We start from the raw sequence: 286747 nt of genomic DNA, 5'->3' as shown, positions 1-286747 counted from the left end.
TCCAGGGTATGGACAGATGAATTAAAAAATAAGGATAAAAATAAATAAATAATGGGGGGATAAAAGGTTAAAAAAATTGGTTAGATTGAAATACTAGTGGTCAATAAGAGGAAGGGGTAAGGGGTATGGGATGTATGAGTTTTTTCTTTCTATTTCTTTCTCTGGAGTGATGCAGATGTTCTAAAAATGACCATGTGATGTATACACAACTGTGTGATGATATTGTGAGTCATTGAATGTGCACTATATATGGACTGAATGTGAAGATTTCTCAATGAAAGTATTTTTAAAAAGAAAGAAACGTAGGTCCTAACCCTGGCTGAGACCTTGGAGTTAATTCTCTCCCTGTTTTACCTGGGAAGAAACTGAGGCTCAGAGAGGGTCAGTAACCGACCAGGGTCACACAGCTGCAAAGTGGCAGAATAGGGATTTGAACCCTGGCCTGTGCTTTCCCAGCCCTGTGCCACATCTGTTCTGCATCTTAATATAGGACCATGCCTTAAGCTTAAATGTAAAGAAGTCTCTGGAGCAGGACATTCCAGGCTACTTGGGGCCCTGGGGTAATTGGAGATGTACTGGGGAGCCTGGCCCTGCCCCCTCCCCACTCCTTCTGCCAACAGTTGCCCACTGGCAGCTTGACCAGGTTCGAGGTGCTTTCTAGCCCCCAGATATGCAGAGGGTGGTCTGTGAATTTCAGGCCCCACCCAGACTTCCTGTATCCAGATCAGCAATTTAAGGTTCCCCAGGGGATTGCTGCCCCCAGCCCAGACCCCTCAGCCACAGTTCAGTGGAATCCTTTATACTTCCCCACCCCCACGGACATTTGGTATAAACTGGCTGCCCCTTTACTTCTCAGCTGGAGCTGCTGCAAGGTGTCCTTAAATCAAGCTAGATATTTATTGGGGCAGGTATTCACTTTAGAGAACCGACATGTATTGAGTGCTTGCTGCATACAAGCACTCTGCTCAGGGCTCTGTGTGATTCCATCATTTAACTCTCCAGCCCTCTGCGGAAGGATGTCCACATTTTGCTGATAAGGAAACAGAGTCATAGCTAGTGTAGAAGCTCTTCCCCAAAGCCACACAGTATTTGGCAAACCTGGGACTCAGCTCACACATTTTCTAGAGCTCACCCCTTCAGCACTGTTAGATTGCCCCCTGAGAACACCTGGGACCATGAGCGCCATTCCTCCAGCCCCTTCCCCCCTCCAGGGGGGTCTACCGGACCCGGACTTGCCCACTGTTAGCCAGAGGGCAACAAACTTCTTCCCAACACTGCCTGCCTGGCCATCTGTCTTTCTCTCTTCCTCTCTTTCCCTTCCTCCCTCCCCTCTTTCTGTTTCTCTCTTTCTCCCCTCCTCCCTCTCTCTTGCACCCTTTCTCTCTCTTACACACACATGCAACACAACCTGACAACTCTAGCTGTAGGTTCCTCAACTCTCAGATGAGGCAAAGCCCCCCTCTGCCAGAGGTTTGCTTGAGGATTAAATGAGCTAGTCCATGCGGAGACCTTCAAGTGTCCTAACCGTGACAAGCGACTAAGGTTTACGGTCGCCAGCCGTAGCACCTGTTGTGACCTGCTTTCTCGTAAACACTGGGTGCTGCTGGTGAACTGGGCCAGAGCCGGGACTCGGGATCTAATGCTGCTTCCCCCACCCCCACCCCCAAAATCCTTTGTTATATCCTTTCTCAGAGTGGAATACCGAGCACAGGGTGGGGAGGGGGAGGGGCGGGTGTTGAATAAGGCGAGATTTGGGGGGGTGGGAGGGGGTGATGAAAAGATCCCCGAAGGCCTGGCAGCCCCACAGGTAGGTGACCACCGTCCCTGCCCACCGGAGCCTCTGCCCATGTCGGCACGCAGCACGGTCACAGTTTCCAGTCCCCGTGGCCTCTGCAGGTTTCTCCTGCTGTGATTCTGGGGCTCTTTTTCTGTCTGAGTGGCCCAGATGACTTTGTACTCCCACTGCACCAGAGAAGAGCGGGAAGGTGGAAAAAAGCTTTTACCCCCAAGAATATCCCAAGGGTCCCAGCAAGAGGAACAGAAAGAAGCTTCCAACAGGGACGCCCACTGCCCTCCCCGTTCACCAAAGCCTCCGGAGCGTGTGCTCTGTGGGGAGGGCAGTTTAGGCCTTGAGCACCACCTGCTGCATCAGTATATCGGGATGACCTGAGAGCATCGCTGTGCAAGGCTGGATTTAAATGATGGCAAAACTCTGCTGCATAACAAATTACCCCAAGATAGAGTAGCTTCAGAGAGCAAATCATTCACTATCTCACTGTTTCTTGGGTCAAGAACTTGGGAGCAGCTGAGCTGGGGATTCTGCCTCAGTTTCCCTCAGGAGGTGCAGCCAGGCCCACCACCGTCCAGAGGCTGCACTTCCAGGATGGTGCCCACCCCTGGCTGCTGGCTGGAGGCCCCAGTCCCCTGCAGGTGAACCATCCCTTAGGCTTCTCTAATGGCCTCACAACATGGCACTCTCAAAAGTAAAGGTTAAAAGTAAGGCTAAGAAAAAACGAGTCACTAAGTCCAGCCCATGCTCAAGGTTGGGGGAATGACGGGGAGGCGTATCAAAGAACTTATGCACGATTTTAAAACCACTGCACAGTCACACCTCAGAGAAATATTTTTCCCCCAATGGCGTAGCTTCTGAAGTATGAGCTCACAGACCTGGAGAGATGGAGCTGTATGGTGGAAAATGCTCCCCACTTGAATTCATCTAGAATGGGGGTGTTCTCGAGTGGCTCCAGGGAGGGCAGAACCTGTGTCTTTGTCTTTTCCAGCTTTTAGTGGATGCCACCTTCCTTGGCTCCTGGTCTCTTCTTCGCCTCCAAAGCCAGCCACGCAGCATCCCTCTGACCCCTTGCCCACCTGTAGTCACGTCTCCCTCAGACTCTCCTCTCCCTCCTTCTTCCTCTTTTAAGGATCCTTGTAATTACTGGGCCCCTCCTGGGAATCCAGGCTACTCTCCCCATCTAAAGGTCAGCTGAGGAGCAACCTTCAGTCTAACCATGTGGGTGGCCACAGGTGACCACAGGTGTCTAGGGATTAGGGCATGGATGCTCCTCACTTACCATGCCCGTAGCCACCCCTGCATCTCCACATTTGCAACAACCAAAAATGTTCTCAGTCATTGCCAAATGACAACTGGAGTGAAAAATCACCCTTGGTTAAGAGCCCTGATCTAGAAGTTTCTGCAGCACCCTAAGGCCCTGTTTCTGACATGGTCTTGTGAGTTAATCATTTCAGAGTCTAGAAGAAAGCCTGTGTCCAGCAAATCGAAGGTGTCGGCTCCTGGGGCTCTGACAACACTCCCATGAGGCCAGTCACAGCAAATGAGCAGGTGCCTTGACGGATTTGAGCCCCCAAGTCCCCATCTGTACCAAGGGAAAGATACTTCTAGGTTCGTGCAGAAGATTCAATAATTTATATTCAATACTGATATATATATGCCATACTGATGCTCAAAAGTTAGATGCTGAAGAAAATTGTCTTGGTTTCTGCTTTTGGGGGAGCCCCCAAGGTAATAATATTTATCCATTCAAGGCAAAGGTTGGGATGCAGCTCCCTTGTTTTGGGAGGTGGCCTCAGGGACTAGACAGAGGAAGGACCAGAGTTAGTAGATAGAGAAGGGGAGAATGTCAACTCAAAGGGACTTTACTGAGTTGGGTACCACCATGGACGGCTGGGATTAGTCCCCCCTAGGTGTCCTCTGAGGAGTCACATAGAATGCACCTCAAATTTTTCCAACCAAGACCTGGGAGAGAAGAAGGGGGAGATACCTCCACCAGCTCCTGGCTCCATCAGTCAAGGGTTGCTCTAGAGAGTCTTAACCCCTTACCCCTCCCACATGTCTAAGCGTCAGAGTAGTGGAGGGACAGAGAAGGAGAGAAGTCCAGAGCACAAATGGAGAGATGTGAGATGTGGACAGGCTGAGCTTGTGTCTTGCTATGGCTGCACATGGTGGATTTCCATAGCCATGGAGGCTGGAGCAGAAAGGAGGATGGAAAGGAAGAACGGTGCAGAAGCCGCCAGGTCCTTCTAGAGTAGGTTAGTAAGAAGCTGCACTGTGTGAGCACCTGGGTTCACCTCCTGCTGGCTGTGTAGGCTCGATGGTCTCATCTCCATGCCTCAACTTCCTCATCTGCTAAATGGGGGTGTTGATGATGCCAGTCTCATAAAGTGGTTGCAGGGATTCGATGTATCACAGACGTAAAGTGCCCAGCAGGAACTTTAATTTTATTAGAAGGAAATTCACGATATTGAAGCAACTCCAATGCGCATAGCAAACACCATGGCCTGGGGAAGGCTCTCTATTCCACTCACCCTCTTTTTTGTAAAAGCCCAGGAAATGGACCTCAGTGTCCCCAGCTGTAACGTGGAAATAATAATAAAACCTACCATATAGGGATATACTGAGAAGTAAGTGAGATAGAGCATGTAAGCACCTAAAATACATGGCACCTAGCAAGCACCCCATGTGTGTTGGTTATGTTGAGGGGCAGCTTCGGAGGGCAGAGGGGCTGGAGCTGGGTACTGGGTGTGAGCCCAGACTGACCCAAGATCAGACAATGGCTCCGGCCACCAGCTGCCCCTGACTCTGGGGTGATGGGAACATGTGTGGGGCAGGTTGGCCAGGGGCTGATGCTGTCCTCTTGTCCCATACCCCGAAGGGAAGCTGGAGGCCCAAGGGATGCCTAGAACAGGGGCCCATCTGAACTGTACACGAAAGGGAATGAGCAGACCCGCAGGGGCGCCCCGTGTCCTTAGAATCCAGTCTCTGCACTGCCTGCCCTCTCTGTGTGTGACCCGGGGGCACTCGCTTGTGGCCTCTGGACACTGAGTCTGTGGATTGAGGAACAGCCAGTGCTGCCAGCCAGACCCTGCAGGATCAGTTTTCTTCTCTCTTAACCCCTATCCATCTGTTTCCTTCCCAGATGCTCGCCGCACTGCTGGGTGGTCTCGTAGCCTGGGAGCCAATCCAGCAATGGTCACCTGGCTAGCTGGGTCTCTCCTACAGGCCTGGGGGCGCCTCAGTCCTTTCTGCCTTGTTTTTGGTCTTCCTGCCGCTGACTTGTGGCTGCCTCCCAAGACAGTGTCTCCTTCTTCCTCGTTCCCTTCCTTACCGTTCCCCCATCCCTTGGTTGGACACTTCTCTAGGTAAGAAGCGCCACCTGGGGACCCAGCAGTGATGTCGGCCACCCTGGGACTGCTTTTAAGATAGGTGGAGGAATGGAGGTGACCCCACACACACCTGGCCTGGGGGGTGGGGTCACCCTTGCCTCCCCCTTCCTCTCTGCTGCCTGCAGGGTATGTCCCAGCTTTGCCACTGGTGGCTTGGGGTCAGGTGCAGCCCGTGGGCAGAGCATTAAATAACATCGGGGGGGGCCAGTCCCATTCTCACTCATTCATTCACTGCTTCCTGCCGACTCCTTTTGGTGTTCTGGAAGAGAACGCGCATTCGTCTCCGTTTAAAGAGACAGACAACCCCAAAGGCTTTGGCAGAACAGTACCTGGCTAGAACCAGGCGGAAGAATGGAAGCTTCGTTTCCATTGCTTTTATGATTATGGTTCCCTCGTAGTTAGGGCAATACTGGCTTTCTGTTTATGACATGCAGTCTGAGTCCCAAAAGGATAAGAAGGCTCAGTTAGCAAGATTTACAGAAGGACTGAGGACAACAATCCATGCTACAACGTGGATGAAGCTTGGAGGCATCATGTTGAGTGAAATAAGCCAGACACAAAAAGAAAAATATTGTCTGCCATTTATATGAAATACTTAGGAGACGTCCATTTCACAGGCAATAGCTCACAGGTTGCCAGGAGCAGGGACAGAGGGAGCTGTCTCTTAGCGGGTAAGGCGTTTCTGTTTGAGGAGATGAAAAGGTTGGGTAATGGATAACGGTGATGGTAGCATAATATCGTGAACGTGATTAATACCGAGTGGACCCTTGAAGGTGGCTTAGAGGCGAAGTTTTGAGTTGCACATGTGTTACTACAATAATTATTTTAAGGGACTAATTACAGAGGAGTGGCAGGGCAGAGGGGACCACAAAGGGAGGGCAGCAGCGGCAGAGTTGTTACCACCCAAAGGCCCGGAGGGGCGGGGTTGGGGGGGTTGGATGGGCGGCTGGAGCCCGGAGGGGAGGGCTGGGCAGGGGGCAGCCGCGGGACAAGCAGGGACACCCACCCAGGCAGTGGCCACACAGCTCCACAGCCTGACCCCACGCTCTTCCCTTTTTCTTTCTCCTGCCAACACTCTACATTGGCCAGAAACTGCCAATGTAGAAGCCCATCGATGGTCCTTACAGCTCAGCATTGCAGGGCATGGAACAGACGGATGTGGATGGAGAGCAGAACTGGAGAGGTGGGGGAGCAAACAGAAGCCCAGAGGGAAAAGGGAGAGAGAAGGAACCAGACGGCTATAAGCAGGACGCAGCTGACAGGGAAACCAAGCAGCCCCCTGTGTTCGAATAGAAGGCAAAGCAAGGATCCTTTAAAAACTCTTAATGCACGGAATCCGATGTCACTGGTCTGGGGTGGGGCCCTGGCATCCATTCACCTTGCCTGGCCTCAGTACAGTGAAAATAAAATAGCAGGGCTTTTCTGGGGTACATAATAGATTCAAACCAGCACATGGGGTTGTTTGTTTGTTTGTTTTGCAACTGAACGGTACTTAAAGTAAAATATAATCATTATAGAGCCTGTGTTTGTACAGTAAATTTCATAAAACAATTTTAAATTAAGGCAAACTAGGAAAAAATCTATAGATACTGATAGCAGAGTTTCTTGAATTCTAAATATTAAACCATCACATGTTCTTTTAAAGCAATCTTATGGGGGCAGGCCCCTTGTTGAGTGGGACCTTTTGATTTGGTTGTTTCCATGGAGATGTATACCCACCCAATTTAAGGTGGGTCTTAATTCTTGCCTGGAGGCCTTTATGAGAGAGAGTCCAGAGACATTTAGGAAAGAGCCAATACAGAGCCCCATGAGTAGAGAGATGAAAAGTGCAGGACGCAGAGAGAGAGAAATACCCCGAAGACACCAAGAATGGACCTGCAGGACACACAGAGCTCAGAGAGATGTCCCCAGAGGAGCAAGCAAGGACACCCAGGAGCTCAGGGGGGAAGCCGCTGGAATCAGAAGCTGAAAGCATTGCAACCCAGCCGCGAAGGACCAGCAGATACCAGCCACGTGCCTTCCCATCTGACAGAGGAACCCCAGATGCCATCAGCCTTTCTTCAGGGTCAAGGTAGCTTTCTCTGGATGCCTTAATTTGGACATTTTCATGGCCTTAGAACTGTACATTTGTAACCTAATAACCCTCCTTTGTAATAAAAGCCAACCCATTTCTGGTGTACTGCCTTCCAGGCAGCTTTAGCAAAGCAAAACACCCCACGAGGTTGGTGTGGGGATCAAAGCAACAAAAGGAACACAGCACAGAGTCAGCCCACAGCGGCTGCTCAGCCATTGGCAGCTCTTTATTATTCAAAGAATTACAATCCTTGGACAGGAGCTGGGTGGCAGGAATGCCCTGAGCTTGGGGTGAGATACCAAGGCCGTGTGCACTGAGGCCAGGCTCCCCACGGAAGCGTCCCACTATCGCTGGGCACAAGAGGGACGCCGAGGCAGGCCTTTCCCGGGAGACATGGGGCTCCTTTGTCAGCAACGCTGGGTTGAGGATTTCCCAGGGGACTTGCTGAACTTGCTTTGCATGGTGGCCTGAGATGTGGGCACCCCACTTGCATGGATCGAGGAGGAAAGGGAGCAGCTCCTGATTTGCAGCGTCTCTGGGTGGAATGGCGTCCCTCCATGATGCAGGCCCACCCAGAACCTTCTATATGAACTTATTTGGAAACGATGAAATTACAGATGGAATTAAGAGGAGGTCATACAGGATTAGGGACAGCTCTAAATCCAGTGTGACTTGTGTTCATATAAGAAGAAGGAGGTTTGGACACAGAGACACAGACACACAGGGAGAACACAGCTGCGTGAACCCAGAGGCAGTGGTTGGAGTGATGCTGCCACAAGCCAAGGGATACCAAGGAGGGCTGGCGACCCCCAGGGGCTAGGAGAGGCCACGAAGCCCCCTTCTCTAGAGCCTGCAGAGGGAGCCTGGCCCTGCCAGTGCCTTGATTTCAGACTCCTGGCCTCCAAACCTGTGAGAGAATAAATGTTCAGTCTTGTAAGCCACCTAATTTATAGGAAGCTAAACCAATAGCATTTACTGATTTCTATGGGGTAAATTCTGCCATTCTGCTTGATTTCAAGCTACCCACTTGACCTGACTGACCACGGGGTTGGAAAGAGATGCACAAAATCAACCCCATGCATCGGTGTGAGCCAACATCAGGGCGTCCCTGCTTCCATCTCGCCTCCCTCCTCTCCCTCTCCTTCCTCTGGGTCAGCCCAGCACCGTGATGGGGCGGCTCTCCGTGTTCCCTTCTGTTCTTCCCTCTCCGTCCTCCCCTAATAAAATCCTCACTCATTTAATTCCACCTTGGAGTCTGCCTCTCAGGGGGTCCATCCCAGTAGGTGATTAAAAATTGGGCCGGCAGCCTTTCCAGATTAATCTTGATAGTGTGGCCGAACAGTTACAAGTGGAAACGAATGCATTTAAAACTGCATAAAGGAGGACACCGGCATGCCAGAATTCCACGTGCTTTGAAGTGCTGGATCAAAATGTCTGTGCAAATAGGGTCCAGCAGCTAGGTCTGTGAGCGCTGCAGTTAGAGCTGGTTTCCCTCCGGATTTTCTCAGGTGCTCATTTTGTGGACTCAGTCCCCTGCTGCCCCTGCACCTGCCTCCACATTGGGACAGAGGCAGCGCATGAGGGTGTGGGCTCGGTGCGCGGCTCACAAGGTGTCCCTGGCTGATGGCTGCAGGCAGGCCCGGGGCGGGAAGGGGACGGTGCAGTTGGCAGGAGGCAGGGAACTCTCTGGGCATGCCATGGCCATTGCCATCGGTGTCTCCTTACCTGGGCCAGGGGTGTTAACACCTTGGGAGGAGGTGGGTGGGGTTTGGGGGTGGGGCAGCTGCCACCTCCCACCTCGCTGTCCCACCTCCCCTCCCAGTGTTCCCAGGGTCCCCTTCCAAACAAGCTGCTTTCACTCAGCTGGTCTCAGGGGCTACTTCTGGGGGGACTCCAGCCCAATACCCCTCCCAGCTCAGGGACTGGGGTCTCTGATAGCCTGCTGATCAGATGCACAGCGGAGCTTTCCTCCACTGAGGCACATAGCGTTGGGAGAGGGTGGCTTCTGGGACTGCGGCTTCGCTTGGAGCCAAGGGCAGCCCCTGGGCCCTCCCCACCTGAGGCAAGCATGCTGTCTCTTTGCAGGCATCACAGCCCTGGGATCAGAGCTCCGTGGGAACCCCAGTCTTGACCCTTCTCGACCCATCCATCCTCAGCTATATTTTGTGCGACTGATTCCTTTTCCTACTCAAAAGGAAGAGACCACTTGCTTCTACTGAGTCTTATATTGGGGGGGGGGGGGGTGGAACGGGAGGTGGGTAACTGAGAAAATGCCCAGGATCCAGAGAGCTGGAGGAGGTTACTAAAGTGACACATTTGGCTTGGAAAAAAATCGTTCCCTAAAAATTGAGAACAGAAGACCAAGTTGTCACTGAGTTTCCCAAAACACAAGGCAGAAGAGGGAAAAGCAAGCCTCCGTCTGCTTGCCCGTGCATGGGCGGTGGCCAACCCAGGTGCATTTCCTTAGGCCATGAGATGGTTGTATGGGCTGTTTGGGGAAAAGGAATAAAATAAGGTTTGTTGAAAACTCATCATGAAATGCTTCCAGGAAAGCACCAAGGCCTGCCCAGAGGGGCCATGGTGCACCCTTCTCTGAGCACGAGCCCTTGGGGCATGGGAAAGAGTGGGCAGCTCTGGCCAGTGGGTGGGCCCAGGGCAGGGGTGCCCATGCCCTTACAGATGCCAGGGGACCTCCCAGGCAGGCCGCTGGGCTGGGTTCCCAAGCGGCTCATTGTCTCCGGATACCAGGCACTGGGCTTGGAAGGGTAGGCGGAGACTTTGTATCTTGGCAAAGACAGGGAGAGTGGTCGGTGAGGGGGTCATTTTAGAAGAAGGACACTTGTATCTCTCATCCTTGCAGGTGGGGGGAACAGGGCCAGATCAGGGTGGGTCCCCCGAGAAGACCAGGTTGGGAAACCTTCAGGATCTGAATAAGTCAGTGTCTTTTCTTTTAAAGAGAGATAGATGTTAGCAAAGAGAAAGATAGGAAATGGAGGAGGTGCAGAGTCCGGGCCCCTCTCCTAGCAGATGGCAGTTAGGGAGCAGGTAGAGGTGGGTGCGGTCAGGCAGGGAAGAGCTGAGCACGCCCTGCACCAAAACTGGGGCTTGGATCAACTATCACCAAACTACCACCTTATGACACCAGTCGGAGGAAGTTAGGTAATGCCTGTAAATGCATCAAGCTGGTCAGTTTATCATCTACTAAATATTTCAAATAGGCATTGTAAAGGTGCAACACCTGCATAGGTAAAGCCTCGAGCTAGGATGCTTATGGATTAGATGGTGTTTGGGTCTGCTAAAGCTGCTGGAACGCAATACACCAGAAATGGGTTGACTTTTACAATGGGGATTTATTAGCTTACAAATGTACGGTTCTAAGGCCATGAAAATGTCCCACTACAGGCATCGGCAGGATGATACCTTCTCTGAAGACTGGCTGCCAGCAAGCTTGGGAAACCTCTGTCAGATAGCAAGGCACATGGTAACGTCTGCTGGTCCGTATCTCCCCGGTTTCACTGCTTCAGCTTCTGGTTTCTCCATCTGTGGTCTTCTCTCTAATCTTCTCTAGGTGTTTCTCTGTGACTGTCTCTTAATTTCATCTCTTGGTTTCTGTATGTGTTCTATCCTCTCATAAAGGACTCTAGCAACAGGATTAAGACCCACATTGAATGAAATGGGTCACATCTCAATTTAAATAACCTAATCAAAAGGTCCCACCTACTATAGGTCTGCACCCATAGGAATGGATTAAAGGAACATGGCCTTTTGTGAGGTACTTACAGCCTCCAAACTTCCACAGGTGGCTTGAACCACTTTCCTATACTAGGCTGACCAGCTGTTCCAGTTTGCCTGGACTCTCCAGGTTTTAGCACTGGATGTCCTGCATGCTGGGAAACCCCCGCAGTCTTGGGAAAACCAGTTAGGTTGGTTAGTCACCTCAACTACACATGCACACACACCCCTAGCCCACTCCTGTTCTTGTAAAAGAAAGATTGCTGATTCGATTGCAAAAATAAGTCCTGTGCTCCTTTCTCTCTGCTAAGCACAATGCTGGGCCCTATGGAATGTTCGAGAAATGTTGCCGAAGCATTGGTGCCCTGTTCAGATCCCTTTGCCGCCAGCGAGCCCATCCCTTAGCCGGTGCGAGGGCTGTGGGTGGCTTACAACCGGCCACAGCCTGGAGAAGGGGCATGGGCTGAGTGAAGCCACATCACCTGGAGACGCAGCTCCCTGGGAGACTAGAACCACCCACCCCTGCAGGCGGCCAACAACTGACCCGCATGAAGGAGACTGTAATGCAGTTTATGCCTCAGACCAAGGCCAACCTTTGCCTGAGCCCACATCTTGTCTCAGCCCCTTCAGCTGCCCAGTCCTGCTTGCCTCTGTCCGTTCTACCCATTCCCACAAGAGCTGAGCCTCCACGATATCTCGTGGATCTATATCCTTCTCTTAGTGCCAGCCCCACTGCTGATGGTGCCATCATCTCCAACCAGATGACCACACCGCCTCCTTACTGGCCTCCCTGCCTCTGCTTGAAGCCACAGCCAGCCATTATCCTCAAAGCAGCTATTGCTCTTAAGTTGAAACCTAAAGTCTTGCATAAGACTCTGCCTGGTTCGTCCCCTGCCCACCCTTCCGGCTTCATCTCCTGCCCTCCCTCCTTGTTCACTGCACTCAGTGACACTGTCCTTTCTTTCTCTTCTTCCAGCGATCCAGGTTCTCCCCAGCTCTGGGCCTTTGCACATTCCGTTCCCTCCACCCAGCAGGCTGCCTCCTCTGGGCTCAGGCTGACTGAACTCTGCAGTCCGGAACTAATGCAGCGCTTCTTAACGCCCCTCACCCCACACAGGAGATATTTTGCCATGTCCAGAGACATTTTTGATTGTCCTAACTGGGGCAGAGGAAGGTGCTACTGGCATCTGGTGGACAGAGGCCAGCCATGCTACTCTGCATCCTACAATGCCGGGATAGTCCCCACAGCAAGAACTTTGTAGACCAAAGGATCAGTAATGCTAAGATGGAAAAGCTCTGCTTCACTGTCACTTCCTCAGAGCACCTTCCTGGGCACCTTACTAACTAAAGGAAGGGTCCCCTGTTACTCTCACTCAATATTTGATTCTCTCTCGCATACCTCTTAAGCACACTTTGGGCCAAGCGCACACAATACACCTCTGAATACTGTTAAGACATTTGGGATGCCTGGAATGAACTAAACCACCCTGTCTCCTGTCAGGGTCTGCAGCAGGAGCAGTCCCTGACAAGGAGAATCTCGTGCAGGTGATTTATTAAGGAGAAGCCAAAAAAAAAAAAAAAAAAAAAACAACTGCTGGGGAGAAGCCAAAGGAGGAACAAGAAGAAGCCAAGCAATGGTGAGATTTCAGCAAAGCCTCAGCTTTAGCCTGATCCTTCAGGGGAGCAGGGGAGTATAAATTACATCCGAGAGCTGGTCCCAAATTGAGGCAAAGAACCTGGGTCTTCACACTCGTGGACCAAGCAGTTGTCAGCCGCAGACCACCCCAGAGCAGTGTGAGGGGTGTAAACTGTCCCCCAGTGCCATCAGTTCTTGGTGCTGGTAGCTTAAGAGCAGTGCACCAAAGAGAGTCACAGGTGCAGACCTTAAGAAGTGAAAACCCACAGAAGCTGATGGATGCACAGAAATGGTGAAAAAAAAAGGGGAATCTGGATGGAGCGCCAACGTGCTAATCTGCCAAACACCCGGGTGATCTGGTTGGAATAAATCACTCCATGGAACTCTTTCTGATGTGCAAAGCACTGGATCCTGTTTATGAATGCCTCTTTCCAAGGGGCCAGCAGAAGGGGACAAACATTGTTGAGTACCTACCGTGAGATGGACGCTGGGACATATTCTAAATGGGCATTATTTGTACCAAATCCTTGCAAACAATTTTTGCCACTCATGCCCTTCCCATCATAAAAGGCGACAGACGCCTCTTCCTTCTCATGATTTATATTCCTACAAAAGTTGCTCATAAAAAGAACATCTGGGAGGGCCGCGGTGGCTCAGCGGGCAAAGTGCTTGCCTGCTATGCCGGAGGACCTCGGTTCGATTCCCGGCCCCAGCCCATGTAACAAAAAACGGAAAAACCAAATACAATAAAACAAGAAAATGTTTAAAGATGTTTCCCTTTCTTCCTTCCTTCCTTCCTTCTATCCTTCCTTCCTTCTCTCTGTCTTTCCTTTAAAAAAAAAAAAAAAAAAAAAAAAAAAAGAACATCTGTGTGTTGAATCCACTTGACTTAAAAACTCAGAGATGTTTCTTCACTTCCCATGAAATTGTTCTGCCTCTCTGACTCGTTAACCATTTCCAGAATTCCTCTTGAGCTATGGACAAGATTGGTGATATTTGAGAACTTCCTAAAGTTGTTTCCAAAATTCTATGTGTATGTGAGTTTTCGTGGAGAAGTTCTGTTGTTTTTATTTGATTATTCAAGTGGCCCATGGACAACGGCAAGGATATAGGAGTGTCTCTCTTGACCAGCATTGAATTTTCTGTATTAGGATTTCCAAAAGTATGCCATCCCGCCATCTTGTGTTTTTAGAGATTATTTTAGTTCGCTAAATGCCGCCAAAATGTAATATACCATAAATGGATTGACTTTTCAAAAGGGACTTTATTATGTTACAAGTTTACTGTTCCAAGGTCATAAAAATGTCCAAACTAAGGTATCCAGATAAAGATACTGTGCTGGTTTGAATCTATAATGTACCCCAGAAAAGCCATGTTTTAATCCTGACCCAATCTTGTGGGGGCAGCCGTTTCTTTTAATCCTGTTTCAATACTGTAGGTTGGAAATGTTTGATAAGATGATCTCCATGGAGATGTGACACACCCAATTGTAGGTGTGACCTTTTGATTAGAGGAGATGTGACTCCACCCATTCCAGGTGCATCTTGATTAGTTTACCGGAGTCCTTTAAAAGAGGAAACATTTTGGAGAGAGAAATGACAGAAGCCTAAGAGCTGACAGAAACTTCACAGCAGAGCTGACACTGATGTGGACATGTGGAAAACAGAGACACAGATGTTTGGCAATGCTTGGAGCCCAGAAGACATTGCCATGAGGTATTAAGCAAGCCAGAATCTGGAGAAGCAAAGTGAGGAACCTCCACAGGAACAGAGGCTAAAAGCAATGGAGCCCAGGAGCAAGGGATCAGCAGATGCCAGCCACGTGGCTACCCAGCTGACAGAGGGGTTCCTGAGCCATCCACCTTTCTTAGTGAAGGTAACCTCTTGTTGGTGCCTTAGTTTGAACAATTTTATAAGCTTGAACAGTAAACTTGTAACTTATTAAATTCCCCCTTTTAAAAGCCATTCCAATTCTGGTATATTGCATTCTGGCAGCTTGCAAACTAACACAGATACCTTGACTGAAGAAAGGCCGATGTCTGTCATATTGGAAGGCACTTGGCTGGTATCTGCTGGTCCTTGTTCCCGGTTCTGTTGCTTCCAGTTTCTGATGCCGGTGGTTTCTCTCTGTCTGTGGGACTTTACTTAACATCTCCAGGACACAGCTCTGGGTTCTGGCTTGCCTCGCATCTCATGGGAAGGCACCTGGTACTGTCTTCTGAGCTCTGCAACTGAAACATCCGTGTCAGTTGGTTCCGGGCCTAGATGGTGGCTTAACAATGTGTGTGGTTTAGTTCGTCCTCCAGAACAACTACTAAATAACCAGAAACAGTACAGAACAGCTCCCAGGGCCACGCCAGTGACTGGACACACAGCGTACCCCAGTCTGGACCAACTGGACTAGCTGCGAGCCCCCCCAGAACCGTGCGTTCCCCAAGACACGGCGCCCGGCGCCCCTCCCCAACAGGCAGCTTCCCAGAGGGGAAAGGAAAGGACTTTACCAGCAGCAGGGGCTGAGCCCAACCAAACACCAATTGCAAAATTAATTCACAAATTCTCACTACTGAAAATAGGCCCCCAGCTCAGGTGAACCTGGTCAAAGCAGAGGTCGCTCATTTTTGCCCCAGCGCCAAGGGGGCAGGGCTGATGGCAAAAGGGAAAAAAAAAAGGAAACAGAGGTTTTTGTGGCTGTGTTTCTACAAAGGCTTGACTGCCTTTGGATACAGCAGCAGGATTTCTCAGGATGCAACTTCCCCAGGCATAGGCAGAAAGAAGCTCGTTTGAGGGCTTGTCTGGAAACTGTGCCTCCCCCAGGGGAGGGGTGAAGCCCAATTCGGGTGGAATCCCTCCCTCAAGGAATTCAGACACCAGGGCTTGGTAATTTGAAACCATTAAAACCAGCCTGCAACCTCTCCTCTGTCTCCACCACGCCCCCAGCAGGGAGAGTCTGCCAGAGTTAAAGGTGCTGCATCATCTTATGCTGGTGGGACCCGCAGGCAGACAAGCACCACATACTGGGCAGGATAAGAAAAACAGAGTCCAGAGACTTCACAGGAAAGTCTTTCAACCTGCTGGGTCTCATGCTCAGGGAAAACTGATGCAGGTGACTCTTTCCTCCTGATAAGCCAGTTTGGCCTGGGAAAATCTGGCTGGGGTCCATAATACCTAAGTAGACCCTCCTAAGTGTGTGTGGGGGGAAAGGCACCATACAACCAGGGCAAGAAACAAGAAAACAAGAACTGAAAAATTCTCCTCCATTAAATAAAACCTAAGCTAGAGGTCCAGAATGAGCTGAACTGAAGGTCAAAGAACAGAGAGACAACAAATTCATCCAGAAGAAAACCCTGGTGAAGGAAGTGAAAGAAATCTCCAGAATAAACTAGTTAAGGTAATTAGATGTCTACACGCCAGCAAAAAAATAACAAATCACACCAGGAAAATTGAAGATATGGCCCAATCAAAGGAACAAACCAACAATTCAAATGAGATACAGGACTGAAACAATTAATCCAGAATATACAAACAGACATGGAAAACCTCCTCAAAAACCAAATCAATGAATTGAGGGAGGATATAAATAAGGCAAGGCATGAACAAAAAGAAGAAATGGAAAGTCTGAAAAAACAAATCACAGAACTTATGGGAATGAAAGATACAGTAGAAGAGATGAAAAAAACAATGGAAACCTACAATGGTAGATTTCAAGAGACGAGGTTAGAATTAGTGAACTGGAGGATGGAACATCTGAAATCCAAAAAGAAACAGAAACTATAGGGAAAAGAATGGAAAAATTTGAGCAGGGGCTCAGGGAATTGAATGATAATATGAAGCGCACAAATATACGTGTTGTGGGTGTCCCAGAAGGAGAAGAGAAGGGAAAAGGAGGAGAAAAACTAATGGAGGAAATTATCACTGAAATTTCCCAACTCTTATGAAAGACTTAAAATTACAGATCCAAGAAGTGCAGCGTACCCCTAAGAGAATAGATCCAAATGGATGTACTCCAGGACACTTACTAATCAGAATGTCAGGGATCAGAGAGAAAGAGAGAATTTTGAAAGCAGCAAGAGAAAAGCAATCCATCACATACAAGTGAAGCCCAATAAGACTAGGTGTAGATTTCTCAGCAGAAACCATGGAGGCGAGAAGACAGTGGGATGATATATTTAAATTACTAAAAGAGAAAAACTGCCAACCAAGAATTCTATACCCAGCAAAATTGTCCTTCAAAAAATAAGGGAGAAATTAAAACATTTTCAGACAAAAAATCACTGAGAGAAATTGTGACCAAGAGACCAGCTCTGCAAGAAATACTAAAGGAAGCACTAGAGACAGATATGAAAAGACAGAAGAGAGAGGTGTGGAGAAGAGTGTAGAAAGGAAGACTATGAGCAAAAGCAAAACATCCGTGTCTAGGCGTCTGCTCTCTGTCGGCACTCTCTGCATCTCCAAGTGTCTGTGTCTCTGTCACCTCAGAGATTTTTCCAAAATGGTTACCTCTTTTTTCTTCTTAATAGTACTTCAAAATATATATCTTATTAAATAAGGTGTAGGTTTTACAGAAAAGTCATGCAAAAAGATACACAGTTCCCAAATATACCCCTCAAATGCAGTTTCCCCTATTTTCACATTTTGCATTATCAGTGTGAGAACTTTGTTAAAACTGCTAAAACAATATTATTATAATTATACTATTCACTATAGTCCATAGTTAAATTAGGGTTCACTGTTTGTGTTGCACAGCCCTATGTATTTGAAATTGCTATTCTAGTAACATATATACAACATAAAGTTTCCCCTCTTAACAACATCTGAAAATACGATTCAGTGGTGTTAATTATAGTCACAATGTGGTGCTACCATCACCACCATCTGTTGCCAAAATTTTTCTATCACCCCAAATAGAAATTCTGTACCTATTAAACATTAATTCCTCACTCTTTACCCCTTCTGGCCTCTGGTAAGCTGTATTCTAGTTTCTGAGTCTACGAATTTGCTTATTTAGATATTTCATATAAGTAAAGTCATGTAAATATCTGTTCTTTTGTGTCGGGCTTATTTCACTCAGCATGTCTTCAGGGAGCTCAGAAAGATTGCCATGTCCGATGGTACTCCTTTTTGCATGCAGCACCACTTGATTCCTTTTTACAGTTGAATAATATTCCACTGGTATAAATATACCACATTTTATTGATTCTTTCCTCAGTTGATGGACACTTGGGTTGTATCCATCCATTATTTGGCAATTGTGAATAATGCTTCTATGAACATTGGTGTGCAAATAGCTGCTTGAGTCCCTCATTTCAATTCTTTTGGCTAGATACCCAGGAATTAGCTAGGTATAGCAGTACCATCGGACATGGCAATCTTTCTAAGGGATCACCAGAACAGTTTTTCACAGCAGCTATACAATTTTACAGTCCCACCATCGATGAATGAGTGTTCCTATTTCTCCACATTCTCTTCAACACTTGCTATTTCCATTTTTTAAATAGTAGCCGTTCTAGTGGGTGTGAAATGGTATCTCATTGTGGCTTTGATTTTCACAAAATGGTTCCCTCTTAAAGGACTGCAGTAGATGGATTAGGATATACCTTGAACGAGCAGAGATATGTCTAATTAGGAAACCATGTAATCGAAAGGTCCCATCCACAACTAGGTGGGTCACATCTCCATGGAAACAACATAATCCAAAGGTTCAACCCTAAATAATAGGTCTGCCTCCACAAGACTGGATTAGGAAAAAGAACTTGGCTTTTCTGGGGTATATAACAGTTTCAAACCCACACAGGGATGGTATTTGAGCAAAGGCTAGGAAGAGATGGCTCACCAAATTGGAGGTGGAAGGGAGGATGGGGGTAGGGCGGGGACTGATTGGGCAGCTATGAGAGACAGAGCTGACCTTGAGCCCAGGTCCAAGGCTTTGAGAAGGCTTTCCAGTGGGTGTCCAGTCTCTCAGACCGCTTTTGAGCACCTTTGTCTCAAGCCCACCTCTTGTATCCACCACTGCTATAGCGACCAGTCCAATGCCAGCTGTGACTGGCTTGTTGCAGGTGAAAACATGGCAGTGCCTCACCTCAGACTACTCCGTAGCCCCTTTGTCCTAGAGCATGGGGATTCCCTTGGCAACATGAGGCCATCATCAAGGTAGAGCCTAGAAGTGGGGGGAGGTAATGGCCATGGGGTCACTTTGACCAATGGGACATGGGAGCCAATGGATAAATGCTTCCTTCATTTATCCCGGGGGTAGAGGCTTCTGAGATTCATTTTGGGAGGCTTCTTCAGTCACTGACAGAATAAATGCCAGTGGTCAGCTCAGTAGCACACTCCTGAATTTCCTCTGTTCCTGCCTCTTTCTGCTCCCAGATCACTTCACAGGTAAACTACCTGCACGTGAACCCTTTCCTCAAGCTCTGCTGCCAAACCCAGGCTAAAGCAGTCTGGATATGAGACCAGTGAGTAAAGGCATGGGGTCTTCTCCATGGAGCCATCAGTACATCCCTGCATGGACCAACGAAGCTCTCAGGAGAGAGAACTGGGGGAGTGAGAGGAGAGAAGCACAGTCCTGAGAGCAAACCACTGGTCACTGCTTCTGCAGAGTTCAGGGCATTTAAGAAGCCCGACAGGCCACTGGGCAGCTCTACTTCCTAAAATCCCTGAGGCATTAGACAGTTGTTGTTTGGTAACCCTAACACCTCGCCCCCCAACAAGTAAAAACATTCCCACCCACCTATCCACTCACGAGACCATCTTCCCTGAACCAGCATCATCCAAGTGAGGTCATCATCCCCATGAGAACATCATCCCATATGAGTTTCACCCTATATGAGCATCACTCCCATAAGAGCATCACAGTATACCAACATCACCCAGGTACAAGTGTCGCCCTGTACCAGCGTCACCCTGTGCCAGCATCACCCTGTATCAGTGCCACCTTGAGAAAGTGTTACCCTGTACCGGCATCACCCTGTGAAAGCATCACCCTGTACTGGCGTCACCCTGTACCAGCATCACCCTGCAAAATTGTCACCCTGTACCAGCATCACCCTGTACTGGCATCGCCCTGTACCAGCATCACCCTGCAAAAGTGTCACCCTGTACCAGCATCACCCTGTACTGGCATCGCCCTGTACCAGTATCACCCTGCAAAAGTGTCACCCTGTACTGGCATCACCCTGTACTGGCATCACCCTGTACCAGCATCACCCTGTACCAACATCACCCAGTGAGAGTGTCACCCTGTACCAGTGTCACTCTGTACCAGCATCACCCTGTGCTGGTGTCACCCTGTCCCGCGTAATAGCCAGTGCTCACAGTCCTACCACGAGGCTGGGGGCCGTGAAGCCTCACCTACCAGCCTGTAGCCTTGGGCTGAGACTCTTGGTATCTCGGCTTCATCATATGTAAAATGGGGTTCACAGAGGCGCAGGCCTCCTGGCGTCGGTGTAAGGTGTGTGAGGTTATGGCTGCACAGCGGTGCAAGGCCTCGCCTGCCTGGTGAGCGTGTGATGATTCAGTGTGCTCACGCTTATGCCCTTCTGAATGTATGTCAGTCTTTCACAAGAAGTTTAAAGACCACTTTAAAAAAGTCAGCTGTTCCTGTCATCCCTTAGCGGTGGGATGACATCATAACCCATGGGAGAAAGAGAGGAGATTCTTGGCTTCCATGAAGAACCTGTGACTTTGCCTTGAGCCCGATTTTTACTGGCAACACAACTGAGTAGGCATCCAAACCACCGACCTGAGGTTGGGTAAAAATGGGGTGGTTATTTGCTGCATTATTTCCTTTCTTGGGACAGCAGTATTCCACCAGTCAAATGGAAAGAAATCAGCCCTGCCTCACTTCAAAAGTCCTGTTATCATTCCCCCTTTTACTGATGGGGAAACTGAGGACCAGGATGTGCCATTACAAATTATCAGGCTGTAAAGATTTTGGATGGACCCGGGTTCTGTCATTCTCTCCCTGGCCTGGCCTTGGGGATAAGAATAGTAATAAAAGCCCAGCGACAGCAGCTGGCATTTATGAGTTCCCACGCTGGACAAGGCCCTATTCAAGCACTTCTCATGTCTTAGCTCATTTAGTTCCCAACCCTACGTGGAGAGTGCTCTTATTATCCCCACTTTACAGAGGAGGAAACTGAGGCACAGAGAGCCAAGATCACACAAGCAACAGCCCAAGCTCCTTACTGCTACCCTTGCAGTTTTGGGGGGGGAGGGGGCTTGCACCCTCCCCCTCTGCCCTCTCCCCTCCCCCACCCCTGCATTTAGCCATGCTGGGTCCTTGCCAAGTCTCGGCTGTCACGGCGTTCCCACCTTTGATCACCAGTCAGCGTTCTTGAAGTGCCGAGGCTCCCAGATGTTGGGTTGATCAAAGGCAGCTGTTGCCTGGACCCTCCCCAGAGCACACGATTGTAGATGCCCAGGAGAGAGGCAGGGAGGTGGGCGGGCCGAAGGGGGGAGGGATGGAACCACGCTCAGCCAGCAGGCGGGGCTGGCCAAGGAGGCAGCCAGGGGCCCTTCCCCTGTCACTGCAGGTCTCAAAAGGCCCAGTGTCCACCCACATTCAGGAAAGAAGTCCATGCCAGGCACCTGGGTGGCAATGGCTTAACTTTGGAAATGCTGGAGCTGGACAGAAGGGCCCTAGCTTCAAAACGAGTTGGAAAGCAAAATCTCAGAGGTTAGAGTAGAGGCTGCCATTCGATTTAACCATGACAATTTCTTTTAGAGTTACCTGAGTCTCACCATCAACTCCATCTCCTCTTCTAGATGCTCAAGAGCTGAATTCTATACCCACAATAAATTAAGTATGAAACTGAGCATTTCTTTTTTGAAAAAGGACTAAACTTACAAACTTCTGCAGATATTTTGCTATTTGGACGGACTTAACACATGTCACATTTAATCTTCAATAAATATAGGAGGAGATCCAAGGAAGACTTTAACTTATGTATAGAGTGGATTTTGATTCCTTTTTCATTCAGCTGCAATGTCCCTTTTTATATCATGCTACCTTGGCACAGTTTCATGTTAATAATCGTCAAAATCATCACTGCTGTGGAAGGCAGTTTGACAGTTTCTCAAAAAGCTGAATAGAGAATTGCCATATGACCCGGCAATACCATTGATAGATATCTACTCAGAGGATATAAGGGCAAAGACACAAACAGACGTTTGCAACCAATGTTTATATCAGCATTACTTACAATTGCAAGGAGATGGAAACAGCCAAAATGTGCATCAACAGACGAGTGGCTAAACAAACTGTGGTATATACTTACGATGGAATATTATGCAGCTTTAAGACAGGATAAACTTATGAAGCATGTAATAACATGGATGGACCTTAAGGACATTATGCTGAGTGAGATTAGCCAAAAACAAAAGGACAAATACTGTATGGTCTCACTGATATGAACTGACATTAGTGAATAAACATGGAATATTTCCTTGGTAACAGAGACCATCAGGAGATAGAAATAGGGTGAGATATTGGGTAATTGGAGCTGAAGGGATACAGATTGTGCAACAGGACTGAATATAAAACCTCAGAAACAGACAGCACAATACTACCTAACTGTAATACAGTATGTTAAAACACTAAATGAAGCTGCATGTGAGAATGATAGAGGGAGGAGAGCTGGGACATAAATGAAATCAGAAAGAAAGTCAGACGATAAAGATTGAGATGGTATAATCTAGGAATGCCTAGAGTGTATAATAATAGTGACTAAATGTACAAATTTTAAAAATGTGCATGAGGAAGAACAAAGGAATGTCATTACTGCAGGGTGCTGAAAATAGATGGTAAAAAAAAAAAATCATCAGCTATTGGCTCTAATGCCCAAGTGAACTTTTCATAAAGTTCAGAACCTCAGATGGACTTTGTAACTTTTTATGTTTTTAATGCAGTTATAGGAAAAGAGAAAAAAGACTGGAAGAACATACACCAGAATATTTTCGGTGGCATACCTGGGCAGGGAGAAAACATTACCTTTTAATCCTTTTCTTCATTTATTGATTCAACAAGTATTAATTGGGCATATTCTCAAACAATAGTATGTAAGATTTATCAAATGCTTAGTGGATTCTGGGAACTTGTTTCTCTCTATTTTTGCATTGTTAACATATATCATTTGTATGTGGAGAATTTTAAAATTTAGGCCAAATACAAAGTGGTGCATATACTTGGATACTAGTTTTCTAGAAGACATGATATAACTATACAAACTAGATAGATGATGGATTGAGATATATTCAAGATAAAAAGGCTGAAAGAAATGGGCTGGCACACACAAAGAGCATTCCTAAAAGGTGGCGGAAAACATCTACTCCCAAGTTCACAGCACCTGCAAACTGACTGGCAGGTGACAAACCCCATGTCCCTCCCTTGACCCAGTTTCCAGTTTTCTTTGGGCTTAGTGGAACTTTATGATGTGGTCCTATTCCCAGCCTCAGGAACCCAAGGCAGCAAATTCCAAATGGAGCTGAGATAACAGCAACGGCCTCTGTGGAGTGTATGCTCTGTGCCAAGCACGTCACATACATTATTCCTAACCCTCAAATCAATAGTTGGAGTAAATGGTATTATCCCGTTTTTAATAGTTGAGGAAACTGAGACCCAGAAGTGGTAGGGACAGAGGTGTGCTGGGGCCAGCTCATGTCAGTTCTTTCTCAAGAGTCACTTGTTGAATTTTCAGGAATTTTGTGAGCCAGCTGTTATATGGCCATTATTAAAAGTTAAATTGCATACACTTAGCCTAAAATACATTATATTAACAACAAAGGTAACAAATACTGGAAACCCATCACTTCCTCATTATTTTACTGGGTTTTACTATCCTCTGTACTCTCGAGATTATTTTTGTCTGATGGGAGTATTTACACCACAGAAATTGGCAAACGATACATATCAGGACTTTTTTTTCTTCTTCTGAGAGCGTTTGTTAAGCATTTACCAACACACACCACAGTCAGTGGTTAGAATCTGTCGGCTCTCTCTGCTTCCAGAGCCTGTGCTCTTGCCACATGCCCTGAATTGCAGCCAGAATGCTACACTTTTGTCACAGCCTGGCCTCAGAGCCACCACATAGCAAGTCCTCCCATCCACAAAGAAATGCAAACGTCAGGGGAGCAGAGATGGGTCATTCTATTTGAAATGAAAAGCACACGGATTGAGTCCTGTTTCACTGATGCTACTTTAATCAACGAAAGCTTAAAGGAACATGCCAGCCCTGATTCAACCCTGGCTTTTTTTGGCACACAGTTGAGGATGACACAACGATGATGATAGTCACTACTCCCTTTATTGAGTACTTACTGTATACTGGCTCTGTGCAAAGCCCTTGAAAGGAATTATATACTCCCAGCTGTGGATGTTCGGGCATTCAAATACACTTAGGAAAATCCATACACAATTTTTTGTATTTCCTCTAACCAAGGCTCAAACATTACACGAATCATTCGCTTTGGGAAGAGAAGGGCAAGCTGAAAAACAATTCATAAGCATCCTAATTGTTCTCATCTCAGTAGATGCAGTATCTGGCTTCAGTCCCTAAATAACCTGTTTCCTGAGACAGAAGCACAATAGGAGAGAAGCTGCCGGGAAATGCTTCAAAAGTTGAGAACTTCATCCTGGTCTGAACCGCTGACTTCTCACCCAACTGGGTCCTTTGTAGGGATGAGGGGTTTGAAGTTAAGAGCTACCACATCACTCCCCCTGCTCACTATCTTTGTCGGGGCAACCCAGAGCTCTTTGGCAAATGTCCAAACTTCTTAGCATGGCCCAGGATCCAATATGATTGGGTCCAGGCTCGTGTCCGTAGCTTAATCTCTCGTGAGTCCCTCTCTTGCCCTTTTAGGTACCCAGCACCTCAAACCTCTCAGGCCTCCAAACGCCAAGTCCTCCCCGGCTCTGCCTTGCACACAGGCTACTCTTCCTCCTTGGAAATATCTTTGCTCTCCATTCACCAGCCGTCCCCTTCTTTCAGCCCCACGTCTGCTATCCCCCTTTTTACTTCCACTGACCAAGCGCCTCCCCTGCGGCCTCAGACCCTCACTTAGCCCACCAGGAATTACATGCAAAATATCTAACCAGGAATTCTGGGGCAACAACCCAACAGAATGGACTTTGACCCCATCAGGAGAGACATTCCTGGTAAATCAGTCCACCTGTACTGCCACATCTCAGCCAAGCATCACCTCCGCTGGTCCTGTCTTATTCCTCATCATTCGGCTCACAAGTGCCTATTTCTCTCTGTCTCCCCTTTAAGACTGTGAACAACTAAAGGGCAGGAACTGTGATCAAGAATCACTTCTCTTGATCAAAAAATTTTTTCCGAATGTCCGATGGGATTCACCTCCTCTGTTTAAGGCCCTGTCCTCTGAGCCTCATCTATAAACTGGATTGGTAAAAATACATGCTTTGGGGTTTGGCAGAAAAGGGGGACGCATGTGAGGTGTTTAACACGGAGTTAAGCACTTATCATTTAATAAATGGTAGTCGTTTGCTATTCTTTTGCCTGTGATTGTTTTCGGGACTTGTCTCCAGAAAGGAGCGTTCTCCCCAGACTGGCAGGAGAGACGTATTGGGCAATGCCGGACATACCAGCGACGTAGCAGACTGCCCTGCCTCGATGCTCCCAGGGCTTGAGTCTCCCCACCCCTCTGCCCTGGCCCCCTAAGAGCCTGAGACCAAAGAGGGGGCCGATCAATCACCAGGACTTTAAAGGCCAGTCGGCTTTCATATGCCATGTCTTCCCAGTGTTTCCCTTAGCTATATGGTAACACCCATTTGTTTAAAACTCGCAGCAAATACATCTTGGAGACGACTTTGATCCCTGGCAGCTGTGTACGTGTGAGTGAGGCAGAGTCCCAGGGGCAGAGAAAGCCTGGAAAGGAGGAAGGCTGGGCATGTGTCTCTCATACTCTCTGGGCTTGGGACTTCAGCCCCCAAGTCCCACCCCGGCCTGCCGCTCTTGGAGGCAGAACCAGGAGCCGAAAACCCGATCTTTAAGGTCGGGAGGGTCCTGGTTCAAGTCTTGATTTTGCCGCTTCCCAGCTGTGTGACCTTGGGTAAATCGCTCAACCTTTCTGGGCATCACTTTCCTAAACTATCAAGTGGTCATAATAGTTCTTGAAGCCAGCAGTTTGCAAAGGAGTAAGGGGGACCATGCAGGTACAGCGCTTAGAACAAGGTAAAAACTTAGAAGTTTGAATGGGCAAATATTTTGGCTCTGCTTGTAATTAAAAACTTAGAAACAACAGATGGTACCACTATTGCCTAGCTGTACCTCTGGTGAGTCACTTCCCCTTTCTGAGCCTCAGTCTCCCTGTCTACAAAGTAGAAATCCTGATTAGTGCCTGGCTCATAGGGTCATTGTGGAAACTGATACTTGAAAGTGTTTTGGCAGTACTGAAACACAGCACACCCACCATAGATACCACCTTTGCCACGATCAGCAGCAGCAGCAGCCCCATTGGTGTGCCCACGGTCTTTGTGCCCACCTCTCTGATCAGAGTCTTGCCAGAAAAAGAACAAGTCCTACATCCCAGCGTTGAGAAGAGGGTGAAAGGAGATGATGGGAGAAAGCCCAGCTGGGTGGCCATGACCTGAGGACAGACAGTGAAATGGAACTTGTGCTTATGTCATTTAGCTCATGTAGCTCAGCTTTTCCTCAGTTTCCCCACCCTGGCACAGAGGACGCTTCCCCTCCTCCACCCCCGATGATTCAGCCTAGCATTAGGTATATAGCCCTCCACCAGGTAGGCAGAGAGAGCCGTATCTTTTCTCCAGCCTCCTTGAGAATGTCCCCATTTCTCAGAGTGGAGGTTCTTCACTGTGGTCACGTGAGACAGCTGGAGTGCAGAGACGCTTTGATTTCATTTCCATACCTCTCCCTTTGGCAACAGGAGGGGTGATTTGGTTGAAGGTCTTCCCTGATGGGTCAGAGATCCTGACACCCAAGATGGACACAGGGGAGGTCCGCCATGCTCCTTTCAGCCCCTTGACACCATCCCAATTCAAGCCATTGTCACTTGAATTGTCACTGGACAACCCTGGCATCCTCCTCCAAGGTCTCCTTGTGTTGAAAAGACCCAATATCCATTCTTGTCTCCTTCTTCATTCATAAGACATTGAGTGTGTCAGGGGTGGCAACATGCCTACCCAAAAAGCTACATTTCTCAGCCTCCATTTGCAGCTAATGACGTGACTACATCCTGCCCAAAGGTGTTTGGTGGGGGGGAATGCCTCCAGATTCTGAGACTGACCCCAAAATGGGGTGCTGGATATTCCCATTTTTCCCCTCCAGACCCACTCGGCAGATGTGGGAGCCTGAGCTCTATGCATTCTTCAGGCCCCCTCGCCTTCTGGCTTCTGGTTGGCTTTGACCGGTGGGAGTCACGGCTGGAGAGCTGGAGGCGGGAGAGGTCTGGACATTCACCCCCGCAGCTGCCTACCCCCCGGGGAATGCATGCCTCTGCTGAACCTCCCAAAGCTGCAGTTCTGTCCAGATTCTGGTCATTGTAGTGCCATACTGGGTCCTCTAGAAAGCATCTGCCCAAACAGAATTAGACCGTCAAGAGCTTCACTGGGGAAATGTCTGTGAAGGATACAGAGGAGGAAGCAGGAAGAGATGGGGACAGCATTCAGATGATAATGCAGGTTTGCCACCTGTAAAGGAGGAGAGGGAAGGAAGAGGTTGGATAAGAGGAGCCACAGGCTGCAGCTCGGATCTGAGAAATTCCCAGCCAGCCCACTGGGAGACCCCAGAGCAAAGACTGTCCATTGAAGGAGTCCTGCACTGGGCAGAAATGGCCCCAGTCCTAGAACCTCCACTGTGCTCTGTCATTGGCTAGGAGCAACCTGATACGTGGACGATGCAGCAGATTCGAAGGTGCAGCAGCCGCAGGCATCTCTACTTCTTGCAGCAGGCTCTCATGAAAGGAGATCTGGGTGACACAAGCCCTCTCTCTCTCCACCTCTGAAGGAGGTAGCTCCCCACTATTGCTAAGGTGCCAGGTACTTTGTAGTTTCTTGAGGTTCCCTTAATCCTGCCCCACCCTTATAAGGAGCCCCTTCATTGAACTCTCCTCCATTACCCCTTCTGTGTGTTCCATCAGCCTCCTGCCAAGTCCTTGAGCGATGCAGGTGTCTCCCCAGACAGCCCCCTGGGGTGCTTCCAGCACATTCAATCACCCATCTGTTGAGTGTCCGGCACCATTAGGCACAAACAAGCAAAAGTAGGCAAAGCCCCTGCCTTATAGAAATTTAGTCTAATGAAGCAGAGAGAGGAGCCCTTGTCTGGAGTCCCCAAGGTGATCAGTGGTGGAACCGGGGCCAGGGGGTTTGGTCTACAAGCTGTCTTCTAGGCAGGCATCCCAGCTCAAGCTCTGTCCAGTTGGGCCCTGTGGTGTAAGGAGCGAGGAGGCAGGGAGGCACAGAGCGGCGCTTTGTTTCCCAGCATCTAACGAGAGCCTGAAAAGTCAGGTTGCCTGGTGGAGGACTGGCCGTGTGGAGAAAAAAAATGAAGATTTCGGCTTCTCTTGGATAATCGGAAGTTCTGATGATGCAGGACCTGAGTGTGCAGGGGCAATCCTGGGTGGGAGCCGAGCCTCGGCTGCCCCCTCCCACCCTGGGCTGATCACTATGAGGTGAACCCCCCCACCTCAGGTCCTATTGCCGGACCCTTAGCCCCTCTGCAAATCAGTGGTGCAAAAAAGTAGTATATATATATATATAATATATTTTTTGTATTTATTTATTTATTATATTTATTAATATTAATAAATATTAATGGTAGGGAGAGAGGACCTATTTTATATTCTAGGAGTACCTAGAGACTCAGTGTTTGATGTCTTTCTCTCACACACACACTCTTTAGAAAATTGTTAGGCATTTATATTTGAATAAATAATGTTTTCAAACAACTTGAAATCTTACAGTACCAGAAAAGGAAGCAAGGAGACATGTCTCCTCCATCCCTTCCCCAGAGGCTGCTGTGGGTTTGTCCCCTCTCTAGAGCAGACCCCGAGACAAAGATTGGAGTGAAGGCCATTTATCTGGGCACGGATTACTGGGAGCGCAGGTAAGGGAGTGGGGGAGGAGAAGGGGCTAGAAGGAAAACCACACACCTGGGCCGGTGAGCCGGTGGCCACCAGGGCGAGCACAGCAGGGACGGGGCCTGGGGGTGAGGTGGGGGGGGGCAGGATACTTTTAGGAGCCTTTAAAATGGTTTAGTGTTCATATCTTTTTAAATAATAAGGAAAAATGAGTATATGAGAATGAATCCAACCTGGATCATGTTTGTTCTTATACTGACATATAAATATATATATATATATTGGAAGGAGAAGTCCTCCAAGGGGAAAGTGCCCCCGGGATGTGAGACGAGTCATAATGCTGGTCTGTTTACTGCTGGGGCTAGTAGTGTGGGGGTCCGCACAGCTGGGGACCCCTTGGAGATGGTGGAGCACGGCTTGCGCTGTCCTCTGTCTTTACTTGGCAGGCTGCTGTACCACCCGCTGGCATGCTTAAACAACAGAAGTTTATTGGCTCACAGTTTTGGAGGCTGGAAATCCAAAATCGAGGTGTTGGCAAAGAGTCAATAGGCCCTTTTTAAAAATATCAACCCAACAGACAAATCCTGCTACATAAAGAGCAGTGCGGGACTGCCCATCCTCCTAGAGGAGCCCCTCCACCCCCCAGCATAACTGATCTTGCTGATATATTTCTTTTTTTCCCAAACACTCACATAAGCATGGGATTGCACAGCTTCCAAAATGCTTTGCTGAATAGTATGTCATTTGATCGTCACCACTCCACCGAGGAGACGGGCATAGCAGGCTGTATATCCCAAAGATGATTGTGGCATCCCCGCCCTGCCCCACCCCGAATCCCTCTCCCACCCCACATGCCATATCCCTGCCCCTTGAATCTGGCTGGGGCTCGTGGTTTTTCTGAGCAAAAGAGCATGGCGGAGAGCATGCCCTGGGACTTCCCAGGCTGGGTCAGAAGAATGAGGAGGTTCCTGCTTCTCTCTTGCCCTCAGGGAAACTCAACATCAGAGCCCAGGCACCATGCTGGGAGGAAGCCAAACAAGCTGGCACTAATAGACCATATGGACAGTGGAGAATTCAGAGTCTGAATTCCTGACCCACCTGAATCTATCAATGTAATGAATGGATATTTTACACCACTATTTGCTGTGCAGCCTTAGTCATGAGATCAATAGGCAAAGCATTTTGCAGATGCAGAAATGGAGACTCAGAGAGGTAGAGTGACTGTCCCAAGGTCACACAGCTGACTAGTGGCTAAGTTGAGGTTGGAACCCAGGTTTGTGTCTAAAGTTTGCCCCCATAGCACTGCCATGACCAATCAGTACAGAGAACTCTGGACTAATTACTCAGACCACAGATCAGCTCAGAGATGTTAACTAATCTCCCCAAGGTTACACAGCTTCCAAGTTCAGTTGCTGGATTTTGAATCCTGATATTAGGTTACCAAATCTGGTATTCATCCCCTAAGCCAGGAGGCCAACTTCCCTGCCGGGATGCAGAAGGCAGGTGTTTCTTCAGTGTTAGGATTTTAGGAGACTCTTCTCAAGCAAGAGCAGTGAGAGCTGACCCTGAGAAATTAAGAAACTTCCCCAAACTCACTACACTGAACCTTCTATCCAAGGAGCTCAGAGGGTTAATTTTCAGGCTTGAAGAGCTTGCAACACGTTAGTGATTTTCTCCTCCTAATCTCAAGATCAGAGACCTGACTGGGAGGAGAGAACCCAGAGATCCAGAGGCCCCAAAGGAACCTCAGCCGTAAGAAGGAAAAGTAATAAGAAATGCCCACCCTTAGCCTCGGGAGGCTGTCCTGAATGGATGCAATGTCTGACTCTGGGCCTTCTGACTTTTGGTTGGTTTGGCCAGTGGGATCCCCACCAAGAGAGCAAGGAAGGTGATTTGTTGTGTGGGATGTTTATTTAGCCACCTGTCTACCAGCAGGGGCCCTGGGCCTGGCTGCATCCCTGACAGCTCCCAGCTCCCATGCAGAAACACACTACACATGCCTCTCTTTCTCTAGGTCCAGGAACCACTACCTCCCCAGCCTATTCTGCACTAGAGGGGCTTACCCAGCCACTCCCCATTGAGACTAACCCAGGGCACTGCAGAATCCCTATCCACCTCACACATTTGTAAAGCATCCCCTTTGTTAAACTCTGCTTAAGTTCCTCCATTGGAATGGGTCACCTGTGCCTGGCCAGGACCCAACCAATCCAACAGGCATCAGGCTAACTGCTTTCTGATTATTAGGCCCCCATTATTCTTCCCAGAACCTATCCCAGCTGCCCTATTCCCATCATATGTACTAAGGAAACGCTGTTTATTTGCAGGTCCAAGGAACCTGGTCAGAGTCTTTGCACAGAGGTACGATCAATGGCTCTGGCACCAAGGATGATTGGGGGTCACTCGGTTCCCCCGATGTGTCAAGCTGCTGGCTGCCACGGACCGCAAAACATATTAGGATGTGGAAGGGAGTGGGAAAAGGGAGGGATCCTTCCAGAGGAGGGAGTCACAAGACCTCCAGCAGAGTCCTGACTTACTGACTGCACTCAGAAATCTCTTAAAACACTCTTCCCTTCAACCCTGCTTCTTGAGATGTTTCTGCACCGTTCTTGAGGTTAGGGAGAGTAATAGTTAAGAATACAAATTTTGCAACCAAACATACTTGAGTTCCAGCTCTGCCTCACCCTATGACCTGGGATGAGTAACTGGTTTTGGTCTCCTTGATGCGTAAAATAGAGGAAATAGTAGAACCTTGGAAGCACCATGGAAGCAGTGGTGAGGATTACATTAGGATAATCCATGTGCCTGGCACATAGCAAGCACTCAACAGGCATTCACTGTTGCTGATTTATTGCAATGGATAATAAGAATGAGTATTTAGCTAATGCTGACCATGAGCCAGGCACTGTTTGGTGTGCTGTACTCTCATTAACTCATTTAATCATCCCAACACATCTATGAGGGAACTTCTATTATCATTACCTCCATTTTGCAGATAAGGAAACTGAAGCAGAGAGAGATTAATCAGCTTGCTCAAGGTTACAGAGTAAGCAGGCGGTAGAGCTGGGATTACAAACCCAGGCAAATGATGCCAAGACACATGCTTTTAGCCACACCACCAATCCACCGTGCGGTTTGGATGCTCCCGGATTACACCTGGTCTGCCTGAGTCCCACCGCTTAATAATCAAACGTGGCTGTCATTGCTGGGCATCTCCTCCTTGCAAATGTGTGGGCATGAAACACAAGTAAATTAGAGGTTCCTTCACGTAGGACTCATGACTTATAAAAGCAACAATACTGTTTTCCAAAATTCGAGACATTGACAACCTGACCATTCCTTTTTCCAGCCAGTATTTTCAGGGGAAGTATTCCACAAACACCACATTTAAACCACATTGTGGTATGCATAAGTTGCAGTTGTTGGAGAGAAGAAAATCCCCCAAATAAGGGTCTGCTTTGGAAAATGGAAGACCCTGGCTGGCTCCACACACATCTTATGGCTGTGGAGCTGGGCATAGAATAGGTGTACTTGTTACAATCCATGTGTTTGTCCCCACCAGAATGGGCCTGCATGGACTTCATGGGCCCATATGGATCATCTGGACCCACATGTACCTCATGGACTCCATATAGACCATATGCACCTCATGGGCCCTGTATGGACCACATGACCCATATGGACCTCCATGACCACCTGGACCACATAGACCCATATGGACCATTGGGACCCATATGCATCTCATGGGCCCTGTATGGACCACATGACCCATATGGACCTCCATGACCACCTGGACCACATAGACCCATATGGACCACTGGGACCTATATACACCTGGCGGACCCTGCATGCACCTATATGGACAACATGACCCGTATGAACCTCCTGGACCAACTAGGATTTCATGGACTCACCTGGGCCACACAGGCCCATATGGCCCTAAAGGAGCCCATATGGACTATATGAACCCATATGGACAATATCACTTAGGACGCCCTTACCCTCTGCTTTCCTGGGGGGGTTAGCCAGTGGAAGGTACCAGCAGGTGATCAGAGGGTGGGAGGAGAGGCAGCGTTGCCCCCCACCCATGCCCAGTCATGGTTCCCACCGCTCCAGTGTCTCTCCATGCCCACAGCTCCTAGCAGCCCCCCAAACCCACTCTTTCCTCCTCCCCTTTGGGCCTGGGGTGATAAATCCCTCGGTGTTAGTCTCCTAGGGCTTTTGGAACAACCTCAAACTTGATGGCCTGTAGCAACACAAATTTATTTTCATACAATTCTGGAGTCCAGATGTCTGGAATTAGTGTCACTGAGCCAAAATCAAGGCGTCCACAGGGGCCATGCTCCCTCTGGAGGCTCTGGGGAAGAATCCTTCCTTACCTCTTCCAGCTCTGGTGGTGGCCGGCACACCTTAGCTTGCGGCTGCATCACTCCAATCTTCAAGGCCAGCATCTTCAATCGCTCTCCATATTCGCCTTGCGTTCTCCTCTGTGCTTGCAAAATCACCCTGTGCCTCTCTCTTATAAGGAGACATGGGCTATCATTGGGTTCTTTCAGATAATCCAGGGTGAGCTCTATACCTCAAGATCCTTAATTTAATCACGCCATCGATGGCCTTTTAATTTTATTTGTTACTTTTTGCACCCTATAATGTAAAGTGCCTCATATTCCAGGGTTAACTTGCTATCTTCAGAGGCCCACTTTTCCACCTGCCACAGGCTCCCTTTTTGCAGTTTCCTAGGATCGTCAGCATCTCTCAGCCCACATCTCTGCAGATGGTCCCTCCGTCAAAGTGGCTTCAAAACTTCTGTGGCCTGTCCCCACTGGGACCTGACCACCAGTGTCTCTGCAAGCCTCTAGGTCAGATTTCTCTGCATCGAGCCCCTCTGGCTTTTCTAACGTCCTCTGCGTTCAAATCCACGTATGTAATCATTGGGCAGGGTCCTGCAGGCGAGAGGATGGGATGCTGTTTCTCTGATAGGCAAAACCAGGAATGAGTCCCATCCACTGTGTGCCAGGCTGAGTCAGGCACCTGCCCCTGGGGACGGGCCAGGCCTGTGGGCAGCACCCTCGAAACTCCCAGCTCTGCCCAGTCAGCCCCGCAACACTTTCCCTCCCCTTCAGCCACCCTGCATAGACTTATCCGCAATCCTCTGGCTCTGCCTTCTGGCCTAATTATAGAATTGCAGGCAGCTTTTCTAACCAGGCAGCACAAAGATCAGGTCTCTACTGGCTTCTCATCCAGTAAGGAAAAGGGAAAAGGGGACAGAGCGTTGTGGGACATGGTCAGCTTTGGGCAAGAGGGCTAGGAGATAAAAAGCCAACATGAGTGGGGAGGCAGCGAGCTGACCCCGACCATTCAATGAGCAGCTTGTCTGCTGGATGGTGGAATGGAAGGGGTGTGGACTCAGCCCTCGCCCAGCACTTCCTGGCTGTGCTTTGGTTTCCCCACCTGTAAAAGGGGGTTAATCATTGTACCAATATTACTGGGTTATTATGAGTTTTAAATGGGCAACTCAAAATATGTTTGTTGGGGTGGACCACAATGGCTCAGTGGCAGAGATCTCACCTGCCATGCTGGAGACCCAGGTTCGATTCCTGGTGCTTGTCCATGTAAAAAAAAAAATGTATATATATGTTTGTTGTTATATTATCAGCACTAGGCTGCAAAGTGTGGATATATTACCTGTAATCCTCACCACCACCTTGGAAGGTGGGTGTTACAGGTCCTATTTTATCAGAGAAGGTGATTGGTTTATACTGCAGGAAGTGTCGGAGTTGGGATTTGAACCCTGATCTCTTCCCTTCCTATGCCTGAGCTCTTTCCAGGGGTCCAGGTCACGGCTCGGGTGGCCCTCACAACCTCTCTGAGGATGAGACGTTAAGCAGAGACCTGAGAGCTGAGCTGGGCTTGTTCGGATGAAAGGCTGAAGGAAGAGCTCACACATGCAAAGGCGTGAGCTGGGCGTGAGTTCTGCATGCTTGAGAAACAGCAGGTGGCCAGGGAGACCAGAGAAGAGTGGTCAGTGGCTGGACCTCACAGGATCCGAGGCCAAAGTCAGGAAAGAAATGTTGTTTCCCAAGCAACCCTCAATGGTTCTCTGAGTGTGAGAAGGAGGCATCTGTCTTGTAGCTCAGCTGCAAAAAAAAAAAAGAAGAAAGAAAAGGAAGATGTTTCCCTCCATCCCACCCCCAAATCATCCTGCTGTGGCCTCCTGGGGGCACCCTAGCTAGCCTGGATTCTGTAGGCATTGGAATTTAGAATCTCCAGAGCTGGGGATAAGACCCCTGCCAGCTTGCCTTGTAGAAGGCATCCTCTGCTAGATGAATGTTGTGCGACGTCTCATGTCCAGGTGAGTGGTTAACGGTTCTCTGTCTAAAGCAGGAAGGACAACCCCTCCTGTCCCCAGTGTTCTAGCCCCCAACACAACCTATCTGGACCAAGGCTCAGCTGCCACCTGCCGCAGGTGAGCCACCTGATCTCCAAGCAGGTGTGGTGGTGGCTGGTGTAGACCTGGTCTCCTGTCTCAAGTTACCCTGACCACCTGGATCCCTCCAGCCTCCTCTGTGGGTGCCTGGGAACAGGGGCTGCTCCTCCCAGGGGCTTCTGGGGCAATAGCTAGTGAGCAGGGCCACCCTGATGTCGGGTGGTGGCCCTCTGGGGGCAGCCCTCCCGAGGAGGCCCCTCATGGCCCCTACGCTCTGACCCCAGAGGTGATTACAGAAGGGAGGTCCAGGACGGGGGCTGAGCCCCACCTCCAGACCTGGCCTTGGTCTCGACTGTGCGATCTTGAGCCAATGTCTCTGTCTCTGGGCCCCAGTTTCCCTGTATGTCAATGGAAGGGAAAAGGTTGCCCCAAGACTAAAATCAATTTCTCTGAGCCTTTCAAACACTGGCAAAAATTGCATATAATAATAATAGCAAATAGATTACCTGCTCATGACAACGGGTACGGAGGAGGGACCTGGCTGACACCACTACCAAATAATCAAAGTTACTGCCACCAGTACGGGGACGAGTTGACATCCTGTCCTTGCCAATACAAGGGGTGGTGACGGACACCTAGTCCCTCCTGTGGGATTGCTGGAGCCACAGGTGCATTATCCAAAAGCAATCACGAGGAAACATCAGACGAACCCAGATGGAGAGATATCATATGAAACAACGGGCCTGTAGCCTCCAAATGCATCAAGATCATGAGAGACAAAGAGACTGAGGAAATATTACAGGGTAAGGGAGCCTAAAGAAATGTGAAAAATGATTACAGTGTGTCATCTGGGATTGTATCATGGATCAGGAAAATAATTCATTATTGGGACATTTGATGAAGCTTGAATACAGACTATTAGATAAAAGTCTTGTACCAATGCTCGATTTCCCAAATTTGGGGACTGTGCTGTGGTTGTATGGCAGGTACACACTGAACAGGAGGACGGGGCAGGATGCGCCAACACACTCACAAAAGGTTTCACTACACCCAAGGTAGCATATTTCTGTACTTTTTCCCCTTCATAATATACCTGGCAATTATTCCACATCTATCAATACAGAGCTGCCACATTCTTTAGTTCTCATTTTCAACGACTTTAAAAAGAAAAAAAAAACTTTGTAACAAACTTTTAATTCTAGAATAGTTTATGGTTTGCAGAACTGTTGCAAGACTGTCACGAGAATTCTCGTAGACCTCGCCCACGTTCCCCTCTTATTAATGCCGCTGGGGTCCATTTGTCACAACCAGTGGAGCAATACTGACTCATTATTAACTGAAATCTACCCTTGATTCCGATTTCCTACATTTTCACCTCATGTCTTTCCTGTTCCAGGACCCCACAATATGTTTCATCATCACGTCTCCAGGGCCTCCTCATGGTTGGGGCAGTTTCTCGCCATCCCTTGTTGTTGAGGACCTTGATAAGATTTCGGGAATGCTGGCCAGGTATTTTGTAGAACATCGCTCTAGTAGGGCTTCTCTGATGCTTTTCTCACGATGAGACTGGGGTTGTGGGATTGGGGGAGGAAGCCCCCGGAGGTGAAGCTGCCTTTCAACACACCCTAGGAAGGATCCAAGCTCTCTGCATGGCTTACCCCTGCTCATGCTGACCTTGATCCCTGGTTGAGGTCCTGTTTGTCAGGTTTCTCCACTGCCAAGTTCCTCTTTCTCCATCTGTCCATAGTGTCCTCTTCGGAAGGAAGTCACTATGCAAAACTCACACTGAAGGAGTGGGGGGTATACTCCCCCTCCTTGAGAATCTACAAAAATTATTTGGATTCTCCTGCCTGGGAGATGCATCTATTCCCCCCCGCCTTTTATTTATCTATTTATTCAATCATTTCTTTATATCAGTATGAACTCACGTCTATGTATTTTATTCTTTGGGTTATAATCTAATACCAGGTTATTTATTTTTTTGCTCAGATTGTTCCAGCTTTGTCCATCAGCTGCTCTTTCAGTCGGCTCCTCTTTCCTCTTGACACACTCCATCTTTTTGTTATTTGAGCATTTCCCTACTTTTCGGGCCCTACAAGACTCCAGGCTCACTTTAGTCCTGGTCCCAGTCCCCTAGGATCAGCCATTTTTCCAAGGAACCCTGGTTCCTTTTACTAGAAAATGGTATTAGAAACCAAGATGTGGGTGTTGGCTTTTCTTTTGAACATCTTATCCATTGTTTTACATTACCTTATCCATTGTTTTATCAGTTTCCCATGGATGGACATACAGACTCTTTCCAGTCTTCTGCGATTACAGATGATGCCACAATGAATACTGATGGGCTGCTGTGTTTCCCATATGGGTGAGCTTAACCCATGTATACATGTCCTCCCCTGTATTTCTGAATCTTTCCCGGCAGGGGTGGGGACAAGATAGGATCATTCTCCCCATCACCTCTCCCTTAAGCTGAATTCTCAACCTCTCACCTCCTGCTTTAGCCATTCTCTCTCTGGCCTATTTCTCACCAAGTAGGATACAGTTCCTTCTCCTTCACATCCCTCAAGCCCTCTCCCATGGTGGCCATGGTTTCCCATTTACATGTGTACTGAAGGTTTGATGTGATGGAGGCTCAGAAAAGAACGTCATATGGAAACTTGGGTGTGTGCAGGCCAGGTGCAGGGGCAGGACAGTGAATAAATCAAACACAGCCTCATGCGTTGTGTTCGAGGGGGAGACGGACAATAGGCATATAAAAATAGAAGATGCCAGATGGTGATAAATGCTAGGGAAAAAAATAAGGCAGGGTATGGGGAGGAAGGGAGGAGTGGGGTAGGATGGAGTTGGGGCAGCAATTTCAGGGGAGGGGATAATTGGATAATTTTATGTGTTGATTTGGCTAGGTTCTGGTGCCCAGTTGTTTAGTCAAACACCAGCCTGGCGATTGCTGTGCAGGTATTTTGTGGATGTGATTAACATCTATAATCAGTTGACCTTAAGTAGAGGAGATGGCCCTCCATGATGTGTGTGGGTCTCATCCAGTCAGCTGAGGACAGAGCAAGAAACAAGGTTTCCCAGCTATATTAGTCAGGGTTCTCTAGGGAAACAGGACCAATAGGAGATATCTGTCCATATGAGATTTTATAAAAGGGTTTCACACAACTGTGAGGAGACACAAGTCCAAATTCCATAGGGCAGGCCACAGGCTGATGGGTTCTATGATGGTCTTTATAGAGGACCTTCACTGAGGCCAGCTTGGCTGAAGTAGAGGGAGAGTCTCTCTTCTGTCTTCTCCTTTAAAGCCTCCAGCTGATTAGATTAAATGCCTCTAATTGCTAAAGACGTTCCCCCTTGGCTGGCTGCAGATGTAATCAGCCATGGATGCAATCAACGTGCTGATGATTTAATAAACCAGCTTTCTGGTTTATTAACTAGCCACATAATGTCCTTGCAGTAAGGGCTAGGCCAGTGCTTGCCTGACCAGACAACTGGGCACCATCACTTGGCCAAATTGACACATGAAACCAACCATCACACCAGGGAAGAAAGGCATTCTGCTTCAAGGCTGCAGCATCAACTCTAAGTTCCTAGCCTGCTGGCCTGCCCTGCAGATTTCAGATTTGCCGGCATCCACAGTTATGTGAACCAATTCCTTAAAATAGATCTCTTTTATTAGTTTCGTTTCTCTGGAGAATTCTGACTGATACAGGAGGCCGGGGAAGGCCTTTCTGGCAACTCTCTGAGCAGAGAGTTGACAGAAGAGAGGTGGGAAGTCATGTAGATAGCTGGGGGAGGGACCTCCAGGCAGAGGCCATGGCAAGTGCAAAGGCCCTGAGGCAGGGGGCCTGGTTGGTGGGGTTGAGACCCGGCCAGGAGGTCAGGATGGCTGAAGCAAAGATCTTCTTCTGCTTTTGCTGAGTGATATAGGAGTCACTGGAAGGCTTAGGTAGGAGAGGGACAGGACTGACTCAGGATCCCTCTGGCTGTCAGAGTAGAGACTGTAGGGAAGGAGGCCAGAAGCAGGGACCCAACAAGGAGGATGTTCGAATAATGCAAGTTCACAATAATGGATATCACAGGCCGAATAATGCCTCCAAAAGGTGTCTGTGTGTTAGTCCCCAGGAACCTAGGAATATTTTATCTGAAATGGCGAAAAGGACTTTGCAGATGGGATTAAGTTAAAGACCTTGAGATGGGGAGATGTCCCTGGATTATCTGGTGAGCCTAGGAGGGAGGTAGGGGGTCAGAGTCAGAGAAGAAGCTGTAATAAGGGCTGTGGAGGGTCAGAGTGAAAGACTTGAAGATGCTACGCTGCCAGCTTTGAAGAAGGAGGAAGGGGCTTCCAGCCAAGGAAGGCAGGCAACTCCGAGAAGCTGCAGAAGGCCAGGAGACAGGTTGTCCTCTGGAGCACCCAGAAGCAATGCAGCCCTGTCCACACCTTGGTTTTAGGACTTCTGACCTTGTGTTGCTTAAAGGCACTGAGTCTAGGGAAATTTGTTATTGCAGGAAACTGACCAGACACTGGACAGCTGGGGCCAGGCAGTAATGGTGGAGGTGGGGAAAAGCAGCAGCTTTGGTCCCTGTTTAGGGGGTGGGGTTGCCAGGACCTGCTGACAGACCAGACAAGGGGCTGAGCAGGGAGACGACTTGGGGACAGCTCCAAAGTTTCCGACCAGAGAGGCCGCGGGAACACTGGTGCCATCCATCCAGACGGAGAGAAACTGATGTGCAGAAGCCAATCAGGAGCTCCGTGCCCTCTCCTCCTGGCCTCTCCCACACGGGCCTTTCCCTGGATGGGAAGGTCACCCCCTCTGGGCCTGGATGCGGCTCACAACGGGCCCCACTGCAATCAGACGGCTGCCGGGGGTTAGACCTGCCAGTTTTTTTGTAATCCCTGATGTATTGCAAGAGACCAATCTGCCTGGTGGGGTCCAGGCACCCCCAGATTATATTTGCTGGGAGGGAAAAGGAGGCAGGAGACAAAATGGGAAGGCAGGAGGGCAGGAAGAGTAGAAAGCGCGTTATAATGTGGTGGTTTATTAAATGCATGGGGAGTCCACAGCTTCCTCTGGACATGTGGTGACCACATTTGGGGGGGCCCAGGCTGGGATGTGGGGACTGGTAAAGGGCCTTCCATTTTCACTTAAAACCTTTGAAAGACTTTCTGGTTTGCAAATTTCTTTAGGGAAGGCTACATTTAGCTACCCATTTTCATAAAGGCAGTTCATGAAAATAGGAAAATAAAAGACCATGAAGCCAGGCTGGCTGGGCAACCCACAATCGTCCACTCATAAAAGGGGAATGTCACGGAGCTGGCTTATAAAGCCCTCTCCAGCCCGTCTCCACCAGGGGCACGGCCACCAGGAAGCAATCCCCCGACTGTCGCTTAATCAAAGACCACTTTCATACATATCAATAAACGCCTTTGGAATAGACAAATGACTTTGAAATGCAGCCACCCTTCCAGGCACCCCCCGCGGGCCTGCAAGTACGTTTTTAGTTTTCCGAGTGTGTGTGTGCTTTTAAAGTACAATTGCGTGCGTGTTAACTGAATCGATGTTAGACATACAGAGGACAGAACTTTTTTTTTTAAGCAACCTTTTCAAACATTTTTATTTGTTTTATTCTTTGGCCATGTTTTTCTTTTTTATTATTATTGTGAAGTGTAACATATATGATATATAAGGGAATACATTTCAAAGTGCAATTTAACAAGTAATTATACAGCAGAGTTCAAAGTTTGGTGTGGATTATAGTACCACAATTTCAGGTTTTTCCATCTAGCTGTTCTAAGACACTGGAGACTAAAAAGAAATAGCAACATAATGACCCAGTAGTCCTACTCATTTGTTAAATCCTAACTTCTCTGTTATAACTCCTCTTTCTCCTTTGATCATTCTCCCAGTCTTTAGGGATATTTGGGTTAGGCCCATTCTAACTTGTTTGATTTTTTTTTTTAACATTTTTTATTGTATAATATAACATATATACAAAGCAAAGAGAGAAAAAAGCAATAGTTTTCAAAGCACTCTTCAACAAGTGGTTACAGGACAGATCCCAGAGTTTGTCATGGGCTAGCATTCCATCATCTCAGAGTTTTCCTTCTAGCTGCTCTAGAATACTAGAAGCTAGAAGGAATATATATATATATATATTTTTAAATCATCATGTGCCTATTTGAAAGGATGTATGGACCCTAGAAAAGCCATGTTTTAATCAAAATCCCATTTCATAAAGGTAGAATAATTCATATTCAATACTGCATGTTTGAAACTGTAATTAGATCACCTCCCTGGAGATGTGACTTAATCAAAAGTGGTTGTTAAACTGGATTAGGTGATGACACGTCTCCACCCTTTTGGGTGAGTCTTGATTAGTTTCTGAAGTCCTATAAAAGAGGAAACATTTTGGAGAATAAGAGATCCAGAGAGAGCAGAGCAGAATGACGCAGCCATGAGAAGCAGAGTCCACCAGCCAGCGACCTTTGGAGATGAAGAAGGAAAATGCTTCCCAGGGAGCTTCATGAAACAGGAAGCCAGGAGAAGAAGCTAGCAGATGACACCGTGCTCACCATGTGCCCTTCCAGATGAGAGAGGAACCCTGACCATGTTCACCATGTGCCTTTCCAGATGAGAGAGAAACTCTGTGTTCACCATGTGCCTTCCAATTGAGAAAGAAGCCATGAACTTCACTGGCCTTCTTGAACCAAGGTATCTTTCCCTGGATGCCTTTGGTTGGACATTTTTTTAGACTTGTTTTAATTGGGACATTTTCTCGGCCTTAGAACTGTAAACTAGCAACTCATTAAATTCCCCTTTTTAAAAGCCATTCCGTTTCTGGTATATTCCATTCTGGCAGCTAGCAATCTAGAACGCATCACAATTGATTTTTCCTTTTTTGTAACAAATAGCGTATATACAAAAAGCAATAAATTTCAAAGCACATCACAACAATTAGTTGTAGAACAGATTTCAGAATTGGTATGGGTTACAATTCTACCATTTTAGGTTTTTACTTCTAGTTGTTCTAACATACTGGAAACTAAAAGAAATATCAGTATAATGATTCAGTAATCATACTCATTTGTTAAACCCTACCTTCTCTGTATAAATAACTCCACTATCACCTTTGACCTTTCTATCCCACACTTTAGGGGTATTTGGGCTATGTCCGTTCTAACTTTTCCATGTTGTAAGGGGCTATCAATAATATGGGATAGGGAGATGGAACTAGCTCATGTTTTGGAGAGGCTCAGCCCTCTAGGTTTCAGGACTTACCTGATCCAGGGACCCATCTGCAGGCTGTAGGTTTTTGGAAAGTTACCCTGGCACATGGAACCTTTGTAGGATGTTATATATCATCCTCGGTGTTCTTTAGGATTGGCTGGAATGGTTTTGGTTGGGGTTTGGCCGGTTATGGTAGGTAGCGAAGTCTAACTGACGCGTGCATAAGAGTGACCTCCAGAGAGAGGATAGAATCTGACATGCAGAGTCACCTAATAGAAAGCAAGCAAACCTCCTCCCCACCCCCCATGGTGTGTTGAGCAGTGCCCACCACACACACACACACACTGCCCCAAATATGTCCATTACCTAATCCCTGGAATTTGTGAATATGAGCTTATTTGGAAAAAAGCTCTTTACAGATGTAATTAAGGATCTGGAGGTGAGAGCATCTTGCATTTAAGCTGGGCCCTGAATCCAGTGCCTGGGGTTCCGATACAAGAAAGGCAGATGTGACACAGGCGTCAGAGGGGAGAAGACCATGTGACAATGGAGGCAGCGACTGGAGTGACACAGCCACAAGCCACCAGAAGTGTGAAGAAGCCAGGAAAGCATCTCCCCGAGAGCCTTCAGAGGGAACATTGCAGCCTTCTGGCCTCCACCACTGAGAGAATACATTTCTTTTGTTTTAAGCCACCAAGTTTGAGATACTTTATGTCAGCCCCAGGAAATCAATACACCCCATAATCCCATCACTTAAAACTACAGTCCAAGGGTCAGCTGCCTGTTTTTCTCAATAAAGTTTTATCAGAACACAGCCACGCACGTGTGTATCTGCCGCTGCTCTTGTGTTAGGATGACAGGGCCAAGTAATTGCAACAGAGGTCACATGGCCCTCAAAGCTTGAAACAGTTACTCTGTGACTTTCTAAGAAAAAGATTGCCCTACCCCTAACTTAGAACCACTACATAAATAGGTGTCAATCCCTCCAACTTGATCCCCCTTCAATCTCCTCTCACAAAGCTGACCATAATTACCATGTATCCTTGCTGACTTTTCCTTATGTTTGTTTATACAAGCATCCATATATAATGTGAATACGTTTCCACATCCCTATGTCAGGTATACTTGATGACATTTTTTATTTACTAAAAATAATAGACAATGGGTGCACGATGTAAAATTCAAACATCACAAAAGGTTAGTCAATGAAAAGGCACCTCCCTTTACCTGGAGGTCTCCCCTCTGCTGCCCCACCCCAGAAGGAACTACCACCTTTTTCCTTGTGTACCTTCCAAGATCCTCTTTCTTATAGAAGCATATGTGTATTAACCCCACCCTGTTTTTACCCAAGTGGCAGCATATGCTGCATGTTGTTTAGTACTGTGCTTGTTTTCATTTGACAGTACAGTTCAGAAACTACCCGTATGCTGGTGACTCTCCATTTGTCCGTCTCTTATCTACCCATCCCACGCACTGGCTTGTGTGACCTGCATCCCTTCATGCCTGTAGCTTCTGGTTGATTCAGCCAATGGGAAGCTCCAGCAGGAATGGGAAGGTGGGGGAGAGAGAACGGGGTGTTTATCCCCTGCCATTATAACACAAGAGAAGCCATAGACACACATATGTGTGGTTGTGTTCCAATAAAACTTTATTGAGAAAAACAGGCAGCTGGCCCTTGGACTGTAGTTTTTTTTTTTCTTTTTCTCTTTCTATTATTGTTTTAATTCTTATTCTGTTGTCTTTTTATTTCTTTTTCTAAATCGATGCAAATGTACTAAGAAATGATGGATATGCAACTATGTGGACTGTAGTTTTAAGTGACAGCATTATGGGGTGTATTGCTTTCCTGGGTATTTATCCCCTGAATCTCTGGCTCCTGTAGGAGGCACCCTTTTCCATGGTATGGGCCATTCCTGGGCCCCAGGGACCCAAGGTCCTCCCCTATCCCTTCAGGATGGAGGTGGAAACAGCTCCCCATGGTTGCTGGCCCCTGGGTGCTTCACCATCCTTTGTTGGGTCTCTTATTCTTGCCCACAGCTCTGTAAATGGTCCCTTCCTTAGAGTCTCTTCAGTTAAATCCTTGCCAGTGGGCCCTTGCTTCCTGCTGACTGATCATTCCCTTCTAGAACATACACAGCTCATTTTAACAACTGCATAGAATTTCCTCGAATGGAAAGACCTTAACTTACAATCAGAAGTGAATGAACTCCTATTGTCTGTCTCCTCCTGATGCCTACTGCAAGGCCTTGCAAAGGTGAATCTGATGGGGCTCCTTTGGCAACACAACATGGAGAAACCAGGCACCCCACACCTGTAACTCTCTGAGTCAGCAGGGGGTGTTCCCAGCAGCAATTTCCGTAGCTGTATCCTCTGGCAGAGGCATGAGCTCCGTGAGTTGGGGTTTCAGCGAGGGAGAGAACTGTTCAGGACAATGCATTTCAGTTGGTCTTAAAAGAGGGAGAGCCAGCTTTCCAAAGACATATGCAAAGAGTCCAAAGCACATGAAAAGATGTTCAATGTCACTAGACATTAGGAAAATGCAAATCAAAACCACAGAGAGATACCACTTCACACCCACTGGGATGATTAGAATTGAAAAAAATGGAAAATAACAAATGTTGGTGAAGATGTGCAGAAATGGAGCACTCAAATACTGCTGGCATGAATGCAAAATGATGCACCCACCTTGGAAAACACTTTGGCAGGTCTCTAAAAGATTAAACATAAGGTTACCATATGACCTAGCAATTCCACTTCTAGGTACATAAATAACTAAGAGAAATAAAAACATATGTCTATACAAACTTGTACACAAATGTTCATACCAGTATTATTCATAACAGCCGAACAATGAAAACAGCCGAAATGCCCATCAGCTGATAAATGGATAAACTAAAGGTGGTATATACATACAATAGAATATTATTTGGCCATGAAAAGGAATGAAGCACTGATAACAGCTACAACATGGATTAATCTAGAAAACATTGTACTAAGTGAAAGAAGCCAGACACAAAAGACCACACATCTTATGACTCCATTTATATGAAATGTTCAGAGGCAAATCTATAGAAAAAGATTAGCAGTGGCTTAGGTGCTGGGGAGGAGGACCTAATGGAAGAACTCGGGGGTGATGGATAAGGGGTTTGGGCTTTCTTTTAGGGGTAATGAAAATGTTTCAACATTGATTGCTGTGATGGTTGCACGACTCTGTAGATACACTAAAAACCACTAAATTGTTCAATTTAAACGGAGGAATTATATAGGAATGTTACCAAAAAAAAAAAAAAAAAAGATGGGGCTGTATTTTTGGTGGAAGAAAATATAAAAGTTTGGGAAAAAAGGAAATACTTCATTGCAACTGAGGCACAGTGCGTGGCCCAGGAAAACGGCAAGGCGCCAACGTCACTCAGGAGACCAGATGGGAGCGGCTCTAGAAGGGAAGTAAGAATCCCTAATCCAGCCCGCATTCTAAAGGACTGTTTTAGGACTCAAAATAGGGGGCAGGTGAGTAAAAGATGGCAGATGTCCTAGTCTAGTCTATGCAGCCCTGGAACCCGCAACGCACCGCTCAAAGTGAGCAAACAGCGTCGCCAGCACCGCCGCTGAGCTAACGGGTCTACGCATGCGCATAACGCAAGCGCTCGGACACACCCTTAGGGGCGTGACTTCCTTGGGGAGCTCCGTTTAGTCACGTCTACTTCCGGATAAGGCGGAACTAGGCGTGAGCCACGTGATCTCGTTCTGTGTCTCTCAAGATGGCGGCGCCCTGAGCTGGAGCGTGCGCTTTGTAGGTTTAAGTCTCTGTCCCGTCGTGCTAGAATTGGAGCAGGGGGGGACGTTCGTTCGCCATGTCGCGACTGATCGTGAAGAACCTCCCAAATGGGGTGAGTTCAGAGCCTCGACTTGGGAATCTGAGAACAGGACCAGCGGGTGCTGGCGGGGGGAAGGGTGAGGAGAACTGGAGGGCTCTCGCTCTACGGCAGCACCACGGGCGGTGTTCTCCACTCAGAAGAGGCACGTCCTTGGTTTATTCCTGTTTGGCCATAGGGAGAAAGGGATAGGACCTACGTTCTGATTCCCACTCCTGTCTTTTGTTGGGCTCGGTAATTTTAGGTCTGGGAGAAAAAATTTAAAACAACTGAATGGGGGTGTGGGAGTGGGGGAGGCTGAGGGGACCCAGTCATACTCGTGTTTCCCTTGAGCCATCATAGACCCTGTACATGGTAGGCGTTCGGTAAGAGCATGCCGGATAAGATAAGGACGAATGTTTGTGGTAACAGATGATTAGATGCATTATTTCCGAGTGAATCATCATTACCTATTTCACTATAAGTCTTCTTGGGTAGATGACCGCAACCCACTTGATGGGTGGTCCTTAAGTTTGTCCCCCAAACACAGAATGTGCCACTTGGATCATATGAAAGATCTTCTGTACTCTTGACTCTACTCCTTGGAAATCCCTCTCCTTTAACAGGGTGAGAATGCAGAGCAATTTCTACTTTATTGTTGTGGCTTTTTTTTTTCTTGTCCTGTCTTTTAGCTGGGGGGTGGGAGGATCGGGTGAGGTGGATTACACATGAGTTTTAAAATACAACAGTACAGTTGTGTGTAAGATCAGAAGCAAAGTCTTTTGCTCCATCTTACCCTCCATTTTCCTCCAGGAGCAACTGTCTTCAGTGATTTGTTTTTGGAGTTCCTCACAAGTATCTTGAATGTCCAAATAATATGCTCTTTCCTCAATTTCTTATAGGCCTATTTACCCTAATAATGTGCTTCTTCCTCCATTCTTGGCCTATTTACCCAAATGACTGTCTCCTCATCTTCTCTCCTCCCATGACAGATGAGGAATCTAGATCATCTATTCCGCCTCTCCAGTCTGTTGTATTGTTTTTAATTCTTCCATCACTTACTCTAATAATTTTATATCATATATTTAAAGGTATCTCTTGTCCAGCCATCAGCTTTAGACAGTCTCTTGATGGTTTCCCTTTATTGGATAAGGATTTGAACATTGGTACCCTTCCTTCCCCTCCCAACTGTGCTTCTCAGTGTGACTGAATTTCTTACCATTACTTGTCTGATGAATGAAAGAATTAATAAGAAAAATAATTATAGTGGAAGCTAACACTTTGAGAGTTTACCATGTGCCACACACTGTTCATTTTAGTGATTCGTTTTATCACCACAATAACTCAGTGAGGTAGTTATGTTATGCTATTAGTATACCCATTTTAAAGGTGAGGAGCCAAGGTACACCAAAGTTAAGTAATTTACCTAAGGTCACATGTGGCTGATAATTCACAGAGCAGGGATTGAATTGGGCAGTCTGGTTCTAGAATTTGCATTCTTTACCAGTACATTGAATTGCCTCTCAAAATTACTGTATTCATCTGTCTTAATTCTTTTCCAGTCGACAACGTTTAGTAGTATTTGCTATGCTACTCCCATTGTAGCTAGAGATGGATAAGACTCAAATGCCACTTTCTTGGAGTTTGCAATCTAGTGGGAAAGACAGGGATCAAGTAGGAACCAGTGCTGTGGGAGCACAGAGCAGGTTGATTAACTGAGCCAATCTGAGAAATCTAGGAATGGCTTCCTCAGGGAAGAGAAGACTGAATTGAGGATGACAGATGATTAGCCAGAGTCCAGAGGGGATGATGACAGATGAGAGAAGCAGAGAACACTGCAAGGAATTTGGTATCACAAGAGTGAAGAATCCAAGGCCAGTAGGTGGCAAAGAGATGGTGCTGAAGAGGTGGGCCAGGGCCAACTCACAGATCTGGTTTGCCTACACTTGAGTCTTTGGTGTTGGAGAGTCACCAGAAGGCTTTGGGCAAAGGAACGAAGAGTCAGACTTGAGTATTTCTCCCAGGTAAGGGGGAAATGAATTCACTGCCTTTTTTTATATCTGAGCTGAATCACAAACCTAGATTCTGTGGACCTTGAACATGTCATTTAGGCTCTGTGAACTCTGTTTCCTACTCTATAAAATGTGGGTAATAATTTCTAACTCTTAAGGCAATTATGAAATTTTAATGAGATCACAATTAAAAAGAATCTGCCTCTGACAATGTCTTTTTTCCTACTGAGCTCTGAAAACTTCTAGCTTCTTGTGTTTGTTAGGGCTATTTGTGGGTTCCTGAGTCCCTCCCCCCACACAGACACCACTATAAATCTCCCAATATCAACTTAGAAAACCCACTAAATTGTGGGTAGCCTAGTGGGAGTGAGGACTCTGGGAGCCAGGAGCCATTTAGGGTTCCTTGACTGAATAATAATAATATCAGTATATTAGTTACCTATTGCTGCTGTAACAACTTGCCAAACTTCGTGGCTAAAACATCACATATTATTATTTTCTGTTGCTGAAGTCAGAAACCCTAAAATCAAGGTGTTGTCAGGGCTGCATTCCTTTTATTTATTTATTTATTTATTTATTTATTTATTTATATTAATTAAAAAAATTAACAAAACATTTAGAAATCATTCCATTCTACATGTACAATCAGTAATTCTTAATATCATCACATAGTTGCATATTCATCATTTCTTAGTACATTTGCATCGATTTAGAAAAAGAAATAAAAAGACAACAGAATAAGAATTAAAATGATAATAGAGAGAAAAAAAAAAACCTATACCTCACAAGGGCTGCATTCCTTTTGGAGGCTCTAAGGGAAAATCTGTTTCCTTGCCTTTTTCATCTTCTAGAGGTCATTTGTATTCCTTGGCTTGCGACCATATCCTCCATCTTCAAAGCCAGCAGTGTAGTGTCTTCAGAACTCTCTCTCAGAAATCAATGAAATCCGGAAGGGAGGGGAAAGACCCACAGAGGCACTCAAGGACCCTGGCACCCGGCTTTAGGGTTACCTGATTTGGACATTTTTCCAAACTCTAGCCTTTACCCTGATATGGATCATGGCCACACTTCACTAAGTTGTTCTTGGGTTTTTCTCACAGTGATTCTCTGCTTATTTGGATTTTTCTCAATGATGAAACCATCAGAACCACTTACTGTGCCTTATTTAACAGGACCAGATAAAAATATGAGCCTCAGTGTGATCACAAAGACATCCTTCCTCTTTGGATGTGCTCTTACCTGGCTTGCTCCTCATGTTCATTCTCACTGATTCCATCTGCTACAAGCCAGTTATCATCTTACAGGACATCGGCTTCATCGTGACTTGGGTGCTGCTCATATTTGTTGAAGGATTAAAAGTCAAGCAGGTATTAGAGGTCACCTGTGGCTTGGTGTCTGCCACCGAGGTGCCTGCTGTGCCTACATACACAGGTGGTCAGCCCGGAATATTACCAGAGAGAGAGAGCAGCTACCATAGGGTTGTGATACTGGTGACCTACACAGTGACCTCCATGCTGGCCCAGCTCCTAGTATCCCTGGCCAACCTCTCATACTTTCACCCAACATCATCTCCTTGATCTCTGTCTCCCTGGCCTTCCTTTTCTCCCTTTTTTACTAATGCCCAAGAAGAGCATGTTCTTTCATGCAAAACCCAGCAAAGAAGCTCCTCAAAAGCTGTCAGGAAAGTGCACTATCTTAGAAGAGCACTTAAGGATCACCAACCAGTCTTCCAAGAGTCTTTTAATGTTTGAGGGCCTGTGGATGATGACCAGTTGAGTAGCCCAAAGTAAAAAAAATGTGGCTTTGAGAGTATTTGCATAGTGGTTCCAAGATTTAAGAGAGTGCTACTCCTCAAAGCATCTTTTTTATTGGTACCTCTAGTGGGGCTTTATTCACTAAAGGTTTTAACCAGGTTTTGAATTAGATTCAAATACTGTGGGATTACAAGTCACCATCCGAAAGTAATACAATATATAATGGAGCATTGGAAGCCCTAGCAACCTTTGGAGGTCCCTGGCAGCCTTCATAGTAGACTATTTGTAAGTCACCTGGGATCTTTTGAGATAGTTGGCGGTAGGAATCTTCTTAGCAGCAGATGCAGGGTCTCTATTTCTCATGCATTACCAACTAATATTTGGGTGTGCTATCCTGGTCTTTTGATATTAAGTCAAGTTACATCCTTCGTATAACCACAGCAGCATTTCACATTGCTGTGACTCTCAGCATGGAATGCTACACCTGGTGTTTGGAATCGACGCCTTAGTTGCCTTGGTGACCAGCCTGTGACCGTGGTTGACAACCAGGGCCTGGGGTTTCTAGCCAGGATTTGGTTTTTGATTTATGGAAGTTATTTCTCAGTCATTGCTGGGATTTTCCTCATAAGAATCATTTATATACTCTATTCAGCCATGTGCAAAAAGAAAAAATGATCACAGTCCAGATGTATCTGTTGACCCAATACCTGCTTGTATCACGGTATAGCCCAGTGTCACCTAATATGCTCTCAGAGGATGGATGATAAATTGAAAATATATGGTGCTGTGCCTATGTACTTTGGTATTTTAACATTTTTCCTTGATTAAGGAACTATAGAAATGGGGAGCGGATGCTTACTGTGTACAGAAGTTTTAACTAGGTTGAATTTAAATGTTTGGAAATGGATAAAGGTGATGGTAGCACGTTATGATGGTGAGTGTAAGGAAGAAGCACATTAGTAGAGTAAATAGGCCTATAAGAAATGGAGGAAAGAGCATATTATTTGGACATTCAGAGATGCCTGTGAGGAACTCTAAAAACAAATCACTGAAGACAGTTGCTCCTGGAGAAAAATGGAGGGTAAGATGGAGCAAAAGACTTTGCTTCTCATCTTACACACAACTGTACTGTTGTATTTTAAAAATCATGTGTAAGCCGCTTCACCCGATCCCTCCACCCCCCAGCTAAAAGACAGGACAAGAAAAAAAGCCACAACAACAAAGCAGAAATTGCTCTGCATTCTCACCCTGTTAAAGGAGAGGGATTTCCAAGGAGTAGAGTCAAGAGTACAGAAGACCTTTCGTATGATCCAAGTGGCACATTCTGTGTTTGGGGGACAAACTTAAGGACCACTCATCACTTTGGATGGATTATATGATGTGTGAAAGTATCTCAATAAAACTGCTAGAAAAGAAAAGAAAAAGAAAACTCTCTCCCCCTTGTCACCAACTTCCCTCTTACAAGGATGCTTGTGATCGTCATGGCCCTCCCACAGCCCACATGATCCAGGATAATCTCGGGATTCTTAAACACACAGCTGTCTTTTTCCATTTAAGGTGACATATTCACAGGTGTAAGGGACTCGTTCGAGGTCACACAGCTGGTAACTGGAAGCACCCGAGCTTGAACCTGATCTGACTCCAAAGTACTCCGCAGACCTCCTCGTCCAGCACTGCCCTTGGGAAATCCTCCAGCCTCTGGTTTCTAGCCCATTTTGTCTCCTTGTTCTGGGACTTCCCCATTCCTTCCTCATGGCTACCTCTTCTCTTCTAGATAAAGGAAGAACGTTTCAGGCAGCTGTTTACTGCCTTCGGCACGCTGACTGACTGCAGCCTGAAGTTCACCAAAGATGGCAAGTTTCGCAGGTTTGGCTTTATCGGCTTCAAGTCGGAGGAAGATGCCCAGACAGCACTGAACCATTTCAACAAGACCTTTATTGACACATCTCGGATCACAGTGAGTGTGCGAGTCTCAGCCCTGTCTCCCTGTCGAAAGTGATACCGCTTGTTCTCGATCTCAGGGCTTGGGTCCAGAAGACTGTCCCTTTTCTGACTGTAACTTGTGGTGTTCATCAGTGGTTCGCAAACTTTGTTCATAAGACTCACCTGGAGGGCTGGTTAAAACGGTTTCCTGGGGCTGTCCTCAGAGATTCAGTATGTAGGAGTAGAACTCAGGGATTCCTAGGTCTAATGAACTCACAGGTGATACGGGTGATTTAAGGACCACACTTTAAAACTCACTGGCCTACATCATCTGCTCACCATTCAGCAGCAGCGAGTGAGCAGAGAAAGCATGATATACCTGGCCCCTGTCCTCGGAGTGCTAGCCGTCTGTGGGGCAGGTTGAGGTAGGGGAAGTGGGAGAACAGAGGAGGCCCCTACCCTAGCTGGGATCAGGAAGGCTTCCTGGAGGAGGAGGTCCCACCTGTGTCTCGTGTATATTTAAAACATCCATAATGCACTGTTGAGAAGATAAAGCAGATCATGGAGAATTAGACATGGTGTGAACCCATTTATATGGTCATGTCTTATAATGTGCGTTTGAATGTGTATGGAGAGGGATGTATAGGAGGCTTTTTACCAAAATAATAATTCCTTTCTGGGCCATAGGAATTTTTTTTAAACTTTCATTGTACTTCTCTGTTGTTTCCATTTTGCATAATGAGCACTTGTCATTATTGCAGAAGCTACAAAACTGTTTTGAAAACTTGCACAAAAGAGCATAGAACAAGATGGCATGCCCTCTGGCCATGATCGGCTAACCAGCATCCCCGCCCTGACTGTGGCTCAGAGTGGCGTGTGGTGTTTATGCCAGACATGGCCGTCCCAGCAGGACCAGTCCTCACAAGGGCCATCTCCCAGGAGTGCTGGAGTGTTCAGGGCTGGAGAACAGTGGCAGCTCAGGCTTAACACGCAGCCTGTGTCTGCCCCAGAGGAAGATGGTCACCCCATCTTTCTAGTCCCCTAACGCAGTTCCCTAGGGTGAGGTGAGTAAGCCTCGCAGCCATTGGAATAACAGCAAAGCACGGTTTACTCTGCCTCTGCTGGCCCCTGGCTGAGCATTTTTCTGTTTCCTCTCGTTTTATCCTCACACCCACCCTTTGGAGTATGTGGTAAAGAACTTAGGCTCCAGAGTCTAACACCTGCATTCCACTCCTTACCCTGTCAGTACTACCAGTGTGGCGTAGGGCCCGTTACGTGACTTCTCTTTGCTTCGGTGTCCTGATCTGAAAAGTGGGGGTGTCACAGTTTGTCTCTCCCATTGCCGTGATGCTCAGTGAATTAGTTTGTGTGGAAGACAGTGCTTGGTGTGTGTAATCGTCTATATAGTTGCAGTGACTTTAAGAGGAGAAAGCCAAGGTCGTGGGACGGTAAATGAAGTTCTTCATCCATTGCAGCTTTCAGTGGTGCCTGCACAGCAGCAGGTGTAATCACTGCCCTCTCCTTCCCGTGCAGGTGGAGCTCTGCAAGTCATTTGGGGACCCGACAAAGCCCCGGGCCTGGAGCAAACATGCCCAGAAACCAAGCCAGGCCAAGCAACCTTCAAAAGACTCTCTTGCCCCAGAAGCTAAGAAAGTACGTGGATAGTTACTCTGGCCCCAACCCCATCTCAGGAGGGGAGTCACTGCTCTGGGACAAAAGGGTGATGAAGCAGGAATGATCTGAGAACCCCTCCCTCCTCTCAGATGATTCCTGAAAGTGGGCCTCCCTGGGCCTCCCTGGGCAAGGTGGCTCTGCCTCCCCTCTCCACTAGCTTGGCCCTCAGTTTCTGCCTTCTGTTTGTAGGAGGACAAGAAGAAAAAGGGAGCAGGTGACCTGGAGAAGGTGAGTCTGCCCTGCTGACCCGTATGGGGCTGTCTTGGGAGGGCTGGGGTAGGCTGGGAGGGTGGACGCCAGCCCAGGCAAGCAGAGAGCAGTACCCCTCGTCTTCCCTGGCCATACTCCACAGCTTCTTAACACTTCTTGTCTGGTGAAGGGTCTGCTCTGCCTGCCTCAGGACCCACCTGGCACTAGAGATTCTTGGGGTCGGGGAAACGAGCTTGGAGGATGCTCTTACCCTCCTGGAAATTTGGGAGCCTATCTGAGCCTGTCTGCCTCTTCTCCCTTCCTCCCCTGCTGCCTCGGTTCCTGTACCCTCAGCTGAAGGAAGACACCAAGTTCCAGGAGTTCCTGTCAGTTCACCAGAGGCGGGCGCAGGCAGCCACGTGGGCAAATGATGCCCTGGCCACTGAGCCCCCGAAGGAGACGAGCAGGCTGGCCACCGATTACCTGAATTTTGACTCCGACTCGGGGCAGGAGAGTGAGGAGGAAGAGGGGGGAGCCAGTGAGGACCTGGAAGGTAATGGTGTCCATGCCCCCGTGTGCGCCCCCATGCCAGAATGCACACCCCTGTGTGTGCACCGCCCTGCGCCTGTACTGAGGCCCCCTCTGGGCCTGGTCCCGGGGGGCAGCAGCTGCTCATGACTGCCACTGATGCCCTGTCTCCCTGTTTCTCCAGCGGAGGAAGGCCTGGAGCCGAAGGCAGCTGTGCAGAAGGGGCTTTCAGACATGGATTACCTGAAATCCAAGATGGTGAAGGCCAAGTCATCGTCTTCCTCTGAGGAAGAGGAGGAGGAGGAGAGCGAAGATGAAGCAGTGAACTGTGACACGGAGAGTGGGGACGAAGAAGAGGAGGCCCCCGCCGGGAATCAGCAGCCACAGGGGGCCAGAGCCCAGGTGTGTGTGCATTGGGGGGTGCAGGAAGCTTCAGGTGGGGCTGGGGGAGGATGTTCTTGTACTGTCCTTGGTTCCCTGCAGCCCCTTTGCCAGGGAGTATCATGGAGAGGAAAGAACAGGGCTCTGCAGTCCAGAAGGCAGGCCAGACCTTGGCTCTGCCACCTGCTTGCTGTGTGACCTCAGGCAGGCCGCCTTGCTTTGAGTTTATTTCCTGTTTCTAACACGGAGAGGCTGGCTGCCTTTAGAATTGTGGGCATGAATGAGCTAGGTGGTAGATATGAGAGTTTTATCCTTTTTATTTATTAACGCAAAGTATGAGCTAGTCACTGACAATGTTAGGGGAGCTTTATTAAGCACTTACTGTGTGCTCAGTACCATACCTGCCGTGTCGTTGAGTCTCAGAACTGTCTTGGGCGACAGGTATTCTTCTTGTCCTGTTTGTAGGTGAGGAAACTGAGGCCCAGAGAAGGCACTTGGCTTCCTCAAGGTCACAACCGGGAAGTGGCAGAGCCACAACTCAGACCCAGGTCCGCTGGGGGCTAAAGTCTAAATTATAAACATGGGCCCCACCCTCGAGGACAGCTACCTCTTTCCCATCTGGGTGTCCTCCCCACGTTAGAGACAGGACAGACAGATGTGTTGCTGTGGGTCCCCGTTGCCTTATCTCTCGAAGTGACTCCTTTGGCGGCGGCAGTTCCACATCTCCTTGTGCCTTTGCAGAGAAATACCAGCTTCTCTGCCAGCCCTTTATTTTCAAAGCTCTAGGCTTCATCTCTTTTTCTTTACTCTTGCTCTCCCTCTTTCCCCACCCTCTTTCCTTTCTCCTTCTCTTCTAATTAGTACATTCTGTCCTTTTCTCCTAAAATATGTATTCCAGAGGATATAGAAGAGTGTGACAAAAATCAGAGTTAGGGGTTCCCAACTCTGGCACTTAGTAGCTGTTTGACCTTGGGTGGGATACTAAGCCTCTGTGAGCCTCTAATCCTCATTTGTACATCGATGCTTGTCTTAGCTCCTGTCCCCAGGGTCATCTCTGAAACTCCAGAGGCAAAGTGTGTTTTGGGATTCAGAGATTTTCAGATTCCATAAAAATAACCCTGTCCAATGTAGCAGCTCCGACACCAAAAACTTAATAGTTTTTTGGAGCTGTTTGGACGCCAGAAGTATGGAAAAGACCAATAACCTATAATCCCTGTAGGTCTGCTTTAAAGGTTTAATAGGACAGTGTCTGCTAAAGTTTGACCTGGTGTCTGTCACCACGTAAGTTCTGAGTCAGTGGCAGTAAACGTCACTATGCAGAAGAGTCTCTTTCCCCTTTCCTCTCCCTCTCCGGGGACCCGGAGAGCCCGGGGACCCTATTAGCTTACTCATAGCTTGCCAAGCTCCCCTTTCTGTACTCTGGTTCCAGCCCTCATCTGAGGGGTGTACAGGAGATTTTTGCATCCCCCACCCCTGCATCTGGCCACCCTCCCTCCATAGGCAGGCACAGACTTGCTGGCATTCCCTGCCTGCCCTGGCAGCTGGCACCTCATCGATGCTGACCCCTCCTGCGGCTGTGCCAGGGGACTGACCGTGTCCCTTTCTGTTTGCTTTCGGTGGTCACCCAGATAGAGACACCAGTAACCCCCAAGGAACCCACCACCCCTCACACTGTGAAGCTGCGGGGAGCCCCGTTCACCGTCACAGAGGTGAGTCCTGACCGAGGGCAAGGAGAGGGAGCCTGCATGCTCTGCCAGCCAGGTGGTCTCGTTTGCTTGTCACCCCTTTAAAATGATGCCACAATTTTCGTTTCATCAGGAATTGGAGTGGGGAGAATGTTAGGGAACCTAAATTTATATGCAAGTTTTTCTGGAAAGAAAACCGACAAAGAAGAATGGCCTGGAATACCCTGAGACATATTCTGCCCCAGCAGTTATTACAATAGTTAAAACCGTTTGATTCGGGCAAAGGAGTTGGCAGGTTAATGGAACAGAGTAGACTCTAGAAAAGGATGCAAGTCTTTGGAGGAATTTAGTTTAGTTCGTTCAGGATAATGTGGTGTTTCACGTGAATGAAGAGAAGAAAGCGTGCTCTTAAATGCTAATGGGACCACCTCACGTTTGTGAAGGATGAAAAGTGGGCCTTTATCTTGAATTCCTTATAGCATGATAATATTTGGTTTCTTATTTAGACTTACCAATATTTGCTAAAATTTCATATTTTGAAATGTGTCAAAATCACTGCCACGTCCACCAATAGGGAAATGATTAAGGACATCACGGCCCGTTTCCACCAGCTATTTCAGCTGATGATATCATCTCTATGAAAGAATGTGGGCAAACACCCATGTGGTCTAATGGGGAGCATAGAAGTACCTAAAAAGGTACTTAGGAAAAAAGATCACAAATGGTGCCCTAAAAAGCCGATGATGAGTTTGCTATTTTATTACCATAATTACATTATGAATTTATTTTCCAATTTTTCTTCAAACTTCTTCCAATTTGGTTGTATTTTATAATGGAGAAAAGCCATCGTTTAAAGAAAAGAAAGAAGCTGTAAAGGAAAAACTACTGAGGAGTCCTTCCTGAGTTCAGACACTTGCCCACGCCTCGTTGTTGGGCCAGTGTTCTTTCATTGGCTCTGAAGTGGGGAGATCTTTCCTTCTTGCAGAAAAATGTTCTGGAATTCCTGGCGCCTCTGAAACCTGTGGCCATTCGAATAGTGAGGAATGCTCATGGGAACAAGACAGGTGAGGCCAGGCTGTTTCCAGGTGGGGTGGAGAGGCAGAGGGCAAAGAGGGGAGGCCGGGGAGATGTTTAAAGGCGGCCATGTCCTTTCCTGTTGGCTGCCCTCAGTTCTGTGGTTTAACTGGCCAGGCCAGGGGTTTACCTCGTCACCTGCCCCACAGCCTCATTTGGAGTGACCCTGGTTTTCACCCAAGGTTCCCTTCCCTCCATTTCTTATGCTTGACTTCCACTTCTTAACTCCACCATGCTCACTGGTTCTGTTTTAAACAAGTATTGGCAGGTCCTGGGTTTGCTGTGCCAAGTTCGTTGTCAGCTCTGCTGGCAGGAAGTGCTCTGATTGAGGATGGGGGGAGTTGCCCCCGCCCCAGTGCTGCCCTCTCCCCAGGTGCCCACTCTGACTAGCTCCCCTACTCCCTTGTCTTTGGAACCCTGACTCCTGGCTGTCCTGGGGCAGGGAACATGCTGCAAGAAGGATCTGCCCCTGAGGAGGTGGAAGGCGGCTTGAGCTCCCTGCTGGCCTGGCTGGGGGTGCTGCAGGGAATGCAGCAGTTGAGTTCACAGCAGTAGAGTTGAAGCTTCTCAGAGAACCTTGCAAAGGCCCTCTGGCCATGGGAAGGCCGTGCAGGCCACTCTTGGCCTAGGAGAGACTGTTGAGGGCAGAGTGATTGGGCTGGCAGCTGGGGAAGGAGACCTCCCAACTCATTTCTTAGCACAAATTCCCTGCACGCTGGATAGATCCATTCAGCAGGCCATCTCTGTCTCCCTGCACCAAAAAAGTAAGCACTCCTGGGTGCCACTGTTGTCTTGGTGATGGGCGGTACTCCTGCTTTCATAGGGCTCCAGGGCCTAGAAGGGGGAGTAGAAAGGGTATCAGGGCTGAGAGAAAGCCATGTTGGGAGGGTATGATGCTTGGGAAGAACAGCAAGAAGCTTCTGTGGAAGAGCTGCTGGGGGGCGGGGCTGGCTGCAGGCCCTGGCGGGTCGGCGGGGGGGGGGGGGGCTCATGATCGCAGATGCGACCTGGCGCGGGGGTTACTGGGGTGTAAAGTTAGGGAGGTCTGCAGCCAGGTCCAGAGCAGTCTCCTTGCTGGTGGAGGGGGTGTCCCGGGGTAGGGCCCAAGAAGGCAGCGGGGCTTGGAGGAGGCTTTTGCAGCCCTCTGGGAATGGGTCGTGGGTGGAGGGTGTTATGGGTGCAGGTGAGGGGCCAGGGTGCAGGTGCAGAGGGGACCATGGAGTCACAGGTGAGGCTCTGAAGAGCCACGTGACAGGTAGAATTTGCACATGCTCTGGGCTAGGTATTGCCCCGATGAGCTGTGTGCCTGTTTTTTCTCATCAGGAAAGTGGGGACAACTGCCTGCCCTCCAGCCTCGTGGGGTTAGGGGCTGAGGGGGTTGAGGATGTGGAGGCCCCTTGAGCTGTAGGAAAGACCTTCCCCCTTTTGGGGCTTCAGGAGTCGGGCAGGGTGATGGTCCCAAGGGCTTCTCCAGGAGTCCACTCTACCTCCACGGTCACCTTCCTCCAGAGGATGCCAAGGAGCAGATAGCGGTCAGGGGTGGGGAGATGGGGGGGCAGCAGAGGGGTCCCGTGTTCGTGACTCCTAATCCAGCAACTCTCTCCACATACCCAGACCCCAGGCTCCAAACACTCCCTCCCATGGAAGCGAGGCTGATCGTAGGAGTGAGTCTCTATTTTGGGGATTTGGCAAAACAAGAGGTTTCCCACTCTCCTCCAGTTTCCCCAAATACCCATCACAGTACATTTCCGTCTGTGGGTCCCCGCGGTTCTCAGACTCCATCGTTGTCCCCTCTCAGGTTACGTCTTTGTTGACTTCAGTAGTGAAGAGGAAGTGAAGAAGGCTCTGAAGTGCAACAGGGAGTACATGGGTGAGGAAGCCACCAGGCCCTTCTCTGGGGGTTCGGGGGTTGGTGCATCCTGCATCTGTCTACACGTGTTTACTAAGTGGCCACGGGAGCCTGGCAGTGTTCTGGGCACTGAGGCTATCGCAGTGAGCGAAACAGACCCAAATACCAGCCCTCTCAGGGCTGGCACAGGCTAAGCTTTAGAATAGGGGGAGGCTGGCAGAGTCATGTAAATTTAAGCAAATGGATGTTATCAAGTAACCACCTGGTCCACACTGGGGAGAAACACCTAGTAGGCAAGGGCCACGGAGAGGGCCAGGATTCGAGGGGTGAGTTTTAAAACAGAATCATGTCCGCCTGAGTCTTGCAGAGATAGTGGCATTTGAACAGAAACCGGAGTTGAGGGAGCAGGCCCTGTGCTGATGTGGGGTCAGGGCATTCCAAAGATGGCTGGGGAAAGGCAAATGCCAGAGCGAGGAGGCGCTGCCCTGGCATGGGTGAGCCATTCAGATCTAGCTCCTGACCCCAGTGAAGGTCTGAGTTCTATTAGGGAAGAGGAGAAACCTAAGGGCCCTTGGTAGCAAGCCAGGCAGCAGGTATGTATTTGAGCACCTACTGTGCGCATGTGGAGGAGATGGTGACCAAGCCCCCGGGGCAATGCGTGCAAACAGTTGATTAACTGCCCGAGGGTGTTGTCTAGGGCAGCGGTGTCACATGAGACCTTCCCCTGGGAAGAGCAGCACAGGGCCAGAGGGCGATAACCCGGAATGCAGAGGACATGCCACTGTGGCCTCAGAAGGCCCTAGCAGGCAGCCCTGTTAGTTGGAACTGAACCTGCAGGATGATGTGACTGGAGAGAAAGACCCTCTGGCTAAGCCCCAGCATTGGGGACTTACTGTTGTCCTGGTTAGCAGAAGTTTGAAGCTGGCAGCTCCCATTGTCTGCCTGGCCATGTGTCTTGGAAGGTAGCAGAGGAGAGATGAGAATGTCCAGCTGGCAGCCTCTGGAAGATTCTGCCCCCCAAGTCCCTCCCCCCAACTCCTCTTCTTGTGCAGGTGGACGCTACATCGAGGTGTTCAGAGAAAAGAGCGTCCCCATGGCCAAGGGGCCCCTAAAGAGCAGCACCAAGCCCTGGCAAGGCCGGACGCTCGGGGAGAATGAAGAGGAAGAGGACCTGGCCGACTCTGGGCGGCTCTTTGTGCGGAATCTGCCCTACACCAGCACCGAGGAGGACCTGGAGAAGCTCTTCTCCAAATACGGTAGGGGCGCAGCCTCCAGGCATGCTGCACACTCCCACAGTACCCATAGCGCAGAGGGGTGGCTCTCGGCTCAGATGCCCTGGGTCCAGGTCCCAGCTGCCTCCTGTTAGCTCTCCAGTGAACTGGCTTCACCTTTCTTGCCTCAGTGTTTTCCCCTTGTAAAATGGAGCCCACTCCCCTGAGGCTGTGCTGAAGATTTGATGGTGTGAGACACGCAAGGTGGCAGCAGAGTACAAGTGCAGGGTGGCATTGTAGTGTGTTTTGTTGTCTGGATTCTCACCCTCTTAACTCAGAACTGAAGACATTTGAGTACATCTTTTGGAGATATCTCTACCCAAACTCTTGCTGCTCAGTATTTGGAATTTGATAACTGTAGGTATGAATTAAACAGCGTCCCTAGCCTTCTAAACATTTTGCTTTTTAAACTCTTGCTGCCTAATCTGAGCATCCAGATAGATTTGGTAGCAGGGGCTGTTATTGTTAATATTTCCCAGGATAATGACTTGAGTGCCTGCGGCTCAGCTTTATTGCAGGGGGCTGTATTTGCCTGCAGGGTTTATGGTTGTTGAAGGAAAGGAAGCTTGGGTAACAGTAGGGGTATGGTCTCAATGTCTTTGAGAGCTGCTGTAGTTTCTCTCTTGGTTTCCTGAGGCAGACTTGTTGCCTGGTATGGGCCTGACTTTTGGGGACAAGGAGTCCCCAAGTGAGACTTTATCATCAGGCAAATTGGGGTCACCTTGAAGCCTCTGCTCCGCTATCACCTGCTGCCTTGTTTGGGGGACCCTTCTGCACAGGCTGGTGTCCTGGCTTACCTAGCAGAGCTGGGATGGACAGGAGAGGTGAGAACCGTCTGTTTAGAAAGACAAAGACTGAGAAGGGGACATGGTCACCCCTGATGTTACAGTTTGGAGTCCCTCACACGAGGGTAGTAATACCACCGTCGACACTGAGACAGCAGTAACCAGGCCCTGTGATGGAGGCTCCCTGTGTGAGTGCATGAGCACCCCCAGCCGCCCTGGCAGCACACTGCTCTCCGTGTGCCACTTCACAGATAAAGGCTAAGGCATGAGAAGGCCGAGTTACCCACCCCAAGTCGCACATCTGGTAGGATTGAGCCAGGGCACCTCTGTCTATTCCACTCCCCCTCTCGTAGGAGAGACACATGAAGTATGGTGGAAGGACACGCCTGACCCCCACGGGTCTTTGCTGCTGCGGCCGTCACAGAGCAGCGTTTTGGTGCTCTTACCGCTTCTAGGCAGCGGCCTCATTGGTGTCGGGCACTTTCTCACCCAGAACTCAGGCCCTGCGGTAGTGTGCGGGAGACTGACACTTCCTCTGTCCTCAGGTCCCCTGTCTGAGCTCCACTGCCCCATTGACAGCCTGACCAAGAGACCTAAAGGCTTTGCCTTCGTCACCTTCATGTTCCCCGAGCATGCGGTGAAGGCCTACGCGGAGGTGGACGGGCAGGTGTTCCAGGTGTGGCTTGTGGGCTGGGTGGCTGCTGGGCTCAAGTGATTACAGAGGCCGTGTGCATATGTGTGCCCGTCCACACGTCAGGCCTAAGGGAACAGTGATGGTGTGCCAGGCCGCCCCCTCCTGTGGATGGCCAGAGCGTGAATGTCAGAAAAGGCCGTCACTGAGCAGATGTGCTCAGCACACAGCCTTGGGCCCCAGGCTACTCCATCTCCCTTTTTCTGCTTGTTTGCTTATCCATTCATTATTGATGTGTGTCCTCAGGGTCATCAGGGCAGCCCTGGCAGCTGCGGTTGGAGCTCACAGCCTCACTTCCATGTTCAGGGACAGGGTGGGGGGCAGTCTGGAGGAGATGGGGGAAAAGGGGCACAGGTACCACACATATCACTTATCAACTGACCAGCTTATCAGCTAACCCATCACCACGTCCCCGTGTCACCCAGGCCCCGTTCAGGGTGGAAGCGGCCACTAGCTCATCCTACACGATACCCTCTCCTTCAGTCGGGGTTCTGCACCGGACCCAGCTCCCTTGTGGCTGAGGCTGACGTCCTTGGACAGCCCTGAGCATGGGTTTTTGTTTACCCCCTTCTTCTTGTCCATTCCAGGGCAGGATGCTTCATGTGTTACCATCCACCATCAAGAAGGAAGCCAGTGAGGACGTCGATGCCACGGGATCGTCTTCTTACAAGAAGGGGAAGGAGACCAAGGACAAAGCCAACAGCTCCAGGTCCCTGAGCCCTCTGCGCCCCTGACGCACTCTTCCGCTACCCTCACCCCTGACATTTCCAAGCTTCCCTGCCTCCTCCTGCTATTTACCTCTTGCCCACAACCTTGCTGAGCTGCAGTTTCCTCGTCTGCAGAATGGGGAGAATATGAGCGCTGCTCCTTTGAGAGCTGTAAGCATTGAGTGAGTTAGTATATACCGAGGGCTTACGCCCTGGCCCAGAGGGAGTGCTGGAGAGCTGGGAAGGACCATGTCCTCCTCTCTCGTGCTGTCTGCAGGCCTGTGGCAGGAGAACAATGCTTTCTGTGCTCAGCAAGGCCAGCCTCCGAGCCCGTTTCTCATGGTCCTCCTATCCGGAAAGCTGTTCCCCTCTTTGGCTATGCTCTGACCTCCCTGTTGTGTCCCCACCCCTCAGCTCTCACAACTGGAACACGCTGTTCATGGGGCCAAATGCTGTGGCCGAGGCCGTCGCAAAGAAGTACAACGCCACCAAGAGTCAAGTGTTTGACCACGTGAGTGAATCTCAGCTGACGCACCAGGCCAAGCGTGGAGAAGAAAGAGCCAGCACAGAGGTCACAGGGCAGGAGCTCACTCTGGGCCTTCTCTGAGCTCCGGGGTTTCCAATGGCAAAGTCACGTGTATGCCCTCGGGCCTTCCCAGAAAGCCCATGGAGTTGGGGCAGCACTCTCCCAGCCCTCCCCCTGGGAAGAACCCCCTCCCCTGCCCAGTCCTGGTGAGGCCACAACAGAAAATGCACTTGATAATGACACCGACAGGGGAACCCCCTTTAGCGCTCATAGGTGTCGCATACTGTGCCAGGGGGCCTCCCACACAGCAGAGCCTGTTAATCTGCATCACGGCCCTGTACAGCAAGTGCTCTAGTGTGCCCATTTCCCAGACATGGAAACTGAGGCCCAGGGGTGCAAGTGGCTCACCTAGGGCCACACGCCTGGAGGGAGGTGGAGAAGGGATGCTCCTGGGCCTGCCCCACTCCGGCATCCTTGCTCTGAACCTCCAAGAGGCACCTGCCTTTTTGCCCCCAGTTCCCTCGGTCTCTGAGGCCAAGGAGAGGCCTCTGTTCTTCCTCTTTTCTACCATTGCTAACCTAATTCCCTCCAATTTTTTCCCCTTTTGTCTCGCTAGTGCTTCCAGATCAGGTCCTTCCTTTAAAACATAACCATCTGCAGCTATACACAGCTTCTGTATCAGTCTAACACCAGATGGGAAGTGTGTTTTCAGCCCATCAACCAAGGACACCCATTAATTCAGGCCATAAGTCCCCCCCCTCCCCCAACATGGGCAGGCACTGGGAATCGAACCCTGGTCTCTGGCATAGCAGGTGAGAACCCTTCCTGCTGAGCCACCATGGCCCACTCGGCCCATAAGTGTTTGACCCTTGTTGTTGGCCCCTTCTCCTCAGACTCTGTAGGTTAGTGCTATCTAGAAGAAATCAAACATGAGCCATAAAATAATTGTAAATGTTCTGGTAGCGCCAGCAAATAGAGGTAGAATAAATTTTAATAACACATTTTAGTGAACCCAGTATATCCAGCGTATTTGTCATTTCAACACATAGTTGATGTAAATTATTGTGAGATATCTTAGTTCTTTTTTTTCCTTACTAAGTCTCTGAAATCCAGCATGTATTTTGCACCTGCAGCACCCTCGACTCAGCCCTGCCACCTCTCTTGTGCTCAGTTGCCCCCTGTGGCGAGTGGCTGCTGCTCTGTGGGTTGGTGGGGAGAGGCTACAGCCAGAATTCGCTTTTCAGTTCAGACCCCACCAGGACTCTGGGCTCTGGGAATGCAGCAGTGGCCTGAGTAGAACTAGTTCTCTTGTGGCTTGCTTTCTAGTGGAGGGGCACCTTAAGGGAGCAAAGGTACCGCCTGTTAGGTATGAAGGAAAATAAAGCCGAGTAGGGAGTGTGAGGCGACTGCAAGTGGGGCTTATTTTAACAGGAGGGGCGGTCAGCCAGTGATGTTTAAGCAGAAACTGAATGACAAGGAAACAGGGGTGAGGGCCATCAAGGCCAAGGTCAGCAAGTGCAGAAGCTGGAGGAAGGGATGAACTTGGCCTGTGGGAGGAGTAGCAGGGACTGGAGTGTCCTAAGAGAAGAGGAAGCAGGGGCCAGAGATGGGATGTGAAGTTGGAACAGGGCCTCGGGGTCTCAGATCTGCTATGAGAGCCCTCGGAAGCCAAGGCCATGGGGGGACCTCGAGGCAGTAGGCAGCGGGCATTGAGAAAGTCGTCTTCACCCAAGTTTGCTTGAAGGCTGCTGGGATGGAGGGCAGGTCTGGCTTCCACCCAGCGACCATGAGGGCCCCTTCCTGTCCTCCCTCCTACAGGAGACCAAGGGCAGCGTGGCTGTGCGTGTGGCCCTGGGGGAGACCCAGCTTGTCCAAGAAGTGCGGCGCTTCCTCATCGACCACGGGGTCAGTCTGGACTCCTTCAGCCAGGTGGGTGCTCGAACCACTGGCCCCTGGAAGGTGGGAATGGCATTTCAGGTCAGGGAGATGCTGATAAGTTGGAGGATCAGGCTTTCAAGGATTATTATTAATAATTTTCACATTGCCTCTAAAGAAGCTTAAGAATTGGCATATTTCTCAGACAAGTGGACACTCTGAGCCAGAATTCTGTCTCAGGAACCTGGACTAAAACAACTCGTTCATCGGCTTTCCTGGGCCTGAGATTTTCCACCTTTGGATGGATGGATGGGTGGGTTGGTGGATGGGTGAATGGATGGGTGGGTGGATGGATGGATGGATGGATGGGTGCATGGGTGGATGGGTGGGGGGGAGTGGCTGAATCAGTGGATGGTTGGATGGGTGAGTGGGTAGACGGGGCTAATAAATATACTAATAGCAAGTATTTATTAGGACTTAAGAGCACTCTCCTAAGTTCTTTATGTGTTTTAACTCCCCGTTCTTGCGTAATAATCCTATGAGAACAGTGCTGTTGGGGTCCCACTATATAGATGAGACTAAAGTCACAGAGAGTGAAATCACCTCTTCCAGGTCACAGCCAGTCAGTGGTGCTGGATTTGAACACAGGCCACCTGGCCCCAGAGTCCGTGCCCTTAACTGTTACATTCTCTGGCCTGAGTTGTACCTAAAACCCACCCTGGTGCCTACCTCTTCCCACCTGCAGATTGCTTCCACCTTCTCACCTTGTTAGATCTCACAGCAGCCCTTCAAGGCCTGCAGATGGGTGTTGCCATCAACCCATTCTGCAACTGAGAAAACTGAGGCCCATAGAGGAAACACGATGGACCCAAAGTTTCAGGTTGGATTGGTGGTTGAGCTGAGACCCGAGCCCACAGCTATTCCTTTTGCCTGGAACTTTTCTATTAAATTTTATTCTCTTCTATGTACATCCAACATTCTTTCATAAAATCATTGCTAATGTTTACGAAGTGCTTTTACTGGATACTTGGCTTATGTTAACTCATTTCATTAACTTCTTTACTGGACTGATCCTGTGATGTAGCTTCCGTGTCCTTATGTTACAAATGAGGGGGCTGAGACACAGGAAAGCTAAGTATATTTTTCAAAACCACATCTAGCATCTTGGCTTGGGTTTTCCCAAAATTCGACTCTGCGACAAAGATTCAAGTGTTCACAGGGGCAGTGTGGCCAGCGTGGCGGTAGGGGGGAAGGGATCAGTCCAGGTCGCGCTGTGAAGGCAGCTGCCACAGCAGGGGCCAGGAGCTGTCTGTGTTTTGAAACCTACAGAATCCACATCTCAGAATTAACCTACCCAAGAGTTGAGTTGAGAGCTGTTCAAAATGTGTGTGTGTATGTGCGTGTGCGTGTGACTTATTCAGCAGTCGTAGCCCCCGCGTGTGTGGTAGCAGGTGGTCTGCAGCTCCAGGAGAAAGTCCTCAGCAGTGAGACAGATTCTGGCCAGCCAAGAGCTGAGGTTGGGGCACTGACAGCCCATAAGTGGGGCAGATGCTGGAGAGAGTGGCTCCTCACTGGTCCCCTTCCTAAGCACCCTGGTTCCTAGAGTGCCACACGGGGCGTCTCGCCTGGAGACAGCCACACATCGATCAGTCCTGCTGTCAGGAGCTTGGGGCTCCTTTCTGTTGCCCCGTATGTGTTCATTTTTTCCCTGCAGCCTGCAGCAGAACGAAGCAAGACTGTGATTCTGGCCAAGAACCTCCCGGCGGGAACCCTGGCGGCCGAACTGCAGGAGCTCTTTGGCCGTTTTGGGAGCCTGGGCCGTGTGCTGCTGCCTGAGGGTGGCGTCACTGCCATCGTGGAGTTCCAGGAGCCCCTAGAGGCCCGCAAGGCCTTCAGACATCTGGCCTATTCCAAGGTACAGCTGTCCCGGGACTCGGAGTCTGTTTGTAAAGAGGCTGAGCCCCAGGTCAAGGGAGAGGATCGAATGAGCCATTGTATCAACCGTTCTTGGCACAGACCTGGCGTGTGTAGTACTGTCCAAAAACATCCATCTCTATCATGGTCGAAATGTCGTCCCTCCTCTCACCATTTTTGCCCACCGCAACAGTGTTGGGCCCAAGAATGTGAGAGGGAAGCTCTGAGCCACCTCCAGGAAGAGTCCTTGATCCCCTGCCCGGCTCAGGCTCCCCTCGGCTTCCTTTCCTGTGTGAAGTTGAACCATCTTCTCCGTGCTTTTGGTCCCTGCTCCTGTAGGTGGGGCTGTCTCCTGTTTCTTGTACAGTTTCCTGTGGCTACCGTACAAATGACCACACACTGGATGGCTTAAAACAACAGAAACTTATTCTCTCCATTCCAGAGGTCATAAGTCTGAAATCAAGGTATGGGCATGGCCAGGCTCGCCGTGCAGGCTCTCGGGGAGGATCCTTCCCTCTTCCTCCAGCCTCGGGTGGCCCCAGCTGGTCCTTGGCTGTGACTCTATCATTCTGTTCTCTGCCTCGCTTTCATAGGAGCTTCTCCTCTTCTCTCCATGTCTGTCTCTGACTCTTATAGGACACGTGTCACTGGATTTGGGGCCCACCTGGATTGCTTAGGATGCCCTCATCTTGAGATCCTTAATTTAATGACATCTGCAAAGACACTGTTCCCAAAAAAGGTCACGTGCATAGGTCCCGGAACTCAGGATATGGACATACCTTTTTGGGGACCACCATTTAATCTCCTGCAGGCAGCTTCTGTTCCTCAGGCACTGTCAGGCTTTGCAGACCTTGGTACCCCCAGTGAGGTCCTTAGGTGCGGAATTTGTAGACGGGATATCGTTTCTCATCCTTTCCATCTCGGCCTTGCAATAATCCCCAGCGCACCCAGTCCACCCTCAGGAAGTGGGTCAGTGCCTCACCCAGAAGAGTGGGTATCTGGGTGGGCCCCTGAGTGGAGCGTGGATACCTTCTGCTCTTCTGTCTGCTGCTTTGGGAGGAGATGCCCATCCCCCAGAGGCTCCTGGCACAGCGTGAGCGGCAGGCACCAGCACCGGCTCCAGAGCAGCCTCTGAGCTACTCCCCTTAGGTCCAACGCAGTTTTTGCTTCCCTGATTCCTCCCGGCACCAAGATTACTCTTTCCATTTTGCATGTGAAAATGAGGCCCCAAGAGGTGTAGTGACTCAAGGTCACCTGGCTAAAAAGTGCTGCTGCCAGCTTTGGGGACCCAGGCTCTCCCATTCCATCGCAGGTATTCTTTCTGAAGCCTTGTTAAAGTATGGCACACTTCCTACCTCTGTCCTGCAGCACCAGGTTGCCTTCCCCTGAAGCAGCTATCATCAGTGTTGTCTTTATCCTTTAAAAAATTAACCCTCCAGGCACACACATTTGCACATATACACATGCACTGCAGATTAGTCTATAAGGAGATAGAGAGAAAGCCTGTTCTCTTCACTTCTGACCACACGCCTCCATGTAGTACAGATAAGTACTACATCTTATCTGTAGTACTGGTTCCCCTCATCCTACTCCCCATTTCGTCCTCTGACTAGAAACATGAAGTGGGCCTAGGAGCCACCACGTGTCCAGTGACAAGAATCTGGTGTCCTTCTCTGGGACCCCAGATGCAGCAGGGGGGCTCTGGTGTATTCTAAGGAGCGGGCCACATGTGGGCTTCCAGGCTATGCTCTCCTCTTCCTCCCAGCTCCAGTCCTCAGGTGAGTCACCTGTACTCTTGGACCCTCAGGCTCTTCATCTGTCAGATGGGACCACATCCATGCCTAATGCTGTGACAAGGTTTGTGAGGTGGACCCTCATGCTGGCACCCCTGTCTCTGCAGTTCCATCACATCCCCCTGTATCTGGAATGGGCTCCAGTGGGCGTCTTCTCCAGCTCAGCCCCGCAGAAGAAAGGACCCGGAGATGCAGAAAGGGACGAGGCTGAGACAGAAACTGGTAAGAGGCAGGCCTGAGATCACAGTGTCTCAGGACCAAGTAGGGGAGAGAAGGAAGGAGGGCGAGGGACAGCCCTAAATTGCTCTCCAGGTATTCAGTTGAAAGTTTTTTGTCAGACTCTTGGATTTTATAGGTCTATTTCCTTTAAAAAATAGAGCTTAAAAATGTGCATAAAAATTGGCAGCATAAGATAGCCAGCTTTTTACATTGTCAATTAAAAACATTAAAGAAAACAATAGGATTAATAGGCGTTCAGAACAGAGTGAGTTATCACAGGATAACTAATAGGTGAGACGGGGCCCATGATTTTTATCGTCCTTGAAGTAACACAGCACCCTCTGGTGTCCGATGGCTGCAAAGGCATGGAAGGGAAGAGCAGCACCCCCTTAGCTCAGGCTTCATAGTTTGGGGCAGGGGCTGGCCCCATCAGCAATTGGAGCTGGACAGTTCTTCCTGGTTCAGGGACGCTTATGCAAACTGCATGACATTTAACATCCCTGGGCTCTGCTCACCCCCCAGTCACTGGGACAACCTGAAACACCTATTCCCAAAAGCTACCACGAGGCAGTGCAGCCCAGATCAAGAGCCTTAATTTAGGGGCGGGGAAAGACTTAGAAAAATTGGTCATTTCACCCAGATATTAAGATTTTGCCAAATGGTAATTGCCACCCCCATAGGGTTACCAATTATTTAGTTTATTTAAGTGAAATTAAAATAAGAACAGGTAATAATAAAAACTCCCCATCTACCACCTCCATTGTTCTTCTGTGAGGGTGTTTGACCAAGAAAAAAACAGCGAGGTGGGGGAGCAGATCCTCAGTTTAAAAAACAATCCTTTAAATTGGTTAGCCCTCACTGCATGTAAATTTCCCTACATAGTCCATGTTTCTCATTTCACTGTGGCTTGTAAAGTTTGCAGGACTAGCTCATTAGGTACACAGGCGTTTAGGAACCACCGTTTTAAAGCCTTATTCCAGTTAGGATGGAAAATCAGTAAGTTTCTTTGCTCTTTGAGGATCCAAAAGCAATCTCTAGTCACTGAGTTAATGCTTGTTAGCATATAACCTCTCTAAAGCCCCTCAGTTTCCCCCATTGATGAGTGTGCTTTATCCACAGGTTTGGCTAGGATTCTTTTCAAAGCCTGCACATGTCCCTATCAAAAATAATTCTCTTTACGCAGTCCTGAGTTCTCAATTTGCCACTACCCCGAAATCTTCAGCTACCTTAGTTTTCACTTTAGTTCCTACAACAGAACCTGAGCAATATTTTTTTTAGCCAAAAGCACAAAGATTGCCAGGATTGAGGAGCCCTGAGAACACCCTAGGTCCTGGAAACAGATCCAGCCCAGGGGTTTCCCACCCTGCTCGGGGCAGTGGCAGGAGTCAGGATGGCTTGGCACGTTGCCTCCCAAGTTCTCTGTTTCCACGTGGCAAAGCTGAGTGCCTGATGGTATTCTCCTTTTCTTTATAATGTTTGCCCCAGTGTGTGTTTATTCTGGTTACTCATTTGTGTTTTGTTTAGTATCCATCTCCTCTGCCAGAGTGCCCTGCACAAAGGTAAGATGGGGCTGGCTTGTCTAGGCTCAGAGTGGCAGCACCGCATGGATGGATGCTCAGTTTGTCCAGTAATGCATGTCCAGAGTGCAGATGGATGAATGAAGGATGGTTTCTGTGCCTCTCTGTGTACCTTTGAAAGACATGGGGTTATGTTGTAAGTGTTGGCAGTAGCGGCCACTCCATTTGGTAGCTGTTTATTCCCATCTTCTCCTTACCCTCCCTGCTTACACTTAAGCTTGCTTACTTACCCTTACCACTCTCCAGAGTCATATCGTGAACAGATTCGTTCCTTTAGCATCTTTTTTTCTTTCTCTCCGGAATGTCTGTCCACAGGGCAGGTACCCCATCCACCCTGCTCACTGCTGTGTTCCCAGCCCCTGGGAAAGTGCTCGGTCAGTATGTGCAGAGTGGATGGACCCCATGGTGGAAGCCACACTTATGTTGTGCTGGGCCCTGCACTAACGAGTTCCTTCTAATGTCAGGCATAGAGCTCCTGGGAAATCTTGATTTCCTGTAAGTAGTGGCCCTGCTTACACCCCCCTGGCTCTGTAGGCAGGCAGACCCTTCCCAGGCTCACTTTCTGCCTCTGTAAAATGAGGCCAGGCCCCGCACCAGCTACCTTCCTCGGGAGGCTTGGGAAAGACACCGGGGCCTGTAAGTCACTGTCACTCCGATGCTGTTGCTGACTCAGTTGTGTGAGCCACGGCGGGTGGTCTTAACTCATCCGGTATTCACTGGGCAGCAGCTGCCTCCCAGCCACTGAGCTGGGCTCACCAAGATGAACTGACGCAGATCTGTCTCCCAGGAGCTCCTGGCTGGGAGGGGGCAGACACGTATGTTGGGGGACAGCTGAGATGCCACACGTAGCGATAGAGAATATTCTCTAGAACAATAAGGGGAGGCTCCTTGGAGGCAGCGCCCCCGAGCCTGGAGTTGGAGTAGTGTGCTCCCCGCCTGCCCCCAGTACCCCTGGCTCCCCATGCCCAGGTTTTGGTATTGAGCTCACCCCAGATAGACGGGTCCCAGAAGGCCCTACCTCTGTCTCAGAGGAGCTGGTTCCCAGGGCCTGATGGGGACACTCGGGGCAGAGGTGGTGGGGTTGAGGGGACCGGCTCAGGGGCCGGCCGGGTCATGCTCACTTCAAGCCCTGCTGATTCCCATGTTGGGCGGATTCCCACGAGCTGACCTCAAGATCTTTCTCAGCCCTTTTTGTCCCTCTGCTTATACGTCTCCCTCACACAGTCCCCTCCCTGTCCTCTACTGTCTCTTTCACCTGCTCCTCCCTACCCCACCCCCGTCACCAGACCCCCACTCCCCATTGCTATGGGACAAGGGCTGGGGGCTCAGCCAGCCCCTAAGCCCTGGATTTTCCCAGGCACCGAAGGAAGAAGAACGTGAAGGGAGGAGATGGCTTTTTCCTTCCACCCCCCTTTCCCTTCTGAAAAGCTCTCCTGTTCTCCGTACCAGTCCCAAGGGAGGGGAAGAGTGTGTTTTATCTCCCCACAACCAAGACCCTCACCTCCAGATAAAGGACTCAGAGTGGGGGGAGGTCCTGGAAAGCTGCTTGCAACTGATAACAGTCTTTGCTGCCAGCCTTCAGTGCCGTGCAAGCCGGGGAAAGGGGAGGGGCCCCCATCAGCTCTGCGGCCTGATTATAATAAAGCCCCATGTGGCTGTACGTGACTGGATTTTATTGTGCTACCTACAGATGGAAGCACATTTTCTCTGCCTCTCTCAACCCCCTCCCACCCCACCTTGCTTTTAAATCTTTTCACCCCCCATACCCCCACCCCCTGGCCCAGCCCTGGTTCCTTTTTTACTTCTCTCTCTGATTCCTGATGCTTTTGTTACCATTATCTGTTTGAGTCTCACAGCACCTTATTTTCTCTTGCTTTCTTTTGTCCCCCCGCTTGGGGCCGGGGGCAGAAGGACTTGAAGAGTGACCTTTGCTTTCATCACCTTGGTTCGTGCCCGTCCCATGTGTCTGTGGGCGCAGGCGTGGGCCCAGCAGGGCGTGGTCCGGCTCAGCGGGAGACAGAAGCACTCCCAGGAGCCACCTCCTCATTCACCGGGACCCCTTGGGGCCTGCAGCTGCAGCCCACCCCACAGGAGAGGCAGGAGGGAGCTGTGGGCCCCCGCTGTGGGCTGTCCCCTCTCACTACGGCACGCTGGCAGCGGTAGGGATTTCCCACCTCCCCTCCTGGGTTTCTCACTGAGGTCCAGCTGGGCATTGTGGTCAGTAGCAGTGATGTCAAGAATAGGAAGCTATTTCTCAGCCGCTCACTCCCGGCCCCGGCACTGTGCTAACAGGTTTCTACACATTTGTCTTCATAACCGTCCTCCCAGCAGGCACCAATGTCGTTGTCCCCCTTTTTTAGCTGGAAAGAAGGAAGTGCACAGAGGTTGAGTGACTTGGCCAAGTTCCCACTACTTGAGAGAGCCAGGAGGAGTGCCAGGGCCTGGGTGCCGGGTCTATGTCCCTAACCGGCACAGCTGCCTCCTGGACATGGGTGCTGTTTGCTGAGCACCGAGTGTGTTCCGGGCACGGACCAAGTGCTTGGCTTAGTCGTCACCCACAGAGAGGTCTGGAGCAGCTGCCCTTGGTCAGGGCTGGGACGCAGTGGGGATTCAGTTGGGTTTGGGCCCGTCCTCAGGCAGCTCCCCTTCCAGTCACAGATGGAGAAGTCAGCAGTGAGTAAGACACTTCCAGAACGGGACAAGTACCCCGGAAGAGGGACCCAGGGATGTGACAGCAAGCAGCTGACTGGGTCTGGGTGGGGACTCCTTGTACTGGTGGGGAGAGGAAGAGCCCCTGAGGGGAAGACAGGTGAGACCTGACAAGAAGGAGCTGAGCCTGGCAGGTGGAGATGGGCAGATGGGGGCAGCGAGGGCACAGGCCTGCAGTGAGGAGGAGTTTGATTGGCTCAGAGAGCAGAACAAAGGCTGGTGCTGTTGCAACAGAGAGGGAGAAGGGAGAAGGTCAGGGGAGAGGTCAGAGAAGCTGGCAGGGTAAGGAGGCTAGGCCAGCAAGGAGGTGAAGCAGTGGACAGTTGCATTTTAAAACCTCCCAGCAATGTGCAGGTGTGCATGTGTTTTAAATTCCGTTTTGCAGAGAAGAATGCTGAGACAGCGGTTAAGTAGCTCACACAAGGCCACAGAGCTAAGAAATGGCAGAGACCCCGATGGCCCTCATTTCTAAGGCTTTTTCAGCTCCATGCTGCCTCTGCGCTGCCGTCTTTGGTCCTCCCCACCTTGTATTTTCCCGGGATCCTTTTTCTAGCCTTCGTCTTGCTGGTCTTTCCAGCTCTGAGTTACAGAGGCAAAGAGGTTGTTGCTGTAGACACACAGGTTTAGGGAAAGACACCTCTCTGGGATCAGCCAGGGCCCGTGCTATTGCGGGACGACCAGGCTGCGCAGAAGCCCATCTCTTCATTGCAAGCCCTCCCGCTGTTGGGGTCAGGGGCAAGGGTTGACTTCTTAGAAGTGGGAGGAGCTAGCCAGGGCCCACCAGCGTGGTAGCAGTGCTCACAGCGCCCTGGGCAGTGGCATTCGGGGGGCAGAGCACAGAGTGGGTGTTTAGTGGCCACTGCTAGGACAGAAGTCGCATTCTGTTGAGTTAGCTGCTGGGGTTTTAAGTGGGGTGTTGTCCTATGAAAAGCTGGATTTTCAGCTTCTTTTGAAAGATCTGAGTATCTGGGCCCATGGGTTGACTTTCTCAATAGACCAGCGCCAAGAAGGGGCTGTTTCTTGAAATTGCCCAGGAGCTCTTCCGTTCACCATCATCCCTACCTTTCTTTTCTCCATAAGAAATTTTTTGTTCATCTCCGGTGACCCTCTCTTGCCAACCTGAAGGTGCCTGGGACTTAGGGTTTGATGCAGCAAGGCCTCCTGGTTTCCATGGGCTACCTGTTTTTTTGCCAGGTGGCATTGGTGGGCACTAACTAGAGAGGGTAAATGCCTGGTGCATAGTAGGGGGTTGAATCGGTGTTCCTTTCTGCTTTCCTCTCTGAGAGGTTCAATGCTGGGGAGAGGCAGGGGGTAGAAGTAATCATTCTCTGCTAAAGGTCTTGGTTTTCATTTCCATTGAAGTTTGTCATTGGGGACCCAAAGTCGCAGCTACTTTGCATAGATTGTCTTCCCCATCATTAATGTTTTTTGCCCTGCTTTGCTTTGAAAGTTGGGTTTTAAGTACAAATGGCCACACCATGGCGTCCCTTGTTGGGTAAATTGTGTTAGTTCTTGGGTGGGGGAGAAGTCTTTATGGAGATTTCTCCTTTTTGTCCTAGAGTGTGAGTCTGGTTTCACCTCCACGCATGTTTAACTGATGTTAAGGAGACAATGTTATCACTGTAGCTGTTACCATTAGGGCTTAAAAGGGTTGTTTTATGACAAAGTGGTTGACACTTAATTAGGACTTGAAAGCACCGGGCTTGTATCAAAAAGCGCAGGGGAAATGGCTTGTGAGCTTGGCGCTGAGTCTGGGGGGTGGTGCATTTGGACTCTAGAAAGCCCCCTATGGTCCCATGGAAGTTTGCACTGAGTGCCGGTGTCTGTGGGGTAGGTGGGTCATTTCTAAGACTCTGTGGCATGTGGCCATCATGGTGGCCTCCTAGGGCTGACGCTGCGCTGCCTGGCTGGCAGGGTTTAAGTCTTCTGAGGTGGAGGTGTCCCCCCCGCGCAGAAGAAACAAAGTGAGGGGTGCGAGTGCACAGCCCAGTAACCTTTGGAAGAACTGCTGAGACAGAGTGTCATTTCCTCGGGCACACAGGAGCCCCTTCAGAAGCCTGGCACGTGAAGGGATTTTGTATCCAGGGCATGGCTGTGGAACCTGGGGAATTTAGGGGACCGAATTAAATTGAGCATAATTCCTCCCAGCAGGACGCCCTGCTCCCAGCCTTCTATGCTATCTCCCCCTTTGCTTTTCCCTCTTCCTGAAACGATGTTCCTTCAAAGTAAGGGCGATACGAAAGGGTAGAACAGACAGGATAAAACTACAACCATCTGTAATAAAATTGTCCAGAAATAACCAGACTCCTTGTGTACCTGCCCTTCTGGTTCTTTCTTCTTGTATGTGTATGAGTGTGTTTCTCACAAACTATATAGAACATGGTTGGAGTTATATTGTATATTAAGTTTCATATCTTCGTTTTCTTATTCATATCTTTTTCTCTTATTTTTATATATCATGGGCATTATTCCATGTTCTCAGACATTCTTCTGAAGTGTCATTTTTTTTCTTTAAGTATAATTATTATCTCTGAAATAATTCCAAACTTAGAGAATAGCTGCAAAGTAATACAATACCCATATAGAGAACTCCAACATACCCCCTCCACTGCTACATGCCCAGATCCACCAATTCTAATATCTTGGCACATTTGCTGTATCATTCTTTCTATCCATCTATCTGTCTAACCATCTGTCAATCCAGCTGTTTGTCTGTCTATGTATCTGTATATCAATTTTCAAAACATTTGCATATATTAGATTCTTTGAAGCATAATATGTCTATGTATATTTCCTAAGAATAAGGATATGCGCTTATATAACCCCCTTAAGTTCAATTATCAGGTTTAAGAATTTTAACATTGATATAAAGTTCTCAATCTATATTCTATATTTTTCATATGTCCTAATTTTGGGGCTTTTTCTCCCCCATTATTAGATACTGCATTTAGGAGGCATTGTCTCTCTTTTTTAAAAATATTTTTATTGTAAACAACAAACGAACATACATTCTTTTTTTTTCACTTTTTTAAATTATTTTTTCATCACATAGTTGTATATTCATCATCATGATCATTTCTTAGAACATTTGCATCAATTCAGAAAAAGAAAACAGAAAAAATTCATACATACCATACCCCTTACCCCTCCCTTTCATTGATTACTGGCATTTCACTCTAAATTTAACATTTGTTCCCCCTATTATTTACTTATTTTTAATCTTTATGTTTTACTCATCTGTCCATAAGATAGATTAAAAAAAGCATCAGACACAAGGTTTTCACAATCACACAGTCACATTGCAAAAACTATATCATTATACAATCATTTTCAAGAAACATGGCTACTGGAATACAGCTTATAGTTTCAGGTACTTCCCTATAGCCACTCTAATACACCATAAATTAAAAATTTACGGGATATCTGTATAATACAAAAGAGTAACCTCCAGGATAACCTCTTGACTCTTTGAAATCTCTCAGCCACTTACACTTAATTTTGTCTCATTTTTCTCTTCTCCCTTTTGGTTGAAAAGGTTTTCTCAGTCCCTTGATGCCAAGTCCCAGCTCATCCTAGGATTCTGTCCCACATTGCCAGGAAGGTTTACACCTGTGGGAGTCATATCCCATGTAGACTGTTTGATAACATCTAGAGGGGAGTCTGTTTGATAACATCTAGAGGGGGGAAAGCAGTGAATTCACTTGCTGTGTTGGCTGAGAGAGAGAGAGAGAGACCACATCTGAGCAACAAAAGAGGTTCTCTGTGGATAACTCTTCTGAGGCCAAGTTTTAAGTAGGCTTAACCTATCCTTTGCAGGGATAAGTTTCATAGGGGCAAACCCCAGGACTGGGGGCCCGGCCTATAGCTTTGGTTGTCCCCACTGTTTGCGAGAATGTCAGGAACTCTCTAAATGGGGAAGTTGAATTATTCCCCCTTTCTCCCCATTCCCCCAAAGGAACTTTGCAAATACTTCTTTGTTCACTGTTCAAATCACTCTAGGATTTATCAGGTCATCTCACTAACCTGGAAAAACCAACAAAACCTCATGTCCTATTCAAGGTGCCATGTACTTATGGGGTTCAATTAAACTGTTCATATAAGTTAAATTAGGAAATCTACTAGTCAAAATATAAATTTTGCACCAAATAAACATTTCTTGCTTTAGTTGCACACAGAAATTGAAGTTTTAAATTATGAGTAACCATCTATTTTTAACACCTTGCAATATTAACATTCCTTTGTTCTTCCTCATGCAGAAACATTTTTTAATTTGTATACTTAGCCACTATCATTGTACATTCTAGGCATTCCTACATTATATCGTCTCAGTCTTTATTGTATATCTTTCTTTCTGGTTTCACATGTGCCCCCAGCCCTTCTCCCTATATCATTCTCACATTCAGCTTCATTCAGTGTACTTACATTATTGTGCTATAATCAAATAGTATTGTGCTGTCCATTTCTGAATTTTTGTGATCAGTCCTGTTGCACAATCTGTATCCCTTCAGCACCAATTACACAATCTCTAACCTTTTTCTGTCTCCTAATAACCTGTTTTCAACTGAAATTCTTCAAGTTCCCTTATTAATATTAGTTTCTATCAGTGAGACCAAACAGTATTTATTCTTTTGTTTCTGGCTAATTTCACTCAGCATAACGTCCTCAAGGTCCAGCCGTGTTGTTATATGCTTCATAACTTTATTCCGTCTCTCAGCTGTGTAATATTCCATTGCATGTATATCATACATATTGTATATTAAGTTTCATATCTTCATTTTCCTCTTATATATTATGGGCATCATTCCATGTTATCAAGCATTCTTCAGAAATGTCATTTTTAATGGCTACATATTATTCCAGCTTTGGTAGCTTCATAGCTTTCGTAATCTCTTTGTCTGTGTGCATATAAATATGTACGTAGTATTTTTTTTCCAATTTTTCACTGTTATGCCTAAGTCTGAATTTAACATTCTCTGTATAGATAAAGCGACTCTCTTTTATGTTTATGCTTCCTGAAATAATGTGTAATGGGAATTTTGAGTGTAATATCCCTTGATTCAAGGGGTCTCTAGAATGTTCCGTTATTTTTGGAAAGTTATAGATTGTGTTTTAGTTTGAAAGTTCACTGAGTGCTGGTTTTTTGAGGAAAAATAGCATATTTTTGCTCAGATTCATGGTTCAGTAAATCTGGTAGTTTATTATGGTGTTCAAATTAGTGTGAATTAGTCCAATTTAAGGCCCATGGGCCTTAATTTGTAGGTTTCGTTTTTCTTTCCCTTGAAAACCGAGGCAGGCGTGGGACTGCTGCTCCCTCGGGAGTTGCTGACACCCGGTGCCAGTTGGGGATTGCAGTGCCGTCCCTGACACTGCCTCCAGAAGCCCCGGGACTTGCAGGTCATGCGCTTTAGACCCAGGGACATAGGCAGAGAAAACACTGTTTGTTGAATGTGTGTTTTTGGGCCCCAGGACCAGACAGTGAGATCCCAGAAAATGAAAAACTGACAGAGGAGGGAGCAGACGGCTCTGCAGCCAAGATAGAAGACGAGGAGGAGGAGGAGGAGGAGGAGGAAAGCCTTCCAGGGTGCACTCTCTTCATTAAGAACCTCAACTTCGAGACGACGGAGGAGACCCTGCAGGAAGTGAGTGTTTTGTCAGAACATGAGGAATGGTTAGGGATGTGGGGTGCTGATAAATTTCCTGCATTATTCTGCCTCTAAGCATGAGCTTGAAGTTGACTGTGCCAACTTCGGTTAAGGAACAACCAGCAACCCCCTACCGGACATCTCACCTGGAGCACATGCGGGCTCAGCTCCTGCTCGCTCCCCTTCCGGCCCCACCCTGACCCTTGCCTGATGAAGCTTCCCCCTTCTTGGCAGGGGGCAGACCCATCCTCACGTTGGCTCAGGCCGCGCGTCTTGGCATCATTCCTGACTCCTCTCATTCCCTCCCACCACATGTCCAGTCCGCCGGCCCATCTATTAGCTCGGCTTTCAGACTACACACTTCACCTGTGCCCCCGGCCCAAGCCTCCATCACCCCTCACCTGGATTTGCACAGTAGCCTCCTAAAGGTCTCCCCTGGGCATCGGACTTTGTCCTCCATTGTCTATCCTGCAACACAACGGCCAGGGAGATTGTGTCAAAGCTGTCACTGCTTAGAACACCAGCAGCATAGAGGTCAGAGTCCTACAGTGTCTGGCCCGATTTCCACTAGTTGCCCTGTCCCCACGACCCCCATGGCTGCCTGCTGTTTCTTGACAGCACTCCGTGTGCCCGCTGGCCATGACCTTCCAGAGCTGCTCCCTCTGTGTTCTAGTTTGCTAGCTGCTGGAATGCAATATACCAGAAACGAATGGCTTTTAAAAAGGAGAATTTAATGAGTTGCCAGTTTATAGTTCTAAGGCCGAGAAAATGTCCCAATTAAAACAAGTCTAAAGAAATGTCCAATCAAAGGCATCCAGGAAATGCCTGGATCAGGAAGGCCGATGAAGTTCAGTTTTTCTCTCTCAAGTGAGACGGCCCATGGCGAACACAGTCAGGGCTTCTCTCTCGGCTGGAAGGGCACATGGCGAATACGGTGTCATCTCCATTTTCTCTCCAGGCTTCTGGTTTCATGAAGCTTCCTGGGAGGCATTTTCCTTCTTCATCTCCAAAGGTTGCTGGCTTGTGGACTCTCTGCATCTCATGGGTACATCGTTCTGCTCTCTCTGAATCTCTCATTCTCCAGAATATTTCCTCTTCTATCGGACTCCAGTAAACCAATCAAGACCCACCCAAATGGGTGGAGAGATGTCATCCCTTAATCCAGTTTAAGAACCATTCTTAACTAAATCAAATCATTCAGAGAGATGATCTCATTACAGTTTCAAACATACAGTATTGAATAAAGATTATTCTACCTTTATGAAATGGGATTTATATTAAAACATAGCTTTTCTTAGGGGGCATACTTCTTTCAAACCAGCACACTCTGCCTGCAGAGCTGTTCCCTCGAAATCCACGTGCTGTTTCCCCCGCTGCCTGCTGGCCACCCCGTGAGCGTGGCCTCTCCTGGCCACCCTATCTGAAGCTGCTGCTCTTCCCCCTCCCCACCTTTCCCTTTCCTTCCAGGGTGTTTCTCCGTAGCACCAATGACCTTGTAATATATGAGGAAATGTACTTATTTTTCCTAATGTCTGTTTGAATATAAGGTTAGGAGGAAGAGGGTTTTGTCTGTTTTGTTTATTGTTCTCTTCCCACCACCTAGGAGAGTGTATGGCACATACTCAGTGTCAATAAATATTTATTGAGGAACTGAATGAATGACCCACAAAAATACTAATTAGCCTTTGTTAAGGGCTTCCTGTGTGCCAGGTATTGTCTTTTCCACGGATTATCACATTTAATCCTCAAAACCACCTTGTTAGCTGAGCTATTTGCATCATTTTACAGTTGAAGAAATGTAGACTCAGAAAGACATTAAGAAGGTACCCCAAGAACTTGCAGCTAATAAGTGGAGCCTAGTTCAAGTCCAAGTCCGCCCAACCCCACAGCCCCTTCAATCCTAGAGTGGCTTCCGTCATCTAGTGACGTGTGATGTGTTGCTGGATATTCAGGAACTGTTTGCATCCTCTCTGTCAGACAGGGTAGAGTGCTTTGGGCAGAACCAGAGGACCCCAGGGAACCTGGAGCTGATCTCTCGAATTTTTGCCAAGTGTGTCTCTTGCTCAGCATCCCCACTTGGCTTTGGTGATGTGCACATCCCCCTGGCAACCTATGCAGGCAGGAGCACCACCATCCTCTCCTAAAATGGGCAGGAATATCCGTTGTGGTTCCTTCCTCACTGGCCTTATTGGCTTTACCTGTTTTAATCCCAGCTGATACCCACTGCACTTTTTTTTTGCATGGGTAGGCACCCGTTGCGCTTTGAGTTTAACCAAGTCCATGAGTCATAAATGGGTGGAGTATGTGTAACAGGTAAGTGCTGGGTGCTGGGAGGGGGCAGCCCAGGAGGAGACCTGAGCAGTAGAATGACCAACCATGAGGCCAGGGAAGGGGCACCCATGTGCCCATAAGGGGATGCTTCAGAATATATAAGGAGGCACGGGTATTGTGAACAGCTGTAGTCAGTGTTACAGTTGTGTGTTTAGGGAAAAAACCCCACCTCCCACTTGTTTCTCTGATATAAACCGATCCAAAATAAATGTCAACACAGTCTTCCCGGCTAGTAGAAATATGTAGAAGACACGTTGGTGAGTTAGTTTCAGGAATGGGCATCCCCCTACCTGGAATCCCTGGGTGGGGTGAGATTTTACATTTATGTGAATAGGGCACGGAAACTGTCAGGGACTCTGAGTAGATGTTGATAAGTGCCAAATGGGCACTGCACTGAGTGTGGCTGCAGGGCTTCTAGAACAAATTGGGCCTCCAGTTCCCTCTCTCACCATACTTTATGGCATAGAGGACTAGGGTCTGCAGGTCCCCCTCCCCTGCCCGCCGTGGCCTGGGAACTCCCTGCAGGGGAGACTCATCGTTTCTGCAAACTAAGCCTGGCACAGAATGAACATATTTTTTTACATGAGCAAATCAATGAATGCCAGCAGACTGACTCCCTGAGTTCATTCTGGAAAGGAAGTTGACCCATATGGATTGAACTAACTGGTTTCTAGAAATTCTTCTGAGCTCTAAAATTCTATTGATTTTAGAGGGTTCCAGAGGGAAGGTAGTATCACTGAGTCAGGAACATGATGTGTGGTTCTAGAATCAGGAACACAGTGTATGGATGGAAAGGAGACCAGACTGTGTGGCATGACCAGCTGGGCATGGGGTGGAGTGAGAGGCAGGCCTTGCTCGGAGACCACCTGGCCAAGTCTCCGTGGTTAGAGCCGGTTAGAGGACCCCGTGACAGCAGCGCAAACCTGACCCAACGAGCAGCACTTATCAGGGAGCCACTAAGCAATTGGAAGTTCAGCCTTGGGCTTTCCGTTGCCTACTTCCTGGATCAGTGATATTTTGTTGCATGTTTAAACAGAGGCCCACTTTAGCAGTGTGCAAAGAGTATATAGCTTCAAATAAGTCAAACCAGCTTATAGTTTATTTTTTTCTGGTGTGCTGGCCCTCCTGGATCAGGTACAGGAATGTCATAATCAGGAATCATTTCTTGGGAGATGCACCCATGCTTCAACCTAAGTGAGTCCTCACAGATTTTAGAATTTTACAGCTAGAAGGCAAAGCCAAGATTATCTAGTCAAGTTCCCTCGTTTTACATATGTAGAGAATGAGCTACAGAGGAGTCACTTCACTTTCCTGAGGTTGCACAGCCTCTTCTAGGCACTGCAAAGAGCAGCATCCCATATGAGTCTAGAGCCGTGGTTATAAGTCAGACCGCCTGGGCTTAGATCCCGGCTTCACTGTTCACTAAGGGTGCAACCCTGGGTGAGACCTTTAGCCATTCCATGCCTCAATTTCCCCATCTGTTTGAGATGTTAATAGAGCCTACTCTGCTCTTAGGGTTATTTGAAGGCACTAATTTACGATAAATGAGAAAACCTAGATACAGCATTTGACCCTCAAAAGATGAGTTCAGAAATGCTTGCTGCTTGTAGCACTTAAGTATCAGCATCTTTTAGTTTATTTGTTTGGTTTGGTTTTGTAATGTTTTTGTTTAAGAAAATAAACAATACACTTAGAACCACCAAAAATAAGTGTCAGCATCTCTATCAGGATTCGCCCTCGCCCCCTCCTTCCCCTTTTTCAGTGCCCATTTACAGACACTGCCACTCCCTGGACCCTGTATTGAAGGTCAGATTCTAGCAAGGCAAACAATGAAAGGAAAGGGAAAAATTAGAGTAGAATGTGATTTTAAAAAAAAGACTTTAAAAAATTATTTTGACATTAGGTACAGGGGCCAGTGAGAAGGGTCAGGACTGGGGAGGTAGAAGATACTGCGTTTCCAAATTTATACCTAGCCTCTCCATTGTGTAATCCTCAACAATTCTCTCGGCTGTTCCGTGTCCCAGTTTCTTCCTCTATAACTGGAGCAAGAAACCAGCCCAGTTGCCATTATGGGGAACCCTGAGGGACTGTCCAAGTTACTTAAAGTAGGCCATCATCTGGCACCTTGAAATGTTTTGGGGAACCCTAGGGGCTATTATGGCAAGTTGGGGGAGCAGTGTGTCCACCTGGGGCCTGGACCTGCCTGTTGAGTGAGCTCCAGCACATCCTGGCTCTGAGACCCTGGTGCCATCTCTAACCCCTCTGAGGCTCAGTTTCTTCAGAAAAGGGGTGTGATAGCAACACCTGCCTCTGAGTCACCAACAGAGCTGACACATGGAAGGCTTAGGACCTGGCCTGGCCCTCCTCGTGCCTGTGGTTGAACGCATGGCCTCTGTCTTTCCAGACAGGTGTGTGCTGGGGTTCCTGGATTAAACTGGAAATGATCGTCACTATTGACATTCTTTTCCAGGTGTTTTCCAAAGTGGGAATGGTGAAGAGCTGCTCTGTTTCCAAGAAGAAGAACAAAGCAGGTATTCCTTATGAAATCTGAGTCAACAAAACAATTCCAAAGGAAACTGTCACTTTGGATATGCACAGAGAGTATGCTTTTGTTTCCTAGCTGCTAAAACAAATACCATGCCATGGGATGACTTAAGAACAGGAATTTATTGGCTCACAATTTCAGAGGCTAGAAGGCTTGATCCCACCCATGGTTTGTGTCTTCTGGTTGGCCAGCAGTTTTGGGGGTTCCTTAGCTTTTCCATCATGTGGCAGTGTACATGGCAGCATCTTCTTTCTCCCCAGGCTCCATTGGCTTCCAGTTTCTGGCTGTTCTCCATGGCTTCTCCTTTCATGTCCCATTTCCTTTGCTTAGAAGGACTTCACCCATATTCGATTGAGGCCCACCTTTATTCAGTTGAGCCCACCTTAACTAATAACATCTCCAGAGGTTCTGTTTGCAAGTAGGTTTCACAGTCCCAGAGGTTGGGACCAGAACATGCCTGTTATGGGAACATAATGCAATCTCCGACAAGAGTGTTAGCTCTCCTAGTTTATTTTGAAAGTCATCTTTTGTTGTTGAAGCATTGTTACCCTGAAACTCTCTGGTCTAGCTTAGCCAAAGTCCCTTCCTCTGTGTCCCTGGAGACTGCTGATCTGTGGTAGAAGCAGTCACACATGTCAAGTTTTTCTGAATCTGGACCCTTCGCCACCTTAGACCACCCTGAGATGATTTCGGAGCAGTGCAATTTAGTCGGCAGGTGGGGTTCAGGAGTCAACTTGACTCTTCCAGCACCTCTCTAGACTCTGGAAATTTCCTAGGAAATGACCGATGCTGGTTTTTTCCTCTTCCTTTCCAAGGGAAATAACCCAGATGTAGACATCCAGAACACCCCACCAAGTCCCTAACCATGTACCTCACTGGCCAGCGGGTGCCCCGGGGGTGCCCAGTTCGCCCTCATCCCTCTATCGGCCTCGGGGGTTGTCACGAGTCTCTCAGCCCCTGCTTTGGCTCTTTTGTAGCCCTGGATTCCCACAGACGATGGGGAAGGGATCACTCCATGCTTCCTTGCAGCTAGACAGTCCCCATCCTGAGTCCCTTCCTTTTGCAAAATTAATAGGAATGCTACGAGTGTTGGCTGAGCACCTGCTGTGCTCAGAGTGCTGAGTGGCCAAATGCCTGCTCTTTCCTTAATCCTCCCATAGTCCCCAGGGCCTGCCGGGTGATAAGCACTGCATTGGATACAAGACTGAAGGGGACACTGTCCCTGCCCCAAAATGCTCAGTCATTTTGGACAAGTGAAAAAGCAAGTAGTTGCAGTGCAGTGAGACGAGGGTGTGATGGAGGGAAGCCTGGGGGACCAGAGCACAGCACAGGGACCTCCACATCAGCCTGAGCCTTCAGGTGGACAAAGGGAAGCAGGGTGGTCCAGATGCTGGCACCAGGCGCAGGAGGAGGAAGCAGGAGGGGCGGCTGTGACCCAGCCCAGCTGTGCATAGGGTGGTGGCTGAGGAGAAGGCAGGAGATGCACCTGGAGAGCTAGGCAGGTTCCACGTCTTTAGGTGGCTTTTTTGCCATGCTGAGTTCTGGCTTTTTCCCAGGGATAGTGGGAGCCGTGGAGGGTCTTAAGCAGGCAATCCCTAGTTTGGGATATAAGGTAAGGCAGCTAAGGACCAAGTAAATGATGTGAAGGGTAAGTTTCAGGGAATTGCAGGAAAGGAAGTCATCCCCAAGGGCTGGGTGTCACCGGCCCCATCCGGGCCACCATGTGGGCAAAGGGTCACTTGCCTCTCTGCCCTCAGTGGCCTCTGTGCCCCTCACCCCTAGGAGTACTCTTCAGTGAGCTTTCAGGAGAGACCTGATCTCTCAGGGTAGTAAGCAGCTCTTAAAATATACTCTCTGCTTGTCAAGTGCCTCTGTTTGAGAGCCCTGTTCTCATCTATCGCAGTTGGGGGGCTCTAGTCACAGCCTCAGTAGAAAATGGAAAGCACACTCTGCTTGGGCTTTTGAAGAGATGTCTGTATTGAAGGGAGCACTTGCCAAGAGATGGGGGACCGTGAGAGGGTGCCAAGGCAGCAGGCCTTGCACTTCTTCCCGGGCACAGCCACAGCTCAGTGAGACCTGGAGCTGCAGATGAACGACCACCAGCAGGAGCTGGGGGTATAGACTGGACATGTCCCTGCAGAAGTCCACCAAGTGGGGAGGTCTGGGTGGGGGAGGATGATCTGTAGAAGGAATAAATACCCCAAGCTCCCTCTCCTCCAGGCGAGAGTCTCAGTTGGGTGCTTCCCGTTGGCTGGACCCGGTGAGAACTCCAAGGGCCAGTGGAAAGCATCTGTGGAGCCTGGTCTCCCGGGCACAGAGAAGGCAGGAAGGGCATCTGCAGTGTCACTTCCTGGGGACCTGAACTTGCCTGTCTTACTTTCGCCTTTCCTACAGCCTTCATGCCCTTTTCAGATCTCACCCACAGACACCACCTTCCCTGACCCCCACAAACTTGGACCCTCTGACCTAGAACTTTCCAATATCTGAAGAAGAAATGTTCAATGTGCCCACGGGGTGGCGCTGCCCGCCTCTCTGCACAGCCTCTCTTTTGCCCACAGAGCCACGTTTGGGCAATTAAAGGACGTTTTCTGTGGCCTTTGGCCTGTGTTGTTTGATAGCTGGGTTGGGAATGGAAATGGAGGCTGGCAGATGTGGGGGGGGAGGCTCGGGCCCCCCAGTATGAACAGGACCCACTAGGAAAGCCAGAGGAGGCCGGTCTTCAGCCTTGTTTGGATCCATCAAATTTAACCAATCCTTTTGAGTTCAACTGTGAAAAAAGAGAATGAAATCAATGAACTTGCATGAGATGCTGGGGAGGGGAGGGGAGACATAAAATTTTGTTTCACAAAAGGCAAGATGTAATTAGGGTCCTTATATTTTTAGTTCCCTGGGAAGGACTGCTCCCACCTCTCCCCATTAATTACACATGCACATACCCCTAAAACCAGGAACCAGAAGCCTCCGCTAACATTTTTTAGGTACCCCTTCTATCTTCACTCTCGCTACTACTCACAACCTAAAAGCAGGGAACCAGATAGAACCGAACCATGCCGTATTTCTCCATATCTGAACTATAGATTTGAAACGCAGGAACCGAATGGAATTGGGTGGTCAGAGATCCTTGCAGAGAGTAGGTGTTGGGTGTGTGACTTCGATACGAATGCTCCTTTTATGTTTGGGCACAGGGGACTGCCTAGGTGGAGCTTCTGCCGCTTGTCACAGGCGGTCATCCCTGTTAGTGCCAACTCCCTCCCAAAGGCGGGATTCTAGTATGAAGTTAATTATCATGTCAATCACCTGTTAATTAATAGTCAGCGGGGCCTCAGGTGGCAGCTGTATAACCTCTGTGGCCTTGGCTTAGTGTTCAGGACGACTAATAACAAAAGGCAAGCCTGGAGCCGAAATCTTTTTGGGAATGAACAGGGGTATGGAAAGAAAAGAGAAAATAACCCGAGGTCCCATGGCCCCCTGGAGTGCCCCCCACCCACACACCTGCTCATCCTCCCACCCTCCCTCCCTGCCAGCCTGGTTTCCATCTCTTTCAGGAGCGCTGCTTTCCATGGGGTTTGGATTTGTGGAGTACAAGAAGCCAGAGCAAGCCCAGAAAGCTCTCAAGCAGCTCCAGGTAAAAGGGGCTTCTAGGCTGAGGCCTGTGGCGGCCTCTCGGCAGGAGTTGGAAAGTTCCCTTAGCCCTCTAAAATTGAGTGAATATGGGTAAAAGCCCACATTCTCCTGGGTCCATCGCTTTCTGCACTTCTCCATGGGGGCTGTGAGCCAAGAAAAATTAAGAACCCCCTTCCCACTCCAGAGTCGCAGTAGTTCATTCATTCAACGTAAAAGTACTTATCAAGTGTCCAATTTGTGCCAGATACGGGGCTGGGGCTGGGGACACTGGTAAACCGGAGACAAAGTCACTCGCTGCTCCCCTGGAACCCTCATTCTGGGGGGGAGACAGACGGCAGACGTCTGAGTGAATACAAGAGCAGGCGCAGTGACGGGCTGGGGGGCAGCTCCCTTAGACGGGGTGGTCAGGAAGGCCTGTGTGAGGAGGGGATAGTCTAGCGAACCCCTGACTAACCAGAAGTGGCAGCTATGCAAAACTCTAGGGAACACCCATCTAGGGAACAGGAGCAACACATGCAAAGGCTCCAGGGCAGAAACTCTGAAGCAGGAGAGAGCTTGGTCTGTTTGAGAAGCAAAAAGGAGCCTGTGTGGTGGGGGAGGGCAGGAGGGTCATGGTACAAGGTGAGAGAGCAGTGTGCAGAGCCTAAGATCCTGTAGGCCAGTTTACATACTGGAATCCATCCCACGGCTTAGCGGTGGGATGCTGTTAGGGGACTCTGAGCACAACGGGGAAGGGCCTGATTTATGTCCCAGAACACTCTTGGACTGCCAGGTGGAGAAGACCAGGTTGTAGAAGGGCAGGTGGGAGAGCCGCATGTTGTCCAGGCTTGGGCCAGGATGGAGGCAGAAAGAGGAGAGGCCCGCCAGCTGGGTCCTAAGAGCTGGGGACAGATCAGGGAGGAAGCTGAATGGTCTGGGATTGGCACCACCCCAGGCTGACCTGGCCACTCTGATGCCCCATGTCCCTGGGCCTCCTTCCATGTCAGCATGAGGGGCAGTACCTTATCCCCTGCATCCATCTTCCCACCATCCCCACCTTTTTCCCCCAGCCGCGTGCCTCCCCTCACTCTGGAGGAGGTTGCATAGCACACAGGGTGGGTTTTAATTGTTGTGCCTTACAACAAGGTTCCAAATCCCAAGTCCTTGGAAGGGTTTCAGGGGTTCCCAGAACTCTTTAAAACCATATTAAAAATGCCATTAACTGCATGATGCAGAAAGGGGGGCACTAGGCCAAGCAGTGTAAATGTAAGATAGCGCTGATGAGGGAAACTCACAAGCCAGGAGTAGCAGGCCACATGCCACCACCTCCACCCCACCCTGGGCTCCCATCATCTCACTGAAGGTATTGTTAGGCCAGGCCGGGCCAGGCCGATGCCTGTGGGAAGGGCTCCCCTCCAGGGAACTCATTTCCCTGTGAAGCCTGGACTGTTTACAGGGACCATCCAGGCAACTGTCTCAGGGGAGCTTCCTGGTCAAGAAAAAGGGCTTTGTGGTTTATGGGAATTTATAAATACCAGCCAGAATCGGGATGGTTTTCTCTTACACTTAGGTTACACATGCCTAATAAATTCTTTTTGTAGAATTTTGAAGCACCGCCTCAGCTCCAGGCATGGAGCTAAAGTGCTTTCTCCATGAAGTGCTGAGTTGGGTTTGGGTGGGAGGGTCGGGGAGGGGCAAGTCAGCTGAAAGTGGTCTCTGGGGCCTCTGCCCTCACTCGGAAAGGCTCTCAGCTCTGCTCCAGGGGTCGCAAACTCAAATGCCCCCCGGGGGGCCAGGCAAGCAGCGTAAATGAGTGAATTGGGCAGGCCTGTAGTAACAGCAAACCTGTGGCACCTGTGCCCTGTCAGCCCGTCATTGCCCCGTGGGATACCAGATCTCTGGTTTTCTTGTTAATGGTATTGTTTTTAAGAAAGACAAGAAAACTACCTTTTTTTCTTTTTTTATTAGATGTCATGTACTCATTGAACTTGAATTCACCTCTAGAAATCCAGTTGTCTCTCTTTCATACTATGGAAGACCCTGTGAAATCCCACTTTACACATGTGTAGTGGTATGTTCTTACCTTGCCATGCATGCATGCGTGATACTGCCATGCAGAATTGTTTCTACAAGGCTATGGGTGCCATATTTTATGAGAGGTAAGGGATTTTCAAGGACAGTTGTGCTAATATGCCAGCTTTGCCCTAAGGCACTGATGTCAGAGCCTGGCTTTAGTGGCAGCAGCACCATGGTTCAGAACCTTTTCTTTAAGAGTATACAGACAGCCAAACTGCAAGCCAGACCTAAGGGGCCCACTTTGTCTGAGATGCTTATAAGAAGGGGAAAATTCCATGCCCCTTGAATGGTTTAAAGGTCAAGGCCCACTCACGGTTAGAAAGATGTTCCAAGCACAGGCTCTCCGTGCCTGCCAGCTGCCTCCTGGGCCTTGATGTGAGCAGTCTCCCAGGAAAGCAGCTCTCCATATCGATGCCAGTGAGCCCTTTGCCCGGGGACCAGTACGCACCCCTCCTTCGTGCTCTTCCTCTTCATCAGCACCTTTCTGTCAGCCGAGGCACTTCCCTTCCAAAGGACAAGGAGGCCAGTGGGTGTTTCCCGGAGGGCAGTGGGATGAGCTGTGTTGTCTTGTTTCTCAGGGTCATGTCGTGGACGGGCACAAACTGGAAGTGAGGATTTCAGAAAGAGCCATCAGGTGAGTCATCAGTGTCCTGTCCTTTCCTTGGATGTGACTCGCCTTGGTTGCTCTTGGCGCTGTCTGCCCTGGAATGGCGTCTCACGGCCCTTTGATGTCCCTTCTGCTCAGTCCACCCCCCCCCCCACACACACACACACACACATACAGTTTTGGCCTCTTCCTAATTAAGGTGGTGTCACTTTCACCAAGCCCAATACCCATTTCCCTGATGAACTGGGGCCATCCAGTCCTTTGGGTAAATGTTATAACACAAATTTAGTAAATAAAAGGAGTGAGCACAGGAGAGGCACAAATAACACTCCTCTTGACAGTCTAAATAAGCCAAGGAAGAGCTTCAAGTGGCTGGTGCCTTGGGTGCAGGAGAAGTTGTAAAATATAGGACTTTTTGCTTTTTGGGACATTCTTTCTCAGAGCTAGATAACAGTGCCTGGAGAAGGCCCCCAGTTAATTTGAAAGAGATTCGGTAGGTGTTAGAGATAGAAGCAAACCAATTTGCCAAATGACCAGTTTCCTTGAAGTGGTAGATTTTTTTCAGTTTTAGTTTGGCCCATGCTTGTACATCAAAATGAACTAAGACACTTGAGGTGCTTCGATTAGTGCCCGATACCTAACAAGTGCCCAGTGCAAGCCATTGTTGTTATTATCATCTGCCTGCTGCAGGTGCTAAAATGACCACCTCTTACCAGTTGTAGAGCTGGTTTAAGATGTTTATTTGATGGTTTTCAGCAAGTTGGTCATTTGTGGTCATTTTGCAAATTAGCTGTCATTGAGTTGATCTGGAGCCACTAGCTTTTTTCCCTTCTTTCTCTCTGGTTTTTAATTCTACTTACGTATCCATCTTGGGCCCTCTGTGGTGATTTCCACCCACCGCAGTCTGTGCTATTATGCCAGGCATCCTTGGCAAAAAGAAATCTGTGTGTGGGGAGCCCTCCAAAGTCTACCAGGGGTTCCTGGATTGTGGCATATAAGAGGGAGCACAGGTTTTGAGCCCACAGCTTCGGGTTCAAACTTTGGAGCTGTGAGACCTTGGCTGAGTCGCTTTGCCTGTAAAGTGAAACATGGGTTGTTCTGATGACTCAAGGTCACAAAGTGCCTTGCACAGTGTCTGGCATGTGAGCTCTCCGTTGTGCAGGCAGCCTTGCACGGTCTCACTTTCTAGCCAGTGTTTATTTAGTTTCTCCTTTATTCAACCAGAAATTGCTGAAAGCATGCTATGCACCAGTCTCTCCTGGGTACTAGGGCTGGAGTTTTGTTATGGTGTTTCCACTCTGGAGCACTGTTATCTGGTAGAATTTTCTGCAGTGATGGAAGTGTTCTGTGTCTTCCCTGTCCTACCTGGGAGCCACTTGTCACATGTGGCTATTGAGCACTTGAAATGTGGCTCATATAACCGTGTTATTTATTGCTGTGCAGTGAAGTACCCCAAAACATAGCAATTAAAAACAACAAACACTTATTATGTCATGGTTTTCGTGGGTCCGAAATTCGGGAGCCATTTAGCTGGGTGGCTCTGGGTCGGACTCTCTAATGAGGTCACCATCGGGGTGCCGGCCAGGGCCACTATCATCTGAAGCTTGGCTGGGTCTGGAAGGTCCACTTCAAGATGGTACATGCCCATGGCTGCTGGCAGGGGGCCTTGGTGCCTCACCAGCTGGGCCTCTCATGGGGCTGCCTGAATGTCCTCATAGCATGGCAGTTGCTTTTCCCCAGAGAAAATGATCCAAGCAGGGCAAAGAGAAAGTGGCCATGTCTTTTATGTCCTAGACCCAGAAGTCACATACCTTCCCTCTGTTGCACTGTGTTGGTCACGCAGACCCACCGGGACCGATGGGATGGGTGGGAGTTGCAGGGCCTGCGAACCGCAGGAGGCTGCCTACCACACGACTGAGGAACTGCATTTTTAATTTTCACCACCCACCTGTGACTCACAGCTACGGGGTTGGACAGCACAGCTCTAGAGAGAGGAGATGGATGATAAGCAGAAACGCAATTATAAAATATTGGTAGTGAGAAGGACCAGGAAGAAAAATAAAGCCAGATAGGAAAATCAGAGACCAGATAAGGCGGGATGGCTGCCCTTCCATTGGAAGTAGGGGGACCTCTGTGGAGGTGACGTGGAGCCCACCCAGAGGAAGCAAGTCATAACAGTAGTGCCGGTAAGAGTGACTTCTGGTCACTGAAGACTTGCCATGTCTTCCTGTTAAGCCTTCAATCCAATGAGGTCGGCATTGCCCATTTTATAACTGGAGAAGTTGAGGCTCAGAGAGGCCAGGTAACCTGCCCAGTGTCATACAGATGCTATGTGTGTATTAGGGGGTGAGCTGGCTTTCAAACCCAGGTTTGAAACCTTGCTTGCTATACCCCACTGCCTTAAGAGAGTATAAGCTTTCACTGGGAGGGCAGTTTCCAGGTGAGGGGGGACCTGGTTTAGGGATGGCCTGGAACCCCATGTAGAGCCTTTACACTCCTGGCAAGTACCTGGCCTGTCCCCATGATTAGAAACTCCCAGGCCTGGATGACCCTTCTTGGGTGAGTGGCCAGACAGGGTCTTTCTGTGCCTCTGAAAGAGAAGAGAGGAGATTGGGTTTGGTGGCAAATCAGCCCCACCTCCATTAGGGTTTCTTAAGTCCCTGCTAGCTCCTGAGTCTCAAATGAAGGACAGCAAGGATGAGATGTGTTAACCGACATCCACACGTGTTTTAGAGGGAGAGAGAATTATGGTCTGCATCACCCAGGGGGGGTCTGCCTTCCTCCCCACCCTGCCGGGCCCAGACCCCTCTATTCTGTCATCCAGGCAGAAGACGGATGGCGTCTAGGTGGGAGAGGAATGGAGTCAGTGTAGGGCAGGAGCAGCTAATGCCCCGGCTAACCCAAGCCCTTTCCCCTCCACCCTCCAGACCAGCCATGACATCTGCTCGTAAGAAGCAAGTTCCCCGAAAGCAGACGACTTCCAAGATCCTAGTACGGAACATCCCTTTCCAGGCCAACAGCCGGGAGATCCGAGAGCTCTTCAGGTGAGCGGCGTGGGCCCAGCATAGGGTTCCGCAGGCACGTGGAGCATCTGCCAGAGCTTGGGGAAGGTGGCCTTCGGACTCTGGGTGGTTCAGCTGAAGGCCAGTGCAGTGGGCTTTGAAAGATCATCTTTTTTCTGCCTTTGATTTATCACGCTTGAGCACAGATGCTGCTCCCCAGAGCAGTGTGCAGTAAAAAGTCCCAACCTCCAGGCTGCCTCCATTCAGAGGCGGGACGAGAAGGCGCAGTCAGTCTTCTCCCCCTGTTTCCACCACGCATGGAGGGGCAGGAGATGGAGGGGCTGAAACCAGCAGTCTCGCTGCTTTGCCAGAGATTTCCACTGTCAGAGTCACTCCTTGGCGTTAAGCCAGTGGTTCTCCACCTTAGCTGTCCATTCCACTCATGTGCTGACGTGTATAAACCCACCTTTGCATGGGCTCCATCCCTGGAGTTTGATTCCATGGGTCAGGGGTGAGGCCCATTCGCTGGGATTTTGATAAAAGCCCCCATCCAGGGAATTCTAATGTACAGCTAAGATTGGGACACCCCCCCCACCCCCCACTCTGGAAAACCCCCTTTTGAAATGAGGGTGATTTACCTGCAGAAATAGTGCCATCCCCCAGTCCCCGCTGCATAGGGGCTAAGCACTCAGCTGTCTCAAGGACCGGGTAGGTCATGGGACTGGTGAGAGCAGACTGGATAAGGACCAGTAAGGTCCACACACGAATGAGGATTTCATATGTTTTGAAAAGAATTAGTTGGCAATTAACCTACTTTTTAAAACCAACACTGTGTAGGACAGCTTGTGCGTGGGGCGGCTACAGCCTGAGGGCCTCCAGTTTGTAACTCCTCTCCTGGCACATGACAAAGCTGTTGGCTTTTGAGATTAGTTAGGTGTTGCAAAGCATCGAGCCCTGAATGAAAGAGACGTCTTTATGAAAGGGCACTTGAGGACGGTGTTTAGGGCCAGGGTGCACTCCCCGGACGGCTGGTGGTGCAGAGAAAGACCGTCTGACCTCAGCTGTACAGCTGACCACATTAGCCCCGGTCAGGCACATCACTGTGGCCGGGCTGGAGTCTGAGTGCCCTGCGGCCGACAGCGTCTTGGCCTGCAGCATGGGTGTCCGTTTAGGATCCTGCATTTCGACCTGTGTTTGCCGAGTTCCAGCATGAAGATCAGGAGAGGTAAGGCCGTTTTAGAATCACTGTTCATCTCTGCACAGTCAACTGTGGGTGCAAAATGAGGCCTGTATGTCAGAGACCAGAAAGAATTATCCTTGTATGAAATCTACCCAGTATGCTCTCACTCCATGGTTTAAAGAATGGAAACCTGTTTGAGGAATTCACTTCAAAAGTTCTTGTCCTCCTCCTCTCCTCGGATTCTTCTAAATCATATGCTGGTGTATCGTTCATTAACAAATGTGGTTAGCCTGGTGTCGATGCAAAGAGGCATTCCCTGCTGGTGTCTGAGTAGCAGGGAGCCTTAGATGTCATCCCCAGGTCGGCATCCTGGGTGACACGAACAGCTTGGTGAGATGGGGTCACAGCTAAGGATGCTCCCTACTTCCCCCTGCCTGGGTACAGGCGTCAAGAAAGATGCCTAAGGTTGTTATAGAGGTCCATATCTGCCCTTGCACGCTTCTGCTGGTTTTAACATGCTTCTCCTTTTTAAAAAGTATCCAATTTAAGAACTGCCAGATCTGACTGGGCTTGCTAAGAACAACACGTGTTGGTCAGAAAGTAATATCCTGCCGAAATGACAGTTTCACTTGGTTCCGCAGCAGGTCTAGGATGACACTTTCCCGAGGAAACAAAAGATGGCGACAGAAAGGGAAAAACACTTGGTTTGATCTCACGTAATTTATTTATATCTAGAAGACAGGGAATTAGCCTCTGCTGAACCTAATTGCATGCGGTGTCTCTTGTCTCCACCATTGTTCTGGCGGTCGTTTTCATAAACCCCTAGAAACAGAATCCCTTTCTCCTGGGCCCCTTTCCTGCTTTTGTTGTTCGCACCGGCTGGGGTGAGGCAGTTCCAAGTGGCAGCCAGCAGGGGTCACTGTGAGCCTTCTCAGGAAGACGGTGCTTGTCCGGAGAAAAGCACCGACAGGATTTCAGACAAAGCCACTGGCTGGCAAAGGTCATTCGCCAGGGGACGATGGCAGGGTTTGGGGGAGCTCATATGGCCCACTTTGCTGGACAGGTTCCGAGGGCTTGTCCTGCCAGGTGTAATACAGATCCAGGCGTCCTTTTATTCACCCCCCTTTCAGCCTCACAGCAGCCTGTGAGGGTGGGGTGCCATTTCCCCTTTTGCACCTACAAGGAAACTGAGACTCAGGGGGATGAAGGCTCTTGCCAGGGCCACATAGCCGAGCTGGCATCTGAGTTCCCATTTGCCTGACCCCAAGCCCTGGTCTGGTCAGTCATGTGTTGCTCACATGCCTAGAAGGAGACTTTGTCCCCCAGCTCCTTCCAGCCGAGCCGCCCTCCGAAGGGACTTGTCCGGCCCAGGCACTGTGCAGTCTCACCGTTTTAGAGGACGTTTGTAAAGTGCATGCTGGCACACTGCTTGTCCCAGATGTGATCAGTCTCCTCTTGCGTCCGCCGGGTGTGGTGGGGGACCAGGGCCGGGAGAGGCAGTGACCAGTCTGTGGCCATGGGGCATGTAGGTGTGAGCGCATGCCCGGGGACAGTGTGGTCAGGGTGCCAAGGCCTCTTGCCAGGGGGGTGCCGCTTACCTACCTTCTCCAGCTACCTCGAGCCCTGATCGGAGCCAGGGCCAGTGGCTTCCCAGCCCACGCCGAAGTTTACACAGAGCGTCTGCTGCTGGCCACCAGCCTCCCGCCCAGGCCTTGCCGCGCCTCACCCACCTGCACACTCAGCCTGCTCCTTGTTGTATGTCTGCTCTTCAAGACCTACCTCTGTGCCGGGCACTGTGTGAGGTGCTGCATTAGCAGAAGCCCATTTGCTACAGCAGCCCTGCGGGGTAGCCATCGTCGTCTCCACTCCCCAGTGAGGAACACAGCTCCAGAACCGGGTTCTGCAGATCAGCAGCCTGGTTCAGCCTCTAGAAAGGATTTATTTGGGCCAGTGCAGCATTGGGGGTGGGGTGGGCAGGGGGAAGTGCCCCATACTTGCCAAGCATGAGATTTCACATATGAGCCAGATTCTCAGATCTCTTTCAAAAACAAAAGATCAGGCACCATGGTGCTTTCTCCTTGAGGCAGCTGCCCCCTTTAGATAGGGCACATGCGTGCAGTCCCCCAGCTCCTACGTTGGCCCCTTTGCTCTCTCAGCCTGCCTGCTGGCCCTTGCCTAGAAAGCCACTCCCTGGCCCTCCCTCCCCTCCTCAGAACTCCGCTAAGGAGTGCCCCTGTAGGGTGTAACAGCGTTCACGAGCTCCCATACTGTCAAATGTCCACAGACTTAGAGGCATCATTTTGAGGTGCTGATGCTAGTGGCGATCACATTGACAGGGCAGTCAGATTAAGAACACCTGAGCTGGAGCCAGCACACCTGGGTTCATATGCCAGACTCCTGAGCTGTGTGGCCTTGGGCCCGTTGCTTAGCCTCAGAGGGTAGTGGTTAAGAGCTACGCTGAGGGAAGAGTGCCTGGCCCAGAGTAAGCCCTGTCAGTGCTCTCTGCAGTCACTGCTATTTAAAAGGAGGTCCGCACTCACCCTCTGCTGGCCTTCCCTGGTCCCCCGTCAGAGTAACTCACACAGCACTGAGCCATGCCGTACTTTATGGAATCCTGATGAAGAGGAGGCAGGAGAGACTCTGTGAGGTGCAGGAGTGTGTCCATTGTCACATAGCCCTGGACTGGCACTCCCAGGTTTCTCTCCTTCTAGAACCCTCCCATCCCCAGAATCGCCCCTGAGGGTCAGGGATGTGATTCGAGGGCACCAGCAGAAAGGCCTCAGACCAGCCAGGCCAGCGCCTGCAGGTGGAGCACTTTCTCTTCCCATCAAGCAGCTTTTCTTTCTTATCTTCTTTTTCTTTTGCGGTTTCCTTCCTAAGAGGCGTGAGCCACCTGCTAGGGGTGTGAATGGGTGAGCTCCGCACAGGTGGCTGGAGGTTTAATTATGCAGTTTGCATCTCCTGGCCCCGGTGCACCTGTTGTGCCTGGCTGTGTGGACAGCGTCTGTCCTTCGCTCACCTCCTCTCCTCATTTCCTCTCACAGTGACCATGACCGGTGGCTGAGGACAGCTTGCTCCTGCCGCTCCTCTCCAGGCACAGGGTCATTGCCCCTGGTTGTCAGCAGGACTTTTCCGAGAGCTCGAGTTCCCCACTCTGCTCTCTGCAGAAACTCGGGCCGGTCAGTGGGGCAGCCTTCCTCTTTACCAGGCTCTTAGGGAAGAAGCTGCCAAAAAGCAGCTCCCGAGAGCCAGCCAGGGGGATTTGGAGCAAAGAGGGGGGCCACACTCAGCCAAGTTGTGAATGGGATTAGGGAGAGAAGGAAAAGGGCCCATCCCTGCACCGGGCACCCCCCTCTCCAGGTCACAGTCCAGCCAGCAGCAGACCCAGCAGCTGCACCTTCATTTTTGTGCCTGTGCTGCCTCCAGCTGCCTTCCCGCTCACGGCAGAGTTCAGTGCTTGCCGCAGAGACCGAGTGGCCCGCAGCCTGGAGACTCCTCTCCCGTCCTTCTGGGATGGGTTTGCTGAGCCTGCCCCAGATTAAACTCAGCCTCCGAGCTGACCAGGTGGCCCTGTGGGAGCGCACTCAGGACCTGGAGTCGGAGAACTGGGTTTGTGTTTTTGTCTTTGTTTTAATTAAACGACTTGAGTAGTTTTTCTTTCCCCTCATGAAAAATATAAACCTTACAGGTAAAGCTGTAGCCTCTTTGATGCCCACTGGGGAATGGCTAGGGGGGTCCAGCTCAGGGAGTTGCTGTACTGACATCGGCAGGTCCACCCCCCCATCTTGAATCTCCTGCTCTTCCTCCTTTACCGAGAGGCCTTAAAGGATGGAAAAGAACACAGTCATTCATTCAGTAGAGACTGAGCTCCGAGCACGGAGGGAAACAGGTCTCCTCTTCATTCACCCCTCAAGCCTGCGTGAGCACCTGGCCTGGGCCAGGCTCATTGCCGGACACTAGGCCCACGGCAGGGAGCGAGGTAAGCCAGCCCTCCTTCCCAGGGGTCTCTCTCTGCCTCTTCTTCTGAGGACACAGTCTTTGAACTTAGGGCCCACTCTTCTCTTCTGCAGTGTGACCTCGTCTTAGCTTAACTAATTACATCTGCAATGATGCTCGTTCTTTATAAGTTCATGTGCCCAGATTCTGAGTGGACATAAATGACACTGTTGAACCCAGTACAGGGTGCCTTAGGGGTAGCCAGGGAGGTCTTCTTGGAGGAAGGGTCCTTTGAGTGGAGAGCTGAAGGTGGGAAAGAGGGAGCCATGGGAGATCCGGGGATGGTGAGTGCCAAGCCCCATGGTGTGAATGAGCTTGGCTGTGGGGCGGGGCTGGCAGGTGACTGGACAAAGATGGGGACATGGGGGGTTTTAAAAACTTTGTATCGACACATAACATGCACACATGTATAATATGCATACGTCACACGTATCACATGTGCTTGGCACCACACAGATGTGCTGTCATGTAGAAAAATGTGTAGGCCACAAGGATACAGCACGGCGAGTGGACACAAGTTTGGCATACCTGTGTAACCAGCACACCAAACATGCCTAGCCTGCCCTCCGCCTGGTGCCCGCTTCTAGTAGTTACCCTCCCCACACATGGACAGGCGCTGTCCTAAATCCTGAGTTAGTTTCCTGTTTGTACCATATGTCAATAGAATCAGACCAGATGCATCCTCTTGTGCCTGGCTTCTTTGGTCAATATTATGACTCTGTCATAGTTTGTTCATTCTCATTGCCACAATTTATTTATCCATTTTACTGATGAGCACTTGGACGGTTGCATTTTTGGGGCCATTTCGAAGAATGCTGCTGTGAACATTCTTGTATATGCCTTTTGTAGTCACATGCATTAGTTTCCGAGGGGGGCAGGGTGCATGGCAGAGGCAGATGGCTGGGCTGTAAAGTCTGCATGTGCTCAGCTCTGGTAAATTGTCAGACAGGTTTCCAAAGTAGTACCACCTGACGTTTCCACCAGCAGCTTACGAGAGTCTGGTTGCCCCGCATCCTCGGCAACACTTGGTATTGTCTGGCCTTCTCTTTCTAGCCATCTTGGTGGGTACATAGCGGCATTGCATCATGCTTTTAATTAGTGCTTCCCTGAAGACTGAGAATACCAATGTGTTTTCATATGTTCATGGCCTGTCTGGATAGCCTCTTTTGTGAAATTCCTGTTCAAAATATTTGCCCATTTAAAAAAATACTGGATTCTGATTTTTTTCTTATTAATTTTTATTGTCTAGATCGCTTCTTTTTGCATTGATATAATGTAGTGTTTTTTTCCTTCTAATGCAATTTTTTTTAAATATATTAACACACCATATGATCCATCCCAAGTGTAGTTCATTTTTATAGATTTTTGTATATTCTGGGTTATAGGTCCTTTGATGGATATTTGTGTTGCAATCTCCCAATCACTCACTTAATGGTGTCCTTTGAAGGAACAGAGGCACTTAATTTTAATATTGCCAGTTTATCTTTCTTTTTTTTTTGCCTTATGATTCAGATTTCCTCAGTCCTGCTTAAAAAAATCTTCACCTATTCCAAAGTCCTGTATTTTCCTCCACAAGCTTGAACCTTTCACATTTAAGCTTGTGATCCATCTGGCATTGATTTTGAGTCTGACATGAGATAGAGATCAGGGCACATTTTTTTCCACGTGGCTATTAAGTCAACCCAGCATCTGTGTTGCCAAAGCCATCTCTTCCCCCTGCTCTGCAGTATTGACTGGACCATAAATCAGGGGACAGCTTCTGGATGCTAATCTGTCCCCTTGGTCTGTTTGTCTGTCCCATGCTAATACCACACTGCCGTAATTGCTTAAGTACAAGACCTATATTAGATCTTGATATCTGGCATCTTTGGCCTTCCTCCAGTCACCTGGGCAGTCTTGGACCTTCGCATTTCAGGTCTTTGAATTTTATTCTGTAGCCACTGGAGGTTTTGAGCAGAGTGAGAAAGTGATAGTAAGAGCTCTCGGAGAGCAGGATAGTCTGTAAGAGGTAAGAGTTGATGTGGGGAGATGGGTGAGAAGGGATGGAATCCCTGGTGTTTTGGTTTGCTTAAGTTGCCACAATGGACTATACAGAATGGATCGGCTTTTATAAAAGGGATTTATCAAGTTGTAGGTTTACAATTCTAAGGCCATAAAAATGTTCAAACTAAGGCATCCAGAGAAAGATACCTTGACTCCAAAGAAACGCCAAATGGCATCCATGTTTCCACTGTCACATGGATGGGCGCACGGCAATATCTGCTGGGCTCTAGTTCCTGTCTGGCTTCTGTCTGCTCTCCCAGCTCCTGGCACCTCCTGGGGCTTCTACATTTCCAAAGTTGTATCTCAGCTTTCTTTCTATTGGGTATCTCTGTCAGCATTCTGAGCGACTCCAAATGTCTGTATCTCTGTCAGCTCTGAGCTGTCTCCCTTTCTGTGTACAATTTTAGGGACTCCAGTAAACTAATTAAGACCCAGAGTCACAACTCCATCTAATCAAAAGGTCACACCCACAATTGGATGTGTCATATCTCCATGGAAACAGCCTAATCAAAGATGCCACCCTAAACAGTAGGTCTGCCCCCACAAAATTGGATTAGGAAAAAAAAAACATGGCTTTTCTGGGGTACATAACAGTTTTCAAACCAGGACAGAAGTAACCAGTTGCATGAATGCCTCAGCTGGGACAGTCTGAGGGAGGTGCCAGCTTGGGAGGATAGGAGGCATCAAAATGAAGGAGACGCCCCCACCTCTTGGGCACATCATGAATCAGTGCTGCAGCTGGTGGTCCTGTTACTGGCTGGGGTATGCCCACCTAACTTCCAGAGGCACACTCTACCAGGGGCTCTCCTTCCTCTCCAGACCCTCTGTCCAGATGTTTATCCCCAGGAATGGGCTCTCTGCACAACCAGAAATAGGGTCATTATGAAGCAGTGACTTTGGTTAAATGCAAATGGTTGCTTATCCCTTGAGACCCCATGAAGGAGGCAGCCCCAGGCTCACAGTGACCCACACAGGTCAGCCGGAAGACTGTGGTTGGTCAGCAAGGGCGGGGATGGTCCCCCGAGGTCCTAGGAGCCTTATCCTCCAGCAGCTCTTTCTGGAGACTGATCAGAGAAAGGGGGCTGCCTGCCCCGAATCATACAGATGTTGACAGTGGTGCTGCTGATGGTAGCTAACACTGAAGAGTGTCCCCCGCTGCTGGGTGGGATGCTGAGCACTTTGCACTACTCCTTGCTGCCCTTTCAAGGTGAGGGCTCCTGTGACTCGGAGAGGTCAGGCATCTGCCAGAGGTCACATAGTGACCAGCCAGAAACCACCCCCCAGTCTGTCTGACATCAGAGCCTTAGACTGTGAGTCACCATCGTTCTGCTCCTTCCCGTACGTAACCGCCTGCCACATTTGCACCACCAACTTTGAGGGTAATCGTAAACATTTCTGTTGGGGACCTGTCTGGTTGGGGGCTGCCTCCCATTGCCACAGATGTCAGCCATAATGCAAATGTTTACTCTATCGTTATCGTTATTCCTCGTTGGTGTATTCCCTGCTGGTGTGAGCTTGACATCCTTGTCAAGATGCCCCATCATTTGCCCAGCATCTTACCAGAGGGCCCTGCCAGAGCCAGGAGTGTTTTCTTGTTCACAGTTTGTTCCTCCTCCCACAGTCCTGGGGAATGAAGCTCGTGGGTCAGATAGCTTCCCAGCTACATAACCCTGAGCTCGTTGCAGAGCCAGATTTGCTCTCCCAGTCATGCTCTTTCTGTGCTGCTTTTCCTTTATGAATTCAAGAGCTAGAGTTGTGCCTTGTTACTGAACCCTTCCGACCCTTATCCCCTCCACCCTTGCTAGGATGTTAAACCTCTGTGATGCTGATAAGGCCAGTCTCCTAATATTTACCTTGTGCTTCTTGTAAGCTGAGCCCTGTGCCAATTTCAGAACACCCATTTCTGCCCACAGGATAGCTACAGTCTAAGGAGATGAGGGGCCCACCAAGGAAGATAATTGCAGTTACAAAGCGGTAACTAAAAAAAGCCACGGAATTACTTCCAATAAATTGGTGGCCTGGAGACAGAAATAGAAGTCTTTGCCGAACATCTCTTATTTGGGAAAAAGATCTGAGGTTCTGAATGGACTCCAGAGATCACAGCCAGCTCTGGAATACAGCTCCACAGATTGATAAGCTCTAAATCCCAGATATTCCATTACCCCCTCTACACTGGGATTGCATCTTGAGTCCAGGTTCTAGTTTAGGGCCCCTTGCTTTAGGAGAGGGACCCTGAGCTGACTAGACTATCAGGTTGAAGGAAGTAGGGCCGGTCAGCCTACCGAAGGCATGCCCGAGAGGAGCCTGGAGGGCCAAGGCACAGCAGGTGCTGCTGAGAGTGAGGATACACACCTATCAGAATGGCGAAGATAAAGAATAGCGGTAACACGGTGCTGACAAGGACATAGAGAAGCGTGCTCACTCCTGTGTTGCTGGTGAGAATGCCAAATGGTGCAGCCGCTCTGGGAAAGAGTATTTTCATTTCTTCCCCTGCGACCCGGCAGCTGTCCTCCTGTGCATTTATCCCAGAGAAATGAGAACTGGTGTTCACACCAAACCTGTGCACGCGTCCATCAGCTGATGAATGGATATACAAAATGTGTGTATCTATACCATGGAATATTGTTCAGCTAAAAACAGGAATGAAAGTCTGACAGCTGCTACAACATGGATGAACCCTGAAAACATTATGCCCAGTGAACCAAACCAGACTCCAAAGACCACATGTTATATGATTCCATTTATATGAAATGTCCAGAATAGGCAGATCAATAGAGGCTGAAAGTTGATGAGTGGGTGTTTAGGCCTGGGGTAGTTGGGAGGTGCTGGCTAAAGGGTTCAGGGTTTCTTTTTGAGGTGATGAAAATGTCCTTAACATTGATTGTGGTGTTGGTTATAGAACTGTGAACATACTAAAAACCACAGAATCGTTCATTTGAATGATGAATTACATGTTATGTGAATTATGTCTCAGTAAAGCAGTGACCAAAAAAAGACAGGCAAACCTGTACACAAATATCCCTAGCAGCTTTATTCATAGTGGTCAAAGACTATTAACAACCCCATCATCCTCCAGTGGGTGAGTGGTTAGACTAACTGGGGGTATCCATACCGTGGAAAACTACTCAGCAATAAAGAGGAAGGAACTGTTAATTCCAGCAACAACAGATGAAGAAAGCTAATCCCAGAAGGTTCACATATTGTATGAGCCCATTTATATAACATTCTGGAAACGCCACAAACATAGAGTGGGAGAACAAGTTGGTGGTTGCCGAGGTTGGGGATGACGGAGGGAGGTGGCCGAGTCCCTAAAGGGTAGCATGAGGATCCCTGGAGTAGAATGTTCTGTGTCTTGACTGTGGTGGTGAATACACGAACCTCTGCATGCTGCGACTGCATACAACTATACAGAACAGCGGACGAAAATAATGGGCGGAGGGACAAGAGTTAAGAGGAGGTTGAGATTTCCTGTCTGGTGAGGGTGTGCTTATTGGTTTTCTGCCTCTTGGAAACAATGAAATTATCTAAAACTGAGAATGGTGATGGACTGTGGACTTTAGGCCTTCTACAGGATGCCCGATGAAGGCAGGTGGCCAAAGGATGCACTGATGGAGAAGTAGATTGGCAAGCAATCGTGTATGCTTATGAATGAAGGTTGTACTACTTCAAGAAGGAACAAAGCCGTGAGGTACGCAAAGACCTGAATGAACATGTGGGACATTTGGTGAGACAGGATAAGCCAGAAACAAAAAAACAACAATGGTATGGTCACTTTAGAAAATGCTTATAAGAAAACAGGGGCCTAGATTGTAAGCTTTTGGAACAGACATATTAAGTCCGGAGTGGTGATTATTATTTCTGGACTTTGAGAGGCTGTTTTATATGTATAGCCTGATATTTAGAGATAAGAATGAAGCCGAACAGGTTGGGGTTAAAGTAATTCAGAACATAGGGGTAAGGAAGATAGTGTCCATATTTTAGAACCACACATACTCTTTGAGACCAGTGGAAGAAAGGTTTATTTGGTCTAGAACTGAAATTTTCTGTAGTGCATAATCTAATTCAACCTATCGACATAGCTCATTTGAACAGTTGAAACACAGGGAGCACAGAATAAGAAAGAAGTCCTTTAATCCTGTATAGATTATTGTAATGCCTGGATACATCCTAGAGTATGTTAAGAAAATAATCAAAAAGTATTGACCAAATCCTCAGAGGGATGGGAGAAAGAATATGGAACTATTAAACTTTACCATCAAGGAATCCACTGATACTGTGTCAAACTTTAGGGACACCCAAATCAATAGGCCATGCCCTCGATCATGAGGCTTACTCTTGTGAAGCTTATGTAGGTAGCAGAGAAGGTTAGACTACCTATAGGCATGCTGAAGAGTTACTTCTGGAGGACCTCTTTTGTTACTCAGATGTGGCCTCAGTCTCCCTAAACTCAACTATGCTAATGAAATCGTTATACTCCCCTCTAACGTGGGACATGACATCCAGGGTGACATTGGAAATAACTCCCAAGGATGAATCCAGACCTGGCACAGTGGGATCAGCAATTCCATCCTTACCAAAAGGGGAAAGGGAAGAATAACAAAGTTCAAATAGAGTCGAGAGGCTACTTTGTAGGTTGCTCTTACGCAAGCTTCAGTTAGACCTTGCTACCTAACATCACCTGCCAACCCCCAAGCAGGACCATTCCAGCCAATCCTAAAGAACACCTAGGGCAATATATAAGATTCCACAAGGGTTCCAGGCACTAGAATTAACTTTCCAGAAGCCTACAACCTCCAGATGGGTCCCTGGTCCAGATGAGTCCTGAAACCTAGCCCATCCTTTCCAGAACATCAGCTAGTTCCATCTCCCAGAGGTAAGTAAGTGAATGCTAGGGTGACTGTTAAGAATGCTATAGAGGGGGATATTACCCCAGGTCAAGATGGCGGCTTAACAACGTGCGCGTTTTAGTTCGTCCTCCAGAACAACTGCTAAATAACCAGAAACAGTACAGAACAGCTCATGGGGCCATGTCAGTGACCAGACACACAGCGTACCCCAGTCTGGACCAGCTGGACCGGCTGCGAGCACCCCCCAAAACCGTGAGTTCCCAAAGCTGCGGTGGCCAGTGCCCCTCCCCCACAGGCCACTTCCCAGAGGGGAAAGGAAAGGACTTTACCAGCAGCAGTGACTGGGCACAATCAAACGCCAATTGTGGAACTAATTAACAAATTCTGACTACTAAAAATAAGCCCCCAGCTTAGGTGAACCTGATCAAAGCGGAGGTTGCTCATTTTTGCCCCAGCACCAAGGGGGCAGGACTGACAGAAAAAGGGGGAAAAAAAAGAAGGAAACAGATTTTTGTGGCTGTGTATCTACAAAGGCTTGACTGCCTCTGGATACAGCGGCAGGACTTTTCAGGCTACAACTGCCCCAGGCATAGGCAGAAGTGAGCTCTTTTGGGGGCTTATCTGGAGCCTGTGCCTTCCCCAGGGGAGGGGTGAAGGCCCACCCAGGTGGAATCCCTCCATCAAGGAATTCAGACACCAGGGCTTGGTAATTTGAAGCCATTAAAACCAGCCTACAACCTCTCCTCTGTCTCCAACAAACCCCCAGCCAAAGTTAAAGGTACCGCATCATCTTATGCTGGTGGGACCTGCAGTCAGACAAGCGCCACATACTGGGCAGGATAAGAAAAACAGAGTCCAGAGACTTCACAGGAAAGTCTTTCAACCTGCTGGGTCTCATGCTCAGGGAAAACTGATGCAGGTGACTCTTTCCTCCTGATAGGAGGCCAGTTTGGTCTGGGAAAATCTGGCTGGGGTCTATAATATCTAAGCAGACCCTCCTAAGTGTGTGGGGGGGAAAGGTACCACACAAGCAGGGCAAGAAACAAGAAAACAAGAACTGAAAAATTCTCCTCTGTTAAACAAAACTTAAGCTAAAGGTTCAGATAAAGTTGAACGGAATGTCAAAGAACAGATAGACAACAAATTCATCCAGCAAGAAAACCCTAGATAAAAGAAGTGAAAGCAATCTCCAGAATAAACTAATTAAGGTAATTAAATGCCTAGACACCAGCAAAAAATAACAAATCACACTAGGAAAATTGACAATGTGACCCAGTCAAAGGAACAAACCAACAATTCAAATGACATACAGGAGCTGAAACAACTAATTCAGAATATACGAACAGACATGGAAAACCTCATCAAAAACCAAATCAATGAATTGAGGGAGGATATAAAAAAGGCAAGGAAGGAACAAAAAGAAGAAACTGAAAGTCCGAAAAAACAAATCACAGAACTTATGGGAATGAAAGACACAGTAGAAGAGATGAAAAAAACAATGGAAACCTACAATGGTAGATTTCGAGAGGCAGAACATAGGATTAATGAACCGGAGGACAGAACATCTGAAATCCAACAAGAAACAGAAACTATAGGGAAAAAAATGGAAAAATATGAGCAGGGACTCAGGGAATTGAAAGACAATGTGAAGCGCATGAATATACGTGTTGTGGGTGTCCCAGAAGGAGAAGAGAAGGGAAAAGGAGGAGAAAAACTAATGGAGGAAATTATCACTGAAAATTTCCCAACTCTTATGAAAGACTTAAAATTACAGATCCAAGAAGTGCAGCTAACCCCAAAGAGAACAGATCCAAATAGACATACTCCAAGACATTTAATAATCAGAATGTCAGAGGTCAAAGAGAAAGAGAGGATCTTGAAAGCAGCAAGAGAAAAGCAATCCACCACATACAAGGGAAGCCCAATAAGACTATGCGCAGATCTCTCAGCAGAAACCATGGAGGCAAGAAGACAGTGGGATAATATATTTAAATTATTAAAAGAGAAAAACTGCCAACCAAGAATTCTATATCCAGCAAAATTGTCCTTCAAAAATGAGGGAGAAATGAAAACATTTTCAGACAAAAAATCACTGAGAGAATTTGTGACCAAGAGACCAGCTCTGCAAGAAATACTAAAGGGAACACTAGAGACAGATACGAAGACAGAAGAGAGAGGTGTGGAGAAGAGTGTAGCAAGGAAGACTATGAGTAAAGGTAAAAGGAAGGAAAATTAGATATGACATATAAAATCCATAAGGCAAAATAGTAGAAGAAAGTACTACCCATACAGTAATAACACTGAATGTTAATGGATTAAACTCTCCAATCAAAAGACATAATCTGGCAGAATGGTTTAAAAAACAGGACCCATGTATATGCTGTCTCTACTCAAAGGTCACGAGGCCAAGGACACAAATGGACATTTACATGTTTATAGCAGCATTATTAACAATAACCAAGTGATGGAAACAGCCAAAATGTCCATCAACAGACAGTTGACTAAACAAACTGTGACATTTACATGAGATGGAATATTATGCAGCTGTAAGGCAGAATAAAGTTATGAAGTATGTAACAACATGAATGGACCTTAAGGACATTATGCTGAGTGTGATTAGCCAGAAACAAAAGGACAAATACTGTATGGTCTCACTGACATGAACTGACGTTAGTGAATAAACTTAGAATATTTCCTTGGTAACAGAGACCATCAGGAGATAGAAATAGGGTGAGATATTGGGTGATTGGAGCTGAAGGGATACAGATTGTGCAACAGGACTGAATATAAAATCTCAGATATGGACAGCACAATACTACCTAACAGTAATGTAATTATGTTAAAACACTGAATGAACCTGCATGTGAGAATGATGGAGGAGGACTGGGGACATAAATGAAATCAGAAAGAAAAATAGATGGTAAAGATTGAGATGGTATAATCTAGGAATGCCTAGAGTGTATAATAATAGTGAAATGTACAATGTACAAATTTAAGAAATGTTTTTGCCTGAGGGAGAACAAAGGAATGTCATTATTGCAGGGTGTTGAAAATAGATGATAATTAATACTTTAAAATGTCACCTTATGTGTGAGACTAAAGCAAAAAATGTTTATTTGTTACAAAATTTATATTTTGACTAGAGCATTTCCTAATATAACTCATGTAGATAGTTTGATTGAATGTCATAAGTACTTGGAATCTCAGGTAGCACATGAGATTTTGTTGGTTTGTCCAGAGTGATGCCCCGATGAATCCCAGAGTGATTTGATCAGTGACAGGAAAAGTATTTGCAAGCCCCCTTCGGGGAATGGTGAGAGTGGGGAGAAATTCAACTTCCCCAAGTTGAATTCTTGATATTCTCACAAGCAGTGTGGACAACCAAAGCTATAGGCTGAGCCCCCAGGCTTGGAGTTTGTTCACATGAAACTTAACCCCACAAAAGATAGGTCAAGTCTACTTAAAATTTAGGCCTAAGAGTCACCCCCAAGAGAGCCTCTTTTGTTGCTCAGATGTGGCCTCTCTCTCCAGCCAACACAACGAGCAGTCTCACCACCCTCCCCCTCTCTGCGTGGGACATGACTCCCAGGGGTGTGGACCTTCCTGGCAACATGGGACGGGGATCCTGGAATGAGCTGAGACTCAGCGTCAAGAGACTGAGAAAAACCCTAGAATGAGCTGAGAATTAACATCAGGGGATTGAGAGAACCTTCTCGACCAAAGGGGGAAGAGTGAAATGAGACTAATTGTCAATGGCTGAGAGATTCCAAACAGAGTTGAAAGGTTATCCTGGAGGTTATTCTTATGCATTAAGTAGATATCACCTTGTTGTTCAAGATGTAGTGGAGAGGCTGGAGGGAACTGCCTGAAAATGTAGAGCTGTATTCCAGTAGCCATGTTTCTTGATGATGATTGAACAATGATATAGCTTTCACAATGAGACTGCGAATGTGAAAACCCTGTGTCTGATGCTCCTTTTAGCTACTATATCAGCAGAAGAGTGGAACATATGGAATAAAAATAAATAATAGGGGGAACAAATGTTAAAATAAATTTAGTTTGAAATGCTAGTGGTAAATGAAAGCAAGGGGTAAGGGGTATGGTATGTATAATCTTTTTTTTTCTCTGTTATCATTTTATTTCTTTTTCTGTTGTCTTTTTATTTCTTTTTCTAAATTGATGCAAATGTTCTAAGAAATGATGAATATGCAACTATGGGATGATATTAAGAATTACCGATTGTATATGTAGAATGGAATGATCTCTTAATGTTTTGCTTGTTAATTTTTTTAATTAATAAAACAAGTTAAAAAAAAAAAAAGAATGCTATAGAGGGAATTCGTGATGGAGTGAGAGGCCAGGCCCACTCCCTATGAGACTCTTCCACCCCGGGAGTATGATAGCAGTAGATTCTGAAGGGTCAAAGGAGGGAGAACCCTCAAGAAACTTTGGGGTCAACAGCGGGTGGTCCTTTCTTTAGTGAGAAGGAAAATAACTCTAAGCAGTCATATAATCAGAAGCCACAGGGGGAGAAAAGTCGGGCGAGAAATTATTCCAATTTTTATATGCTGAATAAACAGTTTATGCATGTTATTACTTAAATGTAGGCTAAATGAACCCAGGGAGATGAAAAGTCTGGCCTAGTAAGTATATTTTCTCTCCCAGGATCTATTTTTATTTAGTGGCATGAACCTGATGGCAGCACAGGAAATGCTGTTTGAGTATTGGCACCCTTTGGAGAGAGCTAAGAAGCCAGCTCAGGACTTGTCAATCTGTATCCCTATGGACACTCGATATTGCAGAATGGGCTCAAAGCTATGTTTTTAAACACATGCCTTCCCCATTTAAGAACCATGAGAACACAGCCCTGGGGAATTGGTGGGGATATAAACTGCATGATGTTTTCATTTGAAAGGCCCACTTTGCAGAAAATCTGTTCCAGATCCTTTGCATCTCCTTTTTCATTATCTGGCTACTATGTCCACCAGAGGATGGTCAAAGGCTGTGAGTTAGTGCTTCTCAGACCAGGACAAGCATTGCTCGTGCAGATGAGATACTCAGGTTATCAGAGTCCTTGTTTTTCACGCTGTCCTTGTCCCTCAGTCATTGGGCATTTGCTGTCAGCTTGGAAGGAAGCCAGTGTAATTTTTCCAAGTGAAAAGAATACCAGCCGGGGAGTCAGGAGACCAGAATTCTGGCCCCAACTCTGCCTCGTACCAGCTGTGTGACCTGGGGTGGTTCCATGAATTCTCAGGGTCACTGTTTGTTGAATGACTCAGTGGAGGGGTTGTAAGCAAGGCCAGTTGTGCCAGATAACTTCCACCTTCCAAGCCAGGACAACCCCCTAGTTCCTGGCTACCTGGAATTATGCCCTGGAGAATCGTGAGACTGTGTCTGGGCTCCACGGGAGATGGCTTTGTAATTGACTAGTGATGTCTGCACAGACCCGGGAGCAGCATCTGTGCTGGCTACGTGGCCGTGGGTATTCTCTTAAGAATATAGTGTTTATTGGCCATGAGGCTCTCCTAATTGCTGGGCCATTACCTTTCCCTCTCTAGAATGATTGGTAGAACAGTCCCAAACCCCTGCTGATGTGGAAGCCTACTTAGTTTTCCCCTTTTAAAAAATAATAATAATAACTCTGAGAGTTGAGAAGGTTTTTCTTTTTTGTGGTCTTTGTCTTCTGTCCTTTGACTGAGTTGTCCCCATTTGGTTTTCTCTTACAGCCATTTTGTTTCCATCCATACATAGGCTGATTCCAGAGTGGGGGACAAAAGCTCAGAAGTGAAACGGGCCCCCTGGGGAAGACGTGTGGGTCCCTGGGGGTAGGATGGCATTGTGCTCCCTGATCCGTTCTCTGCAGTCAGAAGCAGTCACCACAGCTTGCTCTAACCTTGCTTTCACACCTCCTCTCCCTCCATTCAGTGCCTTTTCAGTTACAAGGTCTCTGCGCTTTGTCTGGGCTTGTTCGGAGGGCTGCGCTCGGCTTATTGTCAGAGCTGATAATTGTGCTTCGAGTTTCATCCTGGGTGCTGAAAAGCAGCAGGGAGCCCCACAATATCGTGGGAGGCTTCTGAGTGGGAGCAACCTGCGTCTCGTCGTGGGTCTTGAACCTTTCCATGGAAATGGGAGGTCTCAGCACACTGTTTTTTTAGTTAAGAAATAACCTCTCGGGTTAGCAAATATTTACTAAGCATCTCTAATGAGGCAGGCAGTGCTGCGCCAGGTGCTGGGTTACAGAAACAAACATGAACTCCAGAAAGGGTTGGCCCGTCCGGGTTCAGGTGGGAGAGGAGACGAGGTTCACTCCATTAAAACCCTTGAAGGGTAGAGGTCAGGTCTTATAGGGCATTTTGTACTGTCTTAGTGGTCTTGGTCTGGGTACTTACGCTCTCTGGGACTCTACCTACCTCTATAAAATGGCGGTAGTAACGGGTAGGTCTGGTTTGCTCTAAGGAGTAAGGTCAGCAATGATGGCAAAGCACTTGGCATTTCCCCTGCCCAGGGCAGTCCTGTGTCTATGTGGTTCGTACCCACAGCACCCGGGAAATCCAAGGACTGAGCCAGGGGGCGGGGCTCTGCCTCCCAGCCCTGCTGCTGACGAGCTCATGCTCTCAGAAAATTGCCTTGTCTTTCCCGTCCTCGCCAAGGAAACGTGGGAGGTGAGACCCCCTCAACTACACATTCATCTCTGAAAGCATTGCAGAGTCTAAAGAAACATTGCATACAAACTCAGGCCATCACAGTGTTTTTTAAGTTTGAATAATGTATACAGGGCCCTTTTAAAGAAAACTAAAAATCTTACGGCCCTTCCCCAGAGTGTTGATGTAAATATATTTATGATGTTACATAAATATGTACAAATGTAAAACTCAGAATAAACTGACAGCTCGCGCTTATGGTTCTTATAGGACTATAAAACCAAACACATTTTCAAATTAAATACAAACAGGATTTAAAATCAATAAAATTCAAATTAACAACATTATTTTAGTGTGATGGATGATGCCGTTTTGCTGAAACTAAATTCAGAATGTGGGTTTTAATATTAGAAAGATGTAGCCTCGGGTACAGATCTATAATCTGTTTCCGTATTTTTACGTCAGAAACACTAATGCAGAGAATGCTTGTTTGCATAAGTAAGTACGTTGTGCCGAGTGGAATACCAGCTGAGGGGCCTGGTTTACCAGTTCAGCACCATCAGACCACTTTCCTAGATCTCAGCCAGTGATCAAATGCCCCTTTTAATGCAGCATCATCTTGATCGCCTAGAAACAGAAGTTAGCATTGTAGTGTTGAACTTAACGGATACATGGATAACCAGTTACTCTCATTGCTAACAGAGAAACGTTTCATCGTTCATCCCAGCTAATTGATCTCTTTTATTGCAAGTCGGTGTGTATAAAAGTGGGTTCTGCACAATATGACATCCACTTCCATCGCTGACAAAGATGGTTCTTTTTTTTTTATTTTTTTTATTTTTTTATTTTTTATTTTTTTATTAACGGAAAGAAAAAAAAGAAATTAACACAACATTTAGAAATCATACCGTTCTACATATGCACTCAGTAATTCTTAACATCATCACGTAGATGCATGATCATCGTTTCTTAGTACATTTGCATCGGTTTAGAGGAACTAGCAACACAACAGAAAAAGATATAAAATGTTAATATAAAGAAAAGAAATAAAAGTAGTAATAATAGTAAAAAACAACAACAACAAACAAACAAACAAACAAGCAAACAAAAACAAAAAAAACCCTATAGCTCAGATGCAGCTTCATTCAGTGTTTTAACATGATTACTTTACAATTAGGTATTATTGTGCTGTCCATTTTTGAGTTTTTGTATCTAGTCCTGTTGCACAGTCTGTATCCCTCCAGCTTCAATTACCCATTGTCTTACCCTGTTTCTAACTCCTGCTGAACTCTGTTACCAATGACATATTTCAAGTTTATTCTCGAATGTCGGTTCACATCAGTGGGACCATACAGTATTTGTCCTTTAGTTTTTGGCTGGATTCACTCAGCATAATATTCTCTAGGTCCATCCATGTTATTACATGGTTCATAAGTTTATCTTGTCTTAGAGCTGCATAATATTCCATCGTATGTATATACCACAGTTTGTTTAGCCACTCGTCTGTTGATGGACATTTTGGCTGTTTCCATCTCTTTGCAATTGTAAATAACACTGCTATAAACATTGGTGTGCAAATGTCCGTTTGTGTCTTTGCCCTTAAGTCCTTTGAGTAGATACCTAGCAATGGTATTGCTGGGTCGTATGGCAATTCTATATTCAGCTTTTTGAGGAACCGCCAAACTGCCTTCCACAGTGGTTGCACCCTTTGACATTCCCACCAACAGTGGATAAGTGTGCCTCTTTCTCCGCATCCTCTCCAGCACTTGTCATTTTCTGTTTTGTTGATAATGGCCATTCTGGTGGGTAAAGATGGTTCTTTTGAGGTCAGCATCCTATCTCCCTTGGGACCTGTTCATGGTATTCTACTACTTTTCTATTTTCAAACAGCCAAGAAGCCTGTGAAGGTCCAGTGTGCTAGGATGTTACTTAGAATCCTTGAAATCTAGTATAGGCACTGACGTCTCTTCACAGGACTATTATACCTGTTGTACATGTATACAAAAAATAGATCGTCTAAAGACAGAAAAAATTAAAATCCAAGAGTAATAGGTAATCCCATCGCCCCTCTCCCCCACACACATTCGAGTCTGTCTGAGAGGCAGCAGACTAAAATTTGAGACGCTCTGTTCTGCGAAGTTGGCCTAATCCAAATTTCAGATGAAAGATATTCACTGGGTTTCCTGAGACCTGTAGCTCTTTTTCCCTGCCAGACCCACACATGGTTGGAATGTCACTAGTCTTGATGCAGTTTTTACAGTGTTGGAATGGGTTGTTTTGCCTGTTGGCCTCCAAAGGTAAATGACGCTTTGGTTCTCTTCAGCATATTCTGCCGGTCTGAATTTGCCTGGGAAAGGGATGTCGGTAGATGCCTCAGTGAGGGGATCGTAGAACTCAAAGCCAGAGGACTTTCAGTGGAAACAGAGGGGCTTTTACAACTGGAAGCTTGGTGCTAAAACAAAACCCCACTGTTAGCACAGTGATTCAGAGCGTCGGTGTCACAGTCTCTGGGAGTGATGCCCTCTGGAGCTGTGCCGTGTACAGCCCACATAACCACCTCCGGAGGCCCTGGAAGTCTGTACAACCCATATAACCACCTGCGGAGGCCCTGGAAGTCTGTGCAACCCATATAACCAACTGTGGCAGCTCTGGAAGTCTGTCAGATTGATGTTTAAATCCTGGTTCTTCCATAACCAGCTGGAGAGACTTGGACTAGCTATTTAAATATCCTGAATCTCAGTGTCTTCATCTGTAAAATGGGGACAACAGTAGAAATTTAGCTCAGTTATTAGGAGCAGTCACTGAGGTAATGAAAATAAAATGGTTGGCCTAGTGCCGTGGTTCCCAAACTGTGCCATGGCACCTCAGGGCACCACAGTGAACTCAGTGGTCTACCATGGGATATTTTACATTCTCTGGAGAAACATAGCAACATCTGTCCGAGATGGTACAACTGTTAAATTGTTTACACCTAACTACATAGCAAACAAAGTGTTAGATATTTCTTTTGGCCTAGGGTGTGCCATGGAAAAATTACCGAGATACCAAGTGCAGCAAGAACTGAGAAACTCCTACAGACAATGAAGTGTGTCCATTGAAATAAAACTCAAACTCAAGAGAAAAAAAAAAACAAGAAACGTTGGGGACCTGTGGCCTGGTGGCCAGTGCAAATTCAACACTCAGTAAATAGAACTGGAAAAGCTGTGTTGACCTCAAGGTCCCATTTGTTCTCATCCTTCTTGCATTTTGCCATCATCTTTAGGGGCTGGGATTTGTCTGGATTATTAGCTGTTCCTCCTGCCTTCCTTCTCTTCACCTCAGTTTTCCCATAAATGTGTCAGGACATTGATTTCCCAGCCCAGTTTCTGGAAAATCCCCAGGTTGACTGTTGTCTCCTCAAAGGGATGTCATGAGAGTGTCCAAAATATGTCTCTGAAGAAAATCAATTCACGTGAATGTCCATGCCTGGCCGCCTCCTGGGACCAGAGTTGAGGCGAGGTTTCTCCCATTGGGGTGGACCCTGGCGGCAAACCCTAACTTCTGTGGCAGGGGTCAGCCAAGGCCACCCTGAGTCTTTGAAGCATACCCAGCCCCCAGCTAGGAAGTCCCCAGTGCTATTAGCGCCTGGTATGTGATGGAACTGGGTGCTCCAGGAGACTTGGGGGCTTTCCCTGACGTTGGGGGCGTGAGTGAAGCACGTTACTGGGCAGCCGTGTAAGCCCAGAGGCCCAGTCTGTTTTGTTTTGTTGTAACTCCCTTCCTTCCAGCCTCCTGTGGCCACTTCAAAGAGTAAGAGAATACTCTTTAACCTGTAGATATTAGGGAAAACTGCATAAAAATGCCGCAATTTGATCACCTCTGTCCTGCAGCAGTGGCACATTTGTTTAGTTCAGCCTAGTAGAATTGTTCACTCTTTATAGAACCCATGCTTTGCACCTACCCCCACCCCCTTTTAGGTATAAATATATCAGTCATCTGGGGTGAGATTATCTTTTTTAAAAAATAAAATCTAGTTGCACAACTAAACCGTGAATATGTTTTCCTTATGGAAAAAAAAATAAAAGGCTAATACCCCCTGTTGACTTACCACCCCTGCCCTAGAGCCACTCTCTTACCCAGAGAAATTCATGTTATTCATTTGGCAAATTGCCTTTTAGATCTTTCTCTGCATTTTGAACATATTCATACATGTTACCACCACATGCAGTTGTGAGGGGTCCATTTAGACAAAAATGGTGTCATGTTCTGTGTATGGTTAGGTTTTATTTTTACCCATCTCTGAAATGTGTCTTGGAGATCTTTCTGATTTAGTTCCATCTTATTTTTTTCAATGCCCTGTGTTATCTCTTAACTCCAGCAGAATTGTGCAGCCTATTTTACAGATGGGAGATGGGGTTGCAAGCAGGGAAAGTCACTCACATGGGAGATGGCAACTGATTCTGATTCCCACCCAGGCTGTTTCCCTTTCCTGTTCCCCTAGCGCCAGCGGCCTGCCCCTGCCATCGCTTACAAACTCTTGTGCGCCCCCTCTAGCCCAGCCGAGATGAGAGCTTTGCCATCACACAGTCCCATGAGGGTGTGTGGCAGTTGACCCTGTGCAAGCCCGTCACACTGGAGTTGGGGCTCTGCATTCAGACAGCCCTGACTTTGAGTCTTAACCTAGACTTTCCCTAGTTTTGTGACCTTGAGGAACTTCCTTCTTCTCCCTGAGCCTCAGTTTCCACATCTATAAAATGGGCACAGTGATAATACGCCCCAGCACGTTTTTGTGAGTATTTGAGGTTTTAAGTGTTCCGTGAGTGCCTGATACATAGTAAAGGCACAATAAGTTCTCAGCTGAAGTTCATGCTCTTACTATTAATGGTCATATGTGAGCCTCACATCCTCTCTCTTCTTGGAGCCTCGCAGGCTTGTCAAAAAATGTCACCTCATTGTCCTCCAAAAGTTTTGCTTGGGTTCTCTTGATAAATCTCCCAACAACCATATTAGAAAGGTGATATTACCTTTTCTTTTCCATATGAGAAAGCCAAGGCTTCAGAAGATATGTGACTTACCCAAGATCACCCCACCAGTTAGTGGATGAGCCGAGACTCAAACCCAGGCTTTCAGATCCCACAACACTGGCACTGGATGCTCATTTCACATCCATAACCCCCTAAATTGTGGTCCCTCTACTCGTCTCTTATCACATAATAATCATTCCCATTAACCAAGTACTTTCAGGTTAATCCCGCCACAGCTTTACAGGTGGCTGCTGTTTTTATCTGTTAACAGATAAGGACCCAGCACAGAGATTAAACCACTTAACCCAAGTCGCACAGCTAGCACATGGCAGAGCTGGGATTTGTGCTCAGGTCTCCAGGAAACAACTGTTTCTCCTAACGGCTTTTAACCCTTAGGCTCTATGGCTCCCTAAATCACGAAAACTTTCCAGCTGTTTCAGTGGCATCTAACAGTAGAGCTCCAAGTCAAGAAGCTAGGTGGGTGTAGGGCCCCCACTGATAGAGCCCCCTACCCTAGCACATGCCTATGGACTCGTCGCACTTGGAAGCATGGCCATGCATGGGAGGTTGAGCAGACAGGCTGAGTGAGACGGCTCATCTACTCACCACCAGGTTTCCCTCGACTCGTATTACCGTCTCACACAGGACTGCACTCTGTCCCATCAAGGCTGAGCACGTGGCAGGGAGGCCAGCGGTGGTCCTTGCACCAAAGGGGCTTTGGGTGTGCATACCCTAAAGAGGCTTTCTTGCTGAGGTGGAGCCCGATTGCTTGGGCAGGTGGGAACCCTGTAGTGTCCCCAGAATTGGGCCCAGGCCTTCCACGATGCAGGCTAAGAGAGGAGTGGGAGGGAGGCTCATTCCCTTTTCAGGAAGCTACGACTCTGTGAGCTGAAGGAACTGCACCATTCCAGCAACTTGCTTAGGAACCTGAAAAGGTTCCTTCTTGTATTTATTTCTTCATTTACCTGCATTTTGGGAGGTGGTACCTAAAATTCTAACACAGATCGTCCTCCTGCAGCATCGGTTTTACTTGGTAATGTAACAACAAATTGTATTTTTTATGTTCCTGAACAATAGTACACTGTTATGAAGTAGAATACACGTTTTACATTTAATGTTAAAACAAGCCCAAGGTGACTTTGGGCCACACTCCCTGAGTCTTTAGGAGTGTGTATTTGCTCTCATTTGCCATTGGCATCTGGTACCTTGCTGGGAAGTTTGGAGAAGTTTTGACTTAAATCATAAGTGGGGAGAAGGAAATAGAGAGGGGGGAATGAAAGCAGGAAGAGGGTGCTGGGTAGGGACAAGGTGGCAGACCCAAAGCAGGTCATCAAGGCCAAGCTCCTTTTGCTGCACTCGCTGATGGAAGGAGTTTGGTGGCTTGCAGTCAAGCAACACTGGCAAAAGAACTTTCTGCAGTGATGGAAATATCCTCCATTTGCACTATCCAGTGTCTAGGCACACTAGCCTCCTGTGTCTTTAAACTATGGCCACTGCAACTGAGGACCTGAACTTTAAGTTTGTTAAGGTTTAAATAGTGTGTGTATATATATAAATATAAAATTTAGAGTAGTCACATGTGGCCATGGCTACTCTATTGGGACAGCGTACATGTGCTGTTCATACTCTTTGATCTAGTCATTCTGTTTCTAGAGTTTTGTCCTAAAAAATCATTGGAAATTTGGACAGATTTGAATATGTAAATATGTAGGGATCTGCAGTGTTGGATTGTTTATAGTAGTGAAAATTTGGAGATACTGAGTGTTCAGTGGTGGAAGAGGACAGGTCAAAGAAATTATGAAACAGAAACAGCCATTTGGTGGTATGCCAGAAATAAATCAGCAGGGATAATAGAGAATTTACTGAAAGAGGAAATACTTTTGATTCAGCAATTAAGTGAAGGAAGTAAGAGTCAAAATAGTATATGTAAGGTAATCACTGAACAAACAAATATATATGATAGAAAAAAGGACCGGAAGGAAATGCATGCAAAATAACCACCATTATTGGTGAGTTTGTAGATACTTTTTATTTTCTTTGTTCTATTACTGTGCATTTGTCATATTGTCTGCATGGAGCACAGCATACTACTTTAGAATCAGAAGGAAAAATATTTCTTCAAATTTAGATAATTGTTCATCACTCTATCAGGGTTGCTAGGGGGTTGCTGCTTCGTGAAATACTCAGGTTCAAATGTAAGACCCAGTTCACTTTTTTTTTTTTTACTTTTTTTTTAACATAAAATATATATGCAAGGCAAAGAAAGAGAAAATAATTTTCAAAGCACACTTCAACAAGTAGTTATAGAACAGATTCCAGAGTTTGACATGTGCTGCCATTCTGCCATCTCAGATTTTTCCTTCTAGCTGCTCCAAAACACTGGAGGTTAGAAGAAATATTAATATAGTGACTCAGCAATCATACTCATCTGTTAAATCCTATTTCCTCTGTTATACCTCCTCCTTCTCCTCTGATCCCTCTCCCAATCTATAGTAATCTTTAGGCAGTGCCCATTCTGACATTTACATGTTGAGAAGGGGTGTCGACACAAAAAGAGAGGGGAGATGTAACTTACTACATCTTGGAGAGGCTGGTCCCTCTGGGTTTCAGGATTTATCTGACCTAGGAACATTCTGGGAATTATAGATTCCAGGAAAGCAAACTTACTGCATGAAACCTTTTATACAGTCTCAGTTCAAGCCCTAGGTATTCTTAAGAATCAACAGGAATGATTGGGGTTTAGCAAACCATGGCAATTACCACTATCTAACTGAAGCTTGCAGAAGAGAAGTCTCTAGAAGAGTCTCTTGTCTCTGTTTGATCTCTCTTGGCTACTAAAGACACAATTCACTTTTTTTTTTTAATTATTTTTATTGACAAATCTTCACACACATACAGTCCATACATGGTGTTCAGTGCAGTGACTCACAATTTCATCACAAAGTTGTGTATTCATCACCATGATAATTTTTAGGACATTTACATCACTCTCCAGAAAAAGAAATAAGAAGAAAAAGGTCATACATCCAATACTCCTTACCCCTCCCTCTCATGATCACTACTATTTCAATCTACCCAGTTTATTTTACCTTATCCCCCCTATTATTTATTTATTTTTATCCATATTTTTTTACTCATCTGTCCATACCCTGGATAAAATGAGCATCAGACAAAGTTTTCACAATCACACGAGCACATTGTAAAAGCTATATTACTATATAATCGTCTTCAAGAATCAAGGCTACTGAAACACAGCTCAACAGTTTCAGGTACTTCCCTCCAGCCACTCCAATACACCATAAACTGCCAAGAGGTATCTATATAATGCATATGAATTAGCCTCCAGGATGACCTCTCAACCCTTTGAAATCTCTCAGCCACTGAAACTTTATTTTGTCTCATTTCTCTCTTCCACCTTTTGGTTGAGAAGGCTTTCTCAATCCCAGACACGGTTCATTTTTTTGTTTGTTTTCTGCATGGGCAGTCACCAGATATTGAACCCAGGTCTCTAGCATGGCAGGTGAAAACTCTGCCACTGAGCCACCGTGGCCCACCCACAGGTCATTTTTAATACACCTTTTGAGTGATACTTTACATTCTCTCTCCTTCATCTCTGTATAGAATTGCTCTTTAACTCCAAAGCTGGTCCTTTTTAGAATCTAATTGCATTAAATAAAGCCAGGACAATACTGTTTTGTGGAGGTTTTTTTTGCCCAGCACTTTATATAATTTACAAAACTCTTTTATTTACAGAACCCTTTTGAATGTTTCTCTGTTATTAGCAAATCACAGTTTTACTCCTTTAAAAGTCTTTCTTCTGGTTATAAAACTAATCTTGTTCCAGAGCAGTTGGAAAATTGAGCAAAAGTAAGAGAAAACCACCCATTTTCCCCCCATGCAACAACAGCACTCCCTTTTACATCTGCCTCTCCCATCCTTTCCTCATATGCTTTTATAGGCAGGGCAGGTATTAATATCCACATTTCACAGATGAAGAGACAGCGGGTCAGAGAGGTTAAGTGACTTGCCTGAGGTCTCATAGTTGGTTAAGTGGTAGACCCAAGGCCCGAGCCTGAGTTCTAGTCTGCGTTCTTTCTCTGACTCTATAGGTGAGGTTTGACGTAACCCCCAAATAGGCATCTCTCCTATTCATGGGATGCTGAGAGCCTCTTGTCCTTCCAAGTGCAATGCTTAAAAGCCTCCTATAATGGCTCAGCTCAGAGTAAGTTACACTAAGCTGATCCTCTCTTTATTGGAGTTTACTATTTAAAGTAGGCACAGTGACACAGACGGGGTATTCAGGATGCATGTTGCCGCACACAAGCAGAATAAGCTAAATGTTTACGTGACACACGGACTGCAGAATAAAGGCCTTCTGCGAGGAAATGTGCTGGAAGAAAGAGGGAGTCATGTGGCAGAGGTTTCAATCCCGGCAGCGTGATTGCACTTCCCTGGGATAATTATACTCTGCCTACCTTAAATTTAAATACAGTCCCTTTAACAGCTTGTTCGCAAATGCTTTTTTTTTCTTCTTCCCAGCCTGAGCCCTCACCTCTGCTTTTCTTAATACAGCCTAGCAGCAGCTGTTCCAGCCTGCACGCAGAATCAGTGTTTTGTTTTGTTTTGTTTGTTTGTTTGTTTTTTGAAGGGCATCTAAACCTCCTGCGTGGGTCTGCTGTGAGCTGTGCACTTTTTGGAGGCATTCTGTGTCCTTTAGTAGATTAATGTCACAGCGGCTCCCCCACTTTCCTCCTGGACAGTCCCCACCCTGCCTCCACAGGCAGAGCCCAGGCCAGGCAGACCCTGGCCAATGAGCAGGAAGGTTGAGACATGCCCGCCTCCCTGTACTCTCAAACTCCAAGCCCCCTCCATCCCGGGGAAAAGCAGAGCTGTTGCTGACCACACACTTTGTACTCCCTGGGGCTTATTTGTGCTTTTCTAAACAAGTTGTGCTAATGTTGACTTCCCCATGGGAGAAACAGCCCAAGTTTTCAGGAAAGAGTCGGCTTGAGGAATAAAAACAGCCCAGCTGCTCGGCCGTGCGTGAAGGGAGGGGGCAGCGGCTTGGTATACCGTATCCTGAGAAGGAGCTCACTGTGCTTTCTTTCTCTGGGTTCCCCAGTGCAGCCTCCCTGGATTGGGGTGCACAGTAAATGCCCCCGTGGGTTGTTTCCACTTAAAAGATTTCACCAGCACGGCAAGTTGCACTTCAGGCTGTACAGCTTCCCTTTGGGGAAGGCTTTCAGACCTGTTCTGAAGTCCTGGGGGACTCCCTTTAAAGGAAATGGGGGCCGTCTTCCATATCTAGCCGTTCTTTCTTTTTTTTTTAAACCCATCTCTATACTGTGCCTGGTGCTTCTCTCTCGCTTCCCTGAGCCATCCCCCACCCTGCCAGCACATAGGAGCCAGTGGGGTGGGGGAGAATGGTGCAGCGTTCCCACTCGCAAAGAGTCACTCATTTGTATCTCATTTTCGAGTTATTATCGAGCTGCCGGTTGTGAGAGTATTTTGACAGCATCTGTCAGCAAGGTGCAAGTGTCTGCCACCGCCCAGGATTGGCTGAAGACACCTACGGCCTGTGCTGACTAATATCCCAGCCCACCCCCCGCAAAAGGAGAGCTGGAAGCCGGGAGGAAGCAGGAGCTGGGGAGTGAAAGAAAACATGTGAGCAGAGGAAGGGAAAACACCCCAGCCACTCCAGGCCCAAAGCCAGGCAGCCCGGCTCAGGCAGCCCCTGGAATCATTAGCATTTTCCTGACTCCCACTAGAGAAGCAGCCGTAAAAGAACAGAGATTGTGTTGCATCTTTCATTTAATTTATTTTATTTGAGGTTTTGGGCAGCAAGAGGGCGGGGGTATGAGAGAGGATCCATCCAAACAACCACTTAGGCTTGTCAAAGTCCATTTATTAAATTAGCAGGGTTACCACTCCCAGCTTCCAGCTGCCACGGCGAAGCTGGAGGTAGATGCGCTGTGGGTTTTGGGGCGGGGGTGGGGGGTTGGTGGAAGGAGGGGCGCATTGGGAAACACGGCGCTCCATCCATTATGGCTTTTTTTCCTGTCTTTCCACCCCCCCACACACTTTCTTAATTGAAGGGCAGAGAAATACGTGTGTCTTTCCTTCTTCCTTGAAGAGTCTTCTGTATCAATAATATAAATCGTTCCACATGTGTTTCTTTCTAAGAGCAGTGCACCCAGGCAGAGGAATAAATAATGCTTTGTATTCACTGCCTTTTACCTAAGGAGTTTAAAATCCACTTTTATTTATTTATTTTTTTTAAGTATGAGAACAAAAAAATGTCAGCCACACCAGAAAGCAGATGACTCGTGCTTGGGAAGCCCGCACACCCCCGCCTGAGATCCAGGCGCTGTGGAAGTGGTCCTCGAAGCTCAACCCCCACGGGAGAGTATAACCTGTGTGTGCCAGATGGGGGGCCTCTGTCATTCCTGTTCCCCATGAAAAAATCCCCAGAGCAACTCAGACTTCCGTGGTGGAGTCAGAATTTCTCTTAATTGGGATTTCAGCTGCTGCAATCTGATTTGGGAGCTAAAGTGACTTGGGTGTCACCCCACTGCATTTCCGTGGATTTTTCTGGCTGTGGATTTTGGAGAGCCAAAGAGAGCTGCCATCGCACGGACATGCCTGTAGCAAGTGGTTCTCAATCAGGGGCCATTGGGCCACGTCTAGGGTCATTTATGGTTTCACAACTCAGAGGATGGCATCTAGTTGGTTGGTGGAGACCAGGGATGCTGCTCAGCCCCCTGCTGTGCACAGGCCAGCCCCCACCCCAGTGAGTTATCCAGCCCCAGCTGTCAGTAGTGCTGAGGTTGGGGGACCCCTGATGTAGAGGGAGAGAGAGCTCATTTGCAGAGGAGACATCAGAGGAACCATGAGTCCTTTGTAAACAGGGGTGCTGTTGGCATGGGGAGGGGGCGTGTCCCATGCCCTGTGGGACATTTTCTATGTGTGGCTACCACCCGGTAAATGCCAGTAAGTAACATTCTCTCCCAGTCGCAGTGGAAACAGCCCCCCAGGCTCCCAAAGCCTTATGGGAGGTGCCGTACCGCCCCTTAAGAACCACTACCTGTGTTTATATATGTATTGCATCATATAGCTGTATCCTCCCACATCCCTTTTTCTACTTGGCCCTCTCAACAGTCCCACCAGGTTGATATTTTTATACCCACTTTAGAAATAAGGAAAGTGACATAGAGAGTTGCCAAGCCTTTTCCACAGCTAAGGAGCAGGGTAGGCAAGACAGAAGCCAGACCTGCCAAAGGCCAGAGTATCTGCTCTTAGCTGCTCGGCTGCTCACTGAGCCTCTTGGAGCCTCGGTTTCCTTATCTGGGGTAAAGGATGCCCATCCTCCTGCCGTATGTTTTTCTTGAGAGTCTTGATAGTCTTGAGTGAGGAATGCTCATAAAGGGGCTTTGAAAAAATACAGAGGAGGGTACACATATAAGGTGGGAGTGGTAATTTTTGCACCTGCAAAGGATCTAAAACTCAAGTGATTCTGTCAGCACAGCGTGTGTCCCCTGGCCTGCATACTTGAAAGGTCAGGTTTAAAGCCAGATGAGAGTTGGAGCCCAATGACGATGGTGGTTGCAAAGCAACATCAGATACTCTGACTGATGTGATGTCAGCTTCCTCAGGATTCTGCTCTTTGTAACGTCACTTAACAGATGGGTTGTATACGCCGTTTCTGAGGGAATGCCTTTAAAAGCGTTGAGGGTTTTCCACGAAGCAGTCCAGCGTCATGGCAGAGGCCCCCGGCACGGAGCCTCGTAGAGCAGAGCTCTGTACCCATTCCTCTCTCTCAGCTTTGCCTGTGAGGGGTTGGGGAGCTGGTAAGAAGCAGCAAAACCTGGGTGCCACCCCAGAAATGTTCAGTCACAACCTCTGGGCATTGGCATTTTTTAAACAGCATCCTCCTACCCTCTTCCAGGTGACTCACTTGGGCAACCAGGCGTGTAATAGCAGCTGGTCTAGGTCGGCGGTCAGCAAACTTGTTCTATAAAAGGCCAGATAATAACTATTTTAGATTTTTTTGCAGACCATCCCTGTCACAATTTCTCAACTCTGTCATTGTACCACAACAGCAGGCGGAGACAATAAGTAAACAATTGGGCATGGCTGTATTCCAATACATCTTTATTTATGGATGCTGAAATTTGAATTTCATGTAATTTTCTTGCATTTCAAAATATTTATTTTCTTTTGATCTTTTTTTTTTTTTTGCCATCCAGTTAAAAGTATGAAACTATCCCCAGGTTGCATGCTGCATAAATACCAGCTGCTGACCAGTAAAAATATTTATAGAGAATTCTCATAAGCCTTTCACTTAGATTCTCCAAAATTATATGCTTTCTCGTTGTCCCTCCATACACAGCCATAAACACAACACACACATGCTCACACAGACATGCACACAGTAGTTTTTTCTGAACCATGTGAGAGCAAGCTACATGCATGATGCTTCTTTACCCGTGAATATTTAAGGGGTAATTTCTTACAAACGAAATTATTTTTATAACTATACTACTACTACCAAGATCAGGAAAGAAGAAACATAGATACATAGATAGTTGTATCTAGTCCACAGACCTTATTGAAATCTTGCCAGTTGTCTTAATAATATCCTGTATAGCAGGGAAAAAATATATGTAGACCCATGCTAAGATCCAATCCAGGACCCCATATTGCATTTAGTTCTCACACGTTGCATTTAGTTCTCATGTCTGTTTCATTTCCTTTAATTTTGGATAAGTCGTCTAGTATTTCTTTATCTTTCATGACCCTGATGGTTGAAGAGCCCTGGCCAGCCAGTTTGTGTAATGCTCCCCAGTTGGGTTTGTGTGCTGCAAGCTCTGTGGTAGAAACACTAGAGAAGTGATTCTGTCCTTCTCAGTGCATCGCACCACGAGGCACTTAATACAATTTGTCCCATGGCTGGTGATGTTACTTTTGATTGCTTTGTGATTGTGATTGCCAGGTGGCACCACTGTTGGGTTGTCATTTTTCTCCCTGTAATTAGTTAGTGAATGTCTTAGAGGGAGCCCCTTTGAGACTGCGAAACTCTCCCTTGTCTGGGCTCACTTCCCCCACTGGTTTACCATCCTTTGGTGGTTCTTGTCTGAATCACTTATCATGGTGCTGGTTGTCAAGTGGTGACTTCGTAGCTCCATCATTCTTCCTTCACTTCTTAGTTGGAATTCTACTCCTGGGAAGGGTTCCCTCTTGCCCCACCCACTCCACCCCCTGCCATTCATTCATTCATTCCTTTACTTTTTCATTTTTATCTGAGTTGACTCAGGGATCATTCTATTCAGTGGGTTACAAGCCATTATTACCATTATTTTGTGGCTAAATTTATAGTTCAGCCTCAGTTGTGTCCTTTTGACACATCTCCATCATTTTGATTGGGAACTTGCTTACTTTCTGGCCTAATAAGATAGACCACACTCTGCTTGTCCCTTTTTCAGCTCAAGTCCTAAACTCAGCCATTTCCCCAAAGAGCTCTGCTTCCTTTCACTGGGTAATGATACTTAGAAACCAAGATCTGGGTGCCAGGTTTGTGCATTGCTACAGGGCTGTCCTTACCTTGAGGCCAGAGTTTTTCGACCTTGACATGTTTTGGGCTGGACAGTTCTCTATTGTGAGGGGTCATCCTGTGCATTGTAAATGTTCTGTCACTTCCCTGGTCTCTGCCCACGAGATGCCAATAGCATCCTCCCAGCTGTGACAACCAGGACTGTCTCCAGACCTGCCAGAGGTCCAGGGGAGGGGAACAAAGTCCGTCCTCTTTTGAGAACCAGGCCTTCTTAGGCAGGACTAGGGAAAAATGTTATACATGCACACACACATGCACACATGTGCTGACACTACTTACTTATATCTTCTATACCTATAGATAGATAAAGAACCATGAGTTCACGGTACCTCATTCCAGTCCAGCATAACAGAATTCGTTGTGTCCTCCTATGTTTCCATATCTATAGCTCCCCTCTCAGGCAGGGAGAACCTGTTCTTCTTACCCCATCATATGTTACCTTACTTGCTCAATTCTGGCATGCACAGAAAGTTGTTTTGGAATTGCTAACCCACTGCTAGTAAACTTTTAAAGTACACCTTTATCTGTTTTCCCTTTTATTTTAAAAACACTTTCCTCACCACATGTAAAAGAGAGTTATATATAGCTATGGATTTATAATACATACCTAAAGTATTAAAGGAGATTAAAAAAGAAACAAAAAACAAAACCAGGCTGTAAGTTCCCCTGAAAGCAGTGACCTGTCTTTTCCTACTACCCTGTCCCCCAGTACCCAGCACCACACCTGGCACATAGTAGGGGCTTTCTAAAACAAGCAAGAGGGTGTAGAAAACATCCTCTGTGTGTTTGTAAGTTCTTCCCAAGCTGTGTTTGCAGCTACATCACCTTTACGGGTCTAAACTCACTTCCACTTACTTTAAGTTCTATCATAGGCACGTGTGTGTGTCATTAAAAACTTCACACACCTCCTTGGTAAGAGCTGCACAGCATTCCATCCTATAGAATTGACATACCCTTTGGAGAGCCATTTGGGAAGTAGAATCCAGTTTGAAAGGGGAAAGAGCAGCAGCTTCTGAAAAATCAGCTCATTTAGGAGCATTGGCCAAGGGTGTTAAGGATGCAGACTTGACCTTCCCCTCCCAGGGCTGACCTGCCAGTGGCAGGGTGGAGTCACCATCATGAATGGGCAGAGACACAGAAGCCAGACAGACCTGGGTGCAGGAGAGGCGTCCACTGCCCGAGGCATCCCAGCACAGCACTTGGCAGTCCTGTGGCCTTGGCCCTGTTGCCTGGCCTGGCCATGCCTTTCTTTCCTCATCTGTAAAATGGGGAAATATAGTACCTACCTCCTAGCACCCCTGAGAAACCGTCGGAGATGTGAAGCCGCAGATGCTGTGGTGGTTGAGAAGGTCGGGTTGGGATCAGACAGTCTGAGCCCTGGCTCTGCCACTGTCTAGACATTTGACCGTGGTAACTGGATCTCTTTGTGCCTCTGTTTCCTTGTTTCTAAAGTGACCTTATGTGGTTACCCTGAAGGTTAATGATGGCTTCAGCAGTGCGGGGCAGGCAGGAGGTTCCCAGGGCAAGTTAGTGAGGGTGCAGCCCACAGTGGGCTCTAGGCACTGGGCTGTATCATTCTCACAGTGCTTCTGAGCTTCCCAGATTTACAGATTGGGGGATGGGCTCAGTGCTGTCAGGTAACTTGTCCTGAGGTCAGCAATTGTAAAGGATCTTATAAATCTGTAGGAGCAATGGCCTCTCCATCCTAGAGCTGCCTGGAGAAAAGACAGCCATGGGCACAAGGAAAGTAGGCTCCTTCTTTGGACCCCAGGCCTTGGCTAGGTCTTGGCTGGTCACACACTCTGGCCTGTTCATATGCAGATGTTCAGGAATTTTCCAGACAAGAGAAAAGTTGGTTCTTTCGTAATACTTGTTATGCCCCATATTTCCCTCACTTCTACTGACTGCCCAGCCGATTAACCCCAGCGAAACACTGCCCTTGTCCAGCCGTTGTCAAAGGGGCCCTGCCTGCGCCAGGCAGTGGACACCTCTCCTGCTGTCGTGCTGGGAGCGGCCAACCTCGGCGCTTTCCTGCCACCGCCACGGTTATTCTGGCCACCAAGGTGCCATCTGAAATCTCTGAGCAAGATTTGTTGTAGGGAGATGACTCACCGCTTGCATGACCACTTCTCAAAATCATGTTTTCTCCTTATCTGTAAGTCTATCAATCACTTGACCGCTACGTCTCTTTCTCTTTCCTTGCTGTTTCCACACAACATTTAGGATTACCGATTTCCCATGGCTTCCCCAGGACTTCTCCTGGCCTCCAGCTCCTGTTCCTTCTCCTCTGAGGGAGAGGGTGGCTGTGGCACTGCCCCTTGTCCACTTGTTTCAGAACATATCTGCAGCAGGCCACAGAGTCTTGAACCCACATCTCAGGCATCTTAGTGGCAGTGCCAGAATTTCTCTAGTTGGGGGTGGAAATGTGATGTTCTAGGAAACTTGTCAGAGCTGCATTTGTACTGTAAGAAGCACATGCTTTTGCTTAGATTGTGGGGCTTGGGGGAGTGGCTTCAGGGGGACTGGTGGGAGTCTGAGGTGGGGGCAAGGCTCTTGGGTCAGGCCCCCCTTACCATGACAGTCCTCCCTCTGCCTGGAATTCTCATTCGGAATTTACTCCAGGTCCAGTGCCTTCTCTCGTGCCTTTGGGTATTAAGACTATACCAAGCCTTTGTCTGGCATCTCCTTTTAGTGTGACCTTAGAGTCCCTTTAGCATAAAATACACCAGGTCTTGACCTCTGAGGAAGAAGAGTTTTGCTAGAACACAGAATTATGGTGAATTGGGAAAAGGCTTTGCAGTTTACAAAGCCTGTCCTTCCTTGAGCTGTACCATTTGGTCCACCTTAGCCTTTGGAGTCAGGGACTTGTGCCAGCTCACGGAGCCCCATGAGCCAGGTCTTGAAGCCAGTCTTTGGACGATTCCAGCAAGACCCCTGCCCTATTTAAGGTTCCTGACCTAAAGAGACATTAGGGGTCCCACATATTTTCAGGAGTTGGGGTATAAGAAAGCAGTGTATGTTTCTTAGGACTAAGAGTTTTCTCCAATCTTTAGAAGGAATCTGCCTCTCAAATCAGCGAGACAGGGGCTCAGGGGCCAGAGGGCTAAGATGGTGGCCCCAGTTCTTCTCCATCCCCACCCTCCAGACTCTTACTGAAAAAAGAACGCGACATTTTGCCTCCTGTTCTGACCCCAGTTTCATCTTCTTCCATGGAAGTGGTCCTTGAGGAGGAGGAGGCAGCCAAGCTATAGCTTTACAGAAAAACATACCAGGCTCTGCATCTAAAAGGAATCCTAACTGGCAGCTGGTGGAGAGCCAGATTGGAGTAGAGGTCCCCACAGTTTTTGTAATTCACTCGTTCCTCTCCCACAAAGGTAGATAGGCAAGACGTTCCCACCTGGGTCCTGGCGAAGAATGTTCTTGCTCTTCCATCACTCCAACTGGGGACCTCCTCCAGCTGCGGGAACCCAGATTATTTGTTGGAGGTGGGGACGTCAAGTCACACAACACGTGTCTTCCTTCCTCCCTCCCCATGGCAGATTGTTAAATTAGTCCAAGGGAGCCAGAGCTCTGAGGCTAAATTACTACGACGGCCGTATCATGGCAACTGTACCTGGCTTGAATTCTATTGCTTTCTTCTGCAGCTGCAGCCACTGAGAAACTTGGTTGAGAAAAGTCATTATTGGGCCTGGGTGGGGAATCCAAGACAGTAAGTGTTCCAGAGCTGCTTCCTGTCTCCACAAGCCCACGGGGGCAAGTGTTGTGTGTGTTACGAAGCTAATTGGGTGGGTGGGGGGTATTAGGTAGATACAAAGTAAGTGGGTACTTACTTTGCCAGGCCAAGTAGCTCAACAGCATTTGCAGACCAAATGAAGTATGATCACAGCAGAGTTTTCAGGAAGGGAGCCAGGCAGAGAGGGTCCTCTTCTCTCTGCACTCCTGATTTTGACTCCGATTCATTAGTTTTTGAATTGTGGTGCATCAAGCAAGGGCCACGGGGAATCACTGGCAGCCAATACCAATGAGGCCCCCCCCTCATGGAGCTGAAGTACCCAGGGGAAGGTGGACTGCAAGGCAGGTGGTGGTAGAGCAGTGCACGCTGGACACAGGTGTCAGAGAGCACCGTGGTCCATGGTGTGTGGGACGTATAGCCCCATGGCCAGTGAAGCCTTCTCAGGAGAGGTGACTCTGACCTGAGTCTTGAATGATGAGAAAGGCCCAGCTATGGGAGGCCAAGCTGAGGAGCCCCAGGTGCTCCTGCCTCCAGTAACTGTGGCTCTCAGCCCAGGGAGTCTGCTGTCCCATGTGTCTCCACCCTGGCTTACCCAGAGGATTTGAAGCTGCTCGACCCTCTCACAGCCTCTGTTAGCTGCCCTTCCTCCCTGCTACCTGTTTAAGAAAAACAGCTTGGTGTGAGGTGGCAAAGGCACCTGGTTCTCAGGTGGCATGTTGAGGGCAAGGCAGTGGCCCTGAGCTGGGAGGTCAATGATGAGTGGAACCTCAGGGCAGTGGGGTAGGGGTGCAGGCAAGATTAGTCCATATTAGGGATCAGCAGACTGTGTGTAAAAAGAATAAATACTGCAGGCTTGGTGAGCCACAAGGTCCTAATGACTTGATTCTGTCGTGGAAGCTTGAAGGCAGCTTCAGGTGAGATGGCAGCAAACAGGCATGCAGTATTCCTGGAAAATCTTATTTACCCAAACAGGTGATAGGCCATGGTCAAAAAGAACCTGTTGCCTTTTCCTTCTTTGCCCTCATGATCATTTAAAATGAGAATAGCTATTCCAGGCTTTTCAGAGCAGGTACCAGGTGGCTAGCACATAGTAGATGCTTCATAACTGCAGGTAGAACCAAGAAAGCTTGCATCCGGAACACCTACATCTTTCAGAGCTCATCCCAGGGGCTGTTGACAGGAAGCTTCTCTCTTCCTTTTGCATTTCACCTACTTTCACCGCTGTCTGCTCATAACCATTCTCACCCTCCCTGACAGGCTTCCTTTTTGCTGTCTGTATTAGTTAGGATGAGCCTAGGTATGCTGCAGTAGCAAGTTAGGCCCGAAGCCTTAGCTGCTTAACACAACCACGGCTGTATTTCTCATCTGTACTGCATGGGCCAGTGGGGACCAGCTCCACCTAACTCATTCAGGGCATCAAGCAGAGCGAGGACCCTCCTCAACACAGGTTATCAGGGCTCATCTGCCAGAGGAAGAGAGAGCTGGAGGGCCGTGCTCTCACCTGGAAGTGATACACAACACTTTTGCTCACATTTCATAGGCCAGATCTGGTCCCATGGCTCCAGTTCTCTCCACCTTCCTGCAGGGGTATTTGGTGAGCGAGTGATGGCTCTGCCATAGTGACTGACCCCCACCCCCAGTACCTTCATAAACTTTCCTGGAGCAGCACAGTTCCAGCCTATGGTCTCTGTGGTTCATGACCACTGGTGGGTACTGGTGCAGCTCCTCCCACCCCCAGTTAGCCCCATCCTCACCCTCAGAATTCCAGTGTACAAAGCACCCCCAAACAGAGCTGCCCTATTTTGAGTTGGAGAGAGTGAGATAGCCAGAATGCCATGGCCCTGGGGGCAGCCCACTGGACAAGGAGAGCATTGGTCTGTGGGGCTAAGAATCCCACTAACACTTCACATTTCAGGGGCAGACAGGGGCCTTAGCCCCCATTTCCTCATCTGTCAAGTGGGAGTCCCTGTCCTTGTCCCTGCCTGACTGAGGACTGGAAGAGAGCGCAAATATCAGAAATCTCCCTATTCCACAGGGAGATTTCTTTTCACCTGGCCTCATCTGCCCTCTGTGCCTTCATTCCATCATTCACCTATTTGTTTGCTCATTTTACTGTTGATTGAATGCTTTCTGTGGGCCTAACTGTGTTAAATGCTTCCATTGTACTATCTCAATTAATCCTTATGAGCGTGGACGCCATTGTCCCCAATTTAGGTGAGCAAGCCGAGGGATGAGGGAGGAGAGAGACTGGGATGCGGCACATTGTGATCCTTTCACCACCCGGCCTCGGCCCTGAGGTCTCCCGGCCCCACGGGGCCTGCTGACGTTTTGGGTTGCCAGCCTGTCCCTGCTGGAGGGGCAGCAGCTCCCCACCAGCAGGTGGGAAACACCACATCTGATACAGGCAGGAGTTTTGTTTCCCTAGGACTCGAGTCCAGCTGGAGAAACCAAGTCTGGTTTTAATTATCTCCCACCCTGCCCCATGAGAACGTGAAAAGCTCTGATTATTTTTCTCTCACAGTAATCCCCCACTCCCACCCCAAGGCGCACATCGCTGCGGGCCTGCTGGAGCATCCCCAGGCCTCGGGAAGAGCTGTGGCCACACTTCCCGCCTTCCAAATGGCACAGAGGAGGGAGGGTGGGGAGTGAGGACCAGGAGACGCCGCAGAGCTCACACCAGCGGCTCCTCTCCTGTGCGGGGACTGGGAGAGGGCGAGATGAAGCCCGGCTGGAGCTTTGTGCATCACCAGAGACATGGTCACTTACTTCCCTTCCTTGCAAACTTTGCAAATGAAGCTCTTTAGTGAGGTAGACCATGGTTGCAGCAGAGGGTCCCTCCCCTTCCTCCGCTTGTCTTGTGTGCCTTGGTTTCCCCACACCCCAAATCTCTCTGGCCCTAATTAGGTTTCTTATGAAGAAAAGAGCCCACCACCACCCACACACACACACACACACACACACACACACACGCACACACACGCACACACACGCACCGAGCCATCTAAAAGCAAGACCCACCCCGGCTTTCCCACACACACACCTTAAGCTCTCTCCTACCTGTGCCTGCCAGGAAGTGGCCCTTCCACATCGATTCGTCTCTGTACCAGACCGCAGCTCAGGCCCAGACCTGAGTTAGACTCCATTGGCTCTCAACTGGTGAGGGACCACCCAATTCTGAGTTATCCCGCCAACCCACCCCCATAATTGAACTGACGTCTGGGTTGGCTTATTTGGCATAGGTGAATGTTCCCCTTCACAAGTCTTTTTCACCCTGAGCTTGAGATGTTTTATTGTTGTTTTCTTTCCCAGACTTTTAGAAATACTATTTGTCTGGCCAGAGTGTTTCTCCCCTGCCTTGCAACATGCCCTGAGAAACTCCGGGGCCTGCTGTCCAGCACTGAGGCTGGCCTAGCCTTCTGCAGAAGTGCCTTAGCTGTTACCACCTGGTCGACGATAGGCCTGGCATTCTCTGGCAGTGCGGATGTGGAAGCCACTCATTTATCTGAGACACACTCTGGTCTGCATGAACCCTGCTGGACCGAGAAGCGGTGTCCGCCCAGGTGTGACCTCCTGGTCTTAGGCCTCCCACAGACACCGGTGACCATGCTCTCTGCCACTTCCCCCCTGGCAAGGGGCACAACAGTGCTTGGGACTCTTACCAGTGTGTCTGGGGTAGGCATTCTCATGCCACAGGGCTGTGGAGTGTTCCACACAAGGGCAGATGTCAGAAGGCCCTGGAAACCAAGCCCTTCCAAACTGCCCCCCATATCTGCCACCAGCCTCTTTTCCTTTCCTTCCTCATTTGCTCCCTCCCTTCTACTCTCGGGCTTCCCAGCAGCCTGGGAGCTCCAGGTAGAACCTGAGGAGGGAGTTGAGGGTCAGAAGTCAGTTACTCTGTCCAGACTGGGGCCTAACGTGGCAAAGTAGGAAGTCGGCAGACCTCACAGTCAGACCTGGGTGCAAACCCCAACCATCCCCCCGCGAACCCTGTGACTCCAGAAGGATGAGTCTCGGTGGTCTCGTGTGCACCATGGGCTCTCTGTAGGGGTGCCAGTGGGAGGTGGCTGAAGAGCCAGCACTGGGAGCTCAGCAGGCGCCCAGCCGGTGTTGGGTCCCTCCTCTGTTTCCTGCCTCTGATACGGAGCACCCAGGTCTCAGGAGCAAGCAGAAAACAGACAAGTCAGGAAAAGGCAAGCATCCACTGATCACTCAGCAGTCAGCAGCTGGTTTTTCCGAAGAGCCTACTGTTACCAGGCGCTTGGCACAGTTCTTGTCACTGGCCCTTCCATAGTCCAGCAGGGGCCATGGGTCATGAGCAGATGGAGAAACAATCGCACAAAACAACGTTCGAGGACAGGAAGCGAAGCAGGGTGACGGCAAAGGCAAACCTGTGCAGATGCACGGGCCGGGGGGAAGCCTGGGTGGTGGCCCCCGCCTTGGCACTCTTCCCCTCCCTCCGTCAGGTGGTGCGGTCACGGGTTCTGTGGGTCCAAATCTTGGCCTCGGCAGCAAGCAGGTCTGTAGGCTGGTGGTGAGACTCGCGACTCCTGCCCTGTGGGCCCAGCAGTCCCCGCTCGGTGCCAGCACACGGTATCTAGGCTCATCACTGCACGCTGCACCTCTTTTCTCCCCTCCCACCACGGAGGATATTTAGTCCTTATTAAAAATGTTGACCATTGAGTGCACTCTTCCTAAAACCAGGTGGAGCTGCTGAAACATGTGTGTCTGATGCCCCTGTCCCATGAGCTGCTGTCCTCAGCCCCTCAGTGGTCACTTTGGGCTCCCCCAGAGGGCTGTGGTTTACAAGACCCCGGAAGGGGCTCTGGGGACCCTGGAGGGGTCCACGTCCTCATCAGAGGGCCCCTTTTCTAGGGATGCTCTCGGGATAATGTAGGGTTTTCTGGATGTTGAGGTACCTCCCTGTGCTTCTCTCCCCTGAGAGGTTAAATGAGATGAGGCAGAGGCCACCTCAGCTCCTGGAGCCGTGCACAGTGGCTGCGGTGCAGCCGTGCGCTGGAGCCCCCGTGGATGCGCAAGCTGCAGCGCCGTGACGCGCGGATCCTCCCAGCATGCCTTTCTCTTGGTGGGTAAGCAGGAGATGGTGCTGGCGATTCTGGGCTGCAGCTCGGCATTCTTGGCAGGGAGCCCATCAGTGAGCACTTTTCTACCCCCACTGTGGGAGCTTTCCACCTGGCCGCAGACACCCCATTAGATACCCCGCAAACCAAGCTTGGTGGAGGTTCCCCTCATTTGTATAAAACCTCGCTTCTCCACTTTCCCGTTCCAGCCTCCTCTTCTTCCACCTACTCACCACATTCCCTCAAGGGGGGGGGGGGGGATCCTGGATGGTTGGACAGTCTGTGCCCATAGCTTGAGGAGCTCCCAGGAGCTGCTGCTTGTTGGATGTGTGGGGTGGGCGTCCACCAGCTGGAAATAACCTGGGGTTCGTGAAGTGCCGTCCTCATTAAGGTTCTGAGTGTTAAAACGGCTCCAAGGGAAATGGAATGAATGGGGCTCTGTCTGTGGGGCCGGACATGGCAGGGCGTGGGAGAGGGCAGGTGCCAACCCGTAACATGGCCACCCTGATTTCGGCCTTAGCAGGAATCCTTTCCCGAGGCCACAGGTGGTGGGAAAGCACATGGGCTGGTGGCAGGGGCAGCTCCTTGCTGCATCCCAGTCCCCTGCTCAGATGGTTGGGTTCCCTGCCTGCTCTGCTTCATGTGGGAGCTCACTCCACCTTCTCCGCCTGTCCCCATCAGCCTGGTACCCCCTCCCCTGGAGCTTCCCAGATTCCTAAAATTCCTGCTTCTTAACAGACCACAGGGATGGTTTAAGCTAATATGGAAGGTTTCAGACTGGAGGCGCCCAGGAGTCCCCCTCCCGGTGCTCCTTCTTAGCCCGCAGCAGTGGGAGCAGGTGGAGGGCTCTGAGTTACACAGGTCTATCCACCGCTGGTAACTTCCTGGGTATTCTCCACCCCCTTCAAGGTTTTGTGCAGTTACCCTGGAGATAGCAGGCATGATGAAGAGAATAGCAATAAGCAAGATGTGGAGCTGATTTAATTCTTTAACTGGATTTAAGCAAACAAGAAAGAGACTGGGGTTTTTTTTTCTTTTCTTCTTTTTTTTTATTTAATTTTTCCTTCTTCCTTTCAAATACTTCCTGTACTGAGGATAACGACAGCAAAAGGTGTTAAATTGGTTCTGAATGTCCACCTCTGGCTGGCCACATTCTTGTAACGATTTCATTAGCCTGAATTATCCACTTTATTTTCTTGTAATGGGATTAACTGTACTTGAAGCAGCTGAAGACCAGAGGGGGAGAAGGTGGGGGAGATGTCTGCGGTGTATTTCATTAACTCACTCGGCAGAAGGGTGGAACTGACCAGAATGTGCGCCCCAGGCCACAGGTTGTGTCTCGAGCCTCTCTTTCCAAAAGGAAGAGGGAAAACAGAGCTGTTCCAGTAGGCTTGCTCAGCCAGAGGGAAAGCAGAGACACCTGCATCTGGTGAGGGATGCCTCCTCGAGGACAATTCCTTCCATTATGTCGTAAAACTAGTAGCACATGCAGGTAAGATGGAGCACCGCTGCTTGTTTCCTTGTTCCCCGAATCACAAAATCACCTTTGGCCTTGGGGTTTTCTGTTATCTCAGCACTTTGCTGGAAACCCCTGAGGGCCACGCAGCAGTGGCCTGACTTGCCCTATCTGTTCCTTCTCACCTTTGTCCCCAAACCCCAGAAGGTCCAGGGAAGAGTCACTGACTGACCCTTCTAGCAGACGTGGGCGTTACTGACAAGAGCTTCCAATTATTCACTTCCTGACATCTGCAGAGGAACCGTGTCTCTAAAAACCTGTAAGGCAGGGTGAGCGTTCCCATTTTACAGGTGACAAGACTGAGCCTTGGAACAGTAAAGGCAGGTACAGGGCTGGGATCTGAACCCTGGTCAGAATCCAAACACATGTGCTTTCGGTGAGGCTGTGAGTTGCCCCTCACTGTCAGAACGAGACTCTGCAGAGTTCCCCACTTCGGGTAGTCTCTGGAGAATTAGAGGCTTTCTCTAAGAGCTCATTACAGGTACAGGCCTGTCACCTCAGTGTCTATCCTTAGATCTCCAAAATACCTGCCTTACTTCTTTGTCTCCTCCCAAATCGAATTTCCTAACTGGGTTTCATGGAATATCAGTGTTCTGAGAACCTGTAGTAGATAAACCTGTTGCAAGTGAGGGGGGAAGAAGAAAGTGTTCATTGGCTAAATAAGTTTGAAAAACTTTGTCTTCTGTTTCACTTTTTTTTTTAACTTTTTTTAATTGTGAAATACATATACAAAAGAACAATTAATTTTGAAGTATGTTGTAATAAGTAGTTATAGAATAGATTTCACAGTTTGGCATGGGTTTCAGTTCCACAATTTCAGGTTTTTCCTTCTAGCTGCTCTAAGATACTAGAGACTAAATGAAATATCATTATAATGATTCAGCAGTCATACTCATTTGTTAAATCCTGTCTTCTCTGTTGTAACTCCTCTTTTGATCCTTCTAGTCTGTAAGGATATTTGGACTATGCCCATTCTAACTTTGTCATGGTGGAAAGGGGTGTTAATAATATGGCCTAGGGGCATGGAACTAGTTGATGTTCTTGCAGAGGCTGGCTCCTCTGGGTTTCAGGTCTTACCTGGCCTAGCAACCATCTGGAGAGTGTAGGTTTCTGGAAAGTAATCTTAGTGCATGAAAGTCTTGTGTAATCTGAGATCGAGCCCTAGGTGTTCTTTAGGGTTAACAGGAATGGTGTTGGTTAGGATTTGGCAGAACACCGTAATTAACAATATCTAGCTGAAGCTCGCCTAAGAGTAGCCTCCAGAGTAGCCTCTCAACTCTGTTTGAATTCTCTTAGCAACTAGTACATTACTTCATTTCTTCTCCTTGCTTTGCCCAGAAGGCATTGTCGATCCCACCGTGTCAGGGCCAGGCTCATCCCTGGGGGTCATGTCCCACGTTGCCAGGGAGACTTTCACCCCTGGAAGTCTCCCTGGCATGTCCCACGTAGCGGGGAGTGTAATGATTTTCCTTGCACTGTTGGTCTTAGAGTCTAACACTGAGCAACAAAAGAGGTTTTCTGAATTTAACTCTCAGGCATAACTAAAGGTAGGCTTAGCTTCTCTGCTACAGAAGTAAATTTCATAAGAGCAAGACTCAAGATCAAGGGCTTGGCATATTGACTTGGGAGTCCCTAATGTTTGAGGTAGTATGAAGGGTTTTTCTGGTGGAAAAGTTTAATAGGTTTGTATTTTTTTTCTCCAGTCCCTCAAGGGACTTTGCCAGTACTTTTTAACTATCTGCCCAACATACTCCAGGTTCTAACCAAGTGTTACATTCAGCTATACAGAATTAGAAGCCCTCATTCCCATTCTGGGCACCATGTGTTTCGGTTGTTTAAATGAGCTATAAAGACAGGTTGAGTTAGATTATGTGCTACGGAAGATTCCACGTTATAATCCTCTGAGTTTTCTAAGGTCATAATAGCAAAATCATATTGTATCTATCCTTTTGTGTCTGGCTTATTTCATTCAGCATTATCTTCTCCAGGTTTAACCTTGTTGTCATATGTTTCAGGACCTCATTTCGTCTTACTGCTGCATAATATTCCATCATATGTATATACCACATTTTGTAATCCACTCATCTGTTGATGGGCACTTGGATTGTTTCCATCTTTTGGAAATTGTGAATAATGCCACTATGAACATCAGTGTGCAAATGTCTGTTCGTGTCACTGCTTTCAGCTCTTCTGGGTTATATACCGAGTAGAAATACTGCCAGGTTGTAGGACAAATTGATATTTAGTTTTCTTAGGAACCACCTAACTGCCTTCCACAGCAGCTATACCATTGTCCATTCCCACCAACAATACATAAGTATTCCGATTTCTCCACATCCTCTCCAACATTTGTAGGTTTCTGTTTGCTTAATAACAGCCATTCTTAGAGGTGTGAAATGATATCTCCTCGTCATCTTAATTTGCATTTCCCTTATAGCTCATGAAGATGAGCATCTTTCTAGCCATTTGTATTTGCTCTTTGGAGAAATGTCTGTGTATATTCTTTGCCCGTTTTATAATTGGGTTCTTTGTTCCTTTTTTGTTGAACTGTATAATTTCTTTATGTACACAGGATATCAAACCTTTATCTGATATATGGTTTCCAAGTATTGTCTCCCATTGAGTTGGCTGCCCCTTCACCTTTTTGACAGTCCTTTGAGGCACAGAAGTTTTTGATTTTAAGACGTTCCCATTTATCAATTTTTTATTTCATTGATTGTGTTTTGGGTGTAAAGTTTAAGAAGCTTCCTCCTACTACTAGGTCTTGAAGGTGTTTCCCTATATTTTCTTCTAGGAGTTTTATGGTGCTAGCTCTCATATTTAGGTCTTTAATCCATCTTGAATTGATTTTTGTATAGGGTGTAAGGTAGGAATCCTCCTTCATTCTTTTGACTATTGATATCCAGTTTATTGAAAAGACTGTTCTTTCCCAGTTCAGTGGATTTAGGGGCCTTATCGAGATCAGTTGGCCATAGATTTGGTGGTCTATCTCCATACTCTCAATTCAGTTCCATTGGTAGATAGTTCTGTCTTTGTGCCAATGCCACTTTTTTTTTTATTATTAATTAACGGAAAAAAGAAAAAACAGAAATTAACCCAACATTTAGAAATCATACCATTCTACATATGCAATCAGTAATTCTTAACATCATCACATAGATGCATGATCATCGTTTCTTAGTACATTTGCATCGGTTTAGAAGAACTAGCAACACAACAGAAAAAGATATAGAATGTTAATATAGAGAAAAAAATAAAAGTAATAATAATAGTAAAAACAAAAAAAACAACCAGACAGACAAAAACAAACAAAAAACAAAAACAACAACAACAACAAAAAAAAACCTATAGCTCAGATGCAGCTTCATTCAGTGTTTTAACATGATTACTTTACAGTTAGGTATTATTGTGTTGTCCATTTTAGAGTTTTTGTATCTAGTCCTGCTGCACAGTCTGTATCCCTTCAGCTCCAATTACCCATTATCTTACCCTGTTTCTAACTCCTGCTGGACTCTGTTACCAATGACATATTCCAAGCTTATTCTCGAATGTCCGTTCACATCAGTGGGACCTTACAGTATTTGTCTTTTAGTTTTTGGCTAGACTCACTCAGCATAATGTTCTCTAGGTCCATCCATGTTATTACATGCTTCATAAGTTTATCCTGTCTTAAAGCTGCATAATATTCCATCGTATGTATATACCACAGTTTGTTTAGCCACTCGTCTGTTGATGGACATTTTGGCTGTTTCCATCTCTTTGCAATTGTAAATAACGCTGCTATAAACATTGGTGTGCAAATGTCCGTTTGTGTCTTTGCCCTTAAGTCCTTTGAGTAGATTCCCAGCAATGGTATTGCTGGGTCGTATGGCAATTCTATATTCAGCTTTTTGAGGAACCGCCAAACTGCCTTCCACAGTGGTTGCACCATTTGACATTCCCACCAACAGTGGATAAGTGTGCCTCTTTCTCCGCATCCTCTCCAGCACTTGTCATTTTCTGTTTTGTTGATAATGGCCATTCTGGTGGGTGTGAGATGATATCTCATTGTGGTTTTGATTTGCATTTCTCTAATGGCCAGGGACATTGAGCATCTCTTCATGTGCCTTTTGGCCATTTGTATTTCCTCTTCTGGTAGGTGTCTGTTCAAGTCTTTTTCCCATTTTGTAATTGGATTGGCTGTCTTTTTGTTGTTGAGTTGGACAATCTCTTTATAAATTCTGGATACTAGACCTTTATCTGATATGTCATTTCCAAATATTGTCTCCCATTGTGTAGGCTGTCTTTCTACTTTCTTGATGAAGTTCTTTGATGCACAAAAGTGTTTAATTTTGAGGAGCTCCCGTTTATTTATTTCCTTCTTCAGTGCTCTTGCTTTAGGTTTAAGGTCCATAAAACCGCCTCCAATTGTAAGTTTCATAAGATATCTCCCAACATTTTCCTGTAACTGTTTTATGGTCTTAGACCTAATGTTTAGATCTTTAATCCATTTTGAGTTAACTTTTGTATAGGGTGTGAGATATGGGTCCTCTTTCATTCTTTTGCATATGGATATCCAGTTCTCTAGGCACCATTTATTGAAGAGACTGTTCTGTCCCAGGTGAGTTGGCTTGACTGCCTTATCAAAGATCAAATGTCCATAGATGAGAGGGTCTATATCTGAGCACTCTATTCGATTCCATTGGTCAATATATCTATCTTTATGCCAATACCATGCTGTTTTGACCACTGTGAATGCCACGTTTTTTTGACCACTGTGGCTTTATAGTAAGCTGTAAAGTCAGGAACTGTTAGTTCTCCCACTTCGCTTTTCTTTTTTAGGATATCTTTAGCTATTTGAGGTCTCTCTCCCTTTCAAATAAATTCTATAACTAGCTTTTCCAGGTCTTCAAAGTTGGTTGTTGGAATTTTGATTAGTATTGCATTGAATCTGTGGATCAGTTTGGGTAGAATTAACATCTTAACAACATTAAACATTCCTATCCATGAGCAGGGAATGTCTTTCCACTTATTTAGATCTTCTTTGATTTCATTTAGCAGTGTTTTGTAGTTTTCTGTTACATCCCTGGTTAAGTTAATTCCTAGACCCTTGATTCTTTTAGTTGCTATTTTAAATGGAATATTTTGCTTAATTTTCTCCTCAGTTAGGGCATTGCTCGTGAATCTAAACATTATTGATTTTTGCACATTAATCTTTTATCCTACCACCTTGTGAAATTTATTAACTCAAGAAGCTTTGTCTTATATTTCTCAGGATTTTCCAAGTATCAGATCATGTCATCTGAAAATAGAGAAGGTTTTTACTTCTTCCTTTCCAGTTTGGATGCCTTTTATTTCTTTTTCCTGCCTGATTGCTCTAGCTAGAACTTCTAGTACAATGTTGAATAATAGGTACAGTATTATTATTGAATAATAATAGTCTCATTCCCAATCTTTGGGGGAAGACTTTCAGTCTCTCACTCTTGAATACCATGGTGGCTATAGATTCATAGCCATTTTGAGGAAGTTTCCTTTGATTCCTATTTTTTTATTAGAAAAGGTTGCTGAATTTTACTGAATGCTTTTGCAGCATCAATCAAGATGATCATGCAGTTTTTCCCTTTCAGTTTGTCAATGTGCTGTATTACTCTGATTGATTTTCTTATGTTGAACCACCCTTGCGTTCTTGGTGTAAATCCCGCTTGGTTGTAATGTATAATCTTCTGTGTGTTGTTGGATTCGATTTGCTAGTATTTTGTTGAGAATTTTTGAGTCAGTATTTACTAGGGAGATTGACCTGTAGTTTTCCTTTCTTTGTAGCATCTTTATCTGAATTTGGCATTAGAGTGATGTTAGCTTCATAAAATGAGTTAGGTAGTGTTCCTTTTTCCTCATTTTTTTCGAAGAGTTTGTACAGGACTGGTATTAGGTCTTTTTGGAATGATTGATAAAATTTCCCTGTGAAGCCATCTGGCCCTGGGCTTTTCTTTGTAAGGAGATTTTTGATGTCTGATTGAATGATTGGTTTATTAAGATCTTCTGTTTCTTCTGGAATCAGTGTAGGTTGTTCATGTTTCTAGAATTTGCCCTTTTCATCTAAGTTGTCTAGTTTGTTGGCGTATAGTTGTTAACAGTATTATCTTAATGTCTTTTTTTTAATTTCTTGGTGACCCCCCCCCCGATTTCTGATTTTATTTATTTGTATCCCACCCCACCCCCCCTTCTTTTGTCAGCCTAGCTAGGAGTCCATTGATTTTCTCAAAGATTCTTTGTCTTGTTTTATTCTCCAATTCATTTATTTCTGCATTAATCTTTGTTATTTCTCTTCATCTATTTGCTTTGAGGTTGGTTTGCTGTTCTTTCTCTTAATTCCTCCAGGTGAACAGTTAAGTCCTTGATTTTTGTTCTTTTTTAATATAAGCATTTAGGGCAATAAATTTCCCTCTCAGCACTGCCTTTGCCACATCCCATAAGAATTCTCATTTTCATATGCCTCCAAATATTTACCGATTTCTCTAGCAATTTCTTCTTTGACTCACTGATTGTTTAAGAATATGTTCTTTAATCTCTATATATTTGTGAAAATTCTGGTTCTTTTGTGCTTATTGATTTCTAGCTTCATTCCATTGTGATCAGAGAAATTGCTTTGAATAATTTCAACCTTTGTTAATTTATTAAGGCCTTTCTTCTGTCCCAGGCATGATCCATCCTAGAGAACATTCCACGAGTGCTAGAGAAGATTATGTATCCTGGTGTTTGGGTGTGATGATCTATACATGTCTATTAGGTTTAATTCATTTATCATGTTGTTGTAAGTTTTCTTTATTCTTGTTGATCCTGTCTGGTTCTATCTATCAAGGATAATGGTGTATTGAAGTCTCCCACTATTATTGTTGAAACATCTCTTGCTCCCTTCAGTTCTGACAGTGTTTACCTCATGAATTTTGGAGTTGCTTGATTGGGAGCATAAACATTTGTGATTATTATTTCTTCTTAGCAAATTGTTCATTTTATTAATATGTAGTCTCCTTCCTTGTCTCCTGTGATGTCTTTACATTTAAAGTCTATTTTGTCTGGTATTGGTATAGCTGTACCTGCTTTCTTTTGGTTGCAGGTTGCATATATCTTTCTCCATCCTTTTGTTTTCAATCTGTTTGTATCCTTGGGTCTTGTAAGCCGCATAAAGTTGGATCATATTTCTTAATCCATTCTGCCAATCCGTATCTTTTATTTGGTGAGTTTATTCCATTAATATCCAGAGTTATTACTATAAAGGCATTTCTTGAACCTACCATCTTATTCTTTGGTTTTTATTTGTCAGATCCATATATTCTTTCCCCTCTTTCTTTTTTTATCCTTTAAATTACCCTTACTGTTACTGTTCAATTCTGTGCCCTCCTCCAGAACTCCTCCTGTCTATTTTCAGCTGATAGAACTCCCTTTAGTATTTCTTGTATGGCCAGTCTCTTGTTGACAATTCTTTCAATCTTTGTCTGTTTGTGAATATTTTACTCTCTCTCATTTTTGAAGGACAACTTAGTTGAGTAAAGAATTCTTAGCTGGAAGTCTTCTCTTTCAGGATCTGAAATATTTCATACCACTGCCTTCTTGCCTCCCCAGTGCCTGTTGAGTAGTTCAAAATCTGCCTTATGTGGTTTCTCTTGTATATGGTGAGTCGCTTTTCTCTTCCCACTTTCAGGACTTTCTGCTTCTCTTGTGAAGACACAGTCTAGTCAGTGTCTTGGAGTTGGCCTATTTGAATTTATTCTATTTAGAGTTTATTCGGCTTCACTAATTTGCGTATTCATGTCTTTTATGAGGTTTGAATAGTTTTTCCCCCATTATCTCTTTAACTAATCTTTCTAGCCCTTTACTCTTCTCTTCTCCTACTGGGACACCAGTGATTCTTATATTTGTGCATTTTGTGTTGTCCATTATTCCCCCTGAGATCTAGTTAAAATGCTTCCATCTTCTTTCCGTTTATTCTTTTTTTTTTTGCATGAGCAGGCACTGGGAAACAAACCTGGGTTTCTGACATGGCAGGCAAAAACTCTGCCTGCTGAACCACCATGGCCCACCCCCCATTTATTCTTTTGTACATTTGAATTCAGTTGCCCTGTCCTCCAGTTCACTTATTCATTCTTATGCCTCTTCAGATTTGGTGTTGTATGTCTCTAGTATATTTTTAATTTGGTCTATTGTATCTTTCATCTCTGTGAGATCTGCCGTTTTTCTATTTATCCTTTCAAATTCTTCCTTATGCTCTTCTAGTGTCTTCTTGATAGCCTTTATGTCATTAGCCACCTCACTGAATTCATTTAAGAGATTCACATGAAAATTTTGTTTAGTTGTTCCAAAGTCTATGTCTCTTCCAATGTTTTAATTATGTCATTTGGCTGGACCTGCCAGCATCTTCATATGCTTTGTGATTTTCTGTTGGGTTCAAGGCAGATTATCTTGATAGGTTTATCCTGAAAGTTGATTTCCCTCAGTCATCTAAGGCTTTGTATTTGCTTGGGTTTGTATTGAAGGTCTCCTTTGCACTTGGTTTATCATTAATTCCCTGCCAAACCAAGGTCCAGACCTCATGCAGGGATGCAGCTCTACTTCAGGATCTGCTTAAAGCTAAACAGGCAGTTTGCCAGACTGCATTTTCCATTTCTTCCCAACAGATGGTGCCCTTGGCCGTCCACTTCCTCTCAGACCCACCTCTCCTTGACTGAGGCAGCTGGCTTAGCAGGATGGAGACCAGGTGTAATTCAGACCAAGTCCATTGGTCCCGGTGTGCACCGAAAGCCTCCAACCCCCATGCTGAGGGGTAGGCAGTGTGCACCTCAGCGGAGATTCTGCTTGTGGACCAATGAATTTGGTGGCCCCCAGGCTCTGGTTGGAATGACCCTGGGCTGTGGAACTGTGTGTTTCAGTTGCCCCTGTCCACAGACAACCTAGAAATGCCTGCTGATTAGGTGTGGCATAGGGGTGTGGTGCCAGCTGGGGTGGGGCTCAAGTTGCAGTGCAGGGCAGGGCGCAGCTGCCTTCCTTGTCCTTACCTTTCCATCCATGTACTCCTGAGGACTCAGAGCCTCCATATGAAAAGGGGAGTGGTAGGCTCTCTGAACCAGCTCGATGGTCACTTGTGTGCAGGGAATTCAAGTCTGTTGGCTTCGGGTTCCCCAGGGAACCCTTGGCTGCATAGGTGAGGGGTCTCTCAAGCCAGCTGCTGGGGCAGACCTTTATAGCGTACTGCCTCTCATCCCCAGTGGAATCACGATCAAGCACACTCACCCCTTCTCTCCATCCTGCTTCCTCTGCTTTTTCATCCAGGACCTCCCTGTATACTGTAGAAGACTCTCTCAGGTCACTCACACCCTGGAACTGCCTGCCTGGTTGTTTTCTGTTACTTTTCTAGTCATTCCATGGAGCAGTGGTGGACTCAGCCTATCCTATTCCACCATCTTCCCAGAAGTCCTTTTCTTTTTCACTCTTAAAGAGAGACCCACTATGTTAAGATGTTAAAGGGACCAGCAGGATATACAACCAAGAAGTTTGCTGAACTCTGCTTACCAGATGGCTCCCAAATGTATTTAATCCCAGAAGCCTTTGTGTTCAGAATACCTACTAACACCTCACGGGAGAAGTTTGTGAAACAGTGTTTTAAAAAGTTACCTCTGATTTTAAAATCTATTTTTATGACGAGTCCCTCCTGGTGGACCGTACTCAGGTTTAGCAGACAGTGCTTCATAAATCCTTCAGCTGTGCACAGAAATGTCCCTTATCACAAGGAAACAGTCAGGAGCACAGGCTTTGGGGCGTCATCAGGCCTAAATTTGAGTTTCTGGCTCCACCATATAATAGTTTCATGGGTTTTGGCAAATCCTAATGGAAGCTGCGTAGCTTCCATTTCTTCACGATAGAGTGGACAGGCAATTCCTGCCTCCCAGGATTCTTGGCGACGCCGTGAGATTATACCTGGGATCTCCTCGGCACCGTGCCTGGCCCGTCGTGCGCCCTCATGTAGAGGGGGCACCTCCAACCCCGGGTGCATGCGATAGTTGAGGGCACAGGAGGGAATTAGAATTTCCATTCCTATTTATGTTTTATTTCATTCTTATCTTAAATGTTCTCATTTTAAAAAATACTTGAAGATGTACAGATTCAGTGATACTGTAGTACATGTATATGTCTTTTATAAATTAAAATTGTGCATGTTTTGGGGGGGGTGTGCTCAAAAGAGAATGTGCACCAACCCAAGGGGATGGCGGGGGCGGGGATGGAACCGCTGACTGGTGATCAGACAGAAAGCGTGTGCTCCCCATGGGGCCGGAATGAGTGTTCCAGCCACTTTTCTGCCCCTGTACAGAGCTTGGCACCTGCCTGTGGGACGTGCACGGGAAATTTGCTGGGTGAATGCAGGCTCCATAGTAACTGAATCAGAAGTCACCTGAAACTCCCCCCCTGTTTCTGATTCAGAAATAGCAGAAGGACCCAGGCTGTGTTTCTAACAAGTCCCCAGATAACGCTGATGCTGCTTGCTCAGGGAGCCCTGAGAGGGAGTGTTTGCTGCCAGTTTGCCAGCCCAGCTCCCTTGCTTGGCTCACCCCCCGTCCCCCTCGGGGGCCTCGACTTAGAGACCAGATCTGACCCCTTTCTCTGGCCTGACACTTCTCACAGTGCTTTCACACGCCCTGACTTACCCCCTGCCTCCCAGACCCCAGCCTGGAAATGACTCACCCAGGGTCAGTCTGCTAGTAAGGGGCAGCGACCGGTTGGGAGCCTCGTTCTTCCAGTGCCCGGGGGCTCTTCCAGCACCTCAGGCTCCAGCTGAGATGCCTTTTAACTGCTCAACCCTGGGGTTCCTCATCTAGAAAGCGAGAGAGCCATGCCTACCTGGAGAGGACCCCACAACAGCAGCATTTAGCCACCTTCTACACCTCTTTTTTTCATTTTGCTAGAAACCAGGCCATTTTTCAGCCTCGAAGAGGCCAAAAAGAAAGCAAGTATTATGCAGATGGAAATCAGGTACCCTTTCTACAACCAGCTTTCACCAGGATGAGCAGTGGGTGATTGGAAAAGTTCCATATGAAAGGTGCCCTTTAAAGAGAGAGAGAGGGAATGAAAGAAAAAGAAACTCTACACGCTTAAACATGCCTCCATTAAGCAGCTTCAAAAGCCATTGCCCCTTGTGCGGAGTAGACGCTGCTCTGGGGCTTGTACATACTCACCAGCATGACTACCAAGGGGAGTGAAAACATCCTGCCGCAGGTCCAACCGCTCTGCACCTGCCTGCTCCTGGCTGCGCTTCAGCCTGGGTTGTCAGTGTGGGGAAGGCGGCTTCTTTCTCCTACCAAGCAGAGGACGAGTCTCAGCCTCATCTTTCAGGTAGGTGGTAATCCTTGGTGAATCACCAAGTAGGCCCCCTTTTCTCTCTCTGTATTAATTCACTGCAATTGAAGGAATAAATGTAGATACTTTGGAAGAAGCTTGAACCCTGGGGGCCAAAGGCTCCATGGAATAACTTGTGGTTGCAATGCGTAAAGGAGAATCTTAAGGGAGGAAATGACTGTACATTCTGCCCGCACTGTGCCACCACAGTAGCACAGATCCTGTGAGATGTCAGGGATGGGCAGGGACCTGGTGCTCAGAGAGAACTCACAAGTGTTGAATGTGTGAGTAAGTGAGCACACGAAATGTTTCCTGTGTGCTAGACTCAGTCTTAGTCTCTTAATGGAGACTGAGAACTATGCCATCTTAACCAAGTGTATCTGGTATTTCTAGCAAAGGGAGGGGAAAGATTAATAAGTAAATAAGCCTTTTCGGTGCTCAGAAAGTGGCTGGTGGGACGCAGGAAGCCACATTAAATAGGGTGATGGCGGAAAACCTCATGGAGAGGATGGCACTTGAGCTGAGAATTGGATGGGAAGGAGTTAATTATGGAATTTTCTAGGTAAGGAGGGTTCAAAGCAACAGGAAAAGCGAGTGCAGAGGACCTGAGGTAGGCACGGATATGTTAGATTCAGGGAATAGGAAGAAAGCTGGCACTGATTCTACATAGTAAGTGAAGAGAGTGACAGGGGGCAAAAAGAGTTTGGAGAGCAAGGCTGGTCACACCCAGCCTTGAGGCCCAGGTTCTATTTTAACGGTGCAAAAGCCATTTGAGAATTGAAGTAGAGGAACCACGTGGTGTGGGCATGACTGTCACATATGCGTAATGCTCGGGGCAATAGAAACCCTTGAAATCCAAAAGGTTGAATCAGCTTCCATTCCCTTACTTGTAAGGTTAGTAGATGGGGTGAGGCAGCCTTGGGGCCAACCTTTCCAGAAGGCTTTGGTGTGTGCACATCCCCAAGAAAGCAGAGGTTTGCATGGCAGTTCTTGTCCCTGTGCCTCCTGCCTCTGCAGAGATCACTGTTGTAGAGGAAGGGGTGATTTTGTCTCATTGTGTCCAATCAGCCCAAATCTGTCTCTGCACCTTTCCCCAGATGGGGCCTCCAGTCATATGGGGATGCCGTTAGGAAAAGGGGGAATGAGGTGGGATACCGTAGACAAGACAGCTGCAGCTTGCCACATTCGTTTGCCAGTAGGATTTATTCTGTGGCTCTGTGAGTTCATTGGTTCGCTTCTTTAGGGTGATGTGTGGGGAGAGGGGAAGAGAGCAGTGGGCAAAGGATCAGACACCCTCAATTCTAAACCTTAATCAGTTGCAGCGTAAGTACTTTTATCCCAGAGTCCTCTGCCTGTGGCTCTTCCCAGCCTCAGCAAGGGGTCCCTTGAGGGTAAGTCTGAGATCTGACCCACTGTTGGCTCCCTCTTGGTATTTTGCTCATAGGGGCCATTTAGCCATTTGTTGATAGACTAGGCAGTCTGTGCAAGCATGGGCTCAGAGAGCAAACAGCCCACTTTGAGCCTAGTGCAGCTATTTGCTGCCTATGGGACCCTGGGCAAGTCACCCCCCACTCTGGCTCACATCTGTCTGAGTGACTTGAGAGAAATCATCTTTGGGCCTCAGTTTTCTCCATCTATAATATGGGAATAGCAGTGCCTGGCTCATAAGGCTGCTGTGAGGCCATGTCCACGAGGTGCCTGACACACCACTGGACACACAAGCCCTGCAGAAGTACAGGGTGGATGGACAGACACGTTAATGTAACAGTGTGAGGAAATGGGTGGTAGTGCCAGTGGTGGTATATTTGAAAGTTTTTTAATGCCAAGAGCTTGAGCCACTTTTTCTTTCCCTCTAGAAGGAACAGAAAGAAGCCTGCAGTTAATTCCTATTATAAAACCACCCTTTCATTCTGTTCAAACCACGCTCTTATTCCAACACCATATCTCTTGGGTAGCAGCCGATTTTTTTTTTTCAGCAATGCCTTGAATGCAGCTAGGAAGAAGTCTCACCCACAAACCTTTGCCTATGTAACTCAGCAGGTCTGCTGATTCCAGTTCCTCCAGTACGTCTCAATTGGAGCATGACGGGGGACGGGGACCTGTGTCCTGGAAGGAGAGTTCGAGAATTGCCCCGGCCTCCCCTTGCAGTCAGCATGCGGGCGAAGGGTTGGGTCAGGCACCAGAGCACCTGCAAAATTGAACAAGTTTGGCATCTCTGGAGTATTCTTTCCCCCTCTCCTCCTTCCCCCAGTCCCATCACTTGGTTTAGGGAGAGGAGAGGGGGACATAGGATAACTCATCCTTTTTCCATCACTGTGCATGGCAGCCACAGGCCCAGTGTGGTGCTACGCAGTGTGCAGGGAGGGTGACAGATCTCCACACACCAGCCTTGGGCCTTGCTCGACGCCTGTGTGCACACACAATTTGCATACCCTGGCTTGCTTACAAGGGCTGGGCATCTTGGGCTTGCCTCCTTCCACGTGGCCATGCCGCCCCCCCCCCCTCCCTCCCCCCTTCGTCCTTCCCACCTCCCACACCTCCAAAGAAATTAGAAATGTGGCAACAAACTCCAGTTGCCGGAAGCTCACAGATCTGCCGCCAATCATGCGCTCTCAGCATGGCGGGGGTGGGGTGGGATGGGATGGGGTGGGGGGGTGGGGGCTGCAGTGGGGGAGAGTAATTGGTGAACCCAAGGTGAATGAAATAATTGGAAAAGTGAGGTGTGAGTTTGTTACCGAAGTGTGAGCATGGTGGGGGAGGGAAGGAGGGCCATGTTTAAAAGCCTGGTATGTCCTCTTTATTCACAGCTTCTGATACAGTAATTGCTATTTTGTGGTTTCTATTATCTACACAGTGGGGAGCGTGTGCGTCTCCTTCCCCGAGCTCAAAGTCTGGGCTCGGGCCGGGGAGCTCATGGGCGCCCATGAGTTTCCTTCCCCCCGGCACCCTGGCGGCCCTGTCCGGCCTTCCAGACAGCGGCCTCCGCACCCGGAAGACCTAAGTTCGCGCAGAACTTCCTGCAAAAGCTGCTCTTAAAAACGGCTCCGTAGACCTTGCTGTCAGATAAGGACCTTAATAATGGCTAGTATTTATATATCGCTTATCTCCAAGGAGCTAAAAGTACTTCATTGATTTCTTCCCCCTCACCCTGCCCTTTTTTCCCTCTTTTTAATTCTCTTTCAATATCTCTCTGAGTGCCTCAGTCTTGCCTGTGTGTTAGCCCATGCGGCTGGGACGCCCTGGCCATTCACTGGCCCCACAATGCTCTTGGGTCGAGAGAGACAGCTCAGGTGGGTAGGAAAGAGCTCACCGGCTTGTGAGTCCCAGATCTGAGTGTGGGCTTCTGTGACCCTCAGTTTTTTCGTCTGTAAAGTAGAGGCAGTAGTAACAGTGTTGTCCATGGTTGTTGTTAAAACTGGAGATCTGTGAAAGACCTAGCACATCGCAGGCAGGCAGCCCTGGGTAGCTGGGTGATGGCAGCAAAGATAGTGTCGTGAGGCTGCGGTCTTTCATTCCAAGGCTTCACTAACATCAGGAAGTTTCTCCCAAACTAACCCTAATCCCTTGGCTGTGCCTTAAGCACCAGTGCTCTCTTGTCTGATTTTTAGAAGGCAAGGAGAAGCATCTGCTTGCCATAACCACTTCTTTGGCGCTCCGAAAAATAATACTGGGATTTTTGAAGCTACAAGAGTCTTCGGACAGGACATTTCATTCCTCATGCAGATGTTTGTCTGCAAACCCCAGACCCCCAGGGGCTGTGACCTCCCCAAGACCCTGCAGCTGCCTGCGACAGGAACCCCAGCTCCCTGGTCCCCCATGGATCCAGTGGGCCCCTCTGCCACGGCTCCCCCTGCTGAGCTCTCAGATACCACTTCTGCAGGCCACGCAAGCATGGCGCCTCCAACCTCTCCTCAGCAGCTTTCTCCCTCCACCTTTTAATTATTTTTTTCTTCGCCTTTCTCCGGACCCTTAGCTGCTTACCATGCATGGAGCATCCACAGCTTGCAGTGTGCTGCCGAGAAGGAAGAATTAACCTCAACTGTGTCTCTCTCTCTCTCTCTCTCTCTCTCGCGCTCAGCATGTGTGCACGTGCACACACACACACACACACATACATGCATATGCAAATAGTCTGCCTTACCAAAAATTGAAACTAAAGAGAAATCAGGCAGTGGTTGGATGTAGGGGGGAGTTGAGACCATCAAGGGAAAACAGATTGCAGCCCCCATGGCTGGAAGCAGGGAACCTCCACCTGGAGCAGGTGAAAGCGGCCAGGATTCAGTCTGTGGTCTCGGGTACATCACTGACCCCACGTTTTCCATATGGGACATTCCTTCCCCCCTCACGTGCAACCTTCTGCTTCAGCTCCCTGAAACCCAAAATGACCCATTTTTGGCTAGATGATGGGGTGGAGGTGGGGGGGAGACGTTGTGCACCATCGAGAGCTCATGCACTCCTGAGTTCGAGTTCTAACCCTGTCACTTACTAGCAGGAATGGCTGCCTCTCTGAGCCTCAGTTTCTTCATCTGTAAAATGGGGTCGATAAGAAGAATAATAACACCTGCACTGTTATTATTCACCCTGTATGTGATTTTATGTCATGGCCATCACATCCCTCCAAGTCTGGTCTAATCTACCACTGGCCACTACCTGTCTTCCCAGGGTATTATGTGCTCGTCTTTCAGGCCAAAAATATTTTCAGGCATCCACTCTGAGCCGGGTACTGGGCTCATTGCTCTCCATCCATCAGTGAGCAAGACAGAGGTGGCTTCTCCCATCAAGGGAAGGCCGAGAGTAAACCATGCGTCCACCCCACAGTGACCTGATCAGGGGGTAGCTGGTGGAGGCAGCGCAGGGGCTGCTTGGAGCAAGCAACAGTTAAGCTAAAGCCAGAAAGAGCCTGCGGGCAGGGGGCAGGGGCAGCGAGCCAGACAGAGAGGCCAGCTCTCCAGCGTATCCGGGCATATGGCTGGTGCTCTCAGGGCCTCCCGGTCCCCTCCATCTCCCTTAGACTCCAGACTCTGCTCCTAGCAGCCACCAGAGGCACTGTCCCTATGGCTTCGATGGCTCTCAGGAAGGCCAGGAGGCAAAAGATCATTTGTCACTCTCCCCCAGCCCCTTCCCGTCCTGCCCAGAGCAGAGGCTTTGCTGAAAGGAAGAGTCCGCACAAGTCTGCCATGGGGTGCTTGGCCTTTAGGTGGCAGAGCGAAACAGGGTTTGCTGGCTTGGCTGCTCCCACCGCTCCAACCTCATCTTCCCATCCCCACCTGTCCAGCCTCTGGGCCCCGACCCTGTCCCCCCTCCCCTCTGCCCCCTGGCCCTCCCTGGGAGCTGTCCTTGTCACCTGCATGGGGCCTTGTTGCCTGCCCAGAGGAGGTAGAGAGCCCCGGGTGGGGGGAGCCAGGCTGCTGGGGTGAGCTCCGAGGAGACGTGCAGATTCATTTTGAGGATTCATAAAGCTGCATTTACACACCGTCCTGCCTCCAGAAATTGGGCTGGCAGATGCCTGGTCATGCCGGCAGGGCTGCAGGTTAACACCGTGGATTCAGCTTATGTCGTTTTGTGGGAGCTCGCAGCCTTTGCTGTGTTTTTTACCTAGTGGGTCTCTGGCCCGGCAGCATCCTAGGCCAGTGTGTGTGTGTGCGTGTGTGCGTGTGTGCACGCCTGCAAGCATGTGTGTAGATTTTCAAATAAAGTAACACCTCTCTTCAGATGCCGTGGGCATTAAATATTTATTGGCAGCAGTTTGTGCATATATATTTGATAAACGGACATCAGGAAGGGATTGTGGGGAGGGAGATGGGAGGACAAGGGAGGCCCTGAGAAAACCCGATCCCTTTGTCCTGGAATTTCTCCAAGATTGCACCAGGAGGAGGGGAGAGGAGGGGCCGGAGGTGGTCCGAGGCCGTGTTTACCTGCTTGATCCCTGTCAGGAAGAGCCAAGCCATTTTGTTCAGCAGCGCTGTGCCTGACTTTTCTTAGCAGATATCAAAAAGCAAGCACAGAGGGAGGGGAAGCCGGGTGTAGAGGGCGTAGCTGTGTGCTGCTCCAGCGTGGGGCACTGAGCCTGTGTGGGTCTGGGAGGAAGGCTCTGTCCCTGCCTGCCCAGCCCTGGTGGGGAAGCCAGTCAAATGGTCCGGGGACCCCTCTGACCCCACACCCAGAGCCCTGGCTTGTTTATGAGCAGGAGCAGCCCCTCGCTTCTGACCCAGGGCCTCCCCAGCCTGGCCCTGCCTGCACATGGCCAGATCCCCCCACTGAATAGTACCCGACACGGGGAAGGGGAGGCCTGATGCCTCCTCCAGCTTGTCAGAGGAGACGGCAGCTCTCCCTCATGTCTCGGACCCAGTCTTCCCCTCCCTGCCCATGGCTGGCCGGGCCTCAGGGAGAATGCCCTTTGGGTTCTGGAGTATGTGCTGGTGGGGGGCTGGTGCGAGAGTGTGTGCCCACACCTGCATGTGTGCTTGTGCGTGCTTGCCTGCCGGACTCACAGGGAAGAATCAGTCCTGCACCTGCACCCCCCTTGGCAGGCCTCAGCTCTGAAACTCCTCCTGCCTTTTGTTACAGCACCTTTGGGGAGCTGAAGACGGTCCGCCTGCCAAAGAAGATGACTGGGACAGGCACGCACAGAGGCTTCGGCTTCGTCGACTTCCTCACCAAACAGGACGCGAAGGTGAGGCTGCGGCCCCGTCCTCGCTCCCACTCCTCTCAGTGGCTTCCTGGGAAGCTGCTCCCAGGGGTCTTTTGAAGGCAAAGCAGTGAGGCCTCGTAACAAACGGGGTGTCACCACCCACAAGCTGTCTCTTTTCTCCCCTGACCCCGCTTGTCTTCACAACATCCCTGGGGGAAAAGACTCTGAGTTGTATGTCTGGAGGAAGGGGTAACATCTGTACCCCCTCCCCACTTATGCTGGAGCCTGGGACGCAACATAGAGAAGCACACGTGTTTCCCAGGGCTCTGCAAGTCAGAGAGGGGCCCCTCAGCGCAGGGGCTCCCCACAGTCGACAGGGTGGGAAACACTGCTGGGGGAGTGCAGGGGAAATCCAGGTGGAGCTGTGACAGGGAGGCCAAAAGGTACCCAGAGAGCAGCCCCCGGGCATAACAACCCCGTTTCCACTGTGAGTTTTTACCCCGTGGCGATTTCATCCTCATCACGGCCCTGTAAGGACAGGTCTACTCTACCACTGGCCGGTATCTGCCTACGTCTCCCCCTCATCCTTCCACTCTGGCTGGGAGTTTCGTTTTGTGCAGGTTGCGCAGGTGCTGCAGGGAACAAGCGTGGGGAGCTGGCAGCAGAGCTCTGTTGGGCTCCGTTTGGGTTTGCAATACCTTTTGTCTTTGAAGCGAGGCAGCTTCTCTGAACTTGGGCTTGGGCATTTAGACAGGGCTTCATTCTTGCAGTGGGTAGCGAGGTCCTCACTAAGCCAGGGTGCCAGCTGGGTGAACAGGGCTCTGTCCGTATCTCCCGGCAGTCCCCTGGCAGCGCTGTGCTCCGGGGCAGAGTCAAAGGAAGGTGGTGGCACCGTGCAGGGGGAGAGCGTAAGCTGTGGGGCCACAGGCAGCATTACCCCCTTCCAGCCTCATCTTCCCTCAAGGGTTAAAGAAAGCCACAGTAAAGGCCAAGATCCTGCAGCCTGACAAAACATCCTCAGGCAAGGCAGGGGAGAATCTCCTACTCACACCCCTTGGCCTTAAGCGAGCTGACGTGGCAAGGGGCCCGTGGGTACCTCCGCTGGGCAGAACCTAAGGTGGCAGCTCAGGGACACAGCTGCAGCCTTTGTGAGCCTGGGAACCCGCGCTGGCAGCCCGGGTGCACCCGGGACCCTCCGGGAACCTTGCCAGCCACCTTTGTCCTCCCAGACACGCCTCAGCATCTTGAACTCAAGTGCCTGTTTTGTTGACACGTGGCCACGTCTGTCTGGACATCTGTTCCTCTTTCCTCCCAGTTGACAGCCTTCCCCTGTCTCTCATCAATGACAACAGGGGCGGCGTGCAACAGGCCCTGTCCTGACACCACCTCAGCAGGGCAGGCGTCTCTGGGGTGCCTGCATCAGCTCAGCGGGAGGCAGGGGAGGGCAGCGGTGCAGAGTGCAGGCTCTCCCCACAGCAGCTCAGCTTGCGTCAGCTGTGCTCTGTACCTAGGTGCCCTCACCTGTAAGCCAGGAACGGTAAGAGTGCCTGTCTTTATAGGGTGAGGTCAGACGAGGTGTGTAAGATGCTCAGCTCCAGTCACAACAGCAGGAGCCTGCTCCACCCTCAGGAGCTATTCCCTGCATGTTCCCGCTCATGCAGGTCCTTCCGTGCATCTCTGCAGCCGTGCACACGCACAGACTCTGTCAGCAGAAGAACGGGGTGCAGGTTCCAAGGGGACCGAGCAGTGAGGGTGTGGAACCACCTCTGGTTTCTGTCCAACATTCGTATATAAGTTTGTGATCGAGGGAGAAGGGCAAATTCGCTCCCTTCCTCTAAGAAATGTCTCGGACTGAGGGCCTGGGGCTGCCTGCTATTTAGCTCAGCTGATTAGCTGAGGTCAGGCTGTCTGAATTTGAATCCCAGCACTGCCACTTACTTTCTGTGTGCCTCAGTTTCCCCCACCTTGTAAGATGGGAGCAGGATTTTCCTTGTAGAGTTGTAAGTTTGAATAAGGTGATGTCCTTAGGACAGTCACTTGTCTGCTGCCAGGCTGAACTGCAGTGAGGGCGAAGGTGATGCTATAAAACTAAGAAGAGGGTTAGGGCACAGAGCAGGGAGGGAAGGCTACAGAGCCCCTTTCGGCTAGAAGCATTTTCTTGCACGTAAGAGCCTAGGTCGAGTCTGAATTAAAATGGCACTTGGGGCCTACAGGGTAACCAGGCCTGGGCTTCCAGTCTTGAAATTCCACAGTCCCCATTGCAGCCCATAGCATCTCGTTGTTTGGGATCATTAGAACCTTCCGGAGGGCACTTTCTCAGGTCAGCGAGCTGGGGTGCATGTCGTTGTGGCCAACGTCAGATCCGCCGGCCCTCGGCCCTGGGGGCCCTGCTGCAGGTCTCCCAAGCCCAGCACAGCCCTCGGTGATTTCTGCAGGGGGCAGCTCCTCCCACATGGCGCTTTCCCTGCCTTGATTCGCGGCTCTGGGAGGGCAGTGAGGGCTCCCCCCACCCTCAACGGTCAGCTCTGCCCACCCTCAGGCCCGCCGTTCCTGCAGCACGCAGCCCTGCCCCTGGTTGGGCACGGGCCCTCTCTGCCAGCACGAGCACGCTGGTCCCTGATGAAGTGCGAGGTTCCTCTCCTGCGGGCACCCATTGCACTTCTCACTTCCCCAGGAAGCCACCCTTGCCTTTCCCTCTCCCTCTCCAGGCCTGTCTAAAGAACTTTATCATCTTCCAAGTGGAACATTTCGTGCTCTCCCCGACCCAAAGAACTGGGCATGCTGCAGACCACTAAAGGGGATGCTGGTATCATAGATACTAAGTTAGCACAAGGGTGGGTGCAAGTTTGAAGGGGGTAAGTGATTCTGCAGGGGACATGGACGAAAAGCCCTCGGCGTTCCCTTATATGTAAAGAAGGAATCAATGAGGATACCAGGGCTGGTTGGAAACCCTCCATGACCCCAGTTTCTCAGGGCAAGCTCCCCCTGACCGTTTCTCCATCTGAAGCCCTCTGGGGAAGGAGGCCTTTCAAAACCCCTCTCAGGATTTGATATAACCTGACCCATTTGAATCCCACTCCCTGTTAGGCCCCCCTCAATGAAGCTGAAACAGTTGTGTGCTACTTTGGGCATTGGGGTCAGCAAGTTCTTCAGCTGGAAGATCTAAGCCTCCTGTGCAGTCCCCGAGCAGTTCTCAGGTTGGGGGAAAGGGGGAAGAAAAAATGAGAGGGAAGGGGCAAATACGGATTAGGGAAGAGAGGCAAGGAGGCAGCAAAAATGAACTGGAGAACCTTGGGGCTAAAGCCCTTTCAGAGCCCTGCTGATTACAGGTCCCTGCAAGGAGCTGGGACTTGAGCCCTAATTTCTTGACCCCCACTACCTAGTGCTCTTTCCCCAGCACCAGCCAGCTCCCTCTGTCAGCTGGCAAAGGAGAGAAGATTTATGGCCTCACTCAACTCCTAAAGGCAGGCCCCCAGCACACCCTGCCATGTCCCTAACCCATGCCTTCTCCATCACCTCTGCTCTGAGCGAGGCCCCATCCCTTCTCTGTGAGACCCATGCTTCTCCTCACCCATCAGCAGCTCTTGTCCACCAAGCCTCTTCTGGGCCATATGCACCCCAAAGCTGGAAAGAGGCTCCTAGCAATAGGCCATTGTGGTGGAGCTTTCAGTAGCCAGGCAACTGGCAATAACACGGCGAGCAGCAACCATTGTCCTGTGGCTTCATACATAAGGTGTGCACCGTAGGCACGTTGTCCCCGTACATGTCGCCGCGGCCCCAGGGAGCTAGGCTGGAGATCTGCAGAGTCTTCTACCGACGCCTCTGAGCCTCCCTCTAGCCCGCAGAGCAACGTGAGTTGATGGGAAGCTCCGGCACCTGCTCACCTGGCATCTAAGATGGTGTGGCACGCTGCAGGCAGGACATGACCACCTGCCCTTATCACAGGCACTGGTGACACGTAGTCCCGGAGCTCGCAGGAGGCAGGATCAATTTGCTGGCACATGCTCCCAACCTAGGACATTTTACCGGCCTCTGATGTCCCATGTAGTATGTGTCAGCCCCTTTGAAAGCACTGCTGTTATATAAGCCTGCAGTTGTGCCTATCTAGCATTTCTCTGAAAACCTCCCACGTGGAGAAGAGAAGTGGGGGACTGAGGCTTGTGAGGGGAGGAGAATAAGGACACTGCAGTACAATAGGGGGTCGAGGACCTGAGGGCCCCCCGACTTGCATGGCACCTGCCTCCAGTGTCATAGGTGACATATGGTTCTTCGGGCTGTGATGCCTCTGAAGAGGCACTGTCTTTAGGGTGGGTAAAATAAAAACCAACTTCTGAAATCCCATCTTTGGCAGGGACTGTGTTGGGCATTCACATACATAATGTTTTACACTCATAGACCCTTAGAAGTTGGGAGGCTGTTAGGTGAGAAAACGGAAGTTCAGCGGGACGAAGTCTCTGGCCTGAGGTGTCACCGCCAGCGCTGGCAGAGCTAGGATTCCCTGCAGGTCAGTCTGACTCCGAAGCCCACACAGTAAGGAGTTTCTAGCTTCCAACACTCATTTATTCACTTAAATTGAGAAATTGAGACCCAGGTCTGTGCCCAGCTCGGATCCAGCCCTCTCCTCTTCCCACCACACCTAACTGAAAAGTCCCCAACAATTAGAGAGGGAGTTTGGAGGGAGGTCAGGAGTTGTCCCTTAAAACAGCTGTTGGGGACAAGCCTGGAATGAAATCTGCTTCCTCATCCCCAGAGGAGGAGTGAGCATTCCTCAGCGGCCCTGCCCGGCTGGGTCCCACTTCAGCCCTCCCAAGGCCAAGGGGCAGTGTCACCTTAGCGGCAACAGCTTGTCACCTGGGCAGGTGAACTAGGGATGCCCAACCAGCCAGTCTCGCCCCGTTGGCTGAAAGGCCACCAGTGGCCATTGGGATTCCTTTTAGAAACCCCAACCTACTCTCCCTTCTAGACCAAGCTCAAAGTGGAGGGAGACCAAGAGGGGACGTGGGAGAGAGAATGGACTAGTAGCCCCCCCAAAAAACAAAATATCCATTTTTTTCTCATGCAGGCGCCTTTAATTTTTTTTTTTTTCAACCGGGGGCCCACCGCTCCTGCTTCTTTGTACTTTTGCAGTTGCAGCTGTTTTTATTTGTCGCTGCTGCTGTTGTTTTAAAAGGTCTATTTTCACATGGAATGTTATCCAATTAGCAGAGCAATGTGTTGGCTTAAATAAACACTTGGGGGGAGCCGGCAGTAGGAGACGTGATGGCTGTTTGCATTGGCAGGCAGAGCTCTTCTCACTGTGGTAAACAACTGCAGCTTTAATTGTGGGGTCGCACCAGTTAATTTATCCTTTTCTCATCTCTCACTTCTCCACATTGCTGAGGGAGGGGGGCAGAGGGAGCCGGAGACGCAGAGCCCAGGCCTGCCCCGGTTTGGGTGGCGTTGAATGCTGTGTCAGGGCCTGCGCCGGACCTGCCGAAGAATGCTGTCTGGCATCTGTGGCCTGCATCTCACTGATTTTGCTGAAACAAGACCGGCGGTGGGGACGGTTCGTCGCAAAAGAGCCAGACAGAGCTCCTCGAGGACAGGGACAGCCTCCCCCGTGCTTGAGTGTGCAGTAAACGCAGCTCAGTGCTGGGCTGGGCCCGGATCCAGGGAAAGGTCAAAAGTGTGTGTTGGACACCCCTTCTCGGCTGGGCGGAAGGAGCGAGCAGAGGACTGTCACCACACGGCGAGACGCCCCTTCCGGGAGATGTGCCGCCTGCAGTCAGCAGTGAGGCCTGTGGGTTCAGATTGGCACCCCGCAGCTGTGCAGGCACAGACAGAGGACTTCAAGGCCCTGAACCCCGGGTTGCTTGTCAGCAAAGAGGGAAATGGGGGCGCTGCCCTTGGAAGGGGCTCAGCACACTGCGCCCCTGGGTCCCGAGAGGTGACGAGGCAGCTGCTGTCGTTCTGGCCCCAGAGGTCAGAGACATGGCCGTTGGAAGCCCAGGCATCCGTTGTTCAGGAGGCAGACTGAGAATTGGGGTTCTGTCCCCACATTTCCGCTCAGTTGTGTGTGCAGGTGCCTGAATTGAGCGACTTGGCCCAGTTCCTGTCATGAGATCTCATGACAAAAGCAGATGCATTTGAATCCCTGTGTTTCACGGTGGGGCCTCAGGCTCAGAGCCCAGGATGAGGAGAGCCAGGCCCGGCTTGCAGGGAACGTCCCTCACGGCCACAGCACGAGTGGCACCTCGCCAAGTCCCTTTACTAATTGCGTCCTTCCACGTCTGTGCGTGCGCCGAGGCCTCCCCATCCCCTCTGACATCAGATGGGAGAGAGGGGCATTCTCTGCAGTAGGAGGGACTCGGGGTCGAATATCCTTATTTCAGTTAGAGGAGTTATCAAAGTTGAAAATCCTGGTGGCGTTGGACAGCCTTTCTCCCTTCCAACAGCCTTACAAACCTCCACCACCAGCAGCAACTACAAGTATGTGAATTGGACCCTCCCCATGTATACCACATTCCGGTTAAATGGGCAGTCATCGTCTTCAGCCTGTGAGGGTGATCCTGAGGAGGCAGGGCCTCATCAGGACACGTGGGGAGTGCAGGGCCGAGGACACGATCGGGCCTCCCTGCCCTCTCGCCTTCCTGGCTTTCTCCTTGCCTGCTGAGATCAGGCCTCTTCTTTGTGGCTGTTTTCCTTCTCCTAAGGAGTCGGAGCTGCCTTCTCACCTTCATATACCCTCGTTTAGTATTTGGCTCATTGTAGTTCCTTCAGTAATGTTGAGTTGAATTGGGCTGAGCTGAGAGAGCAAGTGAGTTAATGGGTGAACAAATGAATGAGCAAGCGAGTTGGTGAGCAAGCAACTGAATTAGTGAGTGAAAGAGTGACTTAGTGAATGAATGAGTGAGCAAGGAAGTATGAGTGAGTGGGTGAATAAAAGAATGCATGAGGCATCTGTCTAAAGGGTTTTAGACACCATGGCCTGGAGAGGGGCCCTGGATGTTTCCCGTAAGACTCCCCACCCGCTTCACAGTATCATTTCTAGAATGAACCGAGGTGCTAAGGGAGAGTCTGCGGCAGGAGTCACTTGGTGTTATGCAAAGAGCTTGACTTGTCCAGGGACAAGGTCGTGCCTAGCAGACAGCTCACCCTGTGGAGAGCGGAAGCAGCTGGCCAGGTTTGCCAAGAGCTAGCTTAAGGGACTCTGGGAGTTCTAGACCCAGAGGAAGAGGACCTGTCCCTCAGAGCCCAGGAATCATGGCCCGTGGGGAGAGGACACAAAATACCCTCCCAGTCCCATATTTCAGCAGACCCACGGGTCACAGCCCCATGCTTTTCTATCCCTCGGCGCAGAGAAAGATCCAGGCCCCCAGCAGTACCAGTGGGGCCCAGTTCTGTGTCCTGTGCTCGTTGCCGTACTCCTGGCAGGCTTCCACCAGGCTCACTCCCGGGCGTTGGGGACACAAATGTTTTGGGACAGGTTGGCAATTCCCGTGTTCAAATAGATTTAGCGTCTGCTGAGAGATGCAGCCCTCTGACTCTGCAAGAGACAGGGCCTGAGTTCCAGCTTCCCTGGGGAGCTGCAGAGCCGTGAGAAAGCCCTGGGCTTGGAGTCTACAGGCAGATGCCCCTTGGGTCTTCCTAGCCTCTTGGGACAGGAGTCCTGCTGAGGGTATCGAATGGGCTTTTGTCGCTGGAAGGAGGAGGTTTGTCCCCAGGGTGAAGAGGTCAGACCCCAAGCTGAGTCGGTGACCTTTCCTGTTTGTGAAGATGGCACCAGGCCTGCTAAGGGTCACACTGGCAACTGTTGCACCCTTGCCACTTTGGCCAATTTCCTTCCAGGAGTCAGAGATGGTCGCAGGAGACTAGGGTTCCTTGTGCCTGCGTGTTTGGTGTAGGCCAGAGGGACTCAAGGAGCCACCACCCTGGGGCAAGCTGGGCCAGCGAGCCAGGTGGTGGGGACAGTTCTGGACTCAAGCTAAGCTGCCTGGGCTCTCCCAGGCAGGCCTCATTCTCTGGACAGGCCCAGGCATCCTAGAGACATGCCTCCTGAAGCAGGGGTTCTGTCTGCCCCCAGCCAGGCAAAAGGACTTCAGGCAGCAGTTTGGGTCAGGGCTCTAGCAGGAAACAGAATCTACCCCCAAATGGTTCAAATAAAGAGAGTTTAAGGAAGTGGTATTTAAGGGGGTGACTTACAAAGGATGGCACAGCCCCCAGGCACCAGCCACAGTGGGGAGCGGTTACCCCTCATGTTAGCAGGATGCCTGGAAGGGATGGTGTTATGGGAGGGGACATGGGCAGGGCAGTCATGGAGGGAGGGAGCAGGGAAACACACACCCCGACCTGTCTCCTCCCACCTTCCCATCTCTCGCTGGCTCCTCCCATTTGCTGAATCTAGAAACCAGAGGGCAAGGGTGCCCCAGTTATGTAGGCCATCAGAGTCAGCTCCTTCGGCATAGAGGGCCGTGAGGGGCGAGCATAGAGCGCCCAGGCCCAGGCCATAAGGTAGATGGCAGGAAGTGGCACCAAAGAGGCGGAGTTGTCTTATCTTTCCAAACTAATGCATCATTGTAAGTCCATCCCGGGTCGTCCGGCTTCTGCGGTGATCCAGTTGGGTAGTTTCTATTTGATTTCTAGCATCCTGGGGCAGAGGTCAGTGTCCCATCTCATGGGGTCCCGAAGAAATGCTGTCGGGGCCAGAGCCTCTCCTCTCCTCCCTCTCCCGATGCGGAGCCAGACCCAAGACTGGGTATTCACTGGGTCTTGCCCTCATCAGACACTGACCCATGTGTGTGATGGTCGAGTGCTGCACTCTCAGGGTGACGCATTCTCAGGGGACCCTGGCAAACCGCCTGAGCCACTCTGCATCTCCAGCAGGGACCAGCTGAACAGTTGCCCCAGTCTGGAGACATGCTTTCAGGACCCTCAGTGAAGCTCCCACACCACAGTCTGCCTCTACATATTTATTGAGCATGCTTTGCCCTAAGCGCCAACGCCAAGCTATGGGTAATAAAGATAGAGCCCCCACCCTCCACGCCTCAGCGTCGAGTCGGGGAGGCCGGCTCACACGCAGGCAGGCATAAAGCTGGGGGCAGGTGCTGGGGTTGGGGCGCAGAGGGCACAGTGGCCTGTGTGAGGAGGGCTGGGCCACCAGGCAATTGTCTATGAGGAGGGCATCCCGTCCGAGGCTAGGGTGGAAATTACAAAGACTCAGAGATGGGATGTAGGGAGGCTGAAAGGAAAGTAAGGACGAAGCTGCCCTGCATACAAACCTTGGCCAGTGCCTCAGTTTCCCCTTCATTGAGATGGGAAAGTCAGGCTGTTCTCAGGAGCAGGAGGTCATGTGCTTAGAGTTCTATGGAAGCCAGGCCGTCCATGATCCCCAATAAGAAGCCCTTTATCCTGAGGTCTGGAGAGAAGCAAGGAGCCAGGGGTGTCGTCGAGATGCCGCACCACCATGCTGCATCCCGAGCACCCAGAGATGAGCAAGACTGTGGGCTGCTTACGACAGAGGCGTGTCATGCCTGGGGCTGTGGTTTATAAAAACTCTATAGAGAGAAGATGGGTGCATTTCAGCGGAAGCAAGTGGGGAGGGCTGGGGGGGAGGAAGCTGCATGAGGCCGGAGGTGCCAAATGCACTTTTCCTGGCCACTTCCGGATACTACTAGCCACTAGCCCCTGAGCCCCTTGAGGATGGGGGCCAAGCCTTCCTCCTCCCCTCCCCTCCCCAGAGCCCCCTCCGATGCCTCAAATACAACACACTCTCTTTACGCTTTTAATGAAACGGAGTTACTCTGGATTATCCAAGGCCAATTTTAGCCACAAATCCTTGTCCTTACCCTGCAGGAGACAGTTTGAGGCCGCCACATCCTAGCCACCAAGGCAGTGGGCTCTCAGGAATGCAACCTGATTTCCTATTAGTCTGCAGGCCCCACAACCTGGGAGGGTAGCTCTGTTTTTGGAGAGTCACCTACTGTGTTCTAACTTCAAATACAAAAGATCTTTTGTATCCGACCTACCATTGTTCCTGAGCTTGAGCTTGGTAATGGAAGTCAACGACACATGATGATGATAATGGCCAACATTTAGTGGCACTTATTATGTATCAGGCCATGCTCTGAATGTTGGAGGTAACAGTCATTGACTCCTCCCAGAGTCTCTGTGCAAATGCCTTTCCTTTATACCTGAGGTAACGAGCTCAGAGAGGTTAAGCAACTTACCCATGATCACACAGCAAGGACACGGTAGAGCTGAGATTTGAACCTTCACCACTGTATCATACTGCCTTTCACAGGGAAAAATCCTTCCAAAGAGAGACTAATGCAGTGTGGGGAACCCAGGACAAGAAGATGAGGATTTGGGAGGGGTAATGTCAGAATGGCTGTGAGAGAGAATATTTAGCGATTCCTGTAGTGAAAGGAGATGTCTCCCAGCTTTCTGAGACACAGAAATGGAGAAGGGGGTTCCAGGGGTCAGAGAAAAGCAAAAATGCAACCAAGTCAGAGAGGCCATGTTTGGAGCATCTTGCCTGGGCCTCCTTGTTCTGTTCCAGGGTCTTCTGTTCCTGTTTTCTAAATTTGAGTTTGGTATCCACCAGATGCCGGCTCTGGGCCATCCCCACCCCACTGTGTCCCTGGGCCTGCAGCTCCTCAGGAACCCTGGCACAAGATGGAATACGGGCCACCCCAGACTCCCCACCAATGTCTCTTCCCCGCCTCGAAACCCCAGCTCCCCCAGCCAAGCCATTTCCCTGCCTCACCAGCTGAGAACGCGTGTGTTTTAAAGCTCTGAATGGACCATTTCGGCTTGGAGTCCAGATGCATTTTTATATCCGTGTGGGAAAAAAATGCAGAGGCTCTGCTGGCAGTCAGAGAGAGTTTTAAAAATTAAAGTTAAAAAAAAAAAAGAAAGAAAAAGTTTTCTGCACCTGGTCCTTCTGGCCCTTCTCGGGAGAACACGAGAACAAAGCATTTCTTTAATTTGGCTACAATGTCTAGTTTTTAAAAGATACACATCCCACCTGCCTTGTTCTTAAGCTGTTCAGATTCAGTGGCTTATTGAATGTCCCCTGGGAGTCCCACAGCTAGCCTCGTTTCACAGATGGGGAAACCGAGGCTCGGAGTGGGGCAGGTGACGTACCCAGGCCATGCTGCTGTGGAGGGGCAGAGCTGGGTTGACTCTGCTCCAGAACTATCTCAATTATACAGGGCTTACTCGCACACATCAAAGAAGGGAGAGAAACAAAACCCAGCTCCTCTTCCGTGCTAGCTGGTGCCGTCTGCACCCCAGAAGCCAAGGGGCTCCCTTTAGCAGCTGATGTGGAATCCTTTTACTAGGTGGAATCCTATTAATATTCCCATTTTCCAGGTAAGGAAACTGAAGCCAAGAAGACTTATTTAACTTGTCCGAGGTCTCAGAGCTAGGAAATAGTTGGGCCCACTCTGCCTGGGCCAGGTCCAAGCTCGGCCACCACAATTCCTTGGCACATTTCAGCTGGAGCCGGTGGAGTCGGAAGGTTTCCCTGCTGTTCAACTAGAGACCTGACGGGGTTTGAGGGAACTAGCCAGTCAGCTAGTCACAGTCTGTGTGTTTCCATTTATATGAAACGTCCAGATCTGGCAAATCCAGAAGACAGTAGAGTAGTGGGTGCTGCTGGAGGTTGATGGGGGAGGGGGAGGGTGCGTGACTGCTTATGGGGACGGGGACTCCTTTGGGCCATGACCTGTTCTAGAATTGATTGTGGTGGTGGCTGCACCGTCCACGAATATACTGAGAACCATTAAGTGGTACATGGGTGAATGGTGGCAGGTGAATCATATCCCAGTAAAGCTGTTACCCATAAAGCAAGAACTAGACAGTGTGGAAGTAGGGGAACAGTGAGGCATGAGAGGGAACAGCTTGTGCAAAGCCTCAGGTTGCTGAGTTAGGGATGGAAGCTGGCTGTAGGGAGAGAGCAGGAGCCCCAGTGAGGGGCAGAGGGCATGGCCTAGGGTGGGGGCAGGGGAAACAGGAGGTGGATGCAAGAGAGAGATGGGATGGTGGGGGCTCACCAGGACAAGGAGAGAGCCACCAAGTACACAAGGGCCCTGCAGGGTTGTCCTCGAATGGCCAGTCAGGGCTCAGCTCTCTCACATGGCCCTTGCCACTGCCAGCCAGGTGGGAGGCGAGCTCCACTAACAGGGTCACTCTCCACCGATAGGACTTAATACGGGAACCGAGACACCCACCTTAACCCAGGCACCAGTTACAGGCCCTGACAGCAGATATATATAGACTGCTTACTTGCAGTTCTCTCCCTGGGAGCACAACCCGGTAATTAAATAGCCGTACCAAGGGCTCCCCAAACCCTCGCCGTGGTCTGATGTCACAGGAGCAGGGACCCAGTTTTAGAATGTGAGGTACAGCAGACAGGAGGCAGGATGGGGAGTGTCAGTGGTTACATTTTTGCTCACGTGCTGTGTTTTACTTCTTGCCCCTGTGCCCACAGAGAGCCTTCAGCGCCCTGTGTCACAGCACCCACTTGTACGGCCGCAGGCTGGTCCTGGAGTGGGCCGACCCGGAGGTGACCGTGCAGGGACTGCGGCGGAAGACGGCCGAGCACTTTCACGGTAAGAGCGGGGCACCCCATTACCCCCCAGCAGCGGCTCAGTTGTCAGTGAATTCGGTGTGACTTAGAGGGCTGCTTCTCCCCAGTCACCTGGAAACTGTCTTTTGGGGAGATTCAGGGCTGTAGAAGGCACCTGGGCTTCCAGGAGCCCCGGCCTTGCCTTGAAGGACCTTGGCAGGCAGGGTGCTCGCACCTCTGCTCCCAGGCGTGATTGGGATGGGCGGCACCTGTGGGTTCCCTGCCTCCAGCTTCTGGTTGGGTTGGGTCACTGGGAGCCCTGGCTGGAAATCAGAGGAAGGAGGAAAGCGAGGTCAGGGGCTCATCCCCCTCTCCCTCCCTGCTGGGTCCAGTCTGGCGGCCCCCTCCCTACACCTCTCGGTCCAGGTTCCAGAACCTGCTCCCTCAGGCCAGGGTGATAACCGCTCCCCCTGGTGGTGGTCCACAGTACTGCAGTCTCGCCGATTTCCTTACACACTGCCCCCACCCGCCGTCCCCCCATTCCACTGTGATAGTCCCTTCCCTCAAAGACCCTCCTGAACTACCCTGCGAGAGGATGCCGTCCATGTCTTTCCAGGGCCTTGCTTCCACCTCTCACATACCTTGGTGGCATTGTATAGTCTTGCTGGTTATTAATTTCTTCTCTAACAAAGGCTTCTAGAAAATTTCTGCTGTATCCAGGCCCAGGGATGCAGCAAGGCCATGTAGGGCGTGGCTAAAGGTGGGTGCACTTGCTTGACACAGTGGTCCAGGCAGGCCACTGTGGGGGTGATGTTCAAGCACCCAAAAGAGCTGGTCGAGCAGGAGGGCGGGGCAGAGGGACCAGGATGGGCAGGGGTGGATCACACAGCTGGACTTCTCCAGTTGGATGTTTGGGAGTCTGGTAGGGAGAGTGTGAGAAAAGGCTTTGAGAGCTGCTCGGTGCTAGGCTTGTGGAAGGGCTTGCTGTCTGTCCCTCACTTGCTCACTTTCCAAATCTGGGATGTCCAGGGATACTTGCATTTACAAGTGTGTGCATTCTTTTCTGGGCCAGACAGCAAAAGGGGCAGTTACTGGTTCCTACCCACAGTAGGACTGCATGGGTTTAGCAGTGAGTGCCCAGGAAATAGTCTCACCCTGCTGGGAATGTGCCCTTCCCTCCCACCTGCCCTGGACAGCCAGGCTGTGCTCAGAGCTGAGGAGAAGCACACTGCCTTCCCCCTCCTACTTGTAACCCACACATCTATCCCCACCTCCTCCAAACAGCTTTTGAGAACCAGAGTGTTGGCCAGGACAGACTGGGGGGGGGCTATTTGGTGCAAAGCCCTCCCCACCATGCGTCTCATGTGGATCTGGAACCTGGCTAGTTCCTGTCCCAGGCAGCAATCCTTGGCTTCCCAAACCAGGCAGCCTGGGGGAAGACAGGGGAGGTCCTTTGTGGAGATAGAAGTTTTCTGGTTGGGCCTCCCCAGCTTTGCTTGGAGCTAAAAACCAGGGCTTCTAAGATACAGCAGCACTACAGGTCTGCAGCCCTTACAGGGTTGTTGGAACACCAGGGCACCCTTTAGAGGCAGGATTGAAGCCCACTGGCCATAGCTAAGCCTGCCAAATCCTTCAGAAGAACCACCCTTCCCCCCAGCAGTCTTTCCTGTCTAATCCCTCCCTCCTCTCCCTATTCGCCACAGAGCTCACTATTCCCCACACTCCAGGCAGGACTCTATCTTTACATATGCTCTTCCTTCTGCTTAGAATACTTCACCCCTCAAGTATGTTTTATCCAGCAAATGCCTGTCCAGCCTTCAAGACCCGCCTCCAATGACACCTCCTCCAGGAAGCCTTCCATCCTTGGCTTTCCCACCGCTGTTCACATACTTTCCTGCTGAATTGTAATTTATTTTTTTATGGTCCATTATTCTTACTGAACTTGTGTCTCCTTCAGCATAGAGACTAGCCGTGTTCATCTTTCTCAGGAATCAGTTCATCTTTGGGACCCCTCGAACCTGGCACCTTGTCAGGCAGGGGTAGGCATGTCTGAACAAAGGCAAATCCAAAGCCAGAGAAACCAGGGCTGAATACACAGTCGTAAACTCATGAGTCAGTAAGTCCCCAAATCCTGATGCTGAGAAAGAGAACTTGTCCTTATCGACAGCCATTGACAGGCCCAAATGCACTTGTTGGCAAATGTTTGTGTAAGGGACTCTCCCTGGAGCAGAGGACGGGGCCCCTGACTCCCCAGCCCCCCACCGCTGGGGTGGTAGAGGACTGCATGCTCAGCAGTTTTGCCCTGCATTGGAGAGAAGTCCCCTTCAATAAATTGAGTTCTGAAGACAGCATTATTGCCTCACCCCAGCAGAAAGACTAGACCAGAAGCCTTCCCGTGGGATTGGCTGGCTCCATCGCCACTTGCCAGCTGCAAGCCAAGGCCTAGACAGAAGCAGATACAATAATAATAATAATAGTAATAATTTATTTGTACACACTTCCTACATCTTCCCATCAGCCCCCACCAGCCCTATGAGATGGCACGATGAGTCCCATTTTACAGGGGAGGGGATCAGAGCCAACCAAGGATTTCAGTGGGAGGACCCCCTCGGTGTATTAGGTACCTCTGTACTCCAGCTGCCAGCCTCGGTGTATGACATGCATCATCTCGTACCTTCTCGGCAGCCCTAGCAGCCATGGACACTGCTGCCTCCATTTTACAGATAAACTGAGGCATGAAAGTTAAGTGGTGTGCCCAGGATCACTCACCTAGTAAGTGGCAGAGCTTAGATTTGAACTTCAGGCTGACTCTAATGCCAGCCCATCCCTACCCGCCACGTACTGCATTAAATGGCAAATGCCATTTAAAAACCCAGTCTTGGGTGGGCCATGGTGGTTCAGCAGGCAAAGTTCTCGCCTGCCATGCCCGAGACCTGGGTTTAATTCCCGGTGTCTGCCCATGCGAAAAAAACAAAACAAAACAAAACCCAGTTGTGGCCTCCATTAGATCTGGAATGGAGGAGCATTTGTTGCCTGCCTGCTTTCATCCTGACCCACCCAAATCCAGATCCCAGGATCCGTGGAGCCCATCCAGAAATAGAAGGAATGAATGACAACTAGTAACAGAAACACTGTATGGCCCTTTGGAATTTACACAGCATGGCCTCACAGAAGCCCCTGCAGAGCGGGTGTTACGTTGTCCCCATTTTACAGAAGAGGCCCCCAAGGCTAGTGTTGAGTATCATAGCCAAGGCTCTTAAGGCCACATGCTCTGACTCCTTTTGAGTCCCTCTGAAGCAACATTGTCCCTTCCACCTTCCAGAAGGGATGTCAGCTCTGAGGTAGCCCAGTGTGTTGGAGGAAGACACTGAGAGACTGTTCCCCAGTGCCAAGTTGAGACTGGTCGGGCCCGGGTCCAAAGGAAGAGCAGGTAGTACTTACAGAGGTGTGGACAGGGTTGAGGGAGCCAACACAGGGTACCAAGGCTCCTGGTGACCTGCAATAGTGGGGAGACAAAGGGGCAGGGTGAGGAAGTGGTATCCCTGGAATCCACTGGGGGCAGGTGACTGGGGGTTTTAATGGTTGGGAGGGGGGACAGTCCCCAGAGCTCTCTCCCCTCCTGTCTTCTCATCTCCTGCCAGGCTCTCCCTTTGTCCGAGCCCCTCAGCAAGCCAGAGACAAGCCACCCAGTGAGGCAGCCTGCAGGGATCAGTCTTTCTGGGGACGGAGCAGGGCAGGGCCAGGTCTGGGGGCCAAGTGGAGAATGCCTGGCATATATGGTGACCAGGATGTCAGGACATAGGCCAGTCCCGTGGCAGGGGACTGGCTGGCAGTGGGGTGGGCACAGCAGGTGCCTCTGGATTGAAAGGGCTGCGGGATGTGACCAGGTGCAGCCCGCCTGGAGGGCTCCAAGCCCTCACCTGTCTGGGCCTGAAGAGGGGGCAAAAAAGTGGCCTGAGAGTTCAGGAGCCAGATTCTGAAATTACTTCCCTACTGTATGATTGCAGCCTGTTTTTCCAAAAGAAGAATAATGCCTTGAAAACAAAAGAACACTGTATCCAGAGCCCAGCAAGATGTAAGGCAGGGATTTGGAACAGAGAGCCGTGGGACTGGGTCGGTCCTGGCCTGTGATGAGATCAGAGGGGCCACGGATATGCGGGAATTTTGTTATAAAATGTGTGTGTGTGTGGGTGTGAGCCTCTGCGTGCGTGTGCTTATGCCTCCGGCAGGAGGATCACCTGCTTTCCTCAGATTTTCTTAAAGGTCACGATCTCCAAAAGGTTAGGGACCACCAGCTTAGGACAGAGAGTATCCACAGGCCCTGGCTTCTCTCACGTCCTGATTCGTGACCCAGGACAAGGCATTGTGTCCTCTTGAGTGTCCATTTCTGCGTTTGCAGAACAGGGATAGCAGCGGACTCCCATTAGAGAATTGTCGTGAAGCTCGTTGCCATTTCACAGCTTAGGCGCTCGAGGCAGAGAGGTGAAGCCCCTCGCCCAAGAGCCCGCTGGTAGGAAATAGTGGGACAAGGGTTAGAATGCAGCCTGTGTGACCACAGATTCTGTGCTCAGGCTGCCCACACCTTCCGGAGGAAGCACGGGGCCACATGGGACCAGTGACATGACACTTGCAGAGTAGCCTGCACAGAGTAGGGCTCTGGAGAGGCTCCCCCGCCCTAAGCAGCCCCATTGTCTGCTCTCTTTGGGAAGCATGCCGTGCCCACAGCAGCCCCAGATATGCAGAACAGGGCTGTTGGCCTCCTGCCCTGGTGGCTGGAGCCCTTTTCCCGCTTTCTGCCACTTCCCTGTGGTGAAAAATACCCAGCGCATTTGTGTCGAAATCTGCATTGTTCGGAGCTTCCAGGGTCCTGGCAGATTCCGAAGGCAGGTGGGATCCATGCCCAGTTCCCTCCACCCAGCCCTGGCCTTGGCCCCGAACTCTGCCAGCAAGGCACTCAGCCCCAGGGGGCGGTCACTGGGGCCCCACACTTGCCCCCAGCCAGTGGGAGCCTGACTTGTCCCAGCCTGAGTGCCAAGGCCCCAGCGAAGGGCTCCGTAGAAAGTGGGCTGTGGAGCCAGAGGCAGGGCCTGACAGGAAGCCTGCGGGTGGCACCAGGGCCTCAGGGCTAACCTGGGGGACAGCGGGAGGTGGCCGGAGCGGGTAGAGTAGAGCTTTGGCAAACAGCCACTGCCCTCATTGCAGCCAGAGCAATCAGCGCTCACTGCCTAAAATCACCCCCACCCCTGGGGCTTGGCTTCGCAGACCTGGGAGAGGTTGTGGAGGCAGCATGCAGGGGCTGATTATTCCCAGCCCTGTGAGCAGCCTTCTTTCCTGGTCCCTGACAAGCCTAGGTCAAGGTTGAGAGCTCTATGTGCAGTTTGTTCAAGTAGATCATGCTAATGGTTATTATTATTACTGTAACACCCCTCATCTGTTAAGCCTTACTCTGTGCCAAGTGCTGTCTCTGGGCTTTCATTGGTATTAATCCTACAAAATCCTAGCAGGTAAATGCTGTCCTAATCCTTTACTGTGCATATGAGGAAACTGAGGCACAGAGGGTACAAGTAACTTGTCAGAGGGCACTGAGCAGCTGAATGGCACGGTCAGGATTCAGACAGCTCTTAACCATCTCCTGCTCTCCTGTGTCTCTGTAACAGCTGGACTGTGCAGCTACCCCTGAGTTTGAACCCAGTGTGTGTCCTCATTACTAGTTCTGTGACCAGTTCTTGGGCACGTCACTCAGCCTCAGCTTTGTCATCTGTAAAACGGGACTTGGTGCTTACCTCCATGGGGAGTGGGAAGGCTTAAACCAGATGAAACATACAAAGTTTATGCTGGTACAGAGGCATGTTCAAGAAATAGTATTTCTTCATCATCATCATCATCATTGGTCTCCACTCCCCACCCCCCTTCAAAACACTAATTCTTTTCCTTGCATCCCGGTTAAGTCAGGCTCTGGCTGCTCTCAGGGCAGAGACAGAAAGGAGAGCTCCAGTCTTTATAAGCCCAGGCAGTGACAAGTTGTGTGTGTGTGTGTGTGTGTGTGTGTGTGTGTGTGTGTGTAAGAGAGAGCAAGTGAATATGAGGCACCCGTCATGTAGGAAGGGCTCAGGACTTGGTGTTTTCACCTGAACCCAGCTGTCACTGGTCCCCATGTCTAAAGCATGTAGCGTAGGGCCTGGCTCACAGCGGGGGCTTCATGGTATGCAGTACTGATGAAGGTGATGAAGATGATGGGGACGATTCCACTCCGGGAACTGGAACCAGAGTATCTTCTTCTGAGGCTGTTCTGGGCACTCAGCGTGCTCAGGGCTCAGCTGGGTTCCCTCATGGGCAGCGACGGGAGGCTCGTTTTAAATCCCCCCATGCCCCTTCCCCCAGCAGCAGCCTCCGCCTTATTTACTGCCCCTGAATAAGCGCAGGGCATTGCATATCCCCTCGCATGCTGCTGCTAGGGGAATATCTGTCACATCGGACAGACACCTCACCTGTCTCCTTCCCACCCCCGGTTTTCCGGACAAAAGTCGGATCTCTCCTCTGCTGGGGCCTTGTAGCAGATGAAGTGCTGTTTCTCCAGCGCCTTGCGTGTGGGAGAGTGAAAAGAGAACCAGGCGGGAAGAAAGAGGAAAGCCTGCCACTGGCTGTGTCCTTTTCTTCCCAGCGTCTTACAAACCAGCGGGGCTGCGGCATCAAGAAGCTTTCAGGGCCTGGCAGGCGCAGTCCCCGCGCGCGCAGCCCATAGGACAGAACAGTCCGGAAGGAGCCCGGCGCCGAGGCCCCTGCTTCAGAGCGCTCACAGCCAGGCGGCCTGCGCAAACAGGCTTTTATTTGGCCGGGAGCGCGCTCTGCTTCCCGGTGTTGTCTTATTCCAGCTGGGCAGGACTGATGGGCTGTGGTTAGCTTCTGTACCTTTCACCTCCGGAGCCGGCGGTGCAGACATGACCAGCATGCCAAGTGGCAGGCAGGAGTGCCTGCCCAGGCCGGCCAGGGCAGGGTTTCTGCAAGCAAAGCGTCGGGCAGACATTCTCCTTGGGCACAGCCACCCACCCAGCAGGACAGGGAAGGAGTTATCAGACATGGGACTTCTCCCCAACACCCTTTCCCTGGCCAAGTCCCACATCAGAGCCCTCACCTTGCCTTCCCCTGCCGTTAGTTATTCATCACACATCTTTGACTGTCTCTTCTCCACAGGGAGCAGGCCCTGACTGTGCCCGATGCTTGGGCCTGTTATCTAGAATCAAGTCGGGGCTCAGTAACTAGCTGTAGGGTGAATAAGTGAACACATATAAGAAGCTGAGAATAAGAATAGTGGGCATTAATTGAGTATCTAATATATGCTGGGTACTGCTCAAGTGTTCAGTCAGCTGTCTTCTCCACTGCCCCACGGGTAAGGATGACAAGGCTCAGAAAAGCCACAGGACATGGGCTCGTACTTTGTTAAAGGGGCAGCCAGAACCCGAGCCCTGCAGTCTGAAGCTAAATATTCCAGACCTTCCTGCACCCCGAAACCTCAGAGCCTGAAAAGTGTTCATCATATGGCTTCTTGTTAAAGATCCAGTCGGGTGAAAAAGAAAGAAAGACAAGGAGAGACCTTTATTGAGGTCCCACGACCTGTAGGTCCAGGCAGTTTCAGGGCTCATCTCATCTCACCCTCACAGCTCTCCATGGAGAAGTGTTATTTCCATGTCACTGAGCCAGAGTGGTCGAGTGGCTTGCCTAGGGGCACACAGTTCTGGACACTTTGGAGCAGATAACCTTGTTTCACCACCACCTTTTTATCTTTCCTGGCACTTTTTTTAAAAAAGCTTCTTTCACTGTACAGCATAACATATATACAAAGTAAAGACAGAAAAAAGCAATAGTTTTCAAAGCACTTTTCCACAAATAGTCACAGGACAGATCCCAGAGTTTATCATGAGCTACCATACCATCATCTCAGATTTTTCCCTGTAGCTGCTCCACAATATAGGAGGCTAGAAGGAGTAAATATTTTTTTTATCATCACAATCGACTGTGTGTGTGCATGTGTGTGAAAAATAACATATATACAAAAAAGCAATAAATTTCACAGCACAGCACAACTATTAGTTGGAGAACAGACCTCAGAGTTTGGCATGGGTTACAATTCCACAATGTTAGGTCTTTACTTCTAGCTGCTCTAAGATACTAGAGACCGAAAGAAACATCAGTTTAGTGATTCAGCAATCATTTGTATTAACTCCACCATCACCCCTGATCTTTCTATTCCATTCTCTAGGAGTATTTGGGCTATGGCCATTCTAACTTTTTCATGTTGGAAAGGGCCACAGTAATATGGGGTAGGGAGATGTAACTAGCTGATGTTATAGAGAGGCTATCCCCTTGCATTTTAGGACTTATCTGGTCGAGGGGCCTATTCTGGCACTTTTTAAATCCCAGATTGCCCCCACCCTTTATGGGATCTGGATTTTTAATCCTTCCAGGGCAGGGATGAAAACCTATCTCCTATTTATAAATAAAGTTTTACAGGAATGCAGCCAGAGCCACCTGTTTACATATTGTTTGTGAAGTAGGTGCTTTGGTTCCACCTCAGCAGAGTAGAGTAGTTGCAGCAGAGACCCAGTGGCCCATGAAACCTAATGTATTTTCTATCTGACCTTTAAGGAAGAAGTCTGCGGCCCTTAGGCCTTATGAGATGACTGCCCTTATTTTAGGCAGAATCTGCTCATGTCTAATTCCCCCTACAGTATTGCCCATCTCAGAGAGCCTCAGATTCTGCAGATGTACACACACCCACACCACCCCCAGCATCCTGTGCTCAGGAGCCCCAACTTTTCCCCTGGGAAGAAAGCCCCATTGCTTTGCCTCTCACTGACTCCATTTGTTCACGCAATGATTCTTCACTCATCACATCATTTTCAAGCTATAGTCTAGGCACTGAGGATAAAGCAGTGAACAGAAGAGGTCTGTCCTCATGATGCTGATCATAGAGTGAAAGGGCCAGATGGTTAAAAAAAAAAAAAAGCAAATAACAAAGTTCTGGTGACAGTGAGTGCCTGGAGGAAACTGGAACAAAAACCTCAGGACACTTCTCAAGGCAGGTGGGAGGGGGGCAATTCCATATCTGGTGGCCAGGGAGCGTCTTTCTGAGGAGGCAGCAATTCTGAGTGACGAGAAGGAGCCAGCTAGCCAAAGATCAGGAGAAAAGCATTCGCTGCAGGTGCAGAGGGCCTTGGCCCCTGTGGCTGGCGAACAGATCCAGAGGGCAGAGTGATAGGACAAGGCTGGAGTGGCGAGCGGAAGCTCAGCGTGGGGCCTGGTAGGACGTGGCTGGGAGCCAGGCTTGTATTCTCAGTGCAGCAGGAAGCCCCTTGAAGATTTACAGGGGTGGGGGCACCCAACCTGATTCACACTGTCAGATCTCATCCTCTCTGAGAGTGTAGGGGGGTGCCCAGCAGAGAAAGGTGAGAATACAGGCATGGGGTCAGGTTCAGAGGTCGACCAGGCAAGAGATGGTGGTAGCCCAGACCAGGACAAGACTGTGGGGCTAGAGAGAAGATGAACTGAGCATATTGGTAAAGGCAGAGCTAGCCAGACTTGCTTTGAGGAAAGGAGAGAAATCAAGGCTTATGAATAAGTTTCTGCTCTGAGCTGCTCAGAGGATGTGCCATGAGTCCCGGGAAGCTGGGGAAGAGCAGGTGGGTGGGCGGGAGTGCTGTGGACATGTTCGCCTTGAGACACCTATGAGGACACCCCCGGGGATGTCAGGCAGATAGATCTGTGCGCGCGGCGCTCAGGGGCGACGTCAGGGCTGAGACATAAATTTGGAAGCCATCAGCATACAGATGATATTTAAAGCCTGCCACAGCTCACCTCCCCCCACCCCCTCCCATGACTTAATCATTCACACGATGGCACATTTTCTAAAGATCGGGGACCAAGAGAGCCCGTTATCCCCACATCAGCCCTTGCAAATAGGCCGCCTTGATCTTGGCCATGAACACATAATCATCGGACTTTAAAAATCACAGCCAGGAAAGTTCAAGCAAGTATGTGAAGTCACAGAATTTATTATTCAAAATATCCCTTTGCTATGGTTTCTTACAGCTACCTGGAGATGGGAGGTTTTCTTTAAGCTCCTTCCCCTGGTCTTTATTCCTTCCTTTGGGTGCCTTTCATCCCCTCCGTAAGCTGTCATTTTGTCTGTCCTTCCTCCAGAGGGGTCGAAGGCCCAGCAGCAGAACACTGGGGTTCAGGGTCGGGGGTGGGGGCAGGCAGGACTCTCCGAGGTGGCTGCTAAGGGTCCTGGTGGGGGCAGCGTGGCACGGGGCAGGGCGCAAGGTGTGTTCTGTCCCTGTCCACTTGGAAGAGGTCTGCCGTCCCTATTCAGAAGGGCATGGGTCTTTGCTTCTACCTGCCCGTGGACGTGTCGGTGAGGGTCCCGGGAGAGGCTGAGATTAGCCTGAACCTGCTCTTTGCTGCACACCTTTATCCGTCCCAGCTGGTAGAGACAGAATCGAGAAGCAGGACTTGGTGTGGTCAAGGTGGCTCTGGGAGGCAGCTCCTAGCAAGATCTCGGAGGGAGCCATGACGTTTCTCCCCTCATGGGGGCTCCGGGGCTCCAGGAGGCGGAAGGGGGCCTGGGGGCAGGTCGGAGCAGCTGTGACCAGGGCTGCCCCGCCTCCCACCTCCCTCCTCCCGCGCCCATGCCCGAGCCCCACGGAGTGCTGTTTTGGAAATATTTCCGAGCGCTTCGGCAATATCCTGCCCACTGTCTTCCCCTTCCCCCGGGAGCAGCTGTCCGTGCGGGAAGGTACTTGCTCCCAATCCAGCTAAATTGTTATTGACTTGTGTTCTCTGCGTTCCGCAAACATTTCACTCAGCCGTCGCCAGCAAGGCCAGAGATCCCTGCTAGGGCTAACGGGGAAGCCAGCTGTGCCGGGCCACTTCTCCTGCTCTTCCTCATCGATCACGGAATTAAACTGACAGGAGAATTTCAGACCCACTCGGGAAGGGAAGGGGCCGGGCCGGGATTGGAGGAGGGGCTGGGGCTGGGGGCCAGAGGCCTGGCGCGGGGGGGGTGCCGGGAGGAGGGTTGACTTCCCTCCGGGTTGGGGTTGCGGCTGGCGATAGGGAGTGGCCGGGTTCATTTCTGCACCGCACGCCGCCGAGCCAGTGAAACCTGAGGAGAACACTGGGCCGGGAGGTTTTTCTCACTAGTGGGGGTTTGTAGACAGAGGAGCTGAGAGGGCACACTGAGCAGCCCGCAGCTGAAAAGCAGCCCACAGTTGTTTATTTTGCTGGCAAGATAGGGAAAAAGATGTTTTCGAATTAAACGCCACTGTTTACTGTTGGAACCTGCAACCTCAAAATCAAAATTCTGGCCTGTCTTCAAAAATGAGCTCTGCCCACGCTGGTCCTGCCTTCCCATGGGGCGGCCGAGGTTGAGCCGCAAGCACCCCACCTGTGGGGAGCTCGGGCTTCTGTCTGCCTGTCTGCAGCCCTCCCTGTGGTCACCCACCCTCAGGCACTTGGGCCTAGAGGCCCTTCTGTCCCAGGCTACTACCCACTCTTCCTTTCAGCCTCTGCTTCCAACCCAGCCTGAGGCAGGTCAGCAGGAGGCACCTTCCCACCTTTCCGGGTTTTTATTTCCGTTCTCTGCACTGAGTCACCTTCATCAGAATATGGCCCAGCCTGCCTGAGTTTTCCCAGCATCTGTAACTAATGCAAATGCCTGCAGGATGAGCCCCCCACCCCACCCCCAGGCCCAACCACAGGCTGAATAAATCCATCCTGGTCCAGGCCCAAGCGCCTTCACCAACCCCTGGGCACAGGAGCCACCAGTGCAGGACCTGCAGCCACCACCAAAAAGGCACCCAGAAGGCCCAGAGCCTGCCCACCGGGCAGTGTCTTAAGCCCTCAGCACAATTATCATGGCAGAGTAGTGGCAGTGGTATGTCCAAGGTCCACGCCAGGCCATTTGCATCAGCTGCGGTGGTTTTTCAGGTGATTCTCTGAGGCAGCAGGTTGAGAACCACTGGTCTCTGGAGAAGATTGCTGATGTTGGTGAGGGGTGCTGCTGCACAACCTCAGTCTGTGCTCACACCTTTCCTTCCTGGGGGGGGCTGGCTGGTGTCTCCCTCAGCCATCAAGGCACACAGAGCCACAGGGCACCTGCGCATCACTGAGGACAGCGGGAGGCCCTGGAGCAGGCAGCACCAAACTCAAGGCCCCACTTAGACTCTCTTTCGTCCCGTGGCTTCCCACAGCCCCAAGTGCCATTTCCTCATCTGCAAAGTGGGACAACTGTGGGGTTTCTATAAGAAGTCCCTATCCGGTCTACTGCCTAGAACCCAGTGTCGCCCCTGCCTTTGGCCCCTGGACCCGGGATTCTGCTTCATCAGTGGGAGCCTTCCTTCTCAGACTCGTGTTGCTGGGCTCCCAGTTCTGTGGACACTGCACCCTCAGCATGTCCTCTCCATAGGACACTTTCATGGTTGCTGCTAACCCTGACTCAGCTCCTTGGGGTTCCACGTGCAGGGCTGATGTGCACCCCTTCTCACGCCGAGCCCTGTGTGTTGGGGGCCATTCAGAGAAGGGTGCTAGCCGGTGCAGACAGCACTTCAATCCCAATTTGCCCCTTGGAGCCGGGCACGGCCATGGTGCCATGGGTCCCTTCCGTCCCTGAGGCTCTGCTCACAGCCACTCGGGCCCTCCACACTCCGCCTCCACCTCTCCCACAGCAGGGAAGAGAGCTGCACCCCAGGAGACCTCCTGCTCCCCTCCTCTCCCTACCTCTTCCTTCATCCCTGGCCGTTGGAGCCCGCTGCAGCCTGGGTTTAGCAGAGGAAAACCCTCACATGGGCCTGCATTTCAGCGTGCCGAAGCCTTGCATGTCCTTTGTCTCGGGGAGCAGCAGGCTCAGGGGCCTCTAGAGCCAGCAGAAAACAAATACATGAGGGGAAGCCAGGACCCGGCTCCCGTCAGTTCCTTATGGCAGGGCCATGGGCTCAATGTGCCAACTGTGCCAGTTGCCACTTTCCAAGAGAAACTAGAAATCCGGATTATTTTATAAAGTCTCCCCGTTTTTAAGTATTTGTCACTAATTTTTTTTTAATGTCACAGCACGGTGAGCAAATCAGAACTCTTCAGCAGGCCAGCAGTGTGCAACCCCTGCCCATCCCATCTGGTCATCTGTGGACACAGGTGCCTCCATTGGGGTCCCTGAGAAGCAGACCCTGGGACAAGAATTTGGGCTCAAGCAGATGATCGAGGGTATGACCCCGGGAAGCAGGGGATGGAGTGGAAGGAAGAGAGGAAAGGCAACTAGGGGGTGGTCACTGCAGTGGTCAAAGGGGCTCAGTCCCTCTGAGGCCTTCTAAGAGCCAGAAGCCCACACAGCTAGGACTGTCCCCAGGAGGCAGAGAACATGGGACTGCTAGCCATCAGCTCCCCACAGATCCACCTCCTGGGACTTAAGTCAGTGGCCCCTCCGCCTGACCCAGGCCTGGCCTCACCTGCCCCTGCCTCTAGAGAAAGCCCCAGGCACTGGTTGGCGTGTCCTGAGCAGGACAGTGCCTGTGCAGGTGACCACTAGGATGGGCCCTGACAGCAGCTGCTGCGTTTGCCAGAGCTGATATTGTCATCTCCGTTGTATAGGAGAGAGAAGTGGCCTGCCCGCATTGTCTCTGTAACAGATCACATTCACGTCAGTGAGAAGGGCTAGCCTTTTATCCGGTGCTTACCATGTGCTAGGCACTGATTTAAACACCTCACATATATTTATTCTTAATACTCTCACAAATCCTAGGAGGTGGGAACTCTGATTCTCATGGCCATTCAGTCGCTGCAGAAGCAGAGCACAGAGAGGGGAAGCCACTTGCCCGAGGCTGCCCAGCTCGAAGCAGCTAGATTTGCATCCTGGCAGCCTGGCTCAGAGGCTGCCTGGGGTCTCCTGGCCCCGCTTTCCTCCCCTTCCCCGGCTGTTCACGCCTGCCCCTTCTTAGGCTTCCTTTCAGAAATCCCCTCTTCCCTGAGCAGCCATGCTCTTCTACCCCACCCACCATGCCCTTCCTCAACATTCTGCCCCTGGAACAAAACCCTATGAAGCGCTTTCTCTTATCCTCCCAGCAGCCCCCCGCCCACCCGCGCTCTCCTTTCTCTCTGCCCGCCTGTGCCTTCCACGCAGGGCCGGCAGCACCAGCCAGGGAAGGAAGAGAGATGCAGGCTGGCATTCTGTCAAGGAATTAATTGAAAAATAAAATAATTAGATGGGAACTCCAGAAATGCAAAATGGTGGTTGCAGGTTTGGGGGGTGGGGGAGGAGGGGGGCAGGACTGGGGGGTTGTTGGGGGACGGCTGAGCTTTTTGTCAAGTTAATTTCTCGGGTATTGATGTTTGGTGACATTCACTTGTTGTTTATCTTCGGGTGCAGCTGTAATGCTAAAAGAAAATGCACAGCTTGTTTCGTTTATTTATTTTACACCTTTCTCCGGTTCTGCATTATGTTTGTTTGGTGAAAACCCACTGAGGCTTTTGATGTCGAGGAAGTGGGATCTCAGCAGCTGTTCGCTGCAAGCAGGGTGTTTCTGGTGGAAGCGGCGCCGCCGGGGGGTGAGGGCGGAGGGTGCTGGGTGTCGTTTGGTGGGAACTCGGGGCCCGATGCCCCTTCCAGGGGCCGTGTCAGGCACTGGCCTAGATCCGAGCAGTGGACATAAGCCAGACAGGCCAGGCCCACCCGTGAGAGCGGGAATGGCTCCTGAGTATCAGCCCCCAAGCCCTGGCTACAGCCTCCTGATCCCCACGACCCCTGTGAGTGGGGCCTGCTTTTATCCCCTTGGTCCCAATGAGGAAACCAAGGCCCAGAGGTCCCTCAGCTGGCACCTAGCAGCAGAGCTGGGACCCACCTTCCACAACAAGTCAGTGACCACCTCTGTGCCCTCATTTCCCAGCCCTGCACACTGGGGGTGGCGCTTGGGCTTCCCTGGGAAGCCCCTCCCACCTGCTTCCCGGTCACCCCCAAAGTGCCAGCCTTCACCCAGGGGCTTAACCCAGCCCTCGCGGCACCCACCGCCCCAAAGGCAGAGAGACCTCGGAGATGCCCAGCTCAGCAGGCCACGTGCTCAGAAATAAGTCCCCGGGGCCTCCTGAGGGGCTGGACTCGGGCCCGCGGGCTGCGCACATACAGGTGCCCGGGCCTGCTCTGAGCATGGCCCGCACCCCCAGCCCCCATCTCGGCCCCACAGCCCCGTGAGGCAGGTCCGAGCCGTGACCCCATTTCACAGATGAGGGGGAGGCCTGGGGGCAGTGGCCAGGGACGCTGCTGACACCACACAGCTGGTAAAGGGGCCACCAGGCTCAGCGCCCGCATGCCTCACCAAGCCTGTGGTGAGTGCTGGGGTGGGTGCCCCTGAGGGTCAGCAGGAGGCGGCCACATGCTCCCATTTGTATCCACGAGGACGGGGCCTCTGCCCACTCAGGTCCTGTCTGACCCTGAAGCCCAAGATATAGCCCTCTGCCCTACCCCGTGCTCCCGGGCGATGCCTCCCCGGGAGATGCCATGCGGCACCCCGTGGGCCACGCCGAGAGGGAATCCTCGGAAGCCGTGTTCTAGCCGAGGACCTCAGGTCGCCCGCTCCTCTCTGCACCTCCCCTTGCTCCTCTGTGAAATGGGCCTAAGGCCGATGAGCGCCACGTCAGAGTGCCCGTTGTGGGTGTGCGCCTGCACGTGCGTGTTCTCTCGCTAGCTGCCTCCCTCCCCCCACCCCGGGGGCCTCAGTTTCCCCAGCTGTACACCTAGACCTGGTGCCTCCCAGTACCGTGGCTCTGTGGTTCGGCACTCACCCCATGCTGCCCCTTGGGCGGCACCCCAGCAGCCTGGGATGCTCCGGAGGCCCCGGGGGCTCACTTCTGAGCAGGTGGCCTGTTTGGTTGTCTGTTTCTCTCATCCTGGGAGGTTTGCCAAGGGAAACATTATTGGGTCTTGTTACTGTCTGTCAACAGCAGTTTTTTTTTTTTTTTTTTTAATTCCTCACCTTGGTGTCCTGGTAATGACTCATTCATTTAGTCATTCATTCATTCTTCCATTTAACAAACAGTTGAGGAGCCCCTGGGTGCCCAGCCTTGGTGGCACAGCAGCCAACAGGACAGGTACAGTCCCTGTCTCAGGGCTCACAGTTTGGGGGATGCCCATGTGTCAGAGGCTCCCTGCAGGAGCTGGCCAGGCCTGGCCTTCCCTGGACTGCTCTTCTCTACGAGGTGGTGTTGCCTGACCGATGCATAGAGGGTCCCCTCCTGACTCGGACATCTGACCACCCGGTACCTGTCACGAGGGCCATGACATGTTTAAGTCCCTGTCACCCCTAGCAAGGCTGAGATGACAGGTGCTACCCACAAGCCTGGGAGGGCAGGTTGGCTTTTCACGATATGCCCTTTGGCACCTCCAGAATGCAGCTCGTGCCAGGTGAGCAAGCAGTACAGAGAGCCACAGTGACCAGTCCTGTGTCCGAGCAGCCTCTCTCTGCAGAGCCTCTCTATGCCCATTGCCTGACGTGGTGCTCCTGGGCTTCCTGCAGTGTTGGCAGTAGCTGCAGGGTGCAGAAGAGGGAGCTGAGGGTCAGAGGCATGAAAGGACTCCCTTGAGGTCACACCACCCGTCAGAACCAGATCGGGACTGGAACCCAGATCTCGCCAGTGTTTGGAGTGGGAACTTTGGAGTGTAGGAGCTTGTGGCCCCCACATGCTTCCTCTTTGACGGATTGTTGAAAATATAATCAAAATCGGGGAGAGGTTATTTGGAGCCGAGGTGATTCCCAGGCAAGGTGGGTTCTGTGGGAAGGGACAGAGAGTAGAGATGGCATTGCAGGCCGAGGAGCTGAGTCAGGCAAAGGCATGGAGGCGTAAGTGGTTCACGTGTATTTAAGCACGTGCCGTGTCAGAGGGTGGCAGATGCTTTGAAGCCAACCTCAACTGCCTGCCAGAATAGTTGGCAAGGTAGTGTGCAGAGGGCCTGAGCTAGGAGTCATTTGGATCCTGGCCTATTTGTACTGTCTCCTCCTCCAGGAAGCCTTCCTGGTCACCTGACACCAGAGCAGGGGCCTCCCCCATCAGTGCTAATCTGGTTCCTTCTCTCTCTCCTCCTTCTGAACAAGGAGCACTCCGGGTGGGGCTGGGCCTGCCCTTCTCAGCACCATCACCAACCAGAGCAGGTACACCGCTAGGCTCTGCTACTTAAGGGAATGCATGCATGAAGAAGGTATTTCAAGACTGCCCTTGGCATGCTCTGCTTCTGTTTATCTCCAGCAATCCACACTCCCTGAAAATGTTTTCCCTGTCAGTCAGTCTGTCCATCGGTCAGCCAGCCAGCCAGCCAGCAAATGTTTATTGAGCATCTGCTCTGTGGCAGTCAACATTAGGCTTGCCTGACTGAACCCAACGGACAAAGATCGCTGCCCTCCTGGAGCTGACATTCTGTGGAGACGGACAGCGAATTAAAAAGTAAAAGATACAGCTAGTGATGAGGGCAGTGGAGAACACTGAGAGAGGAAAGGGGGCCCGGGCGTGCCACTGACGGGGGCTTGGGAGACTCGTGATTTTAAGCAGGGAGGTCAGGGAAGGCCCCAATGAGGAAGCCATGCCCCTGAGTGGCTTCCTGGGGGAAGAGCCGTCCACACAGAGGGGACAGCTGGTGCAAAGGCCCTGGGGTGGAGCAGGGGGTAGAGGTAGAGCAGTGGAGGTGGGGGGAATGTGTGCCAGGAGCTGTGAAGTGCAGGGCAGGGGCAGAGCAGAGAGGGTGCAAGGAATATGGAGATGGGAAAGTTCAGGGAGGCAGTGGATGGCGCCAGTGCCCAGGTCAGGCCAAGGAGTGACCTCCCTGGCTGACTCAAAGGGGGTCCCTCAGGCTTCTGTTTAGAGCAGACCATTAGGGAGCTCAGGGGAGGCCGGTGAGAAGGCTGGTGCCACCCAGCAGGCATGAGGTCATGGGGCCCTGGGCCCTGGCACAGCAGTGGGGCAGGCAGGAGTGGGCAGGCACTGCATCTGGTTCAGAGGTTGAGCTGACACAAAGAGTGGGGATGAAACCTCCCCCCTTGCCTCTGAATTATGGTCAGAACTGAGGGAGAGAACCAATGTTCTGCACAGGTAATGACAGTTGCTATTGCCACCACTGCTACTGCCACCCTCAGACCCCAGGCCTCCCCCCTGGCCAGCTCTGGCCCCAGAGGCAGCTGCCAGCCCCCCCACCCCCCGCCCCCAGTCATCAGCAGCTGGGACGGGAGTCATCGGTGCCAGGTCTGCAGCCCTGTTTTGTTGCCCTTCTATTTCCCGGCTCCTATTACCTACTCACAGATTGGATTTCCAGAGGCCATTGTACACCTCCAGAGTGGGGTGATTATAAGGAGGCCAAGAGCATTGGGAGGAGCCAGGGAAGGAGGCGGGAGTGTGAGCCGTGGGCTCCCGCTGCCTGGCCCGGCCCCATCTCCCTTTTCGTGATTAACAATGATAGTGACAGTTGCCAGGCCTTGAGCACCTCGGGGTGGGCGGCCTGGGCTGGGATCCGTCGCACAGCCGCCTCCTGCACTCTCCTCCGCCTTCTCACCCGTGCCACTGGGCTCTGCTCAGGCCCCCCTTTGCTGCTCCGTTTGTTCCTTCTCTGCTCCTACGGCTGGTTTCTCGTGAGCACCCACCAGGCACCGGGCAGCCGGCAGGGGGCTCAGTTGGAAGCAGGACACAGGTGCCTGCCATAGGTCAGTTATACAGGGGTGGAGGCCAGAGGCCGGGCCACAGCGGCTGAAAGGCAGGACGTGGCGGGAGACTTGGATGAAGGGCGCCATGGGGTCTGCAGGTGCCAAGGTCTCCGGGGAGGTGCAGGAGTGAGGGGGCAGGGGCTGGGCCAGAAGAGGGCCGGCTCGGTGAAGCCACCAAAGCGCTTGGGATGTTTTCTTTGTGTGATGCAGAGCTGCAGGCTCAGCCGGGGAGGGGTAGGGCCCCGTGTACAGGTTGGAGAGGGCCTGGGGTGGGGAGGGCGAGGGCTGGAACGGGGAGTCCTGAGCAAGGGTCAGTGTCCTGATGGACTTTGAAGGAACAGAATGAGGAAATGGTAAAGTCACTGATCCAGGACCACCCAGAAGAGAACCGAGATTGTCCATCTCTGAGCCAGGCACTATACTCGACTCTGCGGAGACACCGTGGAAAGGAGGGGACTCCGACAGCCTGTTTACAAATCAAGTGTTGGTGGTGAATGGAGCTGAACAATTAGCAAGTGGGTAGATCAGCAGAGGGAGAATCAGAGCAGCAGGCCCATAGCCCAGGCCCCTCTTCCGTTCCCTTCCTGGAAGATCAAAGGGACCGGCTTGCCCTTTCTACCAGCAGCTGCTTCCCTGAGCATATTCTCACCAGCACTAAAGACTTTCATAAGAAATAAAACAGTTCCTGCTGTGACGAGAGTGCAAATCCTGGCTGTGACATTTCCTAGCAATGTGACGTTACCCCTAACCTCTCTGAGGGTAACAGTTAATGATACTTACCTGTGGGATTGTTGAGCAGATTAGAGCCAGAGCACGTACTGGGTGCTCAACAAATACTGTTTCGGGCCCAGGAGTCATATATTTTGCTGTGCCCACCATGCACTTTCATACCTCTTCATCCTCTCCTCGCGGAGAACTCTTCTGCATTCTTCAAAGCCCAAGTTAAATAGCCCCTCCTCTCTGAAGCCACCTCTTAATTATTATTCCCAAACAGAAATTGATCCTCTGCCTCCTCTGGAATCCCTGAGCTCTGTATGCATTCACCCAGCATTTATTGAACACCCACTGTGTGCCAGGCACTTACTGTACTACTGGAGCCCACGGCCTCCAGGGAAACAGGAACCACATCTACTTGTTTCCCCAGACGTTACCCAGTGCTGGGCTCAGCCTTTCTGAAGGCTTTTAGTCCCCAAGCCAGGCAGAAACATGGTACTCCCTGACCTACTTGGAATGGGAGCTAGTACAGAAGCCTCCCCCCTCCCTTTCTAAATGGGTTCTGCTCTCTGCGGTGAAAGAAGGTGGCGGGGGGGGACAGGTGATGGGCAGGGAGAAGCAGCAGAATTTCAGGGGGCCAGGACGGAAGCAGCTCACCCCCAGGGAAGCTGAGGACTAACCCATGGTATTTCTCTCTGCCCCTCTCCTCTCTCATACTTTCTCTTCTCTTTACCTTTCTCGTTTTTTCTTCTGCCTCTTCTCCTCTCCTCCCTTTTGTCTCTTCCCTCTCTCTCCTACCGCTTCGATCTCCTCTGTTCTCTCATTTTGTCTTTTCCCTCATCCCTCTCCCCACCCCGTTTTGCTCATCTCTGTTCCTCTCCCTCCCACTCCCTGTCATTTCTCTCTTCCTGCCTCCCAACCCTCTCGGCTGTTCTTTTCTCCTCTCTTGCCATCTGGGCTCCCACAGAGCCCCCGAAGAAAAAGCGGTCTGTGGTGTTGGACGAGATCCTGGAGCAGCTGGAAGACAGTGAAAACGACAGCGAGTAGCAAACCCTTCAGCTGCGAGCTGGCACTGCGAGGGTACGTGGTTCTGGGGCCCTGGGGACCGGGACAGCCGCTCCGGCTTCTGCGCTCCTTAGCCATGCGGGCTGGGGGTGGGGATGGTGCTGCGGGGGGTGAGGGCCGGGGCCCAGGGCAGACGGCAGTTGCCCCACGTTCCACGGGGCCCAGGTGAGTGAGGACCCGTGACCTCACTGCTGCCACAAGCAGGGCTCCAGGCGCCTCGCCCACTCACGCGGCCGACAGACATCATGCTGCATGGCTCCCGGCTCTGCAGGGCAGTGGAGAGCCAGGGAGAACAGGGCGCAGTGTGGCCACTCAGGAAGCCCCTTGGGCGGGAGCACAAGGACCTAAAGCAATTGAAAACAAACTGGCACCTGCCCTGAGCCAGCCCTGCCAGCAGCTCTCACATAATTTCTTCCATTTGCCGCTCCCAGCAACCCCGAGAGGTGGGCAGGGCACCCCCTTCCCATGGATAGGAAGGTCAAGTGTGGAGGGATTTAGAGCCTGCTGAAGGTTGCGCAAACATACTGGGAGTGAGAACTCTGGCACCTCACACTCCCTCACCCTGGGAGCAGCCAAGATTTGGGGGTGAGGGGCAGGCTCTGCAGTCGTTGGAAACCTACCTCCTCCAAGCTCAAGCTGGGGGACCTCAGGCCAGTTCCCTAACTCTCCCCAGGCTTCAACTTCCTCTTTTCTGATTGGTTCCCACCTCGTAGGGTGTCAGAAATAAATGCAGCAGTCCATGGGAAGCACCAGCACCGCAGGCCTCGAGAAGCACCCAGTGTAATGATCCACAAGATACACCCAGCACAGTGCTGGGCATTGCAAGACAGCTCCACCAGCCCCCAGTTCTTGCTTTCACCTCCAAGACTACTGAGCCAGAATTCCTGCTTGTGTCCACCTGTCCAAGAAACTGGTTTCTGAACTGCCAGGACTTGCCCCCCCTGCCCCCCATCCTCATGTGCACACACCTTCCCTGGCCCTCCCCCATGGGCTGGGGGGAAAGCAGCAGCTGGGTCTGACTGACCTGTGCAAATCCTGGCAGAGTCCCGACAATACCCCCTGGGGATCTGAGCTTCTCTGTCTGTTGGGGGCTGAGCCCAGAGTGTGGGGTCCAGGGGAGCCGGAGCAGGTGGACTGGGAAGGAGGTGAGGTGGATGCACCCTGTGCCCATTGAGGTACAACACTATACAGACATTGTTGAGGCAAGGAGGAAGGTTCCGGCTTCTCCACTGCAGGATGCAGGCAGTCAGCCTGTGGGGACTAACAGGTGCCTGGATGAAACCTCGAGGGGCAGGAATGAGTGACAGTGGGGCAGACTCAAGAGGGGCGGGGACTCCAGAGAGCAGGTGCTCAGGCCCCTGGGTGGAAACCCCAGCTTGGGACCTCAGCCCTGCCACCCACTGCCTGCCTGACCCACAGCAAGGGTCTTGGGTTCTCTGAGCCTTGATTTCCACATCTTTAAAGTGAGTGCAAGAAGAACTCCTACCTTATCGGATATTTTTAAGGGTTAAATATAAAATCTTGGAGAGCGTTTAGCAGCTGCTCCAAGCCAAGTGAGGGCTAAAGTAGCCATAGTTACTACAGTCATTGTCATTCAAGAGAGGCATGGGGCTATACTGGTGAAGGCTCGGGGAGACAGAGCCAGGAGTGTGGAGCAGGCTGCTGGGAATCCAACTGGAGGCAGAGGGCACGACTGAGATGCCCCAGAAAGTGAAAGTGGCAGAAAGAAGCCTGTGTATCCAGGAGGGCCTCCTGGAGGAGGTGCCACGCTCCCCACCGGCCCCAGAGCAGGCAGACTGGGCACCCCACTGATCAACTTGCCATCCTTTTGCAAAGCCTAGGGGCAAAAAGTCAGTTCCAGGTGAATCATTCACCCCCTTACTCCAGCCAAACCCAAGCCCTGCTGATGGTGGTTGCTGAGGTGCACAGTCAGGAATCAGGCCAGCCCTTTCCCTCAGCCCCAAGGTTGCCTTCGTCTGTTCTTAACTGTTCTGCTTCTAGGGCTCACGCGGGTTTTTTCTGAAAGTCAGCAGCAGCCCTGCCAGCCAGGGCCAGCAGCCATGTGGTGGGGGCCCTGGGGATGAAGTGGGGGTCCTTGGCCACGCCTGCAAGTTTTGTCTCCTTCCTCCTGAGAAATGCAAGCTGGCATCCTCAGTCTGGTTTACTCCACCTCCCCCCCCAAGGTGGGATGGGAAGGGTTCCGGACCAGAGTTAAGCTCCGGTCCCTGTGCAATCTTCGTGCACACTGGAAGGGCCCAGCATCATGTCCCATCGTGGGGAGGGGCAGGCGTGCGGAGAGAGTGGGGAGGAGGCAGGCCACTGGTGGGTCCTCAGCGCCCTCCGCTCTCAGTCACTGTGCAGATGCTTGCTGGATGTCCCCCATGTGCCGGGCCCTGTGCTGGGACCAGGGGCACCAGGACAGATAGCCGTGTCGCCTCCGGCCCTTCACACCCGCACATCACACATCGGGCAGTTTTCAGCGGCTTCTGCCCGCGTGCTTTTCCTCCTTTTCTTTTGCTGCTTTTCCCGTTGTTTTTGTCTTCTGCGGCCGGGCACGCTCCTCGCAGAGCCCGCATGGGCGCCGCACGTCGGGGAAGGGATTAGTGCAAGCCGGGCACGCAGGCTTTGGTGAACAGAGCCGAATTTGGTTTCAACATCTAATTCAATTTGTTCTGCCGAGATTGAAATATGAAATGGTTGCCAGTCACATGTTCAAAGGCAGACGGGGACGGGAGAATGAGCGCCTGCTGAAATTTAAATTTTAATGAAAATGACTTTAACCCTTTGGCACACCTGGCAGAAATGGAACACACCCTCCCATCCTGCCAGAGAGCCTCTTGGGTTATTTCCGGCACCTGCGTCGCTTCTGCCGCGCTTCAGTGATAATACGTAGCAGTTTTTGCCACGGTCTTAATAAAAGATTAATACAACACTTGATTAATAGTAATTTGTCCAGCCGGGGTGCCTGTGCGGTTGAAGTAGTCACCTTCCCCTAGACTGCTTCTCACACTCTCCCAGCTCCCGACTACCTTTGTGGCTTTCTCAGCTGCACGTGGCCATTGCTGTGGTCACTGGTTGCCTGTCGTCCTGCCTGGACTGGAAGCCCCTGGGAGACAGGGTCCATACTGGTGTGTGTGCACCGCCTGCCCCCGTGCCTGGAGGGCAGTGGGTGCTTGGTGACTATTTGGAGACAGAATGGGGACCCCATTCTCCCCCTCGCTGTGGGAGGGAAGCAGACTAGATGGGAACTCGGCCCAGCCAGGGGGATTCACATCCCCGAGAGCACAATGCAGAGGGCAGCCCCGGGGCCACACCTAAAGCCCCTGCAGTCAGGCTCTCCCAGGAAGCAGAACCAACTGTGTGTGTGTATGTGTGTGTGTGTGTGTGTAAAAGGAGGTTTCCTTTAGGAAACTGGCTTGGCAAGTCAGAGAAGGGTAGGTTCACAGCTGGAAAGTCTGACCAGAGAGAGTTGGTGGTGTGGTTTTGAGCCAGGTGTCGTTTCTCCCTAGCGGGACTCTGAGTTCCCCACCTTGTGCCTCTCCAGCCTCTCTCCAAAGTGCCTAGTACTGGGGGGCCTGACCCTGCTAAGAGCCACCAAGGCACCCCGTTCCCCTTGCCCTTGCATACTCCCCTTACAGATGAGGAAACTGAGGCTCAGAAGGGAAGGTGAATCTTGGACTAAGCCTAAAGGCTGGCATGAAGGGTTTCCCCTTTTTACCCCTGAGGATGCTTTTTCCCATCTGGCGACTTGTCCTGAAACTACTTTTTTTGCGTTTAAATGTAGTCAAAGGCAAGCAATCCCGGGTGAAGGGGCGAGCGTGCTGGCTCAGGGTGGCCATGGAGGGTGCCGGGCATTGCCCTGACATCTGAGGGTTCCTGGGTGGAGAGGGGATAATGGGGCAGGCCGTGCAACACATTTGAGGACAATGGGCTCCCAGGAGCTGGGCTCTGGGCCTCGTCCCTGGGGGGCTCATGGAGGCCCCGAGCCCAAGGCAGAGGTTCAAGCCTAAGGCACCTTCCCTCTCGCATCCAGCAGAAGGCCTGCAGGACAGCAGGCACTGCCCCGGCCTCGAGGAGCAGCGGTCTAATGTGAGGGACAGACAGTGAACAGACATTTTCTTCTCTGGGGCTGGCAGGAGGTGGCAAGGGCAGGGACGTGGGGAGGAGAGAATGAGCCTCCCATGGACGGCAGGAGCGAAGTAGAAGCAAGGAGGCCAGCCCAGGCAGAGCTGCAGGAGTGGGGAGGAGGAAGGGGCAGGCTGGGCCCCACACCCACCGGGGCTGCACAGTCGACTCTACAGGCTCAAGCTTTGGTGCTGAGGCTCGTTCTGTCTGCTGGGTTGAGACTGGACTATTGAGGATCACAGACAGAGCTGGAGACAAAGGCAGGGGCCGTTGTAGAAATCTGGGGGAGAGGGGAGGATGACTTAGACCAGGGAGGTTGGGCGGGTTGGGGGGAGATGAAAGGTGTTCAGACCGTAGACTTATTTTGAAGATGGAATCAGTAGAATTTACTAAAGATTTGGCTATATGATGGGCAAAGCCAAGGTTGATGCCCTAATTGAACCAGGGTCTCAGCAACTGGAAGAAAAAAGCTGTCATGTGCTGAGATGGGATGGAGTACAGGAAGGGCTGGCTCAAGGGGAAAACAAGGGTTGGGTTTCGAACCTATGATATTGGAGAAGACTGTTGGCCATCCCACTGGAGGCAAGGAGCAGTGAGGTGCAGGTGTGTCTCAGTTCAGGAGAGAGGTCTGAGCTGAAGACAGAATGGAAAACTTTTTCTTTCCGAAATTTCCAAGGGAATGTGGGGAACTCACGGCCCTGTGTAGGCAGGGCTGGGAAATCCCAGCTTGTAGCTCAGAAGCTTCAAGTTCATTTTAAAGCCACTTCTAGATGGTTTTCAAGCTCTTTTGGCCAAAGAACCCTTTTTCCAAACAGAAGTCCTCTTCAGAAGCCCAACATGGAGAACATGATGCTGAACTGTTTCGTTCGTAATCAGGGTGAAAGGCCTGTCCCCCACATTTTCTTCTTCCCCTGGGTACCTCAGTGGTTTGAAAACCACTGTTCTAAATGTGTTTCACAAGGCATGAGCATGGAAGACCATCCTCTCCTGCCCCGCCTCTGGCTTGGTGGAAGAAGGAAGGCAGCTTGCTAAGTGGCGGTCCAGGTGAGGCATGTCAGAAACCCTGGTTCCCACCAGTGGGTCTCAGTCCACATTCCCTGGATGTACTGGGAGGTGGAGCTGACCTGGCTGCGTCCACACCACTGAGCCCTCTCCCCAGCCCTCACAGCATAAGCTGCTCACTGCAGCAGGGGTGAGTTGCGAGCTGCAAGATATTTGGGGGACCCTGAAATGCAAACCAAGTTCTTCAACTGCTCCCCGATCAAAGAACAGCAGCAGCCTGCTCCAAGGCTAGGGGTCAGCTGGCCGTGGTGGCCTTCCAGAGAGAGTGCATCAGGCTTCAGTGAGGTCAATGCTGAGTTCTCTCTCGTGGATTAGGTGGAGTAGAAGCAGGCCTGGGCCGATGCTCATGCTTCAGCGCTGCAGCTCTGCCACCCTCCACTTCTGTCTTTGCCACGCCTCCTACGGTGGCTCCCACTGTGCCGCACCCCTGCCAGGATGAGGGAGGACAGAAAGGAGAGGGTTGCCCTGCCCTACCATTCCTGCTCACGTCCCCTTGCCAGGGCCTGGTCGCATGGTCACACCTAACTGCAGAGATGCTGGGAAGCAGGCTGTCCCTGGGAGGCCGAGGGCCCTCTCAGCTGCAGGTCCTCTTGCTGCAGGAGGCGGGAGGGCAAAGCTTGGGAAACAGCTTGGTGTAGTGGGGCTTCTATGTTGGTCCTTCCTAGGGCATTTTCAAGGTCAAGTTGACTGTCCTTGGGCTGACTTAAGAACCCAACCCCATGTGAGAGGCAATGCTGTTTGCTACAAAGGATCAAAAATATGCTTTCTTCCAATTTTTTATTTTTCTTTTTATTTGTGGTGAAATATACTTAACATAAAAAATCATTTTAACCGTTTTAAGTGGACAATTCTATGACATTAAGTACCTTGACAGTATTATGTAACTTTCACCACTTTTTTCATACTATTTTCATCATCCCAAACCAGAACTCATAACCATTTAGCATAACTCCCCATTCCCCCATCCCACCACCCCTAGTATCCACGATTGTGTTTTCTGTCTCCATGAATTTGCTTATTCTACATATTTCCTATTAGAGAAATCATACAATGTTTGTCCTTTTGTGTCTGGCTTATTTCACTCAACATCCTGTCTTCATGGTTCGTCCATAGCACATGTATCAGAACTTCATTTCTTTTTCTGGCTGAATCATATTCCATTGTTACATATATGCCACATTTTGTTTATTCATTCATCTGACAGGCCCTTGGGTCGCTTCCACCTTTTGGCTATCGTGTAGAATGCTGCAGCAGACACTGGTGTACAAGTCTCTGTCTGAGCCAGTGCGTTCAGTTCTTTGGGATGTATACTTAGGAGTGGAATTGCCAGCTCATAACGGTAATTCTGTTTAACTTTCTGAGGAACTTCCAGACTATTTTTTATGGTGGCTGCACCATTTTGCATTCCCAGCAGCAATGCATAAGTGTTCCTATTTTTCTGCATCCCCCCAGCACTTATTATTTATGTTTTTCTTTAATAATAGTCATCCTAGTGGTGTGAAGTGGTATCTCACTGTAGCTTTAATTTACATTCTCATGGCTAATGATGTTGGGCATGTTTTCATATGTTTATTGGACATTTGAGTATCTTCTTTGGAAAAATTTCTATTCAAATCCTTGGCCCGTTTTTTTAATTGGATTCTCTGTCTTTTTGTTGTTGAGTTGTATGAGATCTTTATATATTCAGGATAGGAAAACCTTATCAGATGTATGGTTTCCAAATATTTTCACCCATTCTGTAGGTTCTCTTTTCACTTTCTTGATAACATCCATTGCACAAAGGTTTTTAATTTTGATGAAGACCATCTTATCTATTTTTTCTCCTGTTGCTTTTGATTTTGGTGTAAAATCTTAAAATTCATTGTCTACTACAAGGTCCTAAAGATATTTCCATATGTTTCCATGTAGGAGTTTTACAGTATTAGCTCTTATATTTAGGTTATGTATCCATTTGGAATTAATTTTTGTATTTGGTAAGAGGTAGGGCTCTACATTCATTCTTTCACATGTGGATTTCCATTGTCCCAGCACCATTTATTAAAGAAACTATTCTTTCCCCTTAAATTGACTGGGCACCCTTGTCAAAATTTTTATCTCTGGACTCTTAGTTCTTTTCCATTGGTCTGTATGTCTGTCCTTCTGCCAATACCACGCTGTTTAAATTTCTGCAGCTTTTGTAATAAGTTCTGAAATGAGGGTGTGTGAGTCCTCCAACTTTGTTGTTCTTTGTCAAAATTGTTTTGGCTATCTGGTACCTCTTGCAGTTCTATCTGAATTTGTGTATTAGCTTTTCCATTTCCACAAAAAAGGCTCCTGGAATTTTTATAGGAATTGCGTTGAATTTGTAGGTCACTTTAGGAAGTATTGACATCTTAACAAAATATTAAGTTTTCCAATCCATGAGCACAGGCTGGCTTTCCCATCGCTTAGGTCATCTGTAATTTCTTTCAGCAGTTTTGATCGTTTCAGTGTAAAATCCTTTCACGTCCTTCGTTAAATTTATTCCTGGGTATCTTATTCTTTTAGATGCTATTGTGATTGGAATCATTTTCTTAATTTCCCTTACAGTTTGTTCACCATTGGTGTATAGACACTCAACAGACTTCTGCATGTTTATCTTGTGTCCTGCAACTTTGCTGAGTTTGTTTTTTAGGTCACGTAGCTTTCTTGTGGATTCTTTAGAATTTTCTATGTATACGATCATGTGATCTGTGAATAGAGGTCATCTGACTTCTTCCTTTCCAGTTTGGATACCTCTTTCTTCTTTCTCTTGCCTGATTGCTCGAGCTGGAAGTCTCAGTGTAGTGTTAAGTGACAGTGGTGACAGAGGGCCTCCTTCTTTTGTTCCTGATCTTAGGGGAAAAGCTTCCAGTCTCTCCCCACTGACATGAGACATGCTGTGGGTTTTTCACAAACGTCCTCCTCACGTTGAGAAAGTTCCCTTCTGTTTCTAATTCTGCGTGTTTTTGTTATGAAAGGGTGGTGGAGTTTGTCACACGCCTTTTCTGCACCAGTTGAAATGATCGCGTGTGCGTTTCCCCCCTTCATTCTCTTAACGTGGTATATTACATTGATTTTTTATGTTGAACCATCCTTGTATTTCTGGGATAAATCCCACTTGGTCATGGTATATAATCCTTTTAATATACTGTTGGATTCTTTTGATGATTTTGTTGAGGATTTTCACATGTATATTCTTAAGGGATATTGTCCTGTAATTTTCTTTTCTTGTTTCCTCCAGTTCTTAACCCAAGAAAAGTTTAAGGTCAACATTAGACCCAAGCACTGGATGTCAGTGAAAAACCCTAAGGAAGCACAGGGTATTGTTGCTTATGAGGACAAAAGGTTGATTTCTCCGTATGACAGGGAGGGTGTGGGGCAGGGGCAGTGAAGGCCTCACTGCCGCCCTGTGTCCCCTGTGCCCCTTGGCCATGCCTGGCCGAATGCATCCTAAGGGCGTTGTCTCCACTGAATGGTGTTTTCCCGGCTATAACTGTTTCTCTTCCTCCGATCTTCAGGAAGGTTTCCAGTGACAGGGCAGGGTATTCATTCCCTAAAGCTGCTGTAACAAATCACCAAACTTGATGGCTTAAAGCAACAGAAATTTGTCCTCTCACAGTCTGGAAGCCAGAAGCCCGAAATCAAGGTGTCGGCGGCTGGGTGCCCTCCCAGGGCTCCAGGCGTTCCTTGGCTTGTGATTGCTTTCCCTCCATCGCTGCCTCCTTCTTCGTGTGGCCTTCTCTGTGTCTTTCAAATCTCCTGCCTTTCTTTTACCAGGACACTTGTCACTGGAGTCAGGGCCCACCTGGATAACCCAGGATGCTCTTGTCTCAAGACCTGTAACTTACTGGCATCTGCAAAGACACTTTTTCCAAATAAGATCGTACTCACAGCTTCTGATTGGGCACATTTTTTGACTACAGCCAGTCTGAGCCCCTTTCCTTTACTCAACAAGCGTTTTGTCTGGGATGCAACAGCAAGACAGGGCTGGCTCCTGCCCTCATGAAATCCACAGTATATTTGGGGAGATGGCCAAGTAACCAGGTCATTGTTGTGCAGAGACGGGAACAGGGGAAAGGGCTGGTGGTCAGGAGAGCCCAAAGGAAGGGCAGGGTAGGCTTCCTGGAGGAAGTGGCATCTACACTGAATCCCAGTGGGTGAGTAGCAGCCAGACTGAAGGGCGAGGTATGGACTTACCCCATGGATAGGAGGGAGCCTCGGAAAGTCTGTAAGTGGGAGAGCAGCAATGCAGAGTGGCCCACCTCTCCTTGTGACCCACTTCTGGTCACTCTGTATTCTGACATCCAGAGGCACCCCTCCACAGAGCCAGCCACCACCAGGGAGGGATCTCCTGCAAGCAAATCCTTCTATTCCTTCTGCACGTCTCCGTGTGTCCCTCCCTGCCTCTGCAGAAAGAATGTCCTCACCCATCTCCTAGAAAACCCTCCTCCTGTTCTTTTGCTGGCAGTTGCTCAAGCCACAGTTGTAGCAGTCTGCCCTGCATCCTGAGAGGGGGGCAGTCATCACTCCCGGGGTCCTGAGATGAGTCAGAGTAGGGGAGAGTGAGTGGCGGACATGGGGGTCTGGTGTCAGCTGGGAGCGTGCCTACCTTCAGGTGGGACCGGGCACATAGTGGGTGATCAATGACCATTTGTGTAATGGGTAAACTCTAGAAATCAGTGTATGAAGTACAGAAACAGGTCTGACTCCCTTTCTCACCGGGCTGTGGGGAGGGCTGACTGAGCAAGCAGACACTGTGCCCCATTTCAAATGCTCTTTAGGTTGCAAGAAATGGAAGATCATTATTTATTTGCCTTTCAAGCAAAGGCCTGAAAGCCAGTGCTGTGTCTGACCCTAGAGAACAAACCCAGGAATCCGAGGCCAGGGCAGCAGTGGCCACCGTTCCTGAGCCTAACTCTGACTGGGCACCCTGGAGGCAGCCCTCCCTGCAGCGCAGTGAGATGGGCGTGGTCCCATCCCACAGGGGAGGAAACCGAGGCGCGGGGAGATTGCATAACTTACCCAAGTTCCAGGGCTAATGAAGTGGAAGAAGGCACTTTAATTCCCCTTTAAAGAAGACTTTAATTCCTTTTTCTTTGGGCAAGCAAACAAAAGATAAAGGCCAGTGTTATCCAGAAAGTGGTCACTGACTTCCCACACGGGAACCGTGATGGGGTGGGAGAAGGACCTTGTTAAACCTCAGATTCCCAGGCCCTGCTCAGAGTTCATTTTAATGAGGGGGAGGTTGAGGCTCCACATGGAACCCGGTGCCCCATCCCCTAACCCCACTCCTGCAACCTGTCTGTGCTCTGGTTTTGTAGCCACTGGTTTTAAGGATATATGTATGCATTTTTCTGGCTTCAAATATCAAATTCTTTACCATCAACATAGAATATATCTACTTTTCAAAGAGTCATGGTAACATGAAAGGGCATTATATATGAGGCCACCAAAGAAAGCCTCAGTACATTCCAAAGGTGGAAGTATCAGCCACATCCTGTGATTACAGTGCAATAAAAGTAAAAATTTGTATTTTCTTTTAAAGCCCTTGGAAATTTCAATCAACGGGAGTCAAAAAAATAGACCTAAAATTTCAGAATATTTACCAAATCACAGTAATAGCACATCTGATTCTAACAGCTAAAGGTATGCCTCGTGGGAAATTCAAAGCCTTAAATATCTACTACATAAAAAACAAGTTCTGCCAGTTCTATCTTGTATTAGTTATCTATTGCCACAGCAATGCTGCTTAACAAACAGCCACAAAACCCTGTGGCTTCAAACAGTAGGTACTTAATTTAGCTCATGACATGCTCAGGCGGGCATTCTTGCCTCGGCTGCAGTCATCCCTGCCTCTGCTTTCAGCTGCAGGTTGAGGAGGCGCCTTTGCAGGTCTTGGCTGGGTCCCCAAGACCCGGGGGAGACCCAGCCAAGGGGTTGGGATTGGGGGGACTGGCTGTGGGCTTGTCTGGCTACAGCTGGGCTGTCTTAGTGCCGTCTCGTCCTCCAGCGAGCCAGTCCACACACACTCTTGTGGTGCAGGCAGAAGAACAAGAGAGGAAGGGCTTTTTCAATCTTGTTTTTGTTTGTTTGTTTGTATTGCATGGGCAGGCACTGGGAATCGAACCCAGATCTCCGGCATGGCAGGCGAGAATTCTGCCACTGAGCCACTGTTGCACACAGGAAGGGCCTTTTCAAGCCTCCCTTGTGTCAAGTCTGCTCCCGCCCAATTGGCAGAGCAGCTCACGGTGGAGAAGCCCAAATTCATTGTGGGAAGGAACATCTGAAAGGCACAGATGGGGGTGAAAATTTGGGACCAAGTGTCAGTCCCTCTGCCACATGCCTCTTTTTTTTATTTAAGAAAACAAACAATGTACTCAGAACCACCAGCAATGAATATCTTAGTTAGGTTAACCATAGGTATATTTAAATTAAGTCTCCATATAATCGTTGTAAAGCCTGTGTTTGCGTAAGTTTCATAGACCAATTTAAAATTAAGGCAACAAAGAAAAAAATCTACATATTCGGATAGCAAAGTTCTTTCTAAGTATTTAAAACTTAGATACCATTTGATCAGCTTTCAAAACTGAATGTTCTCAAAATATCAAGTAGAAAGTTCTTACAGATATCTGCCCTGCTATAGTTGACCTGTGTTACTTAATGCCGCATGCCTCTTAAACAAGCCTTGCCTCCGCCCTCCTTGGGCCAGTCCCTCACACTTCCCAAGCCCCTTTCACCTGGCTGCCCCTTCAGGTGTAGACACGACTTTCCCTGCTCACCTCCCTCTGGGCTCTGCAGCACAACCAGCTGTGAGCTTGTTCCCAGCAGTGTCCACACGCAGGGAGCACCCACAGTATTGTATTGACTGGAATCCACGGAGCCCCAAGTCCAGCCTTGAGATAAACAACCAGTCAGATCCCAGCCAGGCAGGTGAGTTCAACCTCTCCTGTGGCTTGTCTGCCCGCTTCATCCCCTGGGCATTGGGCAGGCTCTAGGGACCCAGGTGGCTCTCATCAAGCCTCCCCTCCCCCAGCAGGGAGTTAATTCCCTCCTGTTGGAAAAGTCTGTGCTCTTTGTCCTTCCTCGGTGCTCTGGTCTGGTGCTTTGGTCTCGTCCTGCTTGATTAGCACAGCCAGGTGGTCCAGGAAGTTCCCGGAGGTCATGGCAGCGCCTCTCGCCTGGCAGCCTCCAGCTCCAGCCATCCTCAGGGAAGGGGAACTCACCCAGGAAGCTCAGGCCAAGCCCTGCCCTCCTTCTAATCCCCTTTAAAGTATGCCTTCGGGGATCATCAACAGCCCAATCCTGTTCACGGGATTGAAAAGCCAGGGCCTTCTCGTTTCTTCTCAGAGAGGCCCAGGTATTAACTTTACAGGGCCCGAAAAGCAGGCGCAGTTCTTCCATTCTCCCAGTGAGGCAACTGCTCTTCTGAGAAGGGTACATGCGCCCACCCCTCACCCGCCACCAGATAGACTAAAACAGTTTTTAAAATGAAGAGAGAAGTTTTGGGAAAGGAAATTGTAAACGTTTGTATTTGCTTTGAATTGACAGTCAATATTTCTTCTTATTGCCTCTTGCCTGCTAGTCTCTGCTTCTGGGATGAAAGCCATTGAGTCCGCAAGATTAGTTCTAGAAAACCCGAGCCCTTACGGGTGAGAGGTTAAACCCCTCCCCGGAACCCCAGGAATTATCTGCCTCCCTCTCCTCCTCCAGCCAGCCCTGTGGCATGTCAATCTGCTCCACTTCCTCATCAGAAAACCTGGAAATTAGGACTCCTCCCTCCAGTGGGGTGAGCCCAGCAACTCGATCCTCCTTAAACTAGCCATTCCCCAGGCCCAGGCAGAGGGTTGCAAACCATGGGTACAGGTCAAGCCCCTTGGATGGAACTCTTTCCCAAGTGCAGGCAACTAACTGCAGGCTGTGCTGCCTTCGCTGTGCACATGCGGGGAGGGAGCAGGGCATATGAGAGCCCAATGGCCGGGGTCCTGGAGGGCTTCTCGGAGGAGGTGACACTTCAGCTGAAGGGTGAGTGGGAGGTAGCTAAGCAAAGGGGAATGGGCTCCAGCAGGAGGAGGGGCTAGGTTGCTGTGGCTGCTGGCCTCCCTGTGTCCCAGCCCCTGTCCACCCAGGCTGAAAGCCCTGGGACACCTGCAGGTCTTGCAGCCACAGGGGTGGGAAAGCAGTGCTGTGGGGACTGCACAGATCCCTGTCCCCCCAAGCGGCCTCCTCTAGCAGGCTGGAAGTCACGTGGCAGTCTGCAGCGGCCTCAGCTGTATCCACTCATGAATATCAATCAGGCCTGGTAATTCACTGTAAGTGGGATCCAGATTGACTAATAAGCAAGGCTTTCACCCCAAACTGGGTCTGGGGAAGGAGAGTATTGGTGGCGGCGTGCAGCGGCAGGCAGGTGTGGGCACGATGTGACTGGAATTGGAAAAGCTGACAGCAGAGCCACTGCTGGCGGGGTGGCTCATGTCTGCTCAGTCGCCCAAGGGGTGGGGCAGGGGTCCCCCAACAGGCAGCACCCCCAGGGAGCTGGGAGCAGGCTGTGTGCCTCTGCAGCATGCAGTGTCGCTGGGACCCTTGCCCTCCAAGGAGAGGGTGAAGCAGGACAAAGGCAGCTGCCCTGCCCAGGCAGGGCTGGGGAAAGAGGCTGTGGTCTTTCGGGGTGCTTGGTGCCGTCCTGGCACTTGGCTGATCTGGGGCATGTGGGAGCCCAGCAGAGTGAGCTGGGGTGGGTTAGTTCCTCTCTCCCAATCTGACCACGGTGTGGGGACAATTGGCAGTGCATGGAGAGTGGGGAGGGGGCCAGTCCTACTGGGCCCTGAGCCCTTCCCATGAGCTACAGTGGCTCACTCGTCTTCCCCGCAGCCGGGGGCGACAGGAGACTGGAAGCGCACCCGTCTTGGTGGGGCTGAGCAGACGGGTGAAGGATGCCAGCCCTAGCGCCACCAGCTCTGTAACTTCAGGAAAGTAACCTGGCATTTCTGTGCCTCGGTTTCCTCTTCTGTAAAATGGGGATGACAGCAGCAGCCACCTTAGAGGATTGACTCAGTGCACCAGGCGGATGGCCACCCAGCTGTGGGGCTATGGCACCACCGGGCCAGGGTCACCCTCCTGAGTGGAGTCGCAAGACTGAAGTGAGCTACAGCATGGTTCTCAGCTGCAGGTCCCTCCCCTCCACCTCCCCACCCTGGCCTCAGCTCATTCAGCACCTGCAAGGATCCTCAGCAGACCCCCTTGGCCTCATGACCCCACCACCGCCCTCATCATCAGGTCACGGCACACACACACACACACACACACACACGGCTCCCCGGGCCTTCCCCATCAGCCCTTGAGATAGAGAAACGCAGCCCCCCCCCCCCCCGCCAGCAAGCGAGCTGCGGCCAGGCTCCCTGTTCCTATGGACTGGAGGTGCCCCCCCTCTCCTCACAGCAGGAGGGGCATTTGGATGTTTAACAGGAGCCTGGGGGAGGGGGACTGGCAGAGAATAAAGCACAGTGACTGTTTGCCAGTGCCGGTGCCGCAGCCTCCCGTTTTTAGGGCAAGATCCCTTCCACAGAGGGGGCGGGGACGGTGGCATGCTAGAGTGCGGATTTGAGAACTTTGAGGCTAAATGCAGAAGACCCTACCACCCCACCCCACCCCACCACCACATCACCGCCCTGGACATTTCCGAGGGCCGGGTCTGGCCCACGCGATGGCGGCCACCCTCCTGCCAGAGCAAACGTCTAGACCCTGGGGACTGAATGACAAAATCAAATCCAGTGGTGACTTACCGAGTCCTCGCCACACCCTGGGGCTCATGGGTACCAACATTTCCCCACAGCTCGGAAGAGGCTGGGGCTGTGTCCCACCCAGGTCTCTCCGACCTCCAGAGCCCCTTCCCCAGCCACCCGGAGATGGCTGGTGGGGAGCAGATGGTTCCTGCGGCGAGGACAGGCTGAGAGTGCTGAGGCCGGGGCAGCGGGAGCACAGAGCGGGTGGGCGGTGTATGCAAGCGGGCACGCGTGGAAGAGGAAGGGGCACAGGGGCACGACTCGGTGGTGGCCCTGGGCTCAGCCTCGGCCTCCAGAAGCTTGCATCCCAGCCAGGTCACACTCCAGCCAGGTCACATGGCCAGTGTCCTCCAGGCCACAGGTGGTTTTCTGATATGGGGTGACCTACAGTTGTTTAGAAGCTAGCAGCCTGTGTTGTCCAGGATTATCTGTCCCCATCACGACCAGGCCCACGTCTGCCCTCAAGCTACAGTCCGTGACCTGAGTCTCGGCTGTGACTCCATTTGTACAGAGGCCGAGGCATCGGGGTTGCCCCAGGGCTGGAGCCCAGGGTTGTGGTTGGTGGTGGGCTGGGTCTTATGCCAGGAGTGCCTCTGGATAGAGAGGTGGCAGCACTTGGACTCGGGTGAGACTAGAGTTCTGGGGGAGATGGGTGGGTGTGGGGCCAGCCCGTGGCTGCTCAACCTCGGTGCCCACTTGTGACATGTGCCGCAGCCTTACGAGAGCCCCGTGGGCATGCTCCAGACCACCCAGCTCCTAAGGGACTTGAACCCAGGATCATACTCCGGACTGCACGCCTTGACCTCAGCAGCTCCTCCCTGCACACATCACCCAGGCCCCGGCAGGCGGGTTCTCTGTGCTCGCAGCCCAGGAGCACCGTGAGCGCCATCCCCCAGCCGTAGATCCATGGACACCAGAGCCCATCGAGAGCTTCAGAAACCCCCTCCAAGCATCTCTGAGTTCATGCAGTTGCAGCCTCCATGTTCTGGAAGGGATGACTATTGAGGAAGCAGGACGTGGGTCAGGATAGCATTTGACATTACAAAGGACTTTTCAAGGAGTAGCTGGGCCCTAGCTGGAATCCTGCGAGCATCTGCAGAGGACCAAGTGCCAGAGGGTGGCTGAGGCCCAGCTCTGCCCACCCAGCTCTGGGGTCCAAGTATTTGGGAAATGTATGTGAACGGCCCCGGGACTACTGCAGTGAAGAAAGCAGACATGGGCTCTTGCCCTCCTGGAGCTCACATCCTAGGCGTCCAGCAAGGCAGTATGTAATACACATACTATCACAGAACATAAAGGTATGGTGATGTAATGCAACATAATGAACTATCAGGCAGAGGAGAGTTGCAAAGAAATCAGAGGGAAGGCTCTGGAAAACCAGAAAGCAGCAGGGGTGCTCCTTCGCACAGGGTGGGGGTGGCCTCGCTGTCACGATGATAGTGATGCCACCGATCTTACTGGGCAGTTGTGAGGATTCACCGAGAGGACGCTCGCTCGTAAAGGGCTTCTCAGCGCCTGGCCCAGAGCAGGCATCCTGGCAAACAGCAAGCCTCCGCGGCTTGTTATTACTGTTCCTTGCATTACTGTTATCGGCCCCATCGATTCCTAAACAGACACCAGGTCAGCGCTCAGAACCTGCTGCCTAAACTGCAAAGGCGGGCAATATTTGTCAGGGGCCGGAGGGAATAGCTGAGCCAACTCGCCGCTGCTGCTAAATTTTTACTTGCATCTCCAGTGGCCGCTTCCTGGCTCCCTCACAGCTCGGGGAAATGCGGCTAGGACCCGCTGGGTGCGGCCAGCGCTTGCCTGCTGGGCCGGGGGCCTCGGGCTTCTCTCTGCGTCTGGGGCTGGCGCGGCTTTGCTGTCAGAGCTTGGGGGCCCGGCCCACTGCCTCCCCTGAAACACTGGGTAGTTTCTCATTTTCCCCTTGAGTAGTTTCACAGCCCAGTTAAACCTGCGGCAAAGGCTCGCAGAGATGGAGACCCAGGCAGGGGAAGGAGGCGGGTGAGGGCAGCACTGGCCCTGCCCCCGTGGAAGAAAAAACCAGCAAGAGCTGAAGGGAAAAAGTGATTTACAAATATTAGCCCAGAACCCCTCCCCTGACCCCCAGATGAGCGTTTGCCAAATGCATAAATAGACACAGACCATTGTAAATATACAAAGATCGCACTTCGGACATTTATTTTGCAAATCCAGCAGCAAGCTGTGACACACTGTTGCAGCTCCTTATCTTTCCCGGGTCCCCCCCACCCCACCCCCCTTATCTTTTAAAGCAGAGATTCACACCCTAATTCATTTCCCTAAAGAACAGTGTGGCTGTAGAAGTCTTTTGTCTTTTGGGATACTCCCAGGCCGCCAGCCAGGGTCCCTCTAACCATTCACTTTTGGGGCCTGGGTATGGTTGGAAGTGCAGCTATTCTGAGAACCTCCCCTGGGCCAGGTTCTCACCAGGCCACCATGTGGTGGGCCTGGCCCTCCTGGGCCGTGTGAGTGGGGCTCGTGGGACCATTTTCCAGATGCTGAAACTAAGGCTCAAAGAGGTGACTCACCCAGGGCCACACGGTTCAGCAACGGCAGGGGCAGGTGTCAGGCGCCGGGCTGCCCAAAGCCAGTGCTCCTTCCAGACCCCCTGGTGGGTGGAAGCGGTCGGGGGAGATGGGACCCTGTTAGAAGAAGACGCCCATGTGTTACGGGCAGTCTTGGGCCCCGTGGTCTCCCCGCATCTCTCAGCTTTGGCCTCCCGGTCCCTTTGCTACTGGCTTTTCCATCAGCACAGCAGCAGGAAGAAGTCCACCCGGCAAGCATCGGCCACACCTGGGCAGGTCCTCACACCACACGCCGGCGCTTGCAGGGATTCTTCCCTCCCGCCCCCGAGACAGAAAGGAAAGAAGCCTGGGCCAGTACAAAGCTCACCTCTGTCTTTCCGACTCTAAAGAGCTTAGGGTTTTTATGGACTCGAGTAAGGGGAGGTAGAATTGACTGTCCAGAGTGGGCTCCCCAAGTCAGCTTCAGGGGGCCCCAAAGTACCGAAGGCTGCTGGGGGCGTGGGGAGGCACTGCCCCCACCCCCAGCCCTGCCTGCTTGTGTCCAAGTCTTCGGCCTCATGGGAATTCTCGGAACATCTCAACTTGTCCATTCCGGTCCAGGCACTGGGGCCACCCCGTTGTCCCTCAAACACGCAAGCCTGTCCCCACCTCAGGATTTGGCCCTGCTGGCCTCTCTGGAAAATTCTCTGCCCCCAGATATCTTCCTGACCGGCCCCTTGTTTTCTCCAGGTCTCTGCTAAATGTCACCTTATCAGAGAAGTCTCCCCTCCCACCATGGGTAAAGCAGTGCCCCCTTCACTCCAGCCCCTCTGTTGGCTTCATTTTCTTCAGAGCATTTGTTACCCTCTCATTGCATACTTCATATGGGTTTGTGGCCCTTCCTCCTACCCCACCTGAGATGCCCCATGAGGGCAGGGCATGTGTCCACCTTACAGTTCCCTCCCCTCTCCCCTCCTTTGAGCCCTAACATCCCTGGGAGGGGAGTGGGGGGTTCAGGATCCTTGTCCCCACTTCACAGATGAGCAGACTGAGGCCCTGGGCTGAGCACGCAGTTTGCGGGTGGACGGCCAGGTCTGCTGACGCGGAGGTCTACCCCAACCCAAACACAGGGGCTCCCGCTTTGCCTTTTGGGGGAGACCGGTGTCAGCTGAAACTTTCTCCTCCGCGGAAGTACGGCTCACGGCAGGTCTCTGCTTTCCAAAAATCGGAAAGGGGAGCCCAAACAAGAAGTTGGACTCTTGGGTCGGCCTGCCTGGTTGACCGCAGCGGCCGTCTGTGCGGGAGCTGAGAGCGGGGCGGGGGGCGCGGGGGCGGCGCGGGCCGCTGATGGCTGCAGCGCCCGACTTCGTTAGGATGCAGCCGTTAGAGCGCTCCCTTCTCTCTGATGGCTGCGAGTGATTGACACTTACAAATTACCCAGCCGAAAGTGTTGAGTCTTTGACCCCTGAGTAACATCTTTGGCAAGCCTGAGATTTGCCAGCATTTTGTCATCTAATTACTACAAATCCCTTGAAAATTCACTGGCTGGTGAATTTTTAATGCGGGGCAATTTCAATGTGCTGCATTGCCCAGATGGGTTCTTGTGTTTCTCACCTCTCGCTCTCTCTTTTTCTCTTCCCTCTGTCTCTTCCTCTCCCATCCCTCTGCTTTAACTTTTTTTTTTTCTTTCAATCTCAAACTTTTGAGATTGATTCGTTCATAGCTGGAGCCCCAGCCGGAGAGTTTGGACAGAGGCGTTTGCAGGACGCGCTCGCCGCCGCATCTGCTCATTTCTATGCTGAGTTCTGTTGAAAGGTGCTTATGGGCCGGTCGCCAGAAAAATAAAAGCCATCGTCCTGCCTCCCAGAGATCATGTGCATTCGCCTTCTCCCCCAGGCTTCCCCAACTAGCGTGACAAAGCAGCATAAATAAACTAGCCTCCTTCATAATACACCTTGCAGGTGATCACTTTCCCTGGGCAAGCAGGCTGGTGCCTATTTGCAAGGTTGGTTACTTGTATGCTGAACTCCTGGGTGAAGCACTGTTTCACCTTATTTTTCTTGTTGTTCTTTAGGTCCTTGGCTGGTGGTGCTCAGTGGGGCAGGGGAAAGACGGCTGCCTTTTGGGGGAGCAGCAGGGAGGTTGTAGCTTCCACCCCACATACCTGGACATTTAACATTGAGACACTTCCTGCCTCATTGGACCGTGAGGGGGTAGCCAGACGTTCTCCATCCATGCGTCGCACTGACAAGTGAGCGTGGACCCTGCCCCAGAGGAAGCCAGGCCTACCTCGCACTCAGGATTTCTTCCCCAGAGGAGTAAAATTATCTTCAGACCCCAAGTGAGTAGTGGCCTGTGAGAAAGAACTCCGGTCCCATTCTTGAAGAAAGCACCATCCCCATTCCCGCGTGGTTTTAAAATATTTCTTATTCTGTTTTTCAACTCATATATATATATATTGGAGTTTTATTTCTAAATCCCAAGCCCAAAGGCCTTTTAAAGTTCATACCCAGGACAATTCTCCGTGTGGGCTACGCAGAGTGGAACCCGGAGTCCCAGCCGTGTTCCAGTTGTTGACCTCATGCAGACAAGTCCCTTCTGCCACTGCTACCAGCCCCTCTCCGCCCCCTCCCTCCTTACCCCGATGCAGGAAAACATTTTGCTTTTCATCCCCAGCTCTGGTTACATATGTACATGACTGATAAAGTATTCCACTTCACCCCTTCTCCCCGGGAGACCCACCGTCGGAGGGGAAGAGGGTTGTATGACAGCAACCGCGACAGACTGCGTGTCGCCTGGAAACCACGGCAGGGTGGCGACTCGTCCCTGCCTGTATTTATTCAAATCCCCTCTTCTGATTTCAATGGCATCACCGGGGTGAAAGGCTTGGGCTTCCTCCCTGGGCTCCGGCCTCAGCCCAGCTGGCCACGCTCCTGTCCTGGAGATGGAAGGTGCTCGCGAGGTGACAGCTTCCTAGCAAACATCTGCCTCCCAGGGCATCACCCGGGGCATCCCGGACAGGCAGAGAGGTAGGAGTCATAGCCTTGCAGAGTGGGCGGCGTGTGTGTGTTCCTGCAGCCAGCTCCCTGGACCCCAAGCCGAGGTGAGCTGCTATGGGTGCTAAGTGGTGAGCACACCCTCCTTGGGCTTCCTCCAAAGTTGGGGCCAGAACTGCAGGCCAGAGCAGACTTTGAGTGCAGGGAGGTCTTCAAGAAAGCAAACTTGGATGGATGGAGACAACCCAGCCATCAGAGAAGGGCTTGGCTCTGTGCATAGAGAAGACAGCATCATGCTGCTAGAAATTGTCCAGGAAGGAGACAGAGCGAATGGTCAGGGGGCACCGGAAGTAATTTAGGCAGTGCCTTTGTAGGTGCTGACTGTGGCTTCTCTCTCCACCCCCCTAACTCTCATGTCTCATGTGTAGCTAATGTTCGCCAAGTCCAGAATGTTCCAGAGCCAAAGGATGGGGCAAATGAAGGGTTGCAGGGACAGGAAAAGATGTCCCTTCCCAAGCTTCTTTATAACCTCCCTTTACAAAGAGCAATGTCTCTCTCTGTTCTGGAGTTCACAGGAACAGGGACTTTGTACCCAGCCTCCTGAAAGCTGCCCCCACAGCTGTCTCGCCTCTTCCGAGGGCCACTGACTCAGAAACACAGACATTGACCAAGCTCCACAACGGGCCAGACATAGGACCTAGGACTGAAGAAAGCAGAGAGCCTGTGCTTAAAAGAGCTGAGAGTCCAGCAGGGCCTGTGGTTGATAAGATAAGAACGAATGAAATAAAGGCCACATGAGAGGTGCAGAGTCATCTGAAAGTTCAGGTGAAGGTGGGGTTTGTATACAGGTGCAGCAGGCGTTTAATCAGCACCACCAGGTACCTGGTGCAGGATGGCAGAGATGGGAGACGTAGGCTTTGGCCTTGAAGAGCTAAAGTTTAGGAAAACATCACCTTTGCATGGACATGACCTCTTAGAGGAGGGCGTCACAGTGGGGGGTTGTCGGGGAGCGAGAAGGGTCAAGCACGGTGGCCTTCGTGGGCGAGCAGCAGCACGTGCACTGCGTCCCCTCCGGCAGGAGCTCGGCTGCCCTCCGGCCAAGTCTGTTTGAGACGTAGGTGCATGTGGGCACTGCGTGTCAAGGGCAGCCGGTCCCTCTGTGCAGCGGCCCGGATATACGAGCCAGCAGCATGGGCCCGCATTGGAAGAAATGTATCGGGGCCTAAAAATAAGGCCACCGCTGCAAATGATTAATTCCATTATCTGTCCACTGGCACGGCCCATCGTCAGCCCTGAGAGCTTCAAGACGAGGAGCAAAGCCAAAAGGCTGATGGTGGGATTGGACAGTATATATTTTTTAATGCCTTGATATTCCTTATTATTATTATTAGACCTTTTTAGAGCAGTCTTAGGTTTACAGGAGAATTGAGCACAAAGTACAGCATGTTCTCCCCCACCAAATGGTCTCCCCTTTTATTAACACCTTGCATTAGTGTGGTACATTTGTCACTATTGATACGCCAGCATTGATATATGTTATCAGTAACTAAAGTCCAGAGGTTCCATTAGCATTCACTCTTTGTCTTGTACAGTTCTTTTGGTTTTAGCAAATGCATAATGTCACGTGTCTACCAGTACAGTATCATACAGAATAGTGTCACTGCCCTAAAGATGTCCTAGTCTCCTCCATCCCAACTTGCTTACTGAGTCATGTTTTGCCTTTTCCAGAATGTCACATAGTTGCAGTTACACAGTACATTGCGTTTTCATACTGGCTTCTTTTACTTAGCAATATGCATTTTAGGTACCTCCATGTCTTTTTGTGGCTTGATAGCTCATTTCTTTTTATTGCTGAATAATATCCCATTGTTTTGGAGTGTGTGTGTGCCTACAAATTTCACTCCTAACAAGAGTACTTTAAATAACCATTTAAAGTTGTGGGCTTATTTGAGCCATATTCCACCACTTAACAAAATCTGCCAACAGTTCTGAGACTACTAACGTCTTTTCTTCCTCTCTCTCTTTTATTTAATCATTCAACAAGTATTTGTTAAGAGCTTGGCACTATGCTCTGCACATGACATACTGCTAAAACAAAGCCTCTGCCTTTCTTAGGTCTGTTGTGGAGACAGACAATAAATCAGAGACAAATGTACACTTTCAGATGGGGGGGAGGGCTATGAAAGGGCTGACTTTGGTTGGAGTGGTCTGGGAAGGGCATTCAAAGGAAATAACTTTAAGGCCAAAACTTGGAAGGCTTAAGAGGAGCCACCCAGTTGTGCCGAGATGGAGGTAGGACAAGCAGCTTCATGGGCAAAAGGACAAGCAAGGTCAGAGGGGCAGCAGCAGGGAGACATTTGTTTGAGAACTAGTCAGAGATGTCTGGACCATGGCTCTAGCCAATTAGTCATCAACAGAAATCTGCTAGAAGCATCCCAGAAGGTTTTTGTTCTCCAGATAAAAAGATATTCAAGCTGCAGGCCCTCTTCCTTCCCCCTTCTTGCTGCCTTTTAGATGTGATGCCTGAAGCTGCAGCAGCCATTTTGCAACCTTGTGGGTAAGGCCAAAAGATGAGCCACTTTATCCACACCAGCCGTCTTTCTTCTGACTTTTCATTAGATGAGAAAAATGGCCCCATATGTTTAAGACACAGTTAGTTGGCTTTTCTGTTACTTGCTTCCAAAAACATTCCTGAACTGATACATGGAGTGAGGGTTGTTAGGGTTGGGAAGGGATGACTAACAGTGTGGATGAGCCTGAGTTCAAAAGCAACAGTCATGAGATTCTAAAGCAAAGTATGGTGTCCCATTGGAGAAAGACTGCTTCCTGGGGGTCAATTCCATGTGTCCATTAAAACTAGATGGAGAAAGGGCCAAAGGTGATGGAAAGCAAACAAGTGAGAGGGAGGAATTGAAAATCTTTTCTGAATGAGCCGTTACTCGATGATCTCAGTTTCCAAGGTTTGAGATACATCGTAATAAGCTTTTCCTGAGATAGAAAAGTTATGAGGATGTGCAAATCATTCGCACCATCTTAGAAAACAAAACAAAACCCATCTACTGGGTGTTTTATTTTCTCTCAAGAGGTCCACTCTTGAGTGGCTGCACTCTCCAGATATTCTAGAGTTGCGCCTTTACAAATGGGGATGAGTGAAAGCAGAAATGACACGGATGGGATGAATGTGTGAGCCCTGGTTCCAAGACTCCAAATCAGAAGAGTTCTGGTCCTTCCCCTTGAGTCTGATCCCAGCTGGGATCAAGGCATCGCTGGTCCAAGAGACGCCACCAGGCCCAAGAAGCAGGCACCAATGCTGTGGTTTCAATGCTGAGCACACAGCACTCTGCCTAGGTCTGTGGCCTGTTGAGATTCAATCAGCAGACATTTGTTGAACAGCTAGTATGTACAGACGGTCCTGGGTGCTGACATCCTCCGAGACCAACGATTGTTAACATAAAAGACAGATGTCAAAGTACCTGTCCCAGCACTAGCATCTAAAACATCATGCCACATTGTCCCCAAAGGAGCAGGCTTCCAAACATGGCGTAATGGCTGGAGATCAAAATGATATCAGTGTCAGCGTTGCTGAAACAATTCAAGATAGAACAATCTGGTAGAGGTATCCCAAAGCCATGGATTATTTAAAATACGAGACTTACAGGTGTTGCATATATGTAAAGACGCTAAGAGACATGCAGAAACCCTGCAAAACTTCTCTGTCCTGGTCTGGACAAAAGCTGGTGGCTGGTCCTTTCTCCAGTTTCAGGGATATGTGCCCATGGAATTTTAACTTTCCTAATGCATATAAAGTGTCAGTACCAACACATTTAACATGGAAAATTGGGTTTGAGGTATAAGGTATAGGGAGGAAAAGAATAAGATATAATTAAAATGAGAAAATAGACGCCAAAAGATCTGCACAGGAATGTTTATAGCGGCTTTATTCACAAAAAGCCTGGAAATAACCCAACTGTCCATCAACAGTAGAATGGATAAATAAATTGTGGTATATTCATACAACAATACCACTCAGCCATGAAAGAGAAACTAATGATACACCCAACAGCGTGGACGAATCGCATGTCATTGGGTGAGAGAAGGCAGACAAAAGCCTACCCACTGTGTGATTCCATTGACATCAAGTTCAAGAACAGGCTAAACTAAGGGATGGTGATAGAAGTCTGAATAATGGTTGCCCTTGGAGATGAGGAGGGGAGGGACAGGAGGTGTCCTGTTGATGAGATGGGACGTTCTAGATCTTAGTCTGGGTGTTGACTGCACAGGTGTGTACATAGGAAAAATGTCCCTGAAGTGTGTGCCTTGTGTAAAGTATGCACACATGACAAATGGGAAATGTAAACACGCATGTACGTGTTATCCAGTTATAAAGTACATGCTCTCTAATTCACTCTGTGCCTGGCTGCATATTAGAATCACCTGGGGAGTTTCTTAAAAAACATCCATTCCGTGGCCCTCCCCGGAGAGATTCTGAAAGAATTGATCTGGGACACTGGTGAGTTTCCAAAGATCCTCGGGGTTGAGAACGGCTGCTCTTATCTGCAGCTGCACGTGGCACCCTAGCCCGGCCGTGTGATTCCTGTCTCAGTAGCGGTCCTGCCCCGCTTCCCTCCAGATGTCTGCTGCTAGGGAAAATACCAGAAATAATTAAAAGTAGCGTTTGTCCCTAGCTCCAAGAAATCTCAAGAAAGGCGAAGTTGGCACCGACCTCGGTCAGGAGGAGGCTCTGTGGGGAAGGAGGACGGGTTAACCTCTGCAGGTGGAGAGAAGGCGGAAGGTGTGAAAGAGGTGCCCTCTTTGGTTCTCCTTGGACTCTTCACTTCCATCTCCTCATCTCCCAGGACCACATCCCTCGACTTAGCTCCCCAAAGAGTAATTGCACTTTTCCCTAGTCTCTCTCCCCCATTAGCCTGTAAGCTTCCCAGATTCCACACTCGATGTATTGGCCTTTGAACCCCCCAACTGCTACCCCAGTTCTTTGGTACAGAATCCACAGCTCCTGGCACGCGCCTTAACTTTCTTTTTATTATCATCTCCCTAAGGAGGCTTTCTAGATGTTTTTTCCTGAGTGCCCCCCCATGACATTTTAATACCACAGATCTATATAGCTGTTTATGTACTGTATTTATAATTGTGCTTTAGACATAAAAAGTGAAGTTTTCTTCACCACCACCCCCAGAACCAACTGTTGCCTCCTTTTCAACTCACTGAGAATGCAGGAGCTCTCTGAATTCCAGTAGCCCCTGCCCCTCCTTGCGTCCTCCAGGCACGGAGTGGCAGTGCCCCCCTCTATCACTAGTCCCGAGGTCTTCACTCCTGTTTCTGATGTCTCTCAGCATCCCACACCTTTGTCAATTTATTAAACCCTCCTCAGTTCATGCCATATCTGGGTGTGCCATTGCTTTCCTGCCAGCACTCTGGGTGATCAGGAGAGGGTCCGTGGCTGAGCCAGACGGTGCTGTAGGAAGTTCTGGAGGCAGTGTCCGCGGGCTAGGAGGCACCCACAGGCCCCGAACCCCAAACCCCCCAGCTGGCCCCTCTCTGCTACCTTCCCTGGATCCTGGTAGCTTATCTGTAAAAGAAATACTTCACAGCTGTGTTTCAGAAGCTGGTTGGTTTCCACGAACGTTCAACATTTCCTCGGTTGAGCAGAAAGTGTCCCCCTTTCTCGAAGCAAACTAGGGGACAGAAGGGAAGAGCAGAAGTGTTAGTTCTTTTAAACAAGGCAGGTAGCCCTCCTGCTTATGGCCTCCAGCTTGCAAAGGCAGCTGCCTCACAGGAGTCTACATTGCATTTGAATCCTTAGAATCTGTTCCTTTAGAAAAGATGTCATGTATGAAATGATCCATGCAGGGGGGCCAAGAAAGCTCCTTTCCTATCACCACCTTCCCTCAGGGGCCAATTGGGGGCTTTCACCTTCCTTGTGACCCCCCGGGGTGTTGATCAGCGGGGATCTTTTCCTTATGGGCGAGGGGATGTTAGCAGAGTTTGCACTTTGGACTCTTAGGATGCCACAAACTCATCCCCATGGACGAGGAAGCCCTTTCCCGCTCCCCTTTTTATAGTCCCAGCTGATTTTTTTTTCCCAGCATAGTATAGCCAATAATTTGGTGCCCTTTCAAATTGAAAGTCACTAAAGGGAGTTGCTTGGCGTTGTTTAAGGGAGCAGCAGAGAGCTGTCTGCAGAGAGGCCAAGAAAGAACACCCCTGGAGGCAAAAAGCAGCCTCTCAGTGAACCGTAGCAATTCTACTCTGGTCCCAAACTTGCATATCCCCCTCAGCAAAGCAATTAGTTACCCAGCTACATTGTCCTTGGAAAGCAGTTTAGAAACCATCTTTGTTACTAGAGAAAGCTCCTTGGGGGACTTTACCCCAACTGCCTTATCACTGTCCAACTGTATACAGGACTGCCCCTGAAAGGAATTCTAGAAAATGCTATATTCTTCGTACTACTTCATGTCCATTGCAGCTTTTGTACCCCTTTGGGTGGCTTCCCTGACTACTGTCTAGCTGGCCTGATCCTCAGTGCACCCCATTTTTGGCCGCCAGGCTACTTTGCCTACTGTATCTCCCAGGAAGCCCACAGCTGAAGCCCCCTCCATTCCTGGCTAAGAGTTGGCTGCTTCTCAACCCCTTCTATCACAAGCAGGTAACTTTCCATAGATTAGCACTTCCAAACTGTAGGTTCTCAGGACCCCTTTACACTCTTAAAAATTACTGAGGACCTCAAAGAGCTTCGGTTTATATGAAGTATATTTATTCATATTTACTTTTTTAGAAATTTTAAAAGACATTTTTTAAATGTATGCAATGCATTTAAAAGAACAGTAAGCTCATTACAGATTAGCATATTTTTAATGAAAAAATAATATTTCGCAAATAATCATACTTTTCCAAAAGAAAGACAAAACTTATTGAGGAGTGGCATTGTCTTACATTTTAAAGCATCTCTAATTTCTGGCTTAATAGAAGCTTCTGCATTCCATCTGATGTGATCTGCTGTTTTGATTGAGGTGAAGATCTGGCCTCATGAAGGTACAACTGGAAAGGGGGAGGGCTGGGGATCCTTCAGAAGTCCTGGGAGCTACTGATGGAAAGGTTCCACAAGGTGGCTTCCCCCCGGCTGGAAAGTAGAGTGCGTGTGGTAAGCCTCAGGGGTTCTAAGTCTCCGGCCAGTGATCATTTTGAGTGGCTGATGGAAGCCAAGGATCTCTAACTGGAAAAAAAGATGTTTCTTTAATGGATGGAAGAGCCGTGGATACGTGCATAATTTCAGATATTTCACCAACCCTTTGAAGCCCATCACTGACCCCAACATAGGAGCCCTGGATGGGGGAGAGGGAGGTCTGGAAGAGACAAAGGGTCCAGGGATATTTGCCCTGAACATCCCACAACTGCTGCTAGGACCCGCATGTGACCGTGAACCCCTCTAATCCACTCAGTGCACGGCCATGCCCAGAGCTGCTGCAAAGATGTTCTGCTAACAATCCCGATGGCCACAGCAGCGATGTCGGGGGGGGGGGGGGGGGGCGGGGGTATGTCATGCAGACACATCCTTCTCAGACCCCAATGTCAGTGGCTTTACCACTAGTGTGTGTGTGTGTATAGCGATGGCGTTTGCATGGGAAAGTCTGAAGACATGGACATGAAACTGTTAGCAATGATTACTTACAGGGTTGAGAAAACAGATGGCCCTCTACTTGCTAAACCTTTTCATGTAATATTTGAAATTTTAAATCGGAAAAATAAAATGGAGATTTTTTTTTTCAGGTCAATAATACTTGATTGCCAACCCGTGGAGAAGGCCCTAGCGTGTGTATATGTCCTTGGGTATAGGCACGTGAGCATGTGTTGTTTGGTTTTTTTTCGGGGGTGGGGGGAGAAACTTCCAGAAAGCCACAGGCTGGGGAGCTAGGCCATGCGGAGGAGACCGGGGCCCCCATGCTGTCTCCCCAAGTCCTCGCCATGCAGGTGGACACTGGGGTACCTCTAGAAAACGCTGCTGGTGCCTGGAGCCCCTGGAATCATCTGGGAATTGGGCCTCTCCCTCCAAGGTGCCTGCAGCTATCCTGCAAGTGTGAACGTCCCCCACAAAATCCCCCCGGAGTTCACAAGGCAGGAGATTCTCATTTTCACCCAAGAGACAGCCTGTCTGCCAGAGAACTAGGAGCCTCCTTCTATTTTTTTTTTTTTTCTGAATGATAATTTTCCCCCACTTTTTTTTTTTTTTTTTTTTTTTTTGTAGCTAAAAATCACCCAGGCTTGTCCAGACGAGAGGGCAGAAAATTATGCGGTGAAAGAGAAGGGAAGATAATTTCTCTGGGTCACAGGCATTCTCACTTGTCATCTGTCTGCAGGAGGAGAAGTGGAGAGGGAGGGAGCGCGAGCGAGAGATGCGGGATCGGGAATGAGAATGAAGCCTGGCCCAAATCCATCACTGTCCTCCGCTCTCCCTGCTGGGGAAGGGCCTGAGCGGGGAGCGGGGGTGGGGGTGGGGTGGGGGTGGGGGGCGGGGAGAGGCCCGCTCTGCACGAGGCTTCCCTTCCCTGCTGACGACAACGAGGACGAGGACGCGCAGGGCCACCGTCCCCTCTGGGCCCAGTCGCCACCCCCCCCCAACCGAGAAAGCAGGGGTACTACCCCCCTCCACTCACCACCTCTACTCTCCCACCCCCCACCCCCACCCCCAACAGGAGATACCAGATGGGAACATTCTGGAGAGTATGGACCACGAAGACACAAATTTGGGAGGTGATGGGATTGATGAAGCCTGCAGGGTGCAGGGTTGCAACAAGCCAGGGGTGAACTCCCAGCGCTGCCGCTGTGCCTTCAACTCCCCAGGAGGCCTCGGGCAAACCGGTCCACCTGTCGGCGCCTCAGTTTCCCCATCTGCAAACTGGGGACAATAAGAGGGCCTCTCTCAGCTGAGATTATGCAAGAAGTGCCTGCCATCGTGGAACCACTCAACAGTGACAGTAGAAATAAGAGAACATTAAAAGGGCGCTACCAGCGGTCACCCAGATTCTCCGCACACAGAGAGTTAACCACAGTCAGTGCCTCGGAATCTCAATCTCTCAGGTGTAAAAAGATGTCTCTTAAGTCCTTACAGGGGTAAGTTGTGGATAAACACAGAGTCTGTAGTTACACAGACCTGGTTTGTGTCCTAACTCTGTCTCCACACACTTAACATCCATGGGCCTCAGTTTCCCCACCTGCAAAAAGAGGACAGTGGTATCTACCCCCCACGGCTGCTGAGGGTCAGAAATAATGTGTGTGCTCTGCCTAGTGTGGCAGTCGCTTTGGTGCTCCCAAAGTGCCCGCTCGGTGCGACTTCCTTCCCTCCTCCTCCGCCTCTGTCATCCCCTTCTATTCCTCCCTTCTTCCTCCTCCTTTTTCACCCTCTTCTCCTCCACCTCCGCGGCAGGGAGAGGAGAGGGTGAGCAGCCTCTGTCGACAACTGGGAGTGTGTCTGTACACTTGCTATATTTTAAGAATTTCAAAAAGTAAGTGGGTTTTCCTCTAACGAAGGTGTCTCCAAGTTCCTCTGCCCAAAAGAGGGGTCGGTAAACTTTGTTTCTGTGAAGGGCTGAACAGTACATGTTTGCAGCTTTGCAGGCAGGTGGCCTCTCCCACAACCCTCAGCTCTGCCTCTGTGGCACAAAGCAGGCACAGACGATATGTAAACAAGTGGGTGGCTGTGTTCCAATAAGACTACCTACAAGAGTACAGCGTGGGTCAGATTTGGTCCATGGGCCATAGTTTGCTAGAGCCCTTGTCTAATGGAACAAAGCCTTAGCGTGCGAAGCCCACCCGGATGAGCAGCCCCTCAAGGTAAAGCCTCCCCAGGTACGCCTGCAAGCTTCAGGACTGCGGGCAGGGGGCAGTTCTGCAAGTCGCATTGCTCCCCAACCCATCTTCCTAGGCCGGCAGTGGAAGCAACCTGTCCCGGCCCTGCCCTTCCAAGTCCCATCTGCTATGACTCTTGGTGGTGCCCTGGGGCCCTCCAAAATTTTGTTCCTTGTTTCTTCCTCTGGTGGGAATGCTGTTTCTCCTTCCCTGGCCGATGAACTTGGAATTTACCTTGAAGATTTGACCCAAATACTGAGCTAAGACCTTCCAAGAACTTCCACAGCATTATCTAAAGCAGGAGAGCCAAAGCGCCGCCCGCAAGGCCCCTCCCCTTCCTACACCCAAGGCAGACATTTCCTGTCAATCAAAACCGCCGTTCCTGCTTTAAGCAGTCATTAAGTCAAACAGTTTGCTGTTGAGATAAAAGCTAATTGCTATTCAGGTTCTATAAGAAAAGAGGGAATAGCCGCTTTAGTGCTGGCTTCTTTAGCAGGCCAGAAAGTTGTGTCTGAGTTCGTGTTTGTGGCAGGCACTTGCTAAGAGCCTTGCAATTGGGACTTCCTGTGGTTCATACCTCCAGCAGAGGTTTCAGGTGGGCTCAGTTGAAGGTTTGCATCCAGATGGAAGAAGCTGGGTCTTGCAAATCCTGGGGGATGTTAGGAGAATGCTAAGCTCTTCTGCTGCTCAGAATTCAGATCCCCTTCATTGGTACAAGGAGGAAGAATGGGAAAATACTACTGAGACATCCCCAAACTTCTCCAAGGGCTTAGACACGAAGGGAGGAAGGGTGAGTCTCCCATGGGTTTCAAAGACTTCTGTTGCTTTAAAAAATAAGGATTCCCTGCTCTGGCTTCTCTTCATTTCTTTGAGCTTGTCATGCTCCCTCCTGTCTCAGCGCCTTTGCACATGATGTTCCCTCTGCCCAAAATGCTCTTCCAGATCCTCGTGTTCTACACGCTGTCTCCTCAGACTTCAGTTCTCAGCTCAATGTCACTCTCAGGGAAGTTGTTCTCGACAGGCTCATCTCCTGCCCCGATTGTCCCCTCATTATATGTCTCCTTCCTACCATGTAAAGTTTGTGATTTGATAACATCATCTCCTCCACTGGATAGTAAACCCCATAAAAAAAAGGAGGGGCTGTGTCTGTTCATTGATTCGCCAATTCATCCAACAGATATTTACCGAGGACCTACCATGTGCCAGATTGAATGAGCAGGAGTATTAAGAAGCAGGAAGGAGAGAGATTCTTCCACGTAAATGCAAGAGACAAATTTGGCTGGAACCGAGTGACTGAGGGGGAGAGGAAGAGTGAAAAGAGATGAGGTCAGAGCGGGGCAGGGGCCAGATCATGTAGGGCCTGGAAGGCCACAGTGAAGAGGTTGGATTTAGCACAAAAGGCAAGGGGAAGCTGTATTGGTCAGCTGTTGCTACAACAATGCTGTAAAACAAATGGCTCCAATACGCTGTGGCTTCAAGGAGAATAGCATTTAGCTTTACTCAGAAGTCTCTGGGTCAGCAGCACAGTTTTTCTGGGCTTGGCCTGGGTTCGCTCATGCTTCTGCGGTCAGGGTGGGTCAGTTAGGTGGCCCCTGTGACCTTGGCTAGTCTCTCTCACGTGTGTGAGGGTCAGCTGGCCGGCGGCTGGTCTCGAATAGTCTCGGCTGGGATGATCTGGCTCTCCTCCGTATCGTTGCTCATCCCCCAGCAGGCCAGCACCAGCGAATTCTCAAGATGCAGGCGGCAATGCCACAGGACAGCGGGAGCTGCAAGGTCTCTGGGGCCTAGGCTCAGCGCTGGCACAGCATCACTCCTGCATCACGCTATTGGCCCAACCGAGTCATAAAACCAGCCCGGGTTCAAGAAGTAGGCAACAGACTCTGCCTCTTCGCAGGAGGAGCTGCAAAGTCACAGCACAAAGGGGCAGGTACAGGGAGGGCTGAGAGTAGGAGCCATTTTTGCCATCAGCCAGTTTGGCCCACGTGTCTATCTGCCCCCTAGAGTAATGCAGTGCAGGCCCATGTGTGGGTCGCAGTAAATATTTGTTGAATGGATATAGAGGCGGGGGTGGGGGATGAAGCTAGGGGATGTTCCTGGCCTTTGGCTGAGCCAGAATTAACGACGGCGGGTGGGGGGAGGGCGGGTAAAATCCCTCAACCAGACCCTGTAGGAGCCCCCTCTTCCTGCCCCCAGAGATGCAATGAGGAGAGAAGACAGCGTCTTCCTCCCAAAGCTGAATGAAGTGATCTGCCTCCGCAGGGTTAATCCTGTTATCAGTGCCCCGGGCCAGCTGCGGGGGGGCAGCGGGGGGCAGTGTAAGATGTCAGCTGTCGGGAGGACCTGGTGGGATGCTGAAAGCCACTGGAATTTGGGGAAAGGCAGGGGGTGGAGCAGAAGCCAGAGCTCCCACCGGGACAGGACTTCCACTCACCAGACGGAACACAAAGGGGCCGAGCTTGGTGTCAGGCCCGTCCCAGGGGGAGGCGAGGGGGGCTGTGTGGTCTGCTAAGAAGCTTCTGGCCTGGATGGTGGTTGCTTTGGCTGCTGCGCATCCGGGCACCACATTCCAGAGGGAAACCCCCCAGGCAGCGCCGCCTCCCGCCTCCCCTGACACTCGCTGCCACTCAGGGGCAGAGGGAAGAGGTGGGCGCCAGCTTGGGGCTGGATTCCGTTTCAACCACCCCCTGTCTGAGCCTCTGTTTCCTCATCTGTACAGCGGGGGTGGGACGCTCTGTCTTCCAAGGTTCTAGGAAGATGCAACCAAATTATCTAGGGCAGCGCCCTGCATAGACACTCAAAGAAGGCTGCAGCGGTGGCCTCCTCTTACTGTTAGTAAGCTTATCACACGCATGATTTCTTTTGTCTCCCCTGTGCACCTCTGGGCTCCTTGGGAGCAAAGACTGTGACTCGGACACAGGCCACCACACCGCTCACTCCAGGGGCACCTGCCACTTCGTGGTCGGTGACCGGTGGCCCCTGGAGGTGCGTGGCACACAGGCTAAGTGACCTTAAAGACAACCTTACTCCCTGTCAGACGCCAGACTCGAGCCCAGAGCTTGGCATGTATTGCCTCAGCTTTTCACATGGGACTCCATTCATTCATTCATTCATTCATTCATTCATCAACAAATATTTGGTTGATGCCAATTCAGTCCCCCCATCTATAAAATGGGGCATGGAGGGGAGTGGCAACTGGATAAGACAGTTTGTTCTGGCTCCAACATGCAATGGTTTGGGGGAGACTGAAACTCTCCTTTTCCCTGAAAGTGATTCCCTTATGTGTTCCCTGCCTGATAGTGCCTCTAAAGGCAGAAATCTTGGTGGGGGTCTCCAGTTATGAGGGTTTTTTAGGGTAATCACTGTTTGGGAGAGAGGGGCAGAGCAGGGCCCAGGGAGGTGAGGACATACAATAGGACCCTCAATTTTCCCAGTAGTTATCATTTCAATAACCAGTACCCATAGTCAAAGCTTCCCATTTACCCTACACACGCCTAAGAACTTCCCTTTCCTCCTCCCAAAAAGCCCGGGAGGCAGGCACTGTCTTACACGATGGGGAAACTGAGGCCCAGAGTCACACAGCTGGTCTACAGGGAGCTAGCAGCCCAGAGAGTCCAACCTCACAGTGGCCTATGCTTTTAACCTCTTTGCCATTTGGCTTCTTGCCTCGGTTTCCCCACCTGCCAAGTGGGGGCTGCTGGTACCTTCCCTGGACAGGTGTGGGAGGACTGTGAGGTGTCAAAAGTCCTCCCTCTGGGTGCAGAGGGTTCTTGGGGAGGCCGAGACATTGGTGGGAAGTGGCTAAAGGCCCAGGCGCTGAAGGTCAGACTTCCAACTTCCTAGGGGAGCGTCAGCAGCTACATAACCTCTTGGAAACTCAGCTTCCCCATCTGCAAAGGTACGATTCCCGGTACCCACCTCTGAGAGCGTGGGCTGTGTGCTGTGTGCCTGAAACAGAGGAAGCAGATCGAGACGGCGTCCCCAGCACACAGCTAATAAGTGGGCCTGAGTCCTCAGGAGCCGCTGGCTGGAGACCTGGACAGAGCAAATCTGCATTCTGCCACCCTTGGTCTCATTTCTGCCGTGCAGAAATGGCAACCCCAAAGAACTCCATAAAATCCAAGAGGTAGTTAAGTCGGTCTTCTGAGTGAACAGGAGTAATTAGTGCACTTCCCACAGAGAGTAAAACCAAATGTCAGACAATGCCAGGGACAATAAAGCCGTCCTCTGCCACGGCTCCGCCCGGCCGCTGGCTGGGTCTCTATCTCCCTGCTGACCTTCTCGAAGGCCGTGCACACCACCTCAGGGCCTGGGGACCAGCCTGGGGGACAGGAGATGGGCTTTGTATTCTAACCAGCTGTGGTCCCAGCACCTTGTGCCTCACCTTCCTCCTCTGTGAAATGGGTTGTATCTACCTCATAGGGGTATTGGGAGAATGAGACTCGGTCATGTAACTAGAATATTAGGCACCAAAGAATATAAGAAACAGGTAAATACCATAGGGGCAAAAAGGGGCCTATGTAATGGCGTAGTGGGTGCTGCCAGGACCCTGCCCACATCCCCTTTCCCCAATGCACCCAGCCCCCACTATCGGGCTGGCTACTGAAGACTCTGAGCTCCTTCTTGCTCCAGAGAGAAGTTATCTCTGCCAATGAAAGCTGCTTCTGCAAACTTGACTGAGAGGGTGGGCAGCCCACAGCCAATGCCTGCTTGAGACAAGGGTGCAGGAGGCCAGCCCCCTTGCCATAGAGGTGGGGCTGAGTCTGTGTTGCCAGTCAAAACTTAGAGAGAGCAGCCACTGCAATAGCTTTCAAAAGCACTTAGACCATCTTTCCCAAGGTGCCCGAGGTTGGATGCCTCCTTCCCACCTCTGCCCTGTGGTCCCATTCTAGATACCTTTGGGCCCTATTGATTCTGATTCGCACACAGCATATGTAATCAAACAAATCATGAATTTTTAAGTGATGTCTACACTCCCTCGTCTTAAGAGGAATGGGCTAACAATCTGTTGACCAGAATTGGGAGAAAAGTGATGTCTGCAAACCCACACCCGACTCCATGATCTGGCCCGAGTAGGTAAGAGGAAGACAGCAGGAAATAACCTGGACTCGAACCTCTGGGACGACGAAGCACAGGCTTTTAAGACTCCCGACTGTTCTGTCTGCTTCTGCTGTGTGGCCTAAGCCACGCTGTGTCCCTTTCTGGGCCGCAGGCGATGTGTCTGCAGAATGGAAGTGATAGAGCTCATAACAGGAGCGATCGCTGGCCTCAAGCCATCCATGGGCCTATACCCTGAGCTCAATTAATTTATTTCTATGACCCCCAAAGTCTCTAAGGTGCATATTAGCGTGATCGCCAGTTTATAGATGAGGTGGCAAGCCGTCCAGAGGGGGAACTGGCAGCTTCTGGAGCTGGTGTGCATCTTCAATTCCTGCAGAGGCTTGGGTGGACCGTGGTGCAGGGCAGGCTGGAACGTCAGGACACAAAGGCCTGGGAGAGCAAACGAGGCACTGAGGCTCTCAGCCTCACACAGCTGTCACCAGCGGCAAATTAGGCCTTGGGGACCTACCCCCTATCCTGTGTCAATTAAACCCAGCTTGCTTTTAAGGAAGGATGAAAGCCTTTTCCATTTTGAGCTTCTATGGGACCCAAGCACGCCCTTTTTGCTTTTCTAACAGCCCTCATCTTGCTCAAGAGCCTCACCCTTCCCCGCTACGCTCAGCCTCTAGGGTTGGCTGGATCCTAATACACGTTCTGGTCCCGCTGAGATCACATGACCCACGATTGCCCAATCAAAGGATTCCATCCCCCCTGGCCTTACTGATTGGTTTCAGGGTGGCCATGTGACCCATATTTGGCCAATCAGAACCTTTCTGCCCCCTGGCCACCCTGATTGGTTCCCAGGTGAACACGCTGACGAAGTTGGTCCGCTTGGAACAAACGCATAGTTTGTATTTATTTTTTATTTTTTGGAGTGGTTGGGAAAGAGGAGTCTCTCCTTATTCTGGGACTGTTAACCTGAGGCCAGGGTGAGCGTGCAGTTTCCAGGGGCCACCTCACGGAGCCGGAGAATGAAGGCGACACCCAGGAAGTGGCCTCCAGAGGGGAGCGAGGGGCAAAGCCAGAAGGATGTGGTCTGAAGCGCTGCGTCCAGGTGAGCCTGAAACGACTCTGTGCCGGGGTTTTTGTGCCATGAGCCGAATTTCCTGTTTTGCTTAAGCCGTTTGGAATTGGGTTTCTGCCCTAGCAACCTAAAAAGCTCTGCCTGACACAAATATCTGGCCCCCCTAGCCTGTTGCATTATGTTTTCCCAAGGGGGAAAGCTTTCCCCCTGTCAGGGTTATGTCATTTCTAAGCAGCAGTGTGAAACAGCAGATCAAATATGGCATCCATCAGACGACTGGATTAGGATCCAGGTCCACCCTTTGGGCCAGGGGATTCATCTCTCGAAGCCTCAGTTGCCTCGTTTATGCTATGAGTATACTGATACCCCAGTCACAGTGCACGTTCTGTGGGAAAATGCACATTAAACCTTTACATGTGCTGTTCCCTCCACCTTCCCTTCCATCTTTGTGGACTTGACATCTACTCATCCTTCAGGTTCTCAGCTCACGGGTCCTTTTATCAGGGTACCTTCCCCTAATCTCGCTGGCCAAGGCTGATTGCCCCACAGAATTGTCCTATCCTGGTAGCTCTTGTCACAGATTCAGTGTGTCATTCCAGGCCCAATTATCTTATTAAGGCCTGCCTGCCCCACTAGACTGTAAGTTATAGGTGGGCAGGGCAGTGTCAGATTCTTCTTACCGCTGTGTCTCCCATGTTTGGCACGTAGCAGGCCCTTGAAGGATGTTTGTTGAATTAATTGCTGTTGAACCTGTTTTCCAACAGAGCATGCGAGACAGGGGTGCTTGTGTGGACTCAGCCTACGTAGATGTGACTATTTGGCAGTTGCTGGGATGGCATGATCCAGGGAAATGTCCACATAGCATGTTTGACCCAAAACCAAGGGGTTGGGGTGAGTGTTGATACCTCTGTGGCTAGTCTGAGCCATATAGATAACAGGTCTGTGTCCACTAGCCAGTAAAAGGTCACTGTTCCCTTAGGTCCAGGGAGGCAGGGATAGTGACAAACAGGAGAAGGGGCCTTCAGAGAACGAGTGGAAAGGAGGAGCTTAAAAATAAGGAGGCAAGGGTGCATGGGCGGTTCAGTGGTAAAATGCTCGCTTGCCATGTGGGAGACCCAGGTCCGACTCCTGGCCCATGCACCCCTCCAAAAAAATTAAAATAAGGAAGCATTGTGCTATTGTGGACTCTGTACTAGACAAACCTGGCTTTGTAACTCAGCCCTGCCTTTGACTAGCTCTGTGACCTCTGACAAGCTTAGTCCCTCCCTGAGCCTCCCTTTCCTCATGAATAAAATGAAGATGGTCATCCCTACCTCCCAGCATTGTAAGGAAACAAATAGGCTGGGTCCACATCCCAGCTCCTCCATGTAAGCTGTGTGATTGTGAGCTGATGACTTAACCATTCTGTGCCTCAGTTTCCTTGATTGTGAGATGAAGAAGCAGTGGCACCTGAATCATAGGAAGGGTAGAAGGATGAGATGATTTAAGGAATTGAGTGCCAGGAGCTGAGCCTAAATGAAATAGGACCTCAGTAAATGGGACCCGGGTGAGTCCTGTTCCATTTTTGCTCTTAGTGTTGTTAGCAGTGACATTGAGATGACTAGTGGACCAACTGAGGCAAAGTACCAGAGACTGGGGGAAAATAGGTTTCTTTCCCTTCTCCTGATATGTGGCCTGGCTATGGCCGCTGGCTGACCCACCCCAATTAGGTGACTCTCCTGTTAATATTGACACACAAAGGAGCCAGCTGTGACCTCTGAACTCAGATCACTTGGGATCACAGGCTGATTTCAGCCCAAGCCTCAGCTCTGAGAGCCAGACTTGTAATCTCCTTTGACACCAAAAGGAGTTGGCCTTTCCCTGACCTTTGCTCCCTGTCTCCCTGACTTCCATGTTTCCTAGGCCTGACGGCATCCTGTCACGCAAAGCGTGGATGTAGCCTGCGTGGAGTTGTAGGGGACCCTGAAAGGCCAGCAGTTGCTGTTGGTGAAGGGAGAGCCAGGCAGGGCAGGTGGAAGCTGTGGGCTCAGGAAGGTTCGCCTGGCTTCTGTAAAAGATGGATATGTAGGAGCAGGTTTCCAGCCAGGGACCCCAGTTAGGAGCCAGATGCATTGCCCGGGAGCAGGAGAAGGGTGGCTGGATCTGGGTGCTGGAAATGGAGCATGGGAAGGAGAGGGACTAGGAAGGTAGAATAAATAGGACTTGCTGATAGCTTAGACTTAGGAAGTGTGGGGAGGGGATTCTCAAGAAGGAGGCCTCTTCCCAAAAACTCAATACAGTGTTCCCTCCCCCCCCCCTAAAAATTGCTCTGGGCTCACAGGATGGGAATCCAGGTGTCTCCCCTGTTACCCCCTCACTGCCACGGGTGACCGGGAATATTTGCATTAGGAATGGCCTTGTGTCTCTCTCCCGCCGTCTCCACTCAAAACAAACCCCAGACTCAGCCCTGCCTACCCCAGTACTGTGCCCAGGAGCCAGACTAAGCACCCAGGGATGCCCACTGGGTGTTACCATGACAATAAACACAATGTCTCAGAGAGATGGGGAGTTTTCCTGAGCCGTCCCCAGCCCTCTGTTTGTCCCTGTAAAGGAATTGCAGGAACCACGAGCTGTCTTTGGATCTACCACTGGGGGAGATGGCACTAGACCTCCTGCCAAATGTGGAGGGCCCAGCCAGCCTTGGAACAGAGCTCTCTTGCTCCTTCCAGCTTTCTCTCTCTGATGCTTTTGATTCCGTCCCCTTCTGGGAGACTGTTTTCCTTCCATTTTCTCCTTAGGTCTTGCCATGCCTTGTGCCGCTGGTAGGGTGATGCCTTGAGCACTGGACTGATCCCTGATGGAAGGTCCTTTCTGTGATGGGCTGGGACTCGCAGGCTGAAGGCCAAATGAACTAAGGTTACGGGTGTGGCTTCCAAAGCCAGACCACCTGGACTTGCCCCTAGCTCTGTCACTAACTGTGTGACCTTGGGCAAGTTACTTAACATCTCTGGGCCTCAGTTTTCCCATCTGCTAACTAGGGGTGATCACACTAATGCTTTATAGAGTTGTGGTAAGGATTAAATTAGATAAAACATGTCATTCTTAGAACAGTGCCTGGTACATCATAAGCACTCAGTTCCCAGTTTTTCTTCCTTTCACTGAAAACATCCATTCTAGGTAAAAGAGGGACACAGATCAACTAGGACTCAGAAGGTTAAATAAAATTGTAAACCAATGAACAGGTCAGAATTGGGTATTTGTGGGATTTAAAAAAGGGTGTTTTTTATTGTGTAATCTCTACTAGACTGTAAGCTTCCTGGAGGCAGCAAGCAGATCTGTCTGATTTACCCCGTGCCTCCCAGCTTCCAGCACAGGGCTGTACCCAAACTCAAATTTCTATGATCTGAAAATGCCATCAATTATAAGAGTTGTAAATACTATTTGATAATAGTATTTTCAGCAAATAGAAGAGGGTTGATAATATATCTTTCAAAAAAATTTTTAAAAGAAAAAAAAAAAAGTTGATCTATGAATTGGGGAACTAAAACAATAACCAGTACTTGACTGTGTGAATGAGTAGATGAGTGAATGGCTGCCCAAAACTGTACAGAGGAGAGTAGTCCAGTAGTCGCTGTACATGGCCAGTATTGGAAGAGGTAGGGGAAAAGGAATGTACTGACATGAGCAGAGCCCATCTGTGAAGACTTCCTGGGACAGGTGGACCAGGAGTGAGAATCAGCCAGGGCTTACAACTTGAGAGGAAGAAATAGTGGTTGGAAGCAGAGGGAGCTCTTGGTGAATTAGGGACCCGAGTGACCACCAATCCCCCTTGTCCCTCCTCCTTAGATAATGGAAGATGGCTGGATTATCCAGGAAGGGGGTATCTATGTTAGTTCAAAGTTAACAGAACCGGACCAAATGTGAGTCCTAGGCCTTGGGCCTGCACCAGGTAAAAACAACATGGGACCTGAGACACGACACTGGAGGCAGAGAGGCCTGGGTTCAAGTCCTGCCTCTGCTACTCCTTAGCTGGGCCACCCTTAGTTGGTTACTTGACCTCTCTGAGCACCTGAGAGTGGAGAATAATAGGAGCCTGACCTTGGGCATGCACAGAGCCTGGCACATAGGAAGTGCTTCATGAACGTTAAATTCATAATAAATAGGTTACAGATTTCTTTTTTGAAGAGTGTAAAGGCAAACTTGCCTGCCTGTTCAATTGCCCTTCCAGCCCATGCAGGAGCAGCTACAACACATTGTGGGGCCCAGTGCAAAATGAGATTTGGGCTCCCTTGCTGAAAAATCATTAAGAATTTCAAGATGGCAACAGCAGAGCATTCAACCAAGCCTGGGGACTTCTGAGCGTGGGGCCATATGTGACAGCCCAGATCACATGGCCATGAAAACTGCCCTGGCTATAGGAATGGTCCTTCCAAGAGGCCTCCTTAAGCCTCTTAGAGGTCACACAGCGTCCAGTCATAATCCTGGCAGACAGTAGGAAGGAAAGTAATACCTATGGGCCCCTGTCTGGACTGAGGCTCAGTCAATCAGAGCATAATCCTATGGAGCAGGTTCTATTATTACCCCCATATTACAGATAAGGAAACTGCGGCACAGAAGGGAAGAACCACGAGCAAAAGACATACAGCTGGATGGTGGTTAAAATTCAGGTCTTTGGAAACATGTGCCCTGGAATCTGGAGCATCTCACCCCATCAGCCATTCCTTCAGGCAGATGAAGTGCAATCTCCCCCAACCAGAGGGTGTCCCCAATGTGGTTTAACTCATCTACAGGAGGCCAGGGCAGCGGGATTTTCAATCCTGGACCTCATGGCACCTCCTTCCCACCGCACCCTGCTTCCTCCAGCAGGGAGCCCTGTCTCTCCGGCAGGACAGGGTCTGGCCTCCTCCAACTTGCCGCCGGGGCTGGGGGCCAAGAGTTAACATTGGAAGAGAGCTCGGGAGAGTGTGAGCTCGAAAGGACATGTCAAATCAATCATATTTAAACAAAAGCCTCTCCCGCCCAAGGGCCCTTTTAAAAGCTGCTTATTTAATTAAAAGTCCCATTTTCCATATTTATGGCCCTTATTCAGTTAAATATTAACCGCTGGGGCCAGGGCCGGTGTGTGCTTTGAGGAGCGCCGTGTGGGGAGGTTCATTACCGCGGCCAGGATTTATCAGACGGCGGCGCGGGCGGCGGCAGATCAATGCCCACTTCGCCCTGGACAAACACGCGGCGCCTCCCCGCGCCACCACTGCCGCCCTCTCTGCGACTGTGTCCCTGGGTCATTCTCTCTCCATCTCTTCTTCTGCATTCAGCCTCTGGATCTCGGTCTTATGCAGAGAGAGAGAAAGAGAGAGAGACAGTGAGAGACCCAGAGAGACAATGAGTCCTCTTTCTCCCTGTTCAGCTGTGTCCCGGTCTGGACCAGATCTATACTTTCTGGGGTCCAGTGCAAGTGAAAATGTGGGGCTCCTTGTTGAAGAATCACAGAGCCTCACAAGGACGTGCCGGGTTCTGTGACATCCATCGCGCTGGCTGTGTGTGCTGGGCCAGCAGGCAGAGGTACCAGGCGTGGGGGTGTAGAGAAGACCCACAGGAGCCACTCACCGCTCTTTCTGGTCCCCGTTTCACTAGGGAAATTGACAGAAGGAGAGAAAGCTGGCACCTGCTAAGGGCTTGATCTAAAATGCTCCAGGACGGAGCATTGCTTGGAGGTGACAGTGCCTCGCCAAACACAGCTGATAGAGAAGAGCTGCCGGCGGTGGGATTGGAACAGCACCTGAATCCAGGCAGAGCAGTATCACGGGCAGCAGGTACTTACCCCAAACTCCCTGCCGTGCTCCCTGCCGTCCAGGCAATCACTTGCCTGATCCCCACCTCCAGTCTACAACGCAGGAACCATTTTGATCACTGTATTACAGGTGGGGAAACTGAGGCTCTGGGAGGTTAAGTAATGAGAGGCAGAGCTGGGAATTGACACAGGTCCTCTGGCTCCAGAGTCTCTGGCCCAGACTGCCGGCCACCTCTGCCCTGGACAAGCTGGGTGACTTCACACAAGTTCTTGACCCTCTCTGAGCCTCAGTTTCCCTGCCAGTGAAATGGGGGAGGAGAGACTGGCCTGGAAGAGGTCTGGGGTCGTTTTGAATCCTGGTTTTGTGTTGCTGTATGTAGAACCTCATCATCACACTGCCACTCCTGGCTACTCCTGGCCCCAATGCTGGGAGATGCAGACTCATCTGTGTCAGGGAGTCACAGCCCCTCCCCACCTTGGCCCCCCAGCCCTGTCTGTGCATCTCCTTACCTGGGACACCTCTGCCCCAGTACTCCCCCATGGCTCAGCAAACTCCACTCTTGCCCCATGGCATGATCGTCTGGACATCAGGAATAAAGCTCTGTCCTCATCTATTCACTGTTCAAGGTGTGACAGAGCTTTCTCCACTCCCATCCCAGGAAGCACTGCGGTGAATGGAGAAGGTGGGCTTTAGGCCAGAGCCCCAGGTTCAGCTCCCTCCTCTGCCAGTACTGGCTCTGTAGTGTTACCTCTCTGAGCCTGTTTCCCCATCTGCAAAACGGGAATGATGATAGGACCTCCTCGTAGCAGTGACCTAAGGACCTGACCGCTGCAGAGGCTTAGCAGGGCCAGGACGGCAGAGGGCCTTGTGGCCAGCCCTGCAGACAAGCCACCTCTCCCAGGGGCAGGGTGACTCCCTGACACTTTGCCAGTTTCCCAGATGGCCAATCAGGTGGCGATTCAGCTTCCACTGGCCCTACTGTAACCTCAGACCTAGAGCATGCCACTGTGCCTCTAGGGGCCTCAGTTTACCCATCTGTGGAATAAGGTACGAGGGTTTGGAAGCGCTCTCTGGGCCATTTGCAGGGCTCGTGCACCTTAGAAGTAGATGGCAGGGAGAATTTGTCATGAATGTGAAAATCAGGCAGGACCGTGGGACCCCCGGAGCAGGCGCCTTGACCCTTTGCTGATTGCTAGGTGCCAAAAGCCAGGCGGGGGAGGCATCTCCTGTACCCCTCCATCCCTGTGCAGGATGCACCCACAGCTCCCCCTTTGCCCCCTGCCCCAGCCCTCTGTTTAGATCATGTTAGGAACTGGGTTTCTCCCACCACTACCCCCTCCCCCAAAAGAAAAAAATCTGAAAAGCCAGATTAGAACTTCACACACGCATCGCCAGGAAAAAATCTATGTCTCATTTTCATATCTAGCAAAATAAAATGACACCAGAGCACTCCAGCAAACCCCTAGAGGGGGGAGCATGTCTGCCGAAGATGAGGGGGGGAGGGGGGAGCCACCTTTCCCAAACGGGGGAGGCCCCAGGGCCAGAAACACGGGAGGGGGTGGCAAGCCTGGAGCCAGGCTGGGGGCTGAAATCGATCAGGCCATTTTCTCCTGGGGTGGGGAGGAAGGCTGGGGGTCCTGGGAAGAGTTTGGGGGGTTGGATGGAGGGGAGAGAGAGAGGAAGTAATACAATCCTGGGGATGGTGGTGTGAGTGAGGGAGTGAGAGAGAGAGAGGGAGAGACACCAGGTTATCAGAGAAGTGTGAAGACAATAATACAATCTGACATTTCTGAAACAAGACCCCCTGGTTGCCATGGCAACGTCTCATGTGGGAGCAGCTCCCAGGAGACGGCTCCGAGATGTACTATAAATGATGTTTGATTAGAATTTAAATCATTTAGGCAGAGAGAAGATAGGCCTTTTGTCAGCAAGGGGACCTGGGGGTGGGGAGGGAGGGGGGCCAGGGGCTGCGGCGGGGGAGGGGGCTCAGCCAGAGACCAGGGCTCCACTCCGCCAGCCTGGGCGTGGGGCGTGGGGTTGGAGGTCAGCCAGGGGGTTGATTACTTTTGCCCTCGGCTTCATTCCCGTTTACAGTAACCTTTCCATGGTGGCCAGAGGGACTCGGAGGGCAGGAGAGGAGAGGCCTGGGGAGACAGGGGGTAAGAGGGGAGGATGTGAGAGGGGCAGAGACTGAGATACTGAAAGAGGAGGGAGAGAGGAACTAGAAGAGACACAAGGGTGGAGAGATGGAGAGAGAGGGGAGAATGCAGAGATGGAGAAGTAGGAGAGGAGAGAAGACAGACACAGAGCAACCTAAAAAGTCAGAGATAGAAGCCCAAGTAAAGAGATTACAAGAGACAGGACACAGATGAAGAAATAGCCAGAGAGACAGAAAGAAGGGAGAGAATGAGAGACTGAAAAATGAAGGAAACAAAGAAAGAGAGACAGAAACAGCCAGAGACTTACCAAAAGATAGAAACAGAGAGAAACAGAGAGGTGGCAGAACAGAGACTGAGAGTGTAAAAGAGGACTCTTTGACACACACCCCAGAGTCATTTTTCCAGCCTCTGAAAAATGCATCAGGACAGTCGGTGCCAGAAATGAGACCTGAACTCAGTCAGAGCTCTGACTCAGCCTCCCATTCTGGTTTCCAGCCATGGGCCTGGCATTCCTGGGTGAGGAGTAGTGTCCCTGGAGAAGAAGCACTAGGAGCGTGGGCCTGTGGGAAATGGGCTAAGCTGCCCCATCCATGAAGGCTTAGGCAAGGCACCTCTGCACTCTGAGCCAGCCTCAGGTTCCGTGTCTATAAAGTGGGAAGTCTGAGTCACATCAGCATGGGGGCAATAAGTTCTGTCGGTTTTTCTTTTTAGTTGCCAACATTTAAGCGTTGGGAGACTTCATGTAAACATTTGGATTTCTGGTTTCTTCAAAAAAAGAGTCTACAGGATACAAAGGTCGTTCGGTGGTAGAATTCTCGCCTGCCATGCAGGAGACCTGGGTTCGACTCCCAGCCCATGCACTTCCCCCAAGAAACAAACAAATGAGCAAACAAATGAACGAAAAATCAAACAAAAATTCAACAAATGGTGCTGCGATAACAGGATACTCACATGGAAAAAGAATGAAATGTGACTCCCGCCATATAGCATACCAAAAAAAAAAAAAAAAACCCTATCCATGCTGGGCCTGTGCTTCTGCGAGGCACAATCTCCTGGAGATGCACAGTCATCACCTCTTTCAGGTGGGACATGACATCTCCAGTTTAGGGCAGTCCGCACCACTCCCTGTTGTCTTCCACCCTGCCGTGCTTCACTCATTCAGGTTTCCTGCCTGCCACAATGGACACATGAACTTTCATGACTTGCAGGATCGTTATGTATGGTTTGCAGACCCCGCCCCTCAGTTATCGTGGTTTGGGACACCCAGGATAACAGGGTTGAGGGTCAACCCCAGTAATAAAGCGACCTACACAGCCATCCTTGTACACACAGTAGGTGCTCAGTGCATGTTTAATTAACACAGAAAGTAAGAGGGAACATGGAGCTGATTCAGGAGAATACTTTGGAAACCATGATTATGCTAATAGTTGAGAAAAGGGCACTGAGGATGAAAATGATTCATCTGGGAGAATCCCAGAGATTGGATGGTAGGGCATGTGTAAGGAAGGAACCAGCTGCTTAAGAAGCTATAGTCCTGCAGTTCCCTCTCTCAGCGCCCTCCTCAGACCTGCTGGGGCACTTACATGGTCTGTGCATTGTGTCTGTGTTGTGTAGGTGTTTGGCCTCTTTTCCCCTAGGGGCTCTGAGCTCTAGGCGTGGGTGCTCAGAAAACTCAATGAATAAATGAATGCTTTCTCTTTGCTCGCGTGCTCCTTACCACTCCTATTTTTGCTGTGGATATTTTGAGACTATCTCAGCACTCTCCTCATACTGGATGACTAAGTTCAAGCAATTATTTTGTGTTTTATTCCCTGAAGAGGGCACTTTCCTTATAAGGGGTGGCAATGCTGTGTGACCCTTGGTGAGTCACCTGATGCCTCTGAGTTTCAATTTCCTTACCTTTAAAGTAGAGCTAAGAGCTGATCATAGAAATGTTTAGAAGCAGGTTTACAAAACTGTGTGGCATGCAGTAGGTGCTCAATAAATGGACCTCATTTTTATTGTTGTTGCAAATACCAGTAACAAGAAAACCCAAGGGAGAAGGCAGAACTTGAGATGGTGAAGAGATAAGGAAAAATTTAGAATCCTTTAGGCAGCAATTCCCTCAGGCATGTACTTGCTCAAAAGCATTTTCCCTTCTTGATTTTAGAGGAGTTTGAAACTTCATTATTGAAGGAGATGGTGGATTCATACTTAAAAAGTAAACACTAGTGGCCATGGACCTTTTGACTCCTCCACCTCCAATTGCATTGGTAATACCTGCCCAGAACGTTGGTTGCATTGAGAAGGATTTTAAGGGCCATGACTACTCTTGGGGAGAAAGGATGGCTTGACGGATTAGCAGTCAATTAGTGATGTCTGTCAGGGGCACAGCCACAGCACCATGTGAATGGCACTTGTTTACCATCCCTGGGCAGGGCATTCTCGGGTCCAGAGGAGAGAGTGGCGCTCTTCCTTTTCTGCATACGATTGTCACCAGATAATTTTACTATTGGAGGTTAGGAAGCTGAATTGGTTAGACTGTAATTAGATGTGGGTACCTGAGGGGTGACTGGGGGAAAAGCCAAGGTGGGGGCTGGGCTGAAAACTTGGGAGGCAGGGAGGGATCATTTGTTCATTTGTGAGACTCGGTGGGTCACCCAACACTACCATGCCAGTGAACTACACAGTGGAGGGGACTCTCGGACAAACCCCCATTTGGAGAGATTGGCATGAGGGAGAAGCCCTTTTTGACTTGCGTGGGGGCAGAAGCAAGGTGTTGCCCAAGACACACTCACAGCAGAGGCCTCGGCTCCCCAGGACCTGTCCCTCGGCCTGGGGCCTCTGACTGAGCCACATCTGCAGTGGGTAGTCCAGTGCAGGCCAGCTGAGACTCATGCCCAAGCTGACAGCATCCCACCTCCCGCGTGCGCCTGTGCCTGTCTTCTGTCCCCCCAGGCCCTGCCTGATGCCATGCTCAGCTGTGTGTAATGCCGCCCCTGTACATTTAAGGCCATGGCCCGTAGCAGTGTGCTGCGACTGCTGTAGCAAATGACCACAGACTTTGGGGCTTAAAACAACACAGGTTTATTATCTCCCAGTTCCAGAAGTCAGAAATCAAGGGCTGCATGTCCTCTGCAGGCTCTAGGGGAGAATTGTTTCCTTGTCTTTTCCTGCTTCTGGAGGCTGCCCACATTCCTGGGCTCGTGGCTCCTTCCTCCATTTTCAAAGCCAGGAACATCAGGCTAAGGCCTTCTCACACTGCCAACTCTGTCACACCCCCTCTTCTCTCTGCCTCTTCCACTTTCAGGGACCCCTGTGATTACATTGGGCCCACCCAGATAATTGAGGATAATCTCCCTATTTTAAGGCCAGCAACTTTAAGATTAGCAACCTTACTCCCCCTTTGCCATGTAGAATAACATATTCAGAGGTTCCAGAGGTCAGGACATGGACATCCTTGGGGGAACTTTATTCTGCCTCCCACACAGTCACCCACCCCTGCAGCTGCCCTTCGGCCAATGAGGGACAGGGCCCTGTGGGTGATGCTCCAGCCCTTCCTGGCCTTCAGGGAGACAGTTCTGGAAGGCATTCTTACACTCCTCAGGAGGCCAGGAGAAGTCAAGCCCCCAGCGCCTGCTGTGGCTATCTCTGTAATGCACCTTAACTTTCCTCCTTCCCTGACTCAGTCGCCCTCGTCCTTCACTCACCTCCCTGAGATCATATGAGAAATAAATTGTCTGCCCCCTGAAATCCTGGTTTCAAGCTCTGCTTTAGGGGTGGCAGCTCAGTAAACGTTAGCTATCACATGGGTTTATCTGAGTGTTTTGGACACTCCAAGTGGCTTACACAAAAGCAATTTGTTTTCTCATTGATGGAAAAGTTCATAGTTATGTGTAGGACTTCAGGCACAGCTGGATCTAGGCATCAAGCAGTGTCATTAAGCATTTGTCTCTTTGAAAATCTCAGTTCCCCCTACCTCTGTATTGGCATTCTCTTTAGGCAGGCTCTCCTCATATGTTGGCAAAGACAGCCCCCCGCTGCTCCAGCATCAACCCCAGCAAGAGGGAGAGGAACTTTTATCCAATAATGCCAATGAAAGTACCAGGTTGCCTTGTCCTTTAGATCTGATCAGCCCATCTTGGGCCATGTGCCTTTGCTTGAACCAGTCACTGTGGAGGAAGAGGATGTGGTACTCTCATGGCCCGCTCTGCTCACTTGCCTACCCCAGCTGCTGGGGGTAGGGTCAGCTGGGGGTGGGGTAGCCCCATCGAGGTCTCCTGGCCTGGGAGGGCATAAGCTGTGGTCCCCTAAAGAAAACTGGGGTGTTTTTAACATAAGAAGGGTAAAGGAAAAAACCTAGACCTCAGCTCAGATCACCGTGTGCTGTGCGTGTTGGGGAAACCTCTCCTGAGGACGGGAGACAAGATGCGGCCCAGCAAGTGGGAGCCTGGAGCTGGGAGGAAAGGAAGCCAGGCCTGGTGCCAGGTGTGGAGCCTACCCGGCCTGGCTGGAGGCATCCTCAGCATCACAAATCTGCAGCCTGAGAACTTGTCTGTATTTTTGCAATTTCTGTTTTCTTCACTCCAAAGCTGAAGGAAAGCCAAAAGGAAATAAAGTTCCTTACAAAATGCCAGGCTGTCCATGCCGTATGCTGTATGAAATGGCATATGAAGAGAGAAAGCACCTTTTGTTGAGGCTTGGGGAGAAAGAAAAGAGGGCAGGGGCCCATAATGGCAGGCAATAGCTGGGAGGCCCTCACCCCTGGGAAGAGGTAAAGCAGGGGGTGGGAGGGAAGAGAGGAAAGAAGGGGTTCTGTCTGCAACACTGAACCTGGGGTAAGTTTGCCACTGATTGTTGGGGATCCCACAGACCTGAATGTGCGTCCCTCCCAGTCCTGCCACTTACAAGAGACGTGACCTTCGGCATGTTTTGTAATCTCTCTCGCCCTCAGTTTTCTCATCTGTGGACTAGGAGAATACTATTGCTTCTCCTCTGCCTTTTGTGAAGATTAAACAAAATGATACTTAGGAAGCTTTTTGCCTGATATGTTTGGCACATGGTAAGGGTTCAAAAATTATTAGTTGCTATTGTTGGGATACTGTTGCATCTCTAATTCCTTACACGTGTCAGCTGTCACAGTCATCAGTCACAAAGAAAGTGCATTCCAAGTTTTTGAGCAGAGGGTGGGAAATGCCTTGGGCACAGAGGGCTGTAACAAATGGTCACAAACTTGGTAGCTTAAAAAACGCACATTTATTGTCTTAAAGTTCTGTAGGTCCGAAATCTTAAAATGCAGGCTGCGTTCCTTCTGGAGGCTCTGGGGGAGAATCCATTTCCAGCTTTCAGAGGCATCCTGCCTTCCTTGGCTTGGGATCCCTTCCTCCAGCCTCAAGGCCAACAGCGTGGCATCTTCCAGTCTCCCTGCTTCCGTTGCCGCATCCCCATCTCCAACTCGCGCCTTCTTGCCCCCCTCTTCTAAGGATGCTTGTGATTGCATCAGGCCCATCCAGATAATCCAGGGGCATCTCCGCATCTCAAGGTCCTTCACTTAGTCACATTTGCAGAGCCCCTTTGGCCTTGTAAGGGAGCGTATTCTCAAGTAATGAGGGTTAGGGCATGGGCATCATTGAGGGCTGGTATCCAGCCCACCCCATGTGCTAAACCTGCATGACGAGGAGATGCCTAACCTAAGAGGGGTTGTGGTCGTTAGCTTCTACCATACAACAACTTGGGGCTCAAAACAGCAACCAGTTACTTAGCACATGACCCCAAGGGTTGACCAAGTGGGTCTTTAGGTTTCGGTGGGTTCGGCTGACCTCAGCTGGGCTTGCTCACATTTCCACAGGCAGGTAGGGTGGTGGCTGGGTGACTGGGCCACGGGCTCTCATCATCCAGCTGGCCAGCTCATGCCTGACCGGCACTCAGCGTGATTGTGGGAGCCATCCAAAGGAATGCGTGCTTGCGGACGGGGGACTCACGGCCTTGGTTTCATTTGATACCATCCCCCAAACATCCAGCTGACCAGCTCAGCTGCTGACCCTGACCCAGCCTCCCAGGGTCTGACTCCATGGAGTCCAGCTGTTCTTGTGGCTCACACCTTCAGTTCATTCTGGTTTCTTCTCAGATGTGCCCCTACAGAGAAGCCTTTAGCCACTCTGAACTAGCAGCCCTCACCATTCTCTTCTGCCCCCTTTTTTCTGTTTTACTTTTCCTCCATTGCACGTCACCCTAGCATACATTATACTGTGTGGTGACCTATTTATTTATTTACCACCTGCCTCTTCCAATAGGCTGTCCGCTCTCCCGGGGCAGGAGTTCTTTTCCCATCTTGTTCACTGCTGAGTCTCTGTGCCTAGGACAGTGTCCCGCATCGGCACCCCATTGCCATTCCCTAAGTGTGCTTCATACCGACAGGCGAACAGTGCGTGTGTGAGCGAGGGCAGGAGCAGCAGCAGCCCCCAGGGCCCCCTCTCTGGAGGGGTGTGAGCAGGAGACGCCAGCGGGGGCTGAGGACTGAGAGGGGTCTCTTGGCCCAAGCTGTCCTCACTGGGCTTCCACATGGGTTGGGAGGGGGCAAGAGTGTGGCTTCCAGCTCTGCAGAGTCACCTGTGCCTGTGCCTCTTCTCTTCAGAGAAGCACCCTCTGCCTGAGACCACCACCCCCTTAGACATTCATTCTCCTATCAGGCTGCCCGCTGTTCATTAAACAGGACAGGATCTGCTCTGTTTCTTGAGTCTTCTCTCAAGAAGATGGCAGGTGAAGATGGCACACAGCTTTGGTTTAAAGGTGAAATTTCCTTATTTTCAAATACAGCAACACATTCAGATAAAAAACACCATCACCACTGAAGAGGGCAGATGCAGTCTGTCCATCAGCAAGTTTGCATCCCCTGCTCTAGCCCAACCCCATCACTGTACAGAGGAGAAATTAAGGCCCAGAGACTTCAGGAAAGACTCCATGTGAGAACGTCCTGGCGGAGTCCTTCCCAAATTCCTGACTGACAAAACCCAGAGCAAAATGAAATGGATGTTCTAAACCACTAGGTATTGAAGTAATTTGTTACATGGCGGTAATAACCAGGACGCATTCCCAAACCTAACTATGCAAAAGTTTCCCCTGGGAACTTGATAAAAATGTCAATTCCTGGGCCCTTCCAAATCAGAATCTTCCGTGACTATAATAGTCTGCATTAGACAAAAAAGACGAACAACAACAAAGGCAGTCTCTCCCACCCCAGGTGATTCAGCTGTGCGCCCAGCTTTGAGAATGGGTGGCCCAGAAGAGTCACTCCACCTTAGTCTCCATTTCTGTGTCTGTCAATCGGGGACAAGAGCAGGATGTAGTGAGGACAAAAGGAGATGAGATTCTCCCCCAGAGCCTCTAGAGAGAGCATGGTCCTGCCAACACCTTGATTTCAGAATTTTAGCCTCCAGAACAGAGAGAATAAATTCCTAATGTTTTAAGCCAGCAAGCTTGTGGTCATTTGTTACAGAAGCCACAGAAAATTAAGACACCCATCGTCCAGCAGGCTCCATACTGAGCCCTGGAAATGCTGCAATGGAAGAGGCTCAGTGCTTTCCTGGATGTAATGTCCTCAAAGCAAGCTCTGTGCTGAGGCAGAGCTCTGTCTTGCAGTGCCTTCACAGAAAGGGCATTGAGTCACGTGATATACACAGGTACCTGGGGCTCCCCCAACTCTAGAGAAACCTTCAAGCTGATGCATTTTCTGTAGCCTTCTAATGAAAACCAGGACCCAAATGTTCAGTCTTAACTCAATCAGAGGCATGGCTCTTTGCCTCCCAACATGAATGCAGGTGAGAATGTCACAGACACATTCATCCGCTCACCAGGTATTTCCTGAGCACCACCTCTGTGCCAGGTGCAACGTCCCTGCCCTTGCAAAGCTCGGAGCCTGGTAGGGGATACCTGCCAGCAAAACGACAATTACAAGACAGCCATGGAAGAGATGAGACAGTGCCTGGTTTGAGACGCTGGGCTCTGGAGCTGGCCTGAGTTGAGATTCTGGTTCTGCCAGTTCCTAGCTGTGTGCCCTTGGGCAAGTGACTTAATTTTTTTGTTCTGTTTCCTCATCTTTGAATCAGGGACGATAATCGCCCCTCCTTCATAGGTGATGCTTTTGAGGATTGGGAGTGAAAAAGTGGTAGAGTGCTAAGCACAGTGCCTGGCACAGAGGAATGGTGAGTGCAGGCACAGAGGCCTGGCGGGAAGAGCAAGAAGGGCATGTTTGGGCAACAGATGGTTCCATTGGGCCAGAGCCCAGAGGACAGGCGGTCCTAACTAGTCTCGGGTATAGCCCATGTGGGGAAACCAGTAATCAGAAAAACGTACATATTTCATCCCCAAATTCTGGAAGGTCATGGATCATGGTTTCTCCTCCTTGGCACTATGGACATTTGTGGTCAGATAATTATTTGAGGTGGGGCTGTCCTGTGCATTGCAGGTGTCGTGGATTGAACTGTGCTCCCCCCAAAGCAAAAGAAGTCCTAGCCCGCTAGTATCTGAAAATGTGGCTTTATTTGAAAAAGGGTTAGTTAACATGAGGTCACAGTGGAGTAGAGTTGGCCCTAAATCCCATATGACTTATGTCCTTATTAATAAAGGGAGAGGAGACACAGAACAATGCCAGGGAGAAAACCAAGCAAAGACTCAGGAGGCAGAGCTGGGAGTGCTGCTTCTGCAAGCCAAGAGACACCAAGGATGGCCGGCCAGCCACCAGAAACTAGAAGTGGTGAGAAAGGACCTTCCCTAACAGCCTTCAGAGGGGGCGTGGCCCTGCCAACACCTTGATTTCAGATTCTAGCCTCTAAAGCTGTGAGACAATACATATCTGTTATTTCAAGTCCCTCAGTTTGTAGTAATTTGTTACAGTGAAACTCCTGGCCTCTACCCACTAGGTGCCAGTAGCAGTCCCTGCCCCAGCTGTGACAACCAAAATATCTCCAGTTATTACCCCGTATCCCCTGAGGGGCCCATTTGCCCCCATTTGAGCACCAGCACCCTAAACCATTTCTCTCAGTGCAGCCCGGGCCACCTGCCTCTTTCCCTTCCTCCTGGAACATAGCTACCCTACATAGCCTGTCTCTGGAGAACCTGAATGGGACACCAGGCACACCCAGTGGGCACTGATTGCAGCGTGCGGCCGTCATGGAGATGTGCCACATCCCCTTCCAGAAAAAACCTCCTTGCCTACCTGTAAGGGCAGTGGTGAGCTGACAGCTGGGGTCCACCTCAACTTTGGAGTGGTCCAGGTTGCAGCCTGGCCAGTGGCTGAGCAGACAGCCAGTGCAGTCCGCCACCAGGCAGCGAGGTGGTGGTCCTCGGCTCTCTCTCTCTGACAAGCAGCTTTGCTCTGGAACCCGCCATCGGGCTGCCCTTGCCCTGCCCTTGCCATCCCCTGACAAAGCCCAGCTTGCTGGGTGACCAAGCAGCTCCCTATCTCTGGGGTTGGGCTGGAGCAGAGGTTCAAACTTGCTGATGGACAGATTTCATTTGACCCCTTCAATGGCAATGATGTTTTTTATCTGAATATGTTGTGGTATTTGAAAATTGGGAAATTTCACCTTTAAGCAAAATCTGGGTCTCCAGCATCTTTTGAAAGACGCAAGCTCATCTACCCACACTGAGCCCCTGTTTTAGTTTGCTAAAGCTGCTGGAATGCAATATATCAGAAATGGAATGGCTTTTAAAAGGGGAATTTATTAAGGTGAAAGTTTACAGTTCTAAGGCCATGAAAATGTCCAAATTAAAGCACTAACAAGAGGTTGCCTTCATTCAAGAAAGTCCGATGCTGTCCAGGACACCTCTGTCAGCTGGGAAGGCACCTGGGTGGCATCTGCTGGTTCCTTGCTCCTGGGATCCATTACTTTCAGCCGCTGTTTCCTGTGGGGATTCCTCACTTGGCTTCTCCAGGGTTGGGTTTCAGATCTTGGCTTCCCTTCGTTTTCTCCAGGTTCTGGCTTGCTTAGCATCTCATGAGTAGGCACATGGCAACATCTGCTGGGCCCTGCATCTCCAAACGTCAGTGTCTCCTGTTGGCTCTGTCAGCTCTGAACTCTCTCCAAAATGTTTCCCCCTTTAAAGGACTCCAGTAAACTAATCAAGACACACTTTAAGTGGGCAGAGTCACAGCTCCATCTAATCAAAAGTTCACACCAGCAATTGAGTGGATTATATCTCCATGGAAACAATCTAATCAAAGGGTGCCACCCTAAACAATGTCGAATGAGGATTAAGAGAACTTGGTTTTTCTGGGATATAACATTTTCAAACCAGCACAGCCCCCATCCCACACGGTGATAACTGAGCAGCAGCTGCCCCTTGAGTGGAACGTGGCTCTGTCGTTGCTCCTCCCACAGCCTGCTGAGGTCCCTTCCTGACCCACCTGGTACCTGAGGAGCTGGAACCTGTAAGCTGTAAGGCATATCATGGTCTGATGCCTCCCTGCCCAATCCTGCCCCCTTCCTTTTCTTTTCGAAGGTGTTACTCCCCAATAAGCCTTTTGCTATCCTGACTGCATGTGAACCTCTGCTCACTAGAGGACCCACGGATCGCACCCAGAAATCTGTGTTTTAAATTGCTCCTCAGCTCAACGAGGTCTGGGAACGTCCCAATGAAACCATCTCCTAGTTGCCTGCCAGCTGTGACCTAAAATTGTATGATTTGACCTGGGATGTGTTTGAGTATAGTCACCCATACTGCCACGGGGTTTATGGTCTCTTTCTCCAGGCACTGCTGGCGATAGTTCCTAAAGGCTCCCACCCAGACAGGGCAAAGGAGCCCTGGCTTCTGCTCTGAGCTGGGGCTCCTGTGTGTTAGGAATGGGCCTTTCCAGGTTCCCTAACACATTCTTCTTTAAAATAGCCAGGAGGCAGCATTGTGCCCATTTTGCAGATGAGGGAGGAAGTATAACCTATAGGAAGGAACAAGACCTTGGGAATCAGCAGGCCTGGTTTGCTGTGCACTTGAGCAAATCACTTCCCTTCTTTGAGCTTCTGTTTCCTCATGTGCAGAATGAGGTGACCAGTCACTGAAAAACTCCACTGGGCGTGCAATGGGTGTCAGACACTGTTCTCGGGATGGGGGACACAGCTGTGCGTAAGACAAGACAGGAGCATCTCCTGGAGCCTGTGTTCTAGAATGCAATGATGAACAATAATTTCAGAGAGTGGTGAGTCCTGTGAAGATGGTGATGGGAGCAGGGATGAGGGTAGGAAAGCAGTAATAAGGTGATAGGGGACAGTGGCATTTTCATTGAGACCTCACGCAGAAGAAATTAGCCATTTGAGGAGCTGGGGAGTAGCACTGCAGGCAGAGAGAACAGTGAACATAAAACCTAGAGTGCAAAGGGAACTAACTTGGTGTGTCAAGGGACCTCCCCAACGCCAGAGTGGCTGGAACAGAATGAGCTGTCAGGAAGGGTATGAGGTTGAAGAAGTCATGGGACCTCTGTAAGGGCTTCCATTATCCCTCTGCTTGAAATGGGGAACTACTGGAGGTTTCCAACAGGAGAAAGCCGTGGCCCCACTCACAAGATGAAAACAAGCCTTCATTCTCAGGATAAAGGACCTGCCCAAGGTCACAAAGCCAGTCACCCGTAGCTTTTACTCTCAGTCATTCCCTCTCCAGTAGAGGAGAAGGCAGAAGAGCCAAGGATACTCAGAGGCAGAGTCAAATGCAGTAAGCAGCGCTCCAAGCACGCCACAGGCGGAACAGAAGGGAAGACAAATCGGCCCCATAGAGCAAAGCATTCGGTGCTTTGAGATCCTGGGCCTGCTGCTTGAACAGCTCAGCCACGTGACCTGGCAGCCATACGACCTGATCAGCCTGCCCCTCCCTGTGGGGCAGAGCCTGAGTTCATTTCCTCCGAGACTGAGATCCTGGGTTTCGGATGGGGGTGGGACAAAGGAAGGGTAGAGGTTGTCACATGTAGCTTTAAATGGTCTTTTTTCCTTTTTGTCCCTCAAGCTTTTGAACCCCCCCAAGCTTTGCAGTTCCCGGGACCTGCCCCTGAGCAGAACAGGACCCATGAATTAGTTTAGTTGCCACCCTGTGCAAGTGGGATCCTGCTCCTGGTTTTTTTTCCTGGGAACCTGCACAATCCGTGGTTGGACACCTGCATTTTTTTGGGGGGGGGGGGCTCCCAAACACATAGACTCCTGGTCTTATCACTGCCCCCCCAGCTCTGTGCCTTGCAGACTCTCCCCTGGACATTGCAGCAGCTGCGTCACTCTCCTCCCAGACACCAGGCCTGCTCCCTCCCAAATCACCAGAGAGGGAGAGTGGAAGGTAGAAAGAAAGAGGAAGGGAGGGGAGAGAAAGGAAGGGAGGAAGGCTGGATGGGTGGATTTGGTGATGGTGGTGGTGGGTGTCCCTTCATTTTTAAACAACTTCCAGTGACGCTTATTACACAAAGGGCCAGGCCTAGATTCCGTAACTCAGCATTCTGGGCTCTCCATGTGTTTCCCAGGTCACCCAGCTCTATCTCCTGCCACACTTGCTCTCCAGCCCCAGGGTTTCAAACTTCTAGCCCACACATGGCTTTCTTTGGCTTTGATGGTGCATTTTTACATTGGAATTGCCATAATTTAAACTCATATTTAAAATTTACATATTTCTAGTTTCTTCAAAAGCAGGAGCTTCCATCGTCAGGTAGCAGCCAGCCCAGAGCTGTGCCTCCTCTCTTAGTCACCAAAACTGCAGTATTTCCTGTCTGAAGGTCATGCATGTTGCTGAGGCCTTCTTGGTCCCTTCTCAAGGTCTGTCCTCCCAACGGAGGACCATCTGTACCTTCCAAGGGACCCCTCCATGGTCTAAGGGGACACAAGGTGTCTGCAGGTCATGTGGACAAAGCTTGGATGGGTGGGCTGCACACAAGGGCAGACAAGACCTGTTGGGGATGCCGAAGGAAGCCGGGGGAGGGCAGACAAGGGAAGGAGGTGGTCCAGGGCCAAGACTAGAGTAAGGCAACTGAGGCACTAGCCTCAGGTGCAAAACTAAAGAGGTGCCACAAAGCTCCATAATCCAGATAAATAATATCTTAATGCAGTATTTTTTTTAATCAAAAGTAATGCAAAAGAATCCATGATGAACAAAATATCAGCATTTTAAATAGACAGGATCTGCCTCCGCACTGGTACGACTCGGCCTCACTCGCTTTGTCTAATCCCAGGCCTGTCTGGGACAAGGCCCTGGGCCCGGGGCTACTTCCCGCTCCCTGTGCCACCCTATCCAAGCACAGAACTCCACAGAGTCTGAAGATTCTAAACACAGTCCTGGCCTTCTGGTCTGTTACATTCATCTGTGATACATCTGTGGTACATTCATCTAGGCAGGAGGACAGAACATCTTCTATTTAAGAGTCAGTTAGCTCAATTTATAACTAAAAAAAAAAAAAGACATATGGCTTGTGGGCTTCCATTGGTCCTCTTGCCTCCGAGCCTGCCAAGTTAGCGGCCGGGCCAGCCTCTCCAGAACCAGCCCCGCCCTCTGCCAGGTGGAGGGGCTGCGGAAAGGAGCAAGACCCAGCTCCTGCCCTGGAGAGGCTCACCGTCGAGTAAAGCAGGGCAGAAACATAACCAGAGGGGCAAGTCGTGGGGGAGAGAGATGCCAGAAGGGGAGGGCAGAGAAAGGGAAGCAGAACCTTTGGCAAGAGGAAGGAAAGGCATGGAAGGGCCAGGCAGCCTGTTTTACCCGAAGAGTCTCACCTGGTGAAATGTGGCCATCCACGAGGCTGGAAATGCCTGTCAGGGCTGCCCCAGCCCCACGGGCCTTTGTTTTCTTGGGTGGTTACAGCACCTAGAATACATACCTGCTTCCTGAAGGCCACAATACTAGACTGTGAACCTCTTGAGGACAGGAACATTTTATGCTTTAATTGTTCCCATGCAAGCTTTGGGTTAACAAAAATGTATGCAGCCTACATTCATCGCTAATAGCATATTAAATGCCAAACCTGGACTAAGCATTTTATATACATTATCTCTTTTAATCCCCCAACGATAAGGTAGATAGCACTATTATCCCCATTTGGCAGATAAAGTAAGCTCCACAGGATTGCTGCATCTGCCGCAAAATAACTAAAATCAGTAGCTCCCATGTCATCATAGAAACAATTTCCACATCTGCAGCACTTAACCGTGCCAGGTCCTGGTCGAAGAGCTTTACATATCTGTGAACTCATTTCAACCCCGCGGGAACCCAGTGAGGGAGTTATTATTATCCCCATTTTACAGATGAGGAAACAGAAGGGAAAAGTGCTTACGTGCTTGCCCGAGGTGAGGCAGGAATTGGCATCCAGGCAGTGCCTTTCCAGGCTAAATCGCCAGGCACCGAGCTGAGCCTTTTCCATATTTAATCCTCACAGCTTCTTCATGGGGCACGGGCAGAAATGGTTACCACCACTTCATGCTGAATATTTAAATAGTAAGCAAATGTTAGCAGCCTACAAAGGGACACTGCGTTATCCTGCCTTTGGTGCTTATGTGTATTTTTTGGACACACCCCATCTTCCCTCCTGACTTCCTGAGCACATGGAAGACATCTAATGGCTCCTTGTGCCCCCAACACTTGGCCTGGTACCTGGCACTTAGTAGGTACTCATGTTTCCAGAACTGACCCTCTACCCACATGCCCACCGCATCTGGCCTGGCCCCGTGGCCCGGAGATGCCAGAGTCCCCTGAGAGGCCCTCCTTTGTGATGGCTGCAGAACAGCTCAAGGTCCCAGGCCTTGGGCACAGGGGGCAGAAGGCCAGCGAAGCTTCTTGTGCTGAGTTTACACCCTCCCACCTTCCCTCCCAACTGAGGGGCCGGGACTGACAGGAGGAGAAGGCAGCAGGATGCACTCCAGTGCCACCTTGACGGACCTATATATCACCCAGTATAAATGGATCCACTCCGAGGAGTATCGAGCGGAGTGCAGGCAGAGGGTGCGAGTGCAGCCGGCCTGGCTCGTCCATCAGGCTGCGGCGGCCCAGGGCTGAGTGAGGGCCATGGCGGGGCCCCACGCCGTGCTGCCGCACAGTCTTCTCCCCCAGGTGCTGGGTGGGGGGTGACTATCACCCAGAGATAGGGTCTTATTGTGTAAACATCCCCTTGCGGCCCTGGCAGCCCTGGACCTAAGCAGGAGAGATGCTGGCCAGATAGACGGTGACAGCAGGACGTTTATGGTTCTGATGGGCTGATAGGGAGCCTGAGCGGAGGTGGGGGGGAGGCAGGAGGCTGGTCACTGTTCTTGATGGTACCTAGGCCGATAGAGTCTAGATGGGTCCAAGCAGATGACGGCAGAGCCAGCCAGGCCCCGCCACCCAGGGCCCAGGCCTGGACAGCGTTGTGCAGCCCGGCCCAGGCTGGTGGAAGTGTGGGGTTAGGGCAGGGTTGGGGAAGGTGGATAAAAGGATGGCAGTGGGAACTGTGGAATCAGAGACTCCTAAGCACACAGTCGTTCTCACTCACACTCTCCTTAGCTCTCTATCTCGCTCTTTTTCCCTATTCTATTTCTGCTTGACGCTGTCTCTCTCTCCCTTCCTTCCCTTTTTACTTTCTTCATCCTCTTTGTCCCCTCTCCTCCCCTTCCGCTTCCATGTCTCACTTTCTCTCGTCCCCACCCCTGGTTTTCAGGAGTAGATATGTTTCCTTCTGTCTTGCCTCTGTTTCTCCCTCTCAGGTGTCTCCTCTGCCGTTCTCTCTTATATGGCCACATACTATAACTGACTTTGCTGAGTGTGTGCCATCTTAGAGACACTGCTCTAAGCTTCCTACATATATTTGCATACATTATATTGCCCAATCCTCTACACTTCCCTGGAGGCAGATATTGCGTCTGGATCCTAGTCACTCTCCCTTAGGAGATGGGTTTGCATCTAGGCCCAGGATGACCTTGTGTGGCTTTTCTAGAATCCAAGCATGTTGTGGCTGCTAATAGTGATAATGATGGTGATGGTGATGGATATTACATCTGTGCTAAGTATTTTACATGCCTGCCTCATCTCCAGATATCATCAGAATAGGTGAGGTCCTCCATTTTGCAGAGAAGGAAACTGAGGCTCAGAGAGCTTCAGTGATTTGGTCAAGGTCACACAGCTGAGAAGACATGGGACAGGACTGAAAACCAGGTCTTTCTGAACTTCACCTCTCCAAGCCTCTACAGGAGGAAGCCTGGGAGTCCACTCAGGGTTGCTGCTCTGGTCTACAAAACCATCCTACCCTGGGGATCTGGCCTGAAGGGCCAACTCAGTCTCTGTCTTAGTATATGTATTGTTTCTCTACCTCCCTCTCCTCTCTCTCTCTCTAGCTCTCTGTGAAAGCCACTTTCTTCTCTTATCACTCAATATATCTCTTCTTCTCTCTTTTCCTCCCTCTTAATCTCCAGTCTTCTACCTGCCCTCTCCCCCCCAATCTGTGGCCTGTCTACAACCTCCACAGCACCACTTGCTTCTCTCAGGGCTCCTTCCAGACCCAGAGGCTGATGTCCACTCCCCATCAGTGTCAACAAGGACACATCCACCCTAAACCAGCATTCATTAAAAAAAAAAAAAAAAAAAGTTCTCATTCTTGGAAGCCACAGTGGCTTGTGGGCATTCTGGGGAGTTCAGAAATTAAAGGAACATTTCTAAAATGGATAACCATATAAAACCAGGGTTAGTGAAACTTCTCATTAAGAGTGGGTACAGAGAGAAAATGCCTCATCCTTGTTTTTTCTCTGACCTTCCAGAAAAGCATCTGCGCCAGACAAGCATTGACACATACTAGAGAGATGGCAAAAACCATCGGTCATCTCAGCTGTGGTCTTTCACCCAGGAAGAATGCCTGAACTCTTATCAGTCCCCAGCAAGGGCAGAGAATTACAGCTAAGCTTTTTATCACAATAGCTGCTCTTGACTCAGAGCTGGCCCGAAATTTAAATAGCAAATGCAGTGTTACAACACAATGGTAATCACCCACTTACAGTATTCTTTTTTTAATGAAGTGCCTAACATGGAGCAGTTGACATAAGGCAGCTCAGCAACATCATGTTCTGAGACCTGCTCATTCCCTCACTCTCTAATGGGGAGAGAAAGTGGTAGCCATGTTGGTATCATGTGACCCTGGCTCCCATGATGATTGGACCAGGGGTGATCACCTGACCTGAGATGGGCCAATCAGATCCCCTCTTACTGGATTTTTGGAATTGAGATTCTGATTTTTTCGTTTTGTATGTTGTTTGTCACATAGAATCACTTTATTTTTAAGTTATGTAAACTGCATGTTTATTATTTGAAAAGTCAAGTAATAAACGAGAAGGAAGGCAATAAAATATCTGAAATCTCACTATTCTGAGTGTTAACACTTCACATTTTGGTGACCATCCTTTCGTATGTGCATGGGGTGTGTATCTCGTTTTACATAAATGGGCTCAACTCACACATGCTGGTTTTAACATAATCTTAATTTTTTTTTACGATGGAGTTTTTTCCCTTCCTCCCTCTCTGTCCTTACCTTACTGTCTACCTTTTGCTTATCTTCCGTTCCCCCGCCCCCAACCCAGGCCTAACCCCAGTAACCAGTTCATAATCTGGTATGTATCCTTCTATGGTAGGGTTGAATGATAGCCCCCCAAAAGATATCCACACCCCAATCCCAGAACCTGTGAAGGTTACCATATGGGAAAAGAGACTTGCAGGTGTGATTAAGAATCCTGAGATGAGATGATGCTGCACTGTCTGTGTGGGCCTGATATCATCACAGTGGTCCATATAAAGAGGACTAGAGTTAGGGGAGAAGGTGCTGGGAAGAGGGAAATGGAGATTAGCATGATGGGGCTAGGAGCCACGGAATTCTCCCCCTGGAGCCTCCAGAAGGAACTAGACCTGATGACAATGGTTTTAGCCCCATAAGACTGCTTTTAGAATTCTCATATCCAGAACAGTAAGAGAAACTATTTGCGTTGTTTTGAGCCACTAAGTTTATAGCAATTCATTACAGTACCCCCCAGGAAACTAATTCAGATTTTAGTATTGGAAGTACAGTGCTGTTGTAACAAATACCTAAGAATGTAGCAGTGGGTTTGCAATTGGATAATAGAGACTAGAAGAATTCTGAGACACACGATAGAAAAAATCTAGATTGCGATAAACTGACTGCAGGTAGAAATGTGACTGTTAAAGGTGCTGCTGGTGAAGTCTCAGTAGGAAAAGGAGAATGTGGTATTAGGAACTGTAGAAATGGGATCCTTACTATAGAGTGACAGAAAACAGTTGAATTGTATCCAACTATTATGTGGAAAGCAGAACTTACAAATAATGAACTTGAGTGTTTAGCTGAGGAGATTTCCAAGCGAAGTGATGAAGGTACAACCTGGTTTCCTCTTTTTGCTTATAGGAAAATGCAAAAGGAAAGAGATAAATTGGAAGAACTGGTAAACATAATGGAACCAGGACTTCATGATTTGGGAAATTATCAGCCTGTCCCTATTGCAAAAATGCTGAAATTAGGAGAGTTACTGTTGGGAAGGCATGTTCTAGAAAGAAGCTCAAGGGGGTGACTGGACAACCTTATGTTAGTGCCTCAGGAGGATCCAAAAAGTCGCAGTATTTTGTCACACAGAGTGCTCTTTAAGGAGATGGGGTATGTGACTTGTTGGTGCCCTCAGCCATCTCAGCCAAAGCCAGGCATAGAGGTGAGATATCTACCAGGAAATATCTGTGAAAGAGCCTTTTGTTTAATGGGATGAATTCCTGTGACATTCATGGGAGACCCACAAGGTTTTTGAAAATATTATATTAGCAGAAACACTGCCAAATTGGACAGAAAGGGACAGACACAGGTCAAAATGAAAGACTTTGAAGCCCCCAAAATTCTACAGGCTGATAAAACTATTCACCTTTAAACACTTGCTACCCTTCCTGGAGAAGGAAGGACTCAGGGGGTGGAGCTGAGGGCCCAGAGGGCGGCAGCAACGGGAAACAAATATGCCGTTCATGCCCTCATCCGTGCCTTTGTCACATTAAGTTATTTGTCACTAACTGAGGCTGTTAACTCAGCATCTGCAGGGTGGCCTCTGTAAACCATACGCGGGTCTAAGTAGTAGTGAAAAGCGGCATATGTAAGTCTGAAATGGGAGGGAGAGAGAGTGGAAAGGGAAAAGGAAGAGTGAGGTCAGAAGAGGTGCCTTGGTGCTAATGACCCCCACCCCTTCCCTGCTACCGGAAACTCAGGAGCCAGTTCTCCTTGTCCTTGGGGTCTGCAGGTTCATTGTCCTCAGTACCCAAGATGTCTGACAGGCATCCTGTCCTCCAGGTCGCCTTTCTTGTAGGATTTTTGGGAAGAGGTGTTTTGCTGCAGTTCTTCCAGGTCTGCTAAGGCCTGTGTCTTCAGGAGACATCAGCTTCTACCCACTCCTCTCAGGGGAGCCTAGAGGTTCAGAGAGCCTCCACCCTCTGCAGAACTGGCTCAGAGCAGGGTTGATAAAGGGGAGGAAGTCCACCAAACCCCCACCCCCACCGACTGCCAACCACCCTTCCCTTGGATTTTCACCCCGCCAGTGAAAATCCAGTGGGGTAGGGTTTACTGTGTGACCTCAGATGAGATACTTCTCTGGGTCCCAACTTTTTCATCTGTGAAACAGGAATTATAACCTTATAAGGTTGACATGAAAGTTAATTAACAGACTGACAGATGTTTTTGGAAGTGTTTAGTAGAGTACCTGGAATGAAGTAAGGGCTCAATAAATATTAGCTAAAATAATATCTGGTAGTAGTCGACGTCATCATCGTCATTGTTATACCAAGGAGTTGACTGCTGCTGCCCTCGTGGCTGTGGCCCTCATTCAAAGCTGCTGGTTCATCAGAAGCATTCTGGCAAATTGCTGAGCATCGTCTCATGTATGATTAACCCCAAATCTGCTTTAAAAATTGCACACAGGAGATTCTTAGACTCCTCCAGTTTGCAAAAATAAGATCAGATGATGCTGCATGGGTGTGTTGTAGCGCCTGCTCCTCCCCGCAGCACAGAGCCTTCCTTTCCATCAGATCAGTGGGTCCCAACCCATTGCCGCAGGTCAGAATCACCTGAGAGCTTTCTCAGGCATGCTCCGTGGAATGGTAATTCCAGCTGAATCTGAATCCCCGGGGGTGGACCCAGGCATTGGCCCTTTGAAAGCTGACCAGGTAGGGTTGCCAGGTAAAATACAGGATGCCTAGTTAAATTTGAATTTCAGATAGACTCCAGATATTGTTTGTAGTATAAGTATGTCCCATGCAAAGTTTGATACATACTTATAGTACAAATTTATTTTCTTTTGCTAAATCTCGCAATCAAATGACCAAGAGAGTCTGATGCCCAATGATGGTAAGGAACCACTGGAGTGGACGATGTTCTTTCCAACTCAAAAAATCCTCAGCTCTAACTCTCACAGTAAACTGTGGGCTAGAGCCTCACCATCCCTGTTGTGGTTTGGGTTAATTTTCTCACAGTTTTATGGGTGTATCAAGGTATCGTGCTCTTAGAGACACCCAGGAAGAGGGGAGCCCAGGATTCATTGCCACTGCACTGATTAGTGGTCTCTGTGCAGCGGCCACTTTGCCCTCCCCTCAATATAACGTACTCATATGTGCAGTAAGCATTACCTACTCTTATTACAGTTTATTTGCTTTAGATATCACCTCCACCAGGTCAGGAACCAGCCTGTCTTATCCTCTGACTACTCAATGCCACACCTGGGACTTGAGAAACACCCAATACATGGGGCAAAATAAATAAATAATGTAGTTCTCGGGTGGCTGGCAGAACAGTTTCCCAGTCTGTATCTATCTCATAAATGCACAAGTCCATACATCTTCACTACTTAAGTTTGACCCGTGGATCACCTGGGAGCTAGTTAGAAATACAAACTCCCTGGACTTAGTCTAAGTATGTCCCGTGCGAAGTTTGGGACATCCTTATACGACACCCTGGACTTCTGAGTTGACTGAATCCGGTGCCACCACTCCCTAGTAGATAATTCCGTACAGGTTTCCAAGGCTCAGGTTCCTCAGCTGAGAAATGAGAAATAAGGTAATAAAGCCCTTTACTGCCTCTGCCTAGTGCTGTTGCATGTATCGGGCGAGAGAATGGACTGGAAGGTGCAAACTGGAATGCACTGTTTACAAGATGGCATCATTCTTGTTATGAGTGGCCGGAGGGTTATAAAACAGTGCCCTGCTTCCCCCCCACCCGCCCCCTTCCTAGCTTACCCTTCCCCACTCTTTGTTTCTTTCCTCCCGTGTTCCCAGTCCCCTTCGTACTTCTCCCTCCTCTCCCAGTGTTTCATGGCAGGCCCAATCGCCCAGGTGCTTGTCTGTTTTTGTGGTTTGAACCAAGCATTTGCACGTGTCTGTCTGAAGGAGGTCGGGTGGGGGAGGTGAGAGGGACCATTTCCAAAAGGCTCGAGGCCCCTGGCTTGGTTTTGTCTTGTTGCAAGCCTGTCGTTTGATGCAGGCCTGATCAAACACATCCCCGAGCCTGGGGTGTGGGGGCCAAGAGAGGAATTAACATTTTTCCCTCCACCGAGCCTGCCTTGTTCCGCCCCCTCCTACATTTAGGCCTCATGGGGATCGCAGCCAATTATAGACGGACCTCAAAGTCCAGCGTCTGCCTTCACATCCCGCATCAGCTCTTGAGGTTTCAAAGGAGTGAGCTAACATCTATTAATGTTCTCGGCGTGCCGCGCTGTGTGCTGGGTGCTTGACAAACATCTTTATGGGGTTACTGGGGAAATAAAATGAAACACAGGGTTAATGCATTTTCTTACATCGGAAATTCCATCAGCTATAGCTTTGCCCCCTCAATTTAATAACAACCACATCAAATGAGGCAGCCGCTTCTTTGCTACTCGAAGGGTGGTCCTCGGACTAGTAACATCTGCATCACCTGAGAATTTGCCCGAAATTTGGGATCTGGGCACTGCCCCCAGCACTACGTAGTCAGTACCTGCACATTTAACAGGATCCCCAGGTGATCTGTGTACACCTTAAAGTTTGAGAGGGGCTGGATTACCAAACCTCTCTTGATTTGAGAATCAATAAAATATGGGGAAAATATATATGTTTTAGAATCAAGGAAAGGGAAGGTTTCATTTCAGATGGATAAATTGGGGTTCAGAGAGGCAAAATTACCTGCCCAAGGTCACATAGCTGTATAGGACAGACCCAGAATTGTAGCCCAGATCTCCAAGGGCCAGAAGCTTGAATGGAGGGAACTGAAGGTGGCAGCAGCCAAGAAGGAACGATGTGGGGGGAGCAAAGGTACAGGAACTCAGCCCTCCCCCTGTCCCCCTACCTTCCCACTAAACTGCAGTCTTCTCCATCCCTCAAATGAAGGATGATATTGTCATCAGTGATAAGCATTAGATTTTTTTAATAGATGGTTTTTGATGTGAGCTAAAGATAGTTACCGAAGTCCTGGTGTATTTCCCTGTAACTGAGACAATCATTGTGCCTGCCAGCACTGGCCTGGCTGTGACTATTCGGAGGTTTATGACAAGTTCCAAAGGGTTTAATGTTGATGACCTTGACGGATCATTTTGTAATTATAAGCTGTTGGGTGAATTTTTGTGTGAAGGAGCTCCCTGCTTACCATTGAGGTTTCGTGCATGGGTCACCCCCTCCGAGGGGCCTTCCCTGACCACCGGGTCTTATGAAGCCTCTGCCCCTTTCCAGCACTCGCAGTGTGGCCCTTGTCAGTGGCTGAAATAATCTTGTTTATTTGTTGACTTGTTTATGATCTGATTTCCCCTGCTGGGATACTCAGCCCCACAGGGACAGGGATCCCATCTGCATAGCTCCCCACTGGATCCCCAGTGCCTTAGAGAGGACCTGGCACACAGTAGATGCTCAATAGATATTTGTTGAGTGAATGAATGAATTTGTTGGGTGAATTGATGGGTGGGGTGTGGATGGATGGATAGATGGCAGGATGCATTTTAGACAATCAGAGACTTTGGGAAGGACTCAGGAAAGTCTCCAGTGAAAATCACTTTAAAAAGTCATTCCTGGGGGTGCGAGGCTAGTTCAGTGGTAGAATTCTTGCCTGCCATGTGGGAGACACAGCCGGTCAGTGCACTTCCCCCCCCAAAAAAAACAAGCAAAACAAAAAAACAAACAAAATCCAACAAATGGTGCTGCAATAACAGGATTCTCACATGGAAAAATAATGAAATGTGACTGTGCCATACAGCATACAAAAAAGTCATTCCCATCAGAACTAAAAGAAGACAAGTCGCAGTAGGAAAGAAGAAGAAAAAAGAAGCATTTGCCTGTCAACAATGTCTTTTCTGTGATCTTCCAGCAGATGAGGATATTTAGAAAATCAAAACAAAATGACTATCGCCCCTCCCCCTTACTTGCTCATTGTTCCCCGCCTCTGGGAGGTTGGGGCTCACCTATAACTCAGTGGGGCTGAGATCGAGCCTTCTCTTTACTGACTCTTCCAAGCTTGGACTCAGCTACCAGCAGGCAGCCACTGCATCCTCACCCCTCTGACCACGTGAAGCATCACTGACTTAAGCAGTGCCTTGGGGCAAATGAGAGAAAGGGTCCCCTTCTTCCAGGTAGGCACAGCCCTGGGGCTGGGGAATGGCTTGGTGAGCAGAATGGAAGCTAGATTTCAGCCCCAGGTGTTTCCTTGGCTGGGCCTCTGTGCAGAGACCAACCTGCCCAACTATACATGCCTGCCCTGTCTGACCCCAGGACTGGTTTGCGGTTTGCTCCACCTCACGTATCCCAATCTGATCTCTCTCTCCCTTTCTCTCTCTCTCTCCCTCCCTCCCTCCTTTTTTTCTTCATTATCAACATCCTGAAACTCAGGCGATATGGGCTCCACCAGGTGGCAGTCTGAATGATGAGATGCAGCCCCCTTTCTCTGCTCTGGGGACAGGTGTGGATGGGGTAGAGGGCAGCCAGCTTCCCTGCTCACCTGAGGATGGTTCTGAGAACTATGCCCAGGAATCCAGGCCCTCGAGGATAGGGCAGCTGCGGCCCAGGGGCCAGAGCAGGACCTAAGGAAAGGGAAAGAACTGGATTGAGATCTGCCACGTCTGCTTAGTAGGTAGATATAACTTCAGGCAAGTGAATGGACCTCTTGGACCCTCTGTTTTCTTCATCCATGAAACAGGTATAAAGATGCCCACACTGCAGAGCTATGAGGATTAATTAGATGTTCTTGTAGAGAGCTCAGGTTGCTATTGTGATTGAAATTTTTTCATTAAGTGGAGGGATGGGGATTAGTGTGTGAGTGGGGGTGAGCTGTGCAGGCAGGTGGTCTCAGCGGGGAACAGGGACGTCATTGCCACAGCACCAGGAGCCAGAGGATGCTAGGAGAGAAGCCATGACTGGTTGCCAGATGGGTCCGTGTGGGACTGGATGGGTGACAGGGATCCTGTCTGAGTCTGGATACACTTTTTTGCATTGTCAGGTCCTCCATGGTCCCCAGATCACCAAGGGTTTAGAAATCGGATGAAGAGCACAGATGTCCCAGCCTCAGCCTTCCAGCCAGCTCACTGGGCCTCTTTGGCTGGTTACTCAGACTCAGTGTCCTCAACTGCAAAATGGTGCTAAGAAATTAAGAATTTCCCCTTCACCTGGGAGGAGGAAAGGCGATAAGGGCAGAGTGCTCCAAGTAGTCCTTTCTAAACTGGCAAGTGATTCAGATGTGGGCCAAGTACTCTGTAAACTGTAGGGAGCTTTAAAAATGGAAAGATGCACTGTCATTGTAAAGCCTGTTTACTCCAGCCCCTGCCTGGGTCCAGGGCACCCAAAAGGCTCCCATTGGGGTGATATAGGCACTCCTGCTGGTCTGTAGACAGGATGTGACCTTGGTGACGGGAGACCTGGAGCCTGGAAGGGCAGGAAAGGTTCCCAGGCCAAGAAGGCACTGGTGGAGGTGCCCCCACACCTGGGTGAGGGATTGGCTGCATCCCTGAGGCCCGTGGTTCTCTGGGTCCTGGTCCGAATCATACTCGAGTGTGAATTTGGGCATGCCCCAACTCTCTTTTTGACTCAGTGTTTCTCAGAGTCTTTCCAGGGGGGACCCTGGTCCCAGAATCGTATGCAGGTTGTTTGTTGATAATGAAATGTCTGGCCTTCCCTACCACCCATACTGCATCACCATCTCTGGAGTAGAGCCCAGGAATCTGCATTAAAACCCATTCCCTGAGGGATCCTGATGCACAGTGACGTCAGAGAAGCTTTGGGTAGCCCCTGAGCCACTGCATGGGATCCCTGCGGTGTCCTAACAGAGTGCCTGGCCAATAATAGGCCTCGGTTTCCTTGTCTGTGACGTGGGAGGGATAAAGGTGCCTGTCTTGCCAGTCCTTCTGGTGAAGTGAGGAAGCAATGGGTGAAAACTCCAAACACAAAACGATATTACTAGGAAGGAAAGTCCAGCAGCGTGTGTGAGAAGACGAGAGCCTCTGTATTCACGAGTGCCGTGATAGTCCACCTGAGGCCTGGAGAGGCACAGTGCTTCTCTCCTCATCCTGGGCCTCTGGAAGGATGGTTTCCTGCCCACAGGGAGGGTGCTGTCTGCCTCCACTTGGGTTTCCCCCAAAGCAGACCCTGAGATGAGGGCTTGGGGGCAGATGGTTAATTTGGGAGGGGGTTACTGGAAGGAGGAAGTGGGAAGGTGAGACAGAGAAGGGTGAAATAAAGCAAAGCTTATGTTAAAGAGTAGGTTACTGCCGTGGGCAATTGGGGCTCAGTTCCACTGGGGACTCTCTGAGGAGTCATGTTGAATGCCCCCCCAATTGTCCCACTGAGGGACATAAAAGCTGGGGTGCCTCCACTGGCTTCCATCCCTCACTGCTTGACTTAGTCCTGGAGGTATCACAGCCCAGCCCTTCCTGGGCACCCTGTGTGTGTTAGAAGAGGCTCTGGGGCAGAAAAGCAGGGAGGTAGGGGTGCATGCAGCAAGGGGACTGTAGCTCACTGGGAATGTCCAAGAGATACCCTTTACCCCCAGTTTGAACCATTTTAATGGCTTTAAACAGGTGCTAAACAAAAACTTTGGGGAAAGGGACAGAAGGAAAGGAGAAAGAGAAAGAAGGGAGGGAGGCAGGCTAGCGGGCCTGAATAGTACTAAGGGCATCCTGTATGTGTGTTGCTTTCGCATCCATTAACTTGTTAGACATCACCAGGAGTCTCTATAATAGTGACAGTCACTCCTGCTTTTTAAAGGCAAGGAAACCAAGCCCAGAAAGGTGAAGTCTTTTGCCCAAGGTTGCACAGCTCATATGTGGCCGAACCTTTGGATTCCAAGGCACGTGTTCTTCCACCCTATCTCACTGCCCTTCTCTTGACTTTTCCTTATTTTGTGGGTGCATACTGTCAGCCCTCAACCAGGCCCCTCTCAGGGCCTCCCGGACCTTACCCCAGGCCTACCGGATCAGAATCTGCATTGTATCAAGATCCCCCAAGATTTGTGTGCATGTTAAAGGCTGAGAAGCCCTGTCCTACCTAATCTTTGAGACCAGGGTTGATGTCTTCCTTTTATATTCCAGGAGAGTACTTCCTTGGTCCATTGCAAATGGTAAAATATCAAGCAAGTAATAAATTCCTGTTGGTTGGAGACTGATCCCGTGTGGCTGATGTGGGGGTGATCTGCTCAGCCACAGCCCGGTAAGTGTGTGCTGTGCGCCTGGATGGACCGGTGGGGCCGTCCGCGTGGATGTGGTCGCATTATTGGATGTCTGTCGAGTCCTAGCGTTGTGCAAGGCATGGCGCTGGGCATAGATTTGTGAGTCTGCTGGGCAGTGACCCAAATTCAGTGTTCAGTGGCGTGCTGGGTAAATTGGAGGCGATCAATAAGCAATTATAATTATTATTACTATTACTAATAAATGCTGTGTGCTCTGGACAGAGAAGCTGCGATGAAGTAGGTGTTCACCCCGGAGCCCAGGCCTCGCGTGACTCAGCGGGCTTGGCCTGATGTCCTTCAGGTTTGGCTCTCTGCAGTTACACAGGCGAGGGGGTGGGGTGTTCTCACAGCCTCTGTTCCTGGGGCTCCCGGGAGGAGGGATCTCCCAGGAAAAGCAGTGCTTTCTAGGGTTAGATGGAAGTCAGGGGACATCCCTGGGGGTTGGTTGTTTATAGGGCAACCCCAGAAGATTCTCTTTGTTAGCCCAGCTGAGTTGATCCCCTCTCCCACCCGAGCCTGGGCAGAGCTCATTGTTCCGTCCCCATTCCTTATCCTTTGCACAGCCCCTAGGAAAGCACTACTCCCACTGCATATGTGTGACAGCAAGGTGGCAGTGTGTGCTAGTGGTTAGGCACACAGGACTGCCAGCCAGACTGCCTGGGTTCCAAGCCAGGCTTCACCACCTATGAGCTGTGTGTCCTTGGACAAGTCACTTAACCTCCCTGGGTCTCAGTTCACTCATTTGTAAAATGCAATAACAATGGTATTGATCAGATGGGCTGTTGAGAGGATTGAAATGAGTGTAAGGTGCCTCATACAAGGTGAATGTCCCAATGTTTGTTATATACTTCCGTGCATCTTGTTCGTCACTGAAACCCTAGTGGCAGCATAGAGAAGAGGCTCAGCATATGTGGGTTAAATCAGTGGGACGATGAATAACCATAGCCAGCATTTACCACCTGCTCATGCTGGGCCAGGCACTGTCCTAATCATTTTTGCCTCTCTTAGCTCAATTTGTCTTTGCACCAATTCCTGATGATAAGGACTATTATGCCCATTTAACAGATGCAGAATCCAGGTTAGAGGGAGTAATTGGCTTCTCCAAAGTCATCTGGTTAGGAGGAGATGGGGGGGGGGGGGGGTTAGGAGGAATTTGAGCCAGCCAGTCTGGGTCCTGCTGTTAACTCTCCTGCCTCTCAAATGAATTCCTGAAGACAGGAAGGGTGGGAGAGATTATTACATGGATAAAGAACTAATAAATGAAGTAATGAAGAGATGAGAGAGTGAGAACTCACCTCACATAGTTACTATGAAGATTAAAAGGAATAAAGGCATAGGACTCAGTACATAGTATGTGCTCAATAAACATCTATGACAATGATGGCAGTGAAGATAAAATGAGCGAATGAACAAATGCGCGAATAATAGTGAGTGGGGACTACGGGGTGAACAGGTGGAGAATTTGACCAGCCAGATCTCTCAGGAATCTAGGAAGTGAGAAAAATGGGTGAATTCTCTCCCCATTCAACAGGTGGGGTAAGTTGAGGCACCAAGGGTGAAGCGACTCTTCTAAGGTCACACGGCTACTATTGGAGATAGGATTCAATTCCAGAAAGCTTTCTTGGGCATAGCCACTGTCTTTGTGGGTCCTGACCTGGCATCTCACTATGTCAGGATAGCAAGACTTTCCTAAAGAACTGAGTCAGACGTAGCGAGGAAATCACCTGTTCAATTCAGCATGCATTTGTTGAGTGCTTACAGTGTGTCTGGCCTTGTGCAAGGGGTTTCCTGACATGTTGATTGACATTCAGTCGACCCTCCCTCCTGGCTTCAGGACCCGGGGGCCCTTCTGTAGGGCAAGGTCTTGGTGAGTAGGGATGGAAAGAATTCAGAGTGGGCACCCTCAGAGGAGGAGTGGTTTCAGGTTATACCGGGCAAGTTATGCTGCAATAACAAGCAGCCCCCAAACCTCGATGCCTTACAACCACAAAGGTCCATATCCCACTTATGCCGCATGTCCAGCATGGGTTGGTGGGCTGTATTCCGCATGGTCATTGCTCAAGATCCTAGGCTGTTGCAGGTGCCCCCATTAGGGCGTCACTGGTTACCTGGCAGGGGGAGGGGAAGAGGAAAAATCACACACTGGCTTTTTAAGACATTTTAAGCAAGCATGTGCTTCACTCCTGCCCGCATTTCAGTGTGAACCTTCCGTCCAGGGAGCGGGGCGGGCAGATCCTACCGTGTTCCCAGAGGGAAGAGAGAATCAGGCTGTCAGTGAAGTACATCAGTGTCAGCATTCAGACCCCCAGGAGCAGGAGGGGCCTGTGGCTGGGCTGTGTACCTGTCATCTGCCGCTTGTGCATGCATGTGAATCTTTGTGAGATGGCTGACGGGTTAGGCATCCTAGGCTCGGGTTAGGGCTCAGCGTTGGGTGGGGATCAGGGTTCATTTTGGGACCAGAGTGAGGGCTCAGTCTGTGACCAGAGTCGGGACTCAGTCTGCGACTGTGAAGAGGGTCAAAGCTCAGCCTGAGACTGGGGTTCTTAGGGCTTAATCTATGACCAGAGTTGGGGTTTGGTCTGGGATTAGGATCAGGGTTCAGTTTGTGACCAGGGGTCAAAACTCAGGCAGTGACAGGACTCAGGGCTTAGGTGGTTACTGACTTGAGGACTCGGGTTGTTACTGGTGGGCTCAGGGCTCAGGATGTGACTGAGTTGAGGACTCAGGTTGTTACTGGTGGGCTCAGGATGTGACTGAGTTGAGGACTCGGGTTGTTACTGGTGGGCTCAGGGCTCAGAGTGTGACTGGGCTCAGGGCTCAGCATGTGACTGGGCTCAGGGCTCAGGTTGTCACTAAGTTGAGGACTCAGGTTGTTACTGGGCTCAGGGCTCAGGATGTGACAGGGCTCAGGATGAGACTGGGCTCAAGGCTCAGCATGTGACTGGGCTCAGGGCTCAGATTGTCCCTGAGCTCTGGGATCAGACTGTGATGCAGTCAGGGCTCAGTCTGCGTCCTGTGTCAGGGTTGGGGCTCAGGCTGCAACAGAAGTCGGGGCTCACTCTGGGGCCAGGATGAGGATCCAGCCCTTGGTCAGGGTCACAGTGCCCCTGAGACCCTACAGTACCCACTTACCAGTACCCAGTTACTTACCGTCCAGTGCCAGAGTCTCACAGCCCGGAACCACTGACCTGAACATCAACTCCAGCCCCAGCCTCAGGCCCCAGGACCCTTAGCCCTCCCTCCCTTGCCCGGCATCCTCGGGCCATCCCGGGTCCCACGCGGCTGAGGGCACCGCGGGCCCTCATCTCCACCCATCATCGGCGCCTCCCTGCCGCCTCCTTCCCTCTGCCACCAGCTGCTGGCTCCGTCTGCTCGCTCTCTCTCCTCTCCCCCTCTCTGCCTTAGAGACAGCTATAAGTCTCCCGTGAAATATATACAGTGTAAATATATAAAAAGCTTGTGCCTGCCTGCTGCTTATGTATTCATGAAATAGTAAATAAATTTTATGGGATAATTTGAAGGCTGCCAGGAAGCCGGGAGATGAAAACGAAGGCCTAATGAGATGGAGTAGCAGGGCGGCACACTCGCTATCGATCTGCCGCCGCCCGGGCCTGCGCGGGGGGACAAGCCCATCTCCTGTGGCCCAGGGCTTCGCTGACGAGACACTTCGGAGGGGCTTCCGGGGGTCATAAACCACGGGTGGCTGCAGCCCGGGAGGCCCAGGCAAGGGGGGCTGACAGCCGCCTTCTGGGAGACCCAGGAGGAGGGGCACGGTCTCTCCCTAGCCAGCCTAGCAACGGGCTGCATGACCTTGAACCAGTGACATTCCCTCTTTGTGCCTCAGTTTCTTCAAGTGTATAATGAGGGACTTGCCCCAGAAGATCCCCAGGCTGGGGCACGTGGCCGTGACTCTCCCATTGCCACCTGTTCCTTCTCCTTCGTGGTACTTATGGTTTGTATTTATCCCACGCTTACTGGACTAATATCTGTCTTCCGCTGAACTTCCACTGCACTTGGGCACAGGACTCCGTCTGCTCTGCCTTGTGGTTAGTGTCCCCGGTGTCTGGCACAGAGGAGACTCTCCATAGATTTCTATTGATTGGATGAATAATGGAATGAATGAATGAGTGGGTGAAAACTCCAGAACAGACCCCAAACCTGCTCGCTTCTCCCCACCTCCCCTGCTTCCATCGGCGTCCTCGCCTCCAGCGTCTCCTGCCTGGCATGTTGCAGTGGCCTCCTCCGTGGCCTCCTGCTTCCCCCCAGCGCCCTGCAGGCCCTTCTCCCCACAGTCCTCAGGGCAGATCATGTCCCCTTCTGCTCTGACCCCTCCCGTGGCTCCCATCTCACTCAGAGAAGCAGCTAACGTCTCCCCGTGGCCTGCGAAGCTGTGGGTCATCTGCCACGGGCCCCTCGTGGCATCCCCTCCCTCTCCTCAAACTGTCCCTCCCTCCACTCGACCACACTGTTCCAGGATTGCACCGGGCACGCTCCCGCCCCAGGGCCTTGGCACCGGCAGGCCCCTCGCTTGGAGCGTTCTTTCCCTTCTGTGTGTTTCCTGCAACAGCCACAACAAATGACCACAAACTGAGAGGCTTAGAACAACAGAAATTCACTCTCTCGGTTCTGCAGTTTCAAAGTCTAAAATCAAGGTTTGCAGGCAGGGCAGCATCCCCCGTGAAGGCCCTAGGGACACTGTCCTAGGAGAGGGCCAGTGGCCCATGCTGGCATGGGTGGACACAGAAAAGGATGGCCCTCAGGGAGGGCCACAGGGAGGAGGAAGCCTGGACCTGGGGTTAGGAAGAAAGCCCTCACCCCGAGAGACAGCCAGGCAGGACTCTGCCCAGGGGCAAAGGGAGGGATGCAAGCCTACAAAGTCCAGTCTAGGCTGTAATTGCAGCCCACTTCTCCTTGCTGTTAGCAGGAACTTCCACAACAGCCCTCCCACACCTAAACAAGGTGGCCTCTTAACATTCTGGATCTTACTTGGGGCACTGGACTGTTGGCAGCTCTGGCTCTGCCACTTGCTGGCTGAGTGGCCTGGGCTAAGTCAATTCATCTGTGAGTCTCAGTTTCTTCATCTGCAAGATGGGTACAGCAAGACTCTGATAGCTCACAGAGTCCTCATAACAAGTAGATGAAGTCAGTCGTTTGAAAGTACTTACTACAAGGCCAGGCAGGTGTTAATTAGTACTCTGGGGTCATTGCTGGGATTAAATGAGATGAAATGTTTAAGATATTAAACATTTTTAATGTTAAACGAAATGTTTAAGATATTAAACATCCTACCCTGGCCAGCACACGTTCCAGCTTGAGCTTCCCCAGCAGATAAAGGACCAGGCAGATGCACACTGCTTAGATTTTTATATGAGGAACACAAGGGGATATAAAGAAATAAATGCTAGGATAATACGTAAATAAATGCAAGGAGGTCTTTTTTGTTTTTAATCAAATGCCAAGTTCAGTGTGTTTGCACTGAGCATATAGTAAGTGCTCAATTAACCCTGGCTGGAGATACACCATAAAGTTACTGGTGTTGCCTCTGCCCTCTTTTGGTCCCCGGGCTACTCATCTGTAAATTGATGCCAGAGGCTTCATCTGTGGTTTCTAGCCTGGTGTTGCTGAGCCACAAGGTGATTGTGGGGGTCCTTGAGAAGTTGGGTTTTTTTAAATTAATTTAAAAAAATTTTTTTAAATGCCAAAAAACACCAAACGCAAACATTCGTAATTTTTTATCATTCCGTTCTACATATATAATCAGTAGCTCACAATATCATTGCATAGTTGCATATTCATCATCATGATCATTTCTTGGAACATTTGCATCTATTCAGAAAAAGAAATAAAAAGAAAACAAAAAATTCATATATACCATATCCTCCACCCCTCCCCCTAACCGATCACCAGCATTTCACTAAATTTATTTTAACATTTTTCCCCCTATTATTCATCTTTATTCCATATGTTTTACTCGTCTGTTGACAAGGTAGATAAAAGGAGCATCAGACACAAGGTTTTCACAATCACACAGTCACATTGTGAAAGCTATATCATTATACAATCATCCTCAAGAAACATGGTTTACTGGAACACAGCTTTACATTTTCAGGCAGTTCCCTCCAGCCTCTCCATTATATCTTGGATAACAAGGTGATATCTATTTAATGCATAAGAATAACCTCCAGGATAACCTCTCAACTCTGTTTGGAATCTCTCAGCCATTGACACTTTGTCTCATTTCACTCTGCTCCCTTTTGGTCGAGAAGGTTTTCTCAATCCCTTGATGCTGAGTCTCAGCTCATTCTAGGATTTCTGTCCCACGTTGCCAAGAAGGTCCACACCCCTGGGAGTCATGTCCCACATAGACAGGGGAAGGGTGGTGAGTCTGCTTGCTGTGTTGGCTGGAGAGAGAGGCCACTCTGAGCAACGAAAGAGGTTCTCTTGGGAGTGACTCTTAGGCCTAATTTTAAGTAGGCTTCACCTATCCTTTGTGGGGTTAAGTTTCATATGAACAAACCCCAAGATTGGGGGCTCAGCCTATAGCTTTGGTTGTCCCCACTGCTTATAAGAATATCAAGAATTCTCCACTTGGGAAAGTTTAATTTTCCCCCTTTTGAGAAGATTTTTCTTGACTTCAGTATGTCTCTGTTTACCCAGACAATGTAAATTACACATTGTCTGTCATTCCTGGAGATGGGTCAACTTTGGAAATCAGACATTTGCCACTGACAGGCTTTTTCCATCAAACCCAAAATGCCTCCTCTCCCCTCTTCTCTGTGTCCCCCCTCCTTCCCTCCCCTTCTTCCTTCTCTTGCCCTTCTTCTCCCTCCTCCCCCCTCCTCTTCCTGCCCCTCCTTTTCCCCTTCCCTCTCTTCCTCATCCTTTTCCCTTCCCCCCTCTCCTCCATCTCCTCCCTGCCTCCTGCGCCTCCCCTTAGCTCTGGCCCCATCGCTGCCCAGGCAGCAGGCCTGCCACCTCCCCTCCCCAACAGGACGTGTGCAGTCTGCGGGAGGCGTGTCTGGCATCTGGGCCTGGCCCCATGAAGGGCACTCTTTTCCCTGGCAAAGAACTTCCTAGACAGCTATGAATCTGCTGCCTCTGACCAACCTGTGAGCACAACTGGGGCTCCTCTCCGCTTCCCCCCCCGCGCCCCCCCAACGCTGAAGCTCAGCCTCCACATCTCCCTGCTCCTCCTTCTGAAAGTGCTAGAGTGGAAGAGGGTTAAGGGCAAAGGGCCAAAAGTCACAGGCAGCCTGGGTCTGCTACCTGCTCACTGTGTGACCTTAGTCAAGCGACTGCACCTCTCTGAGCCTCATATCACCTGCAAAATGTGTAACAAATTGGAACTGCCTCATAGGGCACTGTTATGATTAAAATCACATAAAGTGCTTAGCAGGTCTTAAGTGTTCAAAGTCCTTCCAGAGACCCTCCGAGGCTCAGCATAAAGGCCCCTGCACCCTCCCTGGCCTCCTCCCTCCCCACTCAGTTTCTCAAATTGCTCTTGCCAGCCTCCCAGCGTTTGTCCTTGCAGTTCCCTCTGCCTGGACATCGCCCCTTCCAATATGCTAGAAATTCCTCTCATCTTTCTAGTCTCTGTGAAAAGGCCTTTCCTCTGGGAAACCTTCCCTGACTGCCCCTCCCATCCCACTCCCATCCAGAATAGGCCTCTGTTCAACCCTCTCCCTTCTCCACTTGGAGCTTCTCTGTGTCTGTCCTTCCTTAGCCCTTAGTGTAATTATTAGTTTGCTCTGTCTGTACATTGGACTCCAAGCCCCACCGATCAGCCTGGCCTTTGTCTTATTCACCTATGCATACCCTGTCCCCCTACCCCCTACCCCTATTTGTTGAATCAGTCAGTCAACCCTTGCCATGCAGTGGGCCAGAATAAAGATTCGGCCTCAGGAACCACAGTAATTAAGGGCTCACTTTCAGAACAAAGCTGATTGCATTCAAATCCACTCTCTGCCACCTCCCAGCTGTGTGACCTTGGGCAAGCACCTTGACATCTCTGGGCCTTTGGTTGAATAAGAGAATCATGGGAAATGCTTAGACCAGTGTCAGGAGCAGTGTCAGCAAATGTCATCATTCCCCATCTGCCCAGTCAGCCAGCCTTGGGGATGGGCAAGGGTGACACCCAACCCCAGGGCAGATGGGAGATCAGTGCTCTGGGGGTTCCCCCAACACCCCAGTCCTTCAGTCCCCTCCCCCTTCTGTGTCCTCTTGGCTGGGATGGGTGTGAGGATAGGAGAAGGCAAGCTCCAGGGTCAGGTCTTTGCTGGAGCTTACAGCCTTGGGACAGGGCATCGATGGTCCCATCTGCTGTGACGGGCCTAGCCAAGGTAGCAGAGGAACTCATCAGAGGTTATAGACTGACTTGTGAACCCCCGAAAGACATATTTAAGTCCTAACCCCCAGTCCTGTGAAAGTAAATTTACTAGTACACAGGATCTTTGTGTTATTAGGTAAGATGAGGCCAAACTGAATCAGGGTGGGCCCCAGTGCAGTGTGATTGGTGTCTAGTGGGTGGTGAACAGGCCAAATGTATGTCCCCCAGCATCTCTGTCTTCATCTAGAGAGCCACCTCTAGCAACCTGCAGAAGCTCCTTGCAAAGCAATCTGTGTCTCCCGCCCCCTACCCCTACCTTTAGATTTGGGTGGGATTCAAGGGAAAAGGAGCTGTGATGAACCCCGGGTCCGAGCTGGGGGCTTCCTTCCTCCCTCCAGCATCAAGCCCCACCCCTCCCCCCATCTATTTGACCAGCAGCACTGAGCACCACATTTGCATACGGGTACCTCATCCCACCGCACTTCACTCCCATCCATGGCCGCATTTGTTTATGCATAAAAAAAAAAAGGGACCCTTTGCCAACTTGCCTCTCTTGCGTAGTTTGTGCTGACTTGCCTCTCTTGTGTAGTTTGTGCTGCCCCTCGAATGTCGGGACTCGGAGCCTCGCTGCACATCATGAGGGCGGAGACCGGAGTCGTTATCTCCATTTGCCCAGGAGAGGAAGATGAGGTCCCGAGAGATCAAGGGACATGCTTGGGGTCCCACGGGGAGAAGGGGAGACTCAGATCTGGAGGCCACATCCTGCACCTCAGAAGAATAACAGAAAGTGGTGACGAGAGAATTGCCTTCTGCTTTATCCTGGATGGAGCTTGATGAGGTGAAGTGACTTCCCCAAGGCTGCCTGAGCTGTGATTCAAACCGAGGGGGTTGCCCACAGAGCTAGCAGCATTCTCTCCATCACCCCCTCTGCCTCCCAAGAGGGATAGCCCAGGCCCTCCCCTTCTGGGTGCCACCAGCCCTATCACACCTAATCCCTCCCCGGGTCCCTAGCAAGGGAAGCCTCCACCTGGCTGGCCTTGGGACAGCTCCCAAAGGTACCAGGTCTCTGACATTCCCTCTGCCTGGGATGCTTCAGGAATTCCTCAGACTGAGAAGGTGTCCCCTCCTCTGGGAAACCTTCTGGAACTCTCCAGCATTCCATGGGTACAGACCCAGGATGGAGCTGGAAATACAGACTGCCTGAGCCTGCCCCAAGCTAACGGTACAGCTGTATTGTGAATGCTGTCCCTCCTCCCCAGGCTGCCCACTCTGGTGGGAGATGGAGGGAGTGGAGTGGTTAAGGGCACAGCATTTGGAGACAGCATTCTGGTTATCTCTTGATATACCTGTTTGCGATTATCCCAAACCCTAATGCCTTGAAACAACAGCAGTCATTCTGTTATCATCTTTTTCGGTTTCAGGAGCTGGCCGTGCTCAGCTGGGCAGCGTTTGTGTGCGTGGTCTCTCATACAGCCATAAGCCAAGAGTGGCTGGGACTGGGGTCAGCTCAGAGGCCTCACTCACATCCCTGCCAGTTAAGTCCGGCCTCTGCTGGGGCTTTTCCACATGGGCTCACTGCAGGGGCTCACTTGGGTGCATCACAGCGTCCCAAGAAAACAAAGCAGAAGAGGGTCACCCTGTTATGGCTGCCTCAGTGTGCCAGGGCTGCTATGACAAATGTCACCCACTGGTTGGCTGCACAGTAGGAATTTTCACAGGTCCCCCAGTTTCAGAGGCTAAGTCTATAGCACTCTGGTCCTGGCTGGCCAGCAACCCTTGGGGTTCCTGGGCTGGCATCTCTGCCTCCATTACAGGGCCATCCCTCTCTCCTTGTGTTTCCAGTGACTTCTGGCTTCTTCGCATAGCCTTCTTGGACTGGTCTGAACTTCCTCTCTTAATAAGGCCTCAAGGCATATGAGTTAAGAACCGCCCTCATTCATTGGGTCACACCTAAGTCGGATTTTAGAAGATCCATCCATTCACAAATGAGTCCACACCTTAACCCATAATACATCTTCAAAGGTCTTATTTGCAAACAGGTTCATACACACAGGAACGCGGATTAAGCTTAAGAACGGGTCATTATATTGGGGTACTGTTTCAACCTCCCATATGGCCTGGCCTCTGAACTCATGCATTTCAAATTCATTGTGTTCTATAGGTCAAGTCAGTCACAAAGACCTGCCCAAGTTCAAAGGGAGGCAGCACAGCTCCTATCACCCCGGGGGAGGAGTGTTAATATCATGTTGTAAGAAGAGCATGTGGGATGGGAAATATTCTGGCATCATCTCCGAAAATACAGTCTGCTATGTCAGACTGACCTTGGGCAAAATCTTGCCACCATCACTTACTTCCCCCGTTTCTTTGTCAAAGAAAGAAGCTCGTGAAAGTACCTGTGTTGTCGGGTTTTCATAAAAAAAAGAAGTCAGAAAACTCCTCTACAGCCCTCAGCCCTGGCTGCACATCATAAGCAGTCAGCAAAGTATAAATATGGTGATGACTATTCCCGTGCTCCTGTTCCTAACACAGGGCCAGGCACACAGTAGGTGCTCAATAATGGTTTCTCAGATGCATGAATGCATGGTAAAACAGAATGTCAGAGTTCCGCCTCGGGCCCTGTTATACTGATGGGCAAAGCCTCGTGTTTTTCCCACTGAACACCTGTGATGTGCAGTTGAAGCATCACTTTCTTTATTTGGGACACTTAGAGGGCCACTGAGAACATTCACCTTTGTCCTTAACTGCCACGTGGAAATTCAGGAGGGAACCAAAATTGCTAACTGTCCCATAAAAGCAGGGGAGAAAAGGTCCAGGGAAGGCAAGGATTTCTTTGCCTCCTCCAGTCTTTCTTTTTTTTTTTTCTTTTTTGATTTTTCTCTCTATTAGAGACATTGTGGGTGTTCAGAACAATTGTGGAACATTTATTATAACTGATGATAGCATGATAGCACATTTTTATAATTGCTGTGAAGTATAGGGTTTAACTTAGGGTTCGCTGGTTCTGTAGAGCAGTTTCAGGTTTTTTGTTTTTTTTTAACGTTACCGTATATACAATCTCACATTTCCTCCTTTAAATCATACTCGGATATATATATTTCAGTGCTGTTGAGTGCATTCACAGTGTTGTGCTACTATCACCACCATCCATTACCAAAGCAGTTCTATCATTCCAAATAGGAACCCTGAACATTTTAAGCTGTAGCTTCCCATTTCCTTTCCCCACCAGTCCCCTGGTAAATCTGTATTCAAGGTTCTAACCCTTAAGAATTTGCTTATTCAAATTGTTTCAAATCAGTGAGATCAACCAATGTTTGTCATTTTGTGTCTGGCTTATTTTTTTACTCAACATGATGTCTTCAAGGTTCATCCATGTTATCGCATGTATCAGGGCTTCATTCCCTTTTATAGCTGAATAATAGTCTATCGTAAGTATGTGCCACATTTTATTTATCTATTCATCGGTTGATGGACCCTTGGGTTTCTTCTATCTTTGGGCAATTGAGAGTAATGCTGCTGTGAACATTGGTGTGTAAATACCTGTTCAAGCCATTGCTTTCAAACTTTAGGGTATATTCCTAGTGGTGGAATTGCTGGGTCATGTGACTGTTCTATACTTAGCTCTCTTGAGGAACCACCAAACCGTCTTCCACATGGGGCTGCACAATCCTACATTGCCACTAGCAATGAATGAATTTTCCTGTTTCTCCACATCCTCTCCAACACTTACTTTCTGTTTTGTTTTAATAGCAGCCATTCTAATGGATATGAAATGATATCTCAATGTGGGTTTTTTGTTTTGTTTTGTTTTGTTTTGCATGGGCAGGCACCGGGAATCGAACCCAGGTCTCCAGCATGGCAGGTGGGAACTCTGCCACTGAGCCACCATCACAGTGCCCCTCACTGTGGTTTTGATTTGCATTTCCCTGATGGCTAATATATGGCTAGTATATCTTTTCATGTACTTTCTAGCCATTTTTATTTTTTTAGGGATTTTTTTTCATTTTTATTGTGTAATATGTATATATATACAAAGCAAAGAAAGAAAAAATCAGTAGTTTTCAAAGACTTTTCAACAAGTGGTTACAGGACAGATCCCAGAGTTTGTCATGGGCTACCATTCCATCATCTCAGATTTTTCCTTCCAGCTGCTTCAGAACATTGGAGGCTGGAAGGAATAAATATTTTTCTATTATCACAATCAACTTTTTAAAAACCTTTTTGTGAAAAATAACATATGTACAAAAAAAGCAATAAATTTCAAAGCACGAAAGACCCATCACCATGGGACTGAGAAAGCCTTCTTGACCAAAAGGTAGAAGAGAGAAATAAGACAAAGTTTCAGTGTCTGAGAGATTTCAAACAAAGTCGAGTAGTCATCCTGGAGTTATTCTTATACATTATATAGATATCCCTTCTTAGTTTTATGGTGTATTGGTATGGCTGGGGGTAAGTACCTGAAACTGTTGAGCTGGGTTCCAGTAGCCTTGATTCTTGAAGATGCTTGTATAACTATATAGCTTTTACAGTGTGCCCATGTGGTTGTGAAAACCTGTGTCTGATACTCCTTTTATCCAGATGAGTAAAAAAATAAGGATAAAATATAGATAATAGTGGAGGGGGATAATGGGTAAAAAATTGGGTTGGATTGAAATGCTAGTGGTCAATAAGAGGGAGCGGTAAAGGGGTATGGGATGTTTGAGCTTTTCTTTTTTATTTCTTTTTCTGGAGTGATGCAGGTGTTCTAAAATGATCATGGTGATGGTCCACAACTGTGGGATGATATTGGAGCCGTAGATTGTACACTGTGAATGGACTGTATGTGTGTGAAGATTTCTCAATAAAAATATTTTTAAAAAATCAGTTGGCCATAAATGTGAGGGTTTATTTCTAAGCTCTCAATTAAATTTCTTTGGTCTGTATGTCTATCCTTGTGCCAGTACCATGGTGGTTTGATTACTGTAGCTTTGCAAAGAGGAAATAAATTTAGTCAGGAAGTGTGAATCTTCCAACTTCATTCTTTTTCAGGATAGCTTTAGCTATTTGGAGCCCCATACCCTTCCATAAAAATTTGATGATTGGCTGTTCCATTTTTTCAAAGAAGGTGGTGGGATTTTGATTGGGGTTGCATTGAATCTATAAAATTTCTTTGTGTGGGTTGTCATCAGAATGATATTTAGTCTTCCAGTCCATGAACACCGTGTCCTTCTATTTATTTGGATCTTCTTTGATTACTTTTAGGAATGTTTTATAAATTAGGAGTAAATTTAACAAGGATGTATTCTTTTTGTTGCTGTCATAAATGAAACTTTTTCTTGATTTCCCCTTAAGATTGTCTATTGCTAGTTTATATAAATACCACTGATTTTTTGCATATTGCTCTTGTACCCCACAACTTTGCTGAATTCATTTGTTAGCTCACGTAGCTTTGTTGTGGATTTTTCAGGATTAAATAGAGAAAATATCATGCTATCTGAAAATAAGGAAAGTTTTACTTTTTCCTTTCCAATTTGGTTCATTGTCCGGGAATCAAACCCAGGTCTCCCACATGGAAGGTCAGCATTGTACCACGGAACCACCTGTGCACCCCCAATTTGGATGCCTTTTCTTTCTCTTTCTTCCCTAATTGCTCTGGCTAAACTTCCAAAACAAAGGTGAATCACAGTGGTGACAGTGGGCATCCTTGTTCCTGATGTGAAAGAGAAAGCTTTCAGTCTTTCCCCATTGAGTATGATATCAGCTGTGGGCTTTTCATGTATGCCTTCATCATGCTGAGGAAGTTTCCTTCTATTCCAAGTTTTCTAAGTGTATTTATCAAGAAGAGGTATTGGATTTTGTCAAATGCCATTGCATCAATTGAGATGGTCATGTGTTTTTTTTTTTCCTTCATAGTGTTAATGTGGTGTAGTACGTTTATTGATTTTCTTATGTTGAACCAACCTTGCACCCCAAGGATAAATCCCACTTGATCGTGGTATAAAATTCCTCTAATATGCTATTGTATTTTGTGAGGATTTTTGCATCTGTATTCATAAGAATACTGGTCTATAGTTGTTGTTTTTCTCGTGTTATCTTTATCTGGCTTTTATATGAGCATGATGTTGGCCTTGTAGAATGAATGTTCCCTCCTCTTAGCTTTTTTTGGAAAAGTTTGAGCAGAGTGGAAGTTAAGTCTTCTTGAAGTGTTTGGTAGAATTCCCTTATGAAGCCATCTGGTCCTGGACTTTTCTTTATTGGGGAATTTTTGATTACTGATTCGATCTATTTACTGTAATGCGTTTGTTGAGAGCTTCCATTTCTTCTTGAGTCAATATGTAGGTAGTTTGTGTGTTTCTAAGCTTTTGCCCATTTCATCTGTTATCTCATTTATTGGCATAAAAGTTCTTCTTAGTGTCCTCTTATAGTCCTTTTTATTTCAGTGGAGGAAGTAGTAATGTCCTTCTTTTCATTTTTCATTTTCTTTATTTGTAGCCTTTCTCTTTTTGATCAGTCTAGCTAAAGATTTGTCAATTTTATTGATCTTTTCAAAGAACCAGCTTTTGATTTTGTTGATTCTCTCCACTTTTTTTTCCCTATTTATCTCTAATTGTTATTTCGTTTCTTCTGCTCTGTTGGAGTTTACTTTGCTCTTCTTTTTCTAGTTTTTCAAGTTTTAACATGTGGTCTCCGATTTGAAGTCTTTCTTCTTTCCTAATATAAACATTTAGAGCTATAAATTACCCCACAGCACTTCCTTGGCTGCCTCCTGTAAGTTTTGATATATTGTACTTTCATTTTCACTCACCTCCAAATATTTCCTAATTTGGTTTCTGATTTCCTCTTCAACCCATTGATTGGTTGTGTAAGAGTATGTTAATTTCCACTTAGTTGTGAATTTCCATTTCTCCCTCCATTATTGATTTCTGCCGTCATTATATTGTGATCAGAAAATGTACACTGAAATGTGATTTCAATATTTTTAAATTTATTGATACTTGTTTTGTGACCCAGCATTTGGTCTGTGCTGGAGAATGATCCACGTTCACTTGAAGAAGGTGTGTTCTGTTTTTGTTGGGTGAAGTGTTCTATATGTTTCTGTTAAATTTAGTTGGTTTAGAATATCATTCAAGATTTGTACTTCCTTATGGACCTTCTGACTAGATATTTTTATTCATTGTTGAAAGTGGTGTGTTACATTCTCCCACTATTAATGTGGAATCATCCATATCTCCCTTCAAACCTGTCAGTATTTGTTTCATATATTATGGCACTATTAGGTACATATATATTTATAATTGTTATGTCTTCCTGTTGAATTGCCCTTTTATCAATATGTAATGGCCATCTTTGTCCCTTATAACTGCTTTTCACTTAAAGTCTTTTTTAAAAATAATTGAGATTTTATTCTAATAGCTATAATTACAGTGCTTGTTTGTTGAAATAAAAACTGAAAACATGTATACAAAACAGCTGATTACTAATTGTGTGTTGAAAGCAATAAGAGGTTCCACAATACCAAATAAACCAGTTTTGAGGGGTTTTCCCCAAGATAAGTTTAACAGCTTCAGCTTCTTCAAACTTAAAGTCTTTTAAATCCTGTATTAGTTTAGCCACCTCAGCTCGTTTTTTTTGTTCCTGCTTGCGTGGTAAATATTTTCTTCCATTCTTTTACCTTCAGCCTACTTGTATCTTTGACTTTAAGGTGAATTGAAGACAGCATATACTTGGGTCATGCTTTTTTAATCCATCTGACCAGTTTCTGCCTTTTACATTTAGAGTTTAATCCATTTACATTTAAAGTCACAACTGATGGACTTCCGGAAAAGATGGCGGCTTAGTAAGACGCGCGGGTCTTAGTTCCTCCTCCAGAAAAGCAACTAAAGAAACAGAAACAGCACGAAACAGCTCCCGGAGTCACGACAGAGACCAAAAAGACAGCGTACCCCATTCTGGAACAGCTGAACGGGCAGGGAGAATCTGCTGCGGTGAGATACCCGAGGGGCGCACGTTTTCCTGGCCGGGGCGGCTGGCGACTGGGGTCCCCTCCACGCATGTGGCTCCCCGGTCTGACTGGGAACATTGGATAACGGGGCCCTCCCGTCACGCTTGGCGTCTCGGGCCAGCTGGGCAATTTGGACCGGCACTCCCCCAAGCCGCGGCCAGCGACCCCTGCCTCCATGCACGGTTTCCCGGGCTGACCGCCCCGCAGACAAACGACCGCCACGAGCGCCACCTACTGGGCAGGAAAAGAAAAACAGAGCCCAGAGATTCCACAGAAAAAGCTTTCAACCAGCTGGGTCCCACACCCAGGGAAATCTGATCAAATGCCCAGACACCAGCAGAAAATAATGGATGACGCTCGAAAAATTGAAGATATGGCCCAGTCAAAGGAACAAACCAATAGTTCAAATGAGATACAGGAGCTGAGACAACTAATGCTGAATATACGAACAGAAATGGAAAAACTCTTCAAAAACCAAATCAATAAATTGAGGGAGGACATGAAGAAGACATGGGCTGAACAAAAAGAAGAAATAGAAAATCTGAAAAAACAAATCACAGAACATGTGGGAGTGAAGGACAAAGAAGAAAAAATGGAAAAAACAATGGATACCTACAATGGTAGATCTAAAGAGACAGAAGCTACAATTAGTGAAATGGAGGATGGAACATCTGAATTCCAAAAAGAAACAGAAACTATAGGGAAAAGAATGGAAAAACTTGAGCAGGGAATCAGGGAACTGAATGACAATATGAAGCACACAAATATACGTGTTGTGGGTGTCCCAGAAGGAGAAGAGAAGGGAAAAGGAGGAGAAAAACTAATGGAAGAAATTATCACTGAAAATTTCCCAACTCTTATGAAAGACCTAAAATTACAGATCCAAGAAGTGCAGCGCACCCCAAAGAGATTAGACCCAAATAGGCATTCTCCAAGACACTTACTAGTTAGAATGTCAGAGGTCAAAGAGAAAGAGAGGATCTTGAAAGCAGCAAGAGAAAAACAATCTATCACATACAAGGGAAACCCAATAAGACTATGTGTAGATTTCTCAGCAGAAACCATGGAAGCTAGAAGACAGTGGGATGATATATTTAAATTACTAAAAGAGAAAAACTGCCAACCAAGACTCCTATATCCAGCAAAATTGTCCTTCAAAAATGAAGGAGAAATTAAAACATTTATAGACAAAAAGTCACTGAGAGAATTTGTGACCAAGAGACCAGCTCTGCAAGAAATACTAAAGGGAGCACTAGAGTCAGATACGAAAAGACAGAAGAGAGAGGTATGGAGTAAAGTGTAGAAAGAAGGAAAATCAGATATGATATATGTAATACAAAAGCCAAAATGGTAGAGGAAAATATTATCCAAATAGTAATAACACTAAAAGTTAATGGACTGAATTTCCCAATCAAAAGACATAGAATGGCAGAATGGATTACGACCAAGCAATACCACTGCTAGGTATCTACTCAAAGGACTTAAGGGCAAAGACACAGACGGACATTTGCACACCAGTGTTTATAGCAGCATTATCTACAATTGCAAAGAGATGGAAACAGCCAAAATGTCCATCAACAGACGAGTGGCTAAACAAACTGTGGCGTATACCTACGATGGAATATTATGCAGCTTTAAGACAGACTAAACTTATGAAGCATGTAATAACATGGATGGACCTAGAGAACATTATGCTGAGTGAGTCTAGCCCAAAACTAAAGGACAAATACTGTATGGTCCCGCTGATGTGAACCGACATTCGAGAATCAGCTTGGAATATATCATTGGTAACAGAGACCAGCAGGAGTTAGAAACAGGGTAAGATAATGGGTAATTGGAGCTGAAGGAATACAGACTGTGCAACAGGACTAGATACAAAAACTCAAAAATGGACAGCACAATAATACCTAAGGGTAATGTAACTAGGTTGGAACACTGAATGAAGCTGCACCTGAAATATGGTTTTTTGTTTGTTTGTGTGTTTGTATCTTTTGTTTTTGTTTTTTTTCTTTTTCCTTTTTATATATATATATATATTTTATTAGTATTATTATTTTAATTCTCTTCTCTATATTAACATTCTATATCTTTTTCTGCTGTTTTGCTAGTTCTTTTCCTAAATCGATGCAAATGTACTAAGAAATGATGATCATACATCTATGTGATGATACTAATTACTGAGTGCATGTGTAGAATGGAATGATTTCTAAATGTTGTGTTAATTTCTTTTCTTTTTTTTGATTAATAAAAAAATTTAAAAAAATTTTTCATATGAATGAAAAAATAAATAAATAAAAAGCATATTTTTTTAAAAAAAGTCACAACTGATAATACAGGATTTTCTTCTGCCATTTTGCTCTTTAACCTTTGTAAGTCTTATACCTTTTTGTCCCTCACTTCTGTTAATGCCTACTTTTATATTTATTTGATTTTAAGCGTTGCACCATGCTGAGTGTCTTCTCATTTCTATCTGGATAAAATTTTATCCATATTCCTTGTAGTTAAAATGGGATTAAAATTTAACATCCTAAATATATAACAGTAATATTTGGTTTTATATCAACCTAACTTCAATAGTGTGTAAGTGTAGTTTTTCTGTACCCATCTACCTCCCCACCTTTTTTTTGTACTTCTTATCACTTGTATTTTGGTACATTGTATTCCAAAACCTAAGCTTTATCATTAGTTTTTATGCATTTACATTTTAACACTGTAGAAAGTAAGAAGTGGAATAACATACCGAACAATGCTCTAAAATAATACTGGCATGTATAATTACCCAAATGGTTAACTTTACCACAGCTCTTTATTTCTTTGTGCTTCTTTGAGCCCCTTTGTTGTGTCCTTTCCTTTCAGTCTGAAGAACTCCCTTTAGCTTTGCTTGTAGGACATGTCTAGAGGTCATGAACTCCCTCTGCTTTTGTTTATCTGACAATGTTTTAATCTATCCCTCGTTTTTGAAAGAAAGTCTTGATGGATATAAAATTCTTGGCTAGCAGTTGTTTTTCTTCAGCACTTTAAGTATTTCAAGCCATTGCCTTCTTGCCTGCATAGTTTCTGATGAAGAATCAGCACACAATCTAATTGAGGTTCCCTTATGTAACATGTTGCTTTTCTCTTCTTAGATATGCATATTCACGTATTTGGCTAAATTTGGGTAGTTCTCTGTCATTATTTCTTTGAATATCCGTTCTGCCACCTTCTCGCTTTATTCTCCTTTTGGGACTCCATAATGTATATGTGTGTGAGCTTGGTGATGTCCCAGAGGTGTTTAGGCTGTTTTCACTTTTAATAATTCTTTTTTCTTTCTACTCCTCAGCCTGACTTATTTCAAGTGTTCTCTTCAAGTTTATGGATTCTTTCTTCTGCCAGCTCCAATCTGTGCTTGAAACCCTCCTGGGCATTTGTCATTTTAGTTATTGTGGTTTTCAATGCCAGGAGTTCTGTTTTGTTCTTTTTAAAATTTCTGTCTCTTTACTAAGACTCTTACATTGTTCATTCATTGTTTTCCTAATGTCCTTTAGTTATTTCTCTGTATTTTCACTCATTTCTTTCAGCATGATGAGCTTTTTTGAAGTTTTTGTTTGGTGTGTCCACCTTCTAGTCTTCTTAATTGGTGTTTTCTGGGTTTTTATCCTCCTCCTTTGGACAGGCCATCATTTCCTGTTTGTTTGTCTTGTCATTTTTTGTGGCATACTGTACATTTTAATATTTTAAATATTTAAATAAATAAATATTTACTCTGGGATTTATTCCTTGAGAAATCTGTTTCTTGATTTGTAACCAGCTGGTGGTCAGACAGAGATTTTCTTGAACTCCAGCCCTCCTATCAGGAAGGTCAACCCAAGGCGAATGCACCGTTCAGGGTTTTCCCTGTCTTCCTGGGCCTCTGTCTTGTGCTTGTTCGTTGTGCTTTTGCTTGTTGGTTGTTTTGGAGCTCAGGAGACAGACCTGCCTCGCCTCGGTGCTTGAAGATGGCAGGCCTTTGCCCGAGACTGTCCATCTTTATAGGTTTTATATTCCTTCCGTTTTATCATCTCAAACTGCTTTTGCCTGGAGGGTAGATTCTGGGAGGAGGGGCACAGCGGAGAGGACTTTCCCAGGTCAGTCTTTCCCAGCCCACACAGGGCCAGGCCCCACAAAGGGGCGCAGACCAACTCCATAGTGCCCTGGGATTGGGATCAGGAAGGACGCCAAGAGCTTCTCCAATGGCTCCCCAAAACTGAGTTTTCCTGGCCTGCCAAGCAAATGCAGCCCTTCAGCTGACTGTCCTCCACAGCCCTGAGGAAGCAGCATCTTTAAGTCTCCACTGCGTCCACCCCTTCCAAGGCAGTTTGAAACAATAGCTGCCACTGACCTTGTCCAGGGTGGGTTGAAGCGATGGCTACCCTCAGAGCCAGGACCCCAGCAATCCAAAGCTGCTAGTCAAAAGCCATGATCGGTGATGGGCCGTTCCTGTCCCTGGTCTTGAGGAAGAGGATTTTTATGCCCCTTTCTATCACAGAAAACTTGCCAGGGGATGGACCCCATGGCAACCAGCTGCAAGAGGGTGGGGGACCTGGTAGCTGCTGCAGGGAGAGAGCAATTTACTGTTCTCTACCATATTTTATCATTCTCTTCCTCCCGCTCTCCCCTAGATGCTGCTATTCAGTGTTCTTCTGGCCTCCGGAATTTCAAAATATGTTTCAGACAGTTCCTGCCTGTTGAATAGTTGTTTTGGTGGAAGGACTGGGTCCTGCAGTCCCTGCTTGGCCATCTTCCCACAGTCTCCCCTGCAGTCTCTCTTGAAAGCTACTCACACATTCTGCAAAGATAAACTAATCCGGGCACAGAGAAAATAAATGACTTCTCTGAATCCTCCAACATTTGCTGATGGCAGGGCTAGGATTTGCACCCGAAGGATCTGTAGCTGGGCTCTACTCCTTAGACAATTAGCAGCTACCTGAGTCTGTGCTGACAGTTGTTATTGCTGTCGTCATCATCGCCACCAACAGCCTCCACTTCCTTCCGTCCACTTGCTCTGCTGCCGGGTCTGAGGCTTTTAGAGCACCACATCACAGCTCTATTAGGTGGGCATAGAGGGGCGGGGAGGCATTTACCACAAAGCTTCTGAAGCTTAAGCTTCAGGGCTTTTTATTTGCACTGATCCCTTTCGAATAAATATTCATGTCTGTACTTAGTTTTTATTCATAGTTTAAAATATTTTTTCTTAAAGAGATCCTCCAAAACTGTATAAGCTTCTGACCCCTCCAAAGCTATGTCCTCTCTGGGAGGAGTGTACTCTTATTATGCCCATTCTACAGGGGAGGACTTTAGGGACCAGAGAAGGTCCCCTGCTGGCCCGAGGACACACAGTCTGGAAGAGGCAGGGTGGGCCCTGGAACCCAGAGCATGTGTTCTTGGCCACCACATCATGCAGCCTTCCTAAGGAAGAGAAAGCTCCCACCCTGTCCAGTCCCTAAATCCTAACAGGGCAGGTGGCCCCGAGCACTAGGTGAGACTGCGGCAGCAAGTAGGAAATAGCAGGATAAATACCTGGACAAGGACGCTTAAGTGGAAAAACGGGACATTCTAACAAACATGAGCTTAAGGCTGCAGAAGAAGGTAGGAGAGGAGGTTCTGCCCTCCGGGGATTTCCCAACCACAAGCTTATTGTTTATAATAGGCTATGTGAAGCAACCTGAAAATCACAGGGAATAATAAAGGAAACAACTGTGAACCCACCTGCTTTGCCAAACCTTAACATTTCGCCATGTTTGCTTCACGTATATATTTTTTAACATTACAAATATGTTTGAAGCTGCACCGTTCCCCAATAATGTTCCCCTTCCTTCCCCACAGAAAGGGAAACACCTGAATTTGATGTCCATGAACCCTGAATTTGGTGTTTATATTGTATATGAATGGTTTGTAATGTTTTACTATATTTGTCTCTATGCCCATGTTTTGTGTGCTTTTAAATTTTAGCTGTTATCATAGTGAGAGTATGGTATAGTATGCTACTGTACAACTTTTTATAATTCGTTCATACATTATTCCTGTTGATGGACATTTAAGTTGTTCCTAGTTTTCACACTTTAACAATAAATGCTGCAGTCTACAACCTTGAATATTTCATATGTGTGAGTTTCTCTTGGAATCTAGCCGCAAAATTGCTGGGTCTTAGGGCATGTGCCTCTTCAACCTTACTTGATACCCTAAATTATTCCCCAAAGGGATTCTACCAATTCATGCTCCCACCTGAAGAGTAAATATTCCTCTAGCTCCACATCTTACCAACACTTGATATTGACAGAGTTTTCATTTTTGCCCATCTGATGGGGGAGAAATTGTGTCTCCTTATTTGAATCTGCAGTACCTGCCTTACTGATGTGACTGGGCATCTTCTAAGTGTTAATGAGCATTGGGGATTCTTCTCAGAGTTCCTAGTTCATATTCTTTGCTCATTTCTCTGCTGAGTTTGTATTTCTTTTTATACCGTTTTGTAGTTCTTCATATATTCTGTATACTAATCCAGAAACAGTTGTTTTTATATCCATTGTAAAGATTTTTTTCTACTCTCTAGTTTCTTTTCACTTTGTTTCACTTTGTTTATGGTTGCATAGAAGTATAAAAGTAGTTTTAATGTAGCCACATGTATTGGTCTTTTCCTTTACAGTTTGTGCTTATTGTGGCTAGTTTAGGAAATCTTCCGTACGCCCTGTGTGCTTTTAAATTTTATGTAAATGCTGTTTTATATATATATATATATTTTTTTTTTTTTTTACATGGGCGGGCACCGGAAATCGAACCCGGGTCCTCAAGCATGGCAGGCAAGCACTCTTACCTGCTGAGCCACCGTGGCCCAATACTGTTATATTGAAGGTATTTTTTCTGAAACTTGAAACAATCTGAAACTTGAAGAACTTGATTTGTGTTTTCTCATTGTATGAAAGTCTTGCCTTTTCACATTCAGTTTCTTTACCCACCTAGATCTGATTTGTGTGTATGCTATGTGGTAGGAATTTGTTTTCTGTCCCATATGTATAAATAATTCTCCATTTAGTGAATAGTCCTTTGAGTCCCGCTGATTTACAATATCTCATCTGTCACCCACCAAAACTGGGCCTGCTTTTGGGCTCTCCCTTCTGTTCCAGCTTCTCACTGCAAACTTCTTCTGCTTCTCGTTGGTGCTTATCAGTTTTCCTGCTTCCCATCCTCCAGATTCTGATTTCCTCAGACTCTAAAATCCGAGACCTGAGTTTTATTCCCAGTTTGCCACTAATTAGTCTCATGAACTTGGGCACATGCCCTCTCATGTTGACCTCAGCCTCTCCATCTGTAAACAACGGGAGGTTGACCATCAGGGAAGATGGTGGGTGGGTTGGAGCTTGGCCATCTCTCACCAAACTCTTTGCTATCTGAAACAAGCACCTCCATATTTAGAGTGGCCAGCCATTCTGGTTTGCCCAGGATGGAGACGCTTCCTGGGACATGTGGCTCTCAGTGCTAGAACTGAGACAGACCCAGGCAAACCAGGACAAGGTGGCCACCCTACTAATTGAGTCTTTCCCTGTACCCTGCTTACTAGATGGTAAGCTTCTTGTTGGCAGCAAAGTCTTGCCTGCCACCATCCCCAGGACCCAGAGCAGTGCCTGGCAAACATAGGTTTTCAACAAGTGATTTCCGAATGAAAGACCTTTGGGGAGAATTAATGAGTGAGTGCACACATCACCCACCACTGCCACCCTGATCCAAAACCACAGGCATCTCTGCCCTGGGTGACTACCACCGCCTCCTAACTTGCCTCCCTGTTTTTGTCCTTCTATCTCTTCACCCAACAGCATGGAAGCCATCATGCAATTCCCTTGCTCAAGGTCTTTCAGCAGCTTCCAATCTCACTCAGAAGATTTCAACTGTCATAATAGTTCCTACTCCCTGCCCCCATCACCTCTCTCTCTTTGTCCTCACCTCCCACTAACTCCCCCCTCCCTCACTCATCCAACGATCTTGGACCCCCTGCTATTCTTCAGAATCTCCAAGTATGTTCCTAACTCGGGGCCTTTGCACTGGCTATTCCATTTTCTTGGCACACTCCTCTTCTATGTAACCATATGGCTTGCTCCTTCACCAAATGTCAATATATATCAATCCCATAACTAATGTCTCTTATCCCTTTTCTAAATTATTTTTTTCCTTAGCGTTTAGAGCCATCAAAAACACTATCCATTTTACTTATTTATCTTGTTCACTATTCTTCCCATGCCCTAGAATGTTAGCTCCATGAGGGCAAGTTTTTTCATCTGCCTGCTTCACTGTTACAGCTCCAGCGCCTAAAGTAATGGTTGGCACCAGACGTGAAAGATTGTCTGGCAGAAACTTCCAGGATGTCAGGAGCTGGGCATCTCTGCAAACAAGGCCTCAGTGTGGGAATCCACACCTGTGGCTCAAGGGGAAGAACAGGGAGCAGGGATGCAAAAACTGGCCTGCTAGTGCATGGTCTGCTAGTGCATGGGACATTGGTGCATGGCCTGCTAGTGCATGTAACACTGGTACATGGCCTGCTAATGCATGTGACATTGGTGCATGGCCTGTTAGTGCATGGTCTGCTAGTGCATGGGTCACTAGTGCATGGCCTGCTAGTGCATGGGACACTAGTGCATGGCCTGCTAGTGCATGGTCTGCTAGTGCATGGGACACTGGTGCATGGCCTGCTAGTGCATGGGACACTGGTGCATGGTCTGCTAGTGCATGGGACACTGGTGCATGGCCTGCTAGTGCATGGGACACTGGTGCATGGTCTGCTAGTGCATGGGACACTGGTGCATGACCTGCTAGTGCATGGGACACATGTGGCTACCTCTACTACAAAGTAGCAAAGTCCTTTTCTTCTTTTCCTTCCCTCCAAAGCCAATCTTCATATCGATCTCTTCCACCTCTCCCTCCAGCCACAGTCAGTGGGTGTTAGGAGAGGTTGAACATATCCATTTTGCTTCAAAGCCCAGGTCTTGGATGGGCCCCTCCATTGGTCTGTCTGGCACAGGAGCCCCGTGGCTCCAAAGCAAGAAGAACTGGCCCCTCCTCACCTTGTGCTGGCACAGGAGTAGGCTGGGTTAGTCACTCACACAGTAGGTGTTGTCTGAGAGCTTAGTGTATGCCAGGCCCCGTTCTAAGATCGAGTCATCAGTCAGTCCATTCAGCCAGTATATAATGAGCACCTACTGTGTGTCAGGCACTGTCCTAGGGACTGGAATGAGCAATCAAGATGAAAATTCCCTAACCTTGAAGAACGAGGGACAAGGAAAAAAAATAAGTAAACTACATAATGTGTCAGATGGTGAAAAATAACATAGAGTAAAGGGGGCAGCAGATGCTGAGGCGGGGGGGTTTACAATATTAAGTGGGGCATCAAGATGCCATTTGAAGCAAAGCTAATTGCCTTAGTTTCCTAGGGCTACTATTACAAAATCCCAGAAACCGGATGGCTTAAAACAACAGGAATTTATCCTCTTACAGTTTTATAAGCTAGTAGTCCAAAATCCAGAGATTAGAAGGGCCATGCTGCCTCCGAAGGCTCTAGAGAAGACTCCTTCCTTGCCCCTTCTCACTGCTGCTGGTGGCCAGCAAACCTTGGCGTTCCTTGGCTTGTAGAAGAGTCACTCTCATTTCTGCCTCCATCATCACATGGCCTTCCCCCTGCATGTCTGTGTCATTGGGTCCAAATTTCCCTCTACTTATAAGAACACCAGTTATTTGGATGTACAGCCTAATCCAGTATGACCTCATCTAACTTGATTACATCTGCAGAGACCCTATGGATTTGGGAGACGCTAACCCAGTACAGTAACCTTGATAAAGACTTGGAGGAAGCAGCCTGGGGAAAGGGAGTTTATGCCAGGCAATGGGAAATACAAAGGCCTCGGTATGGAATCAGGCTGGGCATGTTCCAGAAAATGCAATGCGGCCAGTGTGCCTGGGTAGAGTGAGCGAGGGGGGCAGAGAAAGTAGGCAATAGGGTCAGACAAGTTGCAGGTCAAATCCTGCTTAGGCCTTCTAAGCTCTGGGGAGGACTTTACTTTTCCCCCACATGAGATGGGAGCCACTGGAGGTTTCTGAGCAGGAAGCAACACTACCTGACTTAAAGTGGAGCATTCTGGCTACTGTGTGGAAAAGACACTGAAGGAGGGAAAGGAAAGAGGCAAGACTGCATTTTGTTTATTCCACTTCCTTATTGACGGGCATTCTGCCTTACTTTCTAACCATGAGAGTTGTCCTGAAATAAAATAGTCTACCCAGAGAGAGGCATGCAAGCAGAAGCTGATCACCTGTCAGCGATGAGGTAAAGGACAAGAGGGGACTGCTGGTTGAACCAGATGACTCGGAAGTGACCTCTAGGCTCCCATCCTACCCTGAGATTGTAGAGATAGAGCCTAGGTTTTCTGACTCTTTCAGCTTCCTCCCAACCCAGCCCTCTTACCGCCTAGATTGATGCATCAGTATTTTTTTAGTTGCAGTGTCAAGAACCCACATCAAATTGACTTACGCACATAAGGGAATTAATTGGATCACAAAATTGCAAAGTTCAGGCTTCATGCACAGCTGGATCCAGGAGCCCAGCTGCTACTATTTGGAACCTGTCTCTTGCCGTCTTTTGGCTACTTTTCCCAGGCCTGACCTCATTCTCAAACAGGATCTCTTCATGGGGTTGCAAAAATCGCCAACAGCTTCAAGCTGACGTCTTTCCAGCCTAGCAGTCCAAGAGAAAGAGACCACCTATTTAACAGCAAAAGTACCAGAACAACCTCACTGTTGAGTCCTGTGTGCCTCCTTTAACCTGCAAGTTGTTGCAGACAGAGGTGTGACGTTCTGTGATTGGCCAAGCCTGGTCACATGGCCATCAGGGGAGCTGGGCTGGAGGCCACAGGCTCTGTCTGAGCCAGGAGGGCTGAGGGTAGGGGTGGGGGGATGATTCCCCCAAAGAAGAATAGACAGGGAGCCATTGGATAAGAGGGAGCGCCAAGTCCAGGCCACCTCTGCTAGTGGCGGGGCCGCAGGGAAGAGAGAATATTGAGTATGCAATTGACATTCCGTGCCTTAGAGAGTAAATTCACTCGCCTACTGTTTCATAGCCAGTGAGAAGGTCACAAGCAAGAAGATCTAACAGAGGTTGACAAAGGCATATGAGGATGCTTTGTCGCTGGCCTGGATGCAGCCCAGGGATTCAGTGAGTGGTGACTAGCCCTTTGAACTCCGGGGATGCTGCTCAGAGCTTTGAAACTTGACCTGTCAGAGCCCTGTACTAATGAAATTCCAGACTTTCAGATAGCCTAGACCAACACATCCCAAGTCATTAGGCCCATGAACAAAACTGCGATTTTCTTCAAGGTTATCCTGCCTAGCTTTAGCACCAGTGATTTTCCTGAGTCAGAACCCCCGAGCCCACAAAACGTGGCCAAGGGCAAGGTCACTTACGCAGCGTGGATAGAGATGTTTGCAAACACAAACCTTTCAAAAATCTGTGCTCAGCCATCAGCCCCAAAGCCATATGGGACCCTGCCAATCTGAACCAGATGGAAACAACATAAAAAAAGGTAACCAGGGGAT

At 49.3% G+C, this 286747-nt stretch overlaps 1 protein-coding gene and 1 pseudogene across 3 annotated transcripts; both read left to right on the top strand.

Annotated features, from left to right (window-relative positions):
• Positions 1-46048: 46048 nt before the first annotated feature.
• Positions 46049-215838, top strand: RBM19 (RNA binding motif protein 19). Of its 3 annotated transcripts, XR_013175572.1 has the most exons (26): positions 46049-46218; positions 51723-51905; positions 53405-53524; positions 53735-53773; positions 54089-54287; positions 54447-54664; positions 56272-56352; positions 57314-57392; positions 59201-59272; positions 60304-60507; positions 61853-61983; positions 62586-62707; positions 63120-63216; positions 65050-65160; positions 66821-67021; positions 68921-69035; positions 78785-78957; positions 83762-83822; positions 87382-87461; positions 90094-90149; positions 93050-93166; positions 154700-154805; positions 167236-167356; positions 187717-187829; positions 207380-207646; positions 207982-215838. XR_013175572.1 is itself a non-coding variant. In XM_077159922.1 (25 exons), exons 1-24 carry the CDS (start codon positions 46183-46185, stop codon positions 187794-187796), a joined length of 2802 nt encoding a protein of 933 aa, XP_077016037.1. In that variant the 5' UTR covers positions 46049-46182; the 3' UTR covers positions 187797-187829; positions 207380-207778. The 3 variants fall into 3 exon arrangements, 2 of the variants coding, with proteins under 2 accessions (XP_077016037.1, XP_077016036.1); XM_077159922.1 differs by lacking the exon at positions 207982-215838 and having other exon boundaries at positions 207380-207778; XM_077159921.1 differs by lacking the exons at positions 207380-207646; positions 207982-215838 and adding an exon at positions 188528-190746.
• LOC143682258 (thiamine transporter 2 pseudogene) lies at positions 48970-50916 on the top strand (annotated as a pseudogene).
• Positions 215839-286747: the final 70909 nt, after the last annotated feature.

The sequence above is a fragment of the Tamandua tetradactyla genome, chromosome 5, assembly GCF_023851605.1.
Source record: "Tamandua tetradactyla isolate mTamTet1 chromosome 5, mTamTet1.pri, whole genome shotgun sequence".
Taxonomy (NCBI): Eukaryota; Metazoa; Chordata; class Mammalia; order Pilosa; family Myrmecophagidae; genus Tamandua; species Tamandua tetradactyla.
Note: the sequence above shows the minus strand (reverse complement) of the source record. Positions and strands in the feature narration are given on the sequence as shown.

Coding starts and splice junctions, on each gene's coding strand:
- RBM19 (XM_077159922.1), top strand. CDS start 46,183: ATGTCGCGACTGATCGTGAAGAACCTCCCAAATGGG. Junction 56,353..57,313: donor CCCCGTTCACCGTCACAGAG/GTGAGTCCTGAC, acceptor TCCTTCTTGCAG/AAAAATGTTCTGGAATTCCT. Junction 93,167..154,699: donor GAGATCCGAGAGCTCTTCAG/GTGAGCGGCGTG, acceptor CTTTTGTTACAG/CACCTTTGGGGAGCTGAAGA.